The 288358-nt window shown below is 38.1% G+C and overlaps 6 protein-coding genes across 10 annotated transcripts; 3 read left to right on the top strand and 3 right to left on the bottom strand.

The window, feature by feature from the left end:
- The first annotated feature begins 1084 nt into the window (after window positions 1–1084).
- adgra1a (adhesion G protein-coupled receptor A1a) lies at window positions 1085–13901 on the top strand. 2 transcript variants are annotated; one of them, XM_053511013.1, is made up of 7 exons: window positions 1085–1316; window positions 1846–1997; window positions 6487–6614; window positions 7028–7151; window positions 9773–9924; window positions 10478–10573; window positions 10968–13901. In XM_053511013.1, exons 2-7 carry the CDS (start codon window positions 1995–1997, stop codon window positions 12370–12372), a joined length of 1908 nt encoding a protein of 635 aa, XP_053366988.1. In that variant the 5' UTR covers window positions 1085–1316; window positions 1846–1994; the 3' UTR covers window positions 12373–13901. The 2 variants fall into 2 exon arrangements, with proteins under 2 accessions (XP_053366988.1, XP_053366987.1); XM_053511012.1 differs by lacking the exons at window positions 1085–1316; window positions 1846–1997; window positions 6487–6614 and having other exon boundaries at window positions 7042–7151; window positions 9547–9924.
- A 3269-nt stretch (window positions 13902–17170) lies between these two features.
- Window positions 17171–26743, bottom strand: si:ch211-214e3.5 (zinc finger protein 518A). The gene is made up of 2 exons (XM_053512005.1): window positions 26567–26743; window positions 17171–23593 (listed from the first exon to the last, which is right to left on the bottom strand). Exon 2 carries the CDS (start codon window positions 23576–23578, stop codon window positions 19121–19123), a length of 4458 nt encoding a protein of 1485 aa, XP_053367980.1. The 5' UTR covers window positions 23579–23593; window positions 26567–26743; the 3' UTR covers window positions 17171–19120.
- An 8472-nt stretch (window positions 26744–35215) lies between these two features.
- Window positions 35216–36882, top strand: mxtx2 (mix-type homeobox gene 2). Its single transcript, XM_053512142.1, has 3 exons — window positions 35216–35324; window positions 35464–35636; window positions 35750–36882. Exons 1-3 carry the CDS (start codon window positions 35303–35305, stop codon window positions 36464–36466), a joined length of 912 nt encoding a protein of 303 aa, XP_053368117.1. The 5' UTR covers window positions 35216–35302; the 3' UTR covers window positions 36467–36882.
- A 184-nt stretch (window positions 36883–37066) lies between these two features.
- bms1 (BMS1 ribosome biogenesis factor) lies at window positions 37067–58475 on the top strand. 2 transcript variants are annotated; one of them, XM_053512259.1, is made up of 23 exons: window positions 37067–37203; window positions 37530–37723; window positions 42595–42785; window positions 42888–42967; window positions 43058–43246; window positions 43958–44100; window positions 44333–44454; window positions 45039–45232; window positions 47490–47629; window positions 47732–48453; window positions 48864–48965; window positions 49156–49310; window positions 49400–49481; window positions 49573–49652; window positions 49733–49927; window positions 50390–50578; window positions 50774–50954; window positions 51074–51132; window positions 51247–51369; window positions 51867–52014; window positions 54998–55173; window positions 55949–56110; window positions 58078–58475. In XM_053512259.1, exons 2-23 carry the CDS (start codon window positions 37551–37553, stop codon window positions 58303–58305), a joined length of 3834 nt encoding a protein of 1277 aa, XP_053368234.1. In that variant the 5' UTR covers window positions 37067–37203; window positions 37530–37550; the 3' UTR covers window positions 58306–58475. The 2 variants fall into 2 exon arrangements, with proteins under 2 accessions (XP_053368234.1, XP_053368235.1); XM_053512260.1 differs by having other exon boundaries at window positions 49736–49927.
- A 6281-nt stretch (window positions 58476–64756) lies between these two features.
- sh2d4bb (SH2 domain containing 4Bb) lies at window positions 64757–73452 on the bottom strand. 2 transcript variants are annotated; one of them, XM_053512070.1, is made up of 8 exons: window positions 73303–73452; window positions 72660–72871; window positions 72191–72347; window positions 66732–66870; window positions 66424–66633; window positions 66050–66172; window positions 65168–65388; window positions 64757–64892 (listed from the first exon to the last, which is right to left on the bottom strand). In XM_053512070.1, the coding sequence occupies exons 1-8, from the start codon at window positions 73450–73452 to the stop codon at window positions 64800–64802; spliced, it is 1305 nt and encodes a 434-aa protein (XP_053368045.1). In that variant the 3' UTR covers window positions 64757–64799. The 2 variants fall into 2 exon arrangements, with proteins under 2 accessions (XP_053368045.1, XP_053368046.1); XM_053512071.1 differs by having other exon boundaries at window positions 72660–72809; window positions 73286–73452.
- A 13435-nt stretch (window positions 73453–86887) lies between these two features.
- On the bottom strand, window positions 86888–242191 carry nrg3b (neuregulin 3b). Of its 2 annotated transcripts, none has more exons than XM_053510823.1 (9): window positions 240359–242191; window positions 141798–141930; window positions 103290–103363; window positions 98682–98708; window positions 95019–95121; window positions 93505–93631; window positions 91029–91141; window positions 89845–90012; window positions 86888–88010 (listed from the first exon to the last, which is right to left on the bottom strand). In XM_053510823.1, exons 1-9 carry the CDS (start codon window positions 241179–241181, stop codon window positions 87383–87385), a joined length of 2196 nt encoding a protein of 731 aa, XP_053366798.1. In that variant the 5' UTR covers window positions 241182–242191; the 3' UTR covers window positions 86888–87382. The 2 variants fall into 2 exon arrangements, with proteins under 2 accessions (XP_053366798.1, XP_053366797.1); XM_053510822.1 differs by having other exon boundaries at window positions 98682–98711.
- Window positions 242192–288358: the final 46167 nt, after the last annotated feature.

The following is a 288358-nucleotide window of genomic DNA, read 5'->3' on the forward strand; positions in this document are numbered from 1 at the left end:
TAGAGCATGTCTGGGACCAGTTGAAGCAGAGACTGGATGATCAGACCTCACCCCCACGTGACCTGGCAGAACTGCGTGTAGCACTTGTGGACGAGTGGAACGCCTTACTTAAGAACAACATTATGAGGCTAGTGAGGAGCATGAGACGTCGCTGTCAAGCTGTCATTGCGGCAAATGGTGAAAACACCCGCTACTGACATTGTCAATTTTTGTTATTTGGGGCTATTCCTGTTATTGTCAAAATTTTGGGGGTAATAAATATTAAACTAATGAAAATGGTGTTTCTTCTCATACAGTATTAGTAATACCAAAGGGAACTTTTACTTATTTCATTCAAATTCAGAGCAAATAGGAAAAGTATTCATGTAAATAACAAAATCCCTATATTCCTGCATTGCATAGCAGCGTGTTTACTGCGTGATGATACTTTGTGATTATTTGTGGCAGAAAACGAAGTGTTACACTCGCATGTAAATTTTCCTAGAAGCTTTGAAACAGCGGGTGGTGTGTGGAGAAGGTAGAAAACCTCGTGTGTGATGAGATGTTCTTTGTCGTGCTGGATGTGAAAGAGAGAACCTGGTTTCTGGTGTCGCTTCAAATCAGCGCTGCACCGGGGACATGCCCTAAGGGCGCACGCGGGAACAAACCATTTCCGCCCTCCGCAGTAGGAGGCTTTACCGTGCGCGTGCTTGTGGTGGAGACTCGTCGAAATGCAAACCTCTCTCTCTCTCTCTCTCTCTCTCTCTATTTCTCGCTCTCTCTCTCTCTCACTCACTCTATTTCTCGCTCTCTCTCTCTCTCTCTCTCTCTCACTCACTCTATTTCTCGCTCTCTCTCTCTCTCTCTCTCTCTCTATTTCTCTCTCTCTCTCTCTCTCTCTCTCTCTCTCACTCTATTTCTCGCTCTCTCACTCTCTCTCTCTCTCACTCTATTTCTCGCTCTCTCTCTCTCTCTCTCACTCTATTTCTCTCTCTCTCTCTCTCTATTTCTCGCTCTCTCTCTCTCTCTCTCTCTCTCACTCTCTCTCTCTCACTCTATTTCTCGCTCTCTCTCTCTCACACGCCCTCATTGTGAGGGACGGACTGCGAAATTTTACCACAAATTTACCCGCTGATTATTACTATTATTAAGCTATTGTTTTATTATTTTATCATTTTTATTTGCCCATTTTCTTTCCTGTCTACCATCAGACCTTGGCCACTCATCATGCATCTCGTTATTTGTCTTGCACATGCTTTGAGCTCCTCCACTGCTGCTCATTCTCAAGCCGGCGCGGTACAGGAGGCTTTCCGCACCAGTTGCTCTCATCAGATCAGGTAAGATGATTATGGAGAGGAAACGCGGTCATGCGCTTTAACACTTGAGATCTCTGCTGCTATTTATGTACTGTACTGTATGAAAGCCGCGTCTGATTGTTAAAAGAAAAATCGCACTAGTTAGGCTACTATCCGTGAATGCAGTTATGTTATATCCTATATTGCAAAGCTTTATTTATAAGAGAAACCACCCGCGATAGATTTCTACCATCCTTCTAGTCTTTATTATAATCGAATAATTTTAACCCTCTTGGCGTCATCAGGACGTCACTTGGGTTAGTGCTTTAAAGGTTAACACGTTAGGTGATTCACGTCACGGTCATGGTGGTGGTGTATACAGTACACACCAACATCTCCAGTGTTACACTGGATTAACACCTGGAGTATTTATAAAAGTCCAATTGGACTCCATCGACCTCTAAATGTGTTAAATCAATAGTGCAGATTTCCCTATAGCTGGCAGGGAATTCTCCCGCCAGGACAGATCACGTGACGTCATTATCATTGTCTTTTTATTTATCATTTGCAGAAACAGATGCTTAGTACGGTGGACTTAAGTGTAATGAATGGGCCGCCTTCCAGTACACTTCATGCCACCTCTCCACGTGTGTACGGCCAACTCATGAATGACTGTGACACATCCCTGATCTTACTCTGCACATCTGCTTTGAAGAACTGATGGTGAGTAAATGGAGGCTCATTGTTCATCAAACTAACTTTAAGATGATTATTGATTACTGTGTATTCTAAATAACGAAAAGGAAGTCCTGTTGAATTTTAAAAGACATTTGGTCTTCTAAGAAGCTGCAGTATTTAGTGCTTGCGCCTTTGCACATGCAGGGTGTTTTAATCAATTGATTATTGATCAACATGGTCCTTAACATATTTAGCTGCTGATAAACCGAAACCCAAGCTGGCTCAGCATTGGATTCATGCATCAGCACCACTTATCCAACCTATATTTATTATACTACATGAAACCGCATCCATGAAACACGGGTCCTTTTTTTCCCTTATGGACTCCAGATAAAGTGCAAACATGCCAGATAAGCATTTTATTTGGAGGGCAACCACACCGGTGACTCTGGAAGCAAGAGAAGGCGTGAACTGAATTTCAATTGCAATTGTGTTTGGCTGAACCCCAAATGGCTCCCTGTATAAGTGAACTACACAGTCTCGGTATAACATTGTGATTATCTTTACAGAGGCATATACAAAAATGCATACTGCCAAAGTAACCCCATCCCCAAACCAAAAATCATCCAACCAAATGAACAAACAAAAATGCTACACCTCGATGAAATTTAGCCCTGTAACATTTCATTTGTAAATGTATCCATGAGCATCACCGGGTTATATACGTCACTAAATGGACAATGGAAGCCATCTGTAATGGTGGCATCATCTCAGCGTGGTGTTTGTTGTGGTTAACAGTGAGTCATCAGGTGTCTGCATGAGAATTAGAAGAAACACAGTAATGCACTGACATTCTGTGGCCTTTAGTCTACTATGGTAGATTTAAAATCATTTGAGGATTATGAAATTTTAAAAACTGTGACTGTTTCTGTTAACAGCTCAAGGCTGGTGGTTTTACTGCAAGGTTATGTCTACTTAAAATTTAGTTCATTCCTCCTTAGCCATGATTAATATTGTGTAAGGATTTTGACATCCAGCTATGGTGTTCATTCATGTTTTGTTTGAGGGCTTAAAGAGAAATAGGTACGCTTCAGTGATGCATACCTATTAAATTGATTCTAGTAAAGTCAAAGCTACTAATGTTTATTATCCATGCACCAGATGTCATGTTTAATAGTATGGCATATAATTCGTAAGTCTGTAATCAATGTACAAAAGACACAAACTAGAACATTTGGCACAGAGTCTTGTCAACACCATGGAGTAGGTCTGGTCAAAGATGAAAAGACAACAATGTACCTTTATTCGGAGATAAGTGGACTATAACTGTTTAACAGAGAAACTAGGCTTTTTATTTAAATGAGTTAAACAGTTTCAAAATGCATAAGTAAATGTTGTTTTATGTGACAGATTTCATGGTTTACTTCGTCTTTACATAAGTAGGTTTAGTTCTCATGACTGATGAAGAGACATTAATAAGCTAAATTGATTGTGCCAAAAAAGTGCCCCAAATTAATAATACATTATACAAAACACTCATCCAATACAATACATTTCCTCTTCTTCTTCTTCTTATTGATGCATTTTAAGTAATCTGTATTAGTATTTCATATTTAAACAGCCACACTGAAGAAAATATAAACATTCATTATAGTTTTGCTACTGTGTAGTGTTATGTTGACAATAAATCAGTGTAGAACCAAGAGTATGTACTGCACCTTCAGTTCAAAAAGCACATAATGTTTAACATTATTCAGTCCCGAAAGAGCTGATTATGAAAAGATATCAAATATTGTGAACGTAATTTAAGCCACAGTGACTAGTATAACAGTCCTACAAGTATTACATTTACAGTATATATATATATATATACACAGTATTTTATGACTGTAATAACAGTCCTACATGTAGCCCATTATCATTTCATGGAGCAAGATGAACATACAGTAGTATGGGTGCTAAGAATCAAAGGATGGTACTAGACTGTATTAAATCCTGACAGCACTTTAAAGTTGATTTTGAGGACAAAGGGAGAATGGGGCATGAAGGGAGAATGTGTGTGAGTATGTGAGGGCCTGTGTGCATGTGGGTCGCCTAAAAGAAATCCAGACAGGCATGTTCAGTCAAAGTGAGGGCTTGGGCACTGGAGCATACTGATTGACCAAGATTCATCTCAGCTCTACCCAGTGTAAGGGCATTCATGTTTTTTTCCCCACTAGGTGTATGAGCCACACACCATATCAGCTGATTATATGACTGTTACTGTTATTTTATAAGAAACGTATACACACTTACAACATTACGTTTTGTCATGCAAAGACTTGTTTATTCATGACACAGATTGTTTATTCATGGTGCATGCATTGTGGCCTGGGATTCAATCCAGCCATCCATTCATCCAGGGTGTAGGGCTCTAGATCCCCTGCAATCTTATAAAGAATAAAAGTTACTGAAAAAGATGATGAATAAATAATACATTAGATAGAACTTATATAAAAATTAAATATTATATTCATTCATCATTCATTTTTTGGTCTTATTGTTTGTATGCGATAATCTTTTTAATTCTTAAATGTTGATTGTTGATACAATGAATATAAAAGGTATATCATGCTCATGTTTGTAGGTAAAGTATTAATATTCTATATCGTACAGGTGTAGCAAGATAAAACCTTGATTCAGTTTCTTCGTAGAATCTAAGGAAAGTTGTGTGGAATGATGATAAACATTTGCATTAAAAAAAAAGATATGGAACTGGTGATCTTCTCTTATGTGTCTTGCAGAAAGCATGCTTTTTTGTAATTAAGCTATATGTAATTTTACTGTACTAGCATTAAATAGCAGAGGAGAATTTACTAAAAAATACTAATAGAGAAAAAGGGGTATAAAGTATGAAAGAAGTACCAACTACGAAATAGCCATAAACTGTCCAAAATTAGCACACTCAGTAATAAAAGGTGTATGTTTATCGAACACCCCTCAGCCACACCAGTAACGCACTAGCCATTGGCCTGCCAGTTGGCTAGTTGGTAAAGAATGGGCAATATTTAAAGGAGAAGATACTTACTTAGATTTAGACCTTCTAGCGCTGTAGGGTACATTGGGCAGCAAGCAATCTCCATCATATTTGATCAGTTGTGGCAGTATTAGCTTCGTCTCTTGACAGGTTAATGAATGTAAGTTATGTATGGTCTTTTTCCATGTGCTCTTTGGCGCCCTGGCTTTCTCTTCCCTGATGACTTTTTTTCCCCAGTTCACATGACTTTGGTCTTGTTGCTTCTGATCTGAAGCTACTATTCATTCTAGTAATAGGCCAAGAAGGGCTAAGTGGTCGGTGAAAAACGAAATGCCCCCCCAGCCTCAAGGAAGCCCAAATCTCTGTGTATCAATGAATCTCCTTAGAATTAAGTCGATCATAATCAGTATGCAACCTTGTTGGACGCCAGTTTTGATGGTAAAGAACGCTGTAACGCCATTGTCAGTACAGATTCAGCAGCAGTTAGAGTTGTAATACAATATGTAGGCAATTATTTGTCATTACCTGTCTGGTAAATAAATCTATCTAGCACAGATACAGCACAAAAAAATTTAATAACCATAGCAAACAAAGTGATGAGTGGGTAGCTTAAGTCACTGCAAAGGCTAATGAGAGCAGCTTGTATATGAGAAATAGCATATACTGCTGGACATCTGTATAATACAATTAATTTTTTTTAATCATAATTTGATATTGCACATTCGCACAGCATGTCCTGTAAAATTGTACTAAAAGTGTGGGACTATTTTTGCTCTGGCCTTGAGTTTCCTTATAAGTCAGATTGATGTTTACTGTCATCTTGGCCTCCATATTTTTTAAGCCAGAATATCATAACTCATGATGTCCCTTGAAAAAGCATATGTGGCAGATGCAATTTGTCTTTTGGTTTTGGTGAACAGTTTGCCCTGTCAAATTTCCCCTAACAAGTACATGGCTCCCACTGTACCGTGTATCACAAATAGGTCTGTCTAAATGTTATTAAGCCAATATTGTGTATTTCTGCCTCAAAACCATTTTTGGTATGGTGTCATTTTTTATTTTGAGATGTACGGCTTTTGTACACCATAGCTTTGATTTCTAAATGTGGACTCTGTGTCTCTTTTTCTTTTTCCAATTTTTAGCTGCATATCTTATAATGCATACAAAAAAATCACAAAGCAAAAGCAAGTGGTGTGGTTAATAAACAGTAAATATATTACCCTCCGATTTTAGAAGCAGCATAGTCGAAATTATACATGAAGAGCAAATAATTCTGAGCTAAAGAAATCAAGGCCCACAGCTACATAACGAAGGGAATTCTTCAGACTTGGTGATGAAACAGGCATAGTGGGAGAGAATTATGTACGGGACTGGTGCTTTGCCATATTTTCTCTTAGCCTGTAGCATGTTCCCTGGGCCTTTTATTTCAAGCTTTCATGCAAAATTTGTGGATGTAATTATTACTGTTATTTAAATGACGTTTTATGAATTGTTAATAAATTTCTTGATGTTTTGCAGGATTTAAAGAGGGTGTTGTCCTTCCCTCCATATCCAGGAGACTACCTACACCCGGTTGTTTATGCATGCACAGCAGTTATGTTGCTCTGTCTGCTGATATCGATAATGACATACATTATACACCACAGGTATGTGCATTGTAGAGGTGTAGCTGGGGGGATTTTTGATTTAACTCTCTATTTGAAATGTTTATGTGTTCCAAATACTTATTTGCGAGGGTTTAATATAGCATATATGCAGTGATTTAACAGTGTTTGCTCAATATGAACCCTGTAATGATGCTCATAAAGGTCGACAGCAGACACATGCTTAAATCACATTTTCTGGGCCACCAGCTTTCCTGTTGAGAAATCGTAGTACCCAATTGCAATAATTCATTTTTTTTAGGTTGTAGGTTTTACTAGCCAAGATTTGTTTATTGCTAGCAAGCTATTATGAAAATAGCTTGACAAAAATGCTTTACTTGTACCATTGGGACTGTGAGACTGCAGTTACATAAACTATGATTCTTTCTTATTCATGGTCATATTTCTTGGTGAAGTGTAATCCGAATCAGCAAGAAAGGATGGCACACACTGCTGAACCTCCTTTTCCACATTGCTGTAACATTTGGGGTGTTTGCAGGAGGCATCAATCAGATCAAGTACCCCATTGTCTGTCAAGTGGTGAGTTTTGTCCCTTGCTATTCATTCCTACTCTGTACTCTATCATCTGCATTATCACATTGTTGACACAAAGTTGAAAGCACACAGCTATATAGAATGTATTTGGATGGAACAGTTTCCTTTCTTGGCACCAAGGGGCCAAATCCTGATCTAGAATGACAATGCCCCTGTGTACAAAGCATTTATATAATGTACAGTATATGGACAAAGCATATAGTGTGTATAACTGCATAAACTATATAGTGTATATAACTACTTAAGGGCAATACTGTCTTGAGCTTCAGGTGACACCATAAGAGTAGGACAGAGTTCTTAGGCTAAGTGCTGGAAAAACTTGCAGTGTGAGAATGTAAGTTAACTGGCACTGAAATGTGGAGACACATTCCAAACAGCACTTCAGGTTTTAAAGAGAGCCCCCATTTTGTGTAAAATGTGTAATTACAAAAAGACAAAAGGTAAAAAGTAATTGCACTTGTAAAACGGACTTTAATGAAGAATACTGTTTAGTGCTACCTATAGCACTAAGTCATAACATTAACAGCACATAACATTAACACATTTATATTGATTATTAATTACATACCAGTAAACTGGTGACAGGCTCATTACCCAGTGCACTAGAGCCCGTCCAGCAAAAAGCTCAAGGCCACTGACATCACAGCACACTGCTAGAGGCCCTCAAACCCTGGGGGGTCAGGGGTGCCCAGCTGGCACACGGGGAACCCACACAATATTGGGCAGGATGTTTTGCATTGTAATGTTATGATGGATGGGTGTAAAATATGTATGGTAAAGAGAGAGATATACAGTATTTTTTACATTGTTACATCATTTTTTTTATGGTTTTGCATCACATTCTATAACTAAGAATTCAAATGCTTTCGAGATGCTGCCAATTACTAGGCCTTCACAGCATGCCTAAGGCTGAGGTCAAAGTCTGGCAGCCATATTGGTTAACTCAAAACAAATCATCCATTCACTTCATAAATTAATTAAATGTTCAATCTAATTGTAATTCTGTTGGTTTTTTATTGGCTTTATTACCACATATTTACAATATAGACAAAGGAATTTGTCCTTTGTTTGCCTATTGTGGAAGCATTTGTAAAATTAAAAAAGAAAAAACAAAACAAAACAGTGCATTATACACTGCCTGGCCAGGGTCGAATTATTGGCCTGAATCAAGCAAAGAAAATTGGTTAAGAACTATCCAACAAATTGTGGAAGGTTAGTGCTGAATCATCAACTTTGTGGAAGAAAAATGGTCGCAAAAAAATCTTGATCAGACAGAGTAGTTAAAAAAAAATAGTAAAGAGTATTTCACACACAATGCAATGTGAATTTCTTTTTTGAGAGAAGTGATGCGGTTGGATGTTTTGCTGTGTACCGTGGCCTCTTCATACGGTTTGAATAATATGTGGAAGGTCAAAGCTTCTATAAGAAAAATATGCAGCTTTTTTTCGAATTAAAATATTTGTCACAGACAATGTTGTGTGTCAGAGGAAAATAATTTGCCATTAAACTGTTAATATTCAGTTCATATTTGATAACCTCTGGTTAATAATGAATTTCTTGGGCTATTATAGTCTATATAGCCTACATTATGAGGCATTTTTTTTTATTTGTTCTGCAGATGGTGGTCTAATGTATGGTCCATACTTTGTTTTTTCGTGAATATGCATTTTAGCCCCAGATTACGTGATTTAACTATGGTATGTTTGTTAAATGTTTTATTAAGGTGGACTTACTGACATTTTCTATTTTTGTTTAAAGCGTCTTATCAACAAAGCAGCAGTTCCATATTGGTACATGATATTATCATTATCATTCATCTGGACATTTCTGTTTGTAATGAGTGGCACCAGTCATAATTTAAAAAAACTTTAGTTCCACTCCCCACAAAAATGTTGGATAATTTTCTTAATGTTTAAGGAAGTTATTTTGTATGCCAATGCAGGGAACTCTGATCACTGTGGCACCCAGGCTCTTAAAATGGAGGGAAAAATGTTAATTATGTCAATCATGCTGCCCGTCAATTCCAAAAGCTTCCTCTCTTTCATGAGGATTAGTAACCTACATATATTTTTGATGGATTGGGTTTGGAAGAAACACTGAAGGGAATGACGGTATTTCTTTGAACTGTATTTCTTCTTCTAGCATCAGCACGTATGAACCCTCCATCAATCCCATTGGTGATATGTTTTATATTGTTTATGTTTGAAATTAGTGGAGTTTTAGGGAAAAAAAACTGTTGTAAAACAGGCAGCAGCAGTCCTAGTTAGGTGCATGACATTTTACAGCTGTATTGTTTGAATGTCTCTGTGTATGGAGGTTTAGCACTCATCATAGTATGTATGCAGTAGTGGACTTGGCCTCTTTATTACTGTGTCCACAGAGGCGAGGAGGATACCTGTATGGCCCAGCTGGCTAAGAAGGATTACACAAGCAATCCACTCAGTGCACCTGCATGCTTGCTTTCCCTTTATCAGACACTACTCTATACTGGGTCTTATGCTCAGAGGAGGCAGTCTGCAGACAGAAGAGCTACTCAGAGATTATATAATCATCTTAGTGACCTGGCTGCCATTTGTGTTTAGTGACTTTGTGTATTCTGCTTTAAGGTTGGCATCCTTTTGCACTACTCCTCTCTCTCAACTATGCTTTGGCTGGTCCTCACTGCCAGGAATACTTGTAATGAAGTCTCCAAGGCTCCGTCCCACCCAAATGACACAAATCAACCCACACAACCCCACCTCAAATTCACCATATTCAGGTAAACGAGGGGTTCTTGACATTGTGCTCATGAGTCACAGACTGCTATAATAATGAGACAATCAAATTAACCTATTAAGTCTATTATTTGACCTACGCTAAAAGTGAATTATCACTTGAGTGAAAAATCACAGGGAGGATGGCTTTAAACAAATTTTGGCAAAATTTACAGAAGCATAATCAAGAAAAGCACACATGCATAATATGGCCAAATGTTTATGGACACTTGACCATGTTATCCATATGCCTGCCTTTCTCTAAACAGTTGCTTCAAATTTGAAAGCACACAGATGTCTAAAATATTGTGTAAAATATTGTATTAATGCCCTGTGCACAAAGCAAAGTTCATATAGTCTTGGTTTGCCCAAAACTGCATCCCAGGGCTCCTCACCCAATGTCAGTGCCCGATCGCATTAATGATTTTAGGGTTCATTGGCAAATGGACTATCTTTGTCAGACATGGCCATATTTGTCAGGCATCCAAAATGTTTCGCTATTTCTTTCTTTACATTGTGACTCTGATTGTAATTCTGTTCTTTTGGTCATGTTTTTAGATTTTATCTGTTCAGTAGTGGGATCCCCATTGTCATTGTTGGGGTCATAGCTGCTGTTAGCCTGGACAACTATGGGAGCAGGGATGATGCCCCTTAGTAAGTACACTGTTTATGCTTCCGCTCCTTTCCACAAGACATTTGTCAGCTTTGAGTAATTTGAATTTTAATTAATTTAAAAACTATGATCATGACTGAAAATGAAACAGCAGGCAAAAGCACATGCAGAAAATACAGATTAAATCTTTATTGGGGTTTGTATGTTCTCTCAGCTCAACAATCCTGGTACATTGTGGTGTGTTTAGCATTAATAGACTTTGCAGTGAGGCACTAAATTGTTTCATGCAAGCATCACTGATTTATAGATACTTATTGTCTTAATTTATAAAAACAAGTTACCATGTGGCTTGTGATTTAATTAAGGAAAGCAGTAATGACAATACCTACTAGGTCATTGATTTTCTCTCTCAATTTCTTTTTTTTCTCTGTGAAGTTGTTGGATGGCATGGGAGCCCAGTGTGGGTGGCTTCTATGGGCCCACTGCATTCCTGGTCCTGGTCATTTTTTTGTATTTTCTGTGCACATTTGTACAGTTAAAAAGGCATCCAGAACGTAAGTATGAGCTAAAGACCATGACAGAGGAGCAGCAACGTTTGGCCACTGCAGAAATCGGCCACTGCCATGCTGCCAGTGAAGAACCTGGAGAACAGGGGGACCATTCAGGTTGCACAGCCATCACTGCCTCCATGCTTGCCAATGAGCACTCCTTCAAGGCTCAACTGCGGACCACTGCTTTCACTGTCTTACTGTTTTTGGCCACATGGGCATTTGGGGCATTGGCTGTGTCACAGGGCTATTATCTGGACATGATATTTAGCTGCTTATATGGGGCCTTCTCAGTCACACTGGGACTGTTTCTGCTTATTCAGCACTGTGCTAAACGGGATGATGTATGGCACCGCTGGTGGGCCTGCTGTCCTTCTAAACCAAAATTGGATGTGAATGGAGAGGCAGTAGGAAGTACTGAAATTAAAAGCCACATTGAGGCAAAGCAATCTTATGCAGGTAAACCTTTAGTCTCCCCCCACGTTCTCACATCCTCACCACACTGTAATCCAAGTTCCCTGCCCACAGCTCAGATCCGTATGAGCCCATGCTGTTCCACATTGTACAGCTCTTCTCCTGTACTAGAAGGCTCTGCTCATTCCTTATCTCTCTCTGATGAGTTACCTCGCCCCTCCCTGCCTCTGCAGAGCTGCCTGAAGAACAGGACTAAGTCACGCTCATTCAGTCGGCCACGGCCCTGCCTCAGGGACTGCACCCTACATATGGCTTCGACCAGCTTGGATGGAAGTGTGCACAGCTCCCACCTGGATAGCCCTCACAGCATGCACTTAGAAATTCCCATCACTTGTCATACCTCACACTTGGAGAGGCAGCTCTCTTGCCATAGCCCTCATCTCGACAACCAGCTACGCTGTACAAGCCCTAGCATCCACATGGAAAGCCAGAGAACACATCTGGACAGCCAGCTGCTGTGTCATGAGGAACACACCTGCCATAGACATATGTGTTGTGCCAAGGCAGAACCCTTCTCCAGCATTTGCTGTCCCAAAACAGACCCTTTTTCTGGTGCTTCCCAAGAAGAAGATTCCAGCACAGATTCCCTGACACACAGCAGCACCAAAATGACCGATAAAGACATTATGTTGCACTTGGATATCCCGCCTCCAAGGGCCACTGTACCAAGCTCTCAGGCTGCTTTTAGCAAGAAGGGCACTGTCAGCCAGAAAGGGGTGCTAAATCACAATAGCAGCTTGCATGAGGACTTTGTGCTCAGCCCTGATTCCACAGGTAACATTAGGACAGGGCCATGGAAAAATGAAACCACTGTGTAGTCTGTAAATATTCTGTTTTCCTGAGCTAAACTACTACTAAACTACTGTGTAGTCCCAGGGCTGTAATCCAAAGCACCTCTGAATAAAACTACTGTGTAGTCCTTCCACTATGACTTTCACCTGCAAACTCCCCAAACCTTCACTAACTAAATAGGACTTTGTAGCATTGAAAGTATCAGATTAAGGTTCACACAACTTTCTATTCACTATCAATACATGTGCGTGCACTGTGTTTAACTTTTCGTGCCACTTAAAATGGTCCCAACATACACAATAGTGCATTTAAGTGTTTTAGATTAAGGTTCCCTAATTACTTTAGTGTGAGTGAATGTGTATTTAAGTGCATATGTTTGTGTGCATACCTATGTAATATCAGTCAAAAAATATAGGCAGTTCAAGAGAAATCACCCTGCACTACGATGTCATGACATGTGTGAATATAACTGTGAGCAACAACCAAGAAAATGACCTCAAAATAATTTTCATAGGTCAGGTCGTGTATTATATTTGCCAAAATCTATAACAAATGTCACACATTCTGCAGTGAACTTAACCATTCTTCATGCTGAAGTAAACCAGACAGTTTTTGCTGATCGACATGGTGAGGTTGCAAGCACCCTTAAAACCAAATAAACAATTTGTCTACAGTCTGTTACCATGGTGACAGATTGGGAAGGGATGTACCCAACAGCATGCATTCTTAGACATTGTACTTTTTTTGTTCTACGCATCATCCTAAATCATGACCTTTTGTTTTATGTTTTGTCTTGCAATTTTATTGCAGTAGTGTAAGAGGGACACATTAGTTGCTAACAGTCATAAACCGAGTTGTTGAACATCAGCAGTTTTTATATTCTTGTTTATTCTCCAGATTTGTCAGCCACTACATTCTACCACATTTTTCTTACCTGTCAGTATCAGCCCACCTAATTTAATCAAAATCAAGTACAGAAACTGACAAGAAGAAGAATCGTACATGAAAGCATTACCAAAAATAACTAACACTGAAATAAAAGTAAATGAAGAAATAAACTTTTGGTGTAATCATAGGGCCAGTAACCCCACATTTTAGAGCTCATATCTAGTCTACAACTGCAACTATTCACACACCATATTATTTCTGTTATATTATTTGACTTCAGCTACCTATTGTAATACGAATGAAAATAAAACTGAAAAAGGTCAGTGTTGGTTATTTGGAATTGTCTCTCCATGGTAATTGTCATGTTATATTTCTCTTTGAACTCAGGGATCATGCCTAATCTTTTTACTAGTTAAGCCACATAGACTGTAAATGCATGCGGTTAGCTTCTGTAAAAGTCTACAAATTCAGTGCCATTAAGGATGGAGATGAAATTCAATTTGCCCACCTATATTTTGATCGTTGTGCCAATCATTATGTGCATCCACACCTTTTGGTAGAAGTGCAACATTGCTCTTTAGACAAAACACAAGATTTATGTTGTGAACTAACGAAGTCAACTGTTGTTTTTTTATATTGTACATTTGCCACTTTTTCCAATAAACGTATTTTATCACCATGTAAAAATATGTATTCTCTCTTCAGTAGTATATTTAATATACAACCCTTATACAGTATGATTCAATAGACAGAATATTTACCACATTACTGGCATTTTTTTGTGGTTTGTGCTTTTGATTGCTGTCTTTCCCTTAAACCCCACTATTCACTTATGTTTGGACATTTCCCTTTACACGGCATCTAACCCACTTTTATGCCTTCTTTTGTCAAGGGATGATGCAATAGTAATCATGAGGGTGAAGGAAGAAGTCTGTCAATGAAGCTTTCCAACTCAGTGTTTAATTCCTTGCTCAAACACATGCAATAAAACTTGCAAATAAACAATATATTGTTTAACTTAAAACATATAAATACTGGTTTCAAAATAAAATTATAATGGTATAGTTACTGCAAATCACTGTCAAAAGGATGGAGTCAGAATGAGTCTCCGACAGCAGAAACATAAATCCACTTAAACTACACACCTAATCTGCATGGCTTTGTGACGGGAACGGGTTGAGTTCACCAAATTTTCACTGGGTGGTGTCATTAAAATGTTCCATGGAGATAAGAGCTTTCACTTCATATTATATCAGCATGGCAGGGGCTGCTAATGCTCCGCAGTGCCATCTGCTGTTATAAATCAATGTTGTTTTGACAAGCTTTCAGGTCAATTATTTATTTGTGTGATAACGTAAATTGCTGGCAGGGTGCTAGATAGCAGTGTTACTTTATTTTGATGGACATAGTAAAAAAACTAAGTTTTAAAACTAAACTGAATATGATCTTACACTTACTCTAGTATTATGTCTGTCCGGATAAGGACAAAAGCAAGCAACATAGACAGGCATATACAGTTGCAGAATCCTGACTTTTAAAGCCTGTTATAGTAACCATATCCAACCTTCTACTTATGTATAAAGTTCTTTTTATCTTATTATTATAAAGCTTTTTTAAAAAACCAATCACTGTAAAGTAAAAAATGAAAGATAAAATATAAATTGTTAGATACTGTCATGTACCAACCAATGACAGCAAAGGGAAGACAAATAGAAATTTTAGGGGTAACAAAAAAAGAAAACTAAAAATAACTTGGTTGCATAAGTGTGTACACCCTTTAAATAGTACTTTTTTGAAGCACCATGTGCTTGAAATACAGCACCTACAGCTTGCAATATCTTTTTGAGTAAGAGTATCTCAAAGCACATCTTGCTTTGGAAGTCCTATTTCACACTTCCTTGTAAAAATGCTCCACATCTATCAAATTGTGAGGTGATGTCCTGGGTGCAACCCTAAAGTCATTCCATGAGCTTTAAATAAAAAAATATTTTAGACTTGGCTTTGTGCTTTTGATCATTGTCATGCTACAATTGGGCTTTTTTTCTTTGTTTTTATCTTCCGCTGTCTAACATAGGCCTGCAGGTATTTCACACTATCTATGATTCTCTCTATGTTACCTAGCGCTCTGGTCTCAGCTGAAGAGAAGCAGCACAGTAACTACATGCAGCCTCAACATACCTTATCATAGTGGCTTTTGAGTAATAAGAGTCTTGCTTTTGAGGCAAAAGTATTTTTTTTATAATTATGGTAAAAATCTCTGGTCTCACCATATTTTACCTGGTTTGGGTGTAATATTTTTCTTTTTCATGAGAGTTGACTTCTATCTAGTAACTCTACCCCATATCCTAGAGATGTGAAAAGCATGAGAAACTGCTATCAGATAGTGCAGCAGATAGTGAGCAGAACATGCACAATATTTCAGCAGCTCCTTTAATTTTGCTTGAGAATTTGTCACATCCTCCCTGATAAGTTTTTATCGTTTCAAAGAACATTGTACATTGTATGAAATTAAGTACAGATGTATAAGAATTCACATGTTTCATTTTGATCACAGTTACTGTTACCTGCCCCATTATAAAAGAATGTTTTTACAACCTGGTTACTGTTATTTTTACTTTTTTTCCATTACAAAAGGTCCCATATCACACTAAAGTTGGAAAATCTGACATTATCTATCTATCTATCTATCTATCTATCTATCTATCTATCTATCTATCTATCTATCTATCTATCTATCTATCTATCTATCTATCTATCTCAAATAATAACAATTACTAAAGTTTATTATCAATTTAAAGGCCTTATTGAAAATCAATGTTACACAGCAAACATATCTGAAAAGTCACATTTGTTTACCAGAGATTTTTTAAAATAAAGATAAAATAATAGATAAAATAATCATTCAGAATAATCATCATCAGTTCAACTGTGCAAACTTTAATCTACGAGTACTTAGACTTAATTTCTTTTCACACTTGTATGTTAAACATTTCTCACAGCATCACCCCTACATTCAGGCATTCATGATCTGGGCAACTTTTATGGCAGGAAGTCAGGAAAACAGCACTGCTGTAAGCTTGACCTATTTATATCCTGCACAAGCCTGCAGAACTCTCTCTGGTCCCTACATATTAGCTCTCAGTGACTTGGTACTGAAATACAGCTCATGAAAACAACTGATTATTAACCGTCATCTTATAATGATAACAATGAGTGATAATGGTTTTAATTGTTGATATACAAGATGGAGTCAAATGAAAACATTTTTTTATTGAAACATGGGACATAAGGGGGTATGATTTTTTTTTTTGTAATCTATTTAATTCAGTGCAAGTGAAACAACTTAAGTCTTCACAGTGCTCTATAAAAATTGTGAATTATCTATGAATTTAGTTCCAATGTCATACCTTTTTAGGTTTTCAATTTGTCACCCTTACATGAACTATAGAAATATACACCCATATCAAAATGAGTAAATTTTGTATTTTTTTTAGTATGTGGGGAAATGTGTAGGACTGCATGCATGTAAGTATAATAACTATCAAGTACTGCCCCCTAGTGATTCAAGTGCTTAGCAGTTAAGTATTTCTACTTCAAAGAGAAAATTAGACTCTCTCATTCTCTATACTGCTTATCCTGTACAGAGTCACAGGAGGCCTGGTGCCTATCCCAGGGGACTTGAGGCACTAGGGAGGGTACACCCTAAAGAGTCACAGAAGCATGCACGCGCACACACACACACATACACACACACTATAGGGAATAGTTAATAGGCTAACCTGCATATCTTTGGCCCGTGTGAGGAAACAAAAGTTAAAAGTAAAATTCTATCAACCTCATTTAATTAAACCAATAATATTTACAACTTAACTATTCAGGACAAAAAATGAAGTAGACAACCTCCATAAGAAGGTTTAAACACATTAAAAGTTCTTTCAAAGTATTTACATTTATTCAAGGAGAAACTGTAGGGAGGTGAATACAGTACAATATAGTGTCGACCTGGTGCGTCACATTTTAGGCACTTCGCATAAAAAAATAATTGTGTTTTTTGTTTTTATTTTTACATTTTTTTACATCTCAGTAAACCCAAACAATGTGTTTGACATTAGCATTAAACACCAAACAGCTTTTTGCCTCATGATTAAAAAGTATTTGGTTGCGGTTATGTTGGCATGTGAGAGGGTTATGCTTTCTGCTTAAGAATGGGATGATAGTGTAGTGGGTAGCAAAAAGTCAAGTAAAGAATAAAGGTCTGTGAGTCAAAAACATTGAACAGTGACGATTGTTAAACTATGCATTTAAAAACCAAAGGTGAAGCAATCAGGATGCAAAGCAGTGGTAAACTTTGTACTGCCTTGTAACAATGATTGTCATATTTAAAGTCTTTGCAAACTGCACAAGTTCAAAAGGCTATTTTTGTGATATGGTAAAAAAGTATAACTTCACAAATTGCTGCCTTTTAATTTACATTGTAAATGCTGCCAACTCTGAGGTAAAGCAGAACTTGTTCAGAAAGTGACCATTTGAACATTTTAGATTTGCATAAGTCATTAGTAACAAATATAGACCAGTAGATTCTATGTAATGTCAGTACTAAGCCATTTATGTTTAACCATTCAAATATAGTTCAAACATTTAAACTGGGTTAACAGTATTGCGTATGCCAATAAAAGGCCTAAAATCTGAATAATTTAAAAAAGATGTGTTAACGTAATTACCACTTCATCACTGAACCCTCATGAAAAAAAAAAAAACAACAACAACACACAAACAAGAAGAGTAACCGCTTGGTAAAAATCGAGGCAGATTGAGGCACACAAGTATAAGAGAACAAGACCCAACACAAAATCAAGTTAGTGTTTGGTTGGCCATTTGGTGGGTTGGTGGTTTGCATCTAAACATGTTCCTTTTGTGGTAAAATATCACTGTGCTCTGCAGGTTTTCATCTTCATTAATAATAATAATAATAATAATAATAATAATATAAACACTTAAAAGAATAAAAGAAACAACACTAATATGGGTATGTTGACTGCACCACATACAGATGATGTTTAAAACTATGGTGAAATGTATTATTGCTACGAAAAATGACACTGGGTCAGTCTGAACATGTTAACAAAATATGGGATAGCACCAGTAAAACAAACAAACATAAAATATAGATACACATATACAGTGTATGAAAATACAGCTTCCACAGGAACCTAAAAGTTTGTTTCTATATCACTTTTGCACTAATATTTTTACAGCTACATCAACTGACCAGTGTTCATAATGAACATTTACATAATTTGCTTTTAAAAGGGACATCCTTATAAGTAAGAAATTTTTTAAAAACATTAATAAAGTAATAAGCTCTATGACCTCTACTAATGGTTAACGTCTGCAGCCAACTTAAAACACACCATGATTTGAAAAAAACAACACAAAACAAAACCCTTTTCAGATGGTGTCGGAGCCAACATAAAAGATCTCTTTATAAACTGGATTCTGAAATTACCTGAGAAATCTGTTAACTGACTGCATTGAAATAGGTCTGTTACAGACAGCACCTTCCTTTCATACCAGTGATCTTTTTGCTTGCATGTATGAACATACAGTGTGTCTAGTTTTCACAGTTCCAATTATGTACATACACAAAGGTCTAGAGTTAAATATACATAGATTTAAACTATTTACATACAAATTGGTATCTAGTACCAAACGTTCTTCTATTACACTATCCATTTAAAAAAAAAATCTTCTGAATGGATATCTATGGAAAAAATAGACAGCTTAAGTACATTTAACGGTACTATTTTTCTTTTAAAAAGAAAAAAAAAGAAAAAAGAAATCTACATTAGAGGACGTTTTTTTGACAAAAATCCAGGTGCTACGTGGTTAGAACAGCTGATTCCAGTCTCTTGTAGCTTCCATCAGATGCCGCTGTCCATGGCCAATCCACTCTTCTTGGTTGTTAAACACTCGGCCACAAAACCAACAACTAAATGTTGGGATTTGGTCTGAACCTGTGCTGGAGGAGAACCTCACTACCTCATATTTGTTTCTTTTTGTCTTTTTTAACTTCAGTCTTAAAATAAAACGCTCTTTAACATTGTTCCCTGATGGCCGGACTCTTGACCCTGTACTGATACCAGGAGTGTCTGACTGTGTACCATCTTGGCCAATGAAGCTCCACTCAGAAAGGGCTCTGACTGTGTCCTCACACAATGCCACCTTGACAATCTCACCTTTGTATCTATTAACCGACCTCATAATGTTTGTCACCTCAGGAATATCAGCATCGGGGTGGTTTAGCACCACTACAGGCTGGTTTTGACGAGGGTATTTGATCTGCTGAAATGCGCTGAAGGGAGAAAGTCTAAGTGTTCTCTCAACATCTTTTGCCAGTGGCTCACACGATGAGGGGACCTCTTTTTGAGCAAGGGCCTTGCTTGACATTTTTCTAGTTTTAGAAGAGATCTCAATGGATTCCTCAAACAAGATCCTTCTTCTTCTCTTCCGTTGGCTCCGTGGACGGGCATGGATGGGCAAAAATGATTTCTGTACTACTAAGCCATCCTCAACTTGGTTTGGACTGTGGCTATCTGACTGGGGTAAAATGCTTCTAATCTTTGCTGAAATTAATTTTTGAGAGGGCCTGTGAGCACTATTAGAAGTTTTCAGTCCTGCTGACCAATCTGAAGACATAAATAGGTAAGGTGACTGTTTAGAATTTGTGGCCACATAAAGTGGCTTTTTGCCTGATGTGTATGGGGTAGGGGAGAGGAACTTGGTCCCATTGGGACTTCGAACAATTTTAAGGAAAACCCTGCTTTTTCCTCCCTCATTTGCTTGGCTTCCCTGGTTTGTTCCCTTCTCATTTGAACTATTTAACAGTATCCCTGATTTAGCTGGCGAGATATACCTAACCAAGTATGCTTGTCGACCAGTTTGCAATGGAGCTGCCTTTTCAGACGATTTCACAGGCATAGCCAATACCGGCCGTGTTGTCAGGACGGTCTTTGATGTTGAACCAGTTGACTCAGTACTTGGGGAAACAGGAAGTGGTCGTTGAACTAAATAACACATAGGTTGTGCGTTGTTTATCGTCTGTTCTGTGGGTGACTTAACAGTACCTGATAAGAGAAGAGGCCCTTTTAGGGCAGAAGCACTGACAAAATAGCGGCCTCCATTGCTCACCGTTTGTAGAAGTGATGCATGACCTTTGCCCTCTTCACTTAACCCTTGAGCCGACATCCCAATTCTGCCTCCATTAAGCGTGAGAGACAACCCTGAACCTTTACTGGGAATTTCAATTCCTGGCTTAACATATGACACATTAACTTTGGAAGCACAGGACTTTGTAATAAGCTTGAAGCCTTGGCCACTTGTGAGCTGGACAGGCACAGCATATGGAGTCTCGGCAGTCTGAAGAAACATCTGCTTCTTTCCCTCAGGCATCTGCAGGATCCGAAGAGTTGTTTTTGTAGGGCGATTAGTTTCCTGCAACACAGTTGAGGATACCATCCGTTCTTTCTCAAGCTGCTGACTGATGATAGCATCTGAATGCTCTTCAAGTATCTTGCCCAAAACAGCAGCATTACTCAAAGCTGTGGAACCACCATCTACCATAGAAGACATAAAATCATCATCTTTTCTCTTTTCTGAATCTAACAAACATGCTCCCTTGTCAGACTCTAGCGTCATTGGAATGGGTAAATCATCAACAGTAGCTACGCACTCATCAACCTCTATGTCGCTATCAGACACTCGTTCCAATGATTTACTCTCACTGGCGGAAACTGTATCATGAACACCTGAATTGCTTTCTTCCCCACTTCCTACACATTCTTCAGACTGTTCATCCACAAGGGGTGGAGAGGCAGGTAGTGTTAAACTCCAATCTGAAGCCAGCTTGTGTTCATCAAACTCTTCTTCACACTCGTCTTCCTCCAAGTCCTCATGGGAATGTTCATCGACATCCAGGAAATCAGGTGAACTGCCAAAAGACTCTTTAGAGTAATTGTGAAAACTAAAAACCTCTTGATTTGGGGAATTCTGCAAAACAGTGTCAGCTTCTGACCCACAATCTTTGGCATCAGGGGAACCATTCAGACTTGTTTTATTCTGTGGGCTTCGATTGGAATCTAAGGGATTATCTGTGCGTGGCTTCTTTCTGGGAGAGAAATCGGTGACTGAACTTGGCTGAAAGGTCTCACCATTTAATAAATTAGGAAAGGGGGGGGTTGGAGTTGCTGCATTCTCCGATAATGAAGTCTCACCTCCGTGATCAACAGAGGTCTCTTTCTCTTCATCAGCTAAACCAGGGGATACAGTTTTAGGTGAACTCTGCTCTGCACCATGGCCTTCAGTCAATTCCATAGTGTCACTCAGCACTAAATTACCATTAGATTCAATTGAAACAGGAGGAGTAGTGAACTCATTAACCAGTGATGACAGCGTGGCACCACTTGTATGAGTGGGGGCTGGAATCTCAGAAAAAGTACAATCATCTGCACTTGATTTTGATGATGTGAGATTTTCGGTACAGGAATCTAAATCTGTGGTGTGTTTAGTAAGCTCTTCTAACTGAGCTCCTTTTACTTTGGTTTGGTCAATGTGCAATATCTCAGCTGGGTAAGGGGTGGCATGTGTAGATTTGGACACCTCAGAAACAGACTGAAGTGGACAATGGTCACAATCATGATGTAATAACTTCTTTTCTGAATCCAAACCAGAAAAATCTGCCTCTTTGTTTATTGTGTATGAATCAGTACAATGTGAAACTGATGCCTTGGTAAGAGGTATACCAGATATTTCAAGGACTTCATTATCTGCCTGGGTTGAAATTGGGTCCACATTTGCTTCATGCTCATTTAACAAAGGTGACTGGTCCCCGCAGTGATTTTCTACATCATGTGCCTCTGTTTTTACTGGGGAGGATACATCTTTCTTTGTCCCAGAATCTAAACTGAGAAGAGATCCTGATTTTTCAGACAGTGAGGAGTAGGGGGAGCTATCACTTTTTTCATTATCTTCAACAATATTTATTGGTGACATTTCATTTTTGGTAGTAGGTTCCTGTTTTGTTGGTATAACTTTTAAAACTAAATGCTTTTTACCATCTACCATCTTAAAGCCCATTACTTTTGTGGTACAGTTTGGGGGAATTGAGATTTTGTTTTTGACCATGAGAACAGTCAACCCATTGCTGTTGCCAGGATCTAGAATTCCAGATCCAGCACTGAGTTCATGTTCTTGTATCTTTGGCTGTGTTGTAGTAGATGTGACTGGATAAGATGACTGTGGCTCACTCTTTAGTGGACCTTTACACCACTTGTTACTCTCTTTCTTCACGCCAACAGCTCTTTCAAGAAACTGCTGTGTTTCCTCCAAAGTTTTTTCAGGATTAAACAATCGGCCACTGTGGTCAAGCAGCCCTACCCCAGGGTAAGAATTCAGCTTTGACATCCACTGTGGTTCTCTGGTTCCTCCAGCAGGAGGACTCTTTTTAAGCAGCAGCTTCAGTCCTGGAGAATTTACTCTAGAATTGTCCTCGACTGATCTCCATCTGTTTGTTCTATCCACTTCTTCTCCATGAGCCACAACCATATGCTTACTTAGATACTCCCTCCGTGCAGCACCATAACCACACAGCTGACAAGTAAAAGGGAATGTCCCAGAATGGAGTTTTCCAGAGTTTAGCTTCCCTTGTGTGGAACTCATGGATGGACACTTTACACATTTGTGGCTGCCTTCATTGTGATGATGAATGTGCTGGACAAAAGTGCCAGCATCTCTGGTCGAAAAGTCACATTTCTTACAGTGAAACAGTCCATTACAGCTGTGGCACATAATGAAATGCCTGGTGAGCAACAATAGAGAATACTGCACTCCATCATTGCAGATCTCACAAGTGACCAAAGTGTCTCGATGTCCAATGCGATGTCGCTGGAGAGACGAGAACTCGTTGGTGACGAATGTACAAAGGTCGCAAGGATATGTTGGAAGTGTTCCTTTGTGAGCGCCTTGAAAATGCTTCAACAAGTCATTTGGGCTGTAAGTGGCATCACCTTTGCATTCAGAGCAGCAAAAACTGAGTATTTTCCCAGAGAAAATAGCACCCTGTTGGAGCTTACATGGTGATTTCTCTGAGGCCTTGCTCTCAGCGTGAGAGTTATCAGTACCTGATTCACCAGACTGTGTTTGATCTTGGACACAAAGGTCATTATATGCAGAGTCTTCTGTCTGATTTGCAGGTTCCTTTGATGGTAACAATGCACTGACTGAAGCATCTTTCTCAACATCACCGTTCTTGTCATGGCTGTTTGGTGGGTCATCTGGAGTAGCCTCCATGTCTTATAACGGATCCTGCAAGAAAGAGCAAAATGATAAGATTGCTATATGGGACACACTCTATACTAAGAATGGTAAAAGCTTCTAAAATAGTACATTTTGCCTATTTTGGATAACATTATGTTCACTCCTATATAGCAAAGAGGCACTTGTGTATGTTTTTTTTTTTAGTACAGTGGCTGCATTTTAACTTAAACAATGTTAAAGTATGCAAGTAAACAATGATGTTTACAATGCCCAATGCTTATGTTGAAACATTTTATAATGTCTAAAATTTTAAGTATCAATATCAAAATCCAAACTTAATTTAAATGTGAGGCCAAATGTTATACAATTCACTGTTAAAAAGAGGTTATATCATTAATGAATATATAATATATATATATGATATTGTTTATATTATAAGAAATCTCTACCACCTCCTTGTGAGTGACACAAGACCTGATGTAAAACCAAACTAGCTGCCATTTTGCAATCTTTCTGTGGTTTTACAACGCTGGACAACATACATTGAGACAAAAACATGGAGGAGAGTTTTATCAGTTTCCCACTGGCAAGAAGATTTGTGGCTATCAGCCATCCAGTTGGGAGAGACGAGGCTAATTCTGGTCCAAGATGAACCCCTGTTGATGTCACTGGTGCTTCTGTAGTGACCAATTTATTTCAGGTAGCATCATCAAAAACTAAATGTTTGATAAATTAAACACAGTAAACATCAAATATACATTATGTAGTTGTATTATGTTTGCTCATTTAGAATAGATACATGGATTTAATTAGGCCAGAGTCTTGCTATTTTTTAATAGTGTTATTAAGCTTATAATATTTTTACATTAAATACTGGATTTTCTCAAACCTTTAATTTAGGAGCTTTTTTCCAATTTAATTGTACCAGCAGGGTCTATTGCTGTTTGCAAGAAACACATAACAGTACTCACCTGTGGCTTGATTTAAAAAAATCATAATATAACTATCAGACAAAATGGCAATTGTTTTCACCTTGGATCGTGTGACTACCAAAGCTCTATAGCCAATGATGTACAACAGCAGAGCAGTCACTTTAACTTCAGAAAAACTACAGGTTTGTGACTTTTAAAAATGCAATTTATTGTTACTAATATTAATGGTGGTCTTCAAATGGAAAAATTATACTATAACAAATAGCTATATTAAAAATTAACTATAATAAAAAGCTAAATCTAATTATAAATGTGATAAACTTGAACTTCATTGTATGTGTCAAAATATTTTCTATTAGCTGAGATGTAGAACCAAAAAGAACACCTGAAAACTTGAAATGTTTAATATAAAGCAAAAACAACAACAAAAATAGAAAACGCAATTTCACATTCTAGTTCTAGACAATCAGTTTGTTTGCACTGATAAGAACACTGGAATTCGAAAGATAATGGTGGGGATGTTACGCGTGCATGTGGAAATGTGCTTAGTATCGATATTAAACATAGCTGTGATTTCTGCTGTCAGTTTTATTCATCAAGTGACTTCACTTTTTTATCACACTGATTCATGACTATTGATGGTTTAGCACTATCCTTCCAGATTTTAATAATGTTTTGGATAGTTTTGATATTTTCCCAATGTGTGTAGTGTATAATGTATTTTATACACAGTTTACTTCTGGATACTGACTGTTAAAAAAGCCTTTAATAAATAGATTTAATAATACCAATAACAATGTGTCCAGGTCATACAAATGCAAATAAATAGCTGCATATCTGTATTTATTCTCATTTTCCATTCCAGTCAACATTCACACATGCATTCACACACTAGAGACAATCTGGAAACACCAATTAGCCAAATCTGCATGTCTTTGGACTGTGAGAGGAAGCCAGAGCACACAGAGAGAAACCCACCCAGCACAGGGAGAGCATGCAAACTCCATGCACACAGACCCCGAGGAGGGACTCGAACCCGGATCCTGGAGGACACAGTGTTACCCACTGTGCTGCCAAAGAATATAATGCACTGACTGAATATACTACTTTCCACACACTTAGTACAGTTATGTAAACTTTATAGTAAGTTATACAATTGGGTAAGAGTAATGTACGCGAAGTACGAGGTTTCTTTTGAATCAGACATTCCTCAAGGTTTTAAACTCTTCTGTTTAGTGCAACCAAACTTTGGAAAGCAACACAATTAAGGTAATGCAAGACATCAGTACAAGAAAGTGGATTTTAGGCAGGACATCTTATTATTGTACTTGATTTCTTTCTTTTGCCACACTGACCTCTGGTTTGTTCATTACGAATCTAAATTAATATCAATATTTTTGTAAATCTACTTTGTAGCAATATCTATTGGTAAAAGTGCCAAACAAAGAAAAACTGACAGAAACGGTGTTCATGTGGAAACTTAATGCGTGGATGTTCTCCTGATGTCCCACCTATAATGTTATTTAAAAGTCCATGGCTTATGCACACACTAATGCGACCTAGTTAATCCCGTGTTCGTTCAAGCACTTTCCTGGAAATCAAGTTTGAGCGACGTTTCGTCCCTAGCTGGCGAGATGCTCTTTATGATTACTGCATGCTCCTTACGGCGTTGAATGACTCATGTCTGTCGGCTGTGTGTCTTAACATAAACTATGAGCTAGGCTATTTCAATTGACTTGGCAATCACCAAGTTTGAGCAACGCGAACACGCACAAAACACAGAGGAAGTGCCATGCCAACCGCGCTTCACGTAAACGCCGCGGTGCTTAGAACTCTCCACCGATTCCGCATCTGTTCATACCACCCATCTCTAAACTGATTCTAAACAACCTAGTTATTTTTGCTAAATCAACCCCAAAAAAATAAAGCACGTCGCCCCCACCCACGCAACACATCAGACGATTAGAATCATACGGAAGTTCTCAAAAGAGTAGATCTTATCAATAAGTTATCCAGACAACCTCTGGGAAATGTTAAAACTTATAACTTTCAATTAGCGCAGCAGATAGACTTAATTTAGATAATTTACCTTTCTTTCCTCTTTAGACTGGCAGGTCAGAGACGGCGGCCATGACAGTTCCATCCGGGTAACATTCGGCTGCCTCACTCTGCTGTGTGTGAGTAGTGAAGCAGGAACTCAGAGCGGAGGAATATAGCTCACTACCTGGAAGTCTCATTAGCTTGTCCTCTTTAAACTTCTAGATCATTGTTGCCCCAAAAAGAAACTTTAAAATATTACATATTTTTGCTAAAACTAACTGAGGCTCATATACTTTTTTTTAAAAGACTAAACGCCCCATGTTGTTGCAGTGGTGTGTATAACAACAGTATAAGCCAGCCCCTTCTTTATTGAAGAGCTTTCTCACGTTGGTAGACTTCTCAGAAAGAGACGCCATGTCTGCTCATAGCCCGCCATTTTCTCTTAATGTTGACTACAACCAGATTAAACCAGCAATTGTCGGCCATAACTTGCAATTAAAATACATTAATGTCTTTAAAAGACATATATACATGCCCCAATGTTTACTTTGAGACATGTCAGTTAACTCATATGTTTCATAACCTCATGCTCCCATTTCTGCCTTTTTTTTTAATTGTCACATGTCTGTGCGTGTGACAAACTATTAAAGATGTGCTATTGCTAATACGTTTTCTTTTCTACAGCCATGGCCAAAAATTCTAAGAATGACTGACATATATATATATATATATATATATATATATATATAAACACACACAAAATCTGCTGCTATAGTGTTTTTAGGTCTTTTTTGTCAGATGTTGTTATGGTAGGTGGCACGGTGGCTTAGTGGTTAGCACTGTTGTCTTGCACCTCCAGGGTCTGGGTTCGATTCACGGCCAGGTTCAATTACCCCCTCTGTGTGCATGGAGTTTGCATGTTCTCCCCGTGTTTAGTGGATTTCCTCTGAATACTCTGGTTACCTCCCACAGTCCAAAGACCTGCAGGTTAGGCTAATTGGCATTCAGAAATTGCCCTGTGATGGATTGGCACCCTGTCCAAGGTGTACCCCACCTTGTGCCTTAAGCATCCTGGCTTCAAGCCCTTGAATACAGGATAAAGCGGCATAGACTATAAGTGAGTGATGAGTGAGATATTTTTGTCAGATGTTTCTATGGTAGGTGGCACAGTGGCTTAGTGGTTAACACTGTTGTCTTGCATCTCCAGGGTCCGAGTTCAATTCACAGCCAGGTTCAATTCCTGCCTTTGTGGTCATGGAGTTTGCATGTTTTCCCGTGCTTGGTAGTTACTCCTGTTTTCTCCACAAAGGCATGCAGATTAGGCAATTGGTAATTGTCCATAATGAGTGTGAGTCTGTATATGTGTGTGTGCTCTGGGATGGATTGGCACCCTGTCCAGGGTGTACCCTGCTTCGTGCCCTGTCTCCTGGCATAGGCGCCAGGCCCCCGCAACCCTGAATACAGGATAAAGGCAATGAGTGAGTGAATTACTATGGTATACTGAAGTATAATTACAAGCATATCATAAGTGTCAATGACTTTCTATTGACAATTACATTAACTTTATGCAAAAAGTCAATATTTGCAGTGTTGACCCTACTTTTTCAACACCTCTGCAATGCGCTCCTGCATGCTGTTAATCAACTTCGGGGCCACATCCTGACTGGTGGCAGCCCATTCATGCATAATCAACACTTCGTCAGAATTTCTGGGTTTTTGTTTGTCCATATGCCTCAAAATTTTAGTGTTTTGTTTCCCGAGATGCATCATAAATGCATCATAAATGCATTGTTCGAAACCAAACTGTTCTTGGATGGTTGGGAGAAGTTGCTCTCAGAGGATGTTTTCGTACAAAAGTGAAGTTGAGAAGCAAACCCACACATGAATAGTCTCAGAATGCTTTACTGTTGGCATGACAAGACTAATGGTAGTGCTCATCTTAATACATTAAGAATGTTACCATCAAGTCATGCCAACAGTAACATCCTGAAAACATTCATGTGTACAGATTTTGATGCCTGTGTGCTATTATTACCTGCAAGTAGAGTGTGCAGTCAACTTGCTACCGCTGCTCACCCTGCTCCACTGTTTTAGCAGTTTTTACTCCTGCCTGTCATATGTGCCATTGCTGTAGATGCATTGGAGTCTGATCCAGGGTTTCAGTTGATTTAAGTAAGACACAACACTTTTTTGCTACTGGTACAACACCTGTGAATTGCTTACAGTATTTCATAAAAACTAATGTTTACGCGGCGTACCATTACATGCACGTTTGTATCATGCCTCTAATGGAACTACCTCTCCAAACACGCAATCCTTGCTCACCACCCACTGTGCATTTACATGGTTACTGTTGACGATGCCTCCTAAAGTTACAGTATTTTCAGGAAGGAACATCTGTGACACACCTATGATGGAACAAAGTTCTGTCGCGTTTGTGACATGTCACAGTATGACATAACAGCCAGCATCACTTGCATTGGAACCCGTGCGCAAACAAACAAAGTCACAAACACAAGACATGTATTCATCACTACAAGCTTAAGACTAAACGGCAGAGTATGGAACGGAAGCATCTGCAAATCCTAACTAAGAACTTTATGCTTACAGTTTTCTGGGATCCTCAAGGGCCAGTGTTGAAACATTATCAGAAAAAAGGCTCAACAATGAATAGTGCTCATTACAGTGAGATGCTTATTGAAGAGCTGAAACCTAAACCCTAATGACTAAATGCAAAAGACTCCTATACAGAGGCATTGTTATCTTGCATGACAGTGCAGGTCCGCACACTTCTGCCCACACTGTCAACAAACTGTGCAAAAAATTATTTTTGAGGTGTTAAAGCATCATCTCTATAGTCCTGATCTTGCTCTATTAGACTTTCACCTGTTTGGTCCCCTGAAAGCAGCCCTACAAAGATGAAGATTCATTTTTGCTGAAAAAGTGAACACAGCTGTACATTCATGGCTCGCAACTCAGCCTAAAACATTTTTAATGAGGGAATAAGAAACCTTGTTGACAGATAAACAAAGTGAATTGAAAAGCAAGATGATTATCTCTCAAAATTGTGTATTTGTCTTTTCTAAAAATTAATTAAAGTAAATTTTACAGCCAGAGTGCAGACATTTTTTAATCACCCTCTTGTGTGTGCGTGTATATATATATATATATATATATATATATATATATATGCAAAAAAAAGAAATGTTCTCTGACTTTCAACTGTCAACTTTCAACTTAATGTGTAAATATTTGTATGAACACTAAAAGAGTCAACACCATAAGACATAAACTAAAAATGTTTCACAATGTGTCCCTGAATGAAGGGAGGCTCAAAATCAAAAGTACCAGTCAGTATCTGGTGTGGCCATCAGCTGCTTGAAGTACTGCAGTGCATCTCCTCCTCATGGACTGCCTATTGCGGACAGTCTGAGCACTGATGGAGGGATTGTGTGTTCCTGGTGTGACTCGGGCAGTTGTTGTGGCCATCCTGTACCTGTCACGCAGGTGTGATATTCGGATGTACCGATCCTGTGCTGGTGTTGTTCCACTGCGAGGATGATCAGCTGTCCTTCCTGTCTCCCTGTAGCGCTGTCTTAGGCGTCTCACAGTGCGGACATGGCAATTTATTGCCCTAGCCACATCAGCAGTCCTCATGCCTCCCTGCAGCATACCTAATGCACGTTCACGCAGATGAGCAGGGACCCTGGGCATCTTTCTTTGGGTGTTTTTCACAGTCAGTAGACAAGTCTCTTTAGTGTCCTGCGTTTTTAGAACTGTGACCTTAAATGCCTACTTTCTGTAAGCTGTTAAGGTCTTAACGACCATTCCACAGGTGCATGTTGATTAATTGATTATGGTTAATTGAACATGTATGGAAAACATTGTTTAAACCCTTTACAATGAAGATCTGTAAAGTTATTTGGATTTTTACAACATTATTGTTGAAATACACAGTCCTGAAAATGGGCGTTTTTTTTTTTTTTTTTGCTGAGTATATATACAGTATATATATTGCTATGCTGATGATACTCAGCTTTACCTTAGGATAAATCAACCTCCTCATCTACTCTGTGATCATCCAGTTTGACCATCTGTTTGGAGGAGATAAAGTCATGGATAAAGCAAAACTTTCTGCAGCTGAAAAGCTCTAAGACTGAAGCTATTTTTGTAGGCAACTCACACCAAGTTAGGACATCTAACATCACTAGTATCACCTTTTCTGGTCAGGATATCCTGTTGTCAACATTTCTTATTAACCTTGGGGTTAAAATGGATTCTCATTAGACATAGGAAGGTCATATCAAACACCTGTGTAATACATCTTTCTTTCACCTCAGGAATTTGCTATACAATTATATATATATAATTTCCAGCACTCACATTTGCAGATGCGGAAAAATTAGTTCATGCATTTGTCTCCTCCAGTCTGGACTTTTGCAATGCAGTCCTCATTGGGACTTCAAAAAAAAGTCTTTAAAAGCTGCAGTATATACAAAACTTTGCTGCTCGGATCCTAATGTGAGCACGTAAATATGACCATATTACGCCCATCCTTAAATCTCTTCATTGGCTCCCTGTTTCATTCATGAAACGCAAGGTTGCCATTCTTATCCACCTATGAGGATTCCTCTCCCTATCTCAAAGAACTTTTTGTTTCACATACATACACACGCATCTAGACTCAGCGGCACTTAGACTATGGAATGCTCTTCCAGAGTATCTGGGGACGCTATAGACTGTTGATAATTTTAAATCTGGTCTTAAAACTTATCTTTTTATCAGGGCTTTCGGGTTAAAATAATTTGTAGCACTTTGAGATTTGCTTCAAATATAAAGTGCATTACAAATAAAATGACTGTTTTAAAAGAAAAATCAAATCACCATTTTAAAAGAAATAAGGTGGGAATGGTTATACAATATGTTCTTAATGGAATAAAACACAATAGAAAGATCTGTTATAGAAAAAGAATCCACTTTGGCTTTGCATCATACTACATTACTATATTTGTTTTTTTAATAACAGCTTGTCCCATCGTCTTTTTTCTTTACAAAATAAATTGTATAGCTATTGCTAAAGGATACCTGCTTTAATAAGTTTATTTAATCACTGGGTACTCTGTGTCATTAAGATTGGTGCATGTAAAATATATTTGTGCATCATGATAAGCTCTTATACACAGCACGTCACTCCAATTCAGGGGTCACACTTCACTTGTGTGATTCATTATCTGCTTGTGTCCTGATTGGGTTTATGAAAACTCACTATGTTACAGCATTTAGCTTGGTGTTTAATATAATACACATGAAGTAGGATCAGAATGAGTTACACTATAACTGCTTTTACAAAATAAAAAGATTTTTCTGTAAATATCTGGCCAAGTAATTCTTAGAGGGACAACATATAGACATTTATAGGATAAATGATAATAAAGCACTATTTAATGTTTTAACTAGAGTCATGTGTACATATCTCTAACACGCACATGCACACACGCACACGAACAAGCTCTCCCTGAAGGGCTCATCTTCCTACAAATGTTTAAAAATTCAAGGATCTCAAGCAGTATTGCGGGTCACTCTTTCTATAATTGAAACATTAGAGAAATAAGAGATATAGTAAGTAATAAATAAACTGCTCTGTCATGGTAGTTCACTTAATTAGGATGCAAGCAAAATTCTAGCCATCAATTACTTTATATATATTGCATCTTTTGTATATTAAGTAATCTGCTTACATTATTCCTGAAACCGTCAAAAATGTATTTAAAATTTACTGCTATTTATTATTAGTGTCTACATGGATATTTTAATAATGTGTACCTTTTATTATTTATTTATTTTTATATATTTATTTAAAATATACATTTGTTTTTCCACTTGTCTTCTTATACAGTAATGCAGACAAATATGTCTCAAACAATGCTATGGAAGAATAAGTGGCCTGAGAGTTGAGAGCCTTTGACTGCAGTGATTAATATGTTTCAACTGCCAACGTTTCATTTAACCATAACAGATGCAGTAAGTAGCTTCTCACTTCTTAAACCATCATGTCAGAAGACCTATCCCCTGGCAATAAAATAAAGAAAACTGTGTTTTAGATGAGTCTAATTATTTGTCTGCATCAACAAAGAACACAACTAAGCAGATTGATGAAATTACTAGAATTGGGTTAAGGACTGTCCAACAAATTATTAAAAACGATTGTCCTAAAATGTTCAAAGATCACTTAAATACTTGGTTGCATCATAAAAAATAACAGTAGAAATCAATGTTTAATAGTGCAGGAGGCTCTCCACACTCACAATGCAATGGGAGCTTACAGGATTGGGACTAAACAGCTGTGTGACCATGAGAAAACCACTTCTTGTTTTCCAAATTGGAAATAAGGCCTCAATTTACTGGTACTAGCGAGATTAAACTGGAGCAGAACTAGAGATTTATAATAGAGCAATAGGAGCATCTGTAAAAGAAGTAAAGCATATAAAGTGGTGCAACCATCATAAATAATTTTACATGTCAATAAAATAAAGTTGGCTGACTATCTGAATGTAGTGAATGACCAGGTTATGTTTTTGCTAAATTGTTTCCTCCCGGATTGCCAGGGCATATTCCAGGATGACAGTGCCAACACATAAGGCTCAAATTGTGAAAGAATTGTTTTGGGAACATAACAGAATAATTTTCACACTCAGAGACCTGACTTTAACCCCCTTTGAGGGTCTTTGGGATGTGCAAGACTTAACCAAGTGGTTCAATATTTCTTTCATCAACACTTCTTGGACAAATCTTGTACAAAAATTAACGCACCAATGGGCAGAAATAAATGTTGTGAATTTGGACAAGGTTGTTAAAACAATAGCACAGCAAATGTGTGTGATCGTCTGTAGCTGGTTTGAACAAGAATTTTGTAATTGTTGTATTTTTTTTTTAAAACATGATTTTTTAATACAGTGTGTTAGCCATGAAAGCTTATTTTTATGTAAAAAAAAAAAAGTTGTCCATTTCTGTCATTTTTTCACAGTGTATTGTTTTGAATGGAAGAGATGCTATACCCCAGTCCCAGTGTCCAGTACAGTTGGTGTTTTCTTTGCACTAGTATATATATGACTCAGCAAATATTAGCCGGAAGTGTCTGTGTTGAAGCAGTTTAATGACTATAGAGCTTTAGACTTTTTAAGGCAGGTCGGCACTATAAGGCACAACACCAATAATAACCATGGAAGAATTAGCTATTAAATTAGTTCTATGTGTTCTATTATTTAATTCCCAATATAACTAAGCAATAAACTTAATTTTACATGAACTGACCCAGATTAAAAAGAGAAAACTTAAAACACCTTAAAATGTTTCACTATTGTTTTATAAATTAATAGATATACGTATACATTTCTACAGGAGTGCAATAAGAAATGTGCTGATCTTTCTAATGGTGGTCTTTCTCTTGTCTTGATGACAGTAGAGTAGGTGTGGTCAATATAGGTACAAGGTCATGGTTTAGAGATTTGGGATTGTATGCTCACAGCATGACTATTTTGAATTTGACAAAATGATTAATAGTCCATGCTAGGCCAAAGTGAATGTATCCATCACTAGAATAGATTATCCTAACAAGGTGTGAATACAGCAAACAGGAGCAGTCACAGGGCTACTGTTTGATGTGGATCATGAGATAACAGACCAGTCACATTCTAAATGTAATGTTTTGATCATGCACAGCCATTAACAGCCATTGAATTGATTAGGGCAGCATATCAATCACCCATACATCTTCAACAAACAGGTTAATCAAGGTTATTTGCATAAATCAAGTTTGTGGTGTGTCAAGGATCTCAGTTCTGACATTTCTGTTTAAGCCACAGCCCTGCTTTTAGATATTAATCATTAGTTGTCATATATTAATGCAAGTGTAGATTTTAGACTGTTAATATATTTATAATGTAACATTTGCAACAATTTGAGCACATCTTAAATGAATCATAATCACGACATATATAAATATTACAAAAAGTATGTTTTAATGATTACAATAAAACTATTCTTTATTAAGTATGAATGATAAATTACTAAAATAAAAGATTAACAAAAATATAGATGAAACTTAAATAAATACCTATCAGGCTTTATAATTGACAGTCTTATTTGAAGATATTACAAGAAAAAATGCTAATATTTAATCAATTTATACATTTCCACGTATCAAATGTGATTATTAATTGTGCTATTGTTATAAAAAAAATGCAGTGCTGAATTAAAATTGTATTTTTAATTCAAATAAAAAATTGTTTGGATAAAAAATTGTGTCCTAGTTATTGTCTGTGATTAAATGACTAGTATATGTTGTTTGTAAATAATATTTGAAAAATGCACATGAATATTATTTTTTATTGGTAAAACTTATTATCATTCAAAAATAATTTTGGTAGTTGCTCTCGCATGTTGCTGATTTCATTAACAATGTCATAAAATATTACAATTGTGATAAACAACAAAAACATTTGCTGCTGTTAGCTATGCATATGAATGAAGTGTGAATTGGGGTGTGGCAGGTAAAAATGGCTGATGTTCATTTCGTAAATGTCATGGAGATCCAACTTTCAGAGCTGTGTGACTCCACCTTCTTTTGGACCAAGGGATTCTGGGATAAATACTGCCAGGCCTCAGTACTAAGTCAGAATCACAAGAAGCAAGAAGTTGATCTTCTTTGCTAGATAATATCTTAACTCTTATTAGTCCTACATTGTGGTCTGAGAAACTTACTTTTATTTAAGAAGAATTTACAGCCATGTGGTCTGATAGCATTGTTGGTAAGGGCAAACAATCCAGATAAATTTTATTCTCCACATTTCTTTAGTCTTTAGCCTTTTGTATATTTCTTACACAATCCAGTTGGTCTGTTTTAAGATTTTTTTTTTATTCTGTAAAATAACACTCTTCTCTTTTCAGGTAAGGATGCAGCATCTCAAGCCAGTAAGATTGCAGGCCGGAGGAAGCGGACCAGTTTCACTAAAGAGCACTTGGAACTTCTCAGGATGGCCTTTAGCGTCGACCCATACCCTGGCATTAGTGTCAGAGAAAGTTTATCTCAAGCCACTGGTCTTCCAGAGTCACGAATTCAGGTAGATGTTGAAACCAAATACTCATGCCTTTATAGATTAGCTATTTATCCAAGCATAAAAGCTATGTATTTTGTAGTGTGTAATCAACCTTGTATATCTTGTGTCTAAATCAGGTATGGTTCCAGAACAAGAGGGCAAGAACTCTCAAGAATAGAACCATTCGGACCTCACCTCAACCAGAAGCTACTTCTTCACTCTCCAGCCCTTTCCTGCCACCTCACATGGTTGGTGTGAAGGAGAGTAGACAGCCAGCATTTAACATCTCTCAGCTGAGAGAAGACGGCGAGCAGGACTGCTTCTTTACTGACTTTAACACTCCACAAAGTTTTGGCCTTCCACCAAATGGAGCCCACTGCAGCACTCCAGCCATCAGGCCACGCCAAGACAGGCTGATGGGTACTAGCTTGAGTCCTTCCTCCTTCCACACTGACTTGGAAGTTACTCCAGGTGGATGGGGCTCCATGAGAGCACAGACCTCACCGGAGTGTCTGTGGAGTCCACCAATGCAAGGCACTGGAAACAACAGCAACGATGAGCGCCAAGTCTTTCTCTATCCTCCACCTCCTTATCCTCATGGCAGTGTGAGGTCTGGATTTCTCAACAGTTTAAAGTCCTCCCCTGATTCTGCAGATTCTGCATTTTGGGACATGGGACTGGAAAACACCCCTCCTATACCGTATCCTCAGGGTGGAAGTGGCCTGTGGGATGAATCTGCTCAGGAGAAACCTCTGGCCCCGCTGCCGAACCTGTCTTCTCAGTGCCTAGAGGAAGTTCTTGGAGAGATGGAACCAGGCTGGTGGAAGATTAATGGACAGATGGAGCTTCAATAGCACTGTTCTCACACAGACCAAAAAAAAAAAAAAAAGATTATATTTTTCATTAAGTCAGATGACTAATTTAAAATGTAAAAAAGGATTGTAGATAATGTGTGAATTTTTCACTTTAATGTTATCGGTTTTATCTTTTATTATTTTTTACCTCATGATGACGTGGTAGGAAAGTGATTTATTTTTTATTTATAAGTTTTTATTTATTAATTTAATGCAAATCTTTTCCAAGGAGAATGTTATCCACATGACTCATGTTGTAAGATTTTATTGATTACTGTATGATTTATTTAAGACCTTTTGGTCAATTTTTACATTATTTAACATATTTATTTCATGATGTAGAAGTACAGAATTGAGGGGGGGAAATGTAAATATTCACTTATTTTGTACAATAATTTATTGACAATAAAATGTTAAGCAAATCAGTGTTTTACCTTTTTTTTTTTCCAACTAAAGGGAATTTTGGGATTTTTTTTTTTGTAACATTTTATCTCAGATCTGTAAACACGCGTCTACCATATTAGCGGAACTATGAGACTCGGAACATTTGGCTAGAGACAGTTTGTTTAGCCCGACGGATTATTCGCAACGGACGTCATTCCGGATGTGGTGCACACGTGAAAAACACTACTGATGCTCACGATTTGGGAATATGACCTAATAGAAACCCGTCTGGTCAGTTTAAAGTTAGTTTGAATTTTGCTATCCGTTATTTTGAGAAGAACAAGGTCTAGAAGGTAACTATTTGTTTTATTGACGTTTATTCATTGAAAAAAAACGAGTATTTTTCAATCATGTATCACATGCCGTAGCCACTGTGGCTAACACTGAGTATAGTATGTACAAGTAAATACAGTCAGGAATCATTTGTGGTAGCGAGTAGACAAAACTACCCCCCCCCCCCGGTCCTTGAATTTCAGTTACATTTAAAGTTCATCAGAAAATAAACTAGTTGTTGTATTTGTAAGACAGCAACAAGTCTTTGTACATTCAAGGGTTGGAATTCATTTCAGCTTTTCACATGCACAGTAAATGTCTTGTTTTAAAAATGTTGTGCTCTAAGGCACAGATCTCAACTGTGAAGATGGAAGGAAAGGAGCAGAAACGGCATCAGCAGAGGCAAAGTGGCCCCAAAGCTGCAAAGAAGAAGAGGAAGCAGAGGGATCAGGGTGCAGAGCGGGAGCAGGATGACCGCAAAAGAAATCCAAAAGCATTTGGGGTGCATTCAGCCGTGCGCATGGCCAGGACCTTCCACAGGTCAGTGCTAAATGTGATGAAATTGATTAGGATGTATGCTCTTAAATTGTGCAGTAAATAGGCGATAGGAAGGTGTGACTTGGAAGTAAAACCCCACTTTCTTAATATGGGAGTTTTAACATTTGTTTTAAAAGTGCACTAGCTAAAAATCAAGAGACTGGGTAAATTACTTTACCCAGTCTCTTGCATTCTAGGGAGCACATAAGTGACCGAACAGTTTTGGGATGTTTAAAGTGAAGCGCATGTTTAGTATGGTTCAACTCATGGGTAACTGTCCATAACCAGTGGTGTTGTTTGGGTTACGAGTAGTTTATTTTTCCTTTTTGCGTTTATACTGGGATTGAGATTACTGAGTTACAGTACATTGGCCAGTATCCTACAGAAGTTTTCCAAGACTGGTTCACTCAGAACAGGCCTCGCAAAGGTCATTTAAAAAAGTTGAGTCCTCGTGCTTTGCATCAGGTGCAGAAGCTGGCTTTAAGATACAAGATGCACATGAGTGCTGCCAGAATTGCTTTAGAGGTACTGGAAGCGGGGGGTTCAGCTTGTCTGTGCTCAGACCATATGATGCAAACTGCAAAAAGTTGTTCGGTATGGCAGTCATCACAGAAGGAAGCCTCTTTTGAAGCTGGCTCATAAAAAAGCCCGCACACAGTTTGCTGAAGACAACCTGTCCAAGAGCAGAATTTACTAAGATAAACTTGCTTGGGTCAGATGGTGTCCAGCACAGGTGGCGATGCCCTGGTGAGGAGTACCAAGAAAATTGTCTCTTGCTTACAGTTAGGCATGGTGGTGGTAGCATCATGGTCTGGGGCTGCAATAAAGTCTGCATATTAAGTTATTGTTTCAGGACAGTAAATCTGTCCTGCTATACAAGCTGCACATAGACTATTCTAAAGTATATCCAATTTTCATTTCTATAGTATTGTCTTTTGTAAACATATGATAAAGTGGTTGCGAAAATGTGAGGGGTTTACTCACTTTTGTGAGATTTCAAAAACTAAAAAATTTCTCAAAAAAAAAATCCTGCCTCATGTCCTTTTTTATTTTTTGTATTAGACAGTAACAATGTTCAAACACCCCAAATAGATGATCTCATTTATGAAGCAATAGCAAAATAAGGGAACTTTTAATGTTGCAGATAATATTTTGGTCACTAATTTGCTATCATTGCCTAGTTTCTAACTTTATCTGTGTCCTCATTTCCTGCCTTATTTATTCAGGTAGCAAGGGTGGCACTTTTTTGTTTTCAGTAGTCAGAACATATTTTGCGATTAATGTGGATGAGCTAAACAATTGAGCACCATTTTATTAGCTCACTTAAGACTTTGGAAAGAGCAAGGAAAAAAAGTCATTGGACTAGGTATTATCAAAACAGATGATTAACTGCACAGTTAATTTTTTGGTTAGAAATGGTGCATATAGAAGAAGCGATATCAGTTAAAATCTCTATGTATGAAAGTAATTGCAGTATATATGTAGTCTTCTTTTTTATCAAATCTTGCAGCCTTAGTTAGATGTTTTAAAAGGTTTAAAATGCTGAGTTGTTGCTCATGCTTTTTTAAACTGGTATTTTAAATAGAAAGGGTTTACTCGTGTCTAGGGAAAAAAAGTTAAAACCAAACAGCATCATCATGGGTTACACAATTATTGCACTTTTCTGTTAAAGTGACATTGTTAGAGTTGTTCATTTTGATCCAGCGTGTCAGTAACTGTGGAGTATGCAGATACATGTCAAGATCAAACATCAGCAAGAATGAAACGTGTGTGTGATCTGTGAGTTTGGCAGAGATGTGGTTGTTGGTGCCAGGTGGGCGTTTTAGAGTATTTAAGAACCTGCTCATTTCCCAGGATTTCACACACAACAGTCTCTAGAGTTTACACAGGATCCAATTAATTCTTTACCCAGGACTCAACAGTCTGACACCTAAAGGAAAAAGCTCCCTTTTACTTTGAACTGCCAGACAGACCAAAAAAAAAAAAAAAAGCTAGAAAAGTAAGTAAAGGTGGCTTTCTGTGAAAAGTTATAACAATTTTTCTTTAATACAGAGGAGGTCTATATATTGCACCAGTTCTGACTGCTTGATTTCACTGTTGGCTGCATGACAGTTTTCAGAGTTCATAATATTTAGGATATACATTACGAACCAAGACTTGCTGAGGAATCTTATGCAATTGGAACTCGGGAGGAATGCAAAAAGTAGGAACTATAAGTTACAACTGATAGAAGTGGTGTAACTTAATAGCAACTATGATCATCCTTTGCTTTTGGTTTGCAATTCAAATCTTTTGGATTTTTTCCCCTCCAAATTCACATTACACAACAGAAACAGAGTCGCTGCCCAATTACCTTCACACTGAATACAAGAAAATGTCTGCAACACAAATTGATTATTTCATACTGTAATTGCAAATTTACTCAAGCATTTCATTGCATCCTGATTTTTTTTTTAGATGGTTAATTGGTTAATTATGGTCCGAATGCTGAGACACACCAATTTATCTCAGTATCACGCTGATCATTTAAGGAGCAGTTAGTGTAGCAGAGCAGATGATTGCATAACAATACCTGTAGTTTGGTCACTCTGGTAATTTAGTCGTCTCTAATTCCTTCCCGTCACTAGGGGGTTCCCACATTAAGGCTACTACCACTCAGTCGGGAGGGCCGAAGACTATCATGTGTTGATGATACATGATAGTCTTCGGCCCTAAATATTAGGGGGGGCGTAACACAGTCTGAGGACAGCGCTATCCGCACCTTTCGCGTGGGTGAGGTCACAGGCGCCCCTGATTGGCTGTAGAGCTGTGATTAATGTGGGAGCGCGAAGTACCTTTCATTCCTCCTCTCTGAGAGAGCTCGGCTCTCTCTAGACCTCCGGCTGCGAGAGGTTACAGCATCACTCGGAAATCGAACCAGCGATCTTCGGATGATAGGGCGAGCATTTACCACATGTGACAACTACATTTTTTTCGAGTTCAAAGCTGATGTCTTGTCTGATCAGAGGAAGAGAATCATTAAAACTGTAGTCCAATGCCTTAACCACTGTGCTTTGTGCTGGATAACATTCACCCCATCTAAAAATGACCTGTAAAGTCAACCAGGTGAAGCTAATGGCACACAAAGCTTTGCACATCTTGACTTATTTGCTCACTCTTCCTTACAAGTTAAATTTGATGGTAATAATTTTTGGACTGCGATCTTTGAGTCATTCCACAGATTTTTAATGGTCTCTGACTAGCCCATGCAAGGACTTTCACTTTACTTTTTTTATCCTTCAACTACTGTATGTGTGTGTGGTTTTGGTCATTGTCATGTTGGAAGGTAAATCTTCTTCCCAACGACAACTTTTTGGCAGAGGGCAACATGTTTTTGATAGGAATTTGATAGTATTTTCATAATATAACATCCATATTCCTTTTATCTTGACCATGTCAGGATATTACCACATCCATGTTTTATTGTAGAAATGGTATTATTTGGATGGTAAGCTATATTGTATTTCTGCTAGTCATATTATTTGGTGGTGTGGCCAGATAATTAAATTTTAGTCTGTTCTGACGACCTGCATTTTTGCAAAGCTCAGTCCTGACAGCATGTGGACTTTCTTGAGGAGTGGCTTTTTTTCTTGCAGCTTTCCTATAGAAGCCACGTTTATGGAGAATTTGTGATATTGTTGTCACATGCACACAATGACCACTCGGTCATTGATTCCTGCAACTGCTTTAAAGTTTTTGGTAGCGCCTCTGAAATACCTTCCACTTTTTTCATAAAATGCTTTACTTTTTTGCATCCATCTCCTGACTTTATCCTGGAGATCTTTTGGCAGTGCCTTGCCACCTATAGTTGGTTGATTGCTTCAGTAGCACAACGAGAGACAGAAATGCTCCAGCTTTTCATGCTGAGCTAATCAAAATGACTTCAGCTGATCATAGTTGAAAGTCAAATGGCTTTGTGTGCTATTGAGAAGGTGATTAGCTTTACCTGATTGAGTTTTCAAGTCGTTTTTGGGAGGGGTGATCCTTTTCCAATTCAGTGATTTGTTTTTAATATTTTTTTCTGACATGTTGCTGTTAAATTAAAAATTCAGGCTGCGGGTGTTTTGCAAGATGAACATGAGTTAATAAATTGTAACATGATAAACGAGCAAGATACTATTTGCATATTTTTTGTCATCTGAGCGTTATGAGAATACCCACAATCCTGCACTGTGGGATTGTGTGTAATCGTCTCCCATACTCAGCCTCGGTGCGTATGCCTCACTCATATACCCAACATCTGTGCGCATGTGCACTGTTTACCATAACATTGACTGTGTGTGTGCGCATAAAACATTTTCCCAAAAGGATTTATGCTTGCTGTCCAAAGTTTAACTGTGTCTCTTTCATCTGGATAAAAGCACTGAGTAAATACAGCGGATTTATAACAAAAACCGTGTCCTTATTTATTTCAGGATGCAAAGCAACAAAATTAGATTTTTTTTTTAAGGTGATGATTCTTTTCTATACACAAACACATCTTCGGGAAGGTCCACGAAGTTCACAACCTTTAGGAAGCAATCAAGCAAACATGGTTAAGCAAGTGACACCAGAGTAATGCAATTAGGCTCACCCAGCTGGATCTAGCAGGTTTCGAAGAATAAAGGACTTAATAGTAAATATTGATTGTTGTATGAAAATTTTGTGGAAAAAAAGAAAAAAAAATCTTATATTGATTGTCATCATTTAAAAAAAATTGCGAATGTCACTAAAATATTGAATTTCACCACTTAGAGCCACTGCTGTACACACAGTCTTTTAAAAAAAAGAATTGCATTGTGTCTAAGATTTGAAATTCTTTTTAATAAAAAAAAATTCTATCCTGTTTAACATAGGACCCAAGACATCAAAACTAAGAAACATCATATACCTTTGGTGGACCGCACACCTTTGGAGCCACCCCCAGTCGTGGTGGTTATAATGGGGCCTCCAAAAGTGGGCAAGAGCACCCTGATCCGTTGCCTGATCAAAAATTACACCCGGCAGAAGCTTTCAGACATCTGTGGTCCAGTAACAATAGTCTCAGGTGAGCATGTAATTGTTCTCATGTATTACCATTAAGCCTTTTTTATATTTATAGTTTATTTTATATGAACAATACAGGGTTTTAATGAATCTTTCACTGTAGGAAAGAAACGGCGTCTGACCTTTATTGAGTGCAACAACGATATAAATACCATGATAGATCTGGCAAAGGTTGCAGACCTGGTAAGTATTTCCTGTCATTGTCAGAATGACAAGAATTTTGTACATGTGTAATTCCGAGTCATCAGTTGACAATTTATTTTTCTTCATTAGGTCCTGATGCTGATAGATGCTAGTTTTGGGTTTGAGATGGAGACTTTTGAGTTCCTAAATATCTGCCAGGTTCATGGTTTCCCTCGTGTCATGGGAGTGCTTACACATTTGGACTCATTCAAAAACACCAAGTCACTCAATAAGACTAAGAAACGTCTCAAACATCGCTTCTGGACTGAAGTGTACCAGGTAACAACCACAAGGAGTTACAGTGTCTAATTTAATAGTTCTCTTATTTTATTATTATTACTATTATGATTATTACATTGTGGAACAATATGCTGACATCAAAACTAATATTGCAAACCCAAATGGAATTATGCAATTTGAGAAAAGAGAAACAACAGTCCATCATATACTTATTAGTTAAGGACAAGTCAATCGTACTTAAGACTTGAAAGTCAGTCATTCCAGAAAAAATGCAAGAACTTGGGAAAAAACGTTATCTTGAAGTGTAGTCACAAAACCATTAAACACCATGGTAAAACCAGCTCTCCCAATGACTGCAGGAGGACCAAGATGGTCCCTGCTGCTAAAGAAAAGTCTTATTTAGATTTAAAATCCTCAGAAACACTACATCAGTGTAGAGCCTACCTAAATGCTGCACAGAGCTCAACTAGCAGACGCGTATTAATCTACTGTCTGGAAGAGTACTTCATATTATTGATGCCTTTAGCCTTTTACAGTGTGGAAAATAATAATCAAAACATTGAATTAGAAAATGTGTCCAAATGTTTAACTGGTACTATTTCTCTAGTTTCATCCATCTTAACACTTTTAATGATTTAAAAACATCAGAAGTGCCATCCTCAAGAATTATAATTATAAGTGCTAAACTATTAGAGGAATTATTTTTTATTTTTTTAATAAGTAAAATACATTTTTATCTTTGACCAAAAGGGAGCCAAGCTGTTTTACTTGTCTGGAATGGTGTATGGTGAGTACCAGACACAGGAAGTGAAGAATCTTGGACGATTCATTTCAGTCATGAAGTTTAGACCCTTGGTGTGGCAGACGTCTCATCCTTATGTTTTGGCTGATCGGTAAGTGCAGAAAAAAACAAAAATCCAATGCCATGTTAATGTTTTATCTATATTTATTTGAGTGGGCAGAACTATTTCTGACAATTTGGAGACTGGCTGTGCAAAAGTGTCTATGCAAGGTGGCCTGCAATGATATCCCATTCAGGGTGTATCCCTGCCTTATTCTTAGTATTCCACCACAACACATAACTGAAGATAACTGAATGTCTGATGATGTTTTCTGTACGCTCAGGATGGAAGATCTAACTGATCCAGAGGCTATTCGATTAGATCCCAAATGTGACAGAACTGTCTCTTTGTATGGCTACCTGCGTGGGACATTCCTGAAAAACAAAGGCCAAGTTCATATTCCAGGTAAAAACAGATTAGCCGTTAGTATGGTAATACACTAAGCAGTTTTGAATAACTGGGCTGTTTTATGGTTTTAATAAAAGAAATCTTAGCATCACATCGAATTAGTGATAATTTATACATAGACTTCACCTATACTGTAGATTGTTTAAGAAAAACGAAGTCACATTTTGTTTTTCCAATTATACCCACTATTAATTTACTTATGCAAATCTGTAAAAAAAGAAAATCCGAATTGAACAATGTAGTTGTAATGTGAACGTAGCCTGTCATGCCAGTTTGCATTCATAATTACAATTGACTGTTTTTCTTGGACAGACTATTTGCTCCACATATTTACTAAATCACTGACTTCACATCCTCCCCACTGATTGCTTTCTCCACTGTCCTCCATTATTACCTGTATCACATGAATTCCAATATGAATATCCTCATTCAAGTTTCATGACCCCATTTAAGATATATCTAGGACCACATATGAAAGTAGCTCAGATCTGGCTGTTTTCCCCTTTAGAGAAACTGACTGTTACTTTAACCAAATCCTCACATTGTAACATAATGTAATGTATTGAGATGTGCTTTTACAGGAGTAGGAGACTTCTCTGTATCCGATATCAGCTTTCTTCCTGACCCGTGTCCTCTGCCGGAGATGCTGAAGAAGAGGGCTCTTAATGAAAAAGAGAGACTTCTCTATGCTCCCATGGCAGGGGTTGGAGGACTGGTGTATGATAAAGATGCAGTGTACATTGACATGCCTGTTGGCCATGTCAAACAGGACCAGGTCAGGTCACTTCATTTCTCTTGTTACTGATTTTTCTTTTCATTTTTTTAAGCAGCAATATGACAATAATGTCTAGACTAAACCAGATTTATGAGTATTTCTATTACAATATGATGTTTTCCAGTAAACCATTAATCACAAAAAAAAAATCACAGCAGAAGTTTTTATACTCTTATATTAAATGTCCCATATTTACTATTTCTTTAACAAGACAGCATGGGTCCCCCTCTAAATCCCACAGAGTATGTCTGTTAATGCTCCAGCTAAAATATTTCTGAGATTTGTTTTTGCTCCCTTCATTTTACCTCTAAATACACCATTTCAGTGTTGCACAGCTGAACTGACCAACAAAATGGGTCGTACTTTTTTATATGATGTCACAGTAGGGGGAAATCTAATTGGGTGGTTTAAGCTCAGACTAGTACAAAATTGGAAAAAGGAGAAAAAGCAAGGAATTGTTTTCCTTTAGTGTACAAGCACACTGGATATTGTGTAATAGGCCCTATTTAAATACGAATAGGTAATAGAAAGCTTAGAAATAATTGTACTCGGAACAGTTATAACGTTTCCACTTGATCGTCACAGAGCAACTTTACGTATACTATGTGGTATCAAAGTTTTGAGACTAGTTTTGAAACACACCAACAGATGACAGCACAAAGCTGCATTGTACAGACACACGGTGTGCATACATGGTGAGCTACGTCACTGGCGCTGATCTGATCACGTCTTACCACGTCGGCTATTTCATCATACACATAAAGTTAGAACAAAGAGCGGCAGTAAAATTCTGTGTGAAACTGGGAAACTCTACCACAGAGATGTCGGACATGGTTTAGCGAGTTTGCGGCACTGCTGCAACGAAGTGTTTTGAGTTGCACATGTGCTTCAAGAGGGGATAAACATCATTGGAAGATGGTGAGAGATCAGAGAGACTTTCAATGAGCTCAACCTCCAAGAATTACTAAACCATTCGGCAACTTAATGAGTTAATCGTAAGTATTGTTGGAGAACAATCCACAACATTGCTGCCATTGTTGGTGTGTCATATGGAACAGTCCAAGAAATCAACATGCACCTTGTTGCTGCAAAGTTTGTCCGCATGCTGTTGACCCAGGAGCAAAAGGAACATTGTGTCAAAGTCTGCCAAGAACTCTGTCAGTGTACCGTTGATGACCCTTTCTTTATATTGAGGATCATTACCAGTGACGAAAAGGAGATGAAGCAACAGTTTTTATAGTGGAAGAGCCCATCATGTCACCAAGTGCGTGCTCATTGTTTTTTTTTCAACAGTGTCTGTCAGGTTTTAAGGTGTCTGAAGGAGGATGCTCAACGAATCTTTTTGATACCCCCCCTTTGTACATTGTCTGGCCAAAAGAAGAAAAAAAAAAGTCAGCATTTCAGGAGGGTCAAATTATTGGCCTAAGTATCAAAAACAATTAAACAGAATCCAACACAATATTATAACCTGTTATATAAGACTATACTGAACCTTTTGCTTTGCGGACATGAGAAAATCTGGTCAGAAAAAAAATTGAGAACAGAGATCATTTAAATGTTATTAAAGATGCATGGTAAAAAATGTTTTACAGTTAATTGAGAGTATTCCCTCATTGTGTGCTGTAATCAAAGCTAAAGGTTAGCACGTGAAGCGATGCACCCATCATGCATAGTGGCCACAGTACAAGCCTCTGGAGGCACTGTTATGACCTGGAGTTGCTTTAGTTGGTCAGGTCTAAACTAAGCAACGTTATGTGGCAATAAAATGAAGTCAACTGAGGATCTGCGTGTACCGAATGACCAGGTCATGATGGCACAAGTATGTCCCAGGACTCAAATTGTAAGAGTGGTTCTGGGAGAAGGATAAAACATTTTTCACATACAATTCGGCCACCGCATTGTGTGCTGTAATCAAAGCAAAAGGTGATTTGGTTGTTTGACTATGTTTTTGCAGTTTCTGATAGAACACCTTTAGGATGAATTAGAGCGGGGCCAGGCCTTTTCGTCTGACATCAGTGTCTGACCTCACAAATGCGCTTCTGGAAGAATGGTTAAAAAAAAATCTCATAAACACACTCCTAAACCTTGTGCAAAGCCTTTCCTGAAAGAGTTGAAGCTGTTATAGCTGCTAAGGCTATGTAAAAGTTTTTTTTGTTGTGTTAAAAATGATTTTTTGCATGTCACCCATCTTTATAAAGTGTTATAACATCAGCAGTCGGAATTGCACATCTCTAAAAGGGTGTCTATCTTATGACAGGAGGAAGTGCGTCCGGCCACAGAGCTGATGCAGTCCCTCATGGGCACACAGGCCACTCTAGATGACAAGATTGCTGCCAGCAAAGTTTCACTCTTCACAGGAACTGAAGCACTGACTCAAGAGGAAGTACAGGAGAAAAGGTAGAGTTAGATTTTCATTTCGTTCGTTTTGGGTAAGTCATTTTTTTCCCCCTTTAGTCCTCTTGTATCTTTGTCCTCAGAGTTTTTGTGTTGACTCAACAGTGAAAAAGAAGGACCTGTAGAGAGCCGAGTGTGGGACCCGGAGACTCAGCGAGAGAGGAGGAGAGCTGTCTTTAGTGAGGAAGCAGAGGAGGAGGAGGATGATGAAGGAAGTGATGAGGAAGAATCAGATGAAGAAGGTGAAAGCAAGAAAGAAAAGGCAGTTGAGGAGGAGGAGGAGGAGGAGCAAGATGATGATGAGGAGGATGAATTTGAAGATGATGATGAGGAGAGCAATTTGCCAAAGGATGAAAGTAAAACGGTAAAGGAGGTAGCTCCTCCCATGAAGAAACAGAAGCTGGAGGGAAATAGAAATGATCTAAGTACTACCACTACCAGGCCTGTAGTAGAGATGCCGGTATTTGCAGACAGTGATGATGAACTAGAGAAGAGTGAAGAAGAAGAATCTGAAGAAGATGATACTGATGATGAGGAAATGGAGGAAGAGAAACAGAAGCCTAAAAAAAGAAGCGCCCCACCTCCAGACTCTGGTAACTGCTCTGAGGAGGGTAGTGAGGAGGAGGAGGAGGATGATGATGATGATGATGATGATAATGATAATGAAGTGGGGGATTTGCAAAGTGACAATGACTCAGAAACAGAAAAACAAGTAAATGTTAGACCAGCTGCAAAGCTAAAGACGTCGCCTGATGATGAGGAGGAGGAGGACATGGATGAGGAGATGTATGCTGAGGATGAAGGCGAGCTGGGATCTGAAACTGCTGGTACTTTCTCACTCATGTTTTTCATTATCATCATTGCGATTTATTGAATCTTTACACCACTTTATTTCACTGAGCCACTAATTTTCATTTTAAGACAGGGAACTTAGAAGGGGGTTTAACTGTAACCTCAAATTAATGTTGTATCGATCACCATTATGTTCTGTTCTGTGTGATGTGTTTGTCTAAGGTTCACAAGATTATTGATTAAGATCTAAATTATTGTTTTTGTAGTCTCTTACGATGTAGACAATAACAGTATACCACCACTGCAGGAATAGAATGCGCAGAATGTGATAAACCATGATTGTTGTATTACAAACCAATAAACAGTGATATGAAGCTATAATATTTTTATTTTTTTGTGGAGGCTTATTATTTCTCTTAACTTACTTTTGCTGTGTGCCTGTCAGGAGCGCTACGCTGGAAAGAAGATTTATCCCGGAAAGCCATGGAAGCGCATCAGAGACGACAAAGTGGCGCACCTAACCTACGCAAGCTGGTGTATGGTACAGGTAAGTGAGCAAATCGCAAGCCTGTATAAAACTCTAGACAAGCTTCCATTCATTATATGATTTGCTTCCTCTATGGACGAAGTACGCTGGCTTTTATTGAACATAATGAGGTTTGTGTTCTTATGTGACTGATGAAGGCAGGAGTGTATTGTGTGGAAACCGGTTTGTTTTTCTCATTTGTTTGTGTCAGTGGTGGAGGAAGAGGATGAAGCCAACAGTGAGGAGGAGGAGCTGGGTGGGCTGTTCCGAGTTAGCCGGCCTGAGAAGAGTAAGAAAGAGCGAGCAGATGCCGTGGACTGCTCCCGCTTCCAGCCTGATGCAAGTCATAACTGGGACCAGGAGGAGGTGTGCATCATGACTCTTAGTTTTTTAATATCTGGAACATTTAGGAAACTAAATTAAGCACACATTTGTTCTTGTATGTGCTCTTGCAGATGTTGGCCTCCATAAGGGACTGCTTTGTAACTGGAAAATGGGAAGAAGATAAAGATGCTGCCACTCTGCTTAAACAGGATGGTAAAGACATTGTTAGCTCTTTTTCTTTCTTTTTTTTTCTTCTAAAAAACTATTCATTTGGGTCATTTGTAATTTGCTCTCATTATGATAGACGAACTGTATGGAGATTTCGAGGACCTGGAAACAGGAGAGGTTCACAAAGCAACCTCAGGAAAGGGAGATGAAGCAGAGGTACTTGGATTAGACCAATATCTTTTTACGTATAATGTTTTTGTGGTTCTTGTGCTACATTTATGTATGCATATAATAAGCAGGGAGATGAGGAGGAGGAGGAAGATGATGAAGACGAAGCACCCACATTAGTGAAGGTTGATGATGACGAAGCTCAGAGAAACAAGCGTTTGGAAAAGAAGAGGAGACTGAAGGAGAGGTTCAACGCGGAGTACGACGATGGAGATGCTACCTACTTTGATGATCTCAAAGAGGAGATGCAGAAGCAGGCTGAGGTCAGAGGTCACAGCTGTGACGTCCATCTAAATTGATATTTTATGTAGCTGCTTTTTGCTATTAACTGAATGGTCTTTTGGTTTTTATCTTTCAGATATTTATAAATGCATGATATTCATAATAAAATGGCTGAGAAAAACAAATCTATCATGCAATGAATGATATTTGTTATCAGAAAAAAATAGTGTTACAAGGCAGTATGGCCTCACATAGGCATTAAGTATGGATTGGTCGATAATCTTTTAACAAAACAGAGCATGCATTTTAAGGATTTCTGTATAAAATATTTAACAACATATGCATTAACAATATTTACATTCTGATCATTTGGATGCTTTCAAAAAACATAGTGATGATCCCACTACAGGTCAATGTTGGCCCAGTGGGTATACAGCACACAAAAATGTAATGCGAATATGGTTAAACACCGCTGACAAACTTCTTGCGATGTGTGTCTGCAGCTTAACAGGGCTGAGTTTGAGGACATGGATGATGAGACTCGTGTTCAGTATGAGGGCTTCAGACCTGGCATGTATGTGCGTCTGGAAATCCCTGCGCTTCCGTGCGAGTTTGTTACCAACTTTGACCCACATTATCCAGTCATACTGGGTGCTTTGGGAGCCAGTGAAGGCAATATAGGCTATCTGCAGGTGAGCATAAATTATAAGATCTTGACTAAGTTTTTGCACCCTTCTTTCTCCTCATGTTAGTGACCGTTCAGCATTGTGAATCTTAAATAATAACTCATGACTTTCTGTTTAGAAACATCACATTCAAGCTTTGATTTTTTTGCTGTTCTTCTGTTATTTATTTATATGATTATTATATATTTTTTTAAACCATAGATGCGTTTGAAGAAGCACCGCTGGTATAATCGTATCCTGAAGACCCGTGACCCGCTCATTTTGTCATTAGGCTGGCGACGTTTCCAGACCATCCCTCTGTACCACATTGAAGACCACAACGGGCGCCACCGCCTGCTCAAATACACTCCTGAACATATGCACTGTGGCGCTTCTATCTGGGGTAAGACAGCAGCATCTTCCCCCATCATATCCAAGAAGAATATATTTCTCACAGCTCACTATTTTGTCTTTTCCTTCATTTTTATTGCACTCTTTACCCTTTAATATCTCCACCTGTAGGACCTATCACACCCCAGGGGACAGGCTTTCTTGCTGTTCAGAGAGTTGCAGGGGCTCAAGTAAGATCTTTACCATATTAAAATATGAAGCAGCAGTTTAACCAGTTAACATCAGTGCTTTATATTTTAGAGCTACTGAAGTTTTCTCCCTTTAATTTCTTTAAATTCCTTTAGGCAAATTTTCGCATTGCAGCCACTGGGGTTGTCTTGGACTTGGACAAATCTGTGACCATTGTGAAGAAGCTAAAGCTGATTGGATATCCAGATAAGATTTTTAAGAACACCTGCTTTGTCCAGGTAAAATATACTCCAGAGTTCAACAGCTGCACATAACTAAGTTGTAGCAACACTGCACATGACGGAGCTGCTAAATTGGTTCCGAGCTAAGGCTATTCTTAACCTGCAGCAGCCAACCTTATAAGATCAACCAGATAAAAGCAGTGCTAAGTGCATTTGAGTTTATTTAATGTTCTCTGCCATCTGTGACCCTGGTGCTCCAGAGGGTGTAATTAACCATGTTCTCAATGCAAGAGAGGGCTGGCAGGGTCCTTGTTTTCTCTGACACTGCCAGTTGGGAGGCCAGGACTTTTCATTCCATGTGGTATGTAGGTCAAAATGTGTCATGTCAGGAGACTGTTGGCTGTGGGCTAAAGAAGAAAATGCTGGGAATTCTCACTGATTAAAGTGTAAAGGGGGAAACAATAAAATTGATTAACCATTGTTCATAAATAATCGGTTCTTCTGATTTGTAAATGCATGTCAGTGACTTCGCCCTTTCCATCACTCTCTCTCAGGGAATGTTTAACACGGTGCTGGAGGTCGCAAAGTTCGAGGGTGCCTCTGTTCGCACTGTCAGTGGGATCAAAGGTCAGATTAAAAAGGCTCTCCGGACACCACCTGGAGCCTTCCGAGCCACGTTCGAGGACAGACTCCTGATGAGTGGTAAGTTGGATTATGTCCTAGTTGCGTTATATGCTCTTAGTAGCATTTCTAAGCAGTGTTGGCAGACTGTATAGTCTGGTAGTATATACTTTAGGACATGATGGAAAACTTGTGACTCCAAGTATATAAATATCTCCTACTGCTTCCTACATATTACAGAGGCATAGTGGTGATAAAAACTTTATTGTGCACATCAGTGTGCATGACTGTTAGAGAACCTAAACACCAGAAAGACTGTTTTGCTTCTGCTGTAAACTGTGTAGCCTTGGGTCAGTCGTCATTGCGGGCGGCTCTGGTTTTCTCTCTAAAGTGTGTCCTCTGCATTCTATTGAAATACAAACAGAAGTTGGTCAACAACTCAATTGTTTGTCTCAAGTCACAAGTTGACTTATCGTGTCTGATTCTCCTGCTTCCCACTAAATTAAGCAGCAAATTAAAACCTAAGCTGCACCATCAGTCTTGAATTTAGTCTATTTTCTTGGACTCCATTCTTTTCTGAAATTTGCCTGTCACAGCAGAGTCAGAATACTTTTGGGCCTGAAGGGAGGGTGTGATGTTTGACATATCTGAGCTGCCATATAATGGGATAGGATTGGCAGGAAATTATTATGTATATGACTCCCCTGACACAGAACTGACTGTGTATTACCTTGTGCAGAATGAAAAAGCATGGCTATTACTGGTATACAGGGTTGTCAGTGTGACTCACAGCAACTCAATGTCATACTACTGCATAGTTCTCCCTCTCCTGACTGAAATCCTATGTATTTTTTTAAACAATTTGCTTGCTATTTATTTATTTATTTATTTATTTATTTTTATAAATCTCCCTGTGTTAGGATTATAGAAGGCCTTTGGCTTCCTTGTCTTGCTTTTAGGTTTTCAGGGTTCACATCATGTACAAGATGCATTCTGGAGAACTATATACATTTTTCATTAATGGAAAACACCTTGGAAATGAGGGGGAAAAAGAAAGTACAATATTGGTGCTGGGTAAAGATATACAATAAATCTAAGAAGACTGAATATTTTAGCATATTTTTTTTCTTCCCTTATCCTTTGCTAATGTTGATTTAACTCTGTGCCAAGATAACTGCGCTCTTACCCTTTACATAGAGCAGCACTAAAAACAGTGAACCTCATATTCCAAAAAAAAGGATTTATGGATAGATTTTCAGCTTACCCAAAGTATTTGAGTGTCCAGACAGTAGTACACTACAAAAAATGACATTTTCGCCAGGCAAAATATCTTAAGTCTAGTGAAATGAATTAACAGTTTTTTAATAGGAGTACACTGCTTCTACATTACTTTCAACTGAGCACACAATCAAATGTTAGACTGACTTCATGAATAGTTTCATTATGTTTAGGATATAACATGATCATAAGCCAAACATCTTGCGTATTATGCCATGTAGGCAGCAGTCATGCGCAGGCAGCAGTCATGGCCAGCTCATAGGCTAGGATATGAAGATGCAGAGCATGCTTTAATTTCCTGCGGATACTTTTACCTTTCTAGCAGTTCCAAGGATGTGGAGATGTTTTGCTGCACCTTTCATTTTTATTAGATAATGTTAGAAACACGGCTACATTCACAGTCCTACCGAGAATTTTTAAGGCGGAATATTTTCATAGTTGCGAATCAGTCAACACACCACAAGTTTTACTGTTACAATCTTGACTGTTTGTTTTTTTTTAGATTTTTTAATTTTCTAGAATGTAATTTTGCTAGTTTTAAGAATTTATTTATTAAAATAAATACTTAAAAACTTATGCTGGAAAACTTAGTAAATAGACACTAGTAGTAGTAGTACTACTAGACACATAGTGTCTTGATTATTAACAATTTTATTTTCTTTGTCTTAGTCTTAAATATACAAAGAAATTAAGGATGGTCCTCAGGGACCTCCTGATATGATATTATCAAGATACATAAATGCCGTTTTTTGTTTTGGGATTCTATTAGTGTCACAAGTTTTATTAATATCCTAATGCGATATTAAACCTTTTCTGATTTTCTTACAATTCTAAACAAATTTGTTCCTACCGTGCAGGATGCTAGACTGTGTGAACAGTTTAGAGCACAGCACCTGCAGGATTATAGAGGAATGGCAACAATTTAATACTTCAAAGGGAAATGCATTTTTTGGATTAAAAATTTATTTTTAAAGAATTAATTTTGGAGATATATGACTCGCCTCACCAAAGAATCGCAGTATGTAACGGAATTGATTTTTTCCATCTCTATTAGACGCATTTTAAATTAGGATATTTTCACTTACTAAAATATCACTTTTTGAGGTGTAGGTACTCTGTGCTACGTTCGGGGAATCTGTCAGAGACATAAAAATGTGCACAGATGTGAGGCCCACCATCAGTGTCTAAAAATGACTAAAAACTGATTTGCATGCTAGGTCCCCTTTAAGTAAGATGTGGCTTCTGTATGTATTATCTTTATACAAAATATGGCTCTGCAGTATGAATAAAAGCTTGAAAGATGCTTTCTTTTGGGAAAGTCTATGTCGCAAACTGGTCACAGACTACAAAAGCTTAGCGGCACAAAGTTTAACATACTTTTTCCTGCACTTTACAGCGCTGACAATGGCGTGCTGAAGAATATTTTACACATCGTAAAGATGACTTTCTAACTGCTTTTGGACGGCAATTCTCCTTGGTTGTGTTTGTGTGCTGCTTGAAAGAAACCACTATTTTAAACTTTCCCAGTTCTGATCTGTAACAAATCTGTGTAAACTCATGTACATCATATCTAAAAATGAAATACTGTTTAGTTGTCTGTTTTGTTTGTTTTTCCTGTAGACACATTTTATTGCATCTGGACATAGCTGTAAAAATCTGTGCTATTGGGACTTGTTCCACTTTTAGGCTTATCTGTAAAGAAAAGACAAAGACCTAAAACAATAAAAAATTACATCATAATGAATGTCAGTTTTTAAATTATTCTTGTCATTGTGTGTGTTTATAGATATTGTTTTCCTGCGCTCCTGGTATCCTGTCTCGGTTCCTCAGCTGTACAATCCAGTGACGTCTCTGCTGATGCCTGTTGGTGAGAAGGACACATGGACGGGTATGAGGACCCTTGGGCAGCTCAAACACGACTTGGGAATAAGGAATCAACCCAACCAAGACTCTCTGTACAAGGTAGTGCACTGGTATTCATTTAAGAAAAGATAAAAAAAAGACAAATCTGGACACTTTGATATTAAAATAAATATCACTTACCTTGCACACAGTTTACAATCTAGATATTGGGGGGTGATTCAGTTATGTCTCGTGATTAGTTTGTGTGGCATTTTATGTGTCACCGCACTGAAAAGTGTAATTTTGCTTTATAAGTGTTTTTAATTGAAGTGGTAAAATCCTACGTGATACACTTTAAATTAACACAGCACAACATCCTGTGTGTTAGAAGCAGAGTATTTGCGAAGCTTGTATAGAATTTGAACATAATCTAAATTAAGTATATTTCTAAATCATGATAATTACAGAATCACAATACAAATCCATTCAGCACCTATGTTTTGTGATCTTGTATTGAGAGATCCCTGCTGATTCCAATCCCTACAATTTACCCATCGCACAACAATTTAGTAACACAATTTATTTTTCACAATTTATCACAATTTGCAAGAGATTAAAGATCCTGAAAGGAGCCAACTCCAACAAGGCCTACTTTTTTGGCCAGGTCAGCCCAAGCCAGGTTACATAAGAAGGTTAAAGAAAGTTTGTTAGGTCTTTCTCTCTGTCTCTTGGGCTATATTTTCATACTTTTTTGATACACAAAGTATCTCTGTTTGACCAGTGATGATTCTTCATGCACGGGCACTAGGTCATAACATTTAGGATGAACCATTTCATTCATAACCATCATCATCGAAAGAATTAATTTGTGTAACTTGTCCATTGTTGTTTGTAGCCAATTGAGAGGCAGAAGAGACACTTCAACCCCCTCCATATCCCCAAAGAGTTGCAGCAGGCTTTGCCGTTCAAGAGCAAACCCAAACAGCAGGAAGCCAAGGGCAAAATCCCCCGGGACCTGCAGAGACCCGCTGTGATCCGGGAGCCCCACGAGAGGAAGGTGAGCTCCCCAGTGCGGTTATGTATTACTAACAGAATTTAATTCAATTTCCTTGGAATTTTGAAACAGCTACTGTTAGATTCAAGTTAATCCACCAATGATTGCCTCCAGTGCATAGCTTTCCAAATATTGCATCTGTTTAATCCCTGTTCTAGCTGTAATACCACAGACAGTGTGCTAGCCAATTTCTGAACCAATCCCCATGAAATCTCTCAAATAATTCTTAAACAGGACAAGTCGTCTCATATTTTTATCTGGGGTATGTTTTTCTTTGCTCCATCCTGTTTATGTGCCATTTAGTAATCAGATATGCCTCTTAACCGTACATTAATTGTTTCTTGTTGGAACAGCACAGATGGTTAGTAAAAACCCTGCAGCGAGGCGTCCATTCACTGTTTCGATCTCAGTTACACATTAAAGATGTACTGTAATGTTAATGTCCTATTAAAGTCTATTAATTTAATATTATATAGCAAAATATAGTTTGTAATATTGATCTAAAACAAGATACTTTTACTCTTTTTACTTTCCGCGGTACATTATTCAGAGTTATACTAAAATAGATAGGCAAAACTACAAATGGTATAATTTCACGCAGCATGTCCTGATTAGGGTCTATAACTGAAAGATGTGTTTTATGAATTAACAATATCCTGGAAGGCAGTAAAATTATGACAGCAGCTGTGTAAAAATGCTTTCGCCCTCTATTTGTGGAATCATATTAGTTTAAACCTCTCAGCCTGTTTTGGTAGAAGTCCTTTCTGCAGATGGCGCAACACTGGCAACATTTTTAGTTCGTCATGCTTTTAGCATAACCAGCACCAAGTTAACATGCTTTCCATCATCGTGAAAAATATAGAAGCGCGTTCGCACAGGGCGTCAAATTGGTTGCTAGTTTCAACATTCCAAATCCGTTTGTGTACACTTTTTTTGTATTTTTTTTATGACGCATTTCTTTTTCATATGCTTGAAGTTGCTATACATATTGTATGTTTGAGTATACATAATGAAACATTTACGTTATATTATATGGCAATTTACACCAGCTGAGCAAAACCAGCTTTGTGTCCTGAGCTTGTTAAGTCAAGCTTACCTCGGGGAGACAGTGAATAGTGTTGCTGATTATTTCTAAAAATACAACCTGGATAGGACTTCAGTCCACTGTAGGGCATCATATACGGAATGCAGGATTGAGCTGGTGTGAATTGAATAATAAATAGCTCGCAAAAAATAAGGTGATGTGAATTAAAAAGCTTGACCTGCATAATAATTAAAGATTACAATGCCATTTCTTAAATTTGGTTGATGTTGAAAAGACTTTTAGTATTACGGTCAGCACCTAAGCACACTCCTGGGTTTTGTACACAGCACTAGACTGGCTTAATGAGAAATGAGAAAACAGCCTTAAGTAGTTTGAAGACCTTTGGACACGTGTGACGTGTTAACAAGACGAATAAATTAGTGGCCTGTTATGATTGATACTAATGTTTTGATGTGTATTGATGATACATACTAATGTTGCATTTTTGTCATCACATTTGCAGAAGATGGGCTTTACCGTTTGTGTGATCAGTTATTTTCAATCTTAGCAACTCTGCCTATATTGGAGTTGCAATTTCACACTGTCCCTATGGGCCACTCAGATCTGTAGCACGGGGTGCCACTGATTACATCCCATTATAATTTTATTAATATATTTACCCTTATGAATAATTAACTAATATTGGGAGAGTCGAGGATGCAATATAATCATAAGGGAAAGTAGAGGCTGTAATGTAAGCATCAAAGATGCTCAGGAGCAATGTGTTTTTAATTGAATTTTCACAATTATAATTTTTGCAGACAATAAAAAATTCATTTCTCATCCAAGTCTGTTGCATTTCGCATTTTCAGGGGTTGTGTGCGCATGTGTTTGTGTGTTTATAGTAATCTTTTCACTCTTATATAACTTGTCCCTTTTGCACCAGGTGGCAGCATTGCTCAATGCCCTGAGCACAGTCTACTCTCACAAGAAGAAGACAGTACAGGCAGAGCAGCACATGAAGCACAAAGAATTCCTGAAGAAGAAGGAGAAGCAGGAGGCGGAGAAACTGAAGAGGCAAAAGGAGGAAAGAAAAAAGGTGTTCCGTGCTATGGGACAGAAGGAGAAAAAGAAACTCAAGGCTAGTCTGAAGGGCGCTTCTAAGAATGACTGAGCTTGTTGTAGCTAGTGCTGCTGGACGTCTGCTCTGAGAGCGGGGAGGGTCCCACATTCTAGCCATGTCTCACTGTATAGCCTACACCAGCTGATGTGTATGCTCTAGTGAGGACATTTACACTGTTATGTGGGCCATGGAGCTGGGTCTTATATATATATATATATATATATATATATACATCATACACAAGACTCGGGTGTATTATAATATTGGCCATCTGTTTGTGACTCAAAATATGAGGACTATAGTCAGCAGTCACAGGTGACAGGGACACATGTCTTGGAAACATTGATAACTCCTGCAAGTCATACTAGTTTGATACTATGTAAATGCTTTGTAATGTTGATTTTAATGAGTCACCAATGTGAATTTCGTGACAAAAATCTGATTATTTCCTTCCTTTAAAATACTTCTGATCCATAAGTAAAGGAAAAAGTGAGTTGATTTCAGCTGCCGTTTGCTTTTTTTTTTATCATTATTTTTCGAAAAAGCGTTTATTTATATCACTAATCACCGGTGCAAATAGAGTTTAAAAACTCCAGCTGTTGACATATCTGCATGAGTAACAACATCTGTCACTACATTATCACAGGCCTCCAAGGGAAGCAGAGTAAATTAACATGATTACATTTGTATATTTAATAAATATTTTACAAAAAAAAAAGAAAGAAAACAAGCAAATAAACAAAAAAATAGAATCGTATAGAAAGTACATGATTAAACTTAGGACATTAAAAATATGAATTCATTAGTAGGCTAAATTATTTTAGTAAAGTGGTAAGGTGCAATTAAAATGCTAAATAACTTTTTCTATAATAACACCATTTCAGAAGCAGACATATTCCCACAACTGTTTTTGTACAGGTTTTTTTTTTTCTTTTAACCAATGCCATGATGATCATTAGTTCCAGCACAATGCATATAACAGTTTAACTGTTTTATTATGATTGATTATGCATATCATGTGTCTTAATTATCGGATTGAAACCATAACGGATAGAAGAAAATCTTAAGCAGTGTATAATTTGTAATCGGTCTTGAGCTCGGGTTACTGTTGTATAATAATGTTGCAAGTCCTCTGTGTTTTTATGTTCTGCAGGTTTTCCTCCCAAGAACTGAGTAGGTGGATAGGCTAAGATAAATTGCCGTTCAGTGTGAGAATGTAAGTGTACGATGCCCTTTGACGGGCAAGTGTGTCATATAGGGTGTTTCTCTGCTATGTTCCTAGTATTCCCAGGGTGCATTGTGACCATGACCAGGATAACACAGTTACTGAAGATGATTGTTTGATATGGTTCTTGGTACAAGAAGCAATAACGTACTTTAAGAAATGGCAAGAGACCTGGCAGAGCACTGAAGATCACAATAGTGGATGAGAAATATCAGTCATGAAAAAGAACTGAGATCAAGATCAGAACCATCTCCAGGAAGTAGAGCTGGATGTCTGAAAAGGGAGCATATCAGTATGACCTTAAAATATGCAACCTCCTATCAAGAAAAGTCAGGTTGCAGTTTGTTAGAATGTGCTATAAAAAGTACAGGGTATTGGGTGAAAGATCAATGGACTGACAGAAATCTGAAGATTGACCACAATAATTAAAATGAGTAAAGTCAGGGAGCAAGCAAAAAAAGCTCATGATCGATTACAGACCAACTGATCTATGAAACATAGAAAGGGCAAACAGAAAAGTAGACACCACTGTGGGCATAAAACACCAAACGCAGTAAACAGATATTACTTTTCAACAATATGAGAAAACTGCCAAAACAAGAAATAAAAGATTTATTATAGTGTCCCATTGCTTTTTCTCATTACTTAAAAGCAATATACATTTACCGATCAACCATAACATTAAAACCATTACCATGAGTTTTGTTTTACCCTTGTGCCATCAGAGTGGCTCTGGTCCCTTGGGGCATTGCTCTGAAGGGCTTTTAGGAGTGTACTATGCTGTCTGCCAACTGGACATTGGTATTGGATCTTTTGGCTGCTGTTGGGTTTAGGTGTGGTCTTTGTGGATCAGACTTGTTTGTCTGGTGCATCCCATGGGTGCTTCATTGGATTGAATCGGGGTCTGGGGAGTTTGGAGGCCATGCTGATCCCTGTGCGGCGAAAAGGGCTGTGGTGCAGTGGGTGTTCTGGTGCCCTTCTATCATTGGCTTTTTTAGCAATTTGTGCAGTATTGGCTTTTCTACAGGATCAGTTCCCTGCATGACCTCCATTGATGAAACTTGGGTTCCGATGATCCTGATATGTTTGCTGGTGTGTAGGTAAACAATATTAACTAGTGGTGTTAATGTTATGGCTGATCAGTATATATATGGATACAAAATAATACATCCTTGTATTTGTCCCAGAATTGAGTAGAAGGTACAGTGGTTCTAAAAAAAAAAAAGTGTTTACTTTTTATTATTATTTTTTGCTTGTTTGTCACACTTTGTTTCCGATCATCAAATAAATTTACATATTAGTCAAAGATAAGACAAGTAAACACATCATGCAGTTTTTATTATTAGGGAAAAACAAAATCCAAAACTACAAACCCTGTGTGAAAGTGTTTGCCCCTAAACCTATTAATTGGTTGGTCCTTAGCAGCAACCAAGCATTTTTAATAACTTGCAGTGAGTCTGTTGCAGCGCTGTGGAAGAATTTTGGCCCACTCATCTTTGCAGAATTGTTGTAATTCAGCCACATTGGAGGGCTTTCAAGCATGAACCGCCTTTTTAAGGTCATGCCACAGTGTATGTAAATTGAAGTCAGGTCATGATTTTGATTAGGACACTCCAAAGTTTTTATTTTGTTTTTCTTCAGCCATTTAAAAGTGGACTTGCTAGTGTGCTTTGGATCATTGTTCTGCTGCAGAACCCAAGTTTGCTTCAGCTTGGGGTCACAAACAGATGGCTGGACATTCTCCTTCAGGATATTTTGGTACACAGCAGAATTCATGGTTCCATTTATCACAGCAAGTCTTCCAGGTCCTGAAGCAGCAAAACACCACCAGACCATCACACTACCACCACCATATTTTACTGTTGGTATGATGTTCTTTTTCTAAAATGCGGTGTTACTTTCACTCCACACATAATGGGACAAAACCTTACGAAAAGTTAAACTTTTGTCTCGTTGGTCCGCAGAGTATTTTCCCATAAGTTTTGGGGATCATCAAGATGTTTTCTGGCAAAACTGAGATGAGTTTTTATGTTCTATTTGCTTAGCAGTGTTTTTCATTTTGGAACTCTGCCATGTAAACCATATTTTCCCAGTCTCTTTTTTTTATGGTGGAGTCATGAACACTCACCTTAATCGAGGCAATTGAGTCCTGCAATTCTTTGGATGTTGTTGTGGGGTCTTTTGTGACGAATTGTCGCTGCACTCTTGGGGTAATTTTGGTCGACCAGGCACTCCTGGGAAGGTTCTCCACTGTACCATGTTTTTGCCATTTGTAGATAATGGCTCTCACTGTGGTTTGCTGCAGTCCCAAAGCCTTAAAAATGGCTTCATAAGCCTTTCCAGATTGATAGATGTCATTTATTTTCTTTCTCATTTGGTTTAGAATTTTTTTGGATCTCGGCATGATGTTAGGCTTTTGAAAATCTTTTGGTCTACTTCACTTTTTCAGGTAGCTCCTATTTAAGTGATTTTTTGATTGCAAACAGGTGTGGCAGTAATCAGGCCTGGGTGTGGCTAGAGAAATTGAACTCTGTGTGATAAACCAGACTTAAGTTATGTTTTAACAGGGGGGCTTTTTCTCACAGGTCGATGTAGTTTTGGATTTTGTTTTCCCTTTATTTAAAAAATGCATAATGTGTTTACTTGTGTTATCTTTGTGATGATCTGAAACATTGAAGTGTGGCAAACAAGAAATAAGTAAGGGGGCAAACACTTGTGGTAACACGTATTGTAATTAAATCTGATTAGTTTATTGCTTCTTCTGTCCAGTGCTTTAAATATTGTGCCTCTAAATTATAAGGTCCTTACTGCATTTCTTGAAATGATGTCAGACTTTGCTTCATTTAAGCCATAGCAATGCAGCATTTGTGTCGCATTAAAATGAAATAACTGTCATTTAATGTGTTATTTCAAGTTATTTAAGAATATGAGAGCTGAACGTATTGTGCCATTATAAAAATATATTATTTAAATAATTTAATGACGGTGTAGTAGCACATCGGGTAATGCCGCCTTGCATTTCCAGGATCCAGAGATTGATCTTAAACTCAGGTTACTGTCTACGCAGGGTTATGCATCTTCCCTCCATGTCTGTGTGGGTATTAACAAAGCATGCCAGTCACACCGTGTAAATGATTTTAGAAATGTGAGTGTGTGCGTATGGTGCCTTGGAGAGCAGAGAGTCTTCGTAATGATTTTATCCCTGAGCAGATTAAAGCAGTTACTAAAAATGAAGCAAATAATGTAAATGATATTATTACAATATTACAGTTGTTTGATAACTTGGTATAAAACGCATAGATTATGGTAAAATATGAAAGGTTTGAAAGTTTATTTCGTAGCTTGGTGCAGTATTGCATAGTTCATGTTTGTCTTTAAACTTTCATGATTTATGTTGGCCTCAGTCTTTTCAAGTCTTCCCTAATATTACAGTCTGCTATATAGGATTTGAGGTGGGTTTGGATTTAGACTTTACCTTGGCCTTAGCTTTTCACAGAGGATTCCAGGTGGGTTTGTATTAGGGCTTTGCCCTGGCCTTTCAAAAACTCTATTTTGTCCTTTTGAGCTACTATGTAGTGGATTTACTCAAGTGCTCGAGTGTCAGGAATGTTGTCCTATTGTGAGGTATATTTTCAGTCCAACTTCGGTTTTTGACAGATTGCTTCATTCGTCTGAAGTAGTCTCTGATACACTGGGGAATTTGTTTGACTGAAACAGAATAAAATGCCAAGCTAAGGGGAAAAAAAACTATCCTCAACTATAACGCTCATAGTAGTGTCTTACAGTTCTGTCAGGAACTTAATACAATGAGATTTTTGATCTTCAACAAGTTGACTTCTAGCAGTTCTGACCTTATCTATTGACTAGATCTGTGCTCTTTCTTAGAGCTGACTCATTCTCATTGACACCAGGAGATACCTGAAGCTATTACTTTGGAGGTCTATATAAGAGAGTGCTCTTCCTCGATACTTCCTCTTACATATTTACTAATGAATCATTTTAACATTTGCACTCGTTAAAGGATATTTGGAATTATACTCTTTTTTTTTTATTATTTTTTTTATGATGCATTTTTCGACAAGGTGCATCTTCAAAACTGAGGATAATTAATGCTTGCTTTAAAGCCGAGGCACTGTTTTGTCCGTCCTTTAGAGGATACGGGTATCTAGGTCACAGAATAAGTTCAGTCTGATCTCGAGCTTTATCTGTCTCTCAGGATTCCAGCCTGTCAAAACACTACCCCAATTCTGATCTCAGGTCAGTGGATACTTTTATCTCTGTTTAGTCCTTCAGCCTAGTAGTTTATAAAAGCATGATGATCCTGGCGCTTTTAACAGAGTTTTTTAGTTAGATTGTTATTCAATATTTAATTAAGTAAATATCTTCACAGTTGCCTAGATCATCTCTTGAACACATTTTTTTTTCTATATTCTAAAACTGGAAAAGTTGGAAGCTGGATATTTTGTCTTTTAGGAGTTGAACCATTGGCGTATAATTTTCATATGTACTTAATTAGAGAACGTTATGTTTAGCCTTTAGATTGTAAACCTTTTTCAACTGCTTCCTTTAGTATGGAGGGCTGATTGACATGCGACTTGCTGATATGCATTTACATTTTCATTATTTCCCCCACTGCTTCCTCACACTCGCACAAACACCCAGGTGTTATCAATAACTGATCAGATAATAATAACAGGCATCAGAAATGATCCTGCTATCCTGTTTTGATGTGGAGGTAAATTAAGACTACACTTCCTCTTTTACATTACATTATTTTAACCCTCTATTCTCCCGCTGGCATTTTGATTAGCTGAAATAACTGCTTTTTATTGAACAACCCACAACAAGCTCGGCAATGCACATCACCCGACTCTGTTTCTTCCTGTGTTTGTTTGTATTAGTGCTGTGTGTGTGTGGTTTGGAGGGCAGTGAGGCAGGAGGAGGCTGGTAGGCTGCTGATGTGGATGGTTAGGCAGTTGGAACGGGTCTGAATAGAGAAGGGAGGTTTTTGTGGGGATTCAGGTTTTGGTTCAGTGGTGTAAGAGTCTTTGAGGCACTGACCGACACAGACCCCTTTAATACTGCTACGTTTAATCAATACATGAGGAGGCATTCTCTTATTCCCTGTACAAGAAGTGACCAAGCAGCTTAGAATAGAAATAAGTAGTTTTATTATTTCCTGACAAAGCCATAAGGTGTGGTGGTTGGCCACACCTACTGTAAGTATGTGGTCATTAGGGAAATCATTGGGTTACTATGTGATGCAATTCTTAACTATTTAGTGACGGTAAAATCAAAGTATTACAAGATTAGAATGGAGTCACTGAAAGAGTCCTCCATAATCTGGCGTAGAGCCTCGGTGCTTGCAAGAGTCCAGCAGTAGCTCTCCTCCAGATGTGGTTATCGCCTCCTCCTGAGAAAACACATACCGGCAGCCAGACAAATGAGCAACAGCACAGGTACAGACAACAGCATGCACATGTTTAGTAATGAAATCAATTCTCACTGTCAGTAGCACAGATGGAAGAACAGTAGTGCTTAGTGTGGTTGTGTTAGTCACACCCTTGAGCTTTATGATCAGTGTTTCCCTGGTATTGCCTATGTGTAAATTTGATAACCTGTGTGTATGCTACGACAAAGTTTGAACTTTAAGAAAAGTTGAATTGTGATGACTTGCAAGAAGTTGACCTTATGGAAGTCGATGAGGTCAGCTAAGGTAGCATGGCGGATTTGATCCACCCCAAGGAAGCTGTAGTAATCACCCGAGGCATCGATGAGAAAGTGTTTAAAGCCAGAAGCCGTCCGGTAGGACAGAGTGTATCCCCAGATCCTTTCACTCACTCTTACTAGGAAACAGCCTTCAGAAGTATTCATTAGCAAGGACTCCGAATCCTGCCGAGAGATGATCCCTATAGGTGTGGTGCAAAGAAAGTGTGAGAAGGTAGTATCCGTTGGGTGAGATGTATAACTGACAGTGGGAATTTAGATTGAAGAAAAGCCACAGAGAGCAGACATGAGTCAGAGCATGGCAGACAGGACAGAGACAGTGAGTGATAGCAAATGGGCAGTACGTGCTAGAGAGCGCATGATGCTTTGGCACACTGTTGTTGTGCGACAGGCCTCACTCTTGTATCACTCTGACACTCATTAATCTTATCATTTACCCAATCAGCTCTGACACACAGTAACCCCAATCAACCAAAACACAAGCTGTTAAATTACTGAGCTTTACGATTCCCACCTCTTTTTCTCAATATCTCTGCTGTCTTGTTCTAACTCTGTGCGCTGCACTTCCACCCTGTCATCTGTTTCTTCTACCACTTGCTCGCTCTATCATTCTCTCACAGTCCAATCGATTCTGGTCTCCCTGTCTAAAACCACTAATCTAGTCTCTTGCTACATTAAAGTGCCTGTTACCCAACCTGGCCACCTGGAAGCTTATTTCTTCAGAGCTTGGAGAGACTTCGCTGCCATGTAATCTTGGACTATAGTTTGTTGAAGAGATATAAACTATAGTTTGTTGCTTAAAGTTGGTAGGCTAACAATGTAGAGTATTGCTGCATTCTTTACCATGGAACCAAGGGGCAATGGTGTTACTGCTCCTTTCATAACCTGCTCTTCTGGGTTTTTGTTCCTCCTTAAACCACTTCATGATGGAATCACGAGAAGTTGGCCTGGGTGGTCGAACCCACACTGGGCTAGAGAGGAGAATGATGTAGAAAGACATTTGTAAAATTATTCTAATCTTTTCATATGAATATGTATTTCTACAATATGTGAAACCAGTCATGGCAACATTGCTGATAATGTTAGTGTAGTAACATATAGGATTTAGAGATACCCCTCTGTTATTGACTGTGTCTGGGGGCTGCTGAATCTGCGGTTCGGTCTGCGGCGGCACTGAACATGCACGACTGCACTTCCAACAGAGGATTGTGATTGGCTAGTATCAGCAGGAGTTTTTGATGGTTGCTCAAGGACATCACTGTGGCGCCGGTTCTGACCCGAGCCATTCAGATGTGTCTTCTGGAACAGTCCACTGAGGCCAGCCACAAGGCCTTTCTCGATGGCGCGCAGGGACTGGCGTTTGTACTCATCTCTGGCACGGCGAGCCTTACACTTCATCTCCTCATCAGCTGCTTTGGAGCGGCGCACTGTGAAGCACAGAGATTTGAATAGAAATCAGCTGCTTTAATCGGACTGGCCCACTTGTGCATTTTCTTTTTTTCTTCCATTCCACTTGCTTTCTTACATTGTTCCTGCCATTCCTTGTCATCCCTTTCACTTCTTTTTTCCTCTTGCTTCAGAGAGATGAACAGCTCCTTTGCTCGCTTTTCCTCTGTTTGCCGGATTTCCTCCTCACCTCTCTGTCTCTCCTCCTGTTCACATTTCTTGGGGCCAAAGATAAAATTAATTGATCACCCTCATCTCCAGGCAATACTCGGATAAAGTGCATTGCTAGATGAAAATTCCACTGATCTAATTTTCTCGTTTTCATTAACAGCTAGGCCACAGTGATTAATTTGGCGTAATTGTGTCATTAATGCTGACTTTATCCTTTTAACTCTAAGTATCAAAGATCAGACCTACAAATGTTGGTCTTGTCTTGCAAAGATCGCTATCGTCATTGTGTGAGATTGCTAAGCTTTGTATAATTGAACAAGCCCACAAAATACATAGTAATTAGGAATAACTGAGCCAAATCACTATTGCTAGTTGGTGATAAAGGGCTTAAATGAAGTAGCAAGGATTTTGACACTACTTCATCATCATGGCAGTGTGTCAAATGAAACTAATAGGATTGGAGAAGGAAGCCATGCTCCACTTGACTTTATTTTGGTCACTCTAGTTTAATCTGTTTAAGTAGTGAGGACTATATGTGATTTCATATTAGCTGAGCCCCACCTTCAGTTCTCTTAAAAAATGTCCTTCTTAACCTTTTCAAGAGCTGTAAATGCACCAATGCACCTCTAACTGCCAATTCATAAGAGTTCATGTACCTATTCTATTCTCTCTCAAATAAATGTACATGTATTGCAATATAATAAGTGAAATATGTGCATACAGTACATGCATCATGTTCAAAAGTTATCTTTTCTTTTTATTTTATGTTTTTTGCACCAAAAAAACATAAAATAAAAAGAGAAGATAACTTTTGAACATGAACAACATCTGATCATGGCAGGTCTCAGTATTACTCAAGCACAACCTCAGACGAACATATAATTTTTTTTTTAACCATACCATTATTTATTTAATAAAGTTAACCCCGCAGGCCTCTATAAAAGCAGACGTTTTGGCCTGGAGCATTCAGGTGTGTGTTAGGACAATGCCAAGAGGAAAAGACATAAGCAATAGTCTAGGCGAAGCAACTGTTGCTGCACATTAGTTTGGACAGGGGTATAAAAAAATAAAATAAAAAAACCATTTCCAATTACGTTTCCATTTTTAATTTCAATACAATTTGGAGTTCAACATTCTACATTAAGAAAGATTATTTACAAGTGGAATGCATTCAGGACATTTGCCACTCTACCTAGGAGTGGACGTTCCAGCAGATTCATCCCAAGGTCAAACTTTGCAATGCTCAGGTTAAAAAAGAAAATAATAACTCTTAGCCCCTACAGGTCTCACTGAGCCTGGACAAATGCGACCAAAGTAAAGTTTGGCCCTAATGCCCAGTGCCATTTTGGTGAAAACCAATCACCATTTCTGCAGAAACACCTCATACCTACTGTCAAGCACAGCCGTGAAGGGGTGATGATTTGGGCTTGTTTTGCAGCCACAGAAGTTGGGCACTTTGCAGTCATTGAGTTATACCAGAGGACTCTAAAGGCAAATGTGACATCTGTCTGACAGCTAAAGCTTGGTCAAAATTGGGTCAAATTGGGTCAACAGGACAATGATTCGAAGCATGCCAGTAAATCTACATTAAAATGGCTGAAAATAAAAGAATTAAGATTTTGGAATGGCCTGTCTGAATGACTCAACTGAAATGCTGTGGTGGGACCTTAAGAGAGCTGTGTATAAGTGAATGCTCAAAAATCTTAATGAGCTAAAGCAGTGTTTCAAAGGAGGATGGTCCAAAATTCCTTCACAACATTGTGAGAGACTGATAAAGTCGTACAGGTACCAATTAATTCAAGTTATTGCTGCTAAAGATGGGTCTATTAGCTAGTGGATCAGGAGGGGTACTCTCAGAGTCAAAGCAAAGCCATGAGGTGGAGAGAATTATATGTAGATATGCAAGACAGGATTTTGTCAAGATACATATCTGAGGAAGGATACAAGAACATTTCTGCAGTATTGAAAGTGGCTAGGAGCATGGTAGTCTTCATCACCTAGCCAAATTAACCCAGAGGAATATGGAACCCCAAGGGTCACTATACATTTGATCCTAAGTTCCTTTGTGTAGAATTGGAGAACCTTACAGAAGGACAACTTTTACTGTAGCACTTCACCAATCAGGCCTCTGTGGTAGAATGGCCAGACAGAAGCCATTCCTCACTTAAAGTTACATGACATCCTGCTGGGAGTTTGCCAAAAAGCCCCTGAAGGCCTTTCAGACTATGAAAAAAACAAATCCTCTGGTCTGTTGACACAAAGATTAAACTATTTGGAATTAGGATATCAGGCATTGCATATCTTCTCATTAAAACCATCCCTACAGTCAAACACAGTGAGGCAGCATCATGCTGTGGGGATGTTTTTTTTTTTCCATAACTGAGACTAGGAGTCTAATCAGAATAGTTGACAAATAAAGTCCTATCCTGAGAGAAAACCTTCTCCAGAGTGCTCAGGATCTGAAGCTGACGTCAACAACCCAAAGCATATTGCCAAGAAAACACAGCATTATCTTTAGAACAACTCTGTAAAAGCCCAGGAGTGGCCCAGATCTGGACTTGAACTCAATAGATGATCTCTGGAGAGAGCTGAACATGGCTGTGCACCAATGCTGCCCATCCAACCCGATTAAGCTTGAATGATTCTGTCAAAAAGAATGAAACCATTTCCAAAAGAAAGTTGTGCCAAGCTTGTAGCATCTTTCCCAAGCAGACTTAAAGTTATCATTGCGGCCATAGGTGCTTTACCCAAGTACCAAGCATGAGTCTTTATTATTATAATTATAATAATAATTATTATTATTATTATTATTATTATTATTTATAAACATAACAAAATGTGGAAAACTTAAAAGAGTCTGAAAACGTTCTGTTGACATTGTGTATATACAGTACACTGCCTGGCCAAAAAAAACTGCCTGGTTGCTCACTAAGATTTCATATAATCACCTTTAAGTTTAATTACAGCATACAATGTGGTGGCCAGTTCAAGTGTGTAAATGATTTCTCATTTACTCCCAGAATCACTCTTGAAGTCCTGGAATATGTCTGTACCATCAGTGAATAAAAACTTCATTGATGTCATTCAGTACATTCAGGTCATCAGCTGACTTTATTTTATTACCACATAATGTTGCTACGCCTAAATTTGACTGACTGAAGCAACCCCGGTTTATACCACTGCTTTAAGAGGCTTGTACAGTGACCGCTATGCATGGTAGGTGGCTCAGTGGTTAAGGTGCTGGCCTGTTGATCGGTAGGTCCCAGGTTCAAACCGTATCATGGTATAGTGTGTGTATGGAAATGCTCTTCATTTTCATACACACACATGCCTATTAAGAATAAACATGTTTTTTTAAATACCAAATGTTTAAGTAATCTCCGTTATGATTTTTTTTCTGGCCACATTTCATCCACAAAGGTCATGGTTCAGCACTATCCTTCTAGGTTTTGATGTGTTTAACGGTTTTTAATACAGTTTCAGTAATTAAAAATCTCCTTAGTTGTTTTCTTTGCTTGATGCAGTACGGTAATTTGACCCTTCTGAAATGGGAACCTTTTTTTGGACCATGCAGCATGCATACATACTGTGGGTACGGAAAGTATTCAGACCCCCTTAAATGTTTCACTCTTTGTTATATTGTAGCCATTTGCTAAAATCATTGAAGTTCATTTAATGCACCCCATATTGAAAGAAAAACACAGAATTGTTGACATTTTTGCAGATTTATTAAAAAAGAAAAACTAAAATATCATATGGTCCTAAGTATTCAGACCCTTTGCTGTGACACTCATGTATTTAACTCGGGTGCTTTCCATTACTTCTGATCATCCTTGAGATGGTTCTACGCCTTCATTTGAGTCCAGCTGTGTTTGATTATACTGATTGTACTTGATTAGGAAAGCCACACACCTGTCTATATAAGACCTTACAGCTCACAATGCATGTCAAGGCAAATGAGAATCATGAGGTCAAAGGAACTGCCTGAAGTGCTCAAAGACAGAATTGTGGCAAGGCACAGATCTGGCCAAGGTTACAAAATTTCTGCTGCACTTAAGGTTCCTAAGAGCACAGTGGCCCCCATAAACAAAGGACATTTGGGATGGCCAGAACCCCTTTATACATTTACATTTTGGCAGACGCTCTTATCCGGAGCGACTTACATTTTTATTTATTTTTTATCTCATTACACATCTGAGCAGTTGAGGGTTAAGGGCTCAAGGGCCCAACAGTGACAACTTGGTGGTTGTGGGGTTTGAACTTGGGATCTTTCAAACCATGGTCCAATGCCTTAACCACTGAGCTACCCCTGGCCCCAAAGGCCTTACCTCTAGCCCTTTCTGGCCAAACTGAGCTATCGGTGGAGAAGAGCCCAAAGATCACTGTGGCTGAGTTCCAGAGATGCAGTTGGGAGATGGGAGAAAGTTGTAGAAAGTCAACCATCACTGCAGCCCTCCATCAGTCGGGGCTTTATGGCAGAGTGGCCTGACGGAAGCCTTTCCTCAGTGCAAGACACATTAAAAAACACCTGAAGGACTCCAGAATGGTAAGAAATAGGATTCTCTGGTCTGATGAGACCAAGATAGAACTTTTTGGCCTTAATTCTAAGCGGTATGTGTGTAGAAAACCAGGCACTGCTCATCACCTGTCCAATTCAGTCCCAACAGTGAAGCATGGTGGTAGCAGCATCATGCTGTGGGGGTGTTTTTCAGCTGCAGGGACAGGATGACTCAAAATCATCGCGGGAAAGATGAATGCGGCCAAGTACAGGGATATACTGGATGAAAACCTTCTCCAGAGTGCTGAGGAACTCAGACTGGGCCAAAGGTTTACCTTCCAACAAGACAATGACCTTAAGCACACAGCTGAAATACCGAAGGAGTGGCTTCACAAGAGGATCTGCAAGGAGGAATGGCAGAGGATCCCCAAATCCAGGTGTAAAAATTTTTTAAAAAATTTGTTGCATCTTTCCCAAAAAGACTCCTGGCTGTATTAAATCAAAAGGGTGCTTCTAGTAAATACTGAGCAAAGGGTCAGAATACATAGGCCCATGTGATATTTCAGTTTTTCTATTTGAATAAATCTGCAAAAATGTCAACAATTCCGTGTTTTTCTGTCAATATGGGGTGCTGTATGTACATTTAATGAAGAAAAAAAAAAAGAACTTAAATTTTTCACTCTTTATATTGCAACCATTTGCTAAAATTATTTAAGGGGGTCTGAATATTTTCCAGACCCACTGTATATACAGTAGTATAACGATGTTTACTTGTCAGGTCTAGCTAATGTAAGAAGTATATGTAAGTATTAGATTAATTATTTATTATAATTTTTTTTTTCACTTTGCTTTTATCATAAAAGACCAACCTTCAGCTTCTCACAAATACGATCCTCTTCCTGCTCCTCTTGCTTGGCTGCCCTTCTGTCATCTGTCTCCTCCCTCCATTTCCCTGCTACAAACCGAGCCTTCTCCTTTGCCATGGCATCCCGAAACTTCTTTTCAATCTCTGCTTCCTTCATACGCCTCGGAAAATTCAACAGGGAATGACTGACACACATTGCTCATCATCTTACTTTCAGTTAATCTCTCCCCCTCTCTCTTCCTTTCATTTTAAGGTGACTCACATCTGTCAGTCTTTGTGCTCTCCTCCAATCCCCTTGGTTACTGCTCACCAATTTTCATATCTCTAACTCCCTCTTCTCTCCCCTTTTTCTATTTCTAGTTATATCACCCTAATCACATCTTTCTTTTATTCTGCATGTCATACTTTTTCTCTCCATCCTATCACCCCTCTCTCCCTCCAGTCCCTGTATTTATGTCTTTAAGCTCTCTCACCAGAGTTCCTGTGCCTCTCGCTGCGCCTGTTTCCTTGCTTTCTCCTCCATCAGCTTTTCTACTATGTCACTGTAGATTTTGTCTCCTTGGGCCTCCCCCATGACCCAGACCCACACCTCACCATCAGAGCCCAGGAGCCACTGAATGCCTCTACGGTCACCTGGCCAGGGACACACACACACACACACACACACACAATGAAAGGAGTTTCCCTGTATTATGAAAAAGATACGACATACTTTACTATCTTTTTCTATTAATATACTTTTTTTTTATAATAAAGTGAAACATCCCAGCAGCTATTAATTAACTCAATAATTAATTAAACTCAATAATTAACAAATTGCACAACTTAATTTGTAGCAAATTTACCAATCCTAAGATGAAGATTATTGGAAGATAAAAAGTCATTTTTTTTTCTCTAAACTAATTAATATGAAATTTTGTAAAATCCATACGTAATTTGTTAGAATTTTGTACGAAACTGATTTCACTAAACCCTTCCATTATTTTCCTGTGCCATGTGCAATAATGTAATGTAATCCATATGTAATGTAATCCCTGTAATCCATAAAGATACATGACATCCTGTGATAGCGGAGTATGTGGTTGCCAGATCAGTGGACTTACTCTTTTTACGGACATTTAGACTGGGGTCTCTGCTCTCCCTCTCGTTCCAGCGGCGTACCTGCTCCTCACGGATCTTATAGAAGAGAATTTGCTTCTGTTCCTCATTTAGCTCTCGTAGCAGATCTGGCTCGATGTACATATCTTGAAGAATTTGCTGCATCATCTTGACAGCTGTGTAATGATCTCACATGTAATCCTTCTCCTTGTGGTTCACCTTTTGATTGAAGAAGACTTCCCCACGGTGAGGAAGACTATAGGCTTTAAATGGCAAGGAAGGCCCAGATTGTGCTCTGCTTAATATGGTGTAGATATATATCACTTAAATGCCACATGCTTACCAGCAGCCTTGCCCACCCTACTTCTGGAAATTTCTCTGTCCACGTTTTATTTTCCTATGCAGCTTTTTTTCCTCTATGCAGCTCAATTGTCCTCTTTTTCTTTTTCTAGTCTCTCGTAGCCTCGTTTTTCTGCCACTTGTTCCCTTCCGCTTGGTTTTGGTTCATTGTATAACTTCCCTAAGGGTTTTAATTTCACCCCTCTACTTGCTTATCTCTCTCTCTCTCTCTCTCTCTCTCACACACACACACACACACACACACACACACACACAAAATGCCTCTCTCTTTCTGTCTCCTGCAGTGACCCTACATACAGGTGTCCCTGACACCACAGTCTGTGTCTGACAGACCTAAGACATTGTTTTAGATGGTGTGTAGATTACGTACATTAGTTTGGAATTATCACGTTGTACGTTCTCTGTTTGATGTAAAATTGTGGTTATTTTTTATTGTATAAAAATAAGAGAGAGCTAGATAGAGTGTGTGTGTGTGTGAGAGAGAGAGAGTTAGTGCACATGTTAGTGTGTTATCTGACCTGTCCCTTTTTCCCCTCCTTTCCATAGTGCAACTGTATCTGTGCTTCTCATGTTGCTCCAGCACCGTAGCAGATGGTGTTAACTCTCCTCCCCTTGCTCTGCTCTCCAGGTAGCCCTTGAGCTTCGAGAACACTAGTCCCTCACGTCTCATTACAGCTTAATGCTCCCTACACCCCTAATCACCACTAACTGCTTTCTAATTATTGTCTTTATTGTTTAGTATTTATTAACGACTATGAAATTGAGGCATCGCATGGTGCATACTTGTTACTGTGTTGTGACATCATTTTAGTCCTTTTAGAACTAGTTTCCATCTGCAGTGGAAAGCTTCTTCTCATTTAGTCGGCTATGCATAAAGACCCCGTGACCTGCCATTTATTGGTCCGTCCATTTGTCTTGTGTTACCTTACTTTTACATTTCTTGCGCTACTACCCACAGAGCCTACACACACGCAACCTTATTAGAAGCCACGGTCTAGACAGTTGCATTCTATTTATAAAGAGAACAAGACAAATTATACTAGCAAGCACGGTTGTAAGCTGTTTTCCGTTTGTTTTTCTCTTTTCCTATTCTGTTCTAACTGTAACAGTAATCATCTCTAATGTGCAGGAAGCTCTGGGAATGTAAACACAGGATGTTTAAAATAAAGAGCGAGAGAGAAAGCCCAGGACAGGGAGATATAAAGTACAGTAAATCTGTCACCAAAACAATAAAGTATATTTTCATCATTCCTATTCATTATTTTTATCCAAGCATGCAGCATGTAAATCATTTACACTGACCTTTCTCTTGTCTTCCCTTTTACATTGGTGTTGAAGAGGCAGATTTTTTTTCCTATGCTAATTTACCTAATTCATAATGCCAACTCCAAAATAAACACTAATTATCCCACTGATGTAATAATCATGTCTAACAGTGAGACTCATTATCAAATGTAATTAATCAAAAACAAAAGCCTGTCAAGCCTTTCAAAGACTACAGTGTTAATAATAACAGGGTTAATTCATGGTAGCTGAATTTGACTAGAGATCAACACTAATTATTTCAATTGGTCTCTCTGACTATGCAGCACAATAAATATTTTGCATTTGAATAAATTTAGAAATCTCTTAACTGCCTGATTATGCATCCATAGCCCGCTTTGTCCATTAATAGCAAACTATTTGATCTCTGGTTATGCATAAGATGAGGCCAATAAGAAATAATATCAGCAAAGAAATGTATTTGGATAGTGCAAAGTTTACACTTATAAATTATAATTAATAAATAATTTCTTATGGGATTGAGTATGGCATTTGCTTTTTATTTTCAGTATATATATATATATATATATATCGGCACCCTTCAATTCTGTAAGAAAATCAACATTTCTCGCAGAAAATTGTTCCAATGTAAATGTTTATTGTTTTTGTTTGTCTGTTCATAAAAAACGGAGAAGAAAAGTCAAACTTGATAAAAATTCAAAAATAACAAACTCATGGACAAAATCATTGCCTCGTTAAAATTGTAAGAAATAATTGCTTTTTAAGCATGTGATGTTCCTGTTATTTGTATTTTGAAACACCTGTGGCAAGTAACATGTGGGCAGTGGAGTAATCACATCTGCAACCAGTTAAAATGGAGGAAAGTTGACTTAACCTTTGTGTTGTGTAAGAGAAATAGAAGAAGTGTAAAGAATTGTCTGTGGATTTGAGAGAAAAAAGTTGGAAAATCATGGACAATCTCAAGGCTGCAAGTCCATCTCCAGAGATCTTAATGTTCCTATGTTCAATGCAATATCATCAGGAGGTTTACAGCACATGGCACTGTAGCTATGACACTTGTAGCATGTAGCTCACCTCCCTGGGCGTGGACGGGAGAGCAAAACTAATGAAAAAATTACAACAAAGGATTGTTCGAATGGTGGATAAAGAACCCTGATTAATTTCCAAACAAATTCAAGCTGATCTGCAGACACAGGGTACAACAGTGTCAGCTCGCACTATCAGTTGACATTTAAATGAAAAGGAACGTAATGGTAGGAGACCCAGGAGGACCCTACTGCTGAGACAAAGGCATAAAAAAGCAAGACTGGAGTTTGCCAAAACGTGGAATGTACTGTGGACAGATGAGATTTTTGGTAAAGGACATCATGGCACTGTTTACAAAAAAAGAAACAAGGCCTTCAAAGAAAAGAACACAGTCCCTACAGTCAAACATGGTAGAGGGTCAAAGATGTTTTGGGGTTGCTTTGCTGCTTCTGGCACTGGATGCCCTAACTGTGTGAACGGCATCATGAAATCTGATGATCTGAGACTTTTGGGGCGCAACGTAGTGGCCAGCGTTAGAAAGCTGCGTCTCCACCAAAGGTCATCGGTCCTCCAGCAGGACAATGACCCGAAACATACTTTAAAAAGCATTTGGAAATGGTTACAATCAAACCGCTGGAGAGTTCTTAAATGGTCAGCAATGAGTCCAGATCTGAATCCCATAGAACACCTGTGGAGAGATCTCAAAACAGCAGTTGGAAGCAAGCTAAGTACAGTAAGAAGATGCCTGTCTATAGATAACAGTCAAAAAGCATCTACTGTATAGACAATGAGCAATCAGTGTGGTGCGTGCCATCAACCAGCCAAGCCATCAACAACTATATGTCAACAGTTTGAAATTGTTGATGTGTAAGTTTCTACTACTTTTGTTAGTCTGATCATGATTATTCTTGTCACCATGAAAACCTAAGACATTACTTATGTTATTACAAGCATTTTGCATGGAAACGACATGATTCCATGGATGCCATGCCTTATTTAATAGGTAATACAAAATAATACAATAATCAAATCCTGTAATGCTGATGATAAAAAAATAGATAAATAATAATAATCAACTTAGATTAGACATCCAAACAGCAATGAATCATTTTTAGATTCAGCTTGAAATTATGATGTATGTCAGGCTTATAAAGTCTAATTTAATGCATTTAGTAGGCACTTTTCCATCAATGTTTCTATAACTCTCAGGAAAGCAGTGCCAAATTCATGTGGATTTCACATCTGTTTCTTCGGAGCTCCTTATCACCACTAGGAACTGCTGTTGAATCACAGCTAATCTTGAAGATGATAATCACAAACAATTTTGACCACTAGGGGATGCTCATTTGCTCATAGTGCTGTCATCTGTATGTGAAAGGAAGGTTGCTTTAAGCCTCATGCCCTTATCTTTTTCTCAGCACATAATCGTGGCTTCCAAAATTGGCAGAGCCTGCCCGTGGCTTTGTGGTCTTGGCTCTTTGGATCTCCTGTTGAGCAAATGGTAGCTGTGGTAGCCTAGTAGTTAAGGACCTGCACATGTGAACAGATGAAGGTGAGCCTGAAGCTAGAGGGGTATGCGTATATATACTATATGTACTTTATATACGGGTAGTGTGTGTATATATATAAATATATACACACAGTTTGACGCATTTTGTATTACCTATTAAGTAAGGCATGGCATCCAGTATGCTGTTAAAACTTGTGGTTCATTTATGAGTCTGTTTGCATATACCACTATGTAAAATGTTTGGGAGTAAAGCATAATGAGTCGCGCTGTGTGTTTTGAGGACTGTGTCAGCTTGTAAAGCATTACGGTCATTTCTGCGTCTTCCTCATACTTTATGTATACACAGAAAAGTTATCACGTTGATTGGCTTTGTTGTATGACGCTCATAGCCACACCCACACTGAGACAAAAGTGTGGAATAAGTTAAAAAAATTGCCAGATGCTGTGATGTAATCTGGCTAGAAAGACATACAGACATACAATTTTTTAAAACTGGTTTCAGTTTCTCCAATGTATGAAACATAAAGATATCATTGAAAGAGCGAAATCAGAAATATCTGATCAATATAGGGACATATATATATATATATATATATATATATATATATACACACAAGTTTGGACATATCTTCTAAATCAATGTTATTTATTTAATGTTTTATTTTAAACAATCTGGAACAATACTGAAAGTTTCACTTAAGTAATTAAGCAATTACAGTAACAGAGTAACAGTCAGTTGACACAGTCTACAGACATAAAGGTTCTGAAATAGTTCTTGAAAGAACAGTATTGTCAAGTGCATTTGCAAAACCCAGAAAGCACCATGATGAAACTGACTCTCATTAAGACCATCCCACGAAAGAAAGACCAAAACTTAGCTCTGCTGCAGAGGAGAAGTTCATTTAGAGTTACCAGCATCAAAAATGATTTAATAGCACCTCAGATTAGAGCTGTTATGAAGGCTTTACAGAGCATAAGTAACAGACATATCTAATATTAACCGTTCAAAGGAGATTGTTACATATTTTAGATGCCTGTGAGATGTCATGTCAGTGAGAATGCTTTAAAAAACAGATGTATTCAAAATTTATCAGTTTAAAGTAAATAAACATAAGAGAAATCCAAATCAACACGCATTAATTCTTTTAAGTATACTTGCACAGTTTTTAAAGAAACTTTTCAGGTAGGTTGTTCCAAACATCTTGGAGAGCTGACCACAGATCTTCTGTGGATGTAGGCTGCCTCAATTCTTTCTTTCTCTTCATGGAATCTCAGATAGACTCGATGATGCTGAGATCACGGCTTTGTGGAGGCCAAACCATTACTTCCAAGACACTTTGTTCTTCTTTCCCCTGAAGATAGTTCTTAGTGATGTTGGCTGTATGTTTGGGGTCCTGCTGAGGAATAAATTTGGGGCCATTCAGGCGGACTCCCTGATGCTATAACACGATGCATAAGTGCCTGGCTGTATTTCTCAGCACTGAGGACACCATTAAACCTGACCAAATCCCTGGCTGACCACTACAGTACACTACAATCTTCAACATTGCCCCCTTTCTTTGTCCTTTTTTAAAACAGATGAAACACTTCTTGAAATGTGTCTCCTTTGAAACCATGGCCTGGTAGAGACTATGTATATATGTATATATATGTAATACAGTATATATATTGTACGTTGTTGCTGTGCTCAGTCTTGCCATTGTGTATGACCTGTGAAATGAAACTATCTTCCACAATTTCACCTAAGTAGCATAGTTTGGCTGTTTCTTATCCAGTTTGAAGTCTCCCACTCAGGCATTTCTCTTTCAGATAATGACTGTATTTCAACCTACATATGAAACTGATGATCATTAGCATCTGCTTGATATAATTGGTTAATCATACAATGAACTCTGATCCTACAAAATCCTTGACTTTGTACAAATGTGCAAGTGTAAGAACTGATGCTGGTTTGAAGTCAAAGGTTAGTCACAACAAATATTGATTTGATTTAGATTTTTCCTCTATTAAATAAACATTTAAATAGACATTAAAGCATTTTACAGCACTTCTTCACTCCTGCCATTTGACCATCATTGTATAAATGTATGTACACTACCAGTCAAATGTTTGAACACAGCTTCTACTTCCATGATATTTCCTGTTTATTTTTTGCTGTATAAATGATACTAAAAACATACTAAAAATCTCCTTTGAACAGTTAATATTGTACCTTGTACCTCCAGGGTCCGGGTTTGATTCCCACCTCAGGTCTGCGTGCATGGAGTTTGCATGTTCTCCCCATGCTTGGTGGGTTTGCTCTCGGTGCTCCAGTTTTCTTCCACAGTCCAAAGACATGCAAATTCAGTGTAGTATAGGAATGAGAGAATGTACAGTAAGTGTGTGAGTGCCAAGCGATGGACTCGCACCCCTTCCATGGTGTACCCTGTCTCATGCTCTAAGTCTTCTGTAGGCTCCAGTCCCTCTAAGACCCAGTACACAGCATAAGGCGGTATGAATGATGAGTACAGTAAGTGACCTCTAAATGACCTTTGTCTTTCCAGCCAAGGTAACTTTTGGTCTTGCATCATGGTGCATGATGGGTTTTGCAGATGGATTTGACGATACCATTCTTGCAAAAATTATTCCAGAACAGCTGACCTTTATGTCTTAAAATAACAACTGACTGTTACTTAATTACCTAATGGCATATGTGTTATTTAATAGTTTTGAAATTTCTTATATTGTTTTAGAATGTAGAAGATAAATCAATAAACAAAAAATATTGAATCTGAAAAAATGTTAAGATGATGGTGTTACGAATACCTTTCAATGGCATATGACATAAAACATATGGTAAGCGAGGGTTGACTGTCAGGTGAGCATTCTTGTGTGCAGACATTACATTCACACCTACAAGTTCTCATTGCTTAATGTCTCTGATTATGTATTGTTTTTTTCCCCACATTTTGTTCCTCGAATCCATTTGTGACAGTTGTTCGAAGTACATATAAACATCCTACCATCTGTCTTCTGCATTTTAAGTAAATTGAAGAATCTTTAATGTCTCTACAGAGCCCTGTTTCTTTCTTTTCTCAGCATGTCAGAGGACGTCTCCTTACGTCTCCACAGTATAGCTGGTGGTGGCGCCTCCCCCGCTGCCTGTTAGACATGCCAGCTGTCCCTCCACACAGCCAGTACACAAATATCAAACCTAAGGAGCCAAAGATCTGGACAGGTGCATAGCATCTGGACTGGTAGGACTAGGACTAGACCAAGTCTCCAAATTTGAGGGATGTCAATGAATTGGAATATATATAGTTTTATAGTTTTTTATTTAGCACTCAATTATGTTTGCACAGATTATGTAACTTCTGCTAATCCTGTATCATAGTAACCTGCCACGAATAAAAGAATGCTGCTTAATTTTTTTTTTCTTATTTGAAAGCCAAAAAATGATAATTAACCAAACTTTTAATAAGAGTTCACTTATTAAGTGGTAATGCCCTTTAATCAGGGCATAAACCTTTTTCACACTTCCAGGCATTAAAACTCTAAAACAATGAGCAAGAAATCATTTACTCTTTCATTCAACATTAATCTTATTGTCTGCTCACCTGCTCAGACTATTGACATTTGTGCATACAAATTGCAGGTAGTCCATCCCCGATTGTTTGTCTAAGAATTAGAGTAATAAAAGACAGGATTAAGACTCATTTGTGTTAAGACAGAAATGCAGCAAGAAAGCTAGTACTTGGAAGATTATTTTAAATAATTTAGGAATAATACGATTTTCCAAAATAAAAACCACTTGTTTTCATTATGACACATACTAAAATCATAACTTCATTAAATCTTATTATGTTAAATAACTGCTTTAGGACAGATCTTCTTATAATGCTTGATTCCTACTTAAGTTAACAGTATATGTTATGACTCTTTATGCGTAAGTGATGCCCTCATGTCTAGGGAAAATCTGTGTTACATGGTATTTTTTGCTTTTAATACAGATGCTACCCCTGTGTAGTTCTGTCTCAAATTCTCTGAAGAGTAAGAAATAAAGCAACCATTTCCTGTGGTAGATTCATCCTGTGCTTCTGCTAATTGAAGCAGATATGATGTCTGATTCGTTTAAACACCACTCTCAGCACCACTCTGTAACCTCAGCACGGCTGTCGGTCTGGGCCAGGATGTTTTGTTGTTTTTTTGTGTTGAGGTTAATTAGTATAATTAGGCAGGATGAGTGTGTGGGCTACAGAATGACAGAGAGAGGGAAAAAGAGAGAAAGAGAAAAGAGAGAGAGAGAGAGAGGAGAGAGAGAGAATGTGCATCTGATTATCTGATTGAAGTACAAAAGGATGAGCCGTCAGTATTGGTATGCTTCCAGGCAGATACCCTACCGTCAGTGATGGCAGTTATCAGATGGGTGATTTCTGGGCATCAGCAGAATCATCCTCCCACACTACATTGGGAGTAATTTGTGGCCTTGCTGTGGGTTCAGGTGGTCATCTTCTGGCTATGCAGCCTACAGAAAAGCACTTGAACATGAAAGGATTCTAGTTACAGTTCCTATTAATAAGTAACCTTAAAGCCTGAAAATAAAAACAACAAAAACAATTCTGTATTCGTTCCTGGATTATTATTTTTTTGTTGTCTTTTTAGGAAGCAGGATCATTCTAAGAGAAGGGGTCAAAACATACATTCTTTCCCATATGCAAGAAACTAAAAGATTAGCTATCAGATCTTAAAAAATTTCCACAGTCTAACCCTTTTCTTCTGACTCCGCTTATTAACAAGGTGTTTTCACCCACAGGATCTTCACTCAGTCAATGTTTTTTTTTTTTTTTGCTTTCATCTATTCTGTAAAAATGCTAGAGACTGTTGTGTGCAAAATTCCTAGGAGCTCAGCTGTTTCTGAAATACACATATGAGCCCATCTAGCACCAACAACCTTGTCTTCTACCCATAATGCCCTCTGGTGCACTCTCTTCTCCAGGTAAGTGATGCACATGCACTCGATTATTAAACGGTGTAAAAGAAAATGTGATTTATCAAAACAGGCTGCCTTCTTAAATTCCTCTCTGGTTGACTTCTAATGCTCATGTAATGTAGGCACTTTTAGAGGTGCACCGAGGTACTCTGATGGATCTGTGACCACACAGCGCCATGCACAAAAAAAACTGCAATACACTGTGTTCTCTCACCTTTCTATCATAGCAAGCATGAACTTTTTTTTTTTTAGCAATTTGGTCTACAGTAGTTTTTCTGTGACACTGAACCAGACATTTCCACATGGATCAACAAGCCTTGGGTGGCCATGACCCTGTGGTCAGTTCACCAATTTCCTTGGACCATTTTTCCTAGATATTAACCACCTCACACTAGAAAGACCAGAACAGAAATCTGCCATTTTGGAGACGCTGATCCAGTTTTTTAGCCAACACAATTTAACCCTTGTCGAAGTTGCCCCAGTCCTTTTTACACTTACCCATTTTTCCTGCTTCCAACAAATAAACTTTAAGAACTGACTAATGGATAATATACCTCACCAAATGACAGGTGCCACTGTAAAGAGATAAAGTCACTTCATTGGTCAGTGGTTTAAAGGTCAAGACTAATTAATGTATTTAAATAAAAAATATTTTTTATATCTGGACAGTTGTTAAGCAGTGTTGTGAAAAATGTCCATTGTAAAAACCACTATCCCAATAAAATTAAATCAAATATCTTTGCTATTCCATTCTAGGAAGGGAAAACTTCTCATTTTTTTGCAGATCGGTTTTGAGTACAGTATGTCTCTGGTCTAATAATTTTCAGCATTAAAGTATTAGTTTGAATAGAAATGTTTTTTCCTTCATTTTTTAGGGAATTTAAGTTTAATAAGGGTGATATTGGATTCCAACTCCATCCATTATGTAGGTTCTTTGTGCCCACTTTCAGTCTTATATGTACTTTCAGTGTAAAGTGATTGCATAAATGCATTATTCATTCCGTTATTATTAATAAAGTAATAAACTGAGCGGAATGAGCATAATATAGGGGTATTTCAGTCAGGTGTGAAACTGCATGTGGGTTTAAACAAAAGCTGACAAATTTTCTTCTATCACAGATTTTTATATATATAGCATAATCTGAATATACAAAAGGAGGAAACCTAACATTGACCTCAGTTGAATTTTGTTCATATTAGCCAATAGGTAAACAGATATATTCTATTTATGTCCTAGTAAAGTCTTTAATAGAAAAAAAGCATTTTATACCCATGATTATTATTATTTTTTATTATTATCATTGTTGTTGTTTTGTTGTTTTTATTTTTTATTTTTGTTTGTTGATTTTGATTGTTAAAAATTCTGAATGTTATTTTGAGATTTAATTAATTAATTAATTTATTAATTAATTTATTTTTGCTTTGATATTAGCTTGTGCAGCGCCATTATGCACACTAAATTAAAATTCAAAATATTTGTTTTAGTGTTACATCCTTAGAAGAAACTTGACTTTCTTAATATTTCTTTTTAGAGTTATTTGATGGACTCATTTCATATCATACAGCACGTCCCAAAAGTCTCTATACATAGGTGATAGTTGGATTAACAGTTTTATGGTTCTTGAATAGGTTACCTTGACTCCAGAATTGTTCACCTGTTCAAAAAAACATGTACATAGCTACAAATCTTAGCTACAAATCTCTAACTGTTCCATAGGTATAAATGTGTTTAAATGCATTTGTAGATGGTGTCCTGCTATTGTTTAGAATCCCATCTGGGATTATTCTCTACGATATTCTCTGGCTTCATTGTAGCCATGACTAGTAAAGTAGTTACAGAAGATCAATGAAAAAAAAAGTAGTTTGATGAGGTATAAATTTAAAACTTCTGGAATGAAAATTAGAAAGTCACATGACTGGAAAAATTCTCATAAATTAGCAGCTCATAAAAATAGATTTTAGTGGGACAACATAGGCCTAAACAGGATTACTAGTCCAAAACGATTGTCTAGTGCTATCTTGACCTGTCTTCTAACCTTAATACGCAGTTAGGAGTTTGGTAACATAGTTATATCACTTTCTTGAAAAGATATTTTTGACATGTCTTTGTTGTTTGTGGTAATATTGTTAACCAGGATTGACAAGTTTCAATAAACATCTCAGGCCAACTTCATTTATAAAAAAACACAAAATTCCTGAAACTGTGCCAAGAAAAAAAACCATTGGAAAATGGAGACATTTTCTTTTTTCTTAGTTTTTTTTAAATAGTGTTTGAAATTCTTTTTTTCTTGAATCTCTTTTGTACAGACTTCGTTTCATAATCCCTTATTCCCTTTTGTAATCTTTGCAATATATTTTACAGTAGAAGTGATTCTGTACATTGGAGACACACTGTCTGCACTTACACTTTTTGTGTAAATTTATTAGATTACCAATTATTTGCTACCTCTGAAGCTGCAGAGTTTTCTTAACAATTCTGTCAGTAGCAGTTTTGTCTGCTTAAAAAAAATCCTTCGCAACAGTGTTTGGCTGATGGTAGTTTTAGAAGAAGATTATTTGTTAAACTGATACAAGTGGTGGCCCTCTGCCTCACCTGCCTCTATACAGTGGATGAGCCCCCACTACTAAGGGTTGATGAAGGTGCATCTCATCGCTGATAGAATTCCCTTATATATAGTTAGCCACATCATCTGTCATAGTTTGCATCAGTCCATTACACTCAAGTGGAACCCCAAGCCTATGTGTGATTTAAACCTGCACCAGCATTCTATTACCACTGATTTTGAAGAGAGATTTGAGATGACAAGCTCTGCAGTGAGGAGATGTGGGGGTCAGCCAGTTAATGCAGCATATTAAACATGCAGCACCATTTCACAGAGACGCTGCTGCTCATTTCAGGTGACAGATACAGTACATCTTACTTCCTCCTCCTGCCCTCATTGTGTCTGCTCTCACACTGTTCCTCCGCTGCACTGTGCTCATTTCTGACCAGTCTCTGTGACTTGGCCCTTTCCATTCCTCGTATCGTTAGCAGTATCCCTGGGGAATCAGCTTGCCTACGTCAATAGATATAGATGATGGATTATTAAATTTAGAAACAAGCAACAACACAATGTTGTAACATAAACCATATTATTATCCAGCTAGTACTTTGTTCTTTGAAGAGGAATTGTTTTTGCTATTACTGGGAGAGCGAGAAGAACTCTATAAGATTTTATTTAGCATTAAGCCTGCAGTCTGTGTTATACAGCTGCTATAACTTCACAGATGATGCTATAGTTTATTACATCAACAAACTGAAACAAGTACTTATCTGTCTCTAAATGAATACCCTTATATAAAATCATATATAAGTAATTACATAATCTAGGCATTTTTTCCACATCTAGTTTTAACGTTATGACATCTTTAATGGGAACTTTTCAGATGCAATGCAAATGTTTTTAATTGTACACATACTTTTTTTACATGATTAATTTTAAATTAATTTTAATTTTTAATGTTTTTTTTCATTAATTTATTCTGCATGTAATCATAGAATATTTTATCATAATATTCAAATAATGCCGCATGGATTTAAATGAGTTCAGATAGGGTGTAACATGGTGAAACGCGTCTCCATTGGTTTTTCATGTGATCACCGATTATTCACATAGTTACATGGGAAAAAAAAATCACACGAAATCGTATGCAATGTTTTTCCATTATAGTTGGCTATTACATTAGTTCCTGCTCAGAATGATGCCAGCCACAGCGCCGTTATTTTGGCTGTAGTGTGTTTTAATATTCATGCTCAAGCCGAATCATTCCTCTGGCTTTCAGGAAAAACTCTTTCATGTTAGAGCTTTTGGAGGAAGGCTAAACATGAACAGAGACATCAATAGCACCACTCTTTTATACTTTAGCTGATTAATTCCACTGAAAGCATTCACACCTGGAAAAAATAATAGTCTAGTTAAAAACTTCGTGCTCCATCTTTGCAGTTTGAAAATAGCTGATGTAAAATAATGAGCCTAGGTTTAATTAGGGGAGATACTTTTGTGGATGATAAACAAGTAAATGATTAAATCTGCTGACAGACTGCTCTGGTGGATGCAGGGCAGCTCGAGCTCGTAAGGACTATCTGACTCCATGGGTCCTTGTTGCCATGGAGACAGCACTGGTGACTGACTATCTTCCTATTGGCACGTTTTGTAGATATGTGCCAGTGATAGCTGTAGATATCTGTCTGCCATGCATAGGGTGGATTGCAGGAAATAGAGCATTGATCACTGTGTAATACCAACCCGTGTGTGGAGACACTCTCTGATCAAATCACAAGGTGACATAGAGATTTTATTCATAAAGCACCAAACTCACGTCTTCACGTCCTCAAGCAAAAACAGAGAAAAAGACAAACTTCAACTGGGTTATGCCTTAGGATGGCAAAGCTGTTGGAAATGAAAAACTTCCTGTTAATCATATTTTGCATCTTTATTTCGTCCAGGTGTATGTCATATATATATTCTATACATGACATACATAAAGTTATGACATCTATTATATTTTCTTCTTTTTCTTTTTTTTTTTTTTTACAATAGAGAAACAACATATAGATGACACACTATTTGGTTTCTAAGTAGAAGCATTTTGTTAAATAGTGGCATATAAATCTTTTTTTTTTTTTTTTTTAAATCTTCTTCAATGCCTCTTTAAATCAACATCCCAACGACAGTCATTATATCATTTCATAATTTATTCACATTATACTTTTAGGTCTCCAGTGTTCTGAATTCTGTCACTGCACGCTCTTGGTGTAGTCCACAATGCAGTTAAGGAGTTTAGAGAGAAAGTCTTGTGTAAGTAAAAGGGAGGTGAAGGCAAATGACTAGACCTTCATGGATTTTAGTGTTTTACTGTTCCACTGTTCTTGTGTTAGTATAATTCTTCAGTTCTATGAATTTATCCAATCAGCTCTTAAAGGCTGTAGGGGCACACAGACCTTTAGGTTCAGTGGAAAGGTGGCAGTCTCTCTCTCTCCTAATAATCGAATTATGTAACGCAGCCCCCTGCTGCTCTTTTTCCTCGTGAGTGGACTGGACATGCTGATGCTCTGGTCTTTCAGAGGATTTCGACATATCGGAGGAGTGGTGCACGTGCTCCTTTCCTGATCCCAGTACAGTCATTGAGATGACAGTCTTTGCCATAGTGGACTCTGTACGTGCTCCCAAAGCTGTCGCATAAGTGACAAGGCTTTTGTGTTTGGTTTGATTCCCTAGTGCATGCGAGCCCTGGCTGCAATCTGACAGTGACCCTCTTTCACAGTTGATAGTTTGGCTTGCAGAGGCTCCATCTTTATAATACAACATTGTGCTGCTTCGATCCTCGACTCTGTCTTCCTGGTTGGATGCCTGTACAGAGGGGATGATGGGAACAGAGCAGGCACGGTAAGATGGAGGAGGAAATGCTGTTCCCTGATCCAGACGAGTGCAAGGAACATTAGCCAGGGTCAATTTTTCTCTGGAATGGGCGAAGGCATCAGTCTGGATATTCAGAAATGAGCGACTGTACTGATTACCTTCGGTTTGGGAGTGACACCTGGAGAGAGAAAATAGAGCGTGGATTATTGAAGTATTTCTTTCTGTTTCTTGACTCTTTTACTTATCCCAATGGAGAAACCCCTCTGACTCAGAGAACATGGTGTGAAAAATTTATTCCTAAATCATCTACGCAGCAGGAAATTCACTTTGAGGTGGTGGCAATGTAAAATCTCTGTGTAATTGTTCATAATCCACAAGTCAGATTACCTTTCTTTGACACCATTAGCTCTGGACTTTCTTCAACCTGCGAAAGACTTACCCAAGATTTAAGTCATTCAAAACATGACTGTCTTTTACTCGGGCCCATGGGCCGTTTACTACCTGGTAGGAATATTTCATCTATAGGATGGCTTTTTAACTTACATGCTCAGATGCCTTATCAAACCCTACACATTGTTAGGCAACAGCCCGAAGAACCTAGATAGCACATAGCTCTAAACTGGGACATCTCCCCTGGAATAATGAACACGGTTCCTGGGATGTGCCCAAAAGACCAAAGCAGGTTATTCAAAGTTGTGTCGAGTGAAGTCCCAGAGAAATCCTGCTTGCATTTTTATCTGTCTTGGTTTGTAAGGCAGCACAACTGCAGGCCCCTGACCCATTTACCTACTCTTCTGACTCTGGCCATCCACAGAAAACATTATGGGGGATTGTGGAATATTCAGATTTATAATGCAGTATAACAGGAGATCTAAGAACTATCACTAATAAAACACACGCACATGTATTGAATATATGTACTGTATATAAATGTATTGCTACATATAGCAATAAAGTTAGTACTGTATACATGTATACATATATGTATAATGTTTTAGTGTATACATTTTTGGCTTACTCTGTGTGTGTATATATATAAAGCCTAATGACAAGATATAAAACAGTTCAGTTTCCTAAAGGACATGCTGCTGCCAGTTTTAACCTTCCAGATTGACACATGAATATAAACAGATTATTTCCAATATATCTGTTATATAGGGATATACTGTAAGAAGATCACACATCTATCTCATATTCTCATCTCTGTCTTTATTCCTGTGTACTCTTCTTACTCTCTTTCACTCTTCCTTTCTGTATCCATGTTCCTGAAGACCAGAGGGTGTCTCCATGGCAACAGGGGAGGTTTAGGGGTGATGTTGATGTTTTAAGGTTGTTAAGTCTAGAAATAGGTCAGTTCAAGTTTGCCTGCCTGTCCCTGTCCGTAGACCACCTGACCGAAAAACTGGGCATACATCAATCAGTTCCTAATAATGAAAAATCTAGAAGAGTATAAATTTTTTTGTATACATTAATTTTCAACAGCAGAATTATTGAGCATGAGTGCAAGAAGAAATTCTGACTCATACAAATGTTTATATTAATTACCAATATAGTATCCTACCGCTGAGATGCAGACGCGGGTTTCACTGTGTGTATGTGTGTGTCTAATTGCTGAGACAAGGGGGAAGATCTCATCAAAACCCTTGAAGGCAAAAACTCTAGAATACATGGTTTACAAATTCAAATTATGGAAATAGGGCAAAATAAAAAAGCTGGTTGTGAGCTGAGTTTATGACTCGCTGTGAAGTTGGATCATGTTGACAGCAGTTGAAAATCTCCTGTGTAAGCACTGCATACTCGGAGGGTTTAATGTTATTGAAGCGAATGTTATTTGCCTCGATAACTTTCAACTTTTTAGCTCTAGTCTCATTCACATAACCTTGTTTTATAGTGTCTGACTTATTCATAATACTTTAGAGAAATTAGATGAATAAAGTATAAATAAATTGGACAAAATGTGAAGAGACTTACTATACATACATACATACATACATACATACATACATACACACCGTCTCAGAGATTCTAACGTAGCATCTGTGGACTCCACCTCCCGGAGATGTTTGTAGCTATTAATATAATCCTTTGATCCTCCAGTTAGACAGTGTCCTGCTCTAGAGATGGGTGGTGTCCATCGTGAGACAGGTCGATGATTAGATACCTTCTGTTTTGCATTAGGACTAAAAAAAAAAAAACAACACAAAACTGAAAGAAAAACTTTTTTTTTTTAGCTTTAAAGACACCGCATTATTAGGAAATTAGACAATCTGTTTATATAGAGGGCCAAATGTCTCAAGACAACAGGGACATTTAATGTTTAAAAGAGAATCAACATAATAAAAATTATTTATTTGATGCACTGTGATTGTTACAGTATACCGCAAATCAATATCTGTTTTTTTTATTCTTCAAAAATAAAAAGGCACTCTGGTGTCACTCGCTCAGTTCATGCCAGCTTAATTGCTTCCTGAAGGTCATTTACAGAAGACCGTTTCTTGACTGCAACTGCCTCCTTCTTCCTTGTCCAACAGTTTTCTATTAAGGTTCAGGTTAGGAGATAACCCAGGCCATGGCTCCAGAAGCTGAATACTATACTATTGTCACGTAGGCAGTTTTTTACTAGTTTTGAGTTAATTAGCATGTGTCTTCAGCCTGGCCGGAACTAATTAGTCAAATCACCTGTTTTGTGCACAAGGAGAACTTTAATACATTACATATGTTGTCTTAGTACATTTGGCTACCACTGTGCAATTATTTTATTATAAAATGTGAAATACATTAGAAATCTGTGTTTGCAGAACGTGCATATGTACTAATGCAAAAAAAAAAAAAAAAACATAGCTAAATTGCTAAAATGCATGCAGAGCACAGACTAGTTTATTAAACCTGTTTTGCAATCTGTTGTGCTGTAGAATGCCAATTATGCTTTCACTTAATGTGTCTCCTGCCAACTGTAAGTCATAAGTGAATTCCGAGGCTTTTTTGGATGTCATTTAGAAATGCTTTTTAATAAAGTTAATTAAAATATACATTCCTTACACAATTTCCTGTAACATTATTTATCTTTGATCTTGATTCCATGAAGACATAGCCACACAGTAGCTCAATAATGTTCCTCTATTCTTACTCATCTGCATTGGAAGAGGAAGAAAGCAGAAAAGAGGAAAAACCCTACAACAAAAAAACAGGGAAATACCTGCAATTTTTCACTGGAGCCAGACTGTTGCACTGATTGGATGAGGAGACTTTGGAATGGTCGAATCCTGTACTGTGGCCTGGTGTCGGGGATGACCCATGGGCTTTGCAGCACTGTGGTGAAGAGATGACAGGTGATATGTTTCTAAAGGTTAAACGCTACTGCTGTGACACTGTTCTGCTTGGTAGGACTTCACTTCCACATTTTCCTGTCTTTCAATAGATCCATTCTTCAATTTCTTTTACTCCCTCTCGCTCTCGCTCACACACACATTCACACACAAGCCCGCTCTTGACTCCTTAGTATCAAAGATGGAATAGTGGATTATAGACTAAGCAGTGAAACAAAATGTAGTTCATTTGGTGATGTATGTCCTCTCAGCGAAAGAAGAGCCACTTTAATTAGATGTTACATTTAAACGACAGATTAAGAGAGACACTCTCTGATTACGCTCCCTGTCGACTTTCTCGGTCCTTCTGCATGAGTCGGGAACTAATCCCAGAGAAGATTACATTAATGGTTTCCCAAAGAATTTCTTTCGTCCTCTTTTCTCTCCCCCAAAATTAAAACCATTATCTTGCAACAGGCCAGAACATGGAGGCCATTCAGAAAGCAGCCTGGTGATGCCCCCTAAAGTCATCTGAGTTACCAGATAATGCGCTTATTCTAGTAAATGACACACGCTCGCCTCCCTTGTCCTGCGGAATATCATTAAAGATACTGGATTTCACTTAAAACTAGTGTGAAGTCTTGCGGCTGATAAAGTGTGTCATCCTAACACTTGTACTTCCTCGGGGACCTGTTAGCATTTTTATTCTCTCCAGCAGGAAAATTGGATCATTTCTGGCCACCCTCTCAAATCCTCAGCTGGATGAGGATGCTCTACCGGGAACAGAGCTACTGGTTTCGCCAGGATAATTGCAAGAACTTTTTCGAGAGTTCGGAACATGTAGATTCACACCCAATTGAAAGTTAGCACAGTGCCAGCCATGCAGGCCTTTTGGGAAAATCTATTCATTACAGCTGCATATGAGTGTATTTGAGCAAGAGATACATTTTCATGACTTATGCATGGAGATGTATTACAGTACTAACACTTAACTGGCGAGTGGTGTTGATGTGGCTATATAAAATGTCTGCATGATAGCATGCATACAGTACAGTACAGTATGGCCTGAAGGCTTAAGTGAAGTTACAAATTTTTTTAATTTCAATATTATGAATTATATTAGTTTATTATGACAGCTGATTTTATAGTTAGAGTGATAGCTGTAAATTCACAAGTTTATGTAAATGTGCACATGTTGTCATCTACATGGACCCTAATTATAGTTTTCACATAATCTAAGGTTACAAATACACAGATTTGAAAAAAAAAAAAAAAATCACAGGTTGTCTGATCATTTACAGGAGATTTCAGAGTGCTCTGTAAGTTTGCTGCCACGGGTCAGTCCTCCTGACAGAGGGCGTTCTGCTTTTCTGCTTTTTTATAACGACAATGAATTTTGGTCTTGTCTTCAAGTGGGAGAAAAAGAGAAGCTGCTGAAGGCACTGTTTTTTATAGCTACTGCATCAAAAGTAATTTTCTTTCTTTTTCTTTTCTTTTTTTTTTTAATGTTCCACAACAATAACTGTAACTATACACAGTTAAAAGTATGATCTGTCATTTATGAATACATTGAAAATTTCTAATCATTGGTAACATGCTGTGTAAAGCTTAATAACATTTTGCGATGTGTTGTTATTCACAAACCATACTAACAGTAAGCCTTTTTTTTTTTTTTTTTTTTACAATTGTTTTTGGCTTAATTTGAGTTTAAATAAGGACATGGATATTGGGAGTACTGAACAGACAAGAATAGTCAGTGCAATAAATGTAACTGTGAATACAACCCATAATTTGTTTTTATTAAACACTTGTCATAAAGGCTTTAAGTGGGTTTAATGCAGAATTATGAACATTATCATTACCATTACTGCTTATTATAGGATAAGCTGAAAAAATAAATAAATAATATAAATAATATATATATATTTTAATCCACAAGACAAATCCATGAGACAAAATTATTTCTATTTCTACACGGCTCTTCCGTATAGCAGATTTTTACAGCAGCAAGGCAGACGGCTGATCTAATGGATGTGATGTTTACTCAGAGCTATATGCACTGCTATTTCTGTCAGTGTGAGGGATCACTGGTTCTAGTGAGAGCCATGGAGGGCAACATTCCCTGAGCTGCCTGCCGGCCAATTGTATTCATTACACATGACTGTTATACACAGAAAATGCATTTTGAGATCTCTCACAGTCACACACTACTGGCTTGAATACTCACCATCTACATACACTATAGTTGATATGCATGGACAAGAAGGCGACACATTGCTGATTACATATTCCTCAACACAAATAAGAAAAAAAAAAAAGAAAAAAAAAAAAGCTTCCTCTGAAGCTGAAGTGTCCCAGATATTTTACCTTTTGATGCTGGAGGTCATAATCAATCTTGGGACTGGATTTGGACATGAGTCGGGAAGCAATGAGACTACAGTCCCTCAGAGTGCGGATCTCAGTCTGATGAGTTCTAGGCTTTCCCCTTTGTCTCCTGCAATTGATGAATCAGCTATAATTATGTGCTTTCTAATAAAGTCATTGTAATGTTTCTTTTGTTTAGCTTCCCTAATGAGAACAAAATTATCTAATTTATTATTGAAACTCAAATCCAAATGCCATGTTAATTTAAATATCACAGTTTACATTGTACAAAGTGATTATATTATGAAGAATATACTTTCATTATTTTCATACATATTTTCTGGAATTAGACATAGATGATGTTTTTGTCAAAATTTACATTGAATTGTAGTTTTTCTTTGCACATAATCTACAGCAATGTTTGGGATATGTTTTTTTCAAAGCTACTGTACAGTTGTTTATATAGTGTATTGACCACACAATGACAGCTTTTTTCCCCTATTTTTTAGATAAGTATACTTTTCTATGGTAGAGGAACACAAAGGTGATGATTGCTGTAGCTTTCCAGGTGGGGTTAACTGGAAAATCGAACAAAGCTACACATTCCTATTAGACGCTCTACAGTGTTTTCTGCACTCCGCACTTGGTTATGATATCATGAAAACCTGTCGTATAACACTGCTCCATAGCTATGCTAATGCACATTTTCTCTGCTCATATATCAGACTAACATGTTTTTAATTAATATGGGGTTGTTTATATCAAACTGGGACTTTTGATTAGGTAGAATAACAGAACACAGTTATTTGAGAAACTACTTTTCTTTCTCTATATAATCCCCTGCTACATGCACTGTTTTATTATACCTAATGGCTCTGATACCATCAAGGTAGAAAGTTTTCTCGGTATGCTGAAGCCATGATTGGACGGCCTGCTTTACATCTCAAAAACTGGCCTCCCAAGGAACTCCTTTAATGGCCCAAAATTTGGAAACTGCTTGAAGCGAGGTCAGACCTTTACTGTGTAATGGGGATGTTCCCGAGTTCCTGTAATGGTGTTCATGAATGATTGAGTGTATAGTTCTCACCGACAGATGTGTCTCTTCTGCAAATTGGCTCTCGAAAAGGACTGTCATTTAGACACTGTGCTTGAAGTCTTCTGTAAATGTCAATCGCTTTAATGCCTTTATTAATAAGAAATTTCATCACAAGTCCCAGTTTGACTTGAATGCTCATCGTAATTATGATTAACTCACAACACTGACTGGAAATCAGAGTGGATTTGATGTCATTACCATGATGTGAGGACACTGCGCTACATTCAGTTATTACAATGATCTTACATAAGCCCAGCCAACTTGATTGAAAGACTTTTTGCCTTCTGGTGCTTATTTCAGAAATGTTTACTTAAAATTACTTGAAAGTATTACCAGCAGGAATTTTAGTTTAAAAAAAAATAATAATTTTACTTGTGCTCCACTTGGTTCTGACATTCATTAATATATGTTAATGACTCACTTATTCCTGCAGTAAAGAGCCATACAGGCCAAACCCAGCAAGCTGATCCCCATGGCGATGCTGAAGATTGACAGGATCTGTCTCTGGTAGGTCTCTCCACTCTCTAATAAGACAGACATAATAAAGGGTCCATAGTTAATTCCTTGTGTAACTTTATCCTCTCTCATCTCCGCTGATCCAAATTGACTGAACATAAAGTTTTTAAAGAATTGAAGAGTTTTTTTTATATTAAACACTTTATTGCAAAGTAATAATAGGTTAAGTTTTAAAATAAATAAAAGTAATAAATATCGCTTGATGCATCCACCGCACCTCTATATGCTTACTGGTTGGCTTCCCAAACCGGAAGAGAGAGAGGGCCAAACACAGATGCACGTGTCTCTGTCTCGGGGTTCTTTGTTTATTATCAGCAAAGAGAACATATTTAAGCCTTTTGGCTTAAGTCCTGTTACGTCATGTACATCCCATACATCAAAAGAACAAAACTCATTAACATGTAAGTCATAAAGAAACCCAGAGGAAACACATTAGTATGTCGTGGTTGGACAAAAGGGTTCCAGCAAACAATTTGCATGATTATTGATCCAGACATGGGATAGAGGACGTCTTCTCACATAAAGAATAAGAATGCACATAAAAAAGGAGGGTTTTGTTTATACAGTAGACATAGAAATGGGAAAATTATAAGATATACAGGAAATATATAGAATGTGTCCTCATCTGGCTTATACACTGACTTTATGTATTCTGCATGCTTGTCTAAAGATGTCTGTTAATTAAATTGTGCTAATGATTTGTATAGAGAAAGCCATCTATAGAGATGAGCCAGTGTTTGTCTTCTTTCATTATCTGCCTCACTGTCTCTGCCACTCTCTTTGTTTTCTTCTCATACACATCTTCAGAGAGTGTCAGCACTGACACGGGAATAAAAAAAACATCAAAACAGTAGTTTATTGAATGCACGCAGTGGTGGCTGGCAGATGGAGGATCCCGTTTCTTTGATGATCCCAGGTTAAAGATGCACTGGTCAGTGGTTTTATTGTTTTCTTCAGTACGAATATCTGAAGAGCAGAGTGATTCACGGTTGCTGAAAACAAAGTGATGCCTAAGAAAAACAGAGCTGGATTTTTTTGGTTCTGTTTACATCCCTCCTGTCAGTCATGTTATAGACATGCCGCTGTTTTCACTGCTAAGAAATGCAAACAAGGCAAAATTCGGTGTTAAACAGCCCCAGTCGGCAGATACTATTTTCGTGAGCAAAAGCACAATCTGCTGCCATAAATGGGCACTGACTCCAAAAGAACTAGAATGAGTAAAACTGGGGGCTGCTTTCATAGATGGATAAAAGAGCTGACATCAAAGGGAATAAAGCTTGATGCTCACTCCCACCGTCATGAAGGAAACGTTAAAACTGGGGATGCCAAAACCATCAACAAATCAACACGTCAGTAAGATATTTGGTGTGCTTATAGATATATTTGTCACTACTGGCAAGCTAGAATGAGAGGATGGAATTAACTAACTTAACTAGAATTAACTAGATTTCTTGGTTGGGGTAGCCACGTGGTTAAGGCATGGTTCGGAAGGTCCCAGGTTCAAATCCCACGATGTAAACTAGCTATTAAAGTAAATTGGGGCAGCACAATGGCCACAATTAGCCAGGGTCTGGGCTGATTCCCTATTGGGTCTGTGTGCTATGTTTGCATGTTCTCCTTGTGCTTGGTGGGTTTCCTGCAACAGTCTAAAGACATGCAGGTTAGACTATTTGGCGGAGTGTGTGCCTCGTGCTATAAGTCTTCTCGGTCAGGCTTGAGGCCACCTGCGACCCTCTATACAAGATAAAGTGGTATAGGCGATGAGTGAGATGATTGAAAGTGAACTAATGTGACTGAAGATGAAAGACCAGTCCACATTGTGACTGCTAAAGTTTTACCCTTTTAAATGATTAGATTTTTTGACAATGTTTAGAACAGGGTCATTATCAACATGCCGGTCACTGAAGATGTCCTAGATAAGTACTTCTGTTCAAAATAGATCTATTCAGAGCCTGTGACTCTAGTCAATAGTGGTAACCTAAAGTGCCAGGGCAAACAAAACATAATAACTAAATCAATAAACCATACCTGTAGAGTGTGGATCGATTATGCAGTAAAATCAACAACCATAAAGGAGGTATTTGTTGTTTAGCATTAGTTGATAAGCAAGTGATAATAGTCATCTGACAGTCTATAGATGATTTGTTTTGATGTTTTGTAGGAGGTCTACACAGGAATATCCGAATAAAGTGTTACCAAATCTTATTGTAATGGGATGGCAGGTCATATACGATTAATGTTAACAATTATTTGTAAGTATTCTTTACTGCTACATACGTCTAGTATATTAAAAACTATTCATCATACAGAATCTTTAAGTAATTATGAACGTGTAAGTGTATAGTGATTTGAAAGGCAGGAGATCCTATCTCATCTTTCTCTCTATGTCTTTCTGTGTACAATTTTTTTTCCCTCTCCCACAGATACACACACACACACACATATATAAAATGCCTGTGACCAGACTCATTTAGGATCCAGATTAAAATCACTGAAGAGTAATATACATCCATTCCTCTCCTTTCACACCCCTCATCTCCCTCTGTCTCACTTTCAGGATGTTTGAAGTGAAGATACTAAAGCAGACATGTGAACCTAGGCTAATAGAAAACTTTACGAGATTCACTCACAGAATATATTCAGCTGTCAAGCAAATGACAGAGGGCAGTGGGCGTATGGGAGTGCAGGCGTAGGAAAATGGAAATGACTTCTATCACAGGGAAAAAAGATAGCCAGTGACAGATAGAAAAGTGGGGGGGAAAACAGCTTCTAAAAAAAAAAAAAAATCCTCTTTAGTGCAGTTTATAGCTGCTGTTTGTTGACACTGCTTAAAATCTGAGCTACTCCAGTTTGTCAGTAAAGGAAGCCACTTATCCGATTGGCTGTGTGATTCTCCTATCCCAAGAGTCACATTATACAATGTGCAACATCAGCAAGTGATATACCTTTGGGCTTAACAGGTACTAACTGGGACACACATTGAAAAAAAAAAAAGTAACAAATCACAAATATACAGACACAGAGACACACACATAACACGTACACACACCTGCATACCCTTGCATCACCCAAGCAGAGACTGCAGGTACAGCAGGTACCATGTCCTCACATTACCTAGCTCATCCAGTACCTGTGTTTCCATAGTGACACCAGGGCTGCAGTCAGAAGTTTTAGTGTTTAGGCATGCACTTTCGTGCACATTAATTCTGTACAAATGAAGCCCATCTGAGTCATATGTGGTCTGCGGCTGGCACTCCTCGACAAAGCTACTGTCAACATTCTCACCAGGGGGGTAAAGGACTGTAAGCTTGCTCACTCCCCTGCTGCTCAGAAGAGTGCCAGCCATCCACATAGTAATCACACGATACGGCTGAGTGGTGCTTGACAAGTCAGGAGGTAAAACAACACAGGTGCGCACCCTTGGCACCCTTTGATTTGTAACACCGCTGTTTAGGAATGGGAAAACCATGTGAAACAAGCGATAGCTAAAATGATAAATTGGTATGAAAGAGAGAGGGTGCATGTGTTTTGTGAGATGAATAGTAATTACAGAAAGCATTTTTCTTACCCATGAACTCGATGCCAAGCTCATCTGCTGCTGGAGGGAAAACAGAGAAATAAGTCAGTATTGTGTGTGTGTGGGGGGGGGGGGGATCAAATGTATTGAGAATAATCGACACATACTTATAGCTCCTGCTACATTCTAATGAAGATGAACAATTCAAAGCACTTGCGGCATAACAGAACGATTCAGTGTTATCACCCAGAGAAACATATTTCTGTAGTAGAATGATTGAACAACAAAAACAGGTTTGTTCCAGTCGGCCTAGGGGGAGGGAGGCAGAAAGTACACACGTTGTTAAATAGCTTGCATAAAAAAGCTCGGCTCAGCCTTTACCACTGCCTCTTGATCAGAATTACACTCCTGCACAGATTGCCTGTGAAAATAGGCTCTGCAAATGCCTTTGTTTCACCCCGCACGCCCAAGGGATGCTCATAATTGTCTCTGTTGGTCACGAGTTTTTATTCATTCCTCCATTTTTTCCTGCTGCCTCCTCTTTAAGAATCTCTGCTCCAGTGGCGCATGTTAACGGACAACCGGCTTTCTAAATGCAGCTAGGGCTCATTTTCAGTCTCTCTCAGCTCCAGAACCTTGGGGTTTGATAAAGAGCTGAGCGCTTGTATTCTTTTTATCCGAACAGCAGCCCTTTTTCACGGCACTGTAACATAATCTCATTTAAATTAAATTAAAATTGCTTTTCTGACAGGGGTGGTCTAAGGTTTTTAAATAGACTGTGGCTTCTTATGCTTGTTGAAAGATTATTTTCATGGACATACAAGACATAAAAAGGGGAAGTCAACCCACAGACAGGAAAGCATCTGTTAGTTGATATATTGTTGAAATTATCAATGCCAAGGGATTATGAATATATTCATGCAGTAGTTAAATACAATTAGTATAAAAATGATAACTATAATTCCAGTCGAGGCACATTAACGTGAGACGACCGAAGGAGGAGCAGCTAAATAGACTTTATGTGTTGCTCGGTGATGACAGGAGACAAAAGATCACCGTGGGTTGAATATTAAACATCCAGAATGTAAGATTTTTAAAAGCGTCTGGGCTTGGAACTGGTGAGATTGATTACATAAAAGGAAGTCACTGAATAGACGCTCTTGTTTCTACAATAGCTTTTTAAAAAAAGCTAAATTGAAGGTACAGTGAGCGACCTGGGAAATTTCTCATAATTAAAACACCCTTGCCCATTTTTGCCTGTTATGCTGTGAAATGGACACAGTGGGCAATAGCTGCAGAAGATAAGTAAACAGTAGCTGATATGGACTCACTCTTGCTCAACTACTGCATGTTTGATCAATTACAGACAAAGCACACGTGTCTATTCACAGCTTGTAATTATTCCATTTTACTGTGCTGTGTGCGTGGGGGGGGGACCTTTTAAGCCTTTTAAGCCTCATATCCACAAAGATAGAGGGGCTGGATTTGCTATTTCAGTCCATTTTGCTAAAGAGACATGATATTTGATTCTCGATGTGGAAATAACAGATGCCTTTTAATCCAGAACACTGAGCTCGGAGAGACAAAAGGCATGGATGGCAAACCAGGAAGTCATATTGATGCTGCCAGTGCAGCTCGAATGTTCAAACAGCTGCACCTTCTGATTGCCCACCCAAATAGCCACATATATCCCAGTGTAATTGCAGTGCTGTCACCAGCTGTACCCACAACATCATTCAATTTGGGTATTGGTTCTTCTGGACTGGCATATAAAGCACACTGCCCCAATCCCAAATACAGAGTGCCCTTAGGAGAAACTGCCACCTTGAGATTGGAGCCCCAGTAATGCCGATTTGCACGATGACACAACATCAATCTATCATGTAGTCATGTATAATAGGTGGAAACAATAACAGAAGTAACTCAAATCCCATGTAATCCAATTTATAGTTATAAAGGTTCAACCCTGTCTAAATTAATCTTAGAGTCTTATGAAAGTAGAGGCTCTGCCATGGGCAGTCATGAAGTCTCTCTCCCCCGAGTCATTGTACACACAGTTAGACCCCAACAAGACTGCAGTTACTCCACACAGTAAGCTCCTCCAAACTATAATCTACAGCTGCACATCAGCACTTAGAAAGTGGCAAACACAATCTCAGAAGACTTTCTCCAAGCTCATCTTGAAGCTTTCAAACCCCTCCCCAATACAAATAAAATGGCAGACAACTTGGTAAGATCACATTTGACCTGACATTCTACACAAGCACACAGTGAGCTTTCAGCAGCAGCTGGCCCATCCTTCTTTTTTTTTGCTAAAGTCTAAAGCTGCGCACAGGCAGCTCATATGAGGTAAGCCAAGCACTGCAGGGGACTGCTGGATTACCTTCTCTGGGATGGTCAAGCTGAAGATAAAGAATGATGGCTGACCAATCATTTTCTATGCTCCAGTGTGCAAAGGATAGGATTGAGAGAAGGATAGAACCTTAGAAGACAAAGAAAGACCAACAAAACGCTTTTGTTGTGGCAGATAAAGCCTCTAGGGGGTGATTTGTGGCTCATTTGGTGGGTTAAGTGAATAAAGATGCACTGACCCACAAACACTGGGCGTAGCAGTGAAGTGAGAAGAAAACAAACAGAGGCCTCAACAGAGCGGAATAAAGAAACATTGGAAACATAATGAGCTATGAAAAATGCAAACCGTGTAATGTGACATGATGTATTGGGTCTTGGGATTTCTCGTTATAAGGGTCGCTCAGTGACACACTTTATTTGTTTTCATGACAGTATTGTAAATCAAACACATTATCTGGATTTACTGGCTCGTCACTGTCTAAACTGTGCGAAAGAAATAATCTAAGCATCCTATAACTGGGGATCATGAGTATGAATGTCATAGCCATACATGGTTAGGGGACTGAGAGACCAATTGGTCCTACATTATGGATGGCCCTGAAGGGTATCATAGAGAGTCTGGTCTATCAAAGGAGGGGGAACTCTCTTTTAGCTAATGTTGCATGAACATTAGTTCAAAAGGATGTGAACCCATAAGCCAACCCTCGCTGTTCCCAATGAGATGAACTAGCTAGTAGGTGGGAATAAGGCCAATGAATAAAACTAGAGAAGTGAAAAAAATGCATTTAAAAAATGCTTGGAAGATAAACAAAATAGATTTCCCCCCCTAAACCACACAGGTGGAGAAGATAATGTAGGTTCATCTATGATCAAGATGACAGGGCTGCCAGCAGAGAGAGCTCCACCTCTTGTAGTATTTTACTGTATATAGAGGTCAATGAAAAAAAATCATGGTAGACCAAAGCTTTTTACCAACCACATTGCAGGTTTGGTTTCTGTTTCACTCAGCATAAAAGACCACTCCTTAGAAGCATAACACATTCCTAGGTCTTTTATAGGAAAAACTACATCTAAGATCCATGCTGAATAGCTTCCTTGCATTGGCTTCTTTGCTTTTTCCTCTTTATTTCCCACCGTGCTTTCATAAGACCACAATAGCTCTGAGAAACCAAAATTCAGCAACACAGATTTTTATCCTATTATTTTGCCAAGCTTTATACCTTGCAATCTTGGGTCATGCAACAAGGCTTGAATATTGTTAGGCAAGTAGAATTTCTAGACAATTTGATGCATTTAAAAAAACCTTGTTTCTCAGTGTGATCCAGAGGAGGATAGGCTTCTTCATTTGATTCTTGATTCCTCTCGAGGATTCTTTCTTTTTAGTTCCATATGACAGAGATTTTTTTTTCTGCTGTTAAACTTAGCTTACTTAAGTGTTAAACCGTTTGGAAACAAGCTGTGTAGTAAACAGCACTAAAGTCTAAAACTCTAAACTGCATTGACAAAGAAAACACTCTAAAGACGAATGAGTCGGTTATCTCTCTATGAACTTCTGAAATAATCAGTCAGTGTCCATCTTAATCTGTTTGCAAATGCCCTCCGTACCAATCAAGAGTCCAATCTAACTCCAAAGAAACTAATGATTTTAGTATTGACCTTAAATTAGCAAGACAATTATTGCCTTTCTTTATATTCTGTTCACATTAAAGAAACACAGGATCTGCCTACAAAATGCTCGATTGCTAATGAGCCATGAACGTTCAAGGACTCAAGTCAGTCAAAAAATGTACCTGTAAAAAGTTTGGTTTAAAAGACCGGTACTCGTCGTTCAAATGCTAAGATCTTATCTATCTTGGAGTGAATACAGGATGCAAATGCACACTGATTAAAAACTATTTTCTCTTAAGACTGCAGCATTGTAATGTTCTGCTAATTTCAGCACTTAAGCTGGAGCATAATTAGCTTCTTTTTAGCATATTTGATTTTGGAAAGCACTCCTTAAGTTTTGCAGAACAAAGGCATTTTAAGACGGACAGAAAAAGATTTTAAACTTAAGAGTTTTCTTAGAGAAAGAAAGTAAGAAAGCAAATTAAACCTGATTATGTGGTGCATTGACTTTTTGGGAGTTCATAGAAAGGTTTTGTTTCATCACTGACACAAACACTTGAGCGGGCTAAAGGGCATAGACTGAATTTTGGCTTGATAATGAGGTATCAGGTCTTGTCACAGCTGCCAAGTATGTAGAATAAACTCAAATTTCCCTCAAATATTATGGAAAAAAAAAAGAATAGGTAGGATAAAACATACTTGGGTTGGAGAGGATGGGGTCTGTCTTCGGAACAAACTGGTCACAGCGAAGTCCTCGATAACCCTCTTTACATCTACAACAGAAGATAAAAGAGGAAAAGAAGGAAATAATGAGAAGATAGAAGAAATCTGTAAATATTTCAAACATACACAATAAGTCTACCACTTTTTTAAAGAGATAATTAAACATTCTAATATGTTGTAAGCTAAATAATGCAGAATATATTACGCTATTATGACCTTAATTGAAGGAAATTATTTCACATTATTGACAGGTAATTCTAGTCATAGCATTTATTTGTGTCACAAAGCATTAAATCATGTTTTTCCTTTAGCATCTATAAGTGTGTAGGTGGCATTTTCTTAATACCATATCTTGGTGGGGACCGTTCATATCCTAGCACTATAATAATAAAATTACCTGACATTTTTAGCTTTGTAGGAACATTTGTTAATTTCCAATTTTTAACACAAATTGCAGCTTAATTAACACAAACAAACAAACAAACAAACAAACAAACAAGCAAACAAAATTACCAGTGAGTTTCCTTTTGTTTACTGAGGTAAAGGTTAGATCTATATTTAGGTCATGATTTCAGTGGAAGTTGTCATTACAAGACAAAAGTGTGTATACGTGTCTGTGTGTGTTTGTGTGTGTGTAGACAAGTCAAGTCATTCTTCATTAAAAATCAAGTTTGTTTTGAAAGTAAATTTCGGCTGTGTGAAATGCTAAGCAGAGATTGCAAATGTGTGAAGGGAGAAGGGATAAGAATGAGCTAGTGTAGAAAGAGAAGGACAACAGGGCGGGCTTGGCCAGAGCTCTGTGGCGCCTGTATTCGCACAGATAACACCGTCTTGGTGCTAATGTCACTTCCCAAAGGAACTATATGGCTGAATTGGAGGCACATTTGATTGGACTCTTTCTGGCAGATCTATGTGAAACAGACACACCCATGCTAGAGCAGCATAAAACTCAGAGTCTGTAAAACTTTACTGATTACCAGCTTTCCTTCAGCAAGCACTTGGATTCAAAAATAATGTCAAGAGTCTTTTCTAATAACTTATCCCCTTCACTCTTCCTCTCCTCATAATCTTCCTTATCCAGCCCCAGGGCTGTTGGACTAGAGTGTATGACCACCGCATTACCGCTGGAGAATACTGTACAGTTAAAACTGTTTACCCTCAACACAGAGCTTTAAATCAGCATTTGGTTTCAGGAAGAAAAAAAAACCTAAACAATACAATAAAGAACAATATACAACCATTACTGTATATATATAGTGAAAAGTATGACCCTGCACTGTGAATTTTTTGTACACATGAGAGCTGGGGTTAGAGTTGAGGTCAACCATGAAACAGCACCCCTGGAGTAGACAGAGTTAATGGCCATGATCAAGAGCCCACAGTGGCTGAGTGGTGGAGCTGGGTCTTGATCCACCGACCTTCTGATCAATAGCTCAGAACTTTAACCTGCTGCTCCCCATAGAGCACACCAAGCTCTTGCATCTGGTTTAATTTCTCATACTGTCCAGAACATGTTGGTTGACAGGCGAATGACTGTCTGATTTTGTATCTGGTTTGACACAGCGTGAATGATGGTGGCTCTGAGTGAAACAATGGAGTAAACGACTTGGCTTATTAGTCATAGTGAGTGCACTAGCATGAGCAGCCACAAAGCAGGTGAGTCTGATAGAGCTCTGTATAGCCCTTTATTCATGTGCACCTTTCTGTGCACAGGCCATTTACTGCTGACGTCTGTCAATAGGCAGATGAAGATGTCTACCACACAGCCTCTTTTATTTCTTCTTTTTTTTTTTTGGTAGTCGTCATATAATGAATTTTATGGTTTGTTTCATCAATAGGAAAATTAAAAAATATATTTCTACTCCTATTTAAACTCCTTTATAAACCTATTTTGTGTAAAAATCAAAAATAGTATATTTAACCTTTGTCCAAGTAACTTAAATCATCGTTCTGATTACAACTTGCCTACTACTCTCATTTGCACTTCATACATTAAAATACTTTGATAAAACATTGAGAACCTGATTTCATGAGAAACGTGTATGATTTTCAATAAGCAAAGATGATGTGGTGGGATGTTTTCCCAGTTTTGAAGCAAGCATTTACCTGCATAACCCTACAACACAAGCACCAACTTTCCAGCCCAACTAAGGATTTAAATATACTTTTAAGTTGCCAACAACAACAACAACAACAACAAAATAGCCATCATCATCATCATCATCATCATCTTCATCATCATCATCAATATCATCTAAAATAGGTTTTGAAATGTCAGGTAGACCCAGAGATGTTCAACAATGTCTCCTATAGAGATTTTAGACCAGCCAATCCATCCAGGAATTTTGTCAGACTGGAATAGACTGACCTTGATAATTGAAAATTTTCCCTCCAGCAAGGCATAAAAATGTTGTAAAGCCAGTAAAATCGTTCCACATGGAAATTATGACCTTGGGGACTAATTTCAGATCAAATTATTTGAAGAGAGGTGTATTCATCCATCACATATATCTAAGCCATTTCAGCATACTGTAAACATTTTCAATTTTTATGTAAAAGTGCAAAATAACTGAATAGATATACATATGTAAATTACTGTCAATTGCAATTCACCACAAAATATGTAGTAAAAATCACACTGCATAACCTTTTTAAAAATCTAAAAACTATTATAGGTTCTTCATTAAATGACTGCTGAGCAGTGAACATGAACAATGTCATATGTCTATGGTCATCATCACCAATCAGTGCTTCTCACAGTTCTCCAATAACTTGCGTAGAGGAATAATGGAGATCTGCATGTATGAGTGCACAACAAAGTAAACAAGAATATAAATGTGTGTGTCTGCAGGGGTATTTATTATAATAAATAAATGTGTATTTTGGTCTCATTAATTGCGCCCCCTGTTGGTTCCCTTACCCCGTAGAGAGACGAATTGAGTAAGGAAAAGAGAAGGCAAAATAGATGAATAGAGAGAAAGAGAGAGAGAGAGAGAGAGAGAGAGTAGGAGGTGTTCACAGAAAAGGATGGAGAGGAACAGGAGGAGCAGAACCGAACTCAGCCTTTAATTAATGCTCAGCTCTTTAATTAATCCTGAGCAAATGGACATGGGGTTTGTAGGTGACAGTGGCAAGTGTGTGTGTGCGTGTGTGTGGAGTGTGCACATTTGCTGCATCTCCTCACTGCATTATGCACATTTATGCTGTGCACACTCACACCACATGCTGATTAATGCATACTCGGTTCAAACACGCAGTTAGAGAAACACACATTCCCTTAGGAAGAGCCTCTATAGTTTACTATAGAGCACTTTAGGGTATCTTAAAATCTGAATCATAATACAACCACAACCTTACACCATAATACTATACTAATTAATACTATACAATGGTGGTATTGAGACAATGTTTTAATGACATTCTCATTCTTTTAAAATAATGACAAGGTAATAGGATTTTTCACATTTTATTTTATTCAATGAAATTGCTATACAACAATCAATATTTGGTATGAAGTCCTTTATTCTTTAAAACCTGCTAGAACCTGCTGGGCATAGAGTCAAAAAGATTGCTTGATTACTCTACATATTTGTTTCATCCATTAACCAAACAACCTGATTGTAATTAGCACAACTCTGCAGCCAGGTAAGAACTAATTAGTGACCACCTGTTTTGCACACAGGGATACTATAATACATGGCATATGTGGTCTTAATACTTTTGGTCACTACTGTATACCACTATTATACCACCATGTTTTTACAGCAATACATTGGTGTAAGTACATTTATGATATTATTAACCTTGATAGTGCTACAGGTTGATTGTGGCATCTAATAGATACACCAAGCCGTTGAGTGATTTTTGTTCTTCTGTTTTGTTAGCCCTTTTTTGACTCCATGTTCCAGTAAAATGGAATGTTATTAATGAGGAATCCAATTTAGAAAAAGGGGCGATGGCAAATATTATCCTTAAAGTTCCAGATACAGTCCAATACTGTTATATGTCACAGATGTACTGAGGTATGACAAAGGCTCAGCTTGACCGCATATGATAAGCATGGTGTCGTTGTAAGTGATACAAGCATGTAAGTTCAACCTTTTAGAACCTGATTTGCTGGACAGATCAAAGCGTTATCTTTGTGATGGCATGGTGAATTAGAAGTTAGCACTATTGCCTTGCACCTCAATGGTCCGTTCTTTCCATGCTTGGTGGGTTTCTTGTGTGAATACTTACCTACCTCCAGTTTCCTCCCACTGTCCAAATACATGCATATTAGGCTAATTGGCATTTTAAAATTGCCCATAGTGTGTAAACATCCCCAGTGTTGGACTCCAGAGGTTCCTAGATGGATGGATTCCGTTGTTATTTTTGGGAAAAGCAAAAACATAGGGCTAAATGTCAGCTGCACCTCAGACAGAAGGTTAAGTATGGTATGTATCATGGGAAACTGCTAACCAAAGTGAAAATACACCAACATGTCAAAGACTCACTCACACATTTTCTATACCACATAATCCTGGTCTCGGGTGGGCTGGAGCCAATCCCAGGAAATTTAAGACACACAATGGGGTACACCCTGGTGGATTCCAATCCATCACAGGGCATACACATACACACACACTTTGGGAACTCCAATTAGCCTAATCTGCATGTCTTTGGACTGTGGGAAGAAACCAGAGTACCAGGAGGAAACCCACCAAGCACTGGGATAACATACAAACTCACTGCACACAGAGGTGGGAATTGAACCCAGACCCTGGAGGTGCAAGGCGACAGTAAGACTGACTAAGCCACCGCGCTGCCACATGTCAAAGACATTTAAATTTAATTAATTATTACAATACTGTAGTAAAACACCCCATCGCCATCATACATCATGTCATTCACAAATACCAATATAAACAACTAAACTAAATAACTACCTACGATTGCATCAAAATAAGAACACTATGTTTTCATAATAATATTACCAATTCAATAAAAGTCATAAATTGCAGCTAACATTTGAAGCACACAATATACACAGAGGTATTCCTGCAGTAATGCACAGGGGATACACATCTGTGACAAATCTCCTCACTGTTATTGATGGACTCAAAGGCTGTAATGAGCCCAGACTCCAGACCAATCTTCCTCCAATTTTTCTCTCCCCCCACTTCCCAATCTTTATCTCCCTCTTAGTCTCACAAAAACAAACCCCCCCAAACAAAAAAACAACAACATGACACTCCCCTAGATACACAGCCAGTATATTATTACAGTATATCTGCCAGCGTATCCCTGTTGGTCATTTGAAAGAAGGTGATTTAGCTCGGAATGACTGATGACCATAACCTCTGCTGTCTGCATGTAAAACTGCTATGCAGTGCAAATATGTTCCTTTGTTCAAAATATCTTGAAAATCTCTTTCCTCAGACTGCAAAATGGATATTGTTTTGATGGAGTAAAATCATATGTCGATAACATGCACTGAATAGATGAGATCTCGTCCCGAAAACATACTTGTGAACTGCAATGTGGCCAAACCCAGCGTCTTCCACCATTCAAGTGCTTTGTAAAGCTAAAGCTAAGTTCTACCTTCAAAATAAAGCTATTAAAATGGTAATCATGAGTGAGCAGATAAGCCTCTTTGTACTTTAGTTTGGAAAGAACAAACATTCCACTCAAAGTTTTTTTCCTTGACAATGCCATTGTCAAGACCGAGCCCAGGGATTTGCTAGAAATTATCTTCCAGCACCAAAGACTTATCAAAAGGTAGCACCTTATGTTTGTGAACAGTTCATGAACAAAATAGCAAGTTCTAAATGCCTGGACTTGTCAGGAAAGACGTGAAGATGTCGCAATGTGCTCGTTCAATTGCTTCTTTCCAGCATGTAAAGAAAATAAACATGACTGTTATCACCGAATGTAATAACTCTGCATAATTGTTAAAAACATTTCACATGCTCTGTACTGTTTTTCTTATTCATCTCTCTCTCTCTCTCTCTCTCTCTCTCAATTTCTTTTTTTTTTTTTACATTATTTTTTTTAAAGATATTTACTAGCTAGTAGGCTGCATGGTAAATATCTGACAAAAGAATTTTGTATTGGAGTTTTGGCCAAAAACATTATGTACTTTTGTTAAAGGACACGAGTAGATGTTTTACAGTGATAGTAATTTTTCATACAGTTATAGCACTTTACCTTGAGTTTAAAATAAATAAATAAATCATTCAATTCACCCCATTTGTTTTGGCTCACTCTTACAGAGTATAAAATAATAATAATAATAATAATAATAATAATAATAATAATAATGTTTCCCCCCCAGAAGGATGTAACCCAATGAAAATATTTTTCATTTTAAATAATTACATTACAAGCACCAATCCAAATAAATCATTTCCTTGCCGAAACTCTACACTTTAGGCACCAAATGCACCGAATTTCTAAAACTTTTAATTCTTGCCTTTAAGCTAGGCAAGAATTCCCTGTTGTGTTGACTATAAGTTCAGCAAGTACTGCTATAGTTTACAGGTAACACTCGGAATTATGTGTAACAGACATTTTTGCTAAATAGCCACATTAAATACAAAGCTAGAAACATTTACTTATTAATATGAGCTAAACAACTGACACCAGCAGTTTGACAGCAAAACGAGATAAATGACACCTTCTTGGATTTCCAATTATTTTGGCCACAGGCACACAATGTCATGCTAAATAGATTAATATTCTTCTTTTAAAATCCTAGAACTAACATTGGTTTAACTGCATTTGGCAGTGGTGATGCACTTACATATTTATAAAAGTAATATTTACGAAATAAAATTAAGCAGAGAGATGCTACAACACTCAGGAGACTCACAATCGATTTGTGTACAAGACAAATGGGATAAAGGTATTGTGTGCAGGAAGCTGTTGCATTTGGTAGACCTCATTTTGTCTTTTACGCAGCATTCTCCAACAGGAATTCGCAACTCTATTACAACTGCATTGGGCCACAAATGCATATATGTTTGGTGCTTAGAAACCGATGCATTGTAAAGTATTTTTTTATGATTCTTATGGTTTTGTGTGCAACAGAACTTAATACCTTTTCTTTGTTACAAGTGGCTACCATAACTGACTACAAAAACTCAACCAACACTATTATTGAAAATAAATAGCATATTTACAGCGGTGCAAGTACACCTTCATGCTGATTTATCCATTGTGACAAAGCTGTGGGTGGTGTAGATTTAGATTTTGCACAATCACACAAAATTCACACAAATATAAACAAACTTTTCATGTTACATTTTGCCATTCTTTGCTTTTTAACACCCTTGTGAATCAAAGAGACAATGCATAATGTGTATATCGTCATATGCATTCTTTCATGTAGTTAACAGCCATACTGTGCTACATAAACCTGTAATAAACTAATCTAATGTACATTCATTACTGCACCTTAATGTACAGTTATTTACATTTTCCACTTGTGCATGTATGTGTTTTTAAGTACATGGCCCTTAACTCATGACATTACCTTAATGGTTCTTAGATTATCCATCTGGCTGCACTAATGTACAGTGTACAATATTATTAACATATATGTATGGATATATAGATATGTACATTTTTTGGTAAAAAAAAATTATTGTTAGGTAAGACAGAGAAAGGAAAAGATTATCTTGTTTTCAGTTAATTTCATATTAACCCAAAACCCTGTAATATTTTTGCCTACCTTGTATCATGTATCACACCTTGTATCATGTTTTGTATAATTTGTGAGATGGATTCTATAACAATATAATTTCCATTTTGTTGTTAATAAAAACTATATCTATAAACTGTTGATAATCACAGTGGTTTTAACTTACTTGCTTAATAAAAAAAACAGAATTAATAGAATGTAGTAGTAGATTATTAGTTATTAGTTTTTAGTTATTAGTAATTTTTTTGTATGTAATTTGTATTTAAGGTAGACAAACAAGTAATTTGCAAGTAATAATTGAATGAGATTTTTACCAAATGATTAAGTTACTTTTATAAAACAGTTCCAACTGAGCTATCTGATTAGATGAGAGGCTTTCCACAATCAAGTTCAATGCATTTTCAATAATGAGCTGTGAGCCATGATCAGAATGGCCCCATGCAGATAAGAGCCAAAAAATGTAATACTAATCAATTTGACTTGATTTTTGAATCAAGTGGATAATTTATTAAAAGTTAGAATTAGCATTATGCCATCAGAGCAAAAATTTGTGATTAAAAGTTTGGGTCCACATTAATTAGAGAATTGTAACATTGTTCAGCCGGGAAACGACAAAAAACACCTTTCTTCTCAAGCAGTGAGTGTCACTATTGGACTTTTGTTTTGACTCTAAGTTATAGACTGTTAAGAACGGAGTTTCCTTTCTCTGAAATGTTACTATAATAATAATAATAATCATTTAGTGCTTGGATTTGTAATTTGACGCTGTATAACAGAGTAATCCACTAGACCTGTTATGGTAATGACATACCTCTTTACTTGCATTACTCCTGCCCCATATTACATTAATGCATGCTTGTGATGTAATTGATGAGGTGCTTTTGCATTTGGATTCACTCAGCGAATCCCTCATGCCCCACCACATGGTGTTTTTAGACTAGAGAAGTCACCGTTTCTAACACAAGACTGAATTCCAAATAGATCATGGGCAATATTTGGTGTGTTTGTGACAATATATTGTTTACCCTAGCAGACTAGCTTCACAAATAACGCAATTTGGGATTCAACCCTGGAAGCTAGAAATTAACAGAGCTGATATTCTAAAGAGAAATAAATGGAAATACAGTATAAAGAGAAACTTATAAGATTTACATGATTACCCACCTCCTCCATGTTTTACTCTCCCCCCCTTTGGCTACATAGAATCAGTAAGTATTTTAAACCAATTTCACTCGTTTTAATTACACAAACTGATGGTCGTCAGCTCCGCCAGTCACGGTTAGTTGATTCCTCGAACGTGTTGGCTGCACCCTTCTGCCTACGACTGTATTATACTGTAGCTGTGATATATCCAGTAGTACAGAACCCTCTCTTCTGTGATATCTGAGAAATTAAAGGTGCTTTGATTTTTACTCACGTAAATTTACATTACAGAAGCAGTAGATTTCTCAGGTTTTTGACTCCTCTTTCAACCACTGGTTCTTGCTAGAATGTTCAGAGGAAAAATATAACAGCAGATTAACATTTTTAAGTAAAGATCCAATTAAAATTGACCCTTTATAGTTTAGTAGAGATCACTATTGTTCTTTTTGACGGATATTAGTATTCACTGTCATACACCAGAACACTATCATTATTCTTATATCCTTTAACAGTGTTAGTTTTATTATATACTGCATGAGTACATGTGAAGTGTCTTTACTTGACACAGGTTCCACGTGTAACTTGGGAGAGCTGGAGAGTGCTGTAGGACCATTGTGTGTGCAAAACTGTTTCTAAAAAGTGTTTTGGCAGCTGTTTGAAGGGTGGGGCCAAGAGATGGAGGGAGTGAGAGATAAAAGAGAGGACTGCATCCCAGCCTTTTTCTGACTCACAACTATGTAAGCGTGGCACCGATTCAGGTGCAGGTGCTGTTCAAAACTGCTAAGATAAGAGGTAAAAATAAGGCATTCAAGCTGCTGTAAATACAACATGAAAAGGGAGGGCATTTGCTCTGCTCACACACAAACTGCCAAGTCTAGCAGTCAGCCAGACACACCAGGCTACTATACAAAAGGAGAAAGAACCTGATATTGTGTCACAGTCCAGGCTGGCATGCAGTGCAGGTTTTCTTTTTGAAAATAGCAATGCATAATTTCTTAAGAATGTTAAAACCATACTGTATAGTTGTAGAAATCCTAAAAGCTGAATAGTAATTCCTATACTCATTTTTTATATTACAAAACACACAAATCTCATTTCTGGCTTTTCTTTTAAATTATATCCAGCATATAAATCGCCTTTTCATCAGCGGTACTAAGCTCATTCCATTATGAAGTCTGTAAGCATGGTAGTTTGTCAAGTGTATATAAATGCTTATCTTCATGACTATCTACATCATTTGGCCCATTCTGCTTAGTGCAAACAACAATTCCTTTGAACTAAAACTCCATTTCCTGCAAAGACAGAATTTAATCACTTTTATTATATCCCCATCCTGGAAAAAGTATTAGCACCAAATAAATAAATCTGTGAATGTGCATGCTGACAAGATAATGACCACGAAAGCTCCTCATAGGATTGATTTTTAGATATAACCCAACAAGCCAAAGAAACTAAGCCTTTCCGTGAAATCATTGCCACATTGTCCTACATAAATACACATTAGACATTGACTCATTGACTGCAAATCTGCAAACTATCTGAGTCTCTCTCTAGGAATATGGACAACATATATTCAACAGTGAGTCCAGACGTAGAAGCTTACACTTTTCCACAAATTTCTCCTTATACGTAGCTCAAGAGCTGTGTTTCTCCTCTTGCTTTATAGGTAAAGAAAACAAAGACAACATCTACCGTATGAACACATCTGGGACATTTTTCCAGACTGACAAAAGTGATATAAATTGTAATGTTTAACTTCTTTTGTTCTTTTTCACCAGTATTCTCAACTTATCAGCCTCTTTAACTCCTAACGATAAGCTGGCTTTGTATACATTGGTGGCCAGATTCTGGAATCATATTGTTGTTAAATCTTTTTTGCCAAACATCATTAACTGATGTCACAAAGAGCAACTGAAAATTTGGAAGGTCGGGGCCTCAGCTAAACATAAGGAGGGGGTTAGAATGAGGGTTAATGGAAGGAAACTTGTTCCCTTTTTTAGAATTTAAACTTTTATAATCAAGAGAAGATCAGTATAAGATCAAAGCTATTGAAACTCTTATTAAAGCTAGATAAACAAAAGCTAGAGAAACTGCTACTGATCATTTTGGCTTTCCAAATAAATTGTCCTTTCTCCTTTATTTTTTACATATGCCTTGTTAGTAAAATAATAATTGGGATGAACTTTCTTCTTCTTCCGTACAAATTTAACTGTAAAAGACTTCTGGACTTTTTTTTTGCTTTTGGACTTTTACAATGTGGGGATTTATAGTATGTTGCTGCAAAATGCTGATATAATGATCCCAGGCATATACAGAATTCTAGGATGAGCACAAAATAAATTCTGTCTAAGTACCTCACTATGGCACGTTAAAACATGCTTTTAAGCCTTTAAACTAGTAATCTGGTGATACTGTAGCACAGCAGGTTGTATTACAGCTCCCCAGGTTGATTTTGTTACTGTTTGAGTGGAGCCCACAACACCCCTAAGACACACACACAAAAACCCATCCTGAAAAACATTTCATTAAGTATATTGCCTATGATAAATTGTCTCAAGGTATGAAAGAGTATGTGCATGGGGAAAGAGTATGTATGTATGTATATATACGGCCGTGGAGCCGTGATTGATGTGAAAGAACTAAGTGCTTCTATCCCTCCCCTCTGAGAGAGCTCAGCCAATAAGCTCTTTCTATACCCCCCTGCTGCGAGAGGCTACATCATCACACAGGATTCGAACTTGTGATCTCTGGATCAATATTGATTTAAATCTGAAGCCTAATTCATAGTAGCAATTGCAAGTCACATGAACTACATATGCTTATGGTACGTTTGCAGTCTTGGTTTGGGTCACAGTGTAGGACTATATTTACAGTAGTACCATTATTGCTGACACTTTAAAGTTATTATAATTTTATGTACACGGTCCCTTATACTGTATGACTTGAGTGATAGCAGCAGAGGAAGTACTAGAGGCAAACCCCATATGAGATTTACAGTGGCATGTGCGGGTGCACATTATGAACTATGTTGGATGCAATAATCTGTAGCAAGAACGTGGAAAAAGAAGTCGATAGATGCTCTTTTTTCTTAAACCAACAACTTGTGTGGCTGTTTTTGTCAAATTCCAGAGTGGAAGAAAATGTCCCAGGCTCATGTGCCACAGTCATGAATATTAATGCCATCACAGCCTTTTCACATGTTCATGTGGCTGCTCTCACTTGGGCTGCACAGATAAAACCAGAGTGGTAAAGGCGAGATGAGCAGATGTGAAATTACTCAAGGGACTGTTGCCTCTTGGAGCTGAATTTTTAAACTCCTTTTCTTGTTTTTTGTGCTCTTCTGGAAATTTATATATGGAGCTTTGTGGTTGGCTTAGAAGTACGCAAGGCAATTAAGCAGTCAGAGACTCTATATTAGACCGCTGCTGCATTCATTTCAGAGGCTTGGGATGGGCCTGAGAATTAAATTGAATGCATTGAGCAGAATGCCTGCGGCATGCATTAGACGGCTAGGGATAAGGAACACAAAGATTGTGTTTAACTAGGTTTGCCTGCACTAGTCAGATCACAGTGCATTTTCCAATAGGATCCCAGAAGTGCTGTCCTGTGGGCACCAAAGTATCTCAGAGATGCTCTAGAGTATGGATATTAGCAATCACTAGCATACACACTGCCCCTGCTGCCAAAATATCAGCTCTCTATACCTGTTTCTATTAGCTGTATTCTTCTTCCCTCTTATACCACCAATTAGACCACTAATCTGTCTAACTACGTTTTTTCACATGACCTTGCTGCTTAAAGCCTTACACATGTTGGCATTTTCAAATTGCTCCAAGCTAAAAAAAAAAAAAAAATGATGTTGTTGACTTTTATAAACGATGTGTGTGATTTTGACATTTGCCTCTGTGATTTTAATCCTGTCGGCTCCATTCGGCATTATTGAGATCAAATAATGGTAAATGCTAATGTGCTGGAGGGGACAGGAACACAGATTTGTCATGGTCACTAGTCTGCATGTACAAAATAAACCTATTTAAACACACATTTGGGTTACCATCAAAAACCCTGCTATGCATTAAAACACTGTTTAACAGACATTATAAATGAAGGCACCACACACATACAAACGTCAAGCAGAGGCATAGACACAAGTGGAGCTGTGCCAAACTCATGCACTTTTTTACACAATCAGCTGAAGGTGACAGATTAAGGTTCTCTCTCACTCCGATGTGTCCAACTTCTCTCTTTTCCCTCCCTTCTCCATTTCTTGATCACAGTGAAGGGTGAACATTTTGAATATGTCTCTGCAGCTGCAACAGCTGCCTCAGCCCCAGACTGAGAGGTTTGTTTATGGCCTCCATGGAAGCGCATGTCCATGTGGAGAGGACAGGCTTTCGGGAGGGGAGGGGGAGCACATCCAAGTGCTCAGGAGTGGCTAAAACCCACAGGCTGTCATGATGCCAGAGATAATTCACTGCAAGAATCTGGCCAGAGAATATCAAGAGGTAATTGAAGCATCAGGGGTCATATATATTTGTACACAGAGCACACTAAGAGCACAAGCCCATGCATCTTTTCAGGCTCTTGCCGTGGAGATCAGACAGCTCTAAGCAGCACAACTGGGAGATTTAAATTAGAATCTAATCAATAGCAATTCACTGCTGTCCTAAGTTTTACAAATAACCTTTATTGTAAAAATGCCCTGACGAATAAATCAGAAAATATTGGTGTATTTACAGACACGTTGGCGAATATACATCGCTGTCTATCTTATAAGTATAAAAACTGAGAGTTTGACAGTCAACTCGAAGGTTATTGCCCTAATGAGGTTTCCAACCATAACGTTCTGATAATAGTCTTTTTTTTCAGTTCTGTGTGCTTCATTCTTGCTATCATATTGGATTCTTTGTTTCACACATAAACAACATCAACAAATATTAATATATGCGGCTTTAAAGCTAAAAACTGTTCATTTTAGCATCCTAGCACTTTAGGATGCTTTCAGCTTCAGGCAGTTGTCATGGTGTTGTCATCTTGTATATTTACTTAATGGGTAGGTTAGGACTTGTAAAGTATAAATAATCAAAACATTGTCCTAATTTAAGGGAAAAAAAACTGCATTTTCGGCATGAATCTGACTGGCACAGAGGATTCTCCCCTCCTCATACAGTATAATACTCTATTTGAAAAATGTATAACGAATCAGTTGCATGGAAGGAAGCTAGACAGCTTATGTTACATTAGATGATGTTGAAAATGGTGGGCAGTTTTTATTTCATATTTTATATGATCATTCAGAAACGCATTCCTTAAATATAGAGCAATAGGGTCAATCCTAGACGTGAGAAAAAGTATTTTTAACCACTGGTGAGGAGTACAGATCCTTCAGCCATGGCCACATTTCCCCTCTACAGCTACTGTATGTATCCCACCTACACTGCTATCCACAGAGGTTGGCCACAGTTTGTTGCTAACTATGGCTTTGTGTAAGCATGTCCAATTTCACATCTTCCTGTCATTATTTATTATAAGCATTTCTTGTACTTGACATATGCAAGAAGCAGACACCTTGTCACACCAGAACTCATCTAAGCTCTGCAGGGAACAATTTGACTCCATCAAGTGCCATCCTCTTGCTGGGAAAAATGATGTAGCGAGGGCTATAATTTGTATCCGGGGAATACTAACCTTACATAAGATAAGCATCATATATTTGATGCCCTAATCAATTTGAAGAATGTAATTAATTTCTGGTTGCATTGCTTTAAAGTATACACGTTTACACATCTAGTATGTACTGTACGCTTAATTATAAAAATCTTGGAAAGCCACAGTGGTGGCGAATTGGATTTATTCTGCTGCTTATCTGCTTGGACAGATTTACCATGCACAGCCAGGCTCATGCCAGAGACTCTGTTGCTGGCGAGGAGCAGCATAGATGTGTCTCTCTTCTGCTTGGTCATGCTCCCGTTGTCATGTCTGAACTTCTAAAGACTGAAGTTGATTAGTGTCTCCTACCAGTAGCTGTCAGATGGACACGCATCTTTATGTTTCATTAAAAGCCAATTAAAACGGCTTTTTATGTCTTAGTAAAGCATCAAGCTAATTTGCTATAACAGTGATGACCAGTCTATTAAATTCGCAGCAATCAGAGTTTTGATTAGGCCTAACCGTAACTCTAGATAAGCATAACAACAGTGCTTTGCATGATCTCTAAAGGGTTTTCCTTCAGTTTCCATGGATATGATAATCTATTCATTCTCATCTCAGTGCTTTGGCTGGTGCAAATGGATGACAGTGGCATGGATGTGAGTGTGTTGTGTTGTAAGTGGAGTGTTATGAGATGAATATGGCACATCTTTTCACACTCCCATCACTACTGCTGCTGGAAGAAGGGGGTGGGTTGCGTGCTAGTTTTACTAATGACTTTCCTTGATTCCATACCACTTAATTATGCACTGTTAGTCATTCTACCATCAGCTTTCGCTTACAAAGCTGAAAAGTGCATGTGATGGAACCTTAATCACTAATGTGCTTTGCAAAATGAAACCCAGTCTGTGAAATCAGGTCTGATTGCACTCAATAAACAAATGCATTTCATGAGGGCAGAACATAATCAAGATTAGGCACAATACGTGACCCACTGCTCCAGGCATGTTTGTGCATGTGATTTCTGAATTAACCGAGACACTGACGGAATAGCGAGTGATAGTCAGGTAACCTCTCGATGTCACCTTACAATTTCCACATCAAGTAGCAATGAAAATTGGCCATCAACAATGAACAATGATGAAAAGCATGCACTGAGATTTTGCGGTGAGTTAAAGAAAGGGTAAGATTCAAGGGTAGGAGGTGCTTGTCAGCTTGCACCTTTAAATACCTGCACACTCCAAATACCTTCTTGAGACTAATTAAGGAAGCACATATTTAAAGTAATTATCAGTGAATGTTTGCATTTTAAATATTATTGAAGAATCCTGCAAGGTACCAAATTATCTATTGCCTAAGATATTTCTAAACATAGAGAGGGGCCCAAAAAATGCATACACACTTCAAGATTTAAAAAAAATATGTGCAAAAAAATCACGATAGCATCAACGATGGTGTGACTACTGACATCTTTAAAGGAAACATAATACTACACATTGCTGCAATGATTCAATTGGCATTTTAAAAAATAGATAACAGCTGTTGAAGTGTTAACATTTTTTAGGCTATTGGGTTTTATTTTTCTTAGCATGGCAGATAAGCCTCTCCAACTCTTGTATCTTGCTGTTTGGACAGAGATTTCGTTCCTACCCTCCTTCACATTAATACTCGTCCTGTTTCTGATGTCTTAGTTGCTGACGCGGCGTTCTCACTGACTCTTAGTAAACAAGAGTAAACAAACATGAGCATACCATAAGTCATTATCCACAGAGGCAAGAGATCAGAATCTACCATGAACTTTGCTTTAACAAGTGCTGTGTGGGCTTTGTTTTCTTGCCCTGCTACCTTGCAACATCAGACTTTATATATGATCACACTCAACACCCACCTCAACCCCCCCTACCCCCACCACCACCACCGCCACCGCCACCACCAGCCCACAAACACACAAAGCACAGCACAGAGGCTGCTAGTCATTAGTGGAACAGCAGTTGCTGCAATGCCACCAGTTTTCACTTGGAAGCTGTCTAACAGAGATGACCTCCACAACCTGTCATCAACACGGCTGCTTTACAGCAATAGCAAGCCCTTCCACGTGTTAATTTATAACAGGGTAAAGTCAAGGTACAGTATGGTCATTACAGGACAGCCCGATTGATTAAAAACAGATGATTGTAAAGCATAGTGCAGCAAAACAAGAGAATTAGATGCTGGAAAATCTGTTATATAATATGACTGTCTATTTTAGATTAATTTCTTAGCAACTCTCTGCTCAAAGCCCAAGCCTAATGTGATGCTCTGACCTCAGGCAGTTTTAATGGAATAATAAATGTGTCTATGCTTCGAATCCTGGAATGTCTCCTCTTGGAAACTCTCTCGCTCTCTCTCGCTCTCTCTCTGTGTCTCCCTCTCACAAACACACACACGAGCTTCTCTAAGTGAATACACAACGGCACATTTTATCATATGGCCTGGATCATAACACTAAACAATGCAAATATTTCTGTAGAAATGTGTGTAAGGACTGAAGATGATGATGCACAGTCACATGAATACAAATTCACACTGTTACATTCTTCATCTAAGCATACACATTTGTTCCCAGTGGGCTGGATGAGAGCTGGTGACCCAGCATAGCGTCAGATTTGTGATTAAAGACGAGCTGAATATATATCACTTAATCCATGTTTTTTTTTCCTTTTTTAAACTACAGTATGTAAATATGCAGAAAATAGGGAAGAAAACCAATAGCAAAATCATTGAGAGTCAATATATGTTACATATACTCACTGAACACTTCACAGCGAACACAAAACTAAACTAAACCCTGTGTAGGGTCTGTCTTTGCTCTGGAAGCAGCATAAATTCTTCACAACATGGACTCCATAGGATGTTGTAGGAAACATTCCTTCCAGATTCTGTGTCGACATGATTGCAACACGCAATTCCTGTGGATTTTTCAGGTAAAATTTCATGCTGAGAAACTCCTGTTCTACCCAATCCCAAAAGGATACTATCAGATTCAGATGTATGACTGAGATGGCCACTGAAGAACATTGAGCTCACATGATGTTCATGAAACCAGTTTAAGATGACTTTTACTTTGTAACATGCTGAAACTAGGCAATTGAAGATGGGTACGTAAAATCTGGCCATGAAAGGTAAGCAACAATACTAAAATTAACTGTGACATTCAAGCAATGATTGATCGGTATTAACAGGCCCGAGAAAACATTAATAACACCATTACGCAACATCCTCCAGTCTGGACTGTGGACGCAAGGCAGATTGGGTTCATGGATTCATGCCGTTGGCACCAAATTCTGCCTGCCATCTGTGTGCCTCAGCAGTATTAGAAATTCATCAATCAAGGCTATGTTTTTCCAGTCTTCAACTGTCCAGTTTTGGTGAATCTGTGCCCACTGCAGCCTAAGCCTTGTCTTCATGGCTGACATGCATTCTTTATGCATTCTACGATGCTTTTCTGCTCACCACAATTATAAAGAATGGTAATCTGAGTCACTGTAGTCTTCTGTCAGCTCAAACCACTTTCGTGGCCATTCTCCATTAACCTCTCGTCAACAAGGCATTTTTGTCCGCAGAACAACTGCCTCAGTGAATGCACCATTCTGATCAAACTGTTCTGTATGAAAATCCTAGGACATCAGCAGTTAAATAAATACTCATTCCAGCCCATCTGGCATCAACAATCCCATCATGCTCAAAATGACTAAGATGTGTTCATGTTTATTGTTGCCTGTATCTGTTATAGATTGTCCTGCTGCCACACAATTGGCTGATTAAATAAGTGCGTGATTGAGTGGGTATAGTGCTCCTAATAAAGTAATAAAGGTAAAAAAAAAAAAATTCTCCCTGGTCAGAGGTCTCCAGATCACATTTTGATCTTTTTTTTTTTGGCTATTCAAACATTAGCAGCTCAAATAATAACGTTCCCATATCCCAACCCAGTTATTAAAGTTACCTCTGTTTATGATTCCAAACCTACTTTTTTTTCTCGAGGAGTCATAGCACAAAGCCTCTAGCATGCCTCTGAGACAAAGAAACATTGATTTCCTCCTTCAAAATGCACCTGCTCTGTGCGTTTCATGCTTCTCAAGGTAATTCGACTTGAGAAGAAAAAAACCCTTTGAGTGTGCAGTGGGATCCATGAGAATGGTATAACCTCTACCTAGTTACCTAGGTGATATAACTCTCAGCAGTGGCTCAGGATGTACAGTATTGACCAGATGTCTCCAGTCAGTCCGTCTCCAACCTACTGTAGCTTTTCCTAATACCTTATACAGTACCTGGGAGTGCATTGATGCACATGTACAGAAAATGAGGCCAGTTACCATGATGTTGGCCAAGGCTTGGTATGTCTGCTGAAGAAACTGCTAAAGATGTGCATAGAGGATTAAAACAGCATCATACAGTACCAATATGCTATTATAATATACAAATATAATCTGGTACCTTTATGTCCAGGTTGGTACAATTTGGCTTTGCTTTTATGCTGTACATTTGGTCTGTGGTATATTACATTTTATACATCAATTAACCATAACATTAAAACCACCTAGGTTTTGGGTATGCCTTGTGCATGGATGTGGCTCTATAGGGAATCTGAAGGTGTGCAGTGGTCAGGGCATGGGGGTTAGGGGCGAAAAAATCCAGGGTGCTGATGTTGGAAGGTGAGGTCCATGGATCTGATTTGTTTGTCCAGCATGTCCCATAGATGCTCATGTAGATTAAGATGTGGGAATTTGGTGCACTAAATGTTCTGGTTGCTTTCTTGTTTGGCTAGCATTTATTTTTTTTAAGCAAATTGTGCAGCATTTTCTGTGAAATTGCTCAGGTTAGCCTTTGGTCCCCACTGGCATGGATGAGCTTTGGGTGCCCGTGATCCTGTCACCAGTTGGTTGTCTTTATATGTATTACTAACTTATGTTGTGAATTAATTGCTTCCCAAAAATCATGATAAAATCTTAAAAATCCTTTAGAAATGTTAATTGAATGGATTAAATTAAGTGATTAACAGCGGCTCTATTAGTTACGAGAAAGAAAAACCAAACAGACCTGACATGGGATCATAATTCTAAAAAAACGTCCTCCATGGCTGGTACAGTAGGATGGTCAGTAAGTAATTAGTGCAATCCTCCTGCCCACTTTGGTTTAATGTGCTAAATGAAGATTAGCATTAGGTAAATTAGCAAAATTCAGTTATGGCATCATTAATGATAAGATTAATAGAAGCAAACAGAGGATCCCTATGGTATGGTATCAGACTGGGGATTTTAGCATAAAAGTAGATTAAAGTCTTGATTGAGTCGAGAGGCAATTATTTATGGCCTAACTCAGTTTAATGTAATGCAAGTGAATGAAGCTTATACTGTATCTAATTCTAACAGCCTCAAATATCAACCTGCCCATAAGCATATACAATAACTGACTTGAAACAGATTAGCGCTGCAGATTTGGTGTATAGTTTTGCAAAACTAACATACAAACAAATCAAGACAGTAATCCTGTAGCACTTATCCCCGTATCAGCTATTATTATGTACACATTTCCTATGATCCCAGTGTTTTGCTTCACTGAAAAGAGCTTATGCATCTTCTGTACCCAAACGGAAAACAAAGGCCTTACCTCTGAGACATGTTTCAGCTATATTACAGAGAAAACATAATGGGTGCTTTCAGTAGGATGACAAAACCCAATTACAGAACGTACAGTACCATGTTAATTGGTGCTTAAGTAATGCTTAGTCTGTAATAGCTATGTAATGTTTGCAGTTACATTAGTCTCTCAACCCTGGTCCAAATCGTAATTTCCCATTTGCAACATTTCTGCCTTCCAGTGTGTTTTCAGTTCTCTAGCAACTGTTGATTAATGAACATGCAATCGTGCATATTGGGCCTCATTAAGGTTTTGTCAGGCTTTTGTGAATTGTGTTGTTGGATCAAAAATGGAAAGAAGGAATGTTGCTGGCATGCCGATCCCACCACTGCCACTATTCTTCAATGCCAGACAGGTTAGCTAAATTATTTACCGTAACTGTGGTTTCAGATCAGATAAAGAAATTGTTAGAGAGCATATGAATGTTTAAAAACATTGCACTCTTGTGACTGGAGTGTTGCTTCAGCCTCTAATTTGAGCGGATCACCATGGATAACACAACAGCGTTCAATATTCAATACAAACATTGTAAAACACATCACTATGCACAGAGACAGACATTGTTTCTTTGGATGAATAACAACAGTGAGAGAGAGAGAGAGAGGGAGAGAGAGAGAGAGAGAGAGAGATGTGCAGCCACATCTTTGCTTCACATTTTTTACTACTGGTATTTTGAGCAAATATGAATATTTATCCTTTACTCAGAATTGTTTGCCAAGTCCATTTTTTGGGCAAAGCTTTGGATATTCTTCATGATCATGCGCTGTGTTTGCTTTTCTCCCATCACAGATTGTCTAGGAGCACAAGAATGGTTTCATATGCACTTCTGCAATGCCTGTGCACTGTATTGACCAAAGGTCCCAGTGGAAAGTTCCACTCATAATATTATATATTGCAATCTGGCATCCCTTCCAGGAAATGTTCCAGCTTTGCACTCATTATTTCAGAGCTAGATTCTACAATACTACGTAGGATAAAGCTGTTAATATATATGAGTGAAATAATTATCCCCTGGTCAGAATCTGATCTGACATTCTCTTCTCGCATTTAGAAAAGTTCAGTAAAATGTGCAGACAAAAAAAAATACCTATGTTTCAGCCTTATTGCTTTTATTCAATCATAACAGCAAAGACCTGAAATGAAATACAGTCAATTAAACATTCTTATTTATTATTTAAGTTACACTAGCCGTGGATTTAACAAGATCAACATGAAACATTTGTCAAAGAAATCTGGTTTTCAATCTATTTGCTGTCTCAAAATAGATCTGAACATGTTTCCAACACAGAAAAGAAGAAGAGATCAATCAGAAGCCAAAATGTCTGCTGTCTCATCCACATGTCTCCAATGTAAATGGAAATCATGGACATTATTATTAACCAGCCAATTCAATGTGACAAGCATTTACACTGGAAAGACACACAGCGATAATGTAATAAGAGACTCTTAATAACTAGTTGGCCTGTCACATCTCTTAGGTCCCTAACATCATCGTGATCATGTAACAAGTTAGCTTGCTTCATAACACAAGGGACAAGATGCCGAGGCTCTTTATACCGTAAGCATCTGTGAGGGACTGTAGCAAATCTTTAAATAAAAAAAGGAAATAAATGGATTTAGGCTGTGACATTGGCATGACAATACTCCTAATACCCCCAATATCTGTAAGTCCTCAGAGCAATCTCTTTCTGTAACATTCAAACTTTTTGAGGCACAGGTAAAGAAATAAATGAATTACAGCCTGCAGGATATGTGCAATTATTAAAATGCATAAATATATAAGAGGCCTACTTGACGACCATCATTACTTTTCCTTTTATTTTTTAAAATAAACTTATTAGGTGAGGGCTTTGAAGCAGTCTGAACAGTGTAATGTAAATATGGATCTTTTCACATTTCACTCATTAGTTGCATTCCTTAACAAATTAAACAGATGCACACTCATTTCTGTATTTATGAGTTTATACTGTGTGCCTGCTGTCTTTCGGAGCTCTGCTGTTCTTACCTTTAATAAGAAAACTAAAATTATATAAGAGCAAAGGCTTTTTTAAAGTCAAAAGGTTACCCAAATTAGATCATGTTATATGAAGTCTACAAGAAAGAAAATTCTCCAAATGGCCACAACAAATTATAAGCAGATGCAAGCTTAGTACTGTATGTAAGCATGCTTTTTCATTTTAAATGAAAGCTTTAATTGTGCATTTTGTAATGCTCTAAAAATCCATTACATTGATACATTTATTTATCTTCTATACCGCTTAACATGTACACACTACACAGGGTCATGGGTGGCCTGGGGCCTATCCCTGGAGAATTAGGGCATCTGCACCATTTCAGCGCACAACGACGCTCACACACACACACACATTACAGGCAGTTTGGAAATGCCAGTAAACATAATTTACATGTCTTTGGAGGAAACTGAAGTACCCAGAGAAAACCCACTAAGCACAGGGCGAACATGCAACCTCCACTCATACAGACCCTGGGTGGGAATCGAACCCTCGACCCTGGAGGGGCAAGGTGACAGTACTAACCATTACGCCACCATGTCTTTAACAATATCCAACAATTAAGAACATTTAAGTAAGTTGTGATTGTTTAATTTTTAATCAAGACTTTGTCAAAAATCAAGCAAAATCATTGTTTATGTCAAAATATATTTAAACAACTGGAAAAGAAATGTTACAAGCAAGGAATTAGCAATATGGATCTTGAGTCTGGCTATATATTGAATATTTTTCTGAATATATTATTAATGTTTTTGTATAAAAGAAATACTTTGAGCAGATCTCACTGTGAGATTTCTTTGTGAGACAGCAATTCAGGGAAAAAGTAAAACCATCGGTACAAGCAGATCTCGGCCTTCAGCAGAGAGCAATCCAATCAGCTAGATATTTTTTTTTTTTTACAAAAAGTACATACTGTTCACAGTTACCAACAGTTTTATATGGACTAAGAATTTCAACAGACTTTGATCTGTGCAGTATTGGGTAGCTATGTAAATTATGACCATTGTAATTATTGTCAGTGTGAGAATGCACCCATAATCATTTAGAGAGCTCACAGGACCATGCAGATTTATAGGAAGAATCACAAGGCTCTGTGTTTTCCTCTATAACCCCCTACCCAGTATCGATTACAACCTAAATTCTCCATAATGGAGAACACTCGTGCTAATAGGGAGTGATAAAGTAACTTCATGCTCCTACTTAAACCTTGCCATTCAGTCTTTGTAGACCTGTGCACTCCATATTATTCAAGACCTGTGGAAACAGGGCCCTTCTTTTATGGACTCATATAAATATGAAGAGTCAGGCCTTTTACAACTTCATCTTATGGCCGAGGGCCTATTATGAGGATGAACGCCACTCAAGTTGGCAAAATGAGTGATTGTCCAGTGTCAGCCTGGAGCTCCTTACCTCTGGACTGAGCTGAAAGACATGCTGGTTAATCCATAGCTCTTAAATATTCAACAGCTTAGGATATAATTCAGAGAATAATCTCAGTGTAATGTATGTCTGTTAACTTTGTTCTGTAGGGGGTTGGTAGCTGATTAAAAGTGGCAAAGATCTATAATCATTCTAAACTATTACTATATACAACACCAAGAAACCTCCATCAACATGTCCTACCACTACTACCACTACTACTAATCATCATCATCATCATCATCATCATCATCTATTATTCTGCTGGAGCAAACACCTCCACACAAACTAAAGACTATACATTTGTGACTCTCCTGTTTCTCACTCAGTTTGTCTCACTCTGGCCTGACACTCATTAAACTGAACAGTTCATTACCATTAACGGAAATTAATGCAGTCTAAACCACTCGCAGGCAGGGTTTCAGCAGAAAATTAACATCTAATAGGCAGAATTAGATAGTTTATGTTGACAGAAAGAAGAGTGAAAACGAAAGATGGAGTCTAGGGAAGAAAAAGACCATACAGCCTTCCTCAGAAGTGTGAGCTCAGTGAATTGTTTAAAGGGTATATACACGGTACGCTCCATATACCGCACGTACTTTGTAGGAGCCTGACATTTTCTAGGTAAAATAACTCTGGGAACTGACAGTACCATGGCATTAGCTCTTTATGGAAACAACAATCAAGCGCTCTAATGAGGGAAATAAGTGTGTCCTACATTTTCTCTCCTCTGTTTTTAGCATATTGATTTGATGTTTGGTGAGAAGAGATGAAGAAACCAGTCAAATCTGGGTAAACCCTGATGCGCAGTTTCACACTTAAGTGCTTGTTCTCTATACAGGGCGACGCTAATCAGGTCAGAGGCTGATCAGATACACACGAGCAGTGTGCATGACGACATCTTCCTCAGACCCCGACATCAGATTGAAGATTTAGACTCGTGCACAAGTGACCTGTAATCATGACCACTCACAGGAGAACCACAAGCAGGAGTAATAGAAATCAACTGGAATTTAAATGGAAATTATCTGAATAAATCGTCTGATAGAATGAGATGAATCTGAATGTGAGGAGACTGTCCTTATTCTCCTGCTCTTCTACAATAGTTTGTCCATGCAGTCTAATGCCACAATTTCCTATTAATTTAGATTATTTATAGCAAACACTCGCTTTCCTCAGGTTGCAACTCTGCTTCACACATTCTGCCTGAATCTGGGCAAAGGCATGCTCATTTGCATACATTTGCATGTCATTAGCACATCAAACCTTCTGAGTTAAAAGGCATGCCATGTCAAAAAGTGTTTTGCATCTCTCCACTCTCGCTATTTCCTTTGCTCTTTCCTACTAACTGCCTTCCTTTGTTATGGTGTAAAAAAAAAAAAACACCAATCGGATAGCTTGAACCTCTCAGGAAAATGGAAATTATTACAGAGCGGAACTTGTAGGCACTGGTAATCCTAAAAAAATGTTTGTGCATACTGTATATAAAGATAACTAATCCTTAATTGATAATGTAGCTCACGATGGTAGCAGCAGAATGAATTGCAGAATCTAGAAAAACTGTCTGTCTGCCAGTTTACCAAAAAAAATGCATTAATCTAACTGAAGGAACGTCATCTTGCAGCAAGACAATAACCTAAAACACATTGCAAGGATTAAGTGGAAGGTTTTAGACTGGTTAAGCCAGTCAGCAGACCGTAACTGAGCATGCATGTTAACTTCTGAAGAGGAGAGTGAAACCCACATAACAAACAACAGCGGAAAGAAGGTGATGCACAAGTCTGCAAAAGCTTTAGGAGGGGTTTGTGTGTGTGTGTGTGTGTGTGTGTATGTGTGTGTGTGTGTGTATGTGTGTGTGTGTGTGAACTTTATTCTTTACCCCTGAGAACTATACCAAAGCGTACTATTAAGTGGATCCCCAATGTTAATAAAATGCCATGTGGACTAATGAGGGATTAGATCTCCTTCTATACTTGTTAAGTCTGGCTAAGTTTTAAAGCTGGATCAAATTGTCTTAATTGCTTTAACAAACTAATATGATTAAAGCTAATTTAAAAAAGAAACATCTGCGATCCTAACCTCAAGATTTTACTAGATGTTCCTTATTGTCTTTGTTATTGAGACTTGGCATACTGAAGAATGGCCCTAAGGCAATAAATGTAAAGGTAAATTTCACATTAAATTAATCTGATTGCATGGTATTGTTGCAAAGTGCTTGTCACTGCTGCTAAAATCAAACATGTGGGTAATATTATGCACTATGCATAAGATTCATATGGAAGGTACTGTAGATAAGACACTGTTCAAGTTCAATCACCATAAACTAGAGAGTATAAGCTATAGAGCATGAGCATATCTCACTGGCCTCCAATTTGACTTTAGAGAGCTATAAAAAAAAGGGCAGTGATGATTCCCATGCCCTTGGTAGAGCCTGAGAAGGTTGTGTGAACAGTAGTGTGTATCACTCTTCGGAGACTTATATAATACAGATTGTGACAACAAGGTAATTTATGAAGGAGGAAATTCATACAGCCATCAATTCCACATAATACCATTTAGTCCCATTGCAGTAAGATGTGGTGATATACTATATGAATAATATAGAGCAAACAATTCAGTTATTATTTTACTATAGTTTAACAGTGATTGCAAGCAAAACAAGCAACTAAATAAAAGCCAGCTAAGACGGAAAGAGGAAATCTGGAAGGCACATGCCATAATCTAAAGTATGTGAAATATATTCTTAAGGTTGTCAGTAAAAAAAATAAAAAAAAAAAAAACGTTCCATTTTAAAATCTTTACTTCTTCCTTTATCAGGTGTTGTCATCTTAGAAACTTTTTTTCAGCTCCCTTTAGTGACATTAATTTTAGAGCATAGTTATATTGAGTATAGTGACTTCCTGAACAGTTGTTAATGTCCTGAACTCAGTATGGCTCTCCATCTCATATCGAATCTTTTGTTGTACAAGTTAAGAGATCAAGATCCGTCCACTCAGGTCAGGTCCCCTCCATTCCCCATCATTCCCCTTCAGTGTGTAAAGCCCTGGCTGTTATGCTTCTGACTAATCACTGATCATAATAGCTCCAAATGCCTATTACTGATTGTTTCTCATCAACCAGTCCATTTCCTTCATGACTGCTCACTGTCACAGATTCATTTCGTCTCATTCCTAATATGTAGAAACTATGTATTCTGTAAATATTCTGTAAATGCAAAAACAACTTTTTTCCTATATGAACTACATTCAGTAAGAATTTCATATCTCAATCCTATTCTTCTTCTTCTTATTTTTGTATTGTAAGTGGAAGTATTCCTTCATTATATACCCTAATCAGTAATTTAACATGTGAATGATCAGACTGAATAAATGAATATGCAAATGAATCCATGACGTCTTTGCATGCTTTAGCTACTTTCCTCTGAAAAGACTTGACAAGGCTATTTGTCACAAGCATTTCTGTGTGGTAAAAGGAAACAGCATTTACTGCCACAGTCTCCATTCTTCAGCTGACATAAAATCTTTGAGCTTAGGCTGAATAACTTGCCAGTGCACTGAGATTCTTCCTGTTTAACTTCCTGCTGAGTGGTTTAACAATAAAACTTACTATGCGCATGTTTCAACTTAATATTCTAGATGATTATCCACTTATGACGTTTATTGTGTCCTTTTCTTTGTAATACTTAGATCGCTACTGTATACATTTTTTTTTTTAAATTAGTTAAGTCTCTTTCTAAAGCAAAGAAATAAATCTCTTTTGTAGTTTCTGCCTCACACACTTACAGTGCTTGCTCTATAGCATGGACATGTCCTCCCTGTCAGTGTATTATTGTTACAAAGTTTTGCCACCTCTTTCTTCATTTTAAACTAAAGTAAACCCACACCTTAGCGTTTCTTTCACACACCTATCAGGTTAATGTTTGGCCCGTTAGCTCTTTTGTCACGGAAAAGCTTTTACAGGTCTTGTGCCAGAATGCCAAGATGATGCGATTACTGGACATTTATTCAACCTTTCTTTCATTGTTATGCACTTAGTATGATTAATTATGTCAAGCCCTTTCCCTGACAACTTGTCTCACGCAAGGGAGAAAGAGATGCAGCCCCCCGCCACTGCTCTGTCGTTTTCGATCCTTTTCCCTCTCACTCCTATCCAGTCCATTCAAATTCAATTCAAGGAGCACTCCATCTGCCATCATGGCTGCCACATAACAACAACAACAGACGCAGCAACAACAACAGCAAAACAGACACATAAATAACATTGCCGGTGTATAACAAAGAAAGAGCTCTGGAACGGTTTAGGAATTTACCATCTAATGGGTTGTGACAGTACAGTTCAATAAGGCAAAGGAAGTGAGTAAACCACTGTTTTATCCTCTCTCCCTCTCTCTCTCTCTCTCTCTCTCATTCGCTCTGTCTTTCTGATTATTGGTCTGACATTAGAAAAAGAAGAGTTTTCTAGATGTCCACTCTCCGTCTCCCTCTACGCATTAATTTGGAATTAACATGAAATCACTTGTTTATCTAACACGTCTGTGTTTCAATATCCATATGTTCATCATATGCTCTGTGTTGTCCACTTGTACACACAGAATGAATTGTCACAGAATTGTCCACAGATGTTCTGCCTGCACACACTACATCCCACCCCCAATCTGCATCCCAGAGAAGGGACAGGCCCACTTCTGCTATTCCCATATAGAGTGGACTGCAAAACTGCAGATGTCTTGCATGATGTTCAGCACAATTTGTCACCCGCATTGCCGTATGTCATACCACGATGAGATACACGTTGATGTATGTACGGTGCTTCGGATTGTTGAGGTTTCGCTATATTATGCATTTTGTTGTACTGTAGGATCCATCTCTGTCAGGAAAGAGTGGATTCGGTTGTGTTGGAAAGATTTTGGCATTCATAATCGGGCTACTCTGATTAACATTCATTTTCAGTTGTGCATAACTAATCATATTAATATTCATTGTCTGTAATGAGCAATTCTAAAAGCTTGTTCTACCCTTTTATATCCATGCAAATTTTACATACAAGAGGGTGCCTTCTTTCATGAGGTTATGCATGGCTCATAGGACACAGACATGTCTAGTTCATCCTCTAAGGAGAAATGAGATAAGAGGAAACTGCAACTGGGATTAACACAGCCTGTCATGATCTGACAGCCAAGTGATAATTTACTCACAGGCCACTCCTGCGGGAGTGAACAAAGAGTTTAAAAAGTGAGTGTCCTCATCATGAATGTGATTTATTTTGTCATATCAGATCTTGTTAATCCCCTGCCTTGGTCTCAGGGATCATACCTGGCCATTTTACACCTATTTCTCAATCACTTGGCTTCACTACTGCTGAGAAATTCTTCCTTGTGATATTTTCTCTGATAGAGAAGCATTTATTCATTCGTGCAGCACTGCTGTCTCCAACTCTTTCCAGATCCATAATGGTTCTCCTCCTCTCTCAACATATCCACACTTTTCCAGGAAATGTAATAACATTAAATAGAGTCAAGGTAATTGTATTTTAAAATGCATGACATTCATTTAAACCCAAGCTGTTTTGAATTTAACAGTTTGTACCCTATTATAAACCAAGGCAGCCACAAACTAAAATAGTAATGTGAACTAATATGCTGAAAAGTGCTTTTAAATTGCTCTCTATCCTCCTTTCGTTAGAGTGGCAAAGGTAAGTAAAACTCTCTCTCAACAACACATGAGCTAAAACTGGAAACAGTCTTTTAATACTGTATTAATATATTTTTTTAAGTATGAGACCCCAATATAGCAATATATAACTTCCATGATGGGAAAGGGGACAGATGCACCGCTCAGATTTAGCCAAGTGGATTAGTCTGCTTTACACTGTATATTCATGTCAAAGGGGTTAAAGATAAAGACTCACTTTGTCAAATTTAAGAACAAAGCAGACTTACGAATGTGCTCCCGAATCGGAACTCGTTTGTATGTTGGGGACTATATACACTTAGGAGTCATGGGAGAAAGTCCTGTGGTCAGATAAGACCAAATTAGAACTTTTTGGTCTTAAGACCATTCGGCGTGTTTGGAGGAAGAAGAATGATGAGTATCATCCCAATAATACCCTACCTACAGTGAAGCATGGGGCTGGAAGCATCATGCTCTGGGGTTGTTTTTCTGCACAGGGGACAGGACGACTGCACTGTATTAAGGAGAGGATGAACGGGGCCATGTATTGTGACATGTAAACCTCCTTCCCTCAGTCAGAGCATTAAAGATGGGTCGTGGCTGGGTCTTCCAACATGAGAATGACCCAAAGCACACAGCCAAGAAAACCAGTGGCTCTGTAAGGAGCATATAGACTATTTAAAAGCAAAATAACAGGTCTTTGAGGGTCAGCAATTTGGCTGATTATATGACACACTAATTCATAAATGAATTGTTAAAAAATCATACAATGTGATTTCCAGATTTTTCTTCTTAGATTCTGTCTCTCACAGTGGAAATGCACCTATGCTAAAAATTGTAGACCCCTTCATGATTTCTAAGTAAGAGAACTTGCATCTGGGTGATCAAATACCTATTGACCTCATGTATATATACTCTGCAAAAAAAAAAGAAACGTCCCATTTTCAGGACTATTTCAGGTGTATTTCAACAATAATGTTGTAAAAATCCAAATAACTTTACAGATCTTCATTGTAAAGAGTTTAAACAATGCTTTCCATGCATGTTCAATTAACCATAATCAATTAACATGTCAATTAACATGCACCTGTGGAATGGTCGTTAAGACCTTAACAGCTTACAGAAAGTAGGCATTTAAGGTCAAAGTTCTAAAAACGCAGGACACTAAAGAGACTTGTCTACCGACTGTGAAAAACACCCAAAGAAAGATGCCCAGGGTCCCTGCTCATCTGCGTGAACGTGCATTAGGCATGCTGCAGGGAGGCATGAGGACTGCTGATGTGGCTAGGGCAATAAATTGCCATGTCCGCACTGTGAGACGCCTAAGACAGCGCTACAGGGAGACAGGAAGGACAGCTGATCATCCTCGCAGTGGAAGACCACGTGTAACAACACCTGCACAGGATCGGTACATCCGAATATCACACCTGCGTGACAGGTACAGGATGGCCACAACAACTGCCCGAGTCACACCAGGAACACACAATCCCTCCATCAGTGCTCAGACTGTCCGCAATAGGCAGTCCATGAGGAGGAGATGCACTGCAGTACTTCAAGCAGCTGGTGGCCACACCAGATACTGACTGGTACTTTTGATTTTGAGCCTCCCTTCATTCAGGGACACATTGTGAAACATTTTTAGTTTATGTCTTATGGTTTTGACTCTTTTAGTGTTCATACAAATATTTACACATTAAGTTTACTGAAAGTAAAAACAGTTGAAATTCAGAAGACGTTTCTTTTTTTGCTGAGTATATATATGAAGGCATCCAAAAAATGCATTAATCTCCTTTGAACTTAATAACCTAATTCCATATGCATTATTTTATAGTTTTGAAATCCTCAGTATTGTTGTAGAATGTAGAAAATAAATCACTAAACAAAAACAAAGAAATTTGCAAGTGACCCCAAACTTTTGAACGGTAGTGTGTGTGTGTGTATATATATATATATATATATAGTCCCCAACTATATATAGGAATGCCATTATTTGGTGAAAAGTAACATTTTATTCTGTCAGAATAAATGAGATTGAAAATAAAAGAAACTGAAACAAAAATATTCAACAAACGAGTAAATTCCTGCATATCTACATGATCAAAAACAAAGCTTGCTTTCTGTGGGGATATTCATCAGCTTCATTTCCTAAATTATGTTCTATAATTTTGACAAGAAACTCTCTTGGGTATTGAAACCATATGTCCATGAGACAGAAAAACACCACATTGGTCTGAAATACACTTCCCTTTTTCCTTACTATCATGGTTCCTATTAATACAATTCATATCAGCCACTGCACTTTAACAGACCACACTACATGACTGTTTGCACCTGAGTCACTACTCAGCGTTTAGGACTTGTCTGTCTTTGTCGGTTGTTGTTGATGTTCTCCCCAGTTTGCATAGGTTTTAGTCTTCAACTCATATTTCTTGTTCATATATTATATTGTGTATTAAAATGAACACACTATGCATTTGAATGATAGTAACTTAGATCCCCTTCTACCCCTCTGGGAACTTCCCTCTGCTTCCATGGACTACTAAGGAGGTCACTCTGCCTCCCTGCTTGGCTGAGGACATCACTCCCCTAAGGATGTTACACCTCCTGCTGTGTTGCAGTGTAGTGTTCACCCTCTTCCTTTTCCGGCCTTGTAGAGAACGTCCCTCCTCCATCACCGAGGAGGACATTCAGCCCCTTTTTGCTTGATTGTGGATTTAGTTGCCTCTTGGGTGGTGCATTGGACTTGGTGCCCCATTGGCTCAGTGGTGGTGGCCGTTGCTCTGTTCTTTTGCTCTACCTTAGATTGCATTCAGCCCTCTAGCAAGTGGAAAAGAATTTACTGCCTCACTATCTTATGGAGACCATCACTTCTTCTGCTGCCATCTCCTTCCAGCTACACTAAGGAACCCCCCGGAAACCCTGTCACTGTAAGGGCCCTTATAATCGGAGGGACATCTAATACAGCTGTCCAGGGTCCCCTGTGACTGTGTTTGGCACAGTAAGGGGCAGTGGTGGTTCTGTCATGGCTATGCTAAATACAGGGTTTTTTTGTATTAATACAACATCTTAGTTACACTCAGTGTCTAGCTTTTGTCAGTTGTTGTCATTGTTCTCCTCAAGTCAGTGTTTATTTGTGTTGAGTCCTTTGTTCATGTTCATGTTTCCCTGAACGATATTATTAAGATTGTTTGAGATTTGGGTAAAAATAAATGTAATCTGCACCTGCATCCAACAAATCCCTGCCATTTTTTTATTTCATTAACCTTAAAGTAATGTAGCACTTCAAAACAAAAAAATTAATATGGATGTACATTTGGTTAATAGTGACCTGTAATCTTACTATTTCCTGAGTTTTTGTTTCTTTATTTGCTTTGGAAAAACAAAGAAAAATAGCTAATGCTATACAATGTAGTATAAAATAAAAAAAAAATTCTAGTGGCTGATAAAATAATTGCGCACAAAATATAAAAGAAAATCCCCTATTTATTTCAAGTAATAAATAAAGCCCGAGTGTACTGTTCCTGAAAAATAATCATTATTTAAGTTAATTATTTTCCAATTACTTCACAACCCCGTCTTTTATCCAGTGTATGCTATAGCAAGTTTCCTACAAGAGAAACCCTAAAGCTTTCCATGTCTCTGTTCATTAATCTTTATCAACAATGATTTTAATCTATTCATGTGGAAACATGCAATATACTGTACATGCAATTTTGTAGGTTGTTACAAAAAAAGCATTCTACGTGCATTAATATAAACCTTGTGGCCAAAACTGCTGTTATTAGAATGCATCATTATAATACATCCTGTATACGTTTGTGTTGAAGGGGCAGTTGAAATGATTGGTATTGCATAATTATAGCTCTAAGGTCCTCATTTTGTTTCAGCAGGTGTGTGAAGTTTTGCATGTTTTTCCCATGTTTGTGTGAGCTTCCTCTGGTTTCTCAAGTTTCATCCCATCTCCCAAAAGTGCCCTAAAGTGTGAATGAGTAGATGAATGTGTGTGTGTGTGTGTGTGTGTGTGTGTGTGCATGGATAGTTAGCAAAATAGCTATAAGATTAGAATTTTTTTTTGTAAATGTATGTCCTAATCTAATGAGCTGGATGAAGTAAATCTCTTGTTTATTATAATGTCTTCCATTCAGGAGAGTGATGCAAGAGCATTTCAGAGCAGTCAAAGAAACCTGCAATTATTGTTTCAGAGTAGAGCCACTCATCTGGCAGCATTGAACTCCACAGGTTATAGCCCACAGTCCCTCCAGTGAGGAAATTCTGATGATAATTAGAGACTTCAATACAGGAGTAGAAATTCTGGCTTTTCAAATATCCATCACATGTGCATGTAAAATGTTGATTATACAACAGCTTACAACTCAGCCAACTACAGTGTCTTTTCTTCTTTCGAGTAAGCAATTAACAGTAACGGTGAACTATAGTGAAGAAGGACATGGTCATGTGATCATTTTATAGTCATTATATCCTGTGATGAGCAAGACCACATCAAGTTCCACTAAGTGAAATGCCAAGAACAGGAATCTGAGGTTGTCATGGGCATTGGCTTAAACAAACTGGTCGGTCACATATTAGAGGGAAAAAAAAGAAAATCACCTGGTCTTTTTTTAGTCTTCACTTGTCACGTTTCAACAAGTTTGCAGCCATGATAGTTTCAGATTCTTGTGCTTGGATAATTAGAGTGCTTAGGTTATACGGAGATCATATATTACCCATCCTGCTCATCCGTCTGAGCTTTTGACCTATATCTGCATAATTTTAAGTATTTATCTACATTATGCTGCTGCCACATGATTTGTTGATTGGGTTACTGCATAAATGAGCAGCTGTATAGGTGTTATTCAAGCAGATGATGCGTGTATAATCTTTAATACGTACTTGTATCTGACAAAATTGAAATGAAAAAAAAAAAGTGACATATGGTAAATCAGATTTTGGTCTTCAGTGTTCTCAGGCAAAGTGTGAGACTGTGATTCACATCTCAAAGCCTTCACAATTTCCAGTAAAACCCACAATATAAAAAATAAAACTTTAGACTGTCAGACTCAGCCATTTTATTTATATATAGCAGATGTAGCAACCCAGATGTGTCACCAATAAACATATGCTATCACGTATTCTATGTATCAGTCACATTCATGGGAAAAGCATGAATCATGAGATTCAGAAAGTAGGTTTGAACATTGAACTTTAAGGGGGAAATCACAATTAAAATAAATAATAGGTATTAATTATTGTTATATAGAAATGATTTCTCTGCTGTTCATGGGATGTCAAAACTTGAGTAGTTTTCCTTGTGTTTTAAACGGGCATGCATTTACAAAGATAAGCTTTTATTAAACCATCTGCTTGTAGCAGAGAGTCCAGAAAGGTGGAACCAAATCAATGGCCATAAAATAGTCAGGCACCCAATAAATGAAACAGAAAAAAAACTGAATCCTTAAACCAAAGAACAATAGCAAAGACAGAATGTTAAACACTGTGAACACGTTTTGGGATGTTAATAATAATACTTTTTTTTTGGAGTGGTATTTAGTGTGTCTTTAAATAGAGGTGACTCATGAGAGGTGATTAGAATTTTGTGTGTGTAATCAGTAGGCGAGCTACTATTAATATGAAATTGGGCTTATGCGATTGATAGAAATCTGCAACCAGAATTTGTACAGTACATACACAAATGGAAAGAATTCTGACAAACGTTCTAGCACTGATTAACCAGTTCTGCAATTCTGAAAACTGTTTAATGTACAAAGCTACAAATACAAGGGTCTAGAATTTCTTCAACTGAATAGATTGAATGAGTGTGTACACTGTAAATGAGTGGTTGTGCTGCTTGTTTGATTGCCTGGTAAGTGCTCAGGAGGGTTTGAACCAATCACCCACACCTGGTGAGTCCATTCTAACTGCATTCCAGGGGTGGTTGGTAACCGAGAACACACTGACATATGACCAGCTGTATGACAAAGTGTCAAAGGCATTTCTGGGTTTTCTCGTCATCCTGCACAAAATGTCCTTGTGGGAGGTATCCTGTGTGACCATAACCATGACACAAGGACTATTGCTGATTATTCAGATATGATTAGAATCTGAATATTTGTTGAAAGAGTTGTTTAGCACTTGTAAAGGCAGATGGTAAAATTTTGAGATGCAGTCAATAACTCTGAAGATTGTGTTTCCTTTGGAAATGGGAAAATACGTAGCAAAATCCCTGAGATCATGGTCACTAGAAATAGTCAGTTTGTCTGCCAACAGGTAAGTTTACTTGCAAACAGGGTACTAGGGACGTTTGGCTTGGGCACCCTTGGGGCAGGAAGATATAACCTTTGTTAATGTTGATAAGCATGCTTGGCCATCCGTACTTATTATGGAGGAGCTGGTGATGAATTTGACATGAATTCCTATTGAAGTTTCTATTACAGTATGTTTTTTCCCCTCCAGCCAGTGGACACGTTCATCTAATGTCAGTTTAGCAGCAAGCAGGTCTTGATTACGACTGTCAAGGTTCCTTTCAGGTGCCTTCAAAAGATGGGGACAGGAATACAGGGCAACAGGGTTTTTCTCCAAATTGATGAGACAGCACAATCCCAACTCATGTTTCTGAAGCATCATCCCTAATAAACTGTCTACATGGTTTGGTGCCAGTGGTAAAGGTCTCTCTTAAAGGGAAATGCAGGCTTATTCCACAGCTAAAGTCTACTTTAATTTCTTAATCTCCTTTTTAATTACAGTAGGAAAGTGTGAGGCGCAGTAATGAGGTTGAAGTTACAGATAAACCATTTATATAAATGTATTTGCTGCCACTTATTTGGGCCATTTTCTAATGGTGGTTACCTTGTTTGTGTCCCTAAGGACCCCCTCCTTGCTGATATCAACCACGGAATGAAATTTTAAACTAGTGCTTCTCACATTTTTCCTGTGTTGTGCAGCTGGATCTGTAACATTCTTCATACAGTCAGTCTCTAAAGATGGAGAACAGATTAAAATATTGTCTATGTACTGTAGGCCATCATTAACTAGAAGCAGACAGTTCCCTGTACCTGCTACGGCAAGAGCGATGTACTGAGAGACAGTACTTACGAGGAAACTGTACATGCTAACCCTAATCCTAACACAGTTTTGCACAGTGAACATCCTAAAAAAAAAAAAAGGAAGAATAACCTTTAAAACTCAAGCGGCACAGGTGAATGACCGATTTAAAAAGCAAACAAAGAAACAACTGCTTAAGTCCTGCTGTTGACAGGGGAGGTTTTAGACATCAAACTGGGCATTTGGATTTTCTGATATGTCATGTAAAAACAAAGTTATCATCACTTTTAAAACGTGTAAAATGTACTGCTAGATTAGTGGCTGTCAACAGATAACTGCTGTTGTTTCTTGGTGAGGTGTCTGCCGTGATCTCTATGGCACAGATGTGGACAATCTTTTTGAACTGAGGACAATGGCTTTGAACTGATTTTACTTTTCGTTTTCTGGGAGGAATCTCCACCTGAGTGGGTCACCCTCGACAGAGGTGGATGCAGCTAGAAGATTTAGGGTTCTGAGGCCTTCAACATGACAATAAAGGGAACAGTTCATGATTCTTTTCTGCAACCTGGAGGTCTAAGGGTTGTGAATGTACATTTAGGAAAAACAAGGTATAATATGGAACTTGGTGATTGTGGTGATGAAGAAGGATCTATGCTCATGGTGGAGCAAGTGTAGACTGGTTGTTACAGTGATTTGGTTCAGGCATCTCCAGTCCTTCACAGAGGGTTGTATTTGAAGTGTTGACTGAAGTGAAACTGTTTTTTTCTTGAGCCATTTAGCTCCAAAGGCCATCAGTGCTAAAATAAATTTATTATATTTTGATGGTGCAGACTGGATAGGAAATAAACTGAACTTGTTGAGTAAAGGGAAGACCCATGCTCCCAGGGTTGTTGCTTAGTTTCTTGGTATTGCCCCTGTAACAATTGGCACCTCTACTTGGTGCCAATTGTGTTTTAAAGCTTGGTTTGACACACCTGCATGGGCTTTATGATACAGAAGTTAGTAGAGAGCTTTTCTTCAGCAGGATCCTTGTGTATCGTTGACAAGTTGATGAAAAAAACTAGCTGGGTGGCTAGCTGGTCATGGCAGATAAACCTTTTTAAGACATCTATAATCCTTGATGGTATGCTGGCTTTCACACAGGGTTATTCCATTCACTGCTGGCAGCCAGTGTCCTGACCTCTAGTGCATAGTCAGAGACTTTCTGGTTGCCCTGCTTGATGTCAAGGAGCTTTTTCCTGCTTCTTCTCCCTCTGAGGAGTGAGGAGTCACTCAATAAAAGTACTCAATAAAGTGCTTATAGGATGAGACAGGCTCACCTCCATGAAATCAAACAGCAACTGGCTGTTGACGTAAAATCACAATGAGAGATTTTACATTGCTCAGAAACTCCCTCCTTGGTAAAGCACTGTAACATGAGAGCCTTACAGGGCTGGACCACTGACATATTTCTGGGTGTATGATAAATGGGAGAGCTTTCGATGTGGGTGTCACCTGTGGAGATGGCTGCAATAGCACCACGCTGCCTAGCAGCATGGGTCTAACATCGACCTGGATCAGCTGTTGTTGATGCTTCTAACTAGGCAGCCATCAGCGAACAGAATAGATGGAAAAAAAAACAGAATCTCCAAAGCAAAGGACAATAGCAAAGACGCATCATGAACAAGGAGCTTAGCAGGTTAGGAGAACACACTGAACAATACTTTGCTCAGAGTGGTGTTTACTGTGTGTGTGTGTGTGTGTGTGTGTGTGTGTATGTGTGTAAATAAAAGAGAGAGAGAGTGAGGGACAGAGAGGGAGGTGAGGAGGTGAGCTGTAAATGATGATTAAGTCTAGGTGCATGTAATCAGTAGTCACGTGACAGTGTGTGTGTGTGTATGCTAGTTGTAGTTATGATGAAAGCACTCTGGCAGCTGCAATTCCTCGCCAATCCCAGCAAAAACATGACACAGTTACATGTACATTACCTGATTTGTACACAGTAACAGACTGTTCTGCTGCCCAGCTTGTAATGCCTGCTTTCTGTTACTGTTATGTATTAACCAATTAATATGTATAAAAAAAAACTGTACTGGCAACCTGTAGCAGCAACATGTGGAAAAATGAAGAAACAATAGAGAAAAATGCAAGTCAAGCATTCATTCACGCCTTTTTTTTTTCATGTGATACAAATGTCCCCAAAATAAAAAAGTCTTACCTGCAGTGCCTGTGAACTCCTGCCACTGTCTCGATAATAAAGCATTCTCCTTCGTTCAGACAGAAGGCTAACTCTTGACTGTCTTGACAAGGTTTGAAGAACTCAGAGCGGACGGTCGGGGTGGTTGGTGCAACTTAAAAAAAAAAAGAGATAAAAAAGAAGAAATTTCAATTAAAATTTCAATACCAAAGACATGTTCTACTATATGGTAAGGCATTCATTATGTTAGAAAAATCACATTTTCAAGTATAATGAATTTCATAATAGATCCTCTGTTTTTAATTGAGTTATTGAGCAAACATAATTGTCCAGCACATATTACACAGTGGCAGGGTTAATAATACAGTGTCACAGACAATAGACCAGACAGAGAACATATAATAAGAAACAGCTATCTGTTGATAGTTAAATACACACGTTCACCTCATGACAGTACTCAAGTGACATACAGCATGGCATATGCTATAAGGAAACAATATATTGGCTGCTTATTATGATTGAATTTGTGTAATACTAATACATGGTAGGCTAAACTCAATTCTCCAGGCCTAAATCACAATGAATCAAAATGGAGAGCAAAGCAAAACTGCCTAAAACTGCTATTGTGTCTCCTGTTGCATGTTTTAAAAGTATGCATTGATCCAGCTGTGGTTGTCTTATTGTAGAATGCTAGCAATGCCTACTTAGGTTTAAACAGCTGTGCAGCTGCCAAGCTCGCTCGAACACACATACACGCATAAACACAATTGAGAAACATATTCCTCAATGAATTACATCATATGCATAAAAACATGGCAGTAGTACCATATAAGCAGATTTTTTTTTTCTCTATTACTGCCAGCAGACTGTTATCATAATGTGACCACGGCTGGCTGATTTGAACGGGCAAGCAGGGCTGTCTTTAAAGATAAAAGACATCAACATATGCTTCCATTTTTAGCATCCATGTCAAATACTGTTAACGGTTGTCATAAGACACTACTTTCAATCATAAATAAAATCTGAAGAATTGTACGAAGAAGCAACGCTGGAGCTGATTTCATTCTAGCCCAGACTATTGATTCCTGCACCCCGTGAGTGATAGCTGCCAGGTTATTACACAGAGCAGAACACTCCCTGACATTTTTCATTCCATGTCAATTTCTAGTGTTTTGTTATTATGAAGAAACACAGCATTGTCATTGTGGACCAGAAACACTTAAAAACATTTCATATTAAGTTTTCATTTTAACACTTCATAGTAAGAATGTTTTGTATAGCTTGGTGCGGACCAACTGTCTCTACAAGCATAGAAATATCTCTGGGTGAAACAGGAGATTTTAGTTCCCATCTCCCATCGTGACCAGCTGTCACTGTAAGCGACAATAGAAGAAACATCTTGCCCAAATAAGGACAGGCATTTGCAGTGTTGTGGTCAAATCAATCTGTTGTTCTCATTGATTAACGAACCTCAGGTCAGAAGATTAGCACCTTCAAGCCACTAATGGATCGAAATGATGTTGAGATTAGAACATAAGGACAAAGTGATACTGTACATGTAATTTTTTTACATGTATTTTTTTGTAATGTAAATTACAACCAGAAATGGTGCGCATGTACCAAAAAAAAAAAAAAAAAAAACTCCCACAAAGTTTGATGTGCATAATTCAGCTGTGCCATTAGGAGACTTGTCATCTAGCTCACCATAAACATTATAGCATTATATTAATCATCTGGAAAGTATTGATCAGAAGTTTACTGCATCAAATGTTTCACTGTAAAAGCAGAAAACTGTAACTCCTCTAATATGATTTATTGTCATTTGTATCGTCTAGAATCCTATTTAAAACTAGGCCAGAATATTATCACTGACAAGGCCGTTGATCAGCAATCAGCTATGTTTACTGTGTGACCCAGGGCCACTCATGGACTAGATATTTCACCACTACACATTTGATTAAGATGCTCATAAAAAGGGACCATCTGCAGGCTAAGAGAGCAGAAACATGCAATAAACATCATCGAGCACCAAATTAAAATTACGAACCATCAATAATAATTGCATCAATATGGGTGCTCTTGAGGGACTGGGGGAGGTGTTTAAAGAATTAATGAACACTGTAATCGATGCTCAGGGATTCTGAGAAGCTATTAGCAATCAGCAACCTTTTATGTCTGAACACTGATAAGTTTATTATTTCTTTTCTCAATTGATTTTGCACATCAGCGTAAACTATTAGTCACACTCTGCACACAGTTTCCAGCTGTCAGGGCTAGTGTTTTTTTAAGCTTTAGTAAATTCGTTATAGCTTTAATATAAATCACAGGACTACAGTTTACCTATATAGCATGGAAGGTGATTATCATGATTTTTTAGTTAGTGTCATACAGATCAGTGAGCACTCAAACTATAAATGGTTTCATGACACATTGTTAGATTACTTTGCGACATGCTGTGATTACTAGTAAAAATTTCATCCATTTGAAATTATAGGGTTCTATCTGAAAATAGAATTATAACAAAATTTCCTTATTCTGTGACAATGTGTTAACATAACATGAGGTGTTTTCTTCTTCTTCTTCTATGTAATCTCTTGAAGTTAACAATGCATTATGAGTTAACACTATAGGATTGGTAACATCGAAGGATGACAGCATTAATATAAACCTGATCATCTGACATACAGACAAACCTACAACCAGAGCTGTGAAATCTACTGTGAAATTACAGCTGTTCATGTTCCTCATTAGATTTTGTGAGAAATAATAATGTTTTTTTTTTTGTTTATACACATTTATACACTGCTTGGCCCGAAAATGATTGCATGCTCTAATATTTTATTTCACCATCTTTAGCGTAGATTGCGTCATGCAATGTGGCGGCCAATTCATGTGTGATGATGATTCCTCATGAATCAGGAACCACTCTTTCACAGTTTGAGTCCTGGAATATGGCTGAGCCATCAGAAAAGAAAAAAAGAGCATACTGTAGATGCGACACCATGGTCATTCATTACTTTTAGGTCAATAGCTTATTTCATTTCCTTGCCACATAACGTGTCTGAGCCTAGACCTGACTAACTGAAGCAACCCATGATCATACTGTAACACTGCCTCCAGAGGCTTGTACAGTGGCCACTATGCATGATGGTTGCATCGCTTCATGCATGTTTCTTTTTTGATTAGTCTCATTAACAAGTGTTTTTTATAGGCCACACAGCTGTTCAGTTCCAACACAGTTATTGTCACATTTGTGCAGAAATGCTCTTACTTTTACAATTTACATACTGTAAAGCTCATGGTTCTGACCACATTTCCACCATATGCTGAATGGTTAAGCATTATCCTTTCATGTTTCCATAATGTATTGGACGATTTTTAACCCAATTTCACTCTTTTCAGCAATCCCCTAAATTGTTTTCTTGGCTTGATGCAGGCCAATAATTTGGCTCTTCTGAAATGCAACTCTTTTTTTTTTTGGCCAGGCAGTGTACATTTACAAAGCAAATTTTTGTGAATTAGTGTGTTTTGAGCATATTAACTAAACTTCTGTTGACAAATTATTCAAAATAAACTAACCCGAACGTAAACTGAACAGAAACAAATTTTGTGGCCGCCGACCCCTACCATCTGCAAAATGAAGTGTGCGAGGTTGAAAACATTTTCTGTGTTTACCACTTGGTGTAATGCTCTGACCTTCTACTAATTGTGCTCAGTAATGTGTAAAAACAGCTTCAGTAATTGCTCAGGTGCTGGTGGGATAATTGTTCTACTCAGTGATTATCCCTGTAGTTATTCCCTAAATACTTTATTCATCCTGGTCACTTTAAAAGTAGTCCAAAAGGCAATTTAGCAAAGCAATCAATGTCATGTGATTCCCCTTCAGAATATCATAAAATGTCCTTGGAGCAAGTTTGAAATGAAACTATAATCTATGTGGAAACTCAGAAACACGATATGGCGTATACTACTGTACACTGACAGTGATATAAGAGATAAGAGTAAATAAATAGTCTAATTTTGCAACGGAGCATGTGGGAAAAGCATGAAAATAGCAGATTGCCTCCTTATATACAGATTAAACAGATTAGAATGTACAAGTACAAGTAAAAGTTAATTATCAGGTTTCAGTAGATATTGTTCTAACAGATTTTTTGATGTTTAATATAACACATAATGTTTATTGTAATAAATGAAAACTATGAACATACTACATTAACAACCTGGCGTATAACATGTATTGAGCTATATACAGTATTATACTATCTCTAAAAATATGTATACATTAAAACAATAAAGATGTGCATTATGCACCCCTTTGGAAAAAAAAACAGCACACAGTCACTCAGCACAGGAACTGAGATGTGCATTTACATTTGTAGCAGTTTTCTGAATGCCCTGCCTGTAATCACCCTGCTCATTAGTGTGCTCAGGCTTGGGCTGATCTCTGGGGAAAGTTCTCTCACACTGTTTACAGCAAAGCCCATCGAACAGACTGCTGAGGATACTGACTTTCCCCATCATCCACCACTCTCCACAGTCCTTCTGCTTTATTTGTTTTGTTTTGTTTTCCCCCCAAATATAAAACTCAAGAGGGTTTTTTCTCTTTTTGTTGCAACAAGAAATTAATTTCGTGTGAAAACTATTTTGTATTATAAAGTAATGTGCCAGGTTAATTGTCATTCTTTATCGAGCAAAATGCGTGCGTCAATCAATCATTTGGAAATTGCTTACAACTAAACAAATTTTTCACAATTGGCTTTGTAATTATACAATTTTGATCTTTTCTCCTATAGCCAAACCCCTGATTATAGATGACGTTACTAGACCCGAGATGTCATAAACAGGATTGGTTTTGTCAACACCTTTCCCTTCACACTTCATCATGCTCATCATGACATCCTCTGTCAGAGACAAATGGAGGTTAGTGAGGGGGTAGATACTTAAAAGCAAGTGTACTTCTTGCCAGCAGGATGGTGGGTTGAGAGGATTTGGCTGCATTGACAGCTTGGAATAGCTGTAGACACAAACATCTGTCTCACAGTTATAGCCCACCTTGTCCTTCACCAATCAGATGGACAGTCCCCTGAGGGCAGTCTCCTGGAACATTTTCTGAGACATGCCTGCGATCTAAACACACATTCCATGCTCCCTTCTTTATTAAATATTCAGGATGCTATAGATCTAAATAGCATCATCAAAAACAAGACACGTTTTTTTCGGTGTTATTGTGTCAGAATATATCCAGACTGATATATAACGAATAAATATAATTAGTCATATCACAGAATTGTTTCATTTTTAATTTCGATCTGTCAAATTTTGTTGATTTTGTTATCTGCTTGTTTAATGTGACGTATTGTTCCTCTTTCAGGTCCATGAGACCCTAATGGCCGAATCTGTCACCCTCTTTATGATCACAGCATTTGTTATGTGATGCATTACTGAGAAAAAGACAAGATTATTTTGACTTACTTAGAGACGTCAGTGAAGCCATTTTGCCTGGTGGTATAATTAAGGGCAGTCTCGAAGCATCCTTAAACAAGAGGATTTACAGGTTGAGGTGAGTATAGAATACTTGTTTGTTAACTGAGTTAGTGAGAAGCTAGAAGCTAGAAGCTAGTCAACATCCAAAGATCTGTCACCTTTTTTTTTTTTTTTTTTTTTTAACATGTATGGGACCGCTATACCTTTGCATGTAAATCATAATAATAAACAATATTTGTACCAGTGTTTGGACCAGTGTTTAGTAAAATTGGGTTACCATTATTTGGCATCTAATGATCTACCATCCTATTTCTAGCTACCAAAGTTATTTTAGATTCAGGTCGATTGACACAGCAAGCAACACTGGGGCATATAGAACTGAGGAAAATGAACTGAAATTTGGACGTAGTTATGGTATTATTATTATTATTATTGGAGTGATACATCACTATTTAACAAGCAGATCACATCAGCTGTGACAGTAGTGCTGGGTGTAATTAAAACCAAATGTTCTGGATGGTGGATTTTCTACAAAAGGGTAATGGTAAATGAATTGAGATATTTATATCAATGTCCTACCACCTCATTGCTGATTTATTTTCTTATAATAGGAAGCGTTGTTTTATTTGATAGAAAGCGTTTCAAAATGTATTTTATGGACATCTACTGACAAGTGACAAATTAATGTATAAATGTGTCTATTATGTTGTTGAAGGCATTTTGCTGGCATGATTTTAATCCACCTGTCCACTGAGTGAAGCATCATTGCAAATCAATACAAAGGTTATTTTGACTGATCACCTTTATCCTCTTCTGAAACAGGGCTGTCTTTCAAGATGACAAGTTCCCCATGCACAGGGCACAAGGAATCAATGAATGGTATTCAAAAAATGTTGAAAATCACATGCAATGGGTCCACCAGTCACAGTCACCAGTTGAACAAGATTTTGAAGCAATATGTTACATAACACTCCCAACCATACAGTAATCATCAAAACACCAATTGAGGGAATGTCTTTTGGACAATTGCTATTCTTTCCTTCCTGTTGAAGAGACTTTTAGAATTTATCTACTGAAGTTTTTCTGTGCTTGTGATAGCCCAATGCATTAGTAGGACACTTAAGCTTCTGATGGTTCAAATGACAGCACATATGACAAAGCTAAAACCACATCACTTCAAACCATAAAAAGGACTGATGGACAGGTGCAACCACTTTTCAGATAATTGGAGTTTTGAAGTAAACAGTAATTTTAAGAGCTGTACTAGCATTAAGTTCATCAATATGCGTCTTTTGGACAGGCCTTGAGAGGGATGTAAAGTGCTCTTACAGATGGGGATTTTGAGAGTAGTGCATTTAGTAATAGAGGAAATGATGTTCATGAAGAGAACAGAGTGCTTCTCTCTCTCTTCCTCCTTGATAACATCTCTAAAGTTGCTAAGCTAAAATAAGCATCTACCAAAAAAAAAAAAAAAGAAATTTACTTTGTTTTTAGTTTCAAACCTTCACAAAGTGAAAAGATCGAATATGCACATGGAGAATCTAAAAAAATACATTTTAAAAAAATCCATTGTAAAAATCCATTTTAATTACTGTAATCAGTGCATCCTTATTGTATGCTTGTTTACTAGCACAAAATAGTTTGATAAAAATAAACTAAGATATTAAATTGCATTATATGAACTGATTGACTATGATAACACAGTAAATTACACTAATGTAATCACGCAGAATGCATAGGGAGGAAAACAAAGTGGAAGACAAACAAAGCTAATTGGGTTATTTAATAAAAAAAACAGCCTATTTAATAACAGGCTAATAAAAATTTAGCTACCTAGTATTACATAAAATTGTCTTATTTTATTTCTGGTTTAAATGAGTTTCACTTGCCACAAAATAACAAAGGTTGTACATTTTTATTAAACCTTTTAATAAAGTTCATTTGCATTTTTTTCCTCACTTGTGCCTTCTTAAAATTATGTGTCGCTATATAGTGTGGTTTCTTGCTACAGTATAAACTACAGGTACTGTAAATTATTTCCCAGAATACTACTTGGGCGAGACTATCTTACTGTAAAAAGCATTTCACACTGTATCAGATGTCATCTCGTACAGGGCTTTATAATATTTTATTTACATAACTAATGCTATCGACACAGTCTATATGCTGTTTAAAAGCTTAGACGGTCTAAAGAAAAATGATCCAGAGTCTGTGTACAGTATGTACTCTTTATGATTCATGGGTTGCACAGCATGTTTTGAATGGAGTGCTACCCTGTTGTCAATGCCTTCCTTGAATGTTTGATATGAAAACAGTCAATGATCTCTTTACCGCTTGCTAGTTGAGTTGTCCATCTCTTTGTTCATATGTAGTTTAGCTGATTGGAAAATAAACAGGTGGGGCAAAACCTGCTCGTAATATGAGTTACAATGCATTTTGTAAAGAGGGCTCTGTTTTCAATGTCTTCCAAATGATTTTTCAAAATTCTCCTGAATTTTAATATAAAACCAGCCAACTTTGCGTAATAAAAGACACAACCTTTCTTTATCATTGGCTAATTGAGGTCCCAGTCCTTCCATTGACTTGCAGATTGGCTGATAACCTGGAGGAGCAAAAACTATGTGCAACAATTTACATACAATATTTAAAGATTCAAAGATTCAAAGAACTTTATTAATCGCAGAGGGAAATTGCTTAATTGCTTTTGGGCACTACTGAATGTAACTGAGTTGTATTACTCTTTACATTTTGGCTAATTTTTTATTTTTATAATGATTTACTTTTAGCTTCATATTATTAGATTTCTGCAACATCCATTATTATTGTAGGAATATAACTGATAAAAATATGTGCATATATAACTTCAGGATTTTATTTATTCTATTTATTTTAGTTTATTTATTATTATATAATATAATAGTCATACAATATATTAATAAAATATACATTATATATATGACTATTATATTATATAATAATAAAAATGATCATTATTTTAATGTAATAAACACTATAATTACATTAAACAATAATAAATATTTAATGTGATTATAGTGTTTATTACATTAAAATAATGATTATTATTAATCATTATATTATATAGTATTATAAATACTATAATACATTACATTAAAGAGCTTTGTATTGTACTGTGTTTTTTAGAACACTAGATAAGTAGAGGGACACTGGTGCCACCTGACCTAGTATTAGATTGCTTTGTCTTATCAGCACCAAGTCAGCACCAGGTAAATAAGACATGCTTGAGAGCATGAAAAACCTTTATTTATAGAGCAGTGATCCTTAAGGGAATTTTAAGTACAATTCTGGCTTGGTGAAAATATTTTATTTTCCTAGATAGCCAAATTGGAAAGTAGTAGGGTAAAGAGAACTGGTTAACCACATGTCAGTATTCCCCCCACTTTTTTTTTTTTATGAATTAAAGAACTCATTCATCAGACAAATGCCAGGAAACACAGCCACTACTGACTAGAACCAGGGAGTATGAGATGGAAAGTAAGACACTTTACCTTTTTGAGGAATGATAAATTGAATCCTATCAGCAGTTTGAAATGAATCCTCTACAGATGATGACAGCTCTGCATGGACAAAGTGTGCATTTATAACCTGAAGTGACATTCAGGACATAGGCTAGCACTCCAGAGGAAGCACTCCAGAGAATTTAAAAACAATTCAACTGTTTTTATGGTAGCCCAGAGACAAGTAATCGAAGCATACATTCACAATCGATTAAGTACAGGATTTCAGTGGCTTGCTATCAGCAAATGGCTTTAATTAAGCAACATGTCTAGCAAGATTTCCTAGGTTGTAAAATAAAAAAATAGGATTCTTCCCTAACTCTGCAATGGCACTACACTGTCCAGGCTTACAGTAGTAAAAGGTTCTAATGACATTATAAGACATTTTAAGCTGTGAAGGCATGAATGCTTTCTTTTTAAATTAAAGCCAATAATAACTCGTATTTGCAGTTATACCATCAGACTCAGACAGACCTATCGCATTCAACTCTATAACCTCCATTAAAATGCCTCTTCATAGTTCCTTAAGGAGTATAGAGGTGATTCCGGGTACTCTGGCTAGTGATGCTTTCTTGCCCCTTGTCCTAGTGGTATAGTGATTAACAAGGTAACCTGGCACCTCCAGATCTGGTGGTTTGATTCCTGCTATGAGTCTGTGTGTGAAGTGTCTCCCAATGCTTGCTGTTTTTTTCATGCATCTATCTATAAACATTTTTAATATATTTCAAATTATTGTTTTTTTTAACCACCCATACCTTCAGTTCTTACATTTCCTGTCTGCATGCTGTACTAAAAGGGACAAGGAATATTTTGAATTACAGCTATAACTTTGTTACAATTATGTTACTATTACGTTATTATATTATTTTTTATATTTATTATTATATAGATTGCGTTGATTACTTTGGGATTCTTGATATTTCTTGGTTATGAAACTCATCAAGTACAGTATGTGATTTTCTTTCTTTTTGCCTAATCTCCTGCTGTGAATGTTCTTCACAAATTTAGCATTAAATGATGCTAAGTGTTTTTGTTTTTAAAAAAATATCTATAATATATGCTCTTTCACTTAACACAGCTATGATTATGTTAGCCTTCCCACTTCTTTGTTCTATTTTTTATTTTTTATTTGTTTAAGTATAGCAAGCAAGGTAAACTAGAACCTTTGGCCAAACTCCAGCCTTCTGCCAGTGCCGTAATATCCATACTGCCAATGTAATCCTAGGCTTACCACCTAGTCTTGTTTCCTGTTTATTTATAGGTTTGTATGGACTGCCTGTACACACACACACACACACACACACACACACACACATGCACACACACACACACACACACACCCACACACACACACACACACACACACACACACACACACGCACACATGCACACACACACACACACACACACACACACACAATAACTGACAGGCTGCAAGGATGCTTTCTTGCAGCAATGTCTCCTATTTGTGTCTTATAAGAAATCATCATGGCATGCTTTTTTTCTGGCAAGGTTCAGTAAAAGTTTGGAGATCATCTAAATGCCTTTTTTTATGGGGTACCATGAGAAAATGACTAGACACGTGCCTTAATCTTCATTATCTTCTGAGCATGTGTAAATAGTTCCAAGATCCATATAATGTCTTGCATATACTGTACAACTAAACGGTAATATATATTTACTGATGTTTGGTTGTGTCCAGTGTTGGGGGACGATACTTTTTAAAGTAACTAATTACATTACAAAATTACTGTCTTTAAAAGTATACAGTTGCATTATAGCGTTACTTTCTGATAAAAGTAACTAGTTAGAGTACTTTTCCATTGCAGAAAATGAAAACTCCTTTGATTCCTCATGCATGTTGTTTTAATCAAGACCTTTATAATTATTCTACCATTATCACTTAGCGAAGTTTGGCCCATAATCTGTTAACTACCAAATCTCAATTTCGCGAGTTTTGGCGCAGTGGTTATGTTTCCATCTTTACACATGTCGGTCCTTGCATAGTCAAACTGCATAGGTGAGATAGGGGTATAACAGCAAGAAAAACTGAGGGGGCGGGTTATCGGGGGCGGGGCATGTAGGACGACTTTTACACACACACACACACACAATAACGGATTGGGACGACTGCTGTCTGGCTCACAGATTACATAAATTGTCTGATTACATTTTTGAAAAAATTAATACTTAAATGGCAGACCTAACGCATTAGATTACTCAAAAAAGTAATCCAAGTACTCTAACTACTGTATGTAACGCATTACACCCAACACTGGCTGTGTCTAAAGGAAAAGCAAGTGAGGTGCATCGGTAAAATAAGCTTTAAAGTATTTTCTAATGGACCTTCTTGATGTGATGAGAAAAGCAGGCCTAATACACAAAATGTATGCAGAAGAAGGCTCTTTGAATGAGACCATACAGAATATTAATTGATATTTTAGCAGACATTATCGTCACAATAAAGCTGCTAAAACATGTACCACCAGTTTCCAATTACACACCGCTGTGTTTTTATGACATGTCCCTGCAAATGCCAAGCAACCCAGGAGCCTTTAGCCTTCCCATGTTCCCTGATGGACTGCAGTTTTAGCCGGTTTTTCATTTGATCTGCTGAAATGGCAGAGCCTCCCACACTCTCAAAATACATTAGACTGATTCATGCCATGATTACAGAGGGCTTAAAGAAGAGGCATACTGCATTTCTTTCCATAATCATAAATAATATAAATGCACATGTTGATATTTTATGCATTTGATTTTTGTTATTCATTGTGTGCATAACTGAGAGAATAATGTTACAGGACATCATACAGGCCCAATCAAAAGCATATCTGTGAAAGAGGAAAAGGCAACTATAGAAGCATCATATATTTAGGAAGTACTTCTCTCTGTGAGTAACACAGACAAGTTTATATCCACTTCTGGAGAGACACACACTTGAACTAGACCATTCAATACAGTAAATATATGACAAGAGTAACCTTGGCTAAGAGTGAGAGCTTACAAGGGCAGAGGGGGTCTCCTTTAGCTCTGTGCCCTCTGTCTCTCCTCCCCACTCAATTTCTGCCCCGGAGAGGAGACCCGGCTCGTTCAGGCTCACTGAAAGCTGGGCTATATTTAACGTCCAATGAAATATTTATTCACTGGCTGATACACGGGAGAAAGAGGATGTGCAGAGCCAGCATAAACACGGGGAATGAGCCAGAGACATAGAGAAAGCCAAAAAATGAACGAAAGCAGGAACCCGGAAAGGGTTCAAATCATGTGAACACAGAACGCTTACATGTGTCTATTTGCCAACACATTGCATATTGACATGTTTGCACAAATGTTTACTCTGTTGTTTTATTCACTCATTTCACTTTCCCTGCTTGTTGCAAATGAAAAATGGTAAACATGTGCAATCACTAATTCATGAGACAGATAAAAGATGAAACATGATTTTAAATTCAGCTTGATCTTTTAAGAAAAGTCTTCAGACACTTGTCTGAGCACGTAAATTAATCACATCTTTCTTTTTTTAAATTCACGCTCCACAGACATTCTCTTTCTGTAAACAATCAAAATGCCATTTCAGAGTTTTAATGTTCAGTTGTGGCGAAAAGTATTAAGACAACATATATGGCATATGTTGTCTTAATACTTTTTTATTATAGTTCACCTTGTGCACAAAACAAGTAATTTCACTAATTATTCTAGTCTATCTTGCTTTTGATAAGCAGTTTTGCTGATTTTGCTTATAATTACAGTACTTAGTGAAAAACAACCACGTATGGGGATTTGTGACAATGGCATTCAGCTTCTGCGGCCATGGACTGGGTCATCCCCAGACCTAAACCCAACAGAAGGCCCAAATGCGGACGAAGGCAGCTGCAGTCAAGAAACCGTCTCTGTACATACAGTAATCTTCAAGAAGCAATTATGCAAACACAGATTGAGCACCAGAGTCCTGCAGATGTCTTTTTTACCTTATGGCCAGGAAGATCCAGAATTGAAGAGTTAAGGACTTTATACTGAATATTGCTTATTGCATAGCAATTTCATTGCATAAAATAACAAATTATTCTTTTAGCTTGATTGTCATAAAAAAAATTTAGAATTTAATTTTTGTTTTAATACTTTGGCCACCACTGTGTGTTCTGCTGAAAAATACAGCTATTCATAACTTGAATGGGTACACTCCATGAATTATGCACTGTGCTTTTGCATGCTGCTGATAATAGGCGGGTGTCTCAGCATGAGGTTTGGAAAGGCTTGGATGCAAACTGGCCTGTTTGTGAAACTCAGGTGGAAAGATAACACACCAGTATACCAGTGTGTTTTACATTTAGAGCTAATGTTTATTTTATTGTCTTTTGGGGCCATTTATCTCAAATGACTGGCCTAACCTGGATTTGATTTTTCTGGAAGACACCCAGCAGTGGTTTGGTACAGTGGGTAGCACTGCTGCCTCACAGCTCCAGAGTTGCTGTTTCAATCCTGAGCTTAGGTTACTGTTTATGTGGAGTTTCGCATATCCTGACTGTGTTTGCGTGGGTTTCTTCCCACTATTGAAGTAGATGCAAACAGATGTGAATGGTGCCTTGTGATAGAATAGAGTCCCATCTATGATGACTTCTACTGCCTTGCACCCAGGGTAACTGGGACCCTGATCTGAGGAACACAGTTATTGAATATGAACAGTTTTGCAGTTCTGAGAAGAATGAGTTTTAAATTAAGTAAGAAGAATTGCAAACTTATAGTGCATATTTTCTGTATGTTTTCTTTGAGTCACAGGGGTGTTAAATAGCACAAATGGCAAATATTTTGTCAAATTGTTTGGGTTATATCAATGTGAGCTTTGTGTGATTTTTCAGCAAGCTCTTTTAGCTCCGTCTCCCACAGTATAGACACAATGTATAAATCAACCTGCAGTTATGTTTGTGGTTCTTTACTGTAAGTATGCGATTTACTGTAGTATCAATAATAGGAGTTTAATTAAAAAATATTGCAAATTTATGCTTTATGATTTTGTAATGATTCAAACTCAAGCAGAGGCAGCAAATTAGATAGTGGACAACAAGTGTTGAGTTTGCTGCACACAAAACCTTTTTAACATTCATGAGAACCTTTATACTGCAACTAACACAAAAACTTTGTTTAAACCATCTGCAGCCTCTCTCTCTCTCTCTCTATACCAGTTGTAGTTTCACTTTTTGGTATTTGGCTACAGCACCTCATTATAGTACAGGTATGCATGTTAGAAAGTCCACTTGTGCATCTTGACAATAAAGCAATTGGCTTTACAGGAGGTGTCAGGTTTTGCTTGAAAGTCAGGCTATAGGCTTTAGACCTTTACTGTATATTTTGTCTAAAATGTGGTAGTTTGTCTAAATTTTTTAAAGAAAACATTTTGCTATATGTAGACAACCTTTTGTGCCAGAGGATAATAATTTGCCAACATTATGTCTACTGTTCATAATTATAAAAAATATTATTAATTAATTATAAAAAATATTATTAATTAATTAAAAGGACTGGAAAAAAAAGGATAAATATATTTAACCTGGATAAAGAAATTAGGAGGGGTTGCTTACAGGTCATGTTAGTAAACATTTTTACATGTACAGTATATACTTGGCCTTTGTGCTTGATCCTGCACCACACGGAAGTTAGTAGTCATGCAGTGGGTTACATCCATTTTTGAAGAAATCAGCCCAGACAGGCAAGGGCAAGAAATTTTATTAAACAAATAAATAAATAAATAAGAAAGCTAACTGAAATGGATGAGATAAGATGAAGGATATGTGATGGGAAAAAGATGATGGTGAGGAAAATATGAAGTGGTATTATGTTAAAATATGATAATTAGTCTATTCTGTCATCCAAAGAAATGTTGATTTCTTTGTCCTTTACTAAATGAAGAAAATAATAATGAAATGAATAATTCATTAATGTAACTAACAAACATATATACTCACCTAAAGGATTATTGGGAACACTATACTAATACGGTGTTTGACCCCGTTTTGCCTTCAGAACTGCCTTAATTCTACGTGGCATTGATTCAACAAGGTGCTGAAAGCATTCTTTAGAAATGTTGGCCCATATTGATAGGATAGCATCTTGCAGTTGATGGAGATTTGTGGGATGCACATCCAGGGCACGAAGCTCTCGTTCTACCACATCCCAAAGATGCTCTATTGGGTTAAGATCTGGTGACTGTGGGGGCCATTTTAGTACAGTGAACTCATTGTCATGTTCTAGAAACCAATTTGAAATGATTCAAGCTTTGTGACCTGGTGCATTATCCTGCTGGAAGTAGCCATCAGAGGATGGGTACATGGTGGTCATAAAGGGATGGACATGGTCAGAAACAATGCTTAGGTAGCCCGTGGCATTTAAACGATGCCCAATTGGCACTAACATCCCCCACACCATTACACCACCACCACCAGCCTGCACAGTGGTAACAAGGCATGATGGATGCATGGTCTCATTCTGTTTACGCCAAATTCTGACTCTACCATTTGAATGTCTCAACAGAATCGAGACTCATCAAACCAGGCAACATTTTTCCAGTCTTCAACTGTCCAATTTTGGATAGTGAGCTCGTGCAAATTGTAGACTCTTTTTCCTATTTGTAGTGGAGATGAGTGGTACCCTGTGGGGTCTTCTGCTCAAAATTACTTAAATCACCTTTCTTTCCCATTCTGACATTCAGTTTGTATATATATATATATATATATATATATATATATATATATATATATATATATATATATATACACACACACACAAACAGTGGGGCAAAAAAGTATTTAGTCAGCCACCAATTGTGCAAGTTCTTCCACTTAAAAAGATGAGAGGCCTGTAAAAACCCGCCCAGAACCACACGGGGGGACCTAGTGAATGACCTGCAGAGAGCTGGGACCAAAGTAACAAAGGCTATCATCAGTAACACACTGCGCCGCCAGGGACTCAAATCCTGCAGTGCCAGACGTGTCCCCCTGCTTAAGCCAGTACATGCCCATGACCATCTGAAGTTTGCTAGAGAGCATTTGGACGATCCAAAAAAAGAATTGGGACAATGTCATATGGCCAGATGATACCCAAATAGAACTTCGTGTTTGGAGGAGAAAAAATGCTAAGTTGCATCCAAAGAACACAATACCTACTGTAAAGCATGGGGATGGAAGCATCATGCTTTGGGGCTGTTTTTCTGCAAAGCGACCAGGATGACTGATCCGTGTAAAGAAAAAAATGAATGGGCCCATGTATCATGGGATTTTAAGTAAAAACCTATTTCCATCAGCAAGGGCATTGAAGATAAAACATGGCTAGGTTTTTCAGCATGACAATGATCCCAAACACACAGTCTGGGCAACAAAGGTGTGGCTTCGTAAGAAGCATTTCAGGGTCCTGGAGTGACCTAGTCAGCCTCCAGACCTCAAACTTATTGAAAATCTTTGGAGGGAGTTGAAAGTGCGTGTTGCCCAGCGACAGCCCCAAAACCTCACTACTCTAGAGGAGATCTGCATGGAGGAATGGGCCAAAATACCACCAACAGTGTATTTTACAAAGTACTGAGATGAAATTTTGTTATTGACCAAATACTTATTTTCCACATGATTTGCAAATAAATTCTTTAAAAATCCTACAAACGATTTTCTGTTTTTTTTGTTTCTTATTTTGTCTCTCATAGTTGAGGTATACCTATGATGAAAATTACAAGCCTCTCTCATCTATATACTCCAATGTTCTGTCTCTATCTAGGTAGCAGTAAGGAATAAAATATTATTTTCAGCACATTGATAGAGATTTTTCATTTTACAAGTGAATTTTCACCATTTTGTGCGACTTTATTTTGTTGTCTCCCATGGGATTCCTGTCACAGTTTAGCCTAGGGTACTAAAAAAGAAAAGAAAAGTCCACTTCCGATTCATTCACTTTCCGATCTTTATTATCTGTATTTGATCATATTGTCTGTTCAATCTGAATAATGCATTTGGTTGGATCTCTAGTATGCATGCAGATGTCTAGGTCATAGCGGGTTTATGTAAAAGAACATTAAGTGCTCTGGATGAAGTATTCCTTCAGTGTGTATGGATACAGCTTTGGGCATCTGTATGCCAATCACACTGTCTCGCTTAGTGTCTCTTGGCTGTGCTCCCAGCATAAGGCTCAAGGCTAACTACACTGAGAACATACATTAGGACCCACTAACATATGCCAATGGCTTGACCCAAAAAAATGACACTGTGAATGACCCTCGTTTTTTTCTATCCTTTTTTATTTTTCCTGTTTTGGTGAATTAATTTGCAATGCATACCAAGCATGAAGAAAGAAAGAAAAAAAAGTAAAAGTAAAGAATGACTTTCACTTTTCCTTTAGACAGCTGAGATCAGTGGCAAACTCTTTTTCTGAAAGACTTGTCGAGGAGAAATATGTGGATGTGTAGAGTATCTAATCTTTTTGTCAATATGCACCAATGTGCTTCGCTTCACACAACGGCTTTATTCAAACAAACAAACATTAGGTACACAAGATCCCTGGAACTCCAGCAAACAGGATTACAAGGCTGTGTCTCAGAGTCCCCTCTCACATGAGCATCAGACCCAATCACACCGACACACTCGGAACAAGTGAGGGGTCATGCTGTGTCCTTCCTGGAGAGGCTGTTACAATCTCTGGGTCTTAGAGTCTCTAAAGCTCTAGGTGGATGATCACATTTAACCTGGATGCCCTGCTAATTCATGCCTGCTTTGTGTGCACACTAGTACCGCTAACATATTCGGAAAGAGATTGGGAGAACTGAACATAGCAGAGGAGAACAGGAAGCATACTGCAGGGCCGCAGATATTTCTCTCTACGTCTCTTTCTGCCTGATATTTTCATTATCCAGCAGCCTGTGATTTACAAGCCAAGTTATTGTAAGAGAAAACTTAAGTGTGCATGTATACTACTGAACAAGATCTCTTTCTTAAATGCCAAATATGTACACAGAATAGAATAAACAAGCAAACAGTTATACTAAAAGCTCAGTAACATATTTTTAATGTAAAAAATAAAATATAAATATGCAGGAACTATTTAGTGATTCACTCTACATAAATGCATGCTGTAATCAGTTCCACCACAGAGAGAGAGAGTGACAGGCTCATTTCATGGTGTTATGTATATTATTATGCATTGACAAGCACATTTCTTCACATATTTTATGTAGCATAAAACCTCTTTCTTGCATTTCTAAAATAATAACCAATATTTTTGCTTGATTAAAATAGTGACAATGCAAAGCACACATATTTCTTATGGTCTAATGCAGGCACACAAATATTCATCACAGCATCACATTTTTGGAAAATAACCTTAAGGGCAACTTTCTGTTTTTTTTTATCACGTTTAGTACAGGACTTTTCAAAATTCAAATCACAAAACAATGATTGTTATCAATTGTTGTTATCAACAAGTGTTATCAATATGTTATTGGTGTTGTCCGGATACAAGGGATTCTTCAAGATCTAAATAAGACCATTAACACCAACTAAAAAACTAGCAGCAAATATAGATTATATGAAACCAATTTGTAATATCCAGAAGTTACCATTCTCTGAAAACAGGATTCTTTAAATGTCTCTCAAGGGGTTCTTTGGGTACTAATGGTTGGAATGGTTCCTATACTTAGATCCAATTCTAATTGTAGGGAATAATAAGGGTTCTAGAATTTACTATTAAGTGCATTTCTGGCTATTCGACTAACCATTCCAGTAGAAGTACTCTATATAAGAAGTACGTATATACACTGAGAAAGTTATACATGTATCTTGTATCTTGGGATCAGCAGGAACTTTAGGCCTATTTTCTCTTTGTATTGCACATTGTATACAGCTGTGATGACAATAAAGATCTGCTTGAATTTACTATAAAATAAAAGGGAGTTAAAGACGATAAAAGGCAGCTGTAGAGTCAGGGCATGCTCCTTTTGGCAACGAAGATGCAATTATTTGGCAAAAAGGTTTAATAGCCTTAAACCCAGGACCAGCTCCACTGTAGCACAGAACCTTATCATTCTGCCCCATTCTTCACAAAGATATCATTTGTGCAATAATGTACTGATTCTCACAGTACATTATCATATATTCATCACTACCTGCATCGTTGAACATACTACCTACTGTATATGTCTTCTAAAAGTTTGCACATACTGTATATACCTATTCATATATATTAGTTAATTACACTTTTTTCCCCTTTGGCTTTGTCCCCTTTGTCTTAGGGATTATTTGATATGTAAGATCTGGAATGGTTTTTAGTTGGATGCCCTTCTTGTAACAACTGTCCTATTTGCTAACTAGGCTGGGACCACCAATACATGCACTGCCTGTAAGGCTTAAGGGTCCTGCCCAAGTTCCCAACAGTGGTGGGACCAACCTCAACTCAACCTCAACTCCCTGAGTCACTACTGCACCATACAGTATGTTATTCCTATAATTATTATTAGCAGTAATATTAGTAATAATAGTAGTATTAGTATACTGATTCTCTATTTTGTGTCATCTCTATTTTGTGTCATCAATTACTTCATATTTTATTTAATATCTTATTTCAGATACGCTGCCTCATCAATCTATTTCTACAGAATTAGTTTTTTTTTTTTGATATATAAGCAATTATTTACTCGGTTACATGTGCTTGCAGCATGACAAATTCGCATAGGTGAAAAATAAAATTGTGCCTGGTAAATAAAATTGATACTGATACAGAAAGATCCCTGGGTCCAGTCCAGCCCTGGTATAATGTTTTTAGTTACCCATTTTCTGTTGATATTGCTAAACTATACTTTAATAAAACAGACATGAAAGTAATCTATAATCTTTACCATGTCACATGGAAATAGTAAAGCATGGTGAATGGACATGGTTTTACTGCTGGATGATTTTGGTTGCATTGAGAATATTGGGTACACTCCTCTAAAATTACTTCATTGTAATGTATCTTATTAAATAATGGATTTCTTGTGAAACACTTCTTTAATGTTAGGATACCTTTTTGATGTTTTTCAATACTTCACAGCATTCATTTGTGTCATTTATATCCCTTCTGTGTGAATGTTCTAAAACTGTCTTTAAAAGCTCTTTATCAGTACTTTCAAGAGCTCTAGTGGGTGATCACTTTAGTCTATATATGACACTGAAAATTAAGGATCATAAACGTAAGGATGCTTTATCAATTTCCTCATATGTGACATTTAATTACATTAAATAATAGAATTGTTATGAGAACAGTAATGAGATTGTGATAACATTGTTTTTAAAAGTTGGAAAGATTTGAGGAGGGCGATGGAGACAGATACAACATTTTGCTATCCATCTCTTGTTTTTGCTTTGTAAAAAATAAATAAATAAATAAATAAATAAATAAAATAGCAGACAAAAGTTTTTTTTTTTTTTTTACCATTTTGGCTGCATTCCAATTTTGGTATTACAGTTGTCCAGTATTTTTTGTGACATCTGTTGCCATGCACTCTACTTGCTACAGCATTTTTCTTGCCATAGTGGCCAGAAGTTCTGCTTAGGCCATCAGATGGGTATTAATATTGCTCTGAAGTCATATTTACAACATTGTGTTAAAGGTCATTTGTTCAATGTTATTCCACTGTCATGTAGTCAATGTTGTTTTGATGTCATTTCAGCATGTTATTCTTACTTTGAACATTCTTCTAACATATGTTGTGTTGGACACACAGCTAGCTAATAGTAAGGAACAAAGTATGCCTGATAAGAGTTTGTCTGATAATATGTATATTCTCTGTGTGTTTTTTGTGTGTGGTTTATGCTCCCTGACCTGTATTTAACCTTAGCCTGCTAACAGTAGCTGTCACTAGCATTAGCTTGTTTTCTCTCTACTTCTTACCAGAGTGACTATGACTGTGACTATAACAGGTGTGCCAGAGTGAGTCACAGTTTTTTTCCATTTCTTCTGATTTACTGTTGCCAATTATTTTTAGTTTTTACCAACATAAAAAAACAGGTTTTAAATTCAACTATTATCTGATCATTTAAATGTACATTTGTTTAGTCTTCCATAGACATGTAAAAAGAGTGTTTTTGTATTTTTGGTTTTATATAGACCTGTTATTCAATTTATTAAAAAATATTCATTAGAAATGTTTTTTTTTTGTTTTTTTTGTTACTTAAGTTTCTCCCCTTGCCTGGTGACATGGTGGTAGATGTTTGAATCAAGTTAAAGAACCTTGGCAGTGAGAAAGATCTGAATGGCAATAACAGCCTAATACAAGCTAAAGACTCACACCACTGAGGGTGTTTTGGATTGTGAGACTACTGATTCATGAAATGTAGTAGGTGGCACTCAAGCTAGCCAGGTTTATGACCAAGCAGACCATGCAGTGTATTACTGTACATAGGACATCTTACATAAAACTAGGGTAAAGAAGTGAAAATTAGGCTATGATTTTTTATTTTTTTTGCTTTTGCAATGTTGGTCCAATTTGGCTGCCAGTAGGTGCTGCCAGCAGCAGTTTCACTCTCTTTACAGACTGTGTTGAAATTCAAAAGTTAAGGACACAGTCAGTGGTAAAAAGTGTAATAAAAAGACATTCTAAAAGAAAAATAGTGCGCACTTCAGTATGTGTATTACATATTGTTTTTTATATCAAGTACAAAACATTTAATTTTCAGAGCTTCACTAATAATGACTATAATAATTAATAGGAAATACTAAGCTCACTTTACACTGATAAAAAAGGACTCCAGTATTGTTCAAAGCACAAAAAATAAAGCAGATGCATAGTCTGCTCCAGAACTATACATAGAAACTAATTATGTTTGTTCAACCCTCACATAGCATCTGCTCTGTGTGGCATATGAAACATCAGTCACATAAAAACACACTAAATTTCTAAGATTTAAAATAGGAAAGAACAAAAAAAAAATTATAATTAGTGAATAAAGCCAGTTACTGTAGCTTGGTTCTTGGATGGCCCATGTGTTTTGCAGTGGCCAGTTTGTGAAACTGTAAATGAAGCCACTGTGTAGCCACTAATATGTGTGGCAACGCTGAGGGAGGGGAATGAATATAGAGTATTTTGAAACCGATTACGCCACCCCGAGGTTAACCGGGGAAATACAGTAACCCAAATAAGGAACACAGGTTCGTTAGGCTAAGTGACTACTTGTGAGCCAATGAGACGACCCCATCACCCACATTGTCACATATGCCTCTATCAAGCTCTAATAATCTATGTTCAGAGGAGTAAACCATCCCCTGGTCATCCTTGAGAAAATGACATTAAGAGACTCCACCTACAAGAGCAATACTGCTAAGAATAGCAAAGGACAAGAGTGCTATACTAAGTGACAAGAGAAAAATGGAAAAGAAAATGTGTATGACATTGTAGGCACCTTTTATGGGCAATAGTGAGGTCATGGTCATACAGTATTCACAAAGTAAAAATTTAGAAAGAATTCACTTTTGGGGTCTGACAAACAAGAACAACTGACTTAATATAAAAAAATATGAGGGAAAAAAACAGACAGATTTGTTATGGTATTGTGACTATAATAAAAAAGTATAAAACAAATTCTAGAATACTGTGTCTAAATATACTACTGTGCCCAAAAGTGAAGCTGTTAGCCGGTACTTTTTATATATCACAAAGCTTCTGCCATGTATAGGAAGACAGATCTAATACAAAGATATTGGATTTTGTATCCAACATCTATTTTTATATAAATAAGTAAATAAATTCATGTTCAAAAATAAACTGGGTTTAGGATTTTGTTTGCTAGGGAGCTATAATATTTCTGTAATGAAAATGTAAGTAAAAAAAAAATTATATTGCTCTGACACATATTGCTATTTCCATAAAACCATGTTGTATAAAAACAACCTTTCAACCTTTATCTTGTTGGGTAACAAGCAACTATGCAGAGGTATGCCTGTGTTTTTGTGCTTCATTGCATAAGCTGCAGCCCGAAATGACAAATGCTCACATCTTTCAATATTTCTGATACCTTTTTCGTTCTACATGATGTAACCACCAGGACAGTGAGGACTAACATAGTGATCTGAACTCATTTCTATGATAATACAATGTCTCCCTGCTTTCTAAATCTCAGTCTCTATAATGTCTCATCACTGTTTACAGATCAATGTGACTCCTGCAGCTTTAACCTCACAAACTCAATAAGTCGGGCTTTACCTTCAATTTTATTGTGTTTGTTTCACTGTGTTTCACTGCATAATATCATGCTTGATGTCAAACCTGTAACTTTTTATTCATTATAGAAGGTGGACACATTATATAGTATGTGGACTTTGCAATGCCAAAGAAGTCTTCTGTATCTTCTCCCAATGACTACCGTCCCGTTGCAATCACACCCATCATTATGAAGTGCTTCAAGGAGCTCGTCATGAGACACATCAAGACCCTGCTGCCCCCTTCTCTGGACCCACTGCAGTTTGCGTATCGTCCTAATCATTTAACAGATGACGCCATCTCCACCACACACCATTTATCCTTCACATACCTAGACAAGAAGAACACCTACATTCGAATGCTGTACATAGACTTCAGTTCAGCATTCAATACTACCATCCCCCAACAGCCGATCGGGAAGCTGAGTCTGTTGGGCATAAACACCTCTCTCTGTAACTGGATCCTGGACTTTCTGACCGGAAGACCTCAGTCAATGCGAATCGGGAACTGCTCCTCCAGCACCACCACACTGAGTACAGGGGCCACCCAGGACTGTGTGCTCAGTCCCCTGCTGTTCACACTGCTGACCCATATCTGTGTAGCGACAAACTGATCCAACCACATCATGAGGATTGCTGATGACACGACTGTGGTGGGTCTCTTCAGTAAGAACGATGAGTCAGCATACAGAGAAGAAGTGCAGAGGCTAACAGACTGGTGTAAAGGCAACAACCTGTTTTTGAACGTTGCTAAAACAAAAGAGACGGTTGTTGACTTTAGGAGGACACGAAGTGACCATTCTCCGCTAAACATAAACGGGTCCTGGGTGGAGATTGTCAACAGCACCAAATTTCCGGGTGTCCACCTGAAGGAAAATCCCACCTGGTCTCTCAACACCAGCTCCTTACACAAGAAAGCACAACAAAGTTTTTTCTCTTTCTTAGAAGGCTAAGAAAAGCCCAGCTTACACCACTGATCCTTACCACTTTTATTCAGAGGGACTATCGAGAGCATCCTGAGCAGCTGCATCACAGTCTGGTTTGGGAATCGTGCCATCTCGGACGACCCTACAGTGGATAGTGAGGACAACTGAGAAGATCATCGTGGTCTCTCTTCCCTCTATGAAAGGCTACTACATCATACACTGCATCCGCAAAGCCACCAGCATCATGGCTGATCGGATACACCCCTCTCACTCACTCTTCACCCTCCTACCATTTGGAAAAAGGTACAGAAGCATTCGGAAACTCACATCCACACACGCACAGATAAACTCAAGTACCTCATAAACACACTGCACAAACACACTGATCAACAGCCATCTAACAATGTCCATACCAACCTGTAATTGTTCTTTTGCCCAATATTAATTACTTGTTATTTGCACAAAACTCTTTTCTATCTTCGCTTCTACTTACTTTACTGTGTCCTATTTCTCCTCCTCTCATTAGGTCATCACCACGAAGTATTGAAATGCGTCATGTTGTCGTGTTGTCATTCTTTCTCTCATGTTTGTGCATTTGCATGTGCACTTTATGTAGTCTCTTCGTATAGGACACAGTTTAGTTTCACTGTGGACTAAACTGTACAGTATACAGTTGAAATGACAATAAAAGCCTACTTGACTTGACTTGACTGGAAATGACATAATCAGGACATTGCAGCACAGTCTTTCCCCATTCGGCTCAACTAGAAAGCTTTGTTGAAAGTTTTGGGATTTATCCAGTGCCACTGTCTGTAAGCAAAGCCATATATCTTAGTTATATGGTCAGAAACTGGTTTTGCAAAAAGATATAAAGGTCTTCATATTTAATGCTTATTTGGCATTAAGCTAAATAATCGGAAGCGTAACTAAAATTTGTTAGAATCTGCTTTCTTGGTCATTTAAATGTAAATGGTCCAAAGTGTAAAATCAAACTTACTTCTCAGAACCTCAACAGTCATATAGGCAGACAACTAGAGTTTCAGATTACAAATTGCAAGCAATAACAGGTTATCTCAACACAAATCATGTATTGTAATTGCAGGCTAATGACAATAAGTATCAGTGGCATGATCCATGGACTTGCTTGACAAACTGAAATCTGTTTTCCAATTACACTTCTTTTCCTCTTCCATCTGCTGTTGTCAGCGCTTGCCTGAGTCAGAACTCAGCATTGAGGGTGGGACTGCAGTGTCTGGAATTCTTCAGACGGCTTCTTCATTTTCTTTTACTTGTAAACAAAGCTCTCTTGGATTGCTGTGCAGTCACGCCCAACCATTCCATTATCCACATTTTACTGTAGGAAGACAGACGTTTACTTGATCTTAACGTATAGTGCATATCTACAGTACCTCTGAGTGATGACTTCCATTTTGAATTTTACAACTACCATGCTTAAAAGCTTCAGCATGTTTTATTCTTGTGTTGGTTAAAACTGTGAGATATTATTCATTTAGTGTATAACTTGATGTTCCTCTCTTCTATATCAGAGGATGAGAGGTGATAATCATTGAATAGAACATAGTGATTCCTTTTTCATTTTCCCTGTCACATAGTAATTCTCTTTTTTATTTCTCTTTCTGTCTCACACACACACACACATGCAAACACTCATTTAATTCTGTCTTTCTGTCTCTGTCTAACATACAGTCTCTTTCCTTCTTCCTCCGTCTCTGTGCCTCTGGAGGCACCAAACCTGCAAAAAATTGCACGCGTGTGCACACACACACACACACACACACACACACGCACAAAGTAGGTGATGAGTATGTGAAGGCTTTACTGCAGCTATTCTTTCACAGTTAAACTCACTGCAGTACCTCGTCCTGCTCCTACTTTAATTCCTACCCCTGTCTGATAGGTTACGCTCTGCTGGTGCTACTTCATGTAATTAACCTGTCGACATTATCAGCTGGAGCTGGGCATTCCTGTCCAATTTAATACACAATCCAAATCCACTGACCACCAGAAACACTTAAAACCACTGACAGGTGAAGTAAATAACATTGATTATTTTGTTACAATGGAAACTATCAAGGGGTGGCATATATTAGGTAGCAAATTAAGAGTCAGTAGTCAAAGTTGATATGATGAAAGCAGAAAAAATGGGCAAGTGGAAGGATCTGGACATTGACAAGGGCAAAACTGTGATGACATTTGATAACTAATCAATTAGAAGAGTTTACATTCAATATTAATTGCATTTGTAGCTGTTAAAATAAAACTATAATACTGGTCCATCCTTATTTATTTTGATGCACACAATTCCTGCTTTTAATTATTTTAATCTTAAACAATCCTTTGCATAGCCTGATAAACAAAATCTATCAGGCTCCCTGAAGCCTGCCTAGGTCATGAAAAATGTTTGTTTCTCTAGTTTCCTGATAGTGATATGAGAAACTCAACCTAAAAGTTAGAACTCTTCTTTCTTTCTTTCTTTCTTTCTTTCTTACTTACTTTCTTATCTATCTATCTATCTATCTATCTATCTATCTATCTATCTATCTATCTATCTATCTATCTATCCATCCATCCATCCATCCATCCATCCATCCATCCATCCATCTATCCATGTTAAGTTAACCCTGGCAGCATGCTCACCATTCAGCCTTCTCTCTCAAGGTGTAAGATCAACAATATAAAATGATACAAAATATGAAATAAGTAACAAGAAAACAGAAAGTTTATTTCCTAATTCATTTTGACCTGCTCAAGGGGGTATACACCAGTCAGCCATAACAGCCGTAATACTAAGATATTAGCAACAGATTCTTCAAGTCCTGTCATTTGCAAGATGGATCCTCGATGGATCCCATGCTCCAGTTCTGATGCCCACATGTCCTTTATAGGTGCTTTTGTAAATGTACAAGTGTCAGTATGGGCACTCTGCTCTGTGCAGCCTCTTACTGTACTATTCTACTATTGTTTCTATTATAGCAAGCATGTGCTACAGTAGGTCGTCTGTGGGATCAGGCCAGACAGGCTAGCCTGTGTGCTTCTGCCACACATACGTTAATGAACCCTCGTGCCTCCTTCCTTGGACCACTTTTAGTAGGTACTGTTTAATGGATACCAGGAACACCCCACAAGACCTTCTGTTTTGGAGATTCTTTGACCCTATCGTCAAGCCATTACAATTTGTCCTTTGTCAAAGTCACTTACCGTAGATCCTTACGCTTGCCTATTTTAAGTGCTTCCCTCGCAATAACTTTGAGAACTGACTGTTCACCTGCTTCCTTATATATCCAAGCCCTTGACATGTGCCACTGCAACAAGATATCAATGTTATTTACCTTTTCTCGTCAATGGTTCTAATGTTATGAATGACTGCTGTGAGTGGACTATTACTGTACACTTTGGGCTTATAATGTTATTGTAACGAAAAAATCTTACTATAAATGCCAATACATTCAAATACCATCTAAATGTATGGTGCAATTTTAGCCCACCTTTATACTCAAAATTGTGGGGTCTATATATGGCAGTCTATATTTAAAGGGGTCCTTTTATGCCATTTTAAAGGTTGCCAATATTGCTTAATGAGTCTCTTAAAACAGGTTTACGTGTATGCAAGGTCAAAAAACACTTTAGTTTTCTCCAAACATAGATAAAATTTTCCCCCATTTCTAAATGATTCATAAACGATTTGTGTGAAGCAGTTCGGCGATTCAGTCTGTCTTAACCCCTCATTTCCGTGAGCCCCTACTGCTGTGATTGGTCAGATGGCACGATCCTTTATGATCGGTCTACCGCTACAGCATGTGTCGGAAAACGAAACGCCCATTACCATAACTAAACGACGTCTCCGTTAGTACATAGAAAAGATAGCGTCAATTACCAGTAACGACCAGCCTATTGTATATTAACTGTGGCTACAAAAATCAAGAGGTCTTTTATCTTTGTGTCGTTGTTGCGTTAAAAGGCCGGTGAGCAAAAACAACAAACACAAACAAGTAGATAAAGCAAAGGTGTATTATACAAAACTAAATAAAGTGAACGAAAAAGCTGCACCACAAACGATCTAAGATATAAACAATATTTACAAACTACATATAATAATCTGTATGTGTGTGTGTGTGTGTGTGTGTGTGTGCGAGTGAGTGGAAAATGTCAGAAGTCGGTGTTTATTGTATGTGTGTTATCCGAGTATACCGAGTATGGTTCGGTCTCACCAGGGTTAATGAAGTCCGAGAGGCCGATGACAGAGAGTGAGAAGTCCGGGGAATATGTCCAGTCAAAGATAATACGGTTAAAAAATCTTCGAAAGAAATTGATCTACAGCAATCTCTACTTCTCTCGTCCATACAAATAACGGCAGCGCTAGTCCACCATTACTACTACTCAACCGTAGCTTTTACGGCAAGCCACGAGGGGAAAAATGCATCCGCACACGCGAAGTGCGCATGCGCCCTGCCACTTCGCGAGTGTTAGAGTTCAGTTTTGGTGAATGGTGGAGAATAAACAGTTAAAAAGGATTTTGTCTGCTCTCGTTTTTACTGTTTTTTTATATTACTGTTTATATTAAGTGTTTAAGCGAACCCCGCATGTCACATTAACAAGAGTGTGGTAACGTTAATTGTAAGATGGCGGGCAAGTTGTTCGCGACGTAGAACGTGGGTGGACATTATGCAAATATGTTACAAGACAAATAGATTTGCGATAAACGACTCGTTTAGGTGAATGTGAGCCTAACTTAAAATGGAGACTGTGTCAAAATAATTTTAAATCATGGAAGAGAAAGACTAAAAACTGTATTCAGTATAGGGCATGCTATCTTCAAACCACATACTCTACTCTCTCTCTCTCTCTCTCTCTAGCTATATATATATATATATATATATATATATATATATATATATATATACTGTTATATATATATATATATATATATATATATATATATATATAATCCCACAGAACAGCTAATGCAGCGCAACTCTTCAAAAAAATCAATGTTTACCACAATGAGCAAGAACCAGAGCACCCGATGCATCACATCCTGCTGCACATGGGCGCCCAATCCAGTTCCAATCCGGTAAAGCAACCATGGGATGCACGAGACATACAAGTCTGATCCATGGAGGCCCCATCCAAAACCCACATCACTCAAAAGGATCTGCTGCTAACATCTTGGTGCTAGGCACCACAGCAAACCTCCAGAGCATGTGCAAAGCCACGCGCTGAGGCACAAAGGGGAACCTAAAATGTAGGTGGTTTAATTGATAATGTTATGGCATATAGCATGGCCACATTCTCTGTAAAATTTACTGCACAACGTTTCACATGAATTAGGACTGGTTGGGGCAAAAAAAAAAAATGTCTGCGGTGCTGTGGCTGCTGCATCACATATGAGGGTGAGTGTGGGATTGTGCTGCAGTGGTGCAGATTGTCACAGCCAAGCTTAGGAGTGACAGGCATCAGGGGAAATAACAAAGCCCAGACGCATGTGGGACAGCTGACAGAGGAGGGAAATTAGTGAGTGAAAACAGAGCCAATGAGGCATGAAGGAGCTTCTCTTCTCTCTCTCTCTCTAACTCCCTCTCTCTCAAGCTATCTATCTATCTATTTCTCTCTACCTCACTTACCCTTGGCAAATGGAGTTCCTTTGCCCAGCTACACTAACAGTCACAAGGCAACAAACCCTAGGAGAATGAATGGATGGATGGATGGTGGTCTAATAGACAGGCGTGGAAAATGAGAATGAACCAGAAATGGGTTTGTTTAGAAAGAATGTCAGAGGAAGCACCCCTCTGAAAAAATGCCATCCTGACTGTCAAAAATAATCCACGCATCAAGACGTTTGGAAAAAAAATCTCAAACACACACACACACACACCGTTCAAGTTGAGCACTGATTGGTCATTACTGTTTTGATTCCGTAGGCTGCACTCATCACTGTGCTGCTGATTATGTAGAAAACTCTAAACATAAACACAGAACCAGAAGCACACGCTCGCCTTCATCTTCTCATTATTACTCTTATGATTACTTCAACCTTTGGGGGTGGTCAGGAAAGTATGCGTTTAATTACATCCAGTGAGAATTCTGTATCATTTCCCATTTTGCTAATTCCCCTGTCCACACCAATTTTGAGCCTTTTAATTTATCTACACACATAAACATGTATACACACACACACACAAACACGCACATACTGTATATATATATATATATATATATATATATATATATATATATATATATATATATATATGTGTGTGTGTGTGTGTGTGTGTGCGGCATGGTGGCTTAGTGGTTAGCATTGTTAGCACTGCGTTTGGTTCCTGCCTCGGGGTCTGTGTGCATGCCGTTCTCCCCATGCTTGGTGGGTTTCCTCCGAGTACTCCGGTTTCCCACAGTCCAAAGACATGCAGATTAGGCTTATTGGTATTTCCAAATTGTCCATAGCGTGTGACTGACAATCAGGCATAATGCAGGAAACCCAACCCCTTAATAACTGCCACAAAAATGATGGCCATATGTCCAGGATGGCGCGTGTCCACAACCCAAATAAACAAAAAAAATGTTTTTTTGGTAATTTGGTTTTATATATATATATATATATATATATATACACACACACACTTACCTAAGGATTATTAGGAACGCCATACTAATACAGCGTTTGACCCCCTTTCGCCTTCAGAACTGCCTTAATTCTACGTGGCATTGATTCAACAACAAAAATGTTGGCCCATATTGATAGAATAGCATCTTGCAGTTGATGGAGATTTGTGGGATGCACATCCAGGGCACGAAGCTACCGTTTAACCACATCCCAAAGATGCTCTATTGGGTTGAGATCTGTTGACTGTGGGGGCCATTTTAGTACAGTGAACTCATTGTCATGTTCTGGAAACCAATTTGAAATGATTCAAGCTTTGTGACATGGTGCATTATCCTGCTGGAAGTAGCCATCAGAGGGATGGACATGGTCAGAAACAATGCTCAGGTAGCCTGTGGCATTTAAACTTTTTGTAAGTCGTTCTGGATAAGAGCGTCTGCCAAATGCTTAAATGTAAATGTAAATGTAAACGATGCCCAATTGGCACTAAGGGGCCTAAAGTGTGCCAAGAAAACATCCCCCACACTATTACACCACCACCACCAGCCTGCACAGTGGTAACAAGGCATGATGGATCCATGTTCTCATTCTGTTTAAAAAATTCTGACTCTACCATTTGAATGTCTAAACAGAATCGAGACTCATCAGACCAGGCAACATTTTTCTACTCTTCAACTGTCCAATTTTGGTGAGCTCGTGCAAATTGTAGCCTCTTTTTCCTATTTGTAGTGATGATGAGTGGTACCCGGTGGGTTCTTCTGCTGTTGTAGCCCATCCACCTCAAGGTTGTGCGTGTTGTGGCTTCACAAATGTTTTGCTGCATACCTCAGTTGTAACAAGTGTTTATTTCAGTCAAAAATGCTCTTCTATTAGCTTGAATCAGTCGGCCCATTCTCCTCCGACCTTTAGCATCAACAAGGCATTTTCGCCCACAGGACTGCCGCATACTGGATGTTTTTCCCTTTTCACACCATTCTTTGTAAACCCTAGAAATGGTTGTGCGTGAAAATCCCAGTAACTGAGCAGATTGTGAAATACTCAGACCGACCCGTCTGGCACCAACAACCATGCCACACTCAAAATTGCTTAAATCACCTTTCTTTCCCATTCTGACATTCAGTTTGGAGTTCAGGAGATTGTCTTGCAGGACCACACCCCTAAATGCATTGAAGCAACTGCAATGTGATTGGTTGATTAGATAATTGCATTGATGAGAAATTAAACAGGTGTTCCTAAAAATCCTTTAGGGGAGTGTATATACGTGTATATATATATTTTTTTTTTTTGCCATATAGCCATCATTATACACACACACACACACACAGTATACACACTCCTCTAGTGTGGGAAAGTCAATTTTTATATTGCACTTTACACTTCCACGTGTGTCAAAATGTCCATCTGCACTTTTGCCTGAACGGCTAGAGATGGTACAAACAAACAGACAACAGAGCCTGCCGAGATACTTTACTGAAAGGCCAGAAGGTTTGGATCTGTTCGACAGCTAGAAAAGCAGACCACTTACAGGGCAGAAAATAATAAAAATCCTCTGTTTGCTACACAAGTCCTACACTGATTTGTCCAATCTATTTTCATTGTGAAGTCTATGACAGAAGCACCCAGAACAGAGTGAAAGCCACATCTAACATAACTTCTCCTGTCATATAAGACGTAATTTAGACCTTGGAGGAATCCAATTGCTCCCAACAATACATAGCCTAGACTGGACAGGGCTGCGACCAGAGCCTGGGGCCTGATTGACATCCACAGATAAGCCATAAAACTACTAACAGGTGAAGTGAATAACGTTGACTGTCTCGTTACAATGGCACCAATCAAAGGGTGGGATATATTGGTCAGTAAGTGAACAATCAGTTCTTAAAGTTTTGGAAGCAGGTAAACTGGGCAAGTGTAAGGGCAAATCTTACTAGTGCCAAATAGTGATGGCTAGACAACTGAATTAGAGAATCTCTGTAATAGTTCATCTTATGAGATGTTCCTGATATGCAGTGTTTTTACCTAACAGAAGTGGTCTAAAGAAGGACAGCTAGTGAACTGGTGACAGGGTCATAAGTACCCAGGTTCGTGATGATTCAAGTGGTGCCCACAGGAAGCGAAGGCTAGTTAGAAAAGTAGCTAGAAAAGCTAATGTAGAGATCAGGGTTTAAAGAAGCAATGAAGTAGGGGTGCATTTGTTCGGATTTTGAGTTCAAATTTCAACAGTTAGATTCAGTTACTGTAACTTTAAAATATACGCTGCTAGCAACTCAGTGCCAAATACCATAATACACATTAAGAGGTCTTGTGGAGTTCATGCCTGAATGATCAGAGCTGGTTTAGTTGCGCAAGGCGGCCTATACAATCTTTGGCAGGTGTTTTATTGTTATGGCTGCTGAAGTACTTTGATCACACTGTGCTGGGGAGACCAATAACACAAAAGATATACTCTGAAGTTAAACAAATGCATTTGTGTTTAATTAGGGAATATAGGCGATATAATCCTTATAATTATCAATTTCTACTTTAAACTGGATTGAATCACAACACCCCATTGCTGATTATTTTTTTTTACATTCTGGAAATATATACGTGTAAAAGTGCTGTATTGCTTATAGGAATAGATTACTGTCTGGATTTGGGGTATACATAAAAAATGAACTAAATCCTTGCTTGATTTTATGGACAATGTGCTATGAGATAATTTCTGTAAAAAGTTGTAAATTCCTCTCAAGCAGAAGAAATGGCTTGCTACAGTATATTGCATGTCTGGGTAGCTTTGGATCTCATCTAAGAAGCACCCAGGTACCATTCTACCAATGAAACAGAGATTCCCAAGGACATGGGGACAATTAACTAAAACCCTTCTGTCCATTTGACCTGCTATTTATATTACCCACATTACAAATACAGACAAATTAGTTAATATTTAACTTAGTGCACTTTTACAAATTAGCAGGAACAGCCTTTTGTGATCTTTTGTCAAAAATGTTCTAGCTCAGACTATGGCCAGACTGTAGGATAATTCATATAGTTAACAGCTTACACTGACAACTTAGGACAGATATAGCACCCCCAACCCCACACACACAGCTCATTTGCTTTCTCGCTCTCATAACTGCTCATCAAATTTGCTCTCCATCCATGGGGAAAATTCAGGAGTTCTGCTGTAAAAATGTCTACCATTTGCATTGTTCACCCACTCAAGATTCTTTTTTTTTTTTTTTTTTCTAAATGTTGAAATTAGGTTTAACAGGTAAGCCAGGCCTTTTACTGGGACATGCAATCATTTTGTCACACTCAAATGTCAAGCTACACTTTAAATAATTTCTGTTATACAGTATGATACTGTATTCAAACCACTTGAATAACAGTCCTGTACCATTTACAGTTAAATACTCTTATTTGCCCTTGTGTGTCTGATAAAATGTTAACACTACCAGTACATTATACCATATCCATGGACTATACTTTATAGCTTATGCAGCACTGCTATACTGTTATACTACAATAATTTTGTCATATTTCATATTACAAAGGTGATTATTTTTAAGATTGCTCTAATTACTGGTAGTAATGCAGTGTAAGTGAGATTAAGCTAGGTACAGTAATGCTATGCAATAAAAGCAGACCTACAGTAGCTAGCCAGCTAGGTATTGTGCCAGCTAGTTTTCTAACCACTCCCAAATACTGTGGCATAGAGACGATTATTTCTGTCCATTTTAGATGTATCCAACTGTATAATAACTTTCAATAATTTATGCAGCTTTCGTATGGTGTATTATGATGTGTTTGTTCTTATGGGATATTCAATGGTGTACAAAATCTGAATATAAGCGTTTACCCCTTTCTTTTTATATTATGTTTATTTTTTACATTCTTCCAATTTTTTTAAAATATATTTTGAAATCCTTTTGTGCTACAGGGGTAGCTATGGCCCCTCACGTCATGGATCCCAAGGCCCCAGCAGTATGCAGTGGTGTCTGGCCAGGACTTGGCATGCTGTAGTTTGTGGGGTGGGGTCTCTGTGGATTAAACTTGCCTGTCAGTGGTCATAATGTTATAGCTGATTAGTGTATATATGATAAGTGAATAGTCCATCTAAATAAATTAGAATTTTTCTAAATCAACTCATATATTCTAGATTTATTACACATAAAGTTAAATATTTTTACGCCTTTTTGTGTGTTTGTTTTAATTCCAATGATTAAGGCTTACAGCTCATGAAAAAAAAATCCAATATCTCAAAATATTATCATATTTCAATTTTGAGTTTGAGTAAGTTGCTATTCATACAGAGTAAATACTGTGTATCTTTCAGTCTAGTTCAGCCAACCATAATCAAGGGGGAGAATGCTGACTTGACAGCTGTTCAGAGGGCGATCATCAACACAATGAGGATAAGTCACAGAAGGTCATTGCTTAAAAGAATGAATGTTCACAGAGTGCTTTATCAAAGCACATTCATGGAAAGTTGACTGATGAGGAAAGCGTGGGAGGAAACAGGGATTACTGCAGCAATAAAAAGGCTGTCAAGCAAAGCCTATTCAAAAACTTGAGGGAAGTTTCAAAAGAAGTAGAGTGAGGCTGAAGTCAGTGCATCAAGAGCCACCATACAGCTTCAGGAAACTATCATAACTATCATCGTGTCAATGATAGCCTTCTGGACAACTGTCAAGTCCTAAACACCACAATATCAGAAGAATCTTACCTCAGTTAAAGTGGGAAAAAAACAGACAGTTGCTCAGTGGTCCAAAGTCCTCTTTTCAGATTAAAACAAACTTTGCATTTTATTTGGAAATCAAGGTCACAAAGTCCCAAGGAAGAGTGAAGAGGCACAGAATCCAAGGTGCTTGAAGGCCAGTGTAAAGTTTCCACAGTCTGTGATCATTTTGGGTGCCTTGTCTTCTGGCTGGTGTTGGTCTATTTTATTTAGTCAAGTAAAAGCCAACACACATGTCTTACAGAAGATTTTAGTTCACTTTTTGCTTTCATCTAACTGGTTTGTTGAACATGATATCAATGTGGTTGATTGGCCAGCCAACTTACCTGGCCTGAACCCCATAGAGAATTTGTGGGTTATCGTCAGGAAGAAGATAAGAAACAATGGACCCAACAATACAGACAAGCTAAAGGCTGCTATCAAAGCAACCTGTTCTCTTTCAAAGGCTACACTGGATGCTGCGTGAAAAGGCTTTGGGAAACATCTTGTCATGTTGCCGGTTGTGAACCATGTGTGTATCAAACACGCCAAATTTTGGCTTTCATAACCTCAGTTGGGTGACGTCATCTAATGAGACGCACCTGCGGGTTATAAATAGGAGTGAACCAGAAACATTCCTCAGATTCTTGTCTTCACTGACCTAGTTGTGATTGCATGTCTGTGTTTAACCAGCAAAATAAGAAGTGTTTAACTCACCGATATGGCAGTTTTAAACAAGATGTCCCTCCGTGTGTAATAATCCATATCGGAGGGCGATCTCTACACTTTACTGCTTCGATTAAAGAGCTTGCGCGCGCTCCGCATTCCTTGAGCACTGCCGGGGTTCTTAAAAAAAATAAAAATAAATAAGGCGTATTGGAATTACATCTGGCCACAGACTTGTCTCTGTGTGCAACAAAGCAGATGGCTCGTGTTATCGGCTGTTTTACGGCTGCAATGGCTGCAACTTGTGACTGAATCTCAGGTGCATCAAGGATCGTGCATCGCCTGGATGCCCCTATTTAGCCTTCCGGCCTGTTATCGATATCGTTAACTCGGTCGCCACTAGGTTCATGAGGCGAAGTTATATGAACAAGCCTTCGGGAAATTCCTTCGCAGCCGTGCTCAAGAGTCGGGACTGTCAGTCACCCAGTCTCGACCGGGTCTGACTCTTGCGAGGCGTGAAACACAAGGAAAGTGTTTTTGAGCCGGCCACCCCCTCCTAAAGATTGGGGTGCGACGCGCCTCACATTCCGCCTCAAAAGAGGTCAGACTAGCATATTGTCTTCTTTATAAAGAAGCACTGAGGCTCATGTGCCCAGGACCATGGGGGTGCCCCCCCCAATGGGGAGAGGCAAGCAGAATTCCTTTCAAGAATGAAGTGTTCTCCCTGACACCCCTAGGAGGAGGATGTTTTTGCTCCGCCACCACTGGTGTTTCAAGCAACAACAGTCTCCAATAAAGTGTAAGTTCTTTGTTTTTTTCCTGCCATGCTTCAGGAAGCTACACATCTAACATCTCCCCATCACCCCCCTCCCCACTCCCCCCTGTTTAACCAAGCCACCAGACTTTTGCCCTTTTTTGAGAAACTGGCAGCGTGGAAGCTACTGCCGAGTATATCTCCTTGGGTACTAAGCACTGTAAAGAGAAACTACAGGATTCAGTTCTCACATCACCCTCCGCGTTTCAATGGCGTGGTCTCCACTTCCATGAAACCAGAAAGTGCGCATCTGCTGACAGAAGTTGCTGGGGAATGGGGCCATGGACCATGTTCCCCTACCAGACAGTGAGTCAGGCTATTACAAGAGGAACAGGGTTCCTGCGTCCAATTTTTAGATTCCGCGGGCTGTATCGCTATCTAAAATAAATAAATAAATAAATACAGCTTCATAATGTTGACTGTCAAAGTGATTGCTTTTAAATCCTACCAAGCGATTGATTTGTGACAATCAATTGAAGGACGCTTATTTTCATATAGAAATATTGGCACAACACAGGAGGTTCCTGAAGTTTGCTTTCGGGGGTGAAGCTTACCAGTATCGGGTCCTACCATTTGATCTAACTCTCTCACCTACACATACATGTATATAAAATGCATGGATGTAGTTCTGCCTCTTTTACGACTCCAGGGCATCTGTATTTGAATTACATAGACGACTTGCTGGCCCAGTCTCAGTAGCTAGTGCTTCGACATCAGCATGTCGTCCTAGCTCATCTTTGTCTCTAGGATTGAGACCCAAAAGTCGAATCCATTCTCAACATCCTCAAGGAAATCAAGCTAGACCAGTAAGTGACCATCACTTTCAGAGATCTTAGCTCTCATACAGTAGCAGCTGTACCCACAGTGACACCTTTGGGCCTTTTGCACATGAGAGCATTCCAGTTGTGGCTAAGACAGGGGATTTCACTCTAGGGCCAATCCCCAATAAGGGTTACGCGCCAGGTGCTTCGTACTCTTCCTATGTGGTTCAGACCCTGGTTTCTGACCCTGGGTCCCACTTTTAGTTCGTCTTGTCATCGGAGATGCTAACGACAGACGCTTCCCTCACGGGCTGGGGTGCAGTCTTAGATGACCGTCCAGCCCAAGGGAGCTGGAGAGGCCTTCTTCTTGCGCGGCACATCAATTGCTTTGAAATAATGGCTCTATTTCTGGCCCTAAAGCACTTCCTCCAGCAGTTGAGAGTGCGGGTGAATGTCTTAGTGCGGGTGGACAACACTATGGCAGTCTCATATATTAATCGCCAGGGCGGACTGTGCTCGCACCACTAAATAGCTAGCGCACCAGGTTCCTCTCTCTCAGGGCGATTTACATTCCAGGGCATATGAATGTAGGAGCAGTTGTACTGTCCAGTCAATTTCTGACACACGGGGAAACCCCACCCCAAAGTAGTCAGTTAATCTGGGAGAGATTTTATGTAGCAGAGGTGGACCTCTTTGCCTCACAAGATCAGCAAATGTCCCCTTTGCTACTCTCTGACTCTTCCAGCCCCCCCTGCGTCTGGACACCTTGGCCCGTACGTGGCCCCGGTTACGCCTTTATGCGTTTTTCTCTGCTGGCCTGTTTTTTTCTGAGTCTTGGCGAGGGTCCGTCAACAGCGTTTGTGCCTCTTATTGATAGCACCCTGTTGGCCGAGTCTCAGGAGCAGGGGACGATATTTCATCCCTGAATCGTCCCTGAATGGGACCAATTAAGTCAAGCTGGTCTTTCAGCCAGCGTAATTAAGACCATTCTAAGTGCTAGGGCTCCCTCCCCTAGAAGAACTTATGCCCTCAAAAGAAATGTATTTAAAAGTTGGTGCCCCCTTTGTGGGTTTTATCTATCGTGCTCAAAGGTCCAATTCCCCCCCCCCTCTTTGAACCACTAGAGTCACGCCTCGGGTTTCTGACCCTTAAGATGTTTTTTCTAATGGCCGTTACCTTTCTAAGAGGATTGGAGATCTGTCAGTCTCCCCATCCTGCGTAGACTTTGCCCCTGGGCTGGCTAGTCAAGGCCATTTTGCATCCTCACTGAACTATCTTCTGAAAGTTCCATTCTCAACATGCACCCTATTGTTTTTGAAGCCTTCTGTCCTCCGCCTTTTACAGCTTCGGAGCAGGAGAGACTTCACTTACTGTGTCCAGTACGTGCTCTTCAGATTTACGTCCACCGCATCAGCCAGTGGCGTAAATCAGAGCAGTTTTTACATGTTTTGGGGCGGCAACGGGGGCGGCCGCCACTAGACTGGGTGAGAGATGCTATTGCCCTCTCATATGAGGCGCATGGGCTCACTTCGCCTCTAGGAATCAGGGCTCATTCAACCAGGGGGATTGCCTCATCTATTGCACTAGCAAGAGGTATTCCCCTGCAGCAAGTGTGTGACGCGGAGGGTTGGTCCTCTTCACACACATTTGTTACATTTATAGTCTGGATGTTCATGCTACTCCAGGCCCACGGGTCCTCGAGTTAGCTGCCCAGGCATAGTTCTGAGACCTTCTCGCCTTGTGCGCACAGTGCAGCGACGTTGGTACTCTCGTTCCCATAGCGTTTTCACGCAGCATCGAGTGTAGCCTTTGAAAGGGAATGTCTCGGGTTACTTTGCTGTAACCCTGTTCCCTGAAAAGGCGGTAATGAGATGCTGTGTCCCAATGCCGCACTGCCTACGTGACCGGACGTCCGTTCAGACAAATCAATCTAAGGAATGTTTCCTGTTCACTCCTATTTATAACCCGCAGGTGCGTCTCATCAGATGATGTCACCCGACCGAGGTTATAAAAGCCAAAATTTGGCGTGTTTGATACACACATGCTTACAACCGGCAACATGACAAGATGTTTCCCATAGCGTTTTCACGCAGTATCTCGTTCCCGCCTTTTCAGGGAACAGGGTTACAGCAAAGTAACCCGAGACGATCTTTAATAGCGGCTCAGCTGTACCACAGGCTGATTTCCACCATGCCATATCATGTTGATGTAGTAAACTTACTGTAAATTACAGCATTACCGAATTTCATTATTGTTTTTTACAGTAATAATATCAATAGGCAGTTTTTGATACTACTCAAATGCCATGACATGACATTGTGACATATTAAATATGGTGTAAGACTACCATTACATATTGTACAGTTGTTAGCTGTTCTTAAAAACAAAAACAAGGCATTACATGTTGAACTGCTATCTACATTAAATTAAATAAGCATTACTGTATGGCTGTTGCAATTATTAATTAATCAACCTACTTGGCAACCTTACAAGCTATATTTTATGGTAAATTTGAAAGGTAATTACTTTTACATGTGCCAATTAACTACAGCTACTCAACTATGATTGTGTAAGTTATTTAAAAGCTACCGAAGACTATACAAAAAAATTATAGTATTCTTTCCACATACTGTATACTCACTCACTATTCTCTATAACTATATTGAGCCTATCCCAGGTGACTCGGGGCCAGTGTTGGGTGTAAGAGTACTTGGATTATTTTTTTGATGTAAGAAGTAATCTAACAGGTCCGCCATTTAAGAACTCAGTTATTTAGTTATTTTTTTCAAAAATATAATCCATTATTCAGACAATTTATGTAATCTGTGAGCCAGAGCAGCAGTCATTCTCAATCTGTTAGTGTGTGTGTGTGTGTGTGTGTGTGTGTGTGTGTGAAAGTTGTCCTACAAGCCCTTTCCTAAATAACCCGCCCTCCTCAGTTATTCCTGTTGGTATACAACTATCTCACCTATGTAGTTTGACAATGCGAAGACCGACCCGTGAAAAGATGGAAACCTAATCACAGTGCCAAAACTCACGGTGAAGCATGATAAATTGTACTTATGGCCACCGTGCAAAACCTTGTAGGTGAGATAGGGGTATTAATAGTTAACAGATTATGGGCCAAACTTCGCTGAGTAATGATGGTAGAATAATTATAAAGGTCCTGACTAAAACAACATGCATTAGGAATCACAAAGAAGTTTTCATTTTCTGCAAAGTACTAAAGTCACGCTTTAACATAACTGATTACTTTTTAATGACAGTAATTTTGTAATGTAAGCAGTTACTTTAAAAAGTAACGTCCCCCAACACTGCTCGGGGTACTAGGCTGGATATACCCTGAACAGGGTGCCAATCCATTGCAGGGCACACAAGCACACACTCTCAGTACAGGCAGGCTGGAAATGCTGGTTAGCCTAATCTACATGTCTTTGGACTGTGGGAAAAAACTGAAGCACCCAGAGGAAATGCGCCAAGCATGAGGAAAACATGCAAACTCAACACACACAGATCAGAAGGCAGGAATCAAACCCTCAACCCTGGAGATACAAGCCAACAGTGCTTACCACTATGCCACTTTGTCACCTGCTTTACACATATAATGTGGGTAAAATAATTGGAGTTACTTTTCTCTCTGCATGTACATCAAACTACTGTAAATATAGTTTGTCACAACAGTACATTCTAGTCCTCTAGGTATTATCTAGAGCTCTGTCCTAGACTTGTGGAAGGCCTGTTGAAATCTTCTTACTCTGCCAAAACACAGCTATTGTAAAAGGTTTTATATATCAACCCTTTAACTTACACATCATCTGATGAGTTATGGGTTTAGCAACTGAACCTTGGTTAACAAAGTCAGCTATTAACATCAGCTACTAATACAAGACGAAACCTTCTTCAACATCACTTCCTCTACTGTTTAAAAATGCGATGTGAAATTTTAGTTGGTGAATATTTAATAGTATGACAGGCAATATTCGGGAGTGTGCCTGGGGCTTTTATGCCACACTTGGGTGTGTTTATTGCCCCTGGCCATGCACCAATCAAGCATAAAGGCTGTCTCAGCCAATCAGCTTACTTGATGTGAGGTACACAGGTCTACCGGAAGGAGAGAAACCTGCACAGACTGCAGATGAACTATTTTTGGGGCTTGGAGAAATACAGCAGAGATTAGATTTCATTGTGTGGGAAGTGCTAGGAAATGGTGCGCGGTAGAAATGTGTGTGTGTGTGTGTGTGTGTGTGTGTGTGCGTGTGCGTGTGTGTGTGTGTGTGTGTTTGAGAGAGAGAGATTTAAACAGTCAGACAGACAGACAGACTTATGGACTTTGTGTTTGCAGCGGCTCTTAGTTGACCAGTAGTTAAAAAATGACTGTCGTTCTCTGTAGGGCACAAGTGACTTTCAAAGCACTTTAATAAATTGGAGAAGTGTGATTGCTCAGCCAGATAGACTGTCAATTGGAGCTTAGACTACATTCAAGGCAGGCTACTATTCAGTCAGATTATTCATTGTTAAACTACATTCGCTTATACTTTCTCACATGTATTAAAACACTTTCAGTTGCTACAGTGCTTTTGCAACAAAAAAAAAAAGCAGTTTTGTTACCCATGCCCTGTCTGCCGTTACCATATTAACATATATTTTATGCAAAACCATTAGGGAACAAATGACAGAAATTTGTACTTATTTTAAATATGTATTATATAAGCTTATGTGTGTATCTTTCCAGATGGATGACCCATGCCATGGACCAGTCTACCCTCAGGCAAAACACTGAGCCACTGAGAGGTCTCACTGAAGGGAAGGCAAATAAAGATGCTGAAGTGAAGGTACCACTAGGTTCCTTATTTCTGGTTGGGTTCCTTATCTTGAAAATCTACTCGATAATATTCTGTTTCTGTCTTGATCTGTTTCTGGATGTTGGATTTGATTCTGGACTGGTCAAGTTCAGTTTCTGACATCTGCAAAGTTAATAAAGATCAGGTAAGCAGACACAGTATACAAATATATAGATTAGACATGGCTTTATCATATTGACCTCCACTTCCTTGACCAGATGGCTTAGAGAAGAAATAATTCAGTATCATGATTCAGTATCATGCAAAGAATCTCATCTGGTTTGTGACTTGGTTAAATGTCGTGATTCATGTTGTGAGGTTGCAGTACAATGCTCAATGGGAAAGCTGGTTGTTAGTTGAGAACAGATTGAGAAACATTACAGCAGGACAGAGGAAAGGAGGCCTTTGAAACAAAAGTGAAAATGAATCTTGCCAAGCCCAGAGTAGGAGAGCTAGAAGGTGAGAGGCTTTCAATCTATTTTCTGCACCATCTCTGCTTGCCCTTGTGCTCCCTACACTGGGCTTGTAAATGGAAGGTGACAGGCTGTGAGCAAAAGCAGGCTGTGGAGGAGGCTAAACGACCAACTGCACTTCCTCCAGCTCTCCCAGGTTCTAGGAACAGGCCTAGCCCTCCAGGCAAGATTTACACCAGTCAGCCATAACATTCAAATCTGCCTAAAATCGTGTAGGTCCTCACGGTGTTACCAAAACAGCTCTGACCTTTCGAGACATGGACTCCACAAGACCTCTGAAGTGTGCTGAATGCTGCATGGTTTTCCAACAGAACACTGCCCAAAGCAATACACTGCCACTGCGGTCTTTCCTTGTTCCCGAACAACATCCACCTACCATCTCTTTCAAGGTAAGCGACTTACACACACACCCGGCCATCCACAAGATGTAAAAGAAATCATGATTCATTAGACCAGGCCATCTTCTTCCACTGCTTGATGGTCCAGTTCTCGTGGCATATTGTATGCCCTTTTAGCAGTGAACAATGGTCAGCATGGTCACACACACTGGTTAGGGGCTATCTATCATTGCCAGCATTACCATTTTCAGCAATATACAGTACGCTATGGAAGCTCTTTTGTGGGATACGGCCAGATAGGCTAGCCTGCAATCTTCACTCATCAATTAGCCAGAGGTAACCATGAATTCGTGATAGTTCAGTGGTTGTCTTTTGGAGCACATTTGGAAGGTATACCACTGCATACTGGGAACATCCCACAAGATTACGCATTTTGGAGATCCTCTGACCCATTTGTCTAGCCACCACATTTCAGCCCTTGTCAAAGTTGCACAGAATTTCGCCCCCACACACCAGTGAAACAGGTTCAGTGGAAAACTGATGACTTTTAGCCAACCTAAGAAACCTGGCTCTCTTTCTAATGAGCAGGGTTACTCATGTGAAAACCCCAGCTCAATGAGAGAAGTCTGCTGAATGCAAAAATAATCATCATTAATCACTGCCCCGCTGGCTTGGGTTGTATTACCAATTAGCATCTGGGAACTGGCTTTCACACCACAAACATCCCAGCATGCTGTGTTTGTCTTTTCCCTCATATATACCCCCTCAAGTCATATCCAGTCACACAATGCATTTATAGAATGTTAGAAGGGTTTGGAACTGTAGCCAGAAGAAAATGGCTCCTCAAGTATTGCTTCAGAGTTTAACAGTTACTGTCATTAGCTTTTTTACATTCGGAAAATTAATGTTGCAGTTACACCATATCAAAATCCATATAACCAAAGGCCAATACAAGAAACAATGCTGACACTGTGCGATTTTAACAAGTATGCAATAAAATGCATTCCTGGTATCCATAAAACTATAGATTGTCATTCTAAATAAACCATAAACATTCATGGCTTTCTTATCTATTTCAAATAAACTGCAATTGGGCAGAACCATTTATAATGATTGGCGGGAACCTGTAGTGTGATGTCTTTTTTCGTTACTGACCTGACGGTAAGATGCAGCACAAATCAGACTATGACTTCCTGAACTAAATCTCTGACAGCATTTGGCAAAGCACTACGTCTGTGCTGTGCTGAGTGGCAGCTCATGAAGAGATGTGGCCTAGCTGACATTCTGGATGAAGTCAGTGACAATTTGAACTAAGACAATCCACTGCTTAAAGTATAAATGAAGCAGAGTGTAACACTTTAAGTGTGTATGGTCCAAATGGTACATCTCAAAAAGATTTTAATATTGTGAAAAATGTTTTTTTCTTTTTCATAATTGAATATATTAAAAAGGTGAAACCTTAATATATTCAAGATTCTGTATTTAATATTTCATTTTGTATTTTTTTTTTGGTTTTGCTTTAATGTTGATGCTTACAGCTCATGAAAATTAAATCATGTGCAAGACTGATAACTTTTCCAAAAGAAGAATAAGTCACAGAAGGTCATTGCTGAAAGGGCTGGCTGGTCACCGAATGCTTTACTGAATAATGTTGACTAGAAAGGAAAAGTCTGGTAGGAAAAGGTAACAAGCGGATAACTGAGGCCTTAAGAATATTAATTCAAGAACTTTACAAGGAATGAAGTGAGGCTGGAGTCGGTGGATAGCTTTTACTGTGTTTGATTGGCCAGGCAACTCACCTGACCTGAACCCCATGGGAAATCCATGGGCTATTGAAAAGATGGATGAGAAACATCTGACTTAACCATACAGATGAGCTGAGGGGAAAAACCGTGTCAAAGCAGCCTGCTAGCAACCATAGCACCTGATCGCCTCTTAAATGCCCCTGTTGGCAGTAATTCATGCTAAAGAAGCTCGAGCCAAGTATTGAGTGCATAAGTAAACATACTTTTCAGATGTTGGATATTTTTGTATTGTAAATACATTTTGATTGATCATGGGAAAATGTACTAATGCTTTGAGATACTAGACTTCTATTTTAATGTGATAATAAAATGGAATAAAATATTTCATTGATGAGTGATGAATCTAGAGTATATAATTCAATTTTATTCAATTTTGTTTGTATAGCGCTTTTAAGAATTGACATAGTCACATTTGTATGAAGTGTGAATGTATATCATTTTAATTAAACTAGGGAAAAAAGTCAACATTTTGAGATGCAATGTATATATGCAACAGCCATTTCAAATCTGGCCATCTTGTGAACTTATTTTTTTTTGATCACACATTTATATTGCCACAGATCATTAAGATAACTACAAAGTGGACAGACTTTATTCAAAGATCATTAATAAAATCCCACTTTGTCAGTATTTGTCTGTGTCTGTGTAAACGCCTCCAAAATAAAGATCTCAGCTTATTCTGTATTTCACAGTCTTTTTCCTCTTGAGCTAATCTCATGTAACCCTTATGCATAATGGACATGATCCGACAGATATTTACATTATTTGCCTTAGACAAAGACTTGCTATCTCTTGAGGCAGACAGGATTATAAGCGCCCCTACTGCCCTGCCTGTGCTTGGGGAATTGGTATTGATGGAGCTAGGTGATGAAGGTGTAGGCCTGCCCCTATGATTTACATCATCTACAACATCTAGGAAGAACAGACACTTGATCTGATTGCCATCTGTGCCATCAGACTTTATCTCTTAAATTTTGTTTTATTTGGTTTTGTAAATAGATCGCTATGATATTCATGCTTATACAGTGTGCAATTATAATTCATGATCACATGCTTAGAGAAAAGCAGCATTTCCTCTAACAAGATAATACTGAAAAAAGCTATTGCAATGCTGTTGAATTATTTAGATTTATTATCATAATGAATATGATTTTCAGGCTTTCAATGGCAGGGAGCCGTTGCTATGGAGAAGGGCCTTGGTGAGCTCACACATGCAGATGTGTTTTGTGCATTTGCCGTGCTGAGACACAGAGCATTCGTGACTGAAGGGGTTGGTCTATTGCCAAAGATGAAGAGCACCATGGGCTAGATACTTTATGCAATGATTTATACGATGATGATGAGCAAATCTACTAGTGGTGAGGGAGCGCATTTGACATATTGTGAATTATAACGATAGATTTATGCTTTTGATTTTTGGTTTTGGCTTTGATGAAATACGGTACTTACATTCCATCAGTATTTGCATGAAAATGTCCCTATTGGGCAACACAAATGTAAACTGAAAAGAAATACAAAGCACACAACAAATTGCTAATAGCTTTAAAAGCCATCATAATTTCCTCAGCGGACATTATGTGTTGAAGATACCGATTAAATATAATTTGTCTGACACATTCCTCTGTGTGTTCTGGGAACATGTTCAGTCCAATAATCAGAGCTGAATGAAGAGACTTCCTGAAAAGCTGAAAATGTCAAGCTGTGCAAAGGTTAGTAGTGGTGCTGGGAGAGAGAGAAATAAGTATGATGGATATGTTTTAATCTACCCGGATCCTTGGATGTTTAATCCTACATTAGGTCATTTTAAATACTTCACATCCAAAAGAACCCGTACTAATAGTGAGGCGAGGCAAGTGCAAATGCACATAATCAGTTACACCCCACCACACACCCACACTTCTTAATGCTTTCATTTTCATTTGCACAAATGCCAAAGAATAACAATAACATCTAGTAATCATAAGTTCTGCATTTTAACTGACACCAGTTACAGTAGGCTAAAACAAATTAAACCTACATATAAATAAGGGTTTCAGGCATTCCCTAATTGCTCATTTTAACTGAAGTGAAGAAAAAAGCATTCAATTTTATATTATTGGATAAGTGATGTGTGGTATTATTCGTCACCCATTATTAGTCAGAAAGAGTTTTTTCACCTTTGCAAAAACAAATAGAGTGTCTAAAGTTGCTCAATAGGTAATTACGGTGTCTCCCCTCTGGGAAAACAAATACATCAGTTGGAAATATTATCAAACATAATCCTAGTTTTTAATCATCGGCAGCTTGCCAACGCCAACATAATGTGACTGGAGGAATTAGTATGTCTCAGATAGCTAATACTGATATTTATTTATTTATTAATTAACCATTAGTTATCCTGTACAGTAATTAGCTCCCCTACATATATAAAAAATTCTTGTAGCAATGTCATTCTATCCTAATAAGCTACATTATCAATAAGCTAATATGAATATACTGTAATACTGTTATTTTACTTTCCTACTTTTCCTACTAAAAACCCTCACAAAGGACTCTACAGCAAGTGGAAAAGATTGTGGCTGACACTACTCACTTCATTGACACAAACTTTTTTTATTACATGCATTACAAAAACTAAAAAATTTCTTGCACACTTACACACACACACACACACACACACACACACACACACACACACACACACACACACACACACACTTACACACTTTTTTTTTTATACTTGCCCAGCCAGGCTGTTTTTGCACACTGTTTAGTCCTACATACACAAATATGTAAGTTTATTGTAAAAAAGATTCCTAATATCATCATATAATTTTACTTTGTGTTACTTCTTTCTCTAATATACAATATATTTTTCCAGTTTGCACCACAATCCTGCAGTGTTTAATATGGTTCAGCTGCCAACAAGTTGTTTAATTCTAACCGATGTGGTGCATAACTTTTAATTTCTTAAACGCCTATGTCAGAAGACATATTGTGTGGTTGTTGCAAAGATGTTCTCTATTTTAGAAGGGTCAAATTATTGGTCTGCATCAAGTAAAGAAAACTAAGGAGATTGCTTAAACTACTAAAAATAAAGGCAAATATTAAAATGCATTATTAAAATGCATTTTAAGGACACTGGTGAGCCAATATTTTCGAGGAAGAAATGCGATCGGGGAAAAAAAAACCTGAATGAGCGTGATAGGAGATCACCTAAATGCTTAGTGAAATCAAATCATAAACATCAGTGGAACTCATGGTTAAGTTTAATAGTGAAAGTAAAAATATTTACACATACAAAATATAAAAAGAACTCAGGGGATTGAGACTAAACAGCTGTGTATCCTTAAATAAAAAAGCTTTAATCAGAACAAGAAAGCTTAAATTTGCTAGGGAGCATAAATAATTGACTGTGGAGCATTGGGAAAAGGTTGTATGGCCCAATGAGTCCAGAAGTACCCTGTTCCTAAGGGACACATCTGGTAAGAAGAGAGGCAGATAAAGTGATGCACCTACAGTATTGACTGCCTAGTGACTACTGTACAAGCCTGTGGTGGCAGTGTTATTGTTGGTCAGGTCTAAGTTCAGCAATGTTATGTTCCCAAGAAATGAGGTCAGCTCATATACCTAAATATAATAAATTACCTGTTTTTCAATGAATGCATTTTTTCCCCCTAATGGCACGAGCATATTCCAAGATGACTATGAGGCATCATTTTCACACAAGGATAGGCCACCACAGAGTCTAGGCCCCATTGAGAAATGAATGCAACTTTGGACTAAAATAAAACTAAAACAATGCCACAGTCATAATTAAAGCAAAAGGCAGCCTAACGGAATGTGACTTTTCGGTGTAAAAACCTACTTGGCAATAAACCTTATTCTGATTATCTCTTTTTTTTATAGAGGTATGGAAATTAGTATTCCCTTACCTGACATAATGTATTATGAGCTATAATGAAGCACCACTCCTGTGTAACATGTCCTGAAACTAGAGTAGTAATCAATTTTGCATTTATAACACCCTACTATGAATCAATAAAAGATACATTTAAAAAGCCAATTATTTAAGAATTGTTGAATTAATGGGAATTTAAATGATAGTTAATAGAAAATGTCTCAGAGCTCGTCAGCGTGCTAATTACTAAATACTTTTAGGATAACAAGATAAAATAAAAATCATTTACAAAGACATTTCCTACATTAAATCTACTGTCACTCATCTTAGTATGTGGGTTATGCTTTGTTTAATGATACATTTGTAGACAGCCTATTTAATGAATTTTGTGTGGCCTGGGTGAGAATGAAAAGTAAGATTGTTATTTTAACTCACCATCCTCAAATTTGTTTTTCATTTACTATATCTCTAAGATGCAATGCTACTAATCAGTACAGAGCCTGAGTACTATCCACTAGAGCTGTTGGGGAACTGTTGGCTTGTTGAGGAGGTGAAAAAAACAGTTATAGTAAGGACTGAAAATATTAAAAATATTCATCAGACTAGATGAAGCCAATTCCACAGTCAGTTGCACACTATGTAAGTCTAAGCAGTATTTCTCTCTTTTTTTATTTTATTTTTTTACTTTAGTATCACTGTGTATGAAGTATAGAGGTCTGTACAGGACTGTTTTTGTAAATCCACTCCTACCCACTGTAAGGAATTTCCTCATGGGAATCCTAATTTTGTCATGCTTTAAAGCTAAATAAAGTTTAAGGTAATGGCATAATGAATTCAATTGTGATCAGCGCTGTCACTATCCAGTTCCACTCGGATAGATTACAGCGAAGGATGGCAACAGACAGAGACCATTCACTTGTTTATAGATAATACTGAAGCTGACTTTAAATATGGTGATCATTATCAGTCTAGAAAAATGCTGAACCCTCTTCCATCCAAGAAAAGCAAGTCATTAAGCTATAAGGCTCTGTCCATGCTGTGTGGTATGATATTGGTGATTTAAGCAAAGATTCCATCATTCACATGAATAAATCCAAATGTGTGCTTTCAGATTAAGTCTGAAAACATTGTTGCAAAGACATATAATACACAAGTAGAAATGCATAACTTAACTGAAGTTAATCTCACCGGGTGTACACATATGGCACATAAATTCTTAGTATAATTAAGTAGGTACTGACATTTAGAAAAAGTTGGGGCAATTTTGGCCATTTTTTTTTCTTAAAATAACATTTACATTTGTAACCAAGATTCATATTTAAAATATTAGTACTAGTAATGTGTTTACTATGGTGGGTAAACTTTTGGATTTGATTTAAAATAATGTAATCAACTCCTTGATTGCAATAAAACATATTATTACAGAAGAGTTGATGTCATGACACTTAATAAACAAAACTTAACTATAAATACGATACAGCTTCTTTGTTACTGCAAACAAAATAATGCAAATCAAGCGCCAACTAATAAACAAATAATATAATACTAAATGATAATTTTATAATATTAATAATACTGAATTTGGTACAATGGCAAACAACCTCTGCTTTACAAGAAATTTAACCATAGTATTACTTGACACCCACACTTGTAGGGTAAATCCATGTGGCAAAACCTATTTTGACCATAACCTCCTTATTAAAAATGCCAAAAGTTAATATAAAACCAATATAAACATTAGCCATAAACACAAGTCTTGTGTATGAAGAGTATAAACCTAAAAGTAAAAAAAAAAAAAAGTAAGATTATCTTTTAACAACAGTCGACATATTGGTTGATAAAAATCTTGATTTTTATACAGTAGTATGACTGAGATAACAATCATACAGTACAATCATTTAAATTTAAACTGATACGTAATTCACAATCATTCACAAGATGAAGCAAGTAAATCGCTATAAAAAGGCTGGCAACTTTCAGATTCTGCTGAAATTACCCCATGGCAGAAATTATCCCTTTAGTTCTTCAAAACATGTTCATTGTCTATGGCATAATACTTACCAGTGTTATGCTGTGACCAGTATGTGCTACCAGCCAGTGAAATCATCCATCATAGCAGTGTGAGCTGTTTAAACTTGCCACTTAACACATTTAAAGGATTATCAACAAAAAGGCCATATATAGAGTGTGTGTGAAGCTGCTCGTTATAATTGGTTTGTTGTGTGATAATTTTCTCACATCTGCACCAGGAGGCTACTGGACACATGAGACAGGTCACACTTCATTCACCACTCTAAATGTAACCGCACTTAGCCAGAACATATTGTCAATTGGCAATTTTAAATTTATGTCTCTGAAATGCAAATTCGAAACATGTCATCCATACAGTATATTTTCCGTTATATGCTTCTGCGTTGTGGCTCATTTGATACAGCCTCTCACATGTTCAGCTCTTAAAGCAATTACTTTTTTGTCTCTCTGAGTTTAATGACTGGATCGAAAAGTGGCAAGAATGCTCTTTGGAGAATATTACTGTCTGGGAGTTAGAGTGACAAGTGCTACTCCATGTCAAGGTGTGTGTGTGTGTGTGTGTATGCCTGTATGTGTGTGTAAGAAACATGCTCTTCAGTTGTTTTGTAGTTATACAGTTATACAGATGCAGATAGGATTTGAAATAAATGAAAAATAAATCAAAAGTGTGTGGGAGAATGTGTTTGCTTTACCGTTGACCCCTGAGTGTTTTGTTTCATTGATTAGTATGACACATTGTCACTACGGACAATAAGATAACTTACTTCTAGCTATCGAAGCTTAAAGGAGATGGGATGAATATCACAGCATACAGCATTTGCAAGGAATATATAAAATAAACAGTCATATACACTTTCTATTATCTAGTAAGTAAACAGTTATGCTTCTGAGCCACATGTGACTGATGGGAGAGGATGCAGGCACAGTGGGCCCTGAGGCTGATGGATACTGTGGATTGACATTAAGATCAATGGCAGATTGCAATAAGCATCCTGGGGAAAATTTATTAGAGCAGCAAAGTGTGACACTATGCATTTTGATGAGAATTCTGGATGACTTCCTGCTTTGAAGAGAGTGTTTCAAAGACAAACCTATGACAATTTCATGAACTTTGACCTCCATAAAAATTGATTAAGGTAATGCTGATTGATTATTACAGACATGAGATGTAAAGTAAATCAATAGGAAATAATAGCCAGTTTTCTTTGCTCTTATAAAAATTTTAAATGTTATTTGGAGATAAGAAACTGTGAAATGAATACATGGCTGACATGACTGACTACAGAGATTTTAACACAAAGTATGAATAGCATATTTCTTGCACCAGGGATACATGAAAGTACAGAAGAAAGGCTTTTATCAGTATCACTTCACACACTTGTAGTCAACTCAAACTACAGGCACCCTTGTTGTACATGAGCAAAAATCACTATAAAATAAACATTCTACAGTTTAGAATTCAGGTATTTACTCTGTTGGGAAAACATCTTCTCTTAAAAAAGAAAAACTCGCAGAGAAACTAGTTTTGCTTTGAAGCGTGACTGGCACCCTGGGGTATAAATTTGAGGTTGGACTCAAGTTAAATCCTTTCACCATTATTTTTCAGAAAAGACAAGGTGGTAGATGTTGCTGACCTGCAAAAGTCAACCAATTAAAGACGAAACAAAACATAATCCCATTTATCACAATAGTAAGTCTGAAACAGTTAAACATTTGCCCAGAAAAATTGACCTGTATGATCAACGGGAAGAAAATTAAGATAAAGAAAAAGAAATCCCCAAAGGTCACAGGTCACAGGTTTCAAATTAGATCCCACCTCCTGAACAAGAAACTCTTTTAGAGGGTTACGAATAAAGAAGCCTCTCCTGAGAACAACCCATAAAATGAAGCACCTGAACTGCACCAAGCATCACTGCTATTATAAAATTGGAATTTGTATGATATCGTCAGATGAGACCACATTCCAACTTTTCATCCCTAGACATCATTGGATTTTTCAATAAATAGATACTAGATACAAGAAAAAGCACCTGATACCCACTGTAAAATATGATGGATGATTGATGCTTTGGGGCTGTTGTGTGGCTAATGGTCCAGGCCTCCTATGAAGACTGATGACATCATGAACACTCTTAAGTACCATGCTATTGTAGCCCAAAACCTGTATACTTTTGACAGGAGGTAACTCAAACAGAAAAGTTCAAACTAAAGAATATAAAGCAACTTAAATGTTGAGGGGTAACCTCTATGATTATCTCCAACCTTGACAGACGTTGAATAGTACAGTATGAGTGCTGTTATTCTCTCTAAAGTAGAATCACAGCAATCAAAAGGATGATCTTTTTAAAATCAGAATGTTCTCATGTGCTTACGATAAAAGAATTTTTATAAATTTATGGTTTAAGGCCCAGTCACAATATAGTTCTGACTGTGTCCAAAAAAAAATATCAAAGACTGCATCAAAAACAGAAAAGGGTAAACAAAAAAAAAATTTAAGTGCATAGGCATACTGTAGTGTCCTAGGCCTGCCGCCAATCAGGTTCTCAACATATTTATCATGTTGTCACAAATTTTCTGTCATGCACATGATCACCCGTTCACCAGGTCCAATGAGATTGAACTAGCAAAGTGAAGCCTTTTTTTCTAATTAGTCTCACTAACATGTGTTTTTCTTTACATTCATTTTTTAAGTCTGTTTATTCCCAGTCATGTGAATTATCTTCTCATTGTGCATGTGGAAATGCTCTCACTTTCACAATCAAATATTTATGCGATGTCCAGAGTTGATTTTTTTTAATGATTTATTTTCACCAAATGTGAGCTCTGATCATGGTGATTTATCATTTCAATCTGACCACATACATATTGTCTGTAAAGTTTACTGTTCAGCTCTACCCTTGCACTAATTGTTTTTGTTATAATCTTTTGCTTGATATAGGTCCTTTCAAATTTGCACCTTTTTGCCCAGGCAATGTATACTATACAGTATGCACCAGCTTTACATACTCACAGAGGACTTACTGTATTCAACACACTTTAATGTTACTTGGGGTTAAACTGCTAACATATTTAATATTGATGACGTTCCAATTGTTATTGCAAAATAAAAATCACTATGATTAAGTAAATGTTGTTTCAAATCATTCTAGGGTTTCTTATATTGTATTTTGTTGTGTTATATGTTATGTTATGCTACGCTATGATGTTATGCTATGATGTTATGCTGTGTTATATAGCTGTTAAATTAATTATTTTAGCCACAAAAAAGACTATTTTGAAACGTTGGTTTGAAACTGACACCCACTTGCCTTCTGTATAGTATGACTATTTTTTAGATTTTATAATTTTGGAATGTGCCACAGCCAGATTTCATAAAGCTATAACTCTATTATAGAACAATTAATGCTTGGACTGGTGCTATAGACTTTGTTTATGAATCGACAATGTTATTGGTTTTATGTAAATTGAATCCATGTGTATAACACTAACTGTGTTTTTTTAAATTATTTTTGTGTTTGTGTTTACATTTCTTTACTCTGTAATTCGCTTATTATTATTCATTTTGTGTGTCCCTCCCCTGTACATTTTTTCTAAAAAAAATTTCTTGAAGCATTGCTTTTGTTTATTTTCATAATTAAATTTCCAATAAAAAGTTATTAAACAAACAAATAAATAAATAGATTAATAATAATAATAATAATAATAATAATAATTAAAAAACACAGACAGGCATGTTGCACTTGTGTTATGTTATATGTTATGTCATGTAGCTGTTAAATTGATTATTTCAGACAAATTGCTACTCAGATACACATACAGGCAAATTTGTCATACTATGACAGGTACCAAAAGGAAATCTTTCACCTTTTAAAATTTACCCCTTTCACTTTTCTAAAAAAAATAGCAAAACTTCTCATTATAATTTTTTTTTTAATCTGCCAAAGTCCCCACAAGGTCAAAACTGTCAAGACATTAAAACAAAATATAAAACATGTCTGCAAACAGTCTCGAACCTACGCATACATGCACACAGTGTTGCTTTGTCTTCAAGTCAGACCAATTATCTTTTCCTAAAAACATACCCACACCTTGTCTGTTCCTCCCTAAATAGATACATGCACACATAAAGGCTTGTGTACACATACACACACTAAGTGTGCAAAAATGAATCTTCGCAAGCCATTTTAGGAAAGGCATGTCAGAAAGGCTGAGACAAAAGGTGGGCTGATTTCAGCTGTGAGGCATGCAGTTGTCTGCTGCATTCAGCCATAACAAGAGAATAATTAGACCAGCAGCACTGAATAAACTTGTCTGACAAACAAATGAACCATGGAAGAAACAAACCAGCGAGCCCCCATAATAGATCATTTGTCCCTGGCCTCCAAGGTGCATCGCTTCTCTCGCGCAATTGGTTCTAAAACGATGCGTCTTTCGCTTCAAATCTATAATTGAGAGATAATCACAGACTTGCAAAGTGCAGAGCAAATTGAACCTGCGAGAGTTTCAAAGACATATTCTTAAGATTTCTATTCAGATTTTTGCTGATGTGTAATGGCACTGTTAGCTACCTATTGCTACAGCCGGGTGGACTGCTATGCTTGAGGAGCCAAGTGAGAAAACAGTGTCATGTTGTTACTATAATAAGCAGATGCCATTAAAATATGATGACATGCTCCTGGATTCTGTGCTCTCATCTTAGACAATGCAACAATGTCTTTAATACATGTCTGTCTATAGCACTAAATGCCCCCGCTAGTTCATACAGGATGCTAGTCTAGACTACTTCCTTGAAATCCCGAAATCTACTCGACATGCACCTAGCACTACCGTACAGCAAAGCAAATGGAGACAGATGAGAGAGAAACAGAGTGAGATGGCTACCATGGGGAGCCAGAGGAGCCATTAATAAATGTCTAGCCTGAGTAACAAACTTAATTTAGCACTGGTGAGAAGGTGAGAAAACACATTTTGGTGAATATGTCATCAGCGGAAAGCAGGCATTGTGTTAATGCTGCTGTAAATGTGACCTAAAACATGTGTCATGTTGCCTCAACATGTTCATGCACCCATCCAAATATCACAAATGAGAACTGATCTGTCCACACCAACAGCTCTTCGTGTCAGAGAGACTGTTTAAGCACTAAGCAGCTACAGTCACCTTATACCAAATGAACACCCCTGAGATGTTTAACCAAATTACTGCATATGTGTGTCATTATTACTCAGTGGCGTATAAAAAAATATTTAAAAAAACTTTTGCACTCTTATTTTCATCCTTTCCAGGATAAGAAGAGGAGGGCATTTTGAGCATCACTATTTCCAAAAAAAAAAACAGTACACCCCCCCAGAGAGTCAGAACTTGGCCGAGCCCCCATGTGTGACTATTTTTCACACAGGGATGGCCTCTTCTCTGACAAACAGAATGGAAATGGAGCATCTGGCCCTGCCTCTCACTGTCAAGAAAATATATTCCTCCCTCTGCGCCTGTATTTGTGGCAGCTGGCAGGGCTTACCCCAGCCTCTGCTTCAAGGCCATGGGCTTAATTTTGATCCCTGGGGCTGACTGTATCACTCATTTCTTCCACCATTTCTTCTCTCTAACTCCTTGCTTTCTTATTCATTTGTATCTCTCCCACACCTACATACCCACAAAAGCTTTCCTCATTACACCATTCTTCTGCTCCTTCCTAAGTGGACATCTAGCCCTTGGTGTTACTTATAAGGATGACATGCTTGGAACAATTTAGGAAATAAAGCAGAAAAGAGCATTTCTCAATGGTCTGCTGGACTGATAACTGGAGAGATATACAGTAGCAGGATGTGCCAGACAAAGATTGGCACCAAGAGCTCCGAAGGAACAGAGGGAACTGCTGCATATAGGAGCACAGCAACAAACTATGTGTCATCCTGGTTCCATTCACAAGACCACACAGCCATGTATTCATCCTGACATCTTTCAACAGGCTGCTTTTCATAACCTGTCATGGTTCAATCTCAAGGCTGTAGACAAGAGTTGGATCTGTTGGAAAAGAAAATTATACCGAAGCACAGTTCTATGAGCTCAGGGATGGAGAGTGGGAGGAAGAGGAGAGAAGAGGAGAGAAGAGGAGAGGAGAGAGGAGAAGAGGAAGAAGGACTTCTTGTTATAGCTTCACACACTATTACTGCCAGTCCTTCTCATTATCTTGCTGAAGTGTGTGGGGTGTCTTTATAAATGTGAATTAGAATGATTGTCTTTCATATTCATTTTAATAACTATTCATCCCACAATTTAACCCGGAATTAACTCCGTAGAGGAGTTATGGACTAGCTTCACCACCGCTGGAAAATAGCAGTTCATTAACAAACACCTGTACTTATTGTATCGTGCATTAAAAAGCCAACGGTTTGTGACAATCAAAGGTGAATTATTACTAGCCTTCATTTGTCTTGTAATATAGAATTATACAAGTCTGACAGTACACTCTACAAATACATGTTTTTTTTATGCTACTTCCTAAAGCATGGACATAATGGCCCCAACATTCCACCACGTACTCTAGATTTCCATTTAGGAGAATGGACACAATAATTACTCTCTGACAACTATTCAAGTAATAGCACATATAATTACCTGCATCTCCTACTGAAGTTCCACAGAATAGAACAAAGAACCTTGAACAATGTAGACATGATGGATAGTGTTGTGACATCTGTCTTTAGTAAAATGAAAAAGTACTTTATTTTTAAATTAAAGCCGAGCCAAACCTCCCCAACTCTCAATGGCCTTACCTCAGAACTTCCGGCTATATGCGCTCATATCCATTAGTTCAGCATTGTTATTGATTCAGCTACTTGAGTATGGCTAGGAGTTAAAGAGACTTTGAAAACCATATACATCAAGTTACACAATGAGTAAATGGGTTCATGTGGAAAAATACATAACATATGGAAATTCATTCTGAGCAATAGGAGTAAGTATTCAAGAAAAAACAACAACAGTAAAAGACATAAAGCATCTGACCAAGTGTCAGATCATAGTTGTAATCTGTTTATACAGTAGCAGTCTAAGATAACTGACTCAGATATGCTGGCTCTCCATTGTTCAAGAGAAACTGATCATTCCTCCTCAGTGAATTGGTCAAGCATACATCTAAAAACAGATGGCAATATAAAAAAGGCACTGGCAGGTGTCAGCTTTAAACTGTTATGCCACCATGCCAGAAATCACTGGACTGTGAGTAACAGCTTTACAGTATGCCCTGCCAAACTTCCTGTGCCAGAGACTGTCCAGTGACTTCCACATGGCAAAAGTTCACAGTTGTGTGAAAAGAAGCCCAGCAAGCAGCTGTGCAGATGTACTCAAAATAATCTCAAAATAATGACTTCAAGATGGCCATAATCTCGGTGTGCTTTAACTAATCGCTTTAAGCATACAGATATATTTCAGCTTAGTCTATTTTTATCCACATATCCGCTAAACAGATGCAATGCAGATTTTACAACCAATGCCGATCATTCATAATTCTCTAACCTCTAAATCAGAGAAACATTTGTTACACCACTGTCCGAATGCAAATACGAAATGGAACTTTACTTGAAATGCATGGGTGTTTGTATACATTATGAATTATTATTAGACTAGTGTTTGAATGTAATGCAATTTGTTTCCCTCAGTTTTAATACTAGTATAAATCCCTTATACAACATATTAATTCATTCACATTTCTTTCGTAATCAGGATATTTTGGGTATGGTATAAAAATCTAAATAAAAAGAAAACGAAATTAATTTATCCATCCAACCATACATCGTCAACCACTTATCCAAAAATGTGGTCGCAGGGGAAATGAATTCATTTTCAAATTAATTCAATTGGTACTTAACTCTAATCATAAACATAGCAGAATATTTTTCACAATAAGTTATAAATACATTGTGTACAGTATATATACCTAACTGAAATTAGCCCATAAGCCTAATTAAACAATGTCTGGTAGAACAATCTGGATAGCCAGTGTGTTAAGCTTAATTCTTTTGCCTCTTTTGTCATTGGCCTTTGTCTCTATGCTCAAAGAAAAGCTGTTGAAATGGCAGTGGATTCAAGAACTAACAGCAGGGTGATAACACTTCTGTCAGTAAACGCTCAAGAAAATACATTATCCATCTTAAATAGCAATGTAGTCCATCCCTGTCAGGTAACATTATCTCAGCAAAACCCTCAGCAAAAAGCATGAGGTTCTGAAGAAACAGTCCAAGGACATAAAACATCTACAGTAGCAGTCAACAGTTCAATTGTCCATAGATTCCAAAATACAATACCCTTCAATTTCAGACTTCTCCATTTTGTGTAACATTTAATAGTGTGTAGCAAAACAATTATCCCATTTGAAGCTTTAAAAATATATATATATATTTAAAGTTGCAAGAGAAACTTAACTCTATTAAAGATTGAAAGAAAGACTTGATGTCAGTAGGAAATGAAACAGCATTGTGTGGAAATCTGAAGAAAAAGCAAGTATAAAGCAACAATTAAGTTATAAAAGTACATATATCTCATTTCTTTCTTATAGCAATTACTATGGTGTAACTGCCATGCATGACTGCTAATCATTACACCATCTTATTATAATATTCATTATCGAATACACCATAATCATCAAATTGTAATTTAAAGCAGCAATCAGACATTTGTCCTTTTCATGTCTTTGTATGCACAAAGAAGCTGAATTTTATCTTAAATTCTTGCAGAACTAAAATGACTAGTATGAGTAATAGACGGACATCATTTAGTAAAACGTGTTTTAATTTTCTTCCTTGTAGTGCCATTTACTGTAGTGTGTCGGTGTCTCCTGATTACAAACAGCCTCTGCATGGCAACAGCTTGAAACTGTGTGCCCTTGTCATGCTTGATTTTTGGGGTGTGTGTGTGTATATATATATATATATATATATATATATATATATATATATATATATATATATATATCACGCTCATTTTCTATACCGCTTTATCCTATTCAGGGTCGCGGGGACCTGAAGTCTATCCCAGGAGGCTTAGGGCACGAGGCAGGGTACACCCTGAAAAGAGTGCCAATCCATCGCAGGGCACACACACACACACTCATTCACACACACTACAGGCAATTTGGGAAATTAGCCTAAACTGCGTACCTTTGGACTGTGGAAGGAAACCGGAGTACCCGGAGGAAAGCTACCGTGCACGAGGAGAACATACATATACAGTATATACTGTGTATATATACACACACACACACTTTTTTATAATTTTTTTTTGGTAAATGTTACTATACTGTATATTTTTCTTTTAGAAGCATAGAACTATCAATAGCAGTTGCTTTGCTGCATTACAAAAGTTAGATTTCGAAAGGGAAAGAAATTAGGCAGAGAGGTAATGTAATAAAACTCAGGACTCAGAGATGTGTGATTGCTTTGTGTACAAGAGACACAAGATATATGTTATGTTTGCGGGAGGTTTTTGCCTTTGGTACACCTAGTTATGTCTATTATGCCCAATTTTCCAAACTGTTGATGCCGAATTGGAATTTATTCAGTGGATCCCTAGACTGTGATATGTTGACTTTAAAAACTGAAGTGAAACAGACCCTGGTAGGAAAAAAGCGACTGATAATGCATTGTAAACTGAGGTTTCTGTATTGCATTTAATATTTCCCATGATCTTCAACATGCATTTGAATTAAACGCAGTTTTGTGTTTAAACGTCACAATTTTTTTCTTGGTTCCAAGCTGCTACCATGGCTCACTCTAAAATGCAATCAAGGTAAAAGTTCACTATATTTTTATGTAAACCTCAGCCACCACTATGGTTGACACTCAATTATTTTACAGTACATGGCTGCACACACTACTGATTTATCCATTGGGACAAAACAAATGCTTGGACAAAAAAAAAAAACAGACATAGAATTTTAGCATTTCTGCTTTATTTTTTTACTCATGATTTAAAGAAACAATGTAATTTTTGTAAAACTTTTAAAAGAACATTTCTATTTTTTTTGTAAATTTTTTTTATTATAAACTGTCAAATGGACATGGATGGAAAGGATCTTATTTCAAGGTCAAATGGTTCAAATTTACATTGTGTAAATATACGAATTATGGCTTTGGAAAACATTCAGACCCCTTCACGTTAACCAAATCCTATGACCATTAATCTACCCATAATAAACAATGCCTAATGGCACAGCCAAAGATTTTAGAATCTTTTGCCAAATTATAAAAATTTAAAAAAATTACCTGTGACGTCTCTAGAACATGACAGTAGTTGATTAAATATTTAAATGAAATTGGGTATGACTTAGAAAGATACACACATGGTGTGTATAAGCCCCACAATCGAAACTATACCAAAAAGCAAACTATGAAGTTCCAGGAACCTCTCCTTAAAGCTCCATGATTAAATTTTATCAAGACATAGATCATATTTTAAAAGCTTGGTATGTTTCCAGGAGTACAGTGGGCTCCATCATTGTGAATTGAGAGTGCTCTGAGAGAATCTTCTTTGTGCTGGATGTCCATCTGATTTCAGTATCTATTTTTTTAAACATATATTTTTTATCTTAAAGTTTTATATATTTACATAATTGTCTTTAATTTCATATTCCTAATTATCTTTTTTAAAAACTATATATATTTATTCATTTTGAAGAGAAACCCTTCTTTTTGGTTCACTGGTGATCATATAAGCATGTCACACTGCATATCATAGTGTGTATGGCTGGGTATGTGACAAATAAATTAAAATTTGAATTTGCACTAGAAGTGCCTTGTTTGGAGATGTGTTCAGGCATCCAAAATATCCAATAATCTTCTTTGAACAGTTGATATTGAGATGTGTCTGCTACTTAAGATCTGTAAAGCCTTTGTAACGGCTCTAATCTGAGTAAGAATTGGTGATTTTTGAGGCTGTAACTCTAAATAAATTATTGAGGGTGCGGACACCAATGGATGGTGTTTAAATATAAAAATAAATTTTAACTAGAAATGTACAAAATTGTTTTTTAAATTAAATGTAGAACATAAATGCCCTACATTTTTTAAGTGTGTGTGTCATGATAAAACGTGATTGCCAAGTTTTTCACCACTCTGTGCTACTTTTAGAAGTGAAGGATGTGCAAAGCATGTCCCCTTATGGCATTTTTGGGCTGATTTTAATACAGTCTGTTGCCACTAAGATTTTAAAGGAGGCACTGTAGACCTATGTACAATGTACAGAACAATTTCAGTTCTCTGGGAAGTCCAGAAAAGTTATTTCACCTTGTTTACATTTTTTTATATAAAAAAAATTACCTTATGATATCAAAACCCAATTGTACATTAAGCAGTGGCTGATACCAGAGCGCCCACACGGTGTGAGAGATTTTGTTTTTACAAACTAGATAATTAACCTTTTTTCCTAATATCCTTAAAATCGATTAACCTGATTTACACACACTCATGGAAAAAAGAGAGCACACCTTCAATCAGTTCTATCTGAGTGTATCTATGTACTCTATGTTTAATTATCAGGGCATTAATAATTATTGTGGTTCTCACCACCTTCTACGAAGGCACAAAAAACCTCATTTGACAACAAAAAGTGAGAAAAACAGTAATGTGCAAGACCATCCTGTGTTTCTCACTTTATTGTAGAGAAATTATGAGTCACTCTTCAGCACAAGCTTGCCTCATTTCATTGTTCGTGGCAATTCGTTTTAATCCCTCCACAGCATGTCAGTAGGTTTTACTGTAGGTCTGGACTTTGACTTCCAGTCATCATATTTGATTCATATTTGTAGGAATATCCTCCACCACCCTGCTTTAGAGTCCAAATGAAATGTTTATAATGTGGCTGTACATGATGATCAAACCTCTCCACCTTGGTATGGGATATTGCTATTGCTAGACTAGGATATTTTGGATGATATTGCTCCGGGAAGTTTTGTAGTTTGTTCAGATGAACTTTTACAGTTTTATGGGTCATTCTGTAAAAATGTTGAGAAAAGGGTTTTTCCTAGCCACCCTTCTTTAAAAGTCAGACTTGTTCAGTCTTTTCTTGATTGTGCTGTCATGAACAACCTATACTTACAAAGCCTGTAGGTCACATAAGTTTTTGGTTTAAGTCTAAGCATTAAATGGTCTGCTTGGCCTGAATGTGTTAGGACACATACTCTGGTGAAGATTTGCAACAATCCTGTAAATAATCCTTCTCTCTGTATAATGGTGACAGTGAGTTCTCTGATAGGATTGCTCATGTCCTTTCTTTTTTTGCCCTGAATGCTTTTACATTAGTAGCTCCATAGAAGGAAACCTGAGGTCTCAGAGGAAACACACAGGGGGGAGAAATCCATACAGAAACGTGAATTGATCATCGAACGACAGACCTTGAAGCTATGAAGCGGCAACGCTGTCTGCTGCACTGCTGTGTTGCCTGGGGCCTCAATTCCATTCATGAAAAGCCATGAAAATCTAATGATGTCTCATTTGTCAACTGAATTATTTGCCTTTGGAATGGGCCTACTTGGAATCAATGTTTTTTTTTCTGCTGATCAGCCACTCTGACCACACTGTGCTTGCTCCATCTGAAAAATATGAATCAGTATTTAGGCTATGATTTCCTTCGATTGTGTTCGAAAGAAGTTTTTAACATGGAGATAAACATAGCAGACGATTTTTAAATGTCAGAGTGTGTACTTGTATCATTTAAACACAGACCTAATCGGTTCAATGAAATTACTATTTTGTAACATTGCTTAGTGATGATAATCTAATTCACAGTACAGCTGTATAATTGAATAGCCTTAACCCAAAAGGTCAGCTCCATTGAGCTTGTGACCCTGGTGAAAACTCAGAGCCTTCCAGTATTCTTCCACCAGTGGAGCTTATTATCTACACAGAGTGCAAGCACCGCCATTCTCCACTAGTGCACACTCACGAGAAAATAATACACTACGATCCTGCTACCATTATCCGCCTGTCTTTACATCAAGGCAGACAGTTCTCATCTTCCTCCCGAAATATAAAGGTGGCAATTACAGCTCCTAGGTCCTCTTCAACAACATGACCAGAGGAAAGATTCTTATATAATCTAATAGTGCATGTCGGGTGTACAGTAGAGCTCCTAGAGTAATCCGCAACACATCACATTCTGAGTGTGTCTCCGCACCGTAAAATCAAAGGAGGAGGCAGTGTTCTGGGCAGTTTCTAAAGGATCTTATTTAAAAAGGGGATCAACCAAATTGATTGTGTGGGAAATGTGGCATTAATGCTTGACTGCCTGAGTGTGCGTTAATAAGCTCAGTGGCTGCACGGTGAAATAAATAAACCTTCAACAGATGGAAATCTACATCACTCACTAGAATATGCTGTTACTAATAACTGTTATATAAGGCTAGAATAAAAGTTGCTTCTGATGACTAACGTAATAGAACCTTGAACATTATTTAACGATGATGTCTTTTTTAAATGTTCTGACACATTGAGTACTGATGCCTCAAAGAAAAGAATTTCTCTCTTCTGCTTTCACTTTTTTACATTTACGTACATATATACGTAAATGCAGGAAATTGGAATTTGTTGGACAGGATTGCGAAAATCAAAGAGCAATTTGTCATAGTTTCTAGTTCCAAGATTTATTTTTCTTTTTATTAAATAAGATGTTTTTCAGTTGTGTGTGTGTGTGTGTGTGTGTCTGCATGTGTGTGTGTGTGTCTGCATGTGTGTGTGTGTGTCTTCATGTGTGTGTGTGTGTCTGCATGTGTGTGTGTGTTTGGGAAGGCAAAGAGAAAACAATGTTTACATTCCATGCTCTGGGCTACTTTACATAGCGGGTAATGAGTCTGCTCACCAATTTATACACCTCAAGACATTTTACCAATTTATGAAAAGGCCACACTAAGGGGTAGAATATGGGAATGGTGCAATATGGGATACACTTCACCTTGAAATTGGACCTGACTTTAAAGTGAAAATATTTGAATGCATCCATTTAAAATACACCTCAGTGTGTGTGTGTGTGTGTGTGTGTGTGTGTGTGTGTGTGTGTGTGTGAGAGAGAGAGAGAGAGAGAGAGAGAGAGAGAGAGAGAGAAAGAGAGAGAGAATAGTATGTAAATTCCTTTCCTCTAAAATCTCGCAGTGTACTGTTTGCAATCTTCAACCGTCGATGCAGCAGCTACTGACATGCAAATCTGCTGACTCAAGGATCTGCGACAAAGCTGGCCATCCGCGTGGGTGCAGATGGACATGATACGCGCAAGCTGTGTGCATGCATGCATACATTTAAGTGTGCAGGAGGGACCTGGTTCCGCTGGATTGGTCATCATTACTCACACACACACAAACACACCCACACACACACACACACACACACACACACACACACAGACAGCTGCATATTAATCCAAGCACTAAAATCCCTGTACACACAAGACTTATGAAGGCTGTAGCAGTGGGTTAAGCAGCTCAATCAACGATGCATTCATTAATGACTGGCTAAAAAGGTGGACTGGAGCCCATCTCACTAACTCGAGCGGGCGTGACCCCATCAACCACTGTCTGTCCACTGGGGGCTTCATCGTGCCTCTCCTTGTGTTGGGAGACTGAGGGCCCAGCTGCGTGCTTCCTGAGCCAGATGAACTTCTACACAGCCACTCTATCAGCAGGTAATGAAGGAACAACAAGTGCACATGAGCACTCTGTGCTGCACTTCCTTACAGCTCATACCATTCGATTCGTCTTGGAGAAATATTGGTAAAAAAATAGTCAGGTTAAAAAAAAAAAAAAAAGTAAATGCAGCTCAGCTTCAACATATTGCGAGGAAAGATTGGCCAGAAGCCCCCAGGGGCTCTGTCCTTACGTGACCTTCCTACTTGAGTGACAGATGAATGAACATTCTCAGTTGGAAGCACCAAGCTCCCGGTTCATTTAAGCCTATCCACAGGCAAACAAACACTGTGACACTTATTTCATGCTGACTATCCAAACAGCATGACAAAGTGTGTGCTGAGCAGTGTCAGATGGATTTTTGTGGAAATACCTTGAATATGTACTCAGTAATTTCAGATTTTGAGATCAGATTTTGAATGTTCTAATAATTTACCCTATCAATTATTTATGATGTGTTTTATTTACCAATGCCTAATATGAATTACAAATTTTCTACAGTAAAAATAATAGAAATCGCATGTAGTTACATGGATACCCACTGAGATTCAGGGATTAATTCAAAGAGTAACTAATAATTCATGGAGTGCTTCATTTACTACCCTAAAAAGTCAAAATATAAAGCACTTCTACTCCAGTTTATTCTGGTCACAGGATGAGAGGCTGAAATCCATGCTGAATGTGACACCAGTGCATGGGAGCCCAGCACCTTTCACACCTTTATTCACATACTGTAGTCATTCACACCTAGGAGCAGTTTCTCTTAGCCAGTCCACCCACTCACAGGTGGGAGGAAACCCTCACAGACACAATGAGAACATGTAGAACTCCTCATGTACAGTAAACCCAGGGCTACACTAACTGCTTTTCTACCATTCTGCCTAAAGGTTTTTTTTTTTTACATACAGTACTGTATGTGTAAAAGCCAAAAGTTAAAGCAGGTAATGATATACAATTAACAGATAAATACTTAGTGATATTAATATAATTTCATGATATTATGCAGTTATTATATTATGTCAGGACAGAAGGTGTTGTGGTTTCTATGTACTGTAGCATGACCAACTGGTCATTTTTTAAACTAAATGATTGTTAGTAGCTGCTATAAGAAAAGGGACGAATTTGGTGATTTACAGATTCATTAGGTGAATTTGCAAATCGTTGTTTAGAGGGGCGTTTAGTGATGGCAAGTTTGGATCATTTTAGTGACTCTGTGTTTAGAATATCATTTATTAAAATGAATGATTTTTTTTTTGTCATTTAGTTTTTTGATCAGAAATTAAATAAAATGTTACATTTTTAATAAACAGACCCCCAACATGTCTACATACAGTACACAAAATATAAAAATAATTGTGATTATTATGATGAACAGAATGAGCAGCTCAATTTTCATATCTTCTGGCCCGAGTTGTTTGTTCTTTTGTCACGTGAGTCCCGTAGACGCTATGCAGTGCATTACACAAGAAACAGAATTGAGCAGTTCGTCTCATCAGTTTTCTAGTCTGAGTTGTTTGTCCTTTTGAATCTATTGCACTGCATAGCGTCTATGGGAGTCACGTGACAAAAGATCAAATGATTCAAACTAAAAGACTCAAAGGTAACTACTCATTACCATTTCTTTTACATAACCTACATAGGTTTTTCGATGCTTTGCACATGAACACCCCTTAGAAAATGAACGAAACCCACTCAGAGACTACTCGAGTCATGTTAAAAAAAACGTTCAGAAAGAACGAATCATTCATAAACGACCCATCACTACTTGTGCTGGCCCTGGTGATCATGTTTTATTCCTTATGTACCTCATCCAAATATGAATACTCATAATATATCAATATAATTTAAGCATAAATCAAGCATTTTTTTGTAATTCATCAATATCATGATTCTTCTTTTCTTACCTTTTTTTTTATATACAAGTGCGTGATGTCTGATTATATAATCCATGTTTCATAATAATGTCTTACATATATTTCATAATCGTAAGATTAGCAGGTGTGAGATGTAAGATTTCTGAACACGCTAATCAGTATATAATTAGTATATAAGTCATATCACATGCTAGACTCAATACATTTTTAGGATTATTAATATTCTAAAACGGCAGAACATATCCTTATATAAAAATCAACCAATTCTGTGGTAATTTTGCAGTATACCATACCTACGTGTGTGAGGATGGTAACTGATTTAGGTTTTCAGATGATTTCTGCTATCAGCAATATAGAAAATATTATTTTTATTTCGTTTCAAATGGCTTTAAAACATTATTATTAGTGCAGAATAAATAAGCAAGATTATTTAGATAATTGCAGACACAAAACATTGTAGATAATTGATTGCACTCGGTTAAAGCAAACATTGAATCATCACTTAAAAATAAGACAGTGTTATTTCACCAAATTCGGAACTGGAGAGTTTTGACATAGGGTCGACATAACTGACTCTTCTGCACCGAGGCCGATGCTGAATGATGCAATGGCAAATGAACAACTGATTTCGAATGGAGCCATAGAGTTCTTCTTCTAGAGAGTCTCTCTCTCTCTCTCTCTCTCAGTCTCTCGCTCTCTGTCTGACTCTCTTCCTCTCTCACTTCTGCAGATATTAAATTATAGATCACATGCTGCTTCCAGGGAGATGGGGAATTAAAGGGCAACATGGACATGGCCAAGGACTTCCTCTGCTCTCTCTATCCTGACAGTAATTGCACTTCCACCAAAAAGAACACACAGATGAACACTTGTACCTGGGAACTGAAGATGAGCTTGAAAATGAGTGCAAAAGTGTGTGTAGTGTCAAGCCCCAGGTTTAACTGACATCAACCGACATCACGTGAGGAGAAATATTTATCTAAAGAGTACGCAGTGTGTGTGTATAAGTGTGTGTATGTGTGTGTGTGTGTGCGTGTGCGTGTGTGTGTGTGTTATAAAACTGCTACAGAATTGAGGACTGTAACTTTTCCCTTGCACAGTACATTATAAAGAAGACTGGAGTTTAGTCTCGACGGCTTCATGGTCCTCAGGGTGAAAATATATTATAAAGCCATAACTACCCTCACAGACACTTTAACACCAGCAAATACTTATTTACACATACTGCACGCTGCAATAAAACACATAATTCCCCTCATAAATATATCCCTCTCAAGGTGCTCTCTATCTATCTGTCTGATTCATACCTTAAAAAATAAAACGAAATATATTTTTATAATGCATTAGGTTGCGTCTGTTGAGGTGTGTGTTTTCTGACTGCACACACATGAGAAGAAACATGCAGGGATTTTTGCTCACGCAGCTCAATGGATTTTTATATACATTATCTCTTTGATTGCTGCAGGACCAGTTGAGACAAACACAAAAGATTTCCCATGAGAAGCTGAAGTCAGCGCTAGAAACTTTGCATTATATAACCTTTGTATTGTATTTATGGTCAGTGCAAGCACTACATGCTTTTCTGCTAATGAGCATGTTTTCCAAAGTAAGGGCCAAAATTGTTTCAACCCCAGCAAGATAAAGCATTATTTACAGAACTTGCAGGCTTGACTAGAGGATTGGGACAGTCATGTGAGAATGTTTTTCAAGGCTAAACGAATTTTAATTATTTGTGCCTTTGTATCTTATTGAAATGATTTTAATTAGGCTAATTTACAGTAGATGGCTTGATTACAACATATTTAAAATTATAGTCCAAATGTGCGCTGGTGTATCACAACAAATGCCACAACAAATCTTGACTAAATAAGATTTTCCAAATGCAATTTTATGAAGTGGTATATTGGCATAGGAAGCAATTTTAGGAAACAAGATTTGTAAACACTGCTTTTGGCCAGCTGAATCAAAGTATCAATAGAATCTCATGTTTTCCCTCATGCAGATTTTGAGTAAATGAACATTATGTTGTTTGGAAAGATTTAAATTAGATTATGTAAAAAATATACCCATCATTGAATTACAACATTTAAAGTTTGTCGTGCAAATGATACTGATCAACTGATTTACCTAGGCCTCTGTCAGATTGCACACTGCAACTTCACTTTGCTTTTCCAGGATGTCAAATAAAATTTTTGTTCTTAGAAGGTCATGAATTGCACATGTAGCATTAATTTTACCCTTTTGTAAAATTCACCTTTAAAACATTTCTGCATCTGCGTCCTGTGATCTGTGCTGACATCCCAGCACTTTGACGCTCAAGAAGGTGAGTGTGCGTAAGGCTGATGAGCTTCCTCTATGAATCACATTCGTGGTGGTGAAGGAATTGTACAAGAGTCAGCGTGGAAAACACATCCCTCATGACTCATTCCTTTCTAACACACATACAAGTTTCAAAAGTTGTTCATTCCTTGCAGGAGTGTGGTATTTCTCTAGAGATGTATCCTTAACAAGGAGTCCACCTACAGTGTATAATTCTTTTTTTTTCTCTAAAATTCTTGAAATGTACAATCAGTTGTCTCTCCATCTCATCCAGAATGACCTCCAAAAGCTTTATAACCAGCCAGACGTCAAAGGAGCGGACTCCTTTGAAAAACGTTTCTTGTAGATGTAACTGTATTTTCTTCATGGTGATCAGACAATCTCAGTGCTCCTCATCCTCTTTGACCTTTCAGCAGCTTTTAACTCTGTCAGTCACAAGACTCTTCTGTCCATCTTCACAAGTCCTGGAATTACCGACACAGCATGATTTGCTTTTAACCTGGAAGGACAATCATATCAGGTAACATGAAGGGGATCTGCTTCATGCAGACTCATCAGCAGTCTCCCACAAGGATCAGTGTCTACAGTAGTCCACTTTTTTCTCTTATACTAGGTTTCTTGATGAGGTAATATCTTTATTTGTTCTCTAAGCTCTAAGCATGTCTGGCAGACATCTCACCTTGGACAGCCTCTTAACACCTGCAACTAAGTCCCAACAAAATTAGGAAAAAATCAACTTATCATCTCTTATGATCTCCCTGATAGTCTCTCAGGCCACACCACCTAGTAATACAGTACATGCAACAGTAAGTGCTGGTCAATTAACTATCCTTCTCTCCTCGCACTGCAAACCTTATATGGTCATGATGTTTTAGCCTTCAACAATGGGAAATCTAGCCATTTCGATCCATAAAGGCCACATAGGTGATTTTATTTATTTTGTGTCATCTTGAGATTGGACTACTGCAAGTTACTTCTCATACTGTACATCCCCTGCATCCCAACTAACCCTCGCACCACTGCACAATAATACGGCTTCATGACTTGTTTCCCCAAGATCTTTCAACCCAAGGCTGCAGCACCCATCAGAAAACTTATTATACCTTGTCCCCTTTGAGCCTCTAGTATGGCTTGACTACTCAAGGAACAAGGAAGGCATAAATCAAGGCTCTTCTCTGCATTGGCATTCAGGTGGTAGAACGTCTTCTGGCTGTTAGAAAAGCTGAGTCACTACCTGTTTAGCTGTACTAACTTTTCTCTTGTCCACCTTGTCCTCTCCACCATCTCTACAGAAGCCCTTTAGTAGACTTGTGTTTAATGATACCTGCAAGACTAGACATAAAAACCTGTGTGTTGCCTGTGTTTAACCCACTGTCAGCAGAGTTTGCACAGATAATGTTCAATGTGAATTGAATCTGGGTGTATCTCAAGTAGCATTACAGGGATATTTCTGAGTGAAAGTGAATCGATATATATATATAGGCTCCTAGTGTTACCCCAACTCACCAAGCTGAGAAGCTCTGTAGCTAACCATCAGCATTAGCATGCTGCGTGTATTTTAACCAATCTAGGTACTGCTCTCTGTTTAGGTGGGATGTTTTGTGTCAACACCCAACAACACTAAAACATGGTGTAACTTAATTGTTCTTTTTTTCTGGATCAACCATTGTCGCAGCGGTATTAGCATTTGGAACCGATAAAATATAAATGGATGATTGATTCTATTTTCTTATTTATTATATGACTAGGGGGAAAAAAATCTATATAAATCTAACAAGGCCCAATCCATGGCAGACATTTTACTGTCTGCAGATCTATAAGGTCATTATGTTTGACTGAGCAAGATAACCTGTTTCTAAAACATCACACATCAAAAAACTTCACTTTAGTGTTTACCTTTATATCCATATATTAAAATACATCTAGTGCAAACAATGATATGCAATAGCTGCTTCAGGTCATTTCACTGTTACTCTTTTTGGGCAACTCAGTGAATCCCTTTTGTGTGAAGTCAACATGGGGTATTATTCCCAAATCCAAGGTTTTTTTCTGTTTTTGGAGTGATATCATATCAACATGGCTGCACACACACAGCACCAGAGATAAACATACTGTAGTAAAACTTTGTACCAGTAAATAAGTGATATTAATAATAATACGAGCATTAGCTTCAAATATCTCAACATACAGACATATGTGATTGTTAAATCTAAAACACTGACCAATAAGGTTTGCTGTTTAAAAAAGAAAATATGCATCACTCATCTGCTTTAGCTGCTTAACATGTTGGTAACAAAACATCATCATCTGTCGCACAAACCAAACTTGGTGAATCACCAAGACTGACAAATTGCATTTAAACAACATGAATTAATTTAAACCTGTACAAATTCTATATCTCTGGATTGATAAACCATTTTGCCTAAATTAAATAGTATTAGGCATGTAATTTTTAATCGGTGAAAATAATTCAACATGTTTTTTGTTTTTTGTCAAAGTCATTTCTATAAACTATGATATAGTCTAAGATGATATATAAAATAGAACCACGACATAATCTGAGATATATAAGCTACTGTATGTAAAATATTAAATATATTGAAAGCCATTTTCCCCCTATGTATATAGACTTAGTATACCTTTAAATGAACAGAAATGCTACTAAATATTTATTGATTATTTAACACAGAATTACACATGGTAATTAATGTAAAAAAATACATGTTGTTCTTGTTTTTTTTAATTTAAAAGAGAGGAAAGACAATTAGTAACTTGTCTTTTTTTACCTTTTTTTGAAAAACAATAACAAAATGTAATATTGATTTACCACGTATAATATTGCTCAGTGCTGCTGTATATTACAGCCTTATACTGTAATTCTGTATTTTTTGTTGTACATTTCTTTAAATATTATATAAACAACACTTTGATCCTATGCTTCTGTGAGGAGACCTTACATAACATATATATTTACATTTTAGACTATAAGGGGCTGGAATAGGTTGAGATATATTAAGTAGGAGATTTCCAGGAGGAAAGTAAAGCCATCAAATAAAACATGGAAATATGTTCAGAATAAAATCCCCAGTGTTGATACAAGTCCAACTGGCTATGTACAATGACCTAATACTCTGGGTGTTCATTTAACAAGGGAATTTTGCTGAGTTGTGCTATACAGTACAGAATGTCCTAAGTACCGGTCATTTAATATACAAATAGTATGGGATATTTACAGCACATACCGGATAAGCATCTAATTTGAAGCAACGGGTCATAAAAAAGAAGAAATAAAAAAAATATATATATACTCCTGTTTGTTCAATGCTTGTTTGTGGCAAGAAAACTGAAATCCCCAGCAGGGAACTTCACAACCGTGTGCATTAAGAGAAAAAATTCTGACAGAACTGACTGGGAGAAATTAACTAGTAAAACAACATTTCAAAACACACAGTGTCAGCTGTCTGAATTGCACCATTTATTCCCCATGTCTTGGCTTCGACTTTCGTGACAATTATACAGTTGTATCTCTAAAGCCCTCCAACACTGGCTCAAAGCCTATAATTCTGTCTGATTTGAATTGCCACCATGTAGTTATGATGCTGTGAAATCAAGGGTAACCCAGTGTTAAGATAATGTGTACCCTTTCTGTGGGATAGTGAGAATGAATTAGTGCATTTGCTCCCCATGCTCTTTGGGTCCAGGCCACTCCAGAATGGAAATGAGCCATAAATGATGTGATTTGTTGGATGATCCCTGACACCTTCCATGCACCGGTCCACTGCAGCATACAGCCATTTTACAATGAGCCTGCTCAAAGCACCCATTATGCTCTGACATTAGTGGTGCCCAATAGTATGTATTACCAGTCATAGGAACAAATGACTTTGTAAGGTTTGCTCTGGCTGCACTTTTGTTCTGCTTAGTCGTATTACCAGCAATAAAAGTAGATTTGACACTAATGTGGAAGATCCTGAAATTCGAATGGGTGTGGCATTTAATTTCTCTTCTCCCGAATACATGCATTTGAACTTATCTATGAATGCATATTTTTAGGAGGAGCCCAGATAGCATTCGTGCACTGTGCTGCACAGCTGTGTCTCAATTACCAATGCCTGCATATTACTGGTCTATATAAAATGGCCCTCTCTGCTTCTGCCTCTGAATACAGCCCACGAGTTTAAACCCTCATCACTGCATTGGCTGGAATGGGCTCATAACAACTGCAGGCACCTGTTATAATAAAAGCATACTGATTATCATTACTACCTCCCCCACCACAGCAGCCATAACATCAAAGATGACTTCTAATCCAGCTACAGCACCATATGATAATTATTTCCAGATTTTTATTTAATGAGATAGTCCACCACGTTTTAAGATATCTTCATTCACAGCTGCTGCATTGCAGCCTATTTTTGCTGCCAGTCATCACTTTTGCTGAGGTTGACACATTGCTATGTTGAAAAAGCATTTGAGCAATTAGCAACTCTCATATAATCAGAAAGGAACAAAGGAACATTTAAATCAAGAAACGCGTAACAAAAAAAAAAAACACCCTCAGAGATGCAGAGACTTTATTTAACCAACTAAATATAACTATTACCATGACCATTATTCAGCAGCAATCAGCAGATCCAGGTTCCATTCTCTCATTATTTCATACCATAGAACAAAGTTTTGTTGTATTTACTGAATGATTCATAGGAATTATTAAACAGTGGAAACTCATCCTAAATACAACCTATTAGACCTTTTTTCAACAAGAATGTTAACACTCTCTAGCTCATTCTCCATACCACTTATTCTGTACAGGGTCGCAGTGGGCCTAAAGCCTAGCGCACTAGGCAGTCTGCCAATCCATTGCAGAGCACAAGCACACACAATCTCACACACTAATGGCAAGTTGGAAAAGCAATTAGACTAACGTGCATGTCTTTGGGATAAAACAAAGTACCCGGAAGAAATTCACCAACAGTGAGACCATGCCAACAAGGAATCGAACCCTTGACCTTTAAAGGAAGAGACAACAGTGTCACCCACTATGCCACCCTGGCACATGTGGTAATACATTTTACTTGAGTTATGTCCTTTTATTCTGGGGGTTGCCTAGACAAGGGGTCAGCAACCGTAAACACTTAAACAGCCATTTGGACCCATTTCCCACAGAAAAGAAAACATGGTGAGCCACAAAACCCTTTTGACATAGATAACACTGCATATATCGTTTTTACTTTTATTCTATGTATAAAAAAAGTATATTGTGTTGCATTTTTTAAATCAATGAACTGCTACAGAGAAAAGAAAATGTTATTTCTGGATGCAACAAAAACCTTTAAACTCCAAAAAATAGACTCTGAGTTAAAGGTTACTTTCAAATAAAATACTCAATGTCTAATTGATTCCTTCTCATATTTATGAAATAAAAAGCCAGGCTTAAATCATCTATCTGCATCAAACCAAAAAAGTTGTCTGCTTCTGTGTGTCATCATTCTTTTATTGGCTGTCCTGGAGATAAAAGGATGACAACATTAAAAGAATCGGCGGTAGTGACACATATTATGAGCGAACAAAAATTTAGCATGTTTTATTTTTCTGTTACAAGATCACCATAATATTACAAATATATGAAATAAAAAATATATAATAATAATAATAATAATAATAATAATAATATATATATTACTGAACAAAATACATCCAAAGCCAAGGGAGCCGCAGTTTGCCTACCCCTGGCCTAGACCTATGCAGGGGCCCAACAGCAGTGACCCGGTGCCAGTGTGGGTTGAGCAACCCAGAACCTCAAGTGTCTGAGCCCCCACTGCTTAGTTAATGTTATACAGTTTACCAGTTTTGGGTTATTAAAGGACCGAGAGGGGGGGTGTAACCTATAATTGGTTCATGCCTGAGACATCGCAAAATATGGAGTGTATGGAGGATTATTTAGATACAATAAGCTACCCCACATATACAGTATGTGCCCATTATCATTTTAACACATTTGGGGAATGTGAGTGTACTTAGTTATTATTATTTAAAAATGTCAAATTTACAACACAAATCTGTATTTATATCCTCATTTGTTTTCAGACGTAAACACTGATAGAAAATGGCTCATGGAACCATTTATATAACCTACATAAAAATCTAATGAAATCAACACAGCAACTTTTAACCCTCACAAATGCGTCTACTAACATTGATTTAAACCCACAGCTGCACTTACAGTAACACTCACCATTCAAATTCAAAATAGCATCATTTGTTTATAATTTCCCCTAAATAATTGGAATATTATTTCCTTTTTCAAAGATAGTCTCAGATTCTGAGCAGATAATCTCCTCTTTTTTTTGTCCAGTTTCTGAAATGGTGCTTTTAAGTTGTTACTTTAAGAGCGAGACCTTACCTACAGTAAGCAATCAGCCTGTGAACAACAAGCTGTTAAGCTGTTTGTGAAAGCTGTCACTGCCTCCTTTTCCCTCAGAAGTGAACTGTTACTTAGCTTAAAGTGCTATGCATTTTAGTCAAACCACTCTTTGGCACCTTGACTGTGGCACTATGAAGAAACAGCAGGAATCTCAAAGAGCTATATTTTTGTGATCATACCAAGATGTACATAAACAAGTTGCGAGCTAGGTTAGGCGGCACGGTGGTGTGGTGGAATCCCATCTCTGTGTGCATGAAGTTGGCATGTGCTCTCCATGCTTGGTGGGTTTCCTCCGGGTAATCCGGCTTCCTTTCACAGTCCAACGACATGCTGATTGGCATTCCCAAATTGCCTGTAGTGTGTGAATGAGTGTGGGTACAATATGTGTGCCCTGTGGTGGATTGGGACCTTGTCTAGGTTGTACCCCACTTCATACCTTAAGTCTCCTGGGATAGGCTCCAGGCCCACCGCGACCCTAAATACAGGATAAAGTGGTATGGATGATGAGTGAGTGGGTGAGCTACAGTTAGGTTCATTGCCTATTTTTATTATTGTTATGATCACGGCACAGGTCTGTGATGTACAGGGATGTATATGAAATAGCGTAGTTAAGTTTGAATGAATACTATTTTAATGTATGTTATTAGTGTGTGGTTTATACCCCCAAAAAACAGCGTTCCTCTTCATTCCCTTTTTTATCAGACATATATTTTGAATGCCACCTCAAAAACATGCAAGGTCTTAAATATGCATGTTTTTTTTTTTTTATATAAACATATGAATGTGAATCTATCTTAAACCACTCTCATAATTTACTGTATGACTGGCTGCAATGACTTTTGATCATTATAACCCTGATAAACATACCCCCTCAGACATCCACTCATACACTATATTTAATTTGGAAGCACCAATCAGCCTACAGTGTATGTCTGGGGACTGTGAGGGGAGCAAAACTCTGGAGGTGTGAGGCAGCAGTGCTGACCATTAAATCACTATGCTGCCTATAATGTGAATACAGACATCTAAAGGCGAAAATTTGTAGGAGATAAATATATGGTCTAATAAATGATCCTTTTAGTATTGTTCCCACCTATAAACCTGTAACATGGAAGCTGCAGGCTGCTCTCTGAAGCTTATGTTTGCAATCGAAGGAGGACATTTTAATTCAAAATTCTCGCTGTGTTTTTATCAATGGTATTGAATGTTCACTGTTTACTACATAGTTATTGTGTCTGATTGTATTACAAGCAAGCGCATCCTTAATAGAATAGAAAGGTATTTCTTTGCGAAAACAAAATCACTGCCATATTTGTTTTTAACAAATCACCAAATATCCAAAAGGCATTGTACTCCTGCATTGATATCAATATCAAGATAATCTGCTTTACACCAGCTCCACCAAAGGGAAAACATTTTCACAAATCCATTTCATAGAGTATGCAGACATGTAGACAGCAATTTGATAGTTTGTCATGTTAAGATCAAAGTCTAAAATAAGATTTATTTTAATTAAAATGGGTATAAAAAGCTGAATGTGACAACACCATGTGTCTCACACCCTTTTAAAACTCTCCACCCACATCAATCAGAGCATCACATATTAATTTTAGCCATAAAAATAGCAAAAGAAAAAAAATAATAAATGGCTTGCACTTAACCAAAATAGCAAAATGCTAGCGTTAACCAGTCCATTACACTTTCAGAGGCAATTGCTTGTGTTGTGGAGGGTAGCTAGCCCTTTAAGTCCCCTGCTGATTTGCTTCTGCAGCAGAAACAGCAGCATGAGCTTTCACCTGTCACTAGGGCTTTAGGTAGGGAGCTGAAAACAGAATGGTAATGGATCACTATTCAGTGCTGCCACACCTTCTGTATACACACATACACGCATGTGGCGACAGGATAAAAATCCTGAACATTACTCTGAATGTTTAGTTATTGTTCATAAGGGAGGCGCTAATAACATGGCCCTTACTTTTCTGCTCTCTGAACAGTAGGGCCATCTATTAATCTTTCCATTAGTCTCTTTATCTCGACAGCACAGCAGCATTTACCTCATCTTAACCTTTCCTCCACCCGTTATGTTCCCCTTTAACACCCTACATTCAAGTTTCATTGCCAAGGATCAGAGCATTACAAGATTTTCATTCAAGTAATCATTGTGTGACAAAAGGAACAAGATGACCCCTGAAGTCACATACTTATTAAATCGAAATTCCTTGGAGTGTTAAAACATTCATGGACAACCATTTGCTTTAATAGATGGCTTCTGGTTCAATGCATCCTAGAGGTGTTGAAAAGAGAAACAAAGCTGAAACATGCAGTTGCATATCAGACATCATCTCCAATAAAAAAAAATAAAAAGTGAAATCTGCAATAGATTAAAATCCTGAAGTCTGACTCATGCCCTAGTGATTGACTGCTTAGGTAGTCTGATGATACAATGATATTCCTTAGGGAGGCATTTCTTGGCCTTTACTTCAGCTGTCAATCAAGCGTGCAGCAAAGCACAGTAAATCCCAAATATAGCATCAAAGCCTCCATTTAATCCTCATTACCGAACGCACTGTTGCCAAGATCAAGTGCTGCTCATACACCTGAACGGTTAAGCTAAATGATTTACAAGTTCTCTTAAGCAAAATGTCCCCGGCATTACTTGGACAAAATCTTGAAAATCATCTCAAAATTTTTCCTAAAATGACTGATACTTGCATTTTTTTTTTTGTCTAGAAAGTCTACACATTAGAATAGTGGATCTACTACGGTGGAAAGGTACCTAGTACCTGATTACCTAGTTGTCATTGTGTAAAATGTTTTGCTAACTGAGATACTGCAGGTTTTTATATCACTTCTAAATATGTCAGTTTGTTTACTTTAGTTTGCACAGCTTGAATCGTGACCACATTAGCTTCACCCCCACAAGATAGCAGATTATCGTCTGTATTTAACCCAGATTTCATGCTGATCATAATTTTCCTTTTTACAATGAAATGAAGTGGATTTTGTTAATGTTGATGAATGTTTATAATATTCATATTTTCAGATTTCTTTCCTTCTTATTAGAACTAACGTTTATACTTATGCTACAGTCAAATGCATGAAAGCAAAACATTTAATTTTCTTATATCTGAATCTGGCAGCTGAATGTATTTGGCAGGATGGAAAGAACTAATTTCTTGGACTCCTCAACATGTATTCCTTTGAATCACTGGGGTTTGATACTCAACAACAGAGTGAACACTTGGAAGTCTGACGTTGAACTAAAAAACAAACAAAAAAATGACATTGATCATGGTAATGACAAAACCTCCACTGACCTTGTGTGGTCTGCTTATACTGGTGAGTTTGTTTATCAGTTAACGAGTTATATAATCTAATTCTACACATCTGGTTCTTAAAAAAAAAATTATATATATATATATATATATATATATATATATATATATATATATATATATATATATATATATATATACACACTGTACAGTAAAAGCCTTTTCTTTGCATAGTTTAGCTTTGTTAGGAAATCGTGGTCAGGAAGCCAAGTTATGGCACCCCTGGAGGAAACCCAGGAGCACACAATCTTTTCGAAACATGCAATAAGCTTATATTTGCATATCATTGCATGTGGCTGCAATGACTTATGACTTCTGAGTGTTATGTATGGAGAAGATACCCTGCTAAGGACCCCAGCCTTTTGTAACCCTCATGCACATACAGTACACCCTCAGACACCCACTCATACAACACCAATTTGAAAACACCAATCAGCCTACAGCGTAACTGGGGTACCTGGAGCAAAAGTACCAAGCATGGAGAGACTGTGCTGGAACTGGAACCGTGTGGCAGCAGTGCTAACTATCAATTCATCATGCTACCTACAGTATCTTGTGAAAAAATGATCTAATAAATGGTTTTGTCCAGGTCCATTTAATTTTTTTTATTTCATTTCATCAGTTATATCTCTGAGATAAATATTGCAAGATATTAAAATGTTATTTCGCTTGCAAATATGTACAGTAGCCTGTACTTTACATTGTCAGATCGATATTGTGAAAAGTACCTACTTTTAAATTACTTTGGCACACTTACTTTATTCCTTCAGTGACTTGCTGCATGCTGGTGAGATACAAGTCCAGGGTTTAAATCATAATCTTGTGTTACTGTATACATGGACCTTTTCATGTTTTCTTGGGTTTCCTCCAGGCGCTTTGGTTTTGTCTCTCCTCCATAAAACCTGCAGTAAGGTGGATTAGCTATTCTATTTTAAATGTACTGTACCTTGTGATGGACTGCAGTCTGGGTCCACACTGTATCGTGCATGTGTTGTGCCGGGTATTTTGGTGATAGGCCCCAAATTATGCAATCATTTCAAGGATAAAAGGAATGATAAAGGTTTTAATCATGTTCCAACGAAATTAGAAAACATCCACCGAATCACAAAACACATCTTGAAACATTATAGGAAAATATTTGTAATGGCAGTCATGTCGATACACACGCAATACAGAAATCTCTAAAGTAAAGAATCCCAACTGGCAGTACATAGGTTTGTACACACACACACACACACACACACGCACACACACACACACACAGACTTTGTCAGCAAGAGTGAATGAAAGAGAAAAAAAGAGGTTAAAATCAATCTTCTCACTCTGATTGAATGGTAGGGTTGTTATCAGAACTAAACTGCTCACAGTGGACAAGCTTCTCACTGCAGCCTGTCACCCAGCTCAGCAACCGACCCGCCCTGCCCACGACACCCCACACCCCTTAATAAATACCTAAATGGTCTACTGAATATCACAATCATTTCCTTCCAAAGCATCGCCATACCACACAAAACGAGGTTGTTTAACCTGACCTCTCCCACTCCCTGTGCTTCTCACTTCCTGTCTCTCTAGCGCAAAACATCCACACAAACTGCTGCTTTCTCCATTCTGTTCCACTCTAATCCTCAGATTTCAGTGTTGGACAGCTCGTTGTCTGCCAAAGCACTTCAGTGTTCCATTGTTTCAGGCCCAGTGTCATTAGACTGCTCTCCTCATATTTACAGCCCTTGGCAAGAAAAAGCTTTTCCTCTTTCCCTGCTGATACTGACAAGCTTAATGTTTACACACTGTGGTTAGTGAAAGCAGGTCAGAAGAGAGGGTGATACCGAAGACTCAGAAAGGCATTCTGAATGTGCAATTAACCTAGTCTGGTGTTATTATCAGTACTCTTGGAAGAGTATAATATTGCATGATATTGTTTGTTTCAGGCTGATAATATTTTAGTGGTAATTCTCCCGACACTTGCTTTACTTTGAGGATATCAAAGCGAGACACTGAAAATTACATCGAATAATAATAAAACAATCAGGTTGTCTAGTCATTGTTTTCATTAGTTAGATTTCTGAACTTTAACTTTGTGTATGCTATTAGACGTAGTGCCAGAACACAATTCATTACAGCGATTCTGCAATTTAGCTGTAGCCAGGAGCTTACACGGTGGTGGTCTCACAGTCATCACGACTGTGTATGTGTGGTGTGTGGGTGTGTGACAGCGAGAGAGAGAGAGAGAGAGAGAGAGAGAGAGAGCATCGTCTATTGCTTTTTTGAGCAATTTTTTGAGCAAGATGATTGATAGAAAAGAGAGACACTGATACCTATATAGAAACCAGGCAAGGAAATAGAAAGAAGCAGTCAGGAGGAGGCCGGGAAATAGGAGGTGGAGGAAGGTAGAGATAAGACACCTTACCGTTAGACGAGTGAGGAAGTCTTTAGAGAATAAAAGAGACAGTGGAGACACAGGAAGTGAGCGGATCCACTTTACTCAGCACAAAGCCTTAGGACACTAAACGGAGAGTGACATTTTAAACAGTATGCATAATGAATAAGGGCTAGCAATGAGAAAACCACTACTGAGGAATATCCCCTCTGCTGCCATCTTAGAAGCAGCACATATGTGCACAACGCCAAACCTAAACTCCATTTAGCATTCAAAGAGCATCCTGACAAATATGCAGGGAGATGCAATGTTTAAGTGCAGCTACTGCAGCTATTACGTTAATAATGGTGCTGAAATGAATGTAAATTGTGCCATTACTGTGAAATCAATCTGAGAGCTACCTTTAACCACACAGGCCAATATCATCATACATTAGTACAAATAATGCGGCTTTGTTTTGAACTTTTTGCTGGTCGGGACGGTCCACATGTTCCTCCAAAGCAGTAGGTGGTGACAGAGAGCAGGTGAATAGTTATGTTGTTCAATTTATCCGCAGGAATTGGGCACACCACACAACAACAGGCACATGCAGGGGCGCTGTCAAGTCTAATCCTCTTAAGGTAGATATACATGCTGTCAAGCCTGGTGCACATTACCATATACTGTATCGCGAACTCCACAGTGCAGCCTAGACTTAAGCTTCTGAAATGGGTGCAATGAGAAAACAGAGACAGAAATGAAATGGAGACATAAACAGATAAATATTCTGTTATGGATTCTATGCCTCAATAGGCCTGCGAAAGAACGAGGGTGCTTGGAGAAAGCTTTGACAGCACAACCATGTGTACAAAACTCCTGGTCACAGGGCGGGTAAAAGAAAGGCTTAGAAAAAGAGATAGACAGAGTGTTGTGACAAGAGATTGAGACATAGTGACAGACCAAGGATGAGTATTGGAAAGGGTTATCTGTCTTCCAGTCTGAGGTAACGTCATCCTGTCCCTAATCCATCAGGAAGAGACACCGAGGGCAAAGTAGGATACGGAGCAGGACAGGACATAAGAAAGTCAGGCCGAGAGAACTTTAATACACTGTGTATAAAATATTCAAGATGCCTGCATTAATCTGCTGCCTCTTTGTGGCCACATGGAGGACAGAACATGCCTTCTGCCACGAGCACTCCGTTGAGGACGAGGCCTTTTTCAGAGCATGACCGTCTTCCATTAAGTTGATGATGAAGTGCAAGGGGCACAAGGATGAGCAACGATCTGTTTATTAATCACAGCCTGGCATGCTGTTTGTCTGATTAATAAACAGGAGACATGCTCCCCTCCCCTGTGTACTGTAAATGCACAGAGGCTGATTAATAGCATCGATTTGGGATGTGTAATGAGAGCTGACCCTGTGAGCCCAAAGCCCTCACCCACTGTAACAGTGCTCACTGGTACAGGCCTGGAGGGGTGCAGTAGCTAATCTAGGCCACCCAATCCACAGCTGCCCCATCTGGACAAGCAGACACCACACACACAGTCAGGAATACCAGCTGACCAGTTGCTCCGGGCAACTCAGATACAAGGCTAGGATATAGACTGTTTTACATCACATGCCATGCCCAGCATTTGCTCCATTTGACCTAGGTCTAGCTCGGATGAGGACCGTAGTCTTATCAGTGTCGCTGTTGCCCCAAGCACACTATCACTCATAAACACAGTAAAGGGGATAGCCTGGTATCCAACAGTATTCGATGATAACCTCTTCCTGTTCTTTGTGCCTTATCAGAATCTTCATATTACTGTCAAGACCAGGATGTGCTTAGATTTAAGTGCTTTTCAGCTTGCAGCCAGCAATTTCACTCAGAACAGAAAAATAAATATACCATATGTTTTTCTACTGCATTGTCCAGGATTGACATTTCTCATACATTTGTTATTTAATCTTGAGTAAATCCTGGTCAGGGTTTGGTGGATTCAGAGTTCATCCTGGGACCACAGAAAGCAAGGCAGCAAATACAGTATATATCCTAGATGTTTTGCTAGTCCATGTCAGGGCATCTCTCTGTACCTCTCTGTAAAAATGATATTTAACCAGCCAGAATAGCGGCCCTGCCCCTTTGCACACCTGCAGAAGGGGAAGCCGTCTATTTAGCGAGCCTAAAAAGTGAGCCTAAAAAGTGAGCGAGGAGTGACAACAGATTGAACGCACACCCACCGCTGGTGCACGCCATGACAACATGAAACAAAAAGCATTTAACTGAAGAAGCATCTGAGTTTTGTCATTTGTCATTTCTTACAATATTTTGTCATTTGTCAAGTTACTAACATCATTGTAGAAATTCATCCATTCAACAAAAATGCAGTGAGAAGTGGTGCACCGTTCAAGAAGGGTCTCCATATTTACAGCTTGTTTGCCTTCAACGCTGGTTAGATTATGCCGTGTCAGCACACCTGAAAATGAAGCACTATACACACACACTACCTTGCCCACACATGCACCACTACAACATATCGCATCAAACTGTACACATCACGCAGATCCTGACCTGTTTGCCCACTCTTACGCCAAACTTATGAATCATCCACAATCCATAGATTCTTCACAATTCCACGCTTTTTCATCAATTACATAAAGAACTTGTCTTCATTTGGCCCCTTCAGTCTGACCACAGACAGTATTACTCTGTTCAGTGGTGTTAGTGTTTTTTTTTCCTTTTTTTTTTTTTTTTTCTTTTTTTGAGTAACTGCTGCTTGCTTTAATAATAAACTTCCTTCAGGCACTTCTAGTATTCCCTCCTACTGTGGCTTCTAACGGCATAACCCAAACTGAGCTGTTCTGACAGAGAAAATCATCCATCGCCATAACCACTGTCACACTGCCTCTTTTGCTCTTTCAGTTCTGAAATGACTGCAAGTCAGATACGCAAAACTCTGACCCTACACCAAATACATCTCTGTCTGCTCAGCTCCCACTTGCTACCTGTAAGATCCAGACATGGCTTTAGGAGTGAAAATAGATCAAGCTCTTTTAATAAAAATGGATCCCGCTCTAAGAACGTAGAGCAGCGTCAGCGAAGAGGAAATCCAACCATTTCTCTTTGTGACCCTCAAATCTACCTCTTCAATCTCTACTTAATCTTCATTATACCATCTAGATTCCACTCACTCAACTGACTGGCCTGGCTTGCAGGAACAAGAGGGTACACAAAGGACACACAAGCCATCCACCCACCCAGATGGATTGATAAGAGCCAGAAATTGAGAGATGCGTGCACGCAGACATGTGTGCTCATGCTCAAATACATCTTATTATATCCCTATAGTGGCACAGAGCCTGCTAGGATCAAAGCTTTCATATCTAGTTTTGGAGGGTCTGAGTGCAGTCTGGCACGGAGTTTTAAGCTGTTTAAGCTCTTCCATCCCTAATGAAGCTGTAGGATGCATAACAGAAGTGTGTATGTTTATGCAGAGATGTCATCCTGTGTAAAGCCTAGAAGAAAATGACAACCTGAATGAATTCAAGACACCATGCAACGCACAAGCCCCTGAAAACAGGTACTACACTCACTGAAGCCTTTGTAAGAAACACTATACTACTACTGGGCAAGGTCTTTGTTCTCAAAACAGTGTTTTTGTGGCATGGATTGTGCTCAATTTGCCTTGCGATATGGTACAAGGCAGCCAAGATGGGTAAATTGCGGCCTTAAAATTGTGGATACACATATTCAGCAACAATACTCAAATAACCTGTGGTATTCCACCGAAGATCAATTGTTGTTAATAGGCCAAGAAAACATTCTCCACAACATTACACAACCTGCATCAGCCTGGACTGTTGACACAAGCCGGGTCCATGGACTCACCAAATTCTGACCCTACTGAAAGCATCTGTGTTCCTCAGGAGAAACTAAGATGTATATAATCATGCTACATTTTCCCAGTATTCACCTGTCCAGTTGTGGTGAGCCTGTGTCCACTGCAGTCTTAGCTTTCTGTTCTCAGCTGACAGAAGCAGAACCTGCGATGGTCTTTTACTGTTGTAGCCTGAACAGATCTGCCTAAAAGATGAAGAACTGAAGTCTGATACAGAGGAACATTGAGGAATATTAGAAGGGAGTGAGTTCCAGAGCCTCGGCACAACACGGGAGAACGCTCTAGCTCTTACTGTGCTAAATTTAAAATCTGGTACTGCGAGCACCCCTGCTAAAGAGGATCACGACGAGCGAGCAGGAGTGTGCATCTAAAGTAAATTAGATAAATAAAATGGGGCAAGGTTATGAAGGGCCTTCAATTTTAAAGGTAATATTTAAAGTGAATGCGGTAAGGCACCGAAAGCCAGTGCAACTGAGCAAGGATAGGCATGATGTGGTCTGATTATTATTTAGACTGCATACTAATCCAAGGTGTTTCTCTGGTATCTCTTTGAGATACTGTACCAGAGCAAGATACATTACTTTAAGATTTCCCAAAAGCATCAACTAAAATCCTTGCACTCACCAGAGTAAGAGAACACTGTAGCCTGGCAATATTGCAGAGATGAAAAAAAAACTAAACGAGACATGTTATTTATATGAACACTAACTTAGCGTGTACTATCCAAGATAACACCAAAGCTCTTAACCTACATGGAACACAGTAATGTATAGTCATCAATACTTAGGGTGAAATTAGACACTTTAAAAAGAGCAGACTCGAAACAAACAACCAGCATTTCAGATTTATTGGTATTGAGTTTAAGGTAATTGCTGGTCATCCATGAACCAATATCCTGAAGGCAGGCAATGAGGGAAAGAATCAGTTGGTTTAACCGCCATATAAAGTGGAGCAGCATCAGCATTACAATGAAAACAAATGCCACACATCCAAAAATATTTCCCAGTGTCATGAAAACATGAAAATCATGAAAAGATCAGCAGAAATACTCAAACCAACCTATCTGACACCAACAATCATGTCAATGTCAAAATCACTGAGATCACGTTCTCCATTCTGATTGCTGATGAGAACATGACCTGAATCTGCATGATTTTATGCATTGCAGTCCTCCCTTATGATTTGCTGATTAAATAATTACTGTGCATGAACGAGTAGGCGTACAGGTGTTCCTAATAAAGTGCTCAATGTCTATTTCCATATGTCTATTTACATATTTTACAAAGAAATATTGGACAAAATGGACACAAAAAAACTATAGCCTGCATGAATCATTCAACATTTAACCCAAAGAAGTGTATGGTAGGCTAATGGACAAGTGGGAATTTTTAACTCCTGCTTGATTGCTAACAGCTTCACTGTGATTTCTTGTTAAATGTATAAATTTAAACACAAAAGTAAATGTGGCAATTAACAGAGTAGGAGCATATTAATGCTAGTGCTGCATACATGAACATACTCGTCACTAATCAAAAGGTAATTCTTGTTACTATAAAAGCTCATTGGGTATCATAAGCCAACTACATTTCACTCTTCACCTGCATGGTCAATCCAGGGCCTTCTTGGGAGTGAGTTTGAGTTGAGTGTTTCTCAACAAAAAAAAATCTACATTTTATAGAATTATATGGAAAAACTGTTGTAATTTGCAATTAAATATATTTTTTAGTTTTATTGCCAATATTCTCATTTGATGATACATATTTTTGTGCGTGGGTTTAAAGAGTATCATCTACAATCATAATAATCATATTTTATATTATTTAAATTATTTGCATTAAAATCTAATAAAAAAATGCTACACCCAAAAAAAGTTTTTAGTTTGCTTACAAAGTAAGTTGTACAAAGATACACTTTATACAAAACTATCGCCAAAAACCGAGACAGAGCATATAAACCAAGAATTAGGCTACAGACTTTAATAACAGTGTATGCTAGATACAGATTCTTAGTTAAGTTTTGTTATTTATTGTATTATTGTATACACTAATAAGCTATAACATTAACACCACCACCAGGTAAACTGAACAGTGTTGATCACCAACTAAATACTAGCAAAACGGATCATGGGATGCTCAAGACTCAACCATCCCAGTGGAGACCAGCCCATTTGGTCCAATCTTATAATCAGAAAAGCCAATGCAGCACAAATGCCCCACAAAAAGTACATGCTGGCCGCATGAAAACGTGGCCTAGAAATGAATCAGAAGACCCAGTGCACTTAAGCTCGTCATGAACTTGGCCCAGCAGCCGAAGAGCCCAACTCCCAAGTTCCCAAATTGATCAAGGAGGCCTCACCCTGCAACCCACAGCACTCAAAGGATCTGCCAGCAACGTCCTTGTGCCAGACACCACAGCACACCTCCAGAGGCTCTCTGGAGCTACACCCTAAGGGTCCAGGGCACAAGGGTTACCCAAAGTCTTGGTGTGTTTAATGTTGATGATATTAATGTTGGCTGATCAGGTCAGACATGAACTAAACCATCTACCCTTTTATTAATTTATCTATCTTCCAATTATCCATCCATCCATCCATCCATCAATTATCTTCAATACCTATCTTTTGTAGGGTCAATGGGGGGAGCATGGACCTTAGGGCACAAGGTGGGGCACATGCAGGATGGGGCATCAACCCATCCCAGGACACAAGCACATACCATCATACACCCAAACATACACCATGGACAATTTGGAAATGCCAGGAATCCTACACCGCATGTCTTGGGACGATGCCAGGCTATCTAGAGGAACCCACCTATCATGGGGAGCATAAAACTGTTATGCCACAATATATTAAAATCATCTATGTGTCAGCTAAAATCCAGACTGCATATAGAAATATTAAGCTAATTCTCAGACTACTCACGAAAAGGCTAAAAGGAATACAAATATCTGCTTTTGAGGGACATAGTAATATACTGACATCTGGCTATGACACAAAGGCGAAAGTCAAAGCAATAACCGAAATTTTCCAGGAAAATGTCCAGAAAACGTTGTTAAATGCTGAGTGAAAAAGGAACACCAGGGGGACTACTTACTCTGAAAAGAAGGCGGCAGAAAAATAGTCCAGATGCCAAAGCATCAAGAAATAAAACAGCTATGGTACATACTGTAGAACTACAGGGTTCTTAGAAAAATGTCAAAAACAATGGCAGCTTTCTTGTTCTTAAACAGAAACCACTGTAGAGTCTGTAGCTCCTGATTGGCAGAACAGAAAAGCATTCACCCTATTGTCAGTAGACTGCTTTCTGGTTGAAACCTGTGGTGTTAAACTCTCTTCCCTGTCAGTCACGGTGACACTAGCCAATGGTGGGCATCTGTGATATCAAAGACAGTATATTGAAGAGGGCAAACATAGCTTTTCTTCAAACACCTTAGCATGAGGAGCAGTTCAGAAAGATATGGTTTGGCTGGCTTCAGTAGTCTCAATGGAATCATGTGATAGCTTACAGTATCCACACTTGGCAGCAGTTGCATGGTAGTGGAAAGCTGGATATATGGTGGGAATTGTTATCTGACCAAGCATGGGTGAGCACCAAGGGAACTAAATAATATAAATGGTAATAATGTGAAGCAAAAGTGTAAAACTAAATATTTACCGTTCCAAAGTGGTGTACCATATTTAAAACCATGAACCATTATTAATGGTTAAAATATAGCAGTCGTTACATCCTATGCCTTTTTATGCATAGAGGTTCATGTAGCTGGACCCTCGCAAATTTTCCTTGACACTTTTGATCTAGATTTATTTGTAGTACACACTTCTGGAGCAGTTTCATATCAGTTTCTCTCGCTGTGCTTTGTGTGTTCTTCTCAGTCTGCCTGTGACAGGTGTTTCATGAGCTGAGTGTTATTGTTCAACATGTACCTATCAATGATTTAATGCCAACATCAAATGGAAGAAGGGAGATGTTGTGGAGAGTACTCTAGGCAGAAGATTTGATATATAATTCACAATGTTGCCTCAAAGACTGAGCAACTACCATTTTGACTCTGAGAGTTTCAATTATAATTCTTTTTTAAGAGGAATTAAAGTGACAGGAAGGAAGAGTTGACAGAATAGAAAGACAAAATACAAGTGATAAAAGAAAGTGAGACAGCAAGACATCGTGCACTTTTCATCTCTAGTAGAGGGTTTCTTTTAAGAAAAGTCTTCTTCACCACACCAGGACTCCAACAGTGAGCCAGACGTTGCTGGTCCAGATAAAAGTGATGGCCTCTTTCTCACTCTGTACCTCAGGCACTCAAAGCCTAACTATGAGTCACTTAGACACTCACGTGCGCATACCACATATGGCACACGGCACAAGGCTCTCCAAAGTATGCATTATACATAAAGAGTCAGCTATCAGAGTCCCCTGTTAACATAGGTACAAACACCCACATCATTGCAGCTTACAATACAATACAAGCTTCATGATGCAGATATCCTGGCTGCAACTGAAGCAATATGACTAATGCTAAAGTGTATTGTTCTCTTCATCTATTATTTATCAATGAACCTTTTACCCTGACCTTGAACATATCTCAAACAAAGGCCTTCTTACAAAACCACAGGCAATGTAATACAGGTGCAGCAAAGTGGAGACTAACCCAGGAATACATTCCACATAGTACTGTAATGCCAGTTCATCATAAGGCACCACACACATTTACGCGTTAATTCATGCCTAGGCGCGAGTTAATCAAGTATGATTTAAAAGATGAAAAGAAATTAGAGAATTATGTAATAAAGAAATTCTTTAGAGGTTTGGGTTTTGTGAAATAAATTCATCAATCCAATGCAACAACATACTTTTCACTCATTTATCTATACATGTAGAATAATTTACTCACTCATCATCAATATCGCTTTATTCTTTATGCAGGGTCACACGGGGCCCATCCCAGGAGACTTAGGGCATGAGGCGGGGTACAACCAGGACAGGATGTTTATTAATCACAGGGCACACACATGCTCATTTACACACTACTGGCAATTTTGGAACGCTGATTAGTCAAATCTGCATGTCTTTAAACTGTGGGAGGAAACCGGATCACCCAGAGGAAACCCAATAAGCACGGGGAGAACATGCAAACTCCATGCACACAGACCTGAGGCAGGAATCAAACCCGGACCCTGAAGGTTACAGTACTTACCACTAAGCTCAATAATTGCCCTCAGGGGATCAGTAAAGTATATCTACCTATCTATATATTTAAGCTACCATGCTGTCTATGCTCATATGAATGATGAGTGGGGGGGATTTGTAAGCTAAACGGGTTTGAAAACCTTCCATCTGCACTGCATCAATCACTTTTATTAGACTTTAGGAATTCTTTTTACCAATCTAGAACATCTCTTTATCTTTCACCTAGCCAGGAAGTACTCATTTATATTGCACATTATAATTCATACATACATGTATACATTTTTATTTATTATATTTCTATTTTTTTTTCATTCAAACTTAAATCTGTTCATTTGTAGATTTTAAATTTTACATTAATTTCTAAGTGCAATTTTTCTCTTCTCTTATTGCAAAAATACCACTATTTTGTTATTTTTACATTATCTTTCCTTATCAAGGTATATTCTAATGTGTATGGTTGTTTACATAACAAATACAATTTTTATTTTATCACATGAATTTAATCAGCCCAAAACCAGCGTTCACATAGTTAGTTCTAGAGATCTCTATCTGGGTTTGATAATGGGTAAACCACCAGACTGTTGTTTTGTCCTTTTGGATGAGCAGATCTAAACCGTACTTCAGTAAAATGTTTCACTATGCTAGATAAGGCACCCACATAACCTGACAATTCTCCTTTGCCATTCAAAAAATACAAGTTATAATTTAAAAAAAGCATGTTAAGGTACATTTTGCTAATATGCCAAGGTCAACTGGGTATATTGGAATAAGTTTAGGTTTAAATGAATTGCCTAAGTATCTTTACTTTGTGAATGCCAGGTTAAGTTAACATCCGTTATAGCTAGTACAAAATTTAGTTAATTATACTCATGGACAGAAGAAAATTTGCTTACAAAAAGTTTTGCTTTTACAAAAAAACTATTTTTCTAAAATCTTTGTGCATCAGCACTAGAAATTCAAACTTCAGGCAAAACGCTGACAATGATGTAGAGTTAACACTGGCCCACAATATGGCCTCCTTGCACATTTAGCTGCAGCCAAACATTGTTGAATAGTCTGACGACTTATCTTCTGTAACCCTGGAATACCAGCAGCAGCAGTGGCATTATTTTTTGTATGCTTGCTCAAATGACACCACTGAATAGGTCTGCCTTGTCTTGGCGTTGTGCCTCTTGGCCTTCCAGACCCTGGGCGATCAGCAGTGTTTGGAATCTGTTCCACAGCCTGGGAATGGTATTCCTGGCAACTCCAAACTGTCTGGCGATGTCTGCTTGCATTGCATCAAGTTGATGCATTCTGATAGCCCACTCTCTGCTAGGATTGTCTAAACAGGGTATGATTGTGTGAAGACAAAATGCACAACCAGAATGTTTTCTTTACGTTTTTCTACGAAGTCAGGTCAACTGGACATAATCACATCGCAAATTTGGTATATGTGTACAGCACCCCTAAAGAAGATGTAAGCCTGCAAATCAAGTAACGCTCTACTGAGCATGACTGTAATTACCTGTTTAGCATTAGCATAAAGTATGCTAGGTAATTAGCATTGCCTGTATTGTTAATGTAACAAACTAAACAAAATTAAGGATTAGATTAATGGTTTTCGTTTCCAAGTTTCTTTTGTCTATGAGTATACATGATATTTAATTCCAATTATGTATTCAGTAAACTTAGTGTAGCCTGTACTACATGGAAACTGATGGATGATGAACAAATTGTGTATCAATTTGATATAGAAAGGTGACATTGGGCATAATCATGCATATTAATAAATCATGGCATTTCCTTTACTTGTTCGAAGTTTCATTCTTATAAATAAACTAACCAGCAAAAACACTGGATTATTCAGGGTTTGTATTTTCCGAGCATATGGACACAGCTAAGACGTCTCCTCTTTTCACTCGACAACAGAAGGGAAGCTACCGAGACGCAAGTAAGAAAAGAGTAGAAAAATGTGTCTCCTCGAAATCATCAATGACCTTTTATTCCAATCCAGGAAGCATGGTAAAACTCCAGTGCAAATGCCTATAACTCAGGATACTGCTGCATGACAGCATCTAGACTCCCAGTAGGTTTGCAGGTTACTTTCACAAACTAGAGCAGCAGAGTGCTGTCAGCGATGGACCTGCATAGCCCGCATCCCTCTCGCTCTTCTATTCTAATTACTCCTGCCTCCAACATGGTGGCACTCTGCTGAGAATGTGCAAATCTCTCTACAATTCATCCTTCCATCACTGGGTAAATTGATACCGGAATCCGGGGGGCCCTGCGGGTGTGGAATTCGATAGAGGGGATCTAAGTGGCTGAGATCAGATATGATGAACTGTAATCCCCTTGGCACCAGCTCAGCTGTGTGTAATACTGTCTTGCTCTTGCTATATTGCTCGTTACAGAGAAGGACATGAGCAGCATTCATAGTCTGCAACTGGAATGAGGGTCACAGAACTCCATGAACAGCCACGAGCGTCTAGGCTGCTGTGTCTTACATGCCCGTGATCTGGATAAATTACAGTACTCTCATGGAACACCATCAGCTGAGCTGGGCTGCAGTGCAGGTCTGTCAAAAGTGAACACTGAAGCTATACTGCAGTACGCTACCGCACTCCTGCTCTGGTTTCAGACCCTGACAGATGCATCAATCCAGGCTTAAGTACCCAATTACCATAAGTGATGTAAGGTGAGTGTACAAGCTGAACCCACTCTAGAGTAAAATTTGATGACAAAAAATACTTGAGGTTCTAATGCTAAAGTCAGGGTTGGTAGCTTTTTTTATATAGCTAGAGCAATAAAGGCTGACAAAAGCCCAGCCAGTGCAGCTTTGTGAGGAAATAAAGAGATCATCCTTAACATAGCATTTAAAGTTGTCCTGCTCCATTTCGTACCATTGTCTTCTGTCAGTTTGCTAAGGATGTGATTCCTAGGGACGTGTTGCAGTCTACAACTGCACTTTAGTACATTCCCCATGTACATTCTTCATGGGACATTCTTTCCACATTTAAAATATGTTTGCATTAATTATACATGGTTCCTCCAACATATATTCCACATGTTTCCCTTTCGGTGCATTAATATTCCAGCCTCGGTCACACCATCCCCGTGTGTCCATAATCTCGGCATTCCAGTGGACATTTTGCTCCCATAAACCACTCAGGGACATTAAAGGAGTCTAAGAAGCCTTCGGTTCCACTTACTTCTGCCAAATTTTGGGCCACGTCAACCTCCTTGCTTTTCACTAGAATATAAAGCAGGGGTGTCAAACCCAGAGGTGGTCAAGGCACGAAATCCTTTGCTTGAGTAAAAATAGAGATGTCCTACTAGAAATCCAGTATTTACAATTCTAATCGAGTAAACATGCACAACTAGTGTTGTATATACAATAGTTTGTATTTCTTCACAGTATCCTCGAAGTCATAGTAAAAGACCATTTCTCTCTTACAGTACACACACACACACACACACACTCACTTCACATCTAAATTCAAACACCTGCTATTTAATCAAGCATTTCACAGAGGGAAGGCAAATCTTGCAATTATGCATAATAGTCAGCAGGTGTCAATGTTAGCACTTCAAATACTACACACCAATATGGTTGTGCCTTATAATTCCATGCAGACATGTAGTGAAGTAGAAAGTACTGATAATTGCTGTAGCATGTGCAAAAAAAAAACTTTTACCCCACTAATAAAACTATTTAAGTAAAGTACAGATACTTAAATACAGTAGCAAAGTAAATGTGCTTATTTACCTTCCATCTCTGGTTAAATCCTATCCAGAAAGGCACGGTGTGACTGCAGGCTTTCATTCCAACCAAGCAGAAGCCACATCTGCTCAGTTGGAATGAAAGTCTGTACCCAGACTGGCCCTGACTGGATAAGATTTGACACCCCTGCTGTAAAGGGTCAGGCATACAGCATACAGAAATGTCACTGACAAACAGGGCCAGGCTTCAGAGGAACCTCTGTCAAGCTTCAATATAGGTGGTCACTTTAAGAGTAAATATATTGTGGGTCATGCTTGACTTGGAGTTATCATTACCATCCCAGAAAGCGAAATATCACTTCCTTAGGGTCTTTCTGTCTTTCTATATCTTTTTATCTTTTTAGATTTGGTAGCTGAGGGTGACATGACAGTATCTAGGGACAGCAGTTTTAATGGCAGCCGAGACAAACCCCAGATGAACTCCCATGTCTCCCCTCTAAATGGATTTCTGTTTTTTATCTTTAATCCTAATGTTTAAGCATGTGCAACACTAAGACTGCTGATGCTGATGCTGCTGACATGAACAGTGGGCATGCTCCAGGTTAGCACATCAAAACAGCACCACGTTCACATTCTCTCTCATTTTTTTTTTTACCTGAAAATCCTGTTTGACTCGACGGCTGCTTCCTAGTTCGGTATTCTGCCAAGGTTCTAGTCTTGAATATTTGACTACCTCCCTCATCGTTTCTTCCTCCACATGCTTTCATTCCTGACAAAAACCCATTCTAGCACACTACATTCTGACTCTTGCCATTCTACCATGGAAGGTGTGTGTGTGTGGAATAACAATGATGAGTTGGTTGGTGTTCCTCTCCCCCAATTTCACCAGCAGTCAGCAAACAGCTCTATGCCTCCTCACCTTCTCATACAGGAAGCAATGAGGCTGTGCACAGAGCAAGGAACAGAAACACAGGCACAGGACACAAGGGGACACTCACATACACAGGGTGCACAGACAGGCAATTTAGGAGAGAGAGTGAGAGATAAAGACAGATGAAAAGAAGAGTAAAAAAGCTAAACAGGAGAGGAAAGAAGAGTGCTTCACAGTAGGAGAAGAGGGTAAAGAGCAGTAAAGCTGGAGACAAAGGACGAGAGGTTCTCAAATTTCACTGCTATTCCTAATAGATGGCTGCCAACCCTGCTGCAGAACAAACGGAGATTAATTCAGCTGTGCCGTGTGTGGTAGGATCTGCTTGAGTGATATTAAAATGTTGTTAGTCTCCCTGATCCAATTCTCTCTGCTGGAATACAAGTGCAGCCTCTCCCAATGTATTATCATACAAATCTCACCTAAAGATGGATGTTGGTGCATCTGGTCACTATAGGCCCTTTCATCATACACTTGCCCAGAAGACAGTGCATGCAGGCTAGGGCTAAAGTGGAATAGATTGCATTAAATTGTGATAGATTGCCTTTCGCTATATGGCAGAAGAAAAAAATTGAAGTCTGTTTTATAAGCAGCCAAACCTCATCCTTTTATTGACACTAAGGATGAACTTAAAAACGTCACACATTTCCAACATCAACACCTATCATAGAATGCAAAGGCCATGTGGAGTGTGTGCTCACCATATCACTAGCCCTAGGGGCAGCTTCCAGTCCTGCAAACACATAAAGCTGTAGTCATAAAGACCTCAGCTCTGTAACCATTGCTATCTCCATCATTCCCGGGGATGTGACCGAGAATGTCGTCCACACATAAATAAATGAGAGTCATGGGGGCTGTGGAGGCTTTCAACCCTAACCCATAACCACCCCCTCCCTCCAGCACCGGTTCATGGCCGGTTCAGTACTTGCCCTTAAGTAACGTATTTCGTGCATAAGGGCAAATTCAAATAGGGAGGGGGGATAAAGAGACACGTAGGGAATAATTATCATGAATATAATTATTTATAATATAAATAATTATATTATAGTAATATATATAGTTAGATCTATTTGTTGTATTCATAACTTGCTTGTAGAATACTTTACCACTATATGCATGCATGGAATTGTCTTTTAAGCTGAGGTGAGTATGCATAAATTATAAGGGTCTAAATGTTTAGAGAACCTTTTTCATAATATTCATCTTCAGCAGCAGTAATTATAGTGTATACGATTTATTTATTCTAAACCTGTCACATCACTCTGGCTGGAAACGTTCAGCATAAGGTGTTTATAAAGGACACACATGCACTTCATGTAAAAGAATTGTGACACACCTACTGTAAGAAGGTGGGAAAATGGCTGTCGTTTATTATTATTATTTAATATATAATTATATATTTAATCAAATGATTTATTTAGAATTAAGATATAAGTTGCTGCTTTATCCTTCTTTTAAACTGCATGATTTTTGACCATCTAACACTACACCAGCCAATCTTACTGGCTATCTGAATTTCAAGCTTCTAAAAAATCAGCCATAAAAGTTTGAGGGAGCAGAGATGATGTGCAGAGGCAACGACCTTGCACTGATACCCCTTCATAAACCAGACCGAGATGAGTCAATGCATTAAGCATTCAGCCCTATATAAATTGCTGAAATTATCATCTTAAAGTTGCTAATTGGTAGTGACACTCACAATTGGTGGCCTGTTTTTAGGACCCTGCTTTCTAAATAAACAGCCTTCTGGATTTGATTAGAGATGAACATTTAATTAGCAAAGAGAGTAGTGCTAATTCCCTACCGTGGCTCGTCCTCTGGCTACAACTCATGCTGGTGCCATTAATATTTCCCCCTTTCTCTGAAGGGGTGATGTGATTTAATTTATACCGGGTTATCACGTTGCTTCGGAGTTATTGTTTCCAAAATCATATATGAATACAGAGATATTTGTTTCATAGACTAGTACAGAGATATATATTTTAACAACAAACAAGAATCTCTGCTTGCAGCTCTTTCATATCTACAATGAAAACCCTTCTAGATTCAGATCCCTCCTTCTTTCTCCTGTCCTCCCAGTGGTAGAGCTCTCAGACTCGTTTGCACCTGCTGTCTCCAGTCTACCCGCCATACCTACTGCAGTACTCATATTTTCACCTATCTAAATGGAATCTTTTCCTTGAGACTTGATCTGTGCTAACAGAGGGAGCGGCGCCCTCTCCTCTTAAATTCTTCTCTCTTCACTATTCTCGCCTTCCCGTCTTGTTTGTGCTGTGTCTAAGGGCTGTGCCTGATAAGGGCACATATCTCCTATGCTTGATCAGCACTGAGATAGGATATGCGAGGGCACCCGAAAAACACAGAACATCACAGTAAGCTACGAATATATATGAAAACCAACAAGACTATTTTAAATGATTTATGTTAAACAGTTGCAAAAATTGAGTTGAATAGAAGATCTGTGTCCAAGTGTGCAGAGAAAGAGAGAGGACTCATGTGAGACCTCATTACCATGCACAGCTAATGAACACAGCAGCACCAGCACTATTAGCCTGCTTGACTGGGTCTTTTGTAAGACTGATCTGAAAAGCTGTGTCTATGTGAGTATATCCACTGTCTTATATATTAACTCCCCTTTGCATAAACAAACAGATAGAAAAATAAACCACCGCAAGACTGAAATCCCAGTAAAAATAAATAGTTCTATAAAAATCACCAAGTGTCCACGACAAACCGGTGGATAAACTGAAAAAAGAAAACCACAGTTACATGTGCATAACGACTACACAAACAAAAACGCAGAGAAGTTGTGGATGACTAGACTTACGTGTTCTGAAGCGATGATGAGGACGAGTGGGCTTGGTGGAAGGCCCCTTAGATGCGCGTCCATGGTTTAAGCGCTGGGTAGGCCTGGTAGATGTAGTGATAAGTGGGGGCACTTGGGTAGTGGCTGTGCTTTTCACTGTAGTGGTAGTTGCAGCTGTTGTGGTAGTGATGGAGATTGGGCTTGGTGGTACCGCTCTGGATGAGGGATAAACATTTCGGCTGCCACCTTGACTTGGCTTTCTGACTGTGGTACTACGTGGGGTGACCTCTTTTTCCCCAGGTACAGCTGTGCCATTCCCTCGTGTGCCAACCCTGTTATGGAGGTGTGGAGCTCGGTTCCCAGAGCCTCCCTCCACTGATCCAGCTCCTCTTGCCCCACTGCTGTTGCTGCTGTGGTTTGAGGATGTGCCTGATTGAGTCCTGTGCACTGTAGCGGTCCCATCTGCAGCTGAACCAGGTATTGGCCCAATTGTATTGCCTGGGGAGGTAGTGGACATAGTGGCGGCATCTGGGCCCTTAGACGGGACACTAGGTTTCGAGAGGAAGATAGGGTCCTGTCCAATACCCTTGGCATTAACCAAGTCAGTGGGCACGTAGTCCTGGACTGAGCCCACTACAATCCATTTGAGGAGCATGAGACTGAGGCCCAGTCCCACAAATCCCATCAGCAAGGGTACAGCACAAAGCCATGTCTGCTGCCTGGGCCACATGGCACAGGGGCCACAGCGGAGGTGCCCTGGGACCCGAGGAGAGGACTCTTCAACCCCGGGCTCCTCCAGGGTCATGGTCTCCATGGTGGCCCCTAGAGCTGTTCTCTCACTCATGCTGTTGGAGTTTAGGGCCCAGCTAGGAAGCGATTTGAGCAAGGGAGGGGGCTGACCAAGAAACCAGGGCTGGGCATCTCATTAACATTCAAACATGCACTCATCCACAGCTACAGAGACAGATGCAATCTCTGACAGATCATATTAACAGTGCACAGGACCTTAGCCTACACATAACTACCTGAATACAAATTCTCAACAACACAATAGACAATTATCACAAGGCAGGAATAATTACACACACAAGCATGCTGTAGCACAGACACACACACAAACACACACATACACAGAGCAGAGGTAAGTGAGGAAAGGGAAGGAGGGGGGTTAAGAGACGTGCCTGTATCTAGTTCAGTGTCCAAGAGATAAAGATAATTCCCAAGATAGAAGAAAAAAAAAAACAAGGCTGACAGACAGAAGAGTGGATCGAGGACACTGCGGTTGCCGCTAGAAGCGCGCTGTAAATCCAAGGCTGAGCGAGAGAAGATACCCGGCAACTCCCTGCTGCAGCCTCTCTCACAGCTGCACCAACGCAGCAACCATCGCAGCTGATGCAGCCCTGCCTCCCTCTCTCCCTCGCTCTCTCTCTTTCTCTCGTGTCTGTGGGTTTGGGTTTGGGTTGGAAAGCTCTAACAGCAGTAGGTAGCAAAGGCACGTCTGTAGCTCACTCTTCCCGCGCACACGGCAAGCTCGCTCTCCTCATCTCTCTCCTCTTACCCGCAGCTCTCCAGCCGACTCAGGCAGCCGGTAATCTCCTCCCCAGGAGAAAGCAGCTGAGCGATGGACAACCATCCAGGGGAATAAATCACAGAGGGCAGAGGGGGGCTAAATCCATTCGATCTTTTTTTTTTTCTTTTTTTAAATCCATGCCCCTATCTAGTCCCTTCTGCCCACATACATCCAGACGACTATCCAAGGTCCATCCATGCGCTCAGAAAGAACAGCGGCGCTGCCTCCAAGTCTGCTACATTCCCACACTAAGAGACACAGACACTGGCACTAATACAGTTAAAGAGAGAGTGAGAGAGAGAGAGAGTGAGAGAGAGAGAGGATGGGAGGAGGAGGAGGGAGTGCTGCTCTGAAAACTGATGCGGCTACTTTTCCTAGAGGCTGCAGTCTGTGTGTGTGTGTGTGTGTGTGTGTGTAAGCGTGTTGAAGGCAGGACTGTGAATGATGCTGCCTTTCTGTGTCTTCCTTCACCTGCTTTTTCTCCTTTTTGTACAACCACAGTTTATATTAGGTGTGTCTGCATGTATGTGTGTGTGTGTGTGTGTGTAAGAGAGAGAGAGAGAGAGAGAGAGAGAGTAACAGAGCAGTAACAGATTTAGCAATATAGGACCAGAATAGAGGGAGGAGCAAATAGCTTTGAGAATGATAAAAAAAAATGAATGAGAACAACATGAGGACGAGCATAGGAGGAGTATAATGAAAGTGGAGTATCCAGTAAGTATGAGGCGGCAGCGCAAAATGTAAAGCTTACAGACACTCCCATCTGGTTCCTGGAGAGATATAGAAGTGAAACGGAAGACATCGTTAGAGACTGTAGAGAAGGAAAGAGGGCTATGCTTCTGCTGTTGTGGTGCAAGTGCCACATATGCCACAACAACCACAAACCACAGACACACACTATACAATCATGGCATGCTTTAACAGAAGATTGAGAGTCCTTGCATTTTGATTCAAACAGAATCAGACTGCAAAAAAAAAAAAAAACATTTTTTAAGAAGTTCTTTAAAACTTGCAGAAAAGCAACATCAGTGAGATGTGGGGCATTCAAGGATACCCCGAGAGGATGGAAAAGCAAGATGTGTTAGGCTTTTATGTATAATTATGATAGACTGAATAGTTTGAGGTTGGAGGATCTAAATATACAATGGCATGAAAGAGATTTATGTCATAGTGAGTACTCATGTCAGAATTAAGTTAAATTCCCTGAAACATCCAATAGCAAAAGGGCAAATCATCTGATTTGACAGAAAGCATAATCGACATGTAAAAAAGGGAGGTCTTCTTGTCATGGCAGGTTGGATGTTGTGGCTCCATGGAAACTGGAGTTTCGACTCTATTTTTATTGACAGCTGCTGTATTGCGATGAGAACTTAGCACAAGTGTGCACTGACTTAAAATCACTAACCCCATCTTTTACTAGACTGGGATGCATGTGTGAACAGAGGTGCAACATTTCACTCCATTTTATCTAAAAAATGCATATGCTAAAGGAATGCAACTGTGCAAACCATGTAGTCAGTGCCCAAGGGATTGACGATAAACAATGGAGCTGTCTACTGCAGAAGAAGTTCCACTTTGCCATTAATGCTATGATGATTATGTTTAATCTGTGGCATCGCTAAACAAAGTAGTTTGCTGCAGATCACTTTATTTGTATGCAAGAAGGCTAGATAGGATGTTTTAGGACATCTTTCATTTTCGGGGACCCTTTAGATGGGCTCTCAGTCTCCTGCGTTCAACGTGCCACTTCTTCTTTGTAAATTTTTTAATCAAAGTGTGCAGATTCAAAGAGTTGTCTCAGTCAAAGACGTCATGGCGAGCCATCACATTCCTCTCAGAATCTGTAATGTGCAGTTAAGAAGGAGTGAGGTTAACATGGGAATGTGGTCGTTATGAGTGACAGCTTTCTGCAGCAACACTAACACAGGCCTGTCATTAAAGTGAACCCGGCTCTTGAATTATAAAATGGGGAGGAAGTGGAGCTCCTTTTGAAGACTTTCCCACCTCTGTGTCAGTGAAAGACTCATGGGTGTTGGGCTTTTTTGTGGGAGGATAAAAAGTGCTGCAAGGATGCCAATATCACACACTTGGAGAACCCTCTCTCTCTCTCTCTTACACACACACACACACAAACACACACACACACACACACACAAAGCTTCTGGTTGTTCCTATTGTGTGCCCCATGGTACAAAATAAGCATACATCAGATAATAGGGACAAACAAAGAAAAGCATATCCATGCAGACTGCTAGCTTTGAGCTTTGGAAGAGTGTGAAAAGCTCAGCTGGTGCTGGCATGAGCTGTGTGTGTAGAAGAGAAGAATTAGGGTATGGGGTAAACAGTCGGTTACAGGAAATCAGCATGCACTTGATGATGTCTGCCAGCAGGTGGCAGGGTACTTTTTCCAGTTTATTAAGTGTCAAAATAAATCATTACACAAGAAAGAAAAGATTTTTGTTTTGTTTTTTGTTGTTGTTGTTGTTTTTCAGTAGTACAGTGCCTGTTGTTTATCCATTGTGAAATAATACACAATTATTATCAAATAATATATAAAATATAAAAACCATATGCTAATTAACCTATTTAATTGTGTGGCATCTTTTATTTACTGAGACAAGAAAGCCAATCACTTGAACCTCCTCCTGTGGCCACAGCATTGAGATGATTGATATGGTTTCATTTTACTTCGGCCTATGATTGATGCATAAAGACATCAGTGCAGTCAAGTGCAGTCATACTGCAGTTATTTCCTTTCCATTCACTGCTTTCCAAATAGTAATTTAATGCAGGGAGAAAAAGAATTTTTGCAAAGAAATATACTGAGACACACAAGTTTTTACAAAACCTTGCGATGTGCAACAAAATTAATTATAAGAATATCCAGAGGCCAAGTATTATATTTTTTTCCCCTAAATCTTAAAATCACAACTTAATCTTCCTCATCAGCTTGTGATACCAACATCTGTTATCTTGAGATCACATCTCTATAGTCAGTAACAGTTCCCTTTACAGCCCTGCAACATCTGCAGCAGTGAAATAATGAACCTTATAGCATGTCGTCTTCTCACATTTCAGCAGCTGTCAGTAAAATTTCTGCTCAAAGGAAAAACTCTCTGCTGTCAATCGCTACCTCAGTTTCTATAAATTCAATTAAAATCAACAAATGATGTGGACCAGCATCCAGCCAACAATTTAGATGATCATATTGCATGTTGATTTAGGAAGCGCACTAAGCCTTTCAGTGAAAAAAAAATCATTTAAATGAATAGGGTTTAATTTTTGATAAAAACACAACATATTACACTGTAAACCCTAATGCTTAAAGTAATTAAACATATTGAGTACTGTTAACTTAAATTATTACAATTAGTTCTAATTAATAGACCTTGATGAGTATTTAGAAATTTTCAGTATTTATAAGTTTTATATATATAAGTTTCTTATTATAAGTAGAAATGAAACTTTTTAAGTTAGGTGAACAAATTTTATATTTTAAGCATCTGTAAGTACTTAAGTAACAGTAACTGTCACCTTAAAGTTTCACCAACTTAAAACCTTTCAGACTAGTGATTTTGTGTCTGACGTCATCAGGGCAATGGGGCACTGGTGGCTCAGTGGTAGGTGTTTCGCCTGCCATGCGAAAGGCCCAGGTTTGATTCCCAACAATTGGATGAAGTACCTGTCCCAAGCCCGGATAAAATGGGAGGGTTGTGCCAGAAAGGGCATCTGACGTAAAAACCTGTGCCAAGCTTGTGCGGACCGGATTGTCTGCTGTAGCAACCCATTGCTGGGAACAGCTGAAAGACCAACAACAATTTATTTGATTTGCAAAAACTAAAAAAAAAATTGCTTTTAAATAGTACTGTATGAGTTAGGCCACTCAATAATGCAAGTAAAGAATGATTAATATGGATGAGTACAATAAACTTAAAAACTCATAGTTCCGTTTACTTTAAACTGGAAACATTTGAGTTTTGCCAACTTATTTAGGTTTACAGTGTATTTGTTTAAAAGCCTTTAAGTGTGTTATTTATTATACTTTACTCTGGAGAACCAGAAGAAACAATAGCACCACCAACAATCAGGGCTGTAGTTGGGGTTAAATTTAGGCACCTCCTAAATTTCTGACATATTGTTTACCCACCTCTGACTAGCATTTATCCTCTTCTGATTAGTGTTTACCCACCTGTCACTAGCATTTAAACACCTCTGACCAGTGTTTATCCACCTGTCACTAGCATTAATCCACCTCTGATTAGTGTTTATCCACCTCTGACTAGCATTAATCCACCTCTAATTAGTGTTTAAGCACCTCTGATTAGTGTTTATCCACCTGTGAGTAGTGTTTAAGCACCTCTGACTAGTGTTTATCCACCTGTGACTAGCGTTTAAGCACCTCTGATTAGTGTTTATCCACCTGTCACTAGCATTAATCCACCTCTGATTAGTGTTTATCCACCTCTGACTAGCATTAATCCACCTCTGATTAGTGTTTAAGCACCTCTGATTAGTGTTTATCCACCTGTCACTAGCGTTTAAGCACCTCTGACCAGTGTTTATCCACCTGTCACTAGCATTAATCCACCTCTGATTAGTGTTTATCCACCTCTAACTAGCATTAATCCACCTCTGATTAGTGTTTATCCACCTGTGACTAGCGTTTAAGCACCTCTGACTAGTGTTTATCCACCTGTGACTAGCATTAATTCACCTCTGATTAGTGTTTAGGCACCTCTGATTAGTGTTTATCCACCTGTGAGTAGTGTTTAAGCACCTCTGACTAGTGTTTACCCACCTGTGAGTAGCGTTTAAGCACCTCTGATTAGTGTTTATCCACCTGTCACTAGCATTAATCCACCTCTGATTAGTGTTTATCCACCTCTAACTAGCATTAATCCACCTCTGATTAGTGTTTAAGCACCTCTGATTAATTCAATTCAATTCAATTCAATTTTATTTATATAGTGCTTTTAACAATGGTCATTGTCCCAAAGCAGCTTCACAAAAAAAAAACAAAAAAAAAATTAAAGATTTTTTTTTTTTTTTTTAGAAAAGAAAAGAAAATATTTGGAAGTGTGTATGTGTGAGAAAAATGTGTCTAGATAATAATGAAATGAATGAATGATGAATGAAATGTCTCTGATGAGCAAGCCAAGGGTGACGGCGACAGTGGCAAGGAAAAACTCCCTGAGATGGCAATAGGAAGAAACCTTGAGAGGAATCAGACTCAACAGGGAACCCATCCTCATCTGGGTGATAACAGATAGAAATAACATCAAGTGTGTTGTGCAGGTGAAAGTTCAATATATCAGAAGTTGTGTAGATTCAGTTCAGCAGTAGGTGCAGAGGGCAGATGGGGTCAGGATTACTGGAAGCACAGGAGCAGGATGTGTAGCTCCAGCCATCATAAAGCAGAATCTAGCTGGAGCAGGTCCTTCTCAAGATGCCTTAGAAACCTCGCAGGGTTGGCCTTTGTCTACTGAAGCTGGCACAATCTCCAGATGTCTCAGGATGGGTAGAAAAATACAGAAAAGATGGAGAAAATTAGCGTAGTTGCCATTCAGGATAGGTGTACTGGAGTATGAGGTTATGGGATGAGTTACGCGTATGCCAGATTAAAGAGATGCGTCTTGAGCCTACTTTTAAATTGGGAAACTGTGTCTGCTCCCCGAACAGTGTCTGGAAGGCTATTCCAAAGCTTTGGAGCCAAATATGAAAATGCCCTGCCCCCTTTTGTAGATTTTAAAATTCTGGGAATTACCAGAAGTCCGGAGTTTTGTGATTAGTGTTTATCCACCTGTCACTAGCATTTAAGCACCTCTGACCAGTGTTTATCCACCTGTCACTAGCATTAATCCACCTCTGATTAGTGTTTATCCACCTCTAACTAGCATTAATCCACCTCTGATTAGTGTTTATCCACCTGTGACTAGTGTTTAAGCACCTCTGACTAGTGTTTATCCACCTGTGACTAGTGTTTAGGCACCTCTGATTCGTGTTTATCCACCTGTGACAAGTGTTTAAGCATCTCTGATTAGTGTTTATCCACCTTTGACTAGGGTTTAAGCACCTCTGATTAGTGTTTACCCACCTGTGACTAGCGTTTAAGCACCTCTGACTAGTGTTTATCCACCTGTGGCTAGCGTTTAACCACCTCTGATTAGTGTTTACCCACCTGTCACTAGCATTAATCCCCCTCTGATTAGTGTTTATCCACCTCTAACTAGCATTAATCCACCTCTGATTAGTGTTTATCCACCTGTGACTAGCGTTTAAGCACCTCTGATTAGTGTTTATCCACCTGTGACTAGCGTTTAGGCACCTCTGACTAGTGTTTATCCACCTGTGACTAGTGTTTAAGCACCTCTGATTAGTGTTTATCCACCTGTGACTAGCGTTTAGGCACCTCTGATTAGTGTTTATCCACCTGTGACTAGCGTTTAGGCACCTCTGACTAGTGTTTATCCACCTGTGACTAGCGTTTAAGCACCTCTGACTAGTGTTTATCCACCTGTGACTAGCGTTTAAGCACCTCTGACTAGTGTTTATCCACCTGTGACTAGTGTTTAACACCTCTGATTAGTGTTTATCCACCTATGACTAGCGTTTAAGCACCTCTGACTAGTGTTTATCCACCTGTCACTAGCATTAATCCACCTCTGATTAGTGTTTATCCACCTCTAACTAGCATTAATCCACCTCTGATTAGTGTTTATCCACCTGTGACTAGCGTTTAGGCACCTCTGACTAGTGTTTATCCACCTGTGACTAGTGTTTAAGCACCTCTGACTAATGTTTATCCACCTGTGACTAGCGTTTAAGCACCTCTGACTAGTGTTTATCCACCTGTGACTAGTGTTTAACACCTCTGATTAGTGTTTATCCACCTATGACTAGCGTTTAAGCACCTCTGACTAGTGTTTATCCACCTGTGACTAGTGTTTAAGCACCTCTGACCAGTGTTTATCCACCTGTGACTAGCGTTTAAGCACCTCTGACCAGTGTTTATCCACCTGTGACTAGCGTTTAAGCACCTCTGATTAGTGTTTATCCACTTGTGACTAGCGTTTAAGCACCTCTGACCAATGTTTATCCACCTGTCACTAGCATTAATCCACCTCTGATTAGTGTTTATCCACCTGTCACTAGCATTAATCCACCTCTGATTAGTGTTTATCCACCTGTGACTAGCGTTTAGGCACCTCTGATTAGTGTTTATCCACCTGTGACTAGTGTTTAGGCACCTCTGATTCGTGTTTATCCACCTGTGACTAGCGTTTAAGCACCTCTGACTAGTGTTTATCCACCTGTGACTAGGGTTTAAGCACCTCTGATTAGTGTTTACCCACCTGTGGCTAGCGTTTAAGCACCTCTGACTAGTGTTTACCCACCTGTGACTAGCGTTTAAGCACCTCTGACCAGTGTTTACCCACCTGTGACTAGCGTTTAAGCACCTCTGACCAGTGTTTACCCACCTGTGACTAGCGTTTAAGCACCTCTGATTAGTGTTTATCCACCTGTGACTAGCGTTTAGGCACCTCTGATTCGTGTTTATCCACCTCTGACTAGGGTTTAGGCACCTCTGATTAATGTTTCCCCACCTGTGGCTAGCGTTTAAGCACCTCTGATTAGTGTTTACCCACCTGTGGCTAGCGTTTAAGCACCTCTGACCAGTGTTTATCCACCTGTCACTAGCATTAATCCACCTCTGATTAGTGTTTATCCACCTCTAACTAGCATTAATCCACCTCTGATTAGTGTTTATCCACCTGTGACTAGGGTTTAAGCACCTCTGATTAGTGTTTACCCACCTGTGACTAGCGTTGAAGCACCTCTGACTAGTGTTTATCCACCTGTGGCTAGCGTTTAAGCACCTCTGATTAGTGTTTACCCACCTGTGACTAGCGTTTAAGCACCTCTGATTAGTGTTTATCCACCTGTGACTAGCGTTTAAGCACCTCTGACCAGTGTTTATCCACCTGTGACTAGCGTTTAAGCACCTCTGACTAGTGTTTATCCACCTGTGACTAGCGTTTAAGCACCTCTGACTAATGTTTATCCACCTGTGACTAGCGTTTAAGCACCTCTGATTAGTGTTTATCCACCTGTGACTAGCGTTTAAGCACCTCTGACCAGTGTTTACCCACCTGTGACAAGCGTTGAAGCACCTCTGACTAGTGTTTATCCACCTGTGGCTAGCGTTTAAGCACCTCTGATTAGTGTTTACCCACCTGTGACTAGCGTTTAAGCACCTCTGGTTAGTGTTTATCCACCTGTGACTAGCGTTTAAGCACCTCTGACTAGTGTTTATCCACCTGTGACTAGCGTTTAGGCACATCTGACTAGTGTTTATCCACCTGTGACTAGCGTTTAAGCACCTCTGATTAGTGTTTACCTATCTGTGGCTAACATTTAAGCACCTCTGATTAGTGTTTATCCACCTGTGACTAGCGTTTAAGCACCTTTGGTTAGTGTTTATCCACCTGTGACTAGCGTTTAAGCACCTTTGGTTAGTGTTTATCTACCTGTGACTAGCATTTAAGCACCTCTGACCAGTGTTTACCCACCTGTGACTAGGGTTTAAGCACCTCTGATTAGTGTTTATCTACCTGTGACTAGCATTTAAGCACCTCTGAATAGCGTTTAAGCACCTCTGACCAGTGTTTATCCACCTGTGACTAGTGTTTAAGCACCTTTGATTAGTGTTTATATACCTGTGACTAGCATTTAAGCACCTCTGACTTGTGTTAACTCGCCTCTGGTTACAGTTTACCTACTATTGATTACCATTAAAACAGCTTAAAACTTTGCTAAACTTACTCCTAGAAGTCTTCTTAACAACTGAGATTATTATTAGTGTATTCAATATTGCACTGCTTAATCAGCATTCACAGTACCTCGACAGTCTACTGTAACCAATCACAACATGTCTTGTGTCAGCCAAATAATCAGTTATAGTTTGACAACATGGATAAAAAAAAACGATTTATGAAGTGTGGAAATGGTAAACCTCCTTCTGCTGATGCCGCCAAAAGACCTCGATCACAAAGTAAGAAATGCCTCTAAATAAAACTGTGTTATTAATATTCTTTTATATTATTATTATAGGGCTAGTGAGCCAGGTAGTGATGTGATTTATAGTTTTTTATAATATTCAACTTTTTCATCTTTAAAATGCATGATAAATTGTAAAGTTTTTTTAATGATTGCTGATGCATACTGTCTTTTATTGTTTTATACTCTTAATAGTGATTAATAAACTCAATGGAGTTAAATTTAGATTCAGTTCATGTTTTTTAATTGTATTTCTTTTTAAAAAAAAAAACATTACCTTTTTTTTGGTTTACCAGTGATCAACCTTACCTTGATCACATAATTTATAGTTTACTTACAGTTAACAATTATAATAAACAAACACGGAATTGTATCAAGTGAGCAGCATTATGATCTCTTACCTGCCTCGGATATACCCCGCCTTTCAGGGAAATTAGCTAAAGTATGCTAAAGACTGACATGTGACTGACAGATACATTTGTTGTCCAGATGTACTTTTGCCATTGCAAAACATTTCGAGGGTAATGCAAAAAAGAGTTTATAAAGAATTTATGGTTATACAATAAAGATTGATTCAGACTATACAAGTACTTAATAAATAATAGGAATATTCCTAAAAATTATGAGCGTTACCCTTATTTTCTTTGCCATGCACATTTATCTATAAAAAATATTTTTGAAAATTGCTTTGTGCAACCTGTAATTTTAGTATGCTAATTAGGCACAACCTACCTTCCATGGCACTGAGATCACATGATCTGAGACTTCATTATAATTTTCTTCAAAACAACCATCATGATGGACATAGAGCCAACTCCCAAAAAAAAAAAATCTTTACATGTTTGGGTTTCTGACATTTTGTTTGTGTTGACACCTTGTCACGTGACCATTGCTTTTTTATACTTATTAATATTCATTAGCGTCTGACATAGATCAGTGTGTGCACAGGAGTAGCCTTGTCTGTGTTCAATTATTTCCAAGTTTATACAATGCATTGTTTTTGCTATAGTGACCTAATTTTTTTTGTTTTTCTTCATTTTACCATACATTATTACACATGTAATATAAACTTTGAAAATCATGTACAGTATGGTCTGTGTCAATGGTAAAACATGCATGCATTCTTTCATCATATCAACACAAAGTACCTACAGTACTTACCCAAACAAATTTACAGAACTATTCTATTAAGGACCTACACAAAAAAAGAAGTTAAGGAATAACTTTATTTAATCATATGTTTATATAGCCAATGAGATAATTACAAACACCGAACATAGAAGATCAGTGATTGGTAACTGGAAACAATGTTCATAAATGGTTGCCCACTGGGAACTAAGGTCATTGGTGACTGGTTTTTGGGAACAATGTTTATCAGTGTCTGGGAAATGACTAAGATTATTAGCAATTAATTAGAATAATGGTCTTCAATGACTGATTGTTAGGAACAATGGGTATCAGTAATTGGTTGTTAGGAACATTAGCTTAAGCAAGTCTAACTCGATGAGGCTTTATACTGTACATTGGTTCTGAGTCAACCAAATTTGTTCATTCAACTTAAACAGTAGTTGTGATGTACTGTATACATTTATATATATTTTAGTACATTTATCTATCAAATCACAGTCACTAATTTTGTCAACAACTAAACAACTTTTTTTTTTTTTTTTTTTTTTTAGAATTTCCAAATTTACTTGTAAAGTAGTGATTTTGCAAAACACTATAACTCCAGCTCCCACAATTTTGTCACATAGTGTGCAGTTATATTTGTGGTAATTTAAATATGCAATTTAGTATCAATATAGTTATAGTGTGTCAAACAGCAAGTAGTGGCAGCAAATTAGATCAAGGAAAGTGTTGAGTTTTCTTGAACACAAAACCTTTTTAATTGCAAATATTGTTAAAGATTATAACGAATACAAAAAAAAACTTCTCAACGGCCCTCTCCTCTACCAGTTTTAGTTTCACCAAAGTAGTGAAACAAACAGCACCTTGTCAAGAGTACAGGTAAGCTTCACCTAACATCCTTTCCTGCATTTTTTGACTGCATGAACATCTGCAGTCCCCTAAGGTTATATCACTGTTTGGAAAATACAATGCATGTATCTCATTGTCTCATGTCTTTTCAGTGCTGTAATGTTAGCTCTATGTTTAATTTTCCTCTGATCATGGCTCCCTATTACTTGACATCATCTGAAAATGGTCTTAAAAGTCTGAAAATGACATTTATGTCTTTTTTCTGTCGACTTTTCAGGTATAATAAATAATTGCAGCAATTTATTTAGGCGTGCATTAAAGACATATCCATAACATGTCTTTAGTAGTGACTGGGCAGGGTGCCTGTGAAATACACTGAAAGGTCCAATAAACATAAATTTGAGTTTTCAAAATGTTTTTGGTGAAGAAATTGGAAATAATTTAAAAGTAATAAAAGCCCCGTCAATGTAAAAATTACACAAGTGGATAAAGACAGAACCTTGTTTAAATGTTTTAATGATGTACATAATTTGTTTTGAATGATTGTTATACAGCAGAGACATACATTAAAATTGGCGCATGGTTAAGAGGCTCAGAGTTTTCTATACAGTTGAATTACTCTTTAGATCATTGGCATTCAGGCTTGAATTTATAAACAGAGCTTTGACTGCAGGGGTGTATTGATACACAGCTGTGACTTTGCTTCATGGACCCACAGTTTCAAGGTGCTCCTTCTCCAGGGAATGTGATCATTGACCTGTAAGCAAATCTTAAACATGTAAGTCTGTTGTAATTTGTCCTTTTTCTTCTTTTCATCATTGCTGATAATATTTCCTTGTAATAGTCTGTTCATATACTTTGAATGAACTCTTCTATTTTTGTTCTATTTGTTTTGAGTTTTTTTCCTTTCCTCTTGTTCTTGTAAATGTGAGCCTTTTGCAGTTTGTGTATTATCCCACTAAGCCAAAGGCTCATGTACTAAAATTTTGTTTCACCAGATGGAAGAGGAATTGCAGCCTTCATTCTATCTCCATGAGAATAAACAAACTAAAAAAGAAAACAACTGGAAGAGCAGTGTGGTGTGTTTCAAAGCTTTGATAGTCCATGCTGTTTTCATCCCTTAGGTATCCAGCATATTGTTCTGCTTTCCGCCTGCTGTCTGTAGTGTAAGATGAACAAACAAACAAATAAATATTAGTTTAAGAGGTGGATGATGGCATTGCTCCTATCTAAGCACATACAGTATGCAAACAAATAGTGCTTAATGTGCAAGATTTATGAAACCCAAACATTGCTCATGGATAGACACTAAAGCCGTATGTATGAGGAAAACAAGGTTCTGACCTTTCTGTGCTTAGGGCTTTAACTAGGCTTGTTAAAACAAATCTCACCCATATTTAGTCGTGTTTTAGCCTATGAGCTATTTCTCAATGCCATTATAATAGTGAATAGAGTTTTAATAACTCTGGGCTCATAGCTTTAGATTTCTGGCTGACAGGATTCAGGATCAAAACCGATTTGATCTTCTGTTCTTATACTGTAGCTCATCCACCTCAAGGTTTGATGTGTTGTGTATTCTGAAATGCTTTTCATTGTGGCTCAGACCAATCTGGTATGACTCAAGCACTATGTACAAGGCAGAAAGAGAGAGAGGGACCTAGAAAAAGAGAGTGAGAGAAAGAGGTATTGTCTTTACATGTCACAAATGCAATAACACGTACAGCAGGGGCACTGGCAGCTGTAATCCTGTATGCAATGCACGTACATTTTTTATGATTTCGGTCAGTTTTTATGCCATTGTTGTCTGGCGGTCAATGCACATTTCTAGATTATTTTTTCACACTTACCTTATCTTGTGTTTTAGCAGGCAAATAATAATGTAGAAATGAGCAAAAGAAAACAATAAACATTTTTGAAGCTTTTGAAAAAGAGGGTACCTGTTGTACCTCTTCTCAGACCAAAAAAAAAAAAAAAAACCCTCTGGCCATTGAAATGCATGCAGTAGGATAATCAGTGTTTTATGGTGTTTCGTGTTGTATTAGTAATGTGGGTTGGGGTTGGGGTTGGGGGGGAGACTGTCAATATTTCTCTTGGTCTTGCTCACTGAGTAGTCATATACGCAGGCATTTCCCCTAGACATTAAAGGTACTGTATGTAATGGTTCTTGTGCGTACTATGAAATATAATCCTCTTAGCACCACTGATGTTTAGCGCATTTACTCCCTAAAAATAAGAGTATACTGTAGCTGCAACACAGGTTTATTCCATTATTTATAGCAATGTTCATAAGTGGAAAAAATATGGTTGAGCTTATTGCGTTAGAGCCACTGTACCTTTTGGTGAGCAAAGCTCAAGTAGTTGGTAGTTTCGTATTTTGGTCTGTCCATGTGTCATCCAGCACATACTCCCCACCCTGGACATATATCCATAATTTCTATAGCAGTTACTTAAGGGGTCAGGGTTGCCAGCTAAACGCCTAATTATCAGTTACACACTACAGGCAATTTGGGAATGCCAGTTAGTCTAACCTGCAATTTTTTAGGACTGTGGGAGGAAAACAGAGTTCCCGGGGGAAACCCCCCAAACATGGAAGAACGTACAAACTCCATGCACAAGGATCTAAGGCAGGAATCAAACCCTGACCTAGGAGGTGCACGGCAACAGTGCTAACTACTAACCACCGTGCTGCCCATAGCTCCAGTACTGTAATTTAATAATAATAATAATGCAGTAATTCATAATGTTTTCTAAAATGTTTTTATTCATCAGAGGCAGAAATTATATTTGCAAGATAGAACTCTCAATCATATTTTTTATCATTCTAATGCCAAAAACCGACAAACAAGAAAAACTTAGAATTAGAATCTGTGGATTGAAAATAGTAAAATAAAGCAATTTGGGTCCAAACAAAGTATTAAAATACAAATCTATTTCCAATGTAAGCCCAGGCCGATACTTAGGTACAATGATGCGACAATTCATTTCGACTGCAAGTTTCTGAGTAAACAGAAAAGTATCAGGAAGGTATGTACGATGGGGAATAATACAAAGTCACACATTGAAAAGAACAATTTTATACAGCAGATGTTGTAGAAAATAATTTCGGCCATAACAACAAATTGAAACTCTTTTGAGATTTGAAGTGATACTGTTACTTTTAAATTATGCAATGCACATCACTGGCTGGTTCATTGTTCTTCAAGTAAATTATCCTTTATTCAGTTCAAATTTATCATTTAGAAACATTAGTATCTAATGCCACTCTGATTCTGGTAACAACACATTTTTAATATTGCTGCCACAAAACACGAGTAATTTCCTGACAGAAAACCCATTAGAGCAGTTATTGCTTTAATGAAGCACTCTAACTTTGAGTGCTCCCATCATTTGCTTCTCTCCCCTACATACCTCCCCAACTTGGACTGGAGCCTCATGTAAATTGACCATTTTGATAACTAACAGGCTCCTGAATGCATCGTTTTCTCTCTGCCTCTCACTTTTGCCAGTTGGCTAGGCACAAAAGCCCAGTGTCAGATTTTGGCAAACATTACGGCAATCTGCATACGCTTGGGAACAGTGTTTTGGATCTTAATCCCACTAATTCACACCAGTAAATGCTGAGTCGCTAGTTGTGGTCAAAGAGGCCATGAAGCATGTCCACTGTTCCTGGCATGAGATCCAGTTTGGGATTACAGGAAGCAGGGGAGGTGTGCAGGAAAGGAGGGCCGGATCTTTTCACCATCTCATGCACAGAATGTGTAAACATAAGCATGGAGAGAAGCAATTGATGATCATGTTCAATCAGGGTTAAATCAAACAGAGAGCTCTCTCTTCTCTCTTTTCTGGAGCACCTTCCCACAGACAAGAGACTGTGACACACACACAGGAGGATGTGAGTAGCACAGACTCACATACACACAGAGCATGTGCATGCAGAACAGCGCAGTTTAAATAAGAAAGCGAGTCTGTTGAAGGACGAGCAGCAACATAATGTGTGTGTGTGTGTGTGTGTGTGTGTGTGTGTTTGGTTGAGTATTGCGGTTTCTGGCTGAATGGTGAATGGCAAGAGATGCTGCGATTTGCTACAAACAGTCTAAATTTGGCACAAATACACACATTTTCTTCACTCCAACTCATAAATAATCAAACACCAAATACAGAGGTGAGGGGGAACTCCCCTCTGCCCAGCTCTTTTATCTTTCAACATGGCTGGACTGTGCATGCCATTCTGATTATAGGGTGATGTAGCGCAGTGTTTCACACATGCATGTCCCCACAGACTACAACTACAGCCACAGAAGTGGCCTTCACTCATCTGTGTTACAATTCTGAAGCTATTGTACGGCTATGTATTATGTACAACATTACCAGACATGACTGCCACAAAATGTTTTAACAACAAACTTTTTCCAGTGCTCTTCCAGCGACTAATGGGTTTCCTTCAGGTCCTTTGGTTTCCTATACAATCCAAAGACTAGTGTAGCAAGTAGCTGATGGGTTATTTAGCGCCAATTTAGATAAATTTGTCAATGCAGGTGTCAGATTATTGTTATTATCGTTTAATTTTTTGGCTTGTGACTTAGTCTGTGAAGTGCTTTTTGCTGAATTGAAACATCATCACATTTTATCACTTGGCTAAAAGTTTATATATATATATATATATATATATATATATATATATATATATAATTTTATTTTTTTTTTATAAAAGGCCATATATAAGACTAGATGTCCCCGCGACTTTGTTCATGTGGAATTTAATTGCACACTCATGACAGTGTTAACTGTATTAACACCATCTATTGAATTTTGGAATTAACGAAATTTTTACACGTTACAGTGAAGTGCGAATGTGAATGAAGGTGTGAGATTGTGTTTATTAAGTAGATTTTAATTTTACACTCATAAGATAAACCGAGAGATAAAAATTCAAAAACAATCTTGAAGTTTGTTTAATAATGTAGCATCTATAAACCACTAATGCTCCCTTTGATCTTCAACTGGTCCAACTATCTTTCAGGGTACAGGGAAGGTATGCATTAAGACACTTTTCTGTTTTAACACCTACTGTAGGTTTGTAGAATAAATTTCCTCAAATGTGATCAGACATTTCCCTGAATGTCTGATCAGCTACTGTAAGTTGCTAACAGTTTTTTTTCTTAAATACATTAATTTAAATAAATAAATAACAATTTAAAAAACTTCTCTATCCTTTATATCTGCCAAATTGCATATGGAACAATGGACAAAACATAGTTTCCTTTTTTATCATTAAAAAATATTTTACAGTATTTTCGTGGGAACAAAAAAAAACTGTGGTGACATTAGAATCCACACAAAATACTTTAAGGGTCAAAGTCAACAAATTAAAAAAAGAATGAACAAAATATGAAACATGCAGCAACAACTCTATATAAATAAAAAATATACTAACTTTATGGTTAAAATATAGAAATAGCATTGCAAACGCAAGAAGACAGTGGATCAGTCTATGCCCAATGGGAACTGTAAGGGTTTGTACACTGCAGTGTAACACAGACTGTAAACTAGAATTGAATTCGTGGACTCAATGCAAACTCACTTCATTCACTATATTTTATTAATGAAATACACCGAAGCTTCAATTTGAGTTGCAATGTTGACTGAAATTCATTCAGTGTCCTTAAACTGGTGAGCTGACTGGTGGATTGGATTTAGAGTATGGTACTGTGCTTTGCTCTCTCTCTCTCTTTGTGTGTGTGTGTCTGTATTTGTTTACCTGCAATGGATATGAATTTTGGGCAAATGTTTGTCTTGTGTCTTGGTCCACTTGTTATTCTTCAGGGAAGGGTCTCATATATCTGCCATTCAGCTGGTTCGTTACATGTGCTAACATTGATCAGAAACAGAGTGCTTCAGTAAAATGCCAGCAGGTTGGCGGTCAATGCAGTAGAACAAGTGCCTAAATCAATTCCCATCACTTCCCCCAAAATGGAAAAACTCTTTCACTAAATCCCGGAGGAAAATGCTATATCCTTTAGTCAGTTGCTCAATGGATTTCAGTCCAAGTAGCTTCCTGCTCACGTTAATATGAGCACATTTTCAAGGATAAATCACTCTCCTTGAGCCTCTGTATGAAAAGCTACTAGCATAAAGCATGTTGTTGTCTAGTCCTGTTCTTTCATTAAAAATGATTAGGGACATTTTAATGGAATCCTGCAAAAATAGATCTATTTTATTTGTTGGATTTATTTAAAGTAAAAAAAAAAAAAGTCCTGGGTTCTTGCCTTTGTTAAGTACATTTTAAAATGCAGTGGTACATACTGTAAAGAAAGCAGGGAATGTTATGTGAATAAGGTTTTGCCTCGCTTTATCTGGGAACATCAATTCAGCCCAAATGCTTTGCTGATAGACTACATAACATAGGGAAAAGATATTTTATCTGAAAATGGGACCAAGAAAGCTGAACAGAGAAGGGCCTGTACAGTACAGTGTGTTTCAAATCAGAACTATTCATAAAACTATGCTACTCATAAACTATGCTGATTACACTAAACTGATTTTAAATTGTCCCCCAACCCCAAAGTTACAAAATTACCATAAGCTCCACCGACAGCATGTAAAATCACGTCCTGCACAAGAGCAGTAACCAAAAATTATGCCTATCGTCTATCATCAATATAATCACCTAACATCACCTATTATCTAAATAGGTGCTAAATATCTTTATTTTTATTTCTGCAGTTGATTAATGGTGTACACTATCTGTTGAAATGCTGTCTACTGCAGGTGGGAGCATGGTTTATTGGGAGTCTGCAGTAAGAGTGTGGGGAAAGAGCAAATTGACGTGACACACCTGTCTCTCATTTGTCACTGTTATTTATCATGCTGTTCTTCACTGGAGATGGAGTATGGAGAGCATTGGAGCCATGGCAAATAAATACATTGCATAATGTGTGTGTGTGTGTGTGTGTGCGCGTGCGTGTGTGTGTGTGTGTGTGTGTGTGTGTTAACGTTTGGGCCACCTCTTTGAAATTTATGAAATGTTTTTGTACTTAAAACAATAATATCATCTGATCTTACAATCTCAGACGAACAATAACATAACTTTTTTCACCATGCTATTATTTATTTAACAAAAAGAAAGCCTAAAAGGAAAATCATGTGAGCAATATTAAGTACTCCCTTATTGCTTCCACAGAATTTAAGAGGGTACACTGCTGCAAATCATCAGTCTTTGATTAATTGAGCATCAGCAGGTGTGCAAATCTTTGTAAAAGAAGATGTTTTGGCACTTCACTGTGCTGGAGTTTTCAAGTGTGTGCTAACTCAATTCCAAAAGGCAGAAATGTAAGCCATGGTCTTAGAGAAGCAATTGTTGAACATCAATGTAAAAAGGGTTACTGTATAAAACCTTTTTCAAAAATTTTAAGTTCAACATTCTTTCAATCATTTTTTTCATGGTATCAATAAAGTCTATCTATCTATCTATCTATCTATCTGTCTGTCTGTCTGTCTATTCTACTGTGAGAAAGATTATTCAGTGCGAAGCATTCAAAACAGTTTTCAATCTTCCCAGAAGTGGGTGTCCTAGCACATTCACCTTAAGGTCAGACTGTGCAATGCTTAAAGAAAAAGAAAAAAAAGGTCCATCTCAGACCCTACAGGCCTCACTGAGCACGGTAGAGGTTTGTCCATAACAGCATAATTAGAAGAAGACTGAACAAGCTTGGAGGGGTTACCAGGAGAAGGTCTCTTCTTTCGAAAAACAAAATGGAAGCACGGCTGAGGTTCACAAAACTGTCCAATGGACAGATGAGCCAAAACTGATGTTGTCTGTCCTTAATGCTAAATGCAATGTTTGGCACAAAACCAAACAGCATTTCAGCAGAAACAGCTCTTACCAACCATATAGAATTAAAATGCACTACTTTAACAGAGCTGTGCATAAGCGAATGCCCTAAAACCTCTATAAACCAAAGCAATGTTGTAAAGAAGAATGGGCCAAAATTCCCCCAAAACATGATGTGAGAGACTGATAAAGTTATACAGGAATCAATTACATTAAGTTATTGCTGCTAAAAATATGTATCTAAAAGCTATTGAATTATGGAGTACTTTGTATATTAATTGCTTCACTCTCACTCTCCAACTCATCTCAAAGCATCTCAATTGGATTTAGATCAGGTGATTGTGGAGGCCAGGCCATCTAATGAGACATTACTCTCCTTTTTGGAGAAAGAGCTCTTACATAACCTAAAGGCGGGGTCATTGTCCTGTTGGAAAACAAATGATGGTCCTGCTAAGTGCAAACCAGATGGGAAGGCATGTCGCTGCAAAACGCTCTGGGAGCCATGATGCCCTTTTTTTTCTTTTCTTTTTTTTTTACTAAGTCACCAACAGTGTCAGCATCACATCTCTTCCTTCATGATTCACAGTGGAAACCACACCTTCAGGAGTCGTTTGTTCATCCTATCCACTGTACATCTTGCAAAGACATGGAAGTTAGAACTAAAATCTCAAATTTAGACTCAGACTTCAGGACAATAATCCATTGATCCACATTGTGTTAATTCCTTGTTTTTCTTGGCCCAAGCAAGTTTCTTCTGTTTGTTGTCCTTCTGAAGTAATGTTTTCCTTCCCGCAATTTGACCATGAAGGCCTGACTCACACAGTCTCCTCTGAACAGTGGATGTTTAAATATGTCTGCTGCTCGAATTCCAAGAATCTTTTAAGTGGGCTCTAAGCTCAGGTGCTGTAAATTGGTGATTTCTGAGGCTGGTAATTTTAATAAACTCATCCGCTTGGTCTTCCTTTCCAAGGACAGAACCAGTTCTCAAAGAAGTGATGGACTGTCTTTTCTCTTTACATTACTAAGTTTTTCTTGCCATAACATGGATTTGTGCATTTGTAGTTATAGTAGCACGAATAGGGCTATTGACCCATTCCTTCTCTGCAAGACAACAGTTGGTCTAAAACACATTAAGAAGGAAAGAAATGTCACAAATTAACTATTGACAAGGCCTACAGTGAGGTCAATAAGTATTTGATCACCCTGTGATTTTGCAAGTTCTCTTACTTAGAAATCATGGAGGGGTCTACAATTTTCAGCACAGGTGCATTTCCACTGTAAGAGAGAAAAAATCCGGAAATCACATTGTATGATTTTTGAACAATTTATTTGTGAATTACTGTGTCAAATAAGTATTTGGCACTTGCTTATCAGCCAGATTTCTGACCCTCAAAGATCTGTTATTTTGTTTTTAAATAGTCCAGCTACACTATCAGTAATACACTAAGACGTCGTGGTTTAAAATCTTGCATCGCACGGAAGGGTCCCCTGCTTAAGTCAACCCATGTCCAGGTCCGTCTAAAGTTTGCCAGGGACCATCTGGATGATCCAGAGGAGTCATGGGAGAAACACCTGTGGTCAGATGAGACCAAAGTAGAACTTTTTGGTCTTAACACCATTCACCGTGTTTGAAGGAGGAAGGATGATGAGTATCATCCCAATAATACCATACCTACAGTGAAGCATGGGGCTGGAAGCATCATGCTCTGGGGGTGTTTTTCTGCACAGGGGACAGGACGACTGCACTGTATTAAGGAGGGGATGAACGGGGCCATGTATTGTGACATATTGGGCAAAAAGATGGGGGGTGGCTGGGTCTTCCAACATGACAATGACCCAAAGAACACAGCCAGGAAACTAAGAAGTGGCTCCGTAAGAAGCATATGGACTATTTAAAAGCAAAATAACTGGTCTTTGAGGGTTATAAATCTGGCTAATAAGCAAGTGATCAAATACTTTTTTTGACACAGTAATTCACAAATAAATTTTCAAAAATCATACAATGTGATTTCCGGATTTTTCTTTTTAGATTCTGTCTCTCACAGTGAAAATGCACCTATGCTGAAAATTGTAGACCCCTCCATGATTTCTAAGTAAGAGAACTTGTAAAATCACAGGGTCATCAAATACTTATTGACCTCACTGTATATGTAAACTGAAAACCACAGGTTAATACCTTATGAATATAATGAGAGAATGCCATGAGTGTGGCAAACGGGCATTTAAGCCATAATAATAATGTTATATGGTTTGGGGCCCAAAAAAGTAAACACACTTTAATATGAAAAATGTATGCCTCTATTCTGACAGTCACATGATAGCACCAACAATGATATGACTACATATCATTGCTGCCATAATTAAATGTGAGTTTTGGAAAAAGGACATAAATAACAAGTGTAGTACACATATATTAAGTTTCCTACTTACAAATGAGTCCTGTTCCAGGACCATGTTCGTAAGCGAGGGGGGCGACAAGGTCTTAAATGCATTTACCAATCCACTTGACTACTGTAAATCTGCCCCCCCCCCACTTCCCCCCAAAAAATAATAATAAAAGTAACTCCATCTAAGGAAATTAATCCCACAGTAAAATGTTGTTTCCGTGCCTTTAGATTACAGGGGAGACCATTTTTTCTCAAGAAATTTCGCCACAAGAAATATTGATCCGTTCCACAACCCAGTCCGGCCTCCCAGAGCTCGAGGTTTCGCCGTCCACGCCCATCCGCTCCATAAGTGCCCCCACCCAAAAGTCCTGCAGCGGTGCTCGCAAACGCTGGGTGGGGCCCTTCTTTGCCGTGCAAAGGTCGCATCGGTGGAAAAAAAAAGTTTACTGTCGGTATGACAGCCCGGCCAGTTTTATTCACCCCGAACCTGAATGTCCATGCACGAAACCCAGTACACATGCCCGCAAAGCCCTTGGTACCAGCAGCTGGAAGCATTCGCCCGCGGCGGTAGAGTAACCCTTCGTGCAACGCTAGGTGAGTAAACTGAGAGCGAAGAGCTTTTACCTCTCGCCCTAGATAAGCGACTGCAGTGTAATCCGGTCTCACACCCGCTTTAACCCAATCTAGCACCCTATGCAGAACCTGATCCTTATCCTGCTCGGCAATGAGCTGTTCACGGTCCAGCTGTGGCACAGGCGAAGCGACTATGGGTAACGCTCTAGGTGACACAGTAACTGGCTCGGACGGCTGATCACCACCGGAGAGCCTGGAGGACTGCACGAGGAGAATGTTCGGAGTCGAGAATTCTACGTCGCAACGGCGCTCAACTCGCTCGCAGTAACGACCACACTCTTTGCTGCCAGGCCGTCGGGATAAAGCGCCGGCGTTAGCATGTAGGTTTCCCGCTCGGTCTGCTACCGGAAGTGTGTGCTACTAACACGTGCGGCTGTGGTTTGGGCATTAGCAACCTGGCTAACCCGAAGTTACCATGCAGAATCCCGTCAGTTAGATTCAGCACCACACCCCATCTCTCTAAAATGTCCAACCCCAAAATGCATTCCTCCTCGATGTCTCCCACAAAGAATTCATGAGAGTGCATCCGCTCACCTATTTTGACTCGGACTGTGTGACACGCCCGTACTTTCACGTAGCTCCCAGTAACGGTGCAAATTTTGAAGGCGGGATCAGGCAGTCTGCAAACGCCCGTAGTAACACGCCGTCCAGGACACAGTTCATATAGATCCCAGCGCATTGTCCTAAACGTCCCGAACAGAAGTTAAATCCACCCATACCTCGACATTGCCACGAAACCTCTGAGACTTGCTCATAGCCTAGCCGTGATGGGTAGCCCTGTCGCCGGCTAGGTTCACCTACCAAGCGCCCATGATGTTCCGCCATTATGGGTTCAGCGCCTCGCGCAGTGCCTCAGAAAGGGAAGCTGGTGCCGCTAACCTGATGTGCTCGCGGAGCCGCGGCGGTCGGAGTCCCCTGAGAAAGGAGGTTGGAGAGACGAGTGAGCTTAATTGCTGTCCAATGCAATGGGTGGGAGTACTTTATATTTGGTATATATATATATTTGGTAGTATATAGTCTGGTTTTCCCCCACTGTCCAAAGACAGTGTGAGTGTGTGTATGTGTGTGTGCCCTGCGATGGATTGGCACCCTGTCTAGGGTGTACCCTGCCTCGTGCCCTAAGCTTCCTGGGATAGGCTCCAGGCCCCCCGCGACCCTGAATACAGGATAAAGAGGTATAGAAGATGAGAGAGTGAGTGAGTGAGTGGTGGTATATAGTCTGGTTTTCCCCTGCTGTCTAAAGACATGCAGATCAGGTGATCTGACGTTGTCAAATTGCCCATAGTGTGTGAATAAGCATGAGTGTGTATATGTGTGTGCCCTGCGATGAATTGGTTGTGACCCTGCCTTGTGCTCTAATTGTAATAAGAAGGTTTTCATGCCTCAGGATAAAGACGATCATTTTAAGATAAAGATTCAATTATTTGTTACATGTACTTTACAGCACAGTGAAATGGTTTTCTGCATATCTCAGAAGCTGGGGTCAGAGCACAGTGTTAGCCAGGAAACAGCACCCCTGGTGCAGATTAAGAGGTTAAGGGCTTTGCTCATGAAGTCTGGCAGTGATAGGACTTGTACCCTCAACCTTTCAAATATTAGCCCCACTGCTCCATGTATACACACTGTATCATTTTGAATTAACAATAACAAACTGCCCCGATACCATTTCTATACCAAATTCCTATGCCAATTTTAAAGGGCTGATCATTTTGATCTCATCATACACCAGAAAATGATAATAAAATGCTCTTTGTTCATGAAACAAACTAAACTAAGAAGTAAGGAAGGTAAAATGTATGGATTTATGTGTCAAAAGTAAGAATTTATAATTAATTCAGCCAGAAATAACTAGTCACTGTAGCTTCTGGAAAAAGGGAGTGATGTACAGTATGCAGATCTTTGCGGTTTGTGTGAGAACTGTATTAGTGTGGTGAGTGTATTTTATTCGATTATACCTGCTGTAAATAAAAATGGAATAGTTAGGGAGAAAACAAGCCAATTTAACATGTGTCAGTTTCCATTTAACACTTTCAGATTTTTTTCCTATGTTTAGAAAGAGGCGATCAATATTGCATAAGTATGAAAAAATAGTTAAACAATATTGCACAGATATTTTTAAAGTACTATAGTCAGTTTTCAAATGGAAGACTCATAAGTAGCAGTAATCTCTCAGTTCCCCAATACAGTGGGACATTGACCTCACTGATGCTAATAGAAAATTCTGGACCTCTTGTGGCAGTGGGCTTGGGGCCAGTTACTACTCTTGCATCACATACATTGCACTTTGGGAACACTAGCACAAAGTTTAACTAGCAAAGACAGATTTTGATGCAAAAAGAACTGTACTTACATATCCTGGTTGCTTAATGATTGGTGCTGATGAAAAAACATCAAATATGTATAGGATATTTCTACACAAAGGTACTCATGTGTAATGGATCAGACCCACATTTGAATTGAAATGAAAAAACTGGAATTTGTTTTAACATTTACCTTTTTCCTGTAATTCCCCTTGCACACAAAAAGATATTATTTCGGTTATGATAGTTTAACTTAATAAATACATAAGGCAATAAAAATAATTATTCAAAGTTTAAATTGATTTTATTGACATCAATACTAACATGGCAGCATAGACCAAACCACTGTTCCCCTCGCAAATGTTTTTTGGTGGCACATGTGGTCTCCCAGTGGTTTCACAAAAATAAATTTTGAGGTTTCTTTTGGATGTTTGTAAGTTTGGGTGGATTGTTTTACTTTTTGCACTAGAAAACAGAAAAAAAAAAATTCTGGTCAGTAAGTGTCCATATCCAAAATATGGGCAATGACTTCCATATAAGGGCATATAAAATTACCTGAAGTGAAGCACAATTGAGTGAAGCAGTGGTTTAGTACACCCTGTCGAATGCGTTTGAGATTAGATCGTGTGTCTAAGGGGCTTTTCCACATTTGCGAAATTGATTGTGAATGGGTGTGATCTCAAGATCACAGAAAATTGAAGGGCTTTGCCAGGAAGTTTATCTGCATTCAATATAGCACACTGCAGTGCGGGGGAAATCCTAGGCATAAAAAATTGTCAAACAAATGTAGTCACTGACAAAAGGAGTTTATAAAGTACATATTGAAGCAGTTTAGAGGGGGTTTATAGATGTCTTGTGTGGTTTGTGCATCTTTATGATGTATCGGAGACTGCAAAAATATGCAGCCAAATTCCTTGTCCTGAATTTCTACACAGATATATAGGTCACTGTTAACAGATGAAAAAATGATAAAATATCATAGCAAATCATGAAGTGCAGTAGATACTTTGTAACTGCCTTCTAAGGCTCTAGTGAAGAAGGAGTAGGAGCCTCACACACTCAGATACGTACAGTAATGGACTATTGAAACATTTCTTTGTTACTGAACAACATGTACAGTGGGATGCATAAGCTAAGTAACTTTTGTCAGATACATACAGTACGGTGTGAGGACATTGTATTCTATATTAGATTACAATATAGAGCCTTATTTAGTTATTGGAACAACTTAAATGGTCTGGCGTTAGTGTACTGTATGTTAAAGTTGGCAATTAATAGTGTGTTACTGCAATCTTGTATAACGTTAAGCTCTGATCCACTGATGTGACTGTCCCAAGAGTGCTAACAATATTTGCATTGTCAAGTATACTGCTTTTGCAGTCTACTTTTATAGATCAACATTTTACATGTAGCATTTAAACTGTCACTGCAGGTTGCCTCATGCATTGCAGAAACCACAGTGAGCAAATTGCAATGCTGCATAGAAATAGCATTGTTTAAATGAGTTTTATTTTTCTGATCATTTGCTGTAACCACAATATTTCACTTTAAAATTCAGGTTTTGAGCAATGTGTCACATTTACATCTGCACTCTCTTACTCCTTTGTTTCTTGGCTATCACATGTCAAATGATTCTCAGTCACAAGACCATACTAAAAACCTATCCATGGTCATGGTCAAGACATACTAATACCCAATCTCATCTACCCTCCGTACAAATTGGACATTCATTCTGTATTCATGAGGTCTCACTGCAGAATTTAACATATCTGAGCTGTGTGCATTTCATGTTTAGTCTATTCATGTTAAAGTTTCCTTACTACTGGTTCTGCATTTCCCGGTTATATTAAACACCCAGAATATCCCTCATTGCTTAACGCAATAAGTATGACAGACAGTGAAATAACATGAAACTGCTCATCTCAGGTAAAGCTTTAGAGCGTGCCACTGCTCCAAGCTCGAATTAAATTTCCAAACAATTTAATTATTCTTTTGATGGCAAAAAAAAAACAGGTCTCCACATCCTAAAACATAGACAATACATTACAATGGACTTGGACTATGAACTTTGCTTAGAAACTAGTTCATGGAAGTGGGATCCATCACTCTCATTGCTACATATCACCAAGATTTAATAAAAGATGTGCTTAAGGAAGTGTCCTGCCAAAGAAACCAAACCTGCTCACACTTCAGCCATTTCTACTAGGGAAAGACAGTCCATCTCTACACAACAATCTATGCAAAACAGAAGCATCAAACGGACCTATGATGTTGGACAAACATGATTTTAAAATCATGTAAAGACTATACTATACAAGCTGTACTGTGGCAAGGATTCTCACTGCATCACACAATGACACAATCACCCTGTTCTTACAAGGGATCAGCAAAGAGCATCTTGAGTGGGAGAACAACTATATGCTAATGCAGAGAGTACACCAGTAAGCCATTATTCATACCAGGAGTAATACATCATTCAAACACTGTGATCTTCATTGACACAGAAGCTGCCAGCAACCTTTAAAGATTCCAGAATCCTGTGCAACCTCTGGCAACTCCAATTTGTGTTCAATCCCTGGATGGAAAAACAAGTAGAGAGCAGTTCATCATTTATCTGACCAAACTCCATACTGCTTTACATTCAACTAATCTATCTCCTAGTCACAGCATGTCCTACAGTCCCCATTGTGCTGGGGTTTGCTTGGTTTCATTCACTTGTCATCTATACTGCTTCATCATGTGGCCAGGGTCTATCCCAGGAGACTTAGGGCACAAGGCGGGGTACACCCAGGACGAGGTGCCGGTCCATCGCATGCCATACACATACTGTATATACATTCACTCGCAGACTCATTCACACAAAGTTAGTCTAATCTGCATGTCTTTGGACTGTTGGAGGAAACCAGAGTACCTGGAGGAAACCCACCAAGCACGTGGAGAAACATGCACACTCATCAAATCTGGAATCAAACCTGGCAGTGCAAGGTGACAGTGCTGACCACAAAGACACAGATGGTTTCAATATCACTAAATATTATAGCTGGAACAAGAAACCAATGCCATGTCTACTAATTGTCATCTGTAACCAAAGTAACCTTAGGGGTTTTCAATAAAGGTTGCTATGTAAATCAATCCATAACAATTCACAAATGTTTTGCAACATGCATCCATTAAAAATCCATCTAAGCCTTAGCTCTGCCACCTTACAGAACTTCCAACCTTTGTTTTCTGTCATAGCCTTAACCAGTTTTTGCATTTATGCTTTAATCATAAGTAAAAGGTACTAGATACTTATATTAATCATATTTATATTAATCAAGTGAAAGATTAGACTTAGGAACGGTTATATCCCTAAGCCTCTGCAATGTTTCTTCATGCAGAAAAAGGATAGCAAACTGTGTTTTTGTATTGATTACAGTTATGGTCAAGTATCTGTGTCTACCATAATTGCGCCATCAGCATTAGAATTAAAGCCTTTCAGGTCCTGAGTGGCTAAAGTAAAGTGCTCGCAATTATGATCTGGAGATCATGGGTGGTGCTACAGCCAGGAGCCTAGAGAGCAGATTGGCCACACTCTCATGGAGAGGGATGGCACACTCACACTCTCACATCAATCATTGCAACACTAGTCAATCATTGGCATCTGTGAGCTCACTCAAGAAGGAGACTGTCTGGGCACTAAATACTACTGTATTCTCACTAGAGGTCTGAGTGGTGCAACTTCTAGTTCATTGTGTAAAGAAGAGCTTTGTTCTATCTGGCAATTTTACTGAATAGTACTGGTGTTAAATTTTATTTCATGTTCTGGACATTAATTCATGTGTTTGTAGGTTAGATTGTCAAATTGAAACAAACTGACAAGCAATTTTAACATATTCCCAATGTATATAATAACTACAAGAATGATTGTCGTTTCACTGTTTTCTATAATTTGTAACGACACGGGTCTTGCGACTAACCCATGGACAGCTACACTGTATTGATGGGTCATTCATGAATGATTCGTACTTTTTGAACGAGTCTTTAACGTGACTCAGAAGAACAAGTAGCCTCAGAGAGTGACGCATGGCCAAAGCATGACGTGAGACAAGAGAGTTTTGTGTCTGGTGTTCAAGTTTATTTATGTTGTAAAGACAATCTCGTCTTGAGGAGACAAATCTCTTTGCCATGGTGTGCCTGATGTTTGAGTTCCGTTTAACTGTGTAAACATTGGTGTTTAATTAACAAACCCACGTCTGAACGGGAAAAGCTTTCCCAAAAGTGTGCACAATCACTCCTGCAGCTCACATCCACACCCTCCTACACCCTGCATCGGGACTCGACATAAAACTACCTGGCGCTCTAACACCACGCTCTGTCCCTCCACACCATAACATAATTGTATCAGTTCAAATGCATTATTAGTTTTAATAGCAAAATAAAAAAGTAAACACAAATAAGATGTAGAGTATAAGGAGTTCTACGTTCATACTATGCTTAATATTATCAATACCTATTTTGGAAAAATTTAAACAGCAACACTCTAGCATGGCTTCTCACTTTATCTGCTATGGCTGTGCAGTTCGGAGGATGAGATTGGCACATGCTAAATGCATACACAGGCTTCAGAGAAGAGGTGTTAGAGTTTTTTATCACACTTCTAGACTGTGAAATTCCCCAGGCTTTTCTTTTTTGTTCCCTCTCTGTTAGCATATTCTTACATCTTCCCATGATGGTGTCAAATCCTTCCAAGCTTATCCTCTTTCCTTATATGGCAATACCTCCTATAGCACATGTCTGAACAGAACTTCTTTTATCTTTGTTCTTCATGGAATGCTAATTACCTTTATTCCTAAACGTAATAGTCACATAATGTACTGTATGTGACACAAGGTGCTCGGCTTAAAAATTGAAATACGCTATTCTTTGAATAAACCAGAGAGAATATTCAGACACAATCATGCTTGATGTGTGTTTGTGTGTGCATGTGTCTCCCTCCCGGCCGGCAAGCAGTCAAAGCTGGCCAGTAAGCGTATCGAGACGTGGCGAACACTTCAAGTAATTCTTCCATCATTTTTAAACATAACAATAGGCAGCATTGATAATGCCACACTCTAAATAGAGGTCTCTTTCCATTTTTATGAAACTCATTCAGAGTACATGTGCAATCCTCAAGACTACCTTTTGAAATGGACTTGAGCATACTAAACGGATCATATTACTCAATGGTACCAGACTTCTGCAACAAGCTTACTCATCCATGCCCGAGTACCCTGTGTGAAAGCACTCTTGGGCTGCCATCTGAATGTGGATCTTTTGTGAATTAATCCCAATAGCAAAAGCTAAAAGCTGGTTGGTTGTATGGCTTTTATATTTTTGTGTCATGTTCAGGCTAGTAAAGTTCATTAAATATGTTGAGCAAAAGTATTAGCACCTACCTACTGTACACCTTAATTGATGTTTAGTCAATAGTATCACATATATTACTGTTCCTGTGTATTAATCTGTGGAATATTTACATTTATATATCAGTTAGGCCTTAGATTGTAGGCAGTGTGCAATAAATATAAAAGATTTGTTGGGGCAAAGAGCAAGACGGATGATGTCAAAGGGAATGTCATTATTCATTCATGCCAATTTGGAAATTAAACATTTAGATACACATCACATTAAGTACATGAACAGAATCTAAAAATATTCACTGTGTAAATCCATTTACCAAATAGTAGCCTGAAACAACACACACACACACACACACACATGTACAATGACTAATTTAAAATGTTGTCATAGTTTTGAAAATGAAACCGCAACAGTGATTGATACGCTACGACTAATAGTAAATCACAGTGACAGCGTCTTCTGCTATAAAGAGTATGTTCCGCTGGGCAGCTATTTGCTACAGTAATTACACACAACACCCTGTTTAAATGGCAGAGGGCATATAGCACAGAGTCATGCACATAAGTCTTTACCCTGCAGAAGATAGCTGATCATTTATACTGTAGCTGGAATGAACAAATGACATCTGATTGCCTTTGTCTCTAGTTTTTACCCAATGTAAATTCTTATATTCCTTTTAATGCTGCTCTTTCTTTTTTTAATTTTTTTAGAAAAATCTACAGAGTATAATCTGTGCTTTGAAGAGTATAAAAAAGCCAATTGTTTAGAGCATAGGGGCACACATGCTCGTGCACTCTCACACACTCAGAGAGAGAGAGACGCGCACACACACACACACACACACACGTAGAGTAATAAGGACAAAAGGACAAGTCCTTGTATAAATAAGAGTTCTGCACTAGTTCACCCCATTCGGTAAGTGTAGAGGGAGAATGAGAAAAGTAATTGGTTTTCACTTTGATCACACAAGCACTGTGCCTAGGCGGCCATGTATCCTTTCATATATTACAAAAGCATAACTTTAAACAAATAAACTGTGAAATGGTGCCTAGATTAACATATACACTGACAGCATTTAGCAGGTCACCTTATCCATAGATACTTTATAGATGTTTGCTTCATCAAAAACTTATTTTCCTACTAGGAATAGCAAGCAAGATCAAAGGAAGTATTAAACTAAAACCATGTTGACATCAAAACGAAATAGCTCCTTTTTTTAAATGAAGGAAGTTAAATGCATGATCAGTCTCTTTTTTATTTTGACTTTGGTACTCGGTGACAGCACCGTATCATACTGTAGTTTAGGTATGCACCGTTGAACATGTGTTTACTGTATGCAGTCATTCCGTAATGATATCACCCTTCCAGTGGTAATGGACAAAACCAGACAAAGTGAACAGAACCAAAATGTGTTATTGGAAAGATAATTACAATGGCAGTAAAAAAGTGTTAACATCCTCTTCTTAAGCTTCACTGATTATGTGGCAGAAAGAAGCGAATGCTTAAACATTTTGTTATAGAGAACCTTGTGTCAGAAAAAAATTATTTGCCTAAAAGAGTAAAAGATATATAAAAAAGGTATGTATCGCCTTTTGCTGTCATACATTTTTAGCTCATGAATATTTAAGCTTTAGGGAGCTCCTGGTGTTTCACATAGATTCTCCATTTTGGCCTTTCTTTAATCTATTCCTAACCTTTGGGCCGTTTTCTCTCTGAGTGAAGAAGAAAGGCAGGCTGCCACCTAATGACTAACGACTCACATTAGTGTCTGTGCCAGCAGACAATCTGTGTTTCAGCCTTATCTGAACCCCCCACAGCTACTCTGAGCTGCTTAAACCAGACGCCTCAGCTTGCTGCTTTCAGCCCAGCCACAACAACCTTCACCTGAGGAGCCACATCAGTGAGTTTTTACAGAGGCTCAGATTATTATACTGAACAACCTACAATGGCAATTATGAAGTGAAAAAAAAAAAGCCAGTACAAATGCTGTTTGCAACCAATGGTCATGACAGTTGAATGACACTTTGTTTGGATTCTACCTATCTCTTTTATTTTTTCGATTATGGCCACGGTCATATACGTACAGTGGTGGGCAAAGGTATTATGACAAATGTGAAATTTGAAATTTAAGGTGAAAAATGTGAAATTCATTTAAATGACATTCTAAAATTAAATAATAACAATCAAGGTAATCAGAATAATTTGTTAGATGATACTTCTGGGTTGATTGCTTTCTAAAGATCAGCTTCTTGACTGCTACCATCTAAAAAAGTTAAAAGTTTAAAAAAAAATACCCTTATGGGCTAGGGATATGCAAAGAAAATAATTTTCCTATGAAGTAGTGTACACGTGACAAATAAAGATTTTACTTCTTCATTGTTGTCCAACAGTTTTCTATTGGGTTTAGGTCTGGAGATGACCCAGGCCATCTCTCCTGAAGCTAAATACCATTGTCACACAGCCAGTTTTCACTAGTTTTTTAGTTAATTAGCACAACTCTTCAGCCGATAGGCTAGAACTAATTAGTGCAATCACCTGTTTTGTGCACAGGGAGAAGTAATACATGGCATATGTTGTCTTAATACTTTTGGCCACCACTGTGGCAATCAGGCACTCAGGCAATTGGCAGGACCCATAAGCCCAAATATTGTGTCTAAGTACTTGTGTTAGACACTGTAATGGTTAGGGGATTATCTGGGCACAAAAGAGCAATCAAAACTGAAATAAAGATTGGAGCTTGAGAGGTATAGACGATATGGATTAAACTGAGGGAGAGAAGATAACAGAAAATATAGACATTATGACACTGTGTTTTTGCCATGTAAACAAATGCAAAAAAATTGAAATCAAGAGCAACATTAATCATATAAATATAATCTTATTAATCATTTAATCATACTTTGCTTGTTTAACTCCACACAGAGGACTTCAGAGGATTGGATTCGATAACTCTCACCATCTTCCTTATCTATTAACAAACTAGATCATATTTAACATGGTTATCCTTCTCTATATGGTTCCCAACACTGAACTCTATCACATCCAGTTTAAATAAAAAAAATAAGCTGATTAGTTTAATTAGGTGTGTTGGGAGCAGGTAAAATATAAATAAATAAATGTGTAGAGCAGGAGGTCCTCCAGGACCGTGGTTGAAATTCACTGCTTTAAACCATGCTGTGTTTAAAAAAAAATAATAAAAAATATCTTAATAACAAAAGCATTGTTATTCTTTTTATTAATTGTAATAATTCAAATGAATTGAATTTAAGAAATTATATTATGTATGTTATAATTATATTTTATATGTCAAAATAGTATACATCCCATCTCAGTTTCTTCCCCTTAATTTCATTAACATTATTTGGGATTAGGTTTTATCTACTTCTATTTTAAGTAGATAAGCAATTATCTAAGCCTTGTCTTAATATGGGGGAATGCTCTGCATACATTTTGATGAAAAGTTTAAGAGTTTAAAGTCGCTGACTCTGAACACAGTCCGCATAGTTGAAAAGATTGATGTGGAGACAGTGTGGCACATATAGGAGCTAGACTGTGGAAAGAAAAAAAGCTCCTGGGGTTTTAATCTTTTTTTTCTCTTATCAAAGACTTGCTGAATAGAACCCAAAAGAAATTGTTCAATTCGACTATAAAGTCCTACTAAAAAAACCTTTTACATCAAGTAATCATTTTCCCACAACTTAGGGAATTGCCATCTTTAAGGATGCTCTGACGAAATGCAGTGGAAGTAAATTTAACCCTTTTGGAGCACCAGGCTGGGATCTGAATTTGTGACTTGAGTCATCGATCACTGACATTACGTTCTATTTTACTATTGTGCGATTCACTTTACAGCATAGATTATTCCTTAAACATTACTCTTATGCATGTGTTGTTTTTATTAAATCATTCTATCACACAGTCTAAACTATGTGCACATAGGAACAATTCCAGTGTGAATAGCCTCAGTGAATTCATTTTATATTAAATGGGAAGTGAATGGTTTTTGGATGAAAGAGCTACATGCATTCATGTTTTGGATGTTATTTACTATATTAAAAATATTGGGAAAACAGTGGTCCTTCATGAACTTTTTTTATGTTGTTGTTTTCAGACCATGTAAGACATGGTTTCCCCAGCCTGAAAGCCATATGAGGAAGTAAAACCTACTGTAGATACAATTCTGTTATGCTAAATAATCCTGTAATATGAATTGTCTCAAGCCTAAGGATATGAAAACCTGGGTAAGTAAATTCTTGCACTGCAGTGATATATATAGTTCCACTTCATGCACATAATTATTAACAATTTCTACCAAACACAGTGATAATAGTGTGTGTTTTTCATGCATGTCTTGCTGGATACCATTGTGTAACTGTCATTCTCTCCCACACCTTGACATTTGAACAATGGTGGTGTCTCCAGCATGAATGCTGAACATCAGCCTGATGGCATCAGTGAGACAACTCAGAGGAGGCACTGATAAATATCAATGAGGTCCACATCACTGCAATATCAGTACAGTGTCCATAGTGCATCCTGCCCAGCTGGTTTCAATGTCAGTGCCCAACCAGTATTATTCAAACTATACATTACACAGTTAAATTTGGGGGTAGTTAAAAAAAGCAGGTATTTGGGTTTTTCTGGAGGTGTTAGTCTTAAATGGGGTGGGTTGCCCTGCCAAATCTGCACTTTTTCTGAGTTCTTTTTTTTTATCAAAATGAATGTATTTAACTAGAATGTTCCTAGGACAGGATGTATTATGTTTAATTCTCCTTTACTTTGCTAACTAACTCTATATATAGATATAAAGTTGTGTATTACAGTCAGTATGTGTGAAAAAACAAACATTATCTGATCAGGTCTTAATCAAATACAACCTAAATTAAATTTATAATAACCATTTCTTGTATAATTTTTATCAGTGTCTCGCATCATTCTCTCCCATTCTTCTTTACAACATTGCTTCATTTCATTGAGGTTTGTGGGCATTCGCTTATGCTTTCTTAAGATCCAACCACAGCATTTCAATTTAGTTGAGGTCTGGACTAAAACCTTTATTCTTTTATTTTTCAGCCATTTTAATATAGATTTACTGGTGTGCTTTAGATAATTGTCCTGCATGACTGAATATCAACGAAGCCTCAGCCGTCGGACATTTGATCTCACATTTTCCTCTAGAATACTTTGGAATGATTGTCTGCTTGAAGTGGGTATGAGTTGTTTCTGCTGAAATGCTGTTTGGTTTTTATGAAACATGTTGCTGAAAATTAAGGGCAAACAACACCACGAACTGCAGTGGGGTAAAAAAGTATTTAGTCAGCCACTAATTGTGCAAGTTCTCCCACTTAAAAAAAGAGGCCTGTCATTTTCATCATAGGTATACCTCAACTATGAGAGACAAAATAAGAAAAAAAAAACAAAAAAACAGAAAATCACATTGTAGGATTTTTAATACATTTATTTGCAAATTATGGTAAAAAAATAAGTATTTGGTCAATAACAAAATTTCATCTCAATACTTTGTTATATACTCCTTGTTGGCAATGACAGAGGTCAAACGTTTTCTGTAAGTCTTCACAAGGTTTTCACACACTGTTGCTGGTATTTTGGCCCACTCCTCTTGATGTTTTGGGGGTGTCGCTGGGCAACACAGACTTTCAAATTCGTCCAAACATTTTCTATGAGGTTGAGATCTGAAGACTGGCTAGGCCACTCCAGGACTTTGAAATGCTTCTTACGAAGCCACTCCTTCGCTGCCCGGGCGGTTTAGGATCATTGTCATGCTGAAAGACCCAGCCACATTTTATCTTTAATGACCTTGCTGATGAAAGGAGGTTTTCATTCAAAATTCCATGATACATGGCCCTATTCTTCCTTACCTTTACACGGATCAGTTGTCCTTTGCAGAAAAACAGCCCCAAAGCATGATGTTTCCACCCCCATGCTTCACAGTAGGTATGGTCTTCTTCGGATGCAACTCAACACTCCTTCTCCTCCAAACACGAAGTTTTATTTTGGTTTCATCTGACCATAAGACATTCTACCAATCCTCTTCTGGATCATTCAAATGCTCTCTAGCAAACTTCAGACAGGCCTAGACATGAACTGGCTTAAGCAGGGGGACACGTCTGGCACTGCAGGATTTGAGTCCCTGGCGGCGCAGTGTGTTACTGATGGTAGCCTTTGTTACTTTGGTCTCCGTTCTCTGCAGGTCATTCACTAGGTTGCCCCCGTGTGGTTCTGGGATTTTTGCTCACAGTTCTTGTGATCATTTTGACCCCACAGGGTGAGATCATGCTTGCAGCCCCAGATCGAGGGAGATTATCAGTGGTCTTGTATGTTTTTCATTTTCTAATAATTGCTCCCACAGTTGATTTCTTCACACCAAGCTGCTTACCTATTGCAGATTCAGTCTTCCCAGCCTGGTGGTCTACAATTTTGTTTCTAGTGTCCTTTGACAGCTTTTTGGTCTTGGCCATAGTGGAGTTTGGAGTGTGACTGTTTGAGGTGGTTATACTGATAACAGATGCCATTAAAACAGGTAATGAGTGGAGGACAGAGGAGCCTCTTAAAGAAGAAGTTACAGGTCTGTGAGAGACAGAAATCTTGGTTGTTTGTTATTGACCAAATACTTATTTTCCACCATAATTTGCAAAGAAATTCTTTTCAAATCCTACATTGTGATTTTCTGGATTTTTTTCTTATTTATAGTTGAGGTGAAATGATAAAAATGACAGGCCTCTCTCATCTTTTTAATTGGGAGAACTTGTACAATTGGTGGCTGACTACAGTAAATACTTTTTTGCACCACTGTATCTAATTTTTCCGTGGCATTGTCCCAGATGTCTTGTGGTTTGTTCAGATGTAGTTTTGCAAACCTCAGTTGTTTTTCATGTGCTTTTTAGACAAAAGACTTCTGGCAACACTTCCAAGCAAACCTTTAAAGCAAATACTTCACTCTTCTTCTAATTGTGCTGTCATGGACTTTAACATTTACTATTCTCAGTGGGACTGAGCATTCCTAGGACATGCACTCCTGGGAAGATTGTTTGGCAACTGACTTGCCATTTTACTAACACACATCTAAATGCTCCAGACCAGAAAACTGCCCAAAATGCTACTTTTATAGAGGTCTGCACACTTGCAGAGGTTAGCGGCACCTGGCTGCAACTTACCCCATTAAAACCTTGTATTTAATACTTTGTATTGCTGCATGTTTCTTCTTGTTGGCCAAATTTTTGTTAAGTAAATAATCACACCTTCAAAAAATTATAAATTGTTGTTTTTCTGAAGTTGTATTTGCCTAATACTAAGACCTACTATGATCAGATTTTATTATGTTTTGCACAAAAACCCTAGAAATAAAAGTGTGCAGTAACTTTTACACATGACTGTACCTTAAGCACTGATTTGCTTTTTCACAAATTTTCACAAATTACATAAAACAACACCAAAGTGTGTTTTTTTACTTTTTAATTAAATAGTTGGAGTGCACCTTTTTTTATCGCAAAAAAATATTTTTAGTTAACTTTAGCTAGCAGTTTCTATGCATATGCATTGTCAGTTATAACTGCAATACTTTAAAGCATCTGTAGATCTTGCAGAAATTAGTTGATTTTCATTTATACAGTACATCTAAATATTTCATAAAAATAAATTTTCTCATTCATTTAGATAGATAGATAGATAGATAGATAGAGTACTTTATTAACTTAACATATTATACACCAAGTTAGCAGCAAACAAGAATTGTAACAATTGCAATGGGGGGGGGGGGGGGGGGGGGGGGGGGGCAAACCAAAAAATCAAAAATTCTATTTGTAAGTTTAACATGCCGCTTATAAGAAGGGGTCCTATAACTAAATGCAATTTTAATTGCAACCATGTTTGCTCTGTCATTAATTTCAGAAAGAATTATATACTTATTGGGTAGCATTTTAATTATGAACTGTAATTAATGAAGATAATAATGTCATCCTACATTTTAGTATTTAAACTAAATTAAGAGCACCATTTCTTATAGTTAGTTTTGCAATGAACTGTCTCTAGATAATCAATAGCCTGTTTTTAATTAATAGCATACCACTACTGTGAAGTATCCTCACATTAACTGCAGTCCATTTGTAAAAAAGAAAAAAACAATTAAGAGCATGCTGCAATGTGAAGAGCATGAATCTCGAGGAAGATTTATATATGTTAATAATACACATATGTAGGATATCTATTTGTAGGGGTGCAAAGCTGAGTGTGTGTGTGTGTGTGTAAAGGGGAGATGTGAAGATGCGGGAGATGGAAGCATCTCCATACGCTGCAGGAGGCCTTCCACTGTAACCTTGAAGCACAGAGCATGGCTGAGCCAGTCTGCACTCTCAACCTGCCATCGCCACAAATCATATTATTGTACTGAGGTGGGGATGACAGTCAAATTGTCTCCTTAAGCTCTCCTGTTATTGCTGAGAGCGATCCCCCAATAGGATATAACACAAGCAAATTTAGGCAAAAGCAGCGAATGAATAAAAAGAAATATATGCTTATTTTCCCCCGGTTTTTTCCCTATCCATAGGCTCTGTTGTTACATTCAGGGAAAATAAAAGGAACTGCATTTTATAGGCTCACCTTTCTGAATGATAAGTTTACGTTTATACAGTATGTGTCTTATTGCTCTTCCCTTTGAGACATGCACTTCCATCAGCTCAGACAGAGAGGAGCATTTTTAGATAATGAATCAAGCAACTTACATCTAGATACTTTTGCTGTAGAATGCCACATCTCTAATTTTAATTTTTATCTTTATTATTATTTTTTTTTTTTTCATTCTAGACCCTGAATGTGAGGCAAGAAAAATAGAAAGAAAAATACATTTATATGATCAAAGGAGCCATTCTTCCACTTCCAGTGTGTGAATAAATGGTATTATATGTAACCCTTCCTTCAGTGTAAGAGCTGTTTTGATACTAACACTACAGAAAGCTTCGCCAGAGTTCAGGGCAGCCTGCCTTGTTCAGTACAAGAAAGCCATCACAACTGTGTTGCTACAGTCTCAGCAGTGTGAAATAGCAGTAGCATGTTGCAGATGTAAGCAGCTGGTATTTCTGTTCATTTGTTGTGCTTCTTGTTTCTGGACAGTGATGCAGATCCCTTTTGTTCAGCTCAAAACTTGATCTCAGGCTTGGTCCACCCTGTAAACCTGTGTCACACTGTGCTACTTTTCTATCATGTCTACAAAAAATGGGGTAGGTAACTGTTAATGGTGTGGTAGTGTCTCCCTTAGCATGGAGCTGTCACTCTTTTTATGGTTTAGAAGAATTAAATTAGTCAAAGCAAGACACATGAACTTAATAAGGATATATTACTGGCCAGATAATGATGTAATTTTTGCACCTCAGGGACTATAACACAACACTAGTATGGCGCTGATGGGAAAGTGAATGTTGTTCTGACTGAGATCGAATTGTCATTGGGATGTCATTGAGTTGTTGCTACATCATTAGAATTCTCACAATAACCTCTTCAGGCTTGTGCTACTGTATGATGGTCCATGCCCCTTGTAGAATTTGCAGCAGGTACTCAGCTGAGAATTTAATATGAATGTTGGATCCAATTCCTGACACCATCATTCCATAATGAAAATCACTGCATGTATTTATGTATTCATTCCAACCTGCCATGGGAAGTTCATTGTCTTTGTCAGAATGGGAAGAGGTTCCTACAAGGATAATTTTAGAAATACTTTTTTTATGCAGTAGCCTGTCTTTCCTATGCAAAATGAAGAGCATAATAACATGAGTTAAAAAAAAAAAAAGTCTTTAACCTGTAAATTTTGGCTAATTTCTGAATTTTTTAAATAACTGTGCTAAAATACCAATTTACCATACACACTAAAAAACGCTGGGTTGTTTTTTTTACCCAAACGCTGGGTTTCCTCTGTTGGGTCATTTTTCTGGGTTATTTACAGAGAATTGGGTAGTTTTTGTGTAACCCAGCTGCTGGGTTGAAGTTTGATTGGCTTCTCCCCCAAAGTTCACCGGTGGATTCAGCGGCTGTCAGTCAGAGCTTCATGTCTCTCTTGAGCTCCCACACCGAGTACAAATACCGCTTCATTTAAGGGAAAATGACGTTAAATACAAGGTCTGTATACACATGTTCACTCACCTAAGTCATATATGACTAAAAAATTATTACTATATGTAAAATTTATTACTGTTATTGTGTTAAGGTTACACACAAACTTTCAGGCTGGTCTGAGGTAAGATAATTTAGCTGACAATAGCTGCTATAGTTAGCCAAAGAACCCCACCTGTGTGTGAGGGGAAACGGATAAAATGTCTGAGCTTTTTATTTTTCTCTGTAGAATGTTTGCAGGGTGTACGAAACTGTAAGTCTCAAGTCTCATTTATTTATATTGTAGCGTTTTTACGCCGGAAAGAATGCTGGAGAGACGAGTGAGCTTATTTGCTGCCCAATGCAATGGCTGGGAGTACTTTATTAAGCACACAGCATGTAAGGCATGAGCAGCACCTTCACTCAGGAGCCTACATCCAATTCAGCGTCAGCCTGAACTGGAGCACATTTCACACGTCACACCCACCCAACACACACACAACAGGGCCGAAGCCACTAACCCAAACACCTTTCCCCATCATGGTGAACACACACCGACATCCCCGCAAAGCATGCTGGTCGCCAGCCGCAGCCCCGCCAACGCCACAATATAGCCCTTTATGCTACAACGTAGACCAAAGGACTGAACATCCAGGACACTAAAAATAAAAAAATAAATAATAATAATAAAATGCACAATACATACAATGGAAAAGTTAAGAATTAAAAGCGACAGAGTACAAATACGTTTTAACACAAGTTTTAAAAACCTCAACTAAGGATGCAGTTAGCATGTAACTGTAGTGTTAGCATGACACAGGTTGCTAGCGTTAGCAAATACATTAACATTAGAACTTCATGAACATTCTGAGCGCGTGGTTTGACATTTTGAGAGCAGACAAAGCACTCGACTCTGTCTGCACACGCATGCAACATTTCTATGTCTGTACGCTCGTTCAACTTTGACCAGTGTTACAAAACTGTCACAAAACCAACCAATCACAGACTTCCACACACTACTTTTGATTGGCTGTTTCTCCTCCAATCAAGTGGCACTACTATCGACCGCTTAACAGAAGCATTGTAAATAAAGGTTTATAAGTAAAGCGACCGAGTTGTCCGATTAGAATTTTAGTCGATGTAGTCTAACAATGAGCTATATGGATAATCAGTTAAGCAAATAAAAACACACAATGGACAAACGAAACTGGTATATACTAATACTTAATTAAATAAAAATAAATACTATAATATTTGTTTATCATATTTATAAGTAAATGCAAATTTATTTACATTGCTTCCCTTATATAATTTTTCATTTGTATATACAGTAATTATATATAATAATATAATTTTAATTTCTTATTATTTTCTTTTTAATGGGTAAAGCTGCTTTGAGACAATGACCATTTTAAAAGCACAATATAAATTATAGTAACTTTATGCGGTCGATGTTGCCAGCTAATAGAGAAGGAACAGCCAATCAGAAGTAGTGTGTGGAAGTCTGTGATTGGCTGGTTTTGTGGCAGTTTTGTAACGCTGCACAAAGTTGAGCGAGCGTACAGCCAGAGTCAAGCGCGCACAGAAAATAAATGTTGCACGCGCGTGCAGGCAGAGTCGAGCGCGCACAGAATCGAGAAGTTGTGCGTGCACGGAAAACACATTAAGCGAGCAGGGGAGAAACTGCACGCGCAGAATCGAGCTGTTGAACGCGCAGTGGAGACATTGCACGCGCGTAGAGTGCTTTGTCTGCTCTCAAAATGTCAAACCACGCGCTCAGAATTGTGGCAGGAATATAACGCCATACTAACCCTCCCGTTTTTTACCAGCTAGTAATTTACTCTGCGGTCAAATTTCTCCTGCGTTTCTCCTGAGTTATAACAATATCTTACACCTTTCCCCCTTTGGCAAGTATGCAAATATGACGGCTGCATGTATGATAACCAGGTAGCCCTCTTTAACCAAAGTTGCTTGTGACTCAGACTAAATTAACTATCAGTCAGCTGTACAGATAACTACTAGATGGAAGTATTAATATTTGGGTGATTGTAATGTGCCAGTATGACCCCAGCTATGACAATGCATTTCCTCGGTAATTAGCTTAAAATCAACACAGACCACAAGATCAACTAGTCTGACTAAAAACAACAACAACAAAAATTATATATATGAGCTTTCTCCTAAAAGCCATTCTTATTTTGCTGTTTTATTTTTGGTAGTAGCTGTCTCCATGTTTTTGTTTCAGGTTACCTATACTCTAGCATTGTCATTTTTTTTATTTAGTATAAATCCTATTACACATTAAATTGATAGTCTTATTCAGTTTAATCTTTGTTATTCAACAAATTTTTTACTTTCTTTAATTTCTTTCTAAGGTTGGCACCAACATAGTGGAATACCTCAAGCAGGCTGAAGGGTCAAGGCCGTACCCCTACTGTACATCCTGACGTTGGGAGATGATGACCAGCGCTGCTCTCAGGCATTCGTCATTCTGGTGGGATAGGCTCTGGAGCAATGCACACTACTTGGGGCGGTTGATGTGTGCTTCAAGGCATTTTATATTTTTGACATTAACTATCCAAAGCAGTGTGCTCCTGTAGAGGACTTTTTGTAATGTTGCTATGAAATAGCGAGGCCTACTTGAAAAGTCATAGACAGTGTTTGTATGTTAAAACGGAACCAGGGCTTCATTTTTTCTATGAACATTTAATATGATGTTGTTTATTGCATATATGTATGGTTTGCAAAACGTTTAAGGTTTTTTTTTGTAATAAACCAGTATATTAAAGTAATTTAACTGTTTAATAGACATGGGTAGGTTTTTTTTTTTTTTTTACAGATTCACTTTAAAACATGAAAATAATAATAACCTATTTGTGAGGTAGAATTAACCTAACATTCCAGTTAAAATAAACCAACATCTGGGTAGAACATTTGACCAAGAATTAACCACATAATATGAATATTTAACCCATTTTGCTGGGTTAAATTAACCCAGCATGTAGTTAGCCCAATATTTACCCAGCTGGGTTGTTTTTAACCCAGCATTTTTAAGGGCGAAGCCTGTGTGTGTTGGTGCACTGGAGGGGAAGTCTAATCATACAGTACATGTATTTCATGAAAATTAATTTGCTTAAAAAAGAGCGAGATACAATTATTCCTCATGCAAACAAAATATTGGTAGAGGTGGTCTTGGTTAAATTATATTGGTGTATCATAGTGCAACATATGCTCATCACAGAATGTTGATGTTCATCCTGTGGAAGGATCTGCAAATACATTTTGTAATGTAATTTCTAACAGTTTTGATGGTTTGAGAAAATAATCATAAATACAAACTTTCTTGCCGGGTCATCAGCTGGTGCAATGCAGTAAGCCAAAGCAAGAACTACTTAAAAAGAACTACTGTACCAAAGCCAATAAACATATGAAAATACATCTGGCCATAGTTCAAGGATTCTAGTTTTCTGAAATGAATCACTGCGCCTCTTTGGCAGATCCTCTTTTAAGGCTTTTCCAATCATTTGGATTTATGTAAAGTATTTAGCTGAAGGCAGCTTACTCGACCAGAGGCTAGCTACAGGGCTAAAGACATAAGGTCAAAAATGTGAGAGTTTTAAAAAGTTCATTTAATATAGCCCCTGTGGACTTAGTGATTGGATAAAAATGTAGACAAGAGAAACAGAACACTTTAAAATTATTGGACAGTAATGACTTTGATGGTTTTCCGCATGTCAAATTCAAAATAGGTGTTTTATTTGTTCATGCCATGAGTCATAAGATGAAGTGCTATTATGAAATAATAAACCCTTCAAATTGTATGATTTATAGCTATAAACTAATCATTAATTGTTAGGCTTAAAAAGGTAACTGTTGTTGCCGTTCAATTATATATTAGTTAGGACCTTCAGTCATTTTAAACAACTTAACAATCATGATTTATACCACAGGACTGCATGCAACACAGTTATACCATTCAAAAACGTGAAATTTACATTCATTTTAGAGTAAATTGATTACAATAATTTGCATACTTAAAAGTCTGAAGATTATACGACAATCATTCAGCTTTTCCCCTCTTCACTTTTCGCATACCTAAACAACTAAAAGTAACTTTTATTTATTTTTATTTTCAGTGGATTTGGAAAGTGCTATCAGAGGTCATTTTAGGGTTAAAGGACAGATACATTACATTGTCTAAGAAAATCTTTCAAATTTACCCACGTTAGTCTAAACCAGGTCTCAATACCAATAGCACATGACTCTAGACCTTTTTTTTTTTTTTTTGGACCCAAGCTATTAATGTCCAGTCATTAGATTTCTCAGGATTTCTCTAAGGCACAAACATTTAGGTAAAAGGATAAAATAATAGCTGCAGCGATTACCTGAAAAGTGCAGGTAGACATGTGTGAGTTATGGCAAAACGGACCTAAAAACAAATCAGACTAGAGCTCTATGTCAAAGGTTAGCGATGCAAAGTTAACAGGGTGAAAATCAATTACATGCCTGGTTCACCTAATTGATATCTACCACAGCATGAAGATAACACCCAAAGCAATATATCTGTATAGAGCATGAGTTAAAAACCCAATTTATATTCAAGAGGATGAGGTATTTTGATGCCATGCACATGCTGCCAGGACCCAAATTCAGATTAAAGCAAATTAGACCCTGAAAATTGCAGCTGGATTTTGCTCGGGCGGATTTGTCAAAATGCAGGTGTCCTATCTCTTTTATGGGATTCAGTATATCTACAATGCCGAACATCACAGGGCTTTGTCAGATGTAGATGGCTTTCTGCTTTTGATCCTGCCTTGAATCAGTCAATAAAGATGCAGAGTCTGTCATCTCTGCAGTTTCCTGCATATGCAGTAGACTGTCAATCCTCTCTCACTACTGTCATGACACTGAGTTAGTATTGACCATTCCTCTGACTCCAGGCTTAAAATAGCAGAGCAGTTACAGCGATCAAGATCGATACCGCTGTGATATAAATAATACCTTCAGTCACTGGACATGCAAAATAAATATATAAATAAAAATCTAAAGCCATGTCTTTGGTGTAGAGTCATATGATCTAAGCCTGGAAGAACAACACAAGGGAAGGCAGGAAAAGAATTCAATCCAGTCTTAAATCTCAGGGGTTAGACAGAAATATCAGCCAATGAGTGCTGATAATAAGTACTGGAGAAAATAATGCCGGAGCTGTTAGCAACTAATAGGCTTTTGTTTTAAAATGTTGGCTGCAGGGGCAGAGTCTAAAAGGTTGAATTGCTTCTCTTTGATTTGCCCACTTATATGCCAGAACTTCAACTAGGAGAGGTTTGTGATGAACATGAGATAGTAGGCGCTTACTCATGAAGAACTGCATTAAATCACTGTCATGTTTTCATTTGGAGAAAACACTGTTAGCCCTTATCACTGAATTGCCTCGAAATCAGAGCTATTACATGTCTATCATTCAGAGGGGCACTTTCCACTGCTTAGAAAAATGGATGTCAGAAAAAAATATATACAATTACACTTTATTTTACATTTATTGCACTAAAAATAATATCGAACGGTATTAATGCCATCATGGCAGTTGAGAAGTATGAAGCCTTGAAATAGTGTTATGGGATGAGTGTATGCATAGTGAGAAGTACAACAAATAGGTCAAGAATAAAAAAAACAAAATAAATAAATTACTGTTAACTACAAAGCTGCTCTGGGATCATACATTATGTAAGTAGTAAGTCTTTGTATTCTTTTCAGCTTTGCAAACAATCTCTAGTCATTTCTTCATCGACTTTTATTTCTTATTAATAGTATGATTTCATTGATGTGGATTATAGCTTGCAGCATGTAGATTTATTTCCATTAAGCGAACAGAACACTTCAGTTCACTGATACTGCTGAATCCAAGCCATCAAATGAGGCTGGAGCTCTAACAGTGCATCCTTAAATCATTAAAATGAAGAAGCAATGGGGCACCAAGTGGGGTGGCAGGAAGACAGAGAGTATATAAGAAAGAAAAGAGAGAAGGAGATTATTGTATGATTAAATCAATTGTCACCAAAATGTGGGGAGCAGCAGGATTTAATAAGCCAGGAAGGGGTTCAACTCCTTCAATTTCATAGTTATAATTCAGCTGAAGAGTTCCTACTGGAAAAAAAGCTGGAAAATAATGATGTACTGTATACTATGTACTGATTTCCTATGGAAGCTATATGATTACTAGACGGCACAGACACAAACCAGTCAGCCACCCAGCTATTATTCTCACCACAGAAAAAAAAATACAACTTGATGGTTAATTGGAATATTCAAGTACTTCTATATTTAGTGTCAGTCATATTCATTACAAAGGCGGAGCGATTCTGTGATCATGTTCCATGTACTCAGAAAATAATTAGCTGAGTGTGGCTTCTGAAGTGCATTCCTGGCTGTTTCTCAATATGTTACACAATCCCTTGATCTTTATGATCCAAAATGCTTGTACAAAATGCCTGAAGTGGAACTGTACAATACAATAATGAAGCATCAAACCTTTTGGTAAAGGGAAGAGATGCTGTGTATACATGAGCCATGTCAGCCGAACAAAATGTGTTTCCAATACTCCCTCCTGAGCTTAGTGGGAGGCTGTTTGTTTATGGGTTAAAAATAAACGTAGCTGTGACATATTACATTTGCATAAGAACAACTGTGAAAATGTACATTGAAACACTTCTCCTTGGCTTCCCAACTTGTATTCTCTCACTGTTGAGTAATATAGTATTACACAGCTGATAAACAACAGAAGAA

This window comes from Clarias gariepinus, chromosome 14 (assembly GCF_024256425.1).
Source record: "Clarias gariepinus isolate MV-2021 ecotype Netherlands chromosome 14, CGAR_prim_01v2, whole genome shotgun sequence".
Taxonomy (NCBI): Eukaryota; Metazoa; Chordata; class Actinopteri; order Siluriformes; family Clariidae; genus Clarias; species Clarias gariepinus.

Excerpts from the sequence above, each read along its gene's own strand:
- adgra1a (XM_053511013.1), top strand. Across the intron at positions 6,615-7,027 it reads ACATACATTATACACCACAG|TGTAATCCGAATCAGCAAGA; the intron begins GTATGTGCATTG and ends TTCTTGGTGAAG. Across the intron at positions 9,925-10,477 it reads CTCAAATTCACCATATTCAG|ATTTTATCTGTTCAGTAGTG; the intron begins GTAAACGAGGGG and ends TCATGTTTTTAG.
- si:ch211-214e3.5 (XM_053512005.1), bottom strand. The coding sequence starts at position 23,578 with ATGGAGGCTACTCCAGATGACCCACCAAACAGCCATGACAAGAACGGT.
- mxtx2 (XM_053512142.1), top strand. The coding sequence starts at position 35,303 with ATGTGGTCTGATAGCATTGTTG. Across the intron at positions 35,325-35,463 it reads GTGGTCTGATAGCATTGTTG|GTAAGGATGCAGCATCTCAA; the intron begins GTAAGGGCAAAC and ends TTCTCTTTTCAG. Across the intron at positions 35,637-35,749 it reads TTCCAGAGTCACGAATTCAG|GTATGGTTCCAGAACAAGAG; the intron begins GTAGATGTTGAA and ends TGTCTAAATCAG.
- bms1 (XM_053512259.1), top strand. The coding sequence starts at position 37,551 with ATGGAAGGAAAGGAGCAGAAACGGCATCAGCAGAGGCAAAGTGGCCCC. Across the intron at positions 37,724-42,594 it reads ATGGCCAGGACCTTCCACAG|GACCCAAGACATCAAAACTA; the intron begins GTCAGTGCTAAA and ends TGTTTAACATAG. Across the intron at positions 45,233-47,489 it reads GCCATGTCAAACAGGACCAG|GAGGAAGTGCGTCCGGCCAC; the intron begins GTCAGGTCACTT and ends ATCTTATGACAG.
- sh2d4bb (XM_053512070.1), bottom strand. The coding sequence starts at position 73,452 with ATGATGCAGCAAATTCTTCAAGATATGTACATCGAGCCAGATCTGCTA. Across the intron at positions 72,348-72,659 it reads CGAGAGGCACAGGAACTCTG|GCGTATGAAGGAAGCAGAGA; the intron begins GTGAGAGAGCTT and ends GAATTTTCCGAG. Across the intron at positions 66,871-72,190 it reads GTATTTGTGAGAAGCTGAAG|AAATGTGAACAGGAGGAGAG; the intron begins GTTGGTCTTTTA and ends TTTGGCCCCAAG.
- nrg3b (XM_053510822.1), bottom strand. The coding sequence starts at position 241,181 with ATGAGTGAGAGAACAGCTCTAGGGGCCACCATGGAGACCATGACCCTG. Across the intron at positions 98,712-103,289 it reads CCCCATCCTCTCCAACCCAA|CAGCAGATGAGCTTGGCATC; the intron begins GTATGTTTTATC and ends TTTTCCCTCCAG. Across the intron at positions 95,122-98,681 it reads GCTTGGCATCGAGTTCATGG|AGAGTGGAGAGACCTACCAG; the intron begins GTAAGAAAAATG and ends CTGTCTTATTAG.